Source organism: Rhinolophus sinicus, linkage group LG02 (assembly GCF_036562045.2).
Source record: "Rhinolophus sinicus isolate RSC01 linkage group LG02, ASM3656204v1, whole genome shotgun sequence".
NCBI classification, from domain to species: Eukaryota; Metazoa; Chordata; class Mammalia; order Chiroptera; family Rhinolophidae; genus Rhinolophus; species Rhinolophus sinicus.
Genome location: NC_133752.1, coordinates 9,873,370 through 10,161,727, shown reverse-complemented (window position 1 = coordinate 10,161,727; position 288,358 = coordinate 9,873,370). Strand labels below are relative to the sequence as shown.

At 41.5% G+C, this 288,358-nt stretch overlaps 1 protein-coding gene across 1 annotated transcript; it reads left to right on the top strand.

The window, feature by feature from the left end:
* The first annotated feature begins 55,448 nt into the window (after positions 1-55,448).
* On the top strand, positions 55,449-283,771 carry LDB2 (LIM domain binding 2). Its single transcript, XM_074319775.1, has 8 exons — positions 55,449-55,454; positions 55,945-56,047; positions 202,817-202,989; positions 210,154-210,276; positions 213,174-213,257; positions 274,299-274,422; positions 276,655-276,806; positions 282,424-283,771. Exons 1-8 carry the CDS (start codon positions 55,449-55,451, stop codon positions 282,652-282,654), a joined length of 996 nt encoding a protein of 331 aa, XP_074175876.1. The 3' UTR covers positions 282,655-283,771.
* Positions 283,772-288,358: the final 4,587 nt, after the last annotated feature.

Sequence of the window (288,358 nt, the reverse complement as noted above, 5' to 3'; positions counted from 1 at the left end):
AGGTTTGGATAAAAGAACAGTGGTCTCCCCAATGTCCAGCTGTAGCAGGATCTTACAAAACAGACTTGGGGAAAAAGAGACCATTTGCTGGAAGGGGTACTAGATTTCAATAAATACCATATAATCTTAGATAGAAATGCTTTGGGTGTATTTTATTTAACCTAAATAAAAATTCAAGGGTACTTCAGCCCCCAGTGGAATATTTTGGCTAGTGTAAACCCTTTGAATGTAGGAAAACCAACTAAGGAGACTCTTCTGTGCTTCCCCCCCCCCCCCCAGTGATGTCACTGGGTCAGGGATAGTTTACGGTGACTTTGGAATCTGAAGTCTTTTGTCCAGTTAAGAGTACTGAGCAAGAGCATCATCACAGCTTTCAGTCGGGAAACCTGGTCCTAAACCTAGCAGGATTTTACACTGTCATCCCAGTGATAAACCTGATGAATGCAATGGAAAACTCAATACTTTGCTCTGGACTTGCAATTAAAAATGTTTATTAAAGTTCATGTTCTCTTACCGTGTGGTAATTTTCAGGCTCGATGTGAACAACGCTAAATAGTACATTTGAATGATCTGCAGATATAGAACTATTTCCCCCAATGCTTCTCTTCTTCATACATCAGTCACTACTGCTTAGAAGAAAAATAAATCTGCTTCTGAAGGGAGCGCCAAAGTGTTTTTCTTCCCAGTATTAGACTCTGCATGTTTGACTGGGTTGCAAATCCTGCTTGTTTTTTCAAGACCCAGATGAAGTCCCGCCTCCTGGAGGAAGCTTGCGTTCTCTCTCTGGTTAGCTCTGACCTGCCCCTTTTCTGATGCCCACCCCTGGATACTGCTGATTGTGGTATATGTGTATATATATATACATACAGAGGGGGCCAAAAACACGTATACACATGACTTGTATTCAGCTTGTGTTATCGGTATACGTATATTATTACAATTTTAATACAGTTTTTCCTTTCTTAAAATATGTACACATGTTTTTGGCACCCTCTGTGTGTGTGTGTGTGTGTGTGTGTGTGTGTGTGTGTGTGTGTGTGTTTATAGTGGCATAAATATATATAAATTTTTTTTTTTTTAACTCTCTTAAGTGCTGACAATTTTTTTTATCCTGATTACATTTTGAACCATAATTCCTAACATGGCAGCTGGCACTTGATAACTTCTCAATGTGCTATTGATGGAATGAATGAGAAACACAGGGACAGTAGTGTTACATCAGCTTGGGCTCTTAAGTGTCAGGAAATAGAATGTGACTCTTGTGAACTTAGGAAGATCGTTTATTTGAGGATTGCAAGGCTTGCTCAGAGGATGGACAGGGAGAGTGAGAAATCAGGCTTGGGAGAGAGAGCTGGGGACCAGTGGACACCCTAGGGTATTAGTAGCACCATTGTTCAGTAGGAGCTTGCTGGATACAGTTGAGAGATTTAGTCTTCTCTTGGGTTGAGTTGCAGAGGAAATGAGAAGGGGACTCTCTTACTGCACCTTGCATTCTAGTGGTAATAATAATATCCTCTCACATTTCCTGTGTTCATTATATGTTGGGATCTCCTTGAAGCCTCTCTCTGCATCCTGGCTCATTTAATCCTCACAATAACCCAACACATTAAATGCTACAAATATTCTTAGCAAATGGGTAAACTGAGGCACCGTGAAGAATCAGAGGTATCTGTCAACATCTCACGCTATATTCTATATCCCATTCGCAAAGTTTGAATGTTAATTTTGTTTCTTAACCATCTTGCAAGAGTATGAAGAAGATTAATGAGGAAATGTTGGCATAATATTTAGTGTTCCTTAGAAGAAAGCGTCTGGTGAATGCAATTATTGTGCATTTTCATAATAATTAAATATGAAATATTGTATTTTTATGCTCGTCTTCTCTTTAATTAATCTTTCCAATCCTGCCTCACAATCAACTTATTTTCAGAGCTGAAGACTTCAGAATAGTTAGTCTTTCTTAAGGTTTTTCCTCCTAATTTTATACATACATATATTTATTGATTCCAGTCTTAAGTATTTATCATTTTTACTGGTTTTTCCCTTGAGGGTCTGAGCTGTAGGGCTGCAAGAGATCAAACCCTGGGACAAAGAACAGTTGTAGTTCCCCTGGTGGACAGGTGATCAAATTTGGATTTTGGGGAACAAAACAAGCCATCCTATGTTAAAACTTAACTTGCAACCACAGAGTTAATGTTCGTGTTTCTTAGATCATAATAAGGAGCATGTCCTGTGATAAGAGAAAAAAGAAAGGAGAGACGAGAGAAAGTGACCTGGAAAGAATTTCCCCTTGATATCTTGTCACTCACCCAAATGGCTGGTGATAATTGGACATTGGAGACATTTGTAAGATCAGACAGGATATCACTTCCTTAAGAATCTACATCTCCGACAATGAACTGTCAGTCATTATCTGCAGACACAGGGGCTCTGTGCCTTGCTAATGTCAATGTGCTAAACCTCAATTATCAGAAAATAGGGTGAGAACTTATGAAAGATGGGACAGAAGACTTTGTCCAGGTGAGAGAGTTTGAGATTACTTGTGATAGTCCCATGTTTCCCCATTAGCAAAATAAAGATGAAAGCACGATGGGGCAGGATTAGGAGCCTAGAGAAAAATAATCGATAAAATTAATTGGAAAGATTTCCATAAGCCTATGAATGAGCTTTGATAATTTTGTTGACTACAATGATATAATGTTCTTGGTGTCTGTGGAGGCAATCTTCAAGTTTAAAAAAGCACCTTCAAAGATCAAGTATACCTGTGCATATACTGGTTTTCCCTCTTTTTACCTGCGCATGCTAATTGCATTTTTACAGTACTCTTCCCCAATGGAGAACAAAATGTTTTACAGCAGAACCAAGGTATAAGTTGATCCGTCTGTAGTGTAATATAAATGAAGTGGTTATTCTGTTAAATTAAATTTATGTTTCAAGGGGAGCAAGTATACATTTTGGGATGGATAAATTATATTTAAAATATACAATTCCACAGAAGTAATAGATTAGATTATTGTTACAGACAATATCGTATGATAAGTGCCCTTTTTCTAAAAGAATTATTTCAATTTAATGTATGTACAATGGAGGCTTATAATTTAGTGTTCAAAAGTTTGGTCAGTAGCAATACAATAGAATGCGTGATTTAAATAATATAGTAGGATGATGTAAAGGCTGTTCTATTCAGTGATAAGGACCCTAATAAAGCTATTAAAATGCATTAATTGAGCAGCTATGGGAAGCAAGGGGCTCTGCTTGATTTGGATGCATCAACTTTGGGACATAGCAGTGGGTCCACACCTGACTCCCAATGAGTGCTCAACAAATGTGTGCAACGTGAAAGAAGAAGTGAACTTAGAAATCTTGAATGATACCGATGACTTTTTGGGAATAGATACTGTGTGCAAAGCACATCCATAGATCAGTCCAATTAATCGTTAGAACGTATCAGTTACAATCCTGTAACTGTTCTTGTATTAAGGACAGGGAGGCTGACAGATTAAGACACTTATTCGATGTCAGCTCTCTGGGGGGTAATGCACTGGAATTTGAACCTGGGTTTGATTGCATTCATTCTGGGGGTTCATGGATTCCCTAGAGCTTCTATGACCACATCTCCCCTGAAAACTTGTTCAAATTTGACCATAAATCTTTCTAGGGAGACCATTAATAGCTTTATTATCTTCTCAGTGAGGTCCATAGTGAGATCCTGTATCTTCCTCCTCAATTTAAAAAGCTCAGATACAATTAAACAACTAAGATTTTGTCAGACCTCATTAGGTAAATTCAGCATACAAAGATAATTAAATAAAGTTCAGCATAGATATTGTGTGATTAATTGCCTGGGAACGGTATAGAGTTTGAAGTGGTAGAAACTCGGTGCATAGTGTGATTTTGGGAGGTTTATCCTGGGAAGAGGCATTTGAGATGTGCCTTAAAGGATATGCCTGCACTTGGGTCTCGGCACTGGGTTCCAGCTTTGTGCACTGCGACCAGATTCTTCCTCCTTCCCTGTCCCTTCTTACAGCGACATTGGACAGCGGGCAAGAATTAATTACCGCACGTCTCCCTCTACCTGGAGCCGCTACCTGCAAGGCTGCTCTGTGAACATTCGGCTGAGAACAGCCAGGAAAATGCCATTTGGAAATGTTCCACTCACAGCGAATGTCCAGCTGCTCATTTAGATCATGAACTGTTTGTCAATACTGACAATTAGTGGGCTAAGGATTGCATTGACCACATGACAGGAATCAATATGCGCAGTACTTGTTAGTTATTTACCGCCGAGTGTATTAAAGCCTGTAGATGTCTTATAAATCCTTCAAAGCCATCCTGCTACGATCCTCTCGACAACATGCATTGACACATCAATAAATCCTTTTGACAAGGGTGATCTGTGAAAATCAATACCAGTTTATCAGTGATTCCCATTTAGTCTTTTTTTTCTTTTTTTTTTATGGGCCTCCAGAGGTTTAAGATCATTTCCCAAAGCAGGAGAACCAACATGGTTTTAGGTGCAAGGCTTGTAATCACTGTGCCTGGAGGCACTGCCCTTGATTAAAGAAAGCCCTTTGCTCAAAGAATCTTTGTAAATCCTTTCTGAGGGAGAGAGACCCTCTCACAGAGAGTCCTGATGTGAGCAGCCACCTTCACACTTGAAGTGGAGGGTTAAAGGTCTCAGTGGCGTAGTAATGTCTGCCGGTGCCTGACCCATCTTCAACTCTTCTCTGTCTCAAAGAAAGATTGAGACCTCCCCAGCAGTTGTTTTTAGAAAGCTTTTAACAATGACACACAATATCTGTTTATTGAACAGATAATTTGCTTTACATTTTTTTTATTATATTGGCTGAATTAACCCGAAAGAAAGAAAGAAAGAAAGAAAGAAAGAAAGAAAGAAAGAAAGAAAGAAAGAAAGAAAGAAAGAAAGAGAAAGAAAAAATAGGGAAAGAGAAACAGACCCACTTTAAAAACTCTGATCTGGAAATACCACTAATTTCTTTCTTAGGCTTATAGTCCAAGAACTTAAAACAGGGCCTTAAGAAGCAAAAAGGGATTTGTCAATATAGTTTTAGATAGGCAGCCACCTCCCAGTGACAGTCCCACTCTATACAAGAGGAACAAAAATGTTTGGTGGAGAACTAGCCATAAGTGTGTACGACAACCTGCCACGTGTTGTGGTGACAAGTGTATGGGATACAGATGTGGAAAATACAAAGTTTGCTAGCAAATGGGTGAGACAGTCCGTCTGCCCTAAGCTAGCAGAATTGATGTAGGTTTTTGTTTCATTGCTAATCTCACTGGGAAGACCCCCTAAATAATGATAACTTTTATTTCTATGGGCTTCCATGGACTTCTGCTTTTGGCATAAAAGTTGCAACATCAAAACTGTCTGTTAAGTCTCTCCTTCGAAAATTCAGTTAAGTATTTTTTAGGGGTACAGAAAAGTAAAGAGTTCATAATCATCTTACGTTTTTTCTCTCTCTTTTTTAAAAAATATATAACATCAAAAGAGGTGACTGCACTGAACTTTCAGGCTTCCAGGTTCCGCTGGTCATTAATAAAATCTGCCTGCAGTTCTGTTTGTCTCAGAGCTTTCTTGCTAGCTGCCTTCTCTCTGCCTCTTATAAATATCTTTGCTGAACAGCCATGTCTGTGTCTTGCTGAAACTAATAAAATTATATCTGTTGTTACTCTCTGGCGGAGTTCTATCTAGAGTTACATTTGAGATCCAGCGACAAAGAGAAGTTTCTGCTGGCATTTTTGATGTAATTAAAGATCCCAGAGTTTTCCAGAGGGGCATATCTAAAGAAAGAGATATCCATGACTTTTGGATTGTTGAGTTTTTGTTCCTCCCTCCCTCTCTCTTTCTTCTCTCTCCTTCTCCTCCTTAATTTATCGTTTCTAAATGATTACACAAACCACATTGAATGTTTATAGGTATCTGTGTTTCTGTTCGCTAATACTTTTTTTTTTTTTTTTTAAGCATAGAAACTCCTCTGCCAAGTGGAATTGGGAGAAGGTAGAAGGCTTTGGAGAAATCCTACCTTCACCTTTTGTAGGTGAACCTCAATATATTTAAATTCAGGAGGAAAGTTCCCCATTGGCAAGAGATATTCTTCCTAAGCAGTCTTGAGTTTTTTGCCATGTTTTAAAGTCTGGCAATTTCTCATGTGCTGGGGCTGACAGGTAAATTAATATTAATACTTGGAAGAATATAAAACCCAGACTGGATGGGGGGAAAGAGGAAACTCATCTTTGTCTTGGTTTTGAGCCAATGTAGTTTCTCCAAATACAATAATATTTAAAGAGTACATCAATGGCGGGGAGGGTTTGTGTTTCTCTACAGCTCACTTAGCCATGAGAAAGAGAATGAAAAATCTGGTGGGTTTTCTGCAGTGTAGTAAATGAAATAGCTCATTAGCTATAAGTAGCCAATAATCTTTTGTGATTCACCAATAGCTACTCTTCCTTGGGGGAAATTTCTTCTAGGCAAGGCCAGAATAGCAAGAAGAAAGGGGAAGTGTGAACCAAGGAAAGGATGAATGGAAGCATGCCTCATATCCTTACAGAAGACCCCGTTCTGTTTCTTACACATTGATTTTTCGTTGTAGTTCATCTTTGTATATAGGTTATTTTCTTGCATCCAGTATTATTCCTGTCTAGAAGGATGACTTTGGTCATTATCCATGATTAATTAAGGCCATATAGCTCCTGAAATAGTCTACTTGTAAATATACTATTACTAACAAGACCATAACTGTTTACATTTTTAAAGGCATGACCACATTTTGTTTTAACCTCATGAAGTACACAAGGCACGATGTACAACCCATTCTGCAGATGGGATGATGGAATGAAACACATGTTAGGCTTATATTTTAGGAGTGATAACTGAAAACAGGGCCACAGTCACATGTAAGACAGACTTGTCAGTGGAGTCCCAGGATGGGACTGATCCAGGCCCCAAAACAGTTTTCTTAAGTCCCAATCCATGGCTGTTTCTACCAGGGAGATTTGAAACAGAAAAATACTAGCATCAGTTAGCACGTGAACAGCATTCTGCTAAGTACTGTTCCTATATCAACTCATTTAATCTTCAAAGCAATGCTGTGGGATAGGTCCTGTTATTAGCACTATTACACAGATGAGAAAGTGGGGACAAGAAGAAGTTAAAGAGCTTACCCTTAGTGACAGAACTGGTAAGGGGAGGAGTTGGGAATACAATCCGCAGAACCCATGTCTTTAACCTCCATGCAATGTTTCCTCTCGTCACCACACAGCTGTAAGTTCTGAAATTTGTGCAAGATTCTTGAAGGTGTCCCATGGCCTCGAGGATCCAGAGTTCAGATTCAAGACTTACCAGTCTTCTCTCCCACGTCCTAATGAACTCCTGCAGAAAGAGTTTTCAGATACGTGGAAACAGAATTCCCATAAAGTGGCCCCTCAGCAATCATCCCTTTCTTCAAAGCAGGGAGTTTCCCAGAGGGCTGATGTCCAGTTGCCCCTCTTGGTGTACTGAGCTTACTCAGAAGGGCATTCATTCATGCATCCATCTGCCATGTTTGTGTGCCCGCTCTGGGCCAGGCGCTGAGCTATGGAAGACACAGAGATGAAGGAGCCCTGGTCTTTGTCCTCAAGGATGTCACTGCCTCAAAGGGACAGCAAGCTGTGGAGTCACAGAGGTGGGAGCAGCAGTTTTCTTGAGCCAGAGATGAGAAGCACTCACTCGGGCTAGAGGAATAGGAATCAAGTCAGTAGGATATTATTAACTGGCTGCTCAGGAACTGAAATCAGACAGATTCGGGTGCAAATCATGGCTAGGTCACTGTGTACCTGGGAGATGTTAGGAAAACTACTTTTGTTCCCTAAGACTCAGTTTCTTATCCTGGCAAATGTGAATGATAACCCCCACCCCCACCCCCGCCCCATTTCCTCCTAGGGTTAGAATGAGGATTACGAGAGAGATCGCTATATAAAACCGATCACATAGTTAGTGTTTGGCGAGTGTAATGATATCAATAATAACCATCTTGAACACTTCACGGAGGTTGTAACACTTCCTAATGGCACCGCGGTTGATGCAGGTTGTCAGGCAGAGAAGAAAGAGTGGGTGAGCAGAAGGAGGACAGTTCCCACGCCAGAAATCAGCATAAGCAGAATAACTTCTCCCCATGGCACAGTCCTAAGAATACTGTGTGGCACTAGGCCCCACCTGCCTTTTCTCTGCAGGCTTTTCCTATTCTAGGGGGTTCTATGCACAGTCAGAGGAATCATCGTTTGTTGCCGTAATTGCTATGGTAGCATCTTCCCTCCTGAGAACTAGGCAGTGGTCCCCAGTCACCTCGTGAATCAGCTTGAATCACATTGATCACAGACTTCAACCCTCCCTTGTACCCAACAGCCTCGTCTCATCCCGCCCTATAGCCTGGATTTTCTGTCCATTCCAATCAGGCAAGCTGCTCATGACTCTGTTTATTATTTCCCATCCCTCCCTCCCCAGGAGAGGATGGACCCCCTCTGTAAGCATTTGACAGAATTTCTAAAGTGAGAGTCAGTGTGTGTGTGTGTGTGTGTGTGTGTGTGTGTGTATTTTAAAGTCATAAAACGTGGTGAAACTTGGTGAGTAGAATTTATCTGGTCACAAACTGATGACTTTGAGCCAGATAAGCACTTGCTGACACAGAGTGTGTTTTGTTCGTCTACCCAGCATTTAAGATATTTGAACACAGTGGTATGAACAAAGTGTTTGTACACCCCCTCCCCCCATTTATATGTTGAAGCCTTAACTCCCACTGTGATAGTATTTAGAGATGGGGCCTCTGGGAGGTAATTAGGATTAGATGAGGTCATGAGGGTGGGGCTGTCAGGATAGGATTAGTGTTTTTAGAAGGGACACAGAGAGCTCCCCTCCACACGCTCCACCCTGCGAGGCAGCCATCTGCAAGCCAGGAAGAGGGCTCTCACCAGAACCGGACCATGCTGGCACCCTGATCTCAGCTTCCAGCTTTCAGAACTAGGAGAAAATTAATTTATATCAAGCCATCCAGTCTATGGTATTTAGTTATGGTAGCCCGAGCTGCCTAATACATCCAATATTACAGCTTCTAAACAAAGAGAAAAAAGGGTAAAGAAAACCAAGTAAACAAACAAACCAAACCAAATAAAACAAAGAGAAAACTCACCAATACCTGGCTGTCCTTTACCTGGCTGAGCAGAGGCTGCCCTTCGTCTACAGGGACCTCTCCTTAGCCAGCAGTACTAATCCCATTCCGTCCCTCTGCTAGACTTGGCAGGTCCCTCTGCTAGATTTGGCAGGCTGTGTAGACAAGAGTAGTCATTTGAGCTTTAGTTCCTGCTTTAGAATCACCATTTTTTTTTTTTTTTTAAGATTTTATTGGGGAGGGGGAACAGGACTTTATTGGGGAACAGTGTGCACTTCCAGGACTTTTTTCCAAGTCAAGTTGTCCCTTCAGTCTTAGTTGCGAAGGGTGCCATTCAGCTTCAAGTTGTTGTCCTTTTAGTCTTAGTTGTGGAGGGTGCAGCTCAGCTCCGGGTCCAGTTGCCATTGCTAGTTGCAGGGGGCACAGCCCACCATCCCTTTCAGGAGTCCAACTGGCAACCTTGTGGTTGAGAGCCATGCTCCAACCAACTGAGTCATCTGGGAGCTCAGCGGCAGCTCAGCTCAAGGTGCCGTGTTCAATCTTAGTTGCAGGAGGCGGAGCCCACCATCCCTTGCGGGACTCAAAGAGTTGAACCGGCAACCTTGTGGTTGAGAGCCCACTGGCCCATGTGGGAATCGAACTGGCAGCCTTCGGAGTTAGACGCACAGAGCTGCAACCGCCTGAGCCACAGGGCCGACCCAAGAATCATCATTTTTTTTTGTTGGGAGCACACCTCATTGAAGACCAACCACTGCTTGCATTGCGTAAATGAGACACAATAAAGTGGCATGTGTGTATTTATAATCAACCTCAACAAATCTACGTTAACAGTGTGTTAAGCACTGTGCCAAATTATTTCCTCTCCTTATTTCATTTAGGACATGAACAAACCTAAAATGGTAATGATTATTTCCATATTACAGATGAGGAAATCAAAATGCAGGAGGTTGGGCAACAATAAGAAATAAGCAGAGTCGTAACCCAGATTTTCTTACTCTAGCCCAATTTTTCTTTTGTTGCATTTCTCATGATTATGTGGTTGAAAAATTGTTGGTTATATGTGAAGCTGAGATAGATGCACTTTCTTTCTCATCAATTGTTAACAATTTGGTGGGTTCATATGCTTAATGAAGTGTGTTCTACTTTGATTTAATTTAAAAATAAGAACAAACCTTGCCCCGAGGTCAAACCCTCCTTTATAAATTGAACCATTGTTCTTAAATTTACACTTGTTCTCGTCTCTCAAACAAACAACTCTTTACAAAGTGTTTCTAATGTTGCAGCTTTAATGGGAAATCAGCATTCCCGTTTTTAAGAACAGTGGTATTTTCCTATCTGATTCCCAAGAAATTAATAAATTCGGTCATATGAATCAGCGACTTGGTGTAAGCTTAGGGACTTTTACACTGAAAGGAGACAGGAGATGAGTAAACAATGGAAGGGACCAACAACAAACTGGGGTCAGTGATTTCAAATCAAAACTAAGTGACGTTTGCCCAGTGCACAAATAACCTGCACTACCCCTGATGCAGGCCTGCAGGGAGGGTCCTGAGAGTGACACATACCTGCTTCAAACAGTCTCTCAGCAGCCATAGTGAGTCTAAGCAATGAGATGCAGAATGTGTTTGTTCTCAGAGCCAGTGCTGAGGGTACCTCTGGGCCAGATGACTGTCCTAAGACTCAGCTTAAATCTCAGGGAAGCATAGAGTGATGGGTCCTACTTCATGGCCTTCGAGCCTTGAGGATTTTTCTCTTGTAACCATGGCCTTAGGTCAGTGCCACTGGTGGTGAGGAGACCTTAATGCTAGCCTTTTGCATAAACTCTGGAGCTGGTATCCCACCCTCCCCACCAGGCCCACTTCCGCTCCATTGGCTGCTGGACACAGCAGACCCCTCATCAAAGCGGCTCCGTCATTCCCCAGCTGTGTGGCCTGGGACAAGTTCCTTCCACCTTATTCCTTGTGAGGGAATCAAATACATCAGAGTATTGTCAAGAGATAAATGAGATGGCAGAAATAAAAGCCCTAGCACCTAATTTCCAAACGGATACATCCTAATTGTTATGAGTTTGGGTCCTGACGGTTTGATTTGTTTGAATTCTGTTGCTGCCACGATTTTGTTATGAAACCTTGGGGAGGTTTCACAACATCTTCAAGAGTCATTTTCTTCGTTTAACAAATGAGAATGGAAATAGTTACTGCCACATAAGCCTGGTGAGGAGCAGATAAGAGAATCATATAAAGCGTTTAACAGTGCCTGGCACGTGGTAAGCCATCTATGTATTTTCACCCCTGTTTTCTAGAATTCTGTTTATACCTGAGTGTGTCTCCTCAGACAGATCTAAGTTGTTTACAGAAAGGTGGGCATCGGAGCCCCAGTGGATGCAGCTCTCGGAAAGGTGGTGCGTGTGTTGTGGGCATGCATCCAGCTCTGTCCGAGGCCCACCCACCAGCCTCGGGCCACGGGCACAGATACACCATCCCCATCTGTCCTTCCCGGAGGGTCACTCCCCATTCTGACTCCAGCCTGGCCTTTACCTCTTTTTCTGGAATTTCTCCTGCCGGAAGGTTTTATACATTATATTTGGGACAAGAAATAATAGCTGCTGAAAACAAAGGAACAGTAGGCTTTCAGTAGTTGCTGCTGCCCCTGGGCTAGGCCTTGTCAGAAGTATAGATGGGACGAGCCTGCAGCTCTTGGTCTCAGCTCACTTTCTCTGCAAGGTTGGAGGTGGGGCGAGTGGGTGGGAGGTAAGCACCCCCCTAATGCTTGCTGAGACTGAGCTCTGCAGTAAACACCATCTAGCTAATTCACCTGTGTGTGGCCATAAAGGGACCGGCTTCAACAAATGGAAACCACAGCCTCAGAGTGAGCGCACTTTAGAGAGAGGGCTAGAAAGCAGGTTGCCTTGGGGGAATGGTGAGTTACAGGAGCCTAGAATTCTGGCAGCCCTTAATTGGTAATTGAAGGTAGAGATGGGGTAACACATTAGAAAGGATTTGGGAGCCTGCCTTGTTCCCGGAAGCACCTTTTCTAAATGGATTGACTTTTTTCCGGATTGTGGGTAGGTGGGGTTCAAAATTATGTATTTTTTATTCTTTATTTTAAATAGGGAACTTCTGGTTTGTTTGTTCATTTGTTTGTTTGTTTGTTTGTTTGTTTTAGAAAGAAGATAAAACATTGTGAGATTTTAGGAGGACCTGTCCAATTTTATAATTCAATTTCATAGGAAGAGTGATGACAATTGCTATGCCATGCTCTTGAATAATATAATTAGTTCTGTGCAGTTAGATGGAAGGGAGTCATTGGGTGAGAGTGAATTAATACCTGGGGAAGGCAGGTGGCTTAGTGACTCATCCCCTAAAGTGGTTTTCTAAGAAAACATAGCTAGTATGAGTCTGCTTGCCTTCCTTCCTGGATTTCTTATTCCCTTACCTTCCCTTTCCCGTTATTTGCTCCTGTTATCTTTATAGTTCTATGTATTCATTGTCTGTACTGTTTTGGGGGGCCTCACTGTGAGCCCACACCTTCTGCTTGGAGTTGGGAATGCACACGTAAACAAACCAAAGCAAGTTTTAGTCCCTGCCCTCACAAAGTGCAGTCTAATACTGGCTACAGACAATTAAACAATAATTGCAACACGATGAGAAAAGTGCTATGGTTCGTGAAGCCCAAGGGGCTCGCGGGAGCCCACAGGATGGGCATCCATCTAAACCAGACTCTGAGAGCAGAAGGAGGAGCTGAGGAGAGCCCCACGAAGGGGGCATGGGAGAGGGTTCCTGGAAGGTGCCAAGGCCAGTGGGCAAGGAGCAGTGTCCCCAAGATGGGGAGTTTTGATTTGTCCTCAGTGTCGTGCATTCGAAGTCTGGGGAGGGTTTTCCACAGGGCATGTGCCATGATCAGATTTATGTTTTGGAAATGTGTTCTCTTCCATTCTTCTTCATCCAGTCCACTTTATTTCATAACTGTATAGCACCCCCTACACCCACTTAGATACAACCTCCGTTTAGATTTTCTTTGGTGCTCACTGTTGAGGGAAGGACAGATTGCCAAGGGATAATATTTTATAAAAGGTAAAATAGTGACCCTTATTAATATAAAATAAATACATGTCAAAGATTAATTTAACTCATTAATTAATGTGGGAACTTGTGAACTGGTGATACAACTAGTTCAAGGGTGAGTTCAAAGGATCACATGCTTATTGGCACTAAAGGAATGCTGAAATACGTTTATAAACAGAGGCAGAAACAGGTCTGTCCATAACACAATAAACAGCCTATCACAACTACCATGTTTCCCTGAAAATAAGACCTAACTGGAAAATAAGCCCTATCATGGTTTTTCAGGAGGACATCCCCTGAGCACAAGCCCTAATGCGTCTTTTGGAGCAAAACTTAATATAAGACCCGGTCTTATTTTCGGGGAAACACGGTAATACACACATACTGCATGGACAAAAGTCACTTACATTATTATCATTTCCATAATTCACAGAGCTGTAGAATAGTTCAAAAACAATATACAGTGAGATCACATAAATGGATAGGAAATTCCTAAATCCTTTTGGCCCATTTCAAATATTTTTACAATTTTTCATGACAGAAGAGAAACGTGTATCTTGGGTTCTGGAAATCTGCATTCATTTCTTAGCTCTGCCCCTCTAATTTGAACGCAGAAAAGTCTAGTCACTCGCTCCTTCTGGACTTCAGTCTTTCCTTTTAATTTGTTTATATACTGGACATCTGTGTGTCATGAGCAGTATATAACATTTGAAAAAAGTATATCACTGCATTTGAACAAAGCAGTCTACTTTGAAAAAAATAATTTATACTACATAAAGCGTTGCCAGTTTTCACGAATAAAATCACAGGATGCCCAGTTAAATTTGAATTTCAGATCAACACAGATACATTTATTAATATATCTCAAATATTGCCTGGGTCATACTTATACTAAAAGAATATTCTTAGCTTGCTTGATATTCAAATTTAACTGAACAACCTGTGTTTTATCTGAAAACCCTTCCTATATACCAAGTATTAAGCATATAGGTGTAGACTGTAGTATTCAGAATCTGGAAGGTCAGTTTTAGGAGACTCAAAAAGCCAGGAATGCCATTTCCTAAGATCTTCTTTTGGTTTTATTGGTGTTTTGTTTTGTTTAATCATAAATCCTCAGTAGATGTAAGGGGAGAGATCAAGTCCCTTACAAAACTGGGGTATAGGTTATAAGTTGTCAGGAAACTAAGTTTCAGAAAGAAGGGAAAGAGAGGGAGGAAAGGGAGTGGAAACAACCAGTGGAGAGAATTTTCCATTCTCTTCCACTCAGCGTTTATAGGTGATGGTCTCTGACAAGTATTTCCTTGTCATGGGAGAGAAAACCGGGCATGTAGGTGTCACAGGGGTGGCTCTTCACTGACCTGAGAGAAGAGGTCCACCCCTAATTAGCACTAGCACACCATAGGACCTTAGGTGCTCTGGGTTCTGTGTGAAGTGTTTGGGGATTCTCAGACACTGAACTGTGGGGACTCATTTCTGGTCCTTCCAAACTCCTACAGGATTTAATCATTCATAGTGGATAGTTCTGCATTGAATTTCTGTTTTTCCTAATTGTGTACGAGGCATGATAAAAAAAAAATATGCTGAATGTTTAAGTGAAAAAACAATTATTGCAGTAGAAGACACATTGCCATTAATCCCCCACAAAATACTCCCCCTCACTTTGAACACACATGTCCCATCATTCTTTCCACTTTCTAAAGCAGTTCTGGAAGTCTTTTTTAGTGTCTTTAGTTGCGCTGTTGTGGCTGCCTCAGTGTCCTGAATTGATTCCAAATGTTTACCTTTCATGGTCATTTTGACTTTGGGGGAGAGCCAAAAGTCGCACGGTGCCAGATCCGGTGAATAAGGTGGATGAGGACACACTGTGATGTTTTTATTTGACAGAAATTGCTGTACCAGACGTGATGTGTGACATGGAGCCTTTCTGTTGTGATTACAAAATATGGTGAATGTTGCTGCTGAGTGTAATCCAACAGAAAAGCAGGGATTTTCAATACAGGTAGTGGCACATAGAACCTTAATAACAGCGTGTGACAAGTTTCAACTTGTTTGATGCAGTCATTGGATGCGAGCTATAGTTGAGAGAAGGTGTGTTTTAAAGTGGGTCGTAAATCTTCCTCCATCATGACAACACTCCGTGTCACACATCACTTCCGGTATATGGCAATTTCTGTCAAATGAAAACATCACTGTGTATACTCATCCACCGTATTCACTGGATCTGGCACCCTGCAACTTCTGGCTCTTCTCCAAAGTCAAAATGATTCAGGACATCGAGGAAGCCATGACAGCGCAATTAAAGACATTCACAAAAGAGGACTTCCAGAACTGCTTCATAAAGTGGCAAGAATGATGGGATAAGTGTGTTTGAAGTGAGGGGGAGTATTTTGAGGGGGATTAATAGCAATGTGTCTCTTACTGTAATAATTGTTTTTTATTTAAACATTCACCGTATTGTTTGATCACACCTCACAGTTGGCTGACAAATGAAAACTGCAGTCTTATGATGAGTAAACATAGCAGCATCTCTGTCACTTGATTTGAATGGACTGCAAATGAAGCTTCCCAGGCCAGAGGCAGAGGAAGAAAAGTGTACAGGAAGCTTTCATATTTTAGGGGGAACTTGACATTCAGGGCCAGTGTGTCCTTACAGAATAGGCTAGGCAGAGAAAGGTCCATTAGACACTGGCCCTTTGGAGATGTGGGGAGAGGGAGATCAGGGTATTTATGGCTTTAGCAGAGGTGGTCTGTCTACTAAGGCTTTCTAGGAGATGGTAGTTAATGACGAGGAAAGTGTAAAATTGCAGAGTGGACCAAGATTAGTTTTGATGCTGTGTCCTTATGTTTTCAGTTTTTCTCTATTATATCTTGGAACTTCCTCCCTCTCCCAGAATCTCAGTACTCAGGGTCCTATTGCTTCTTTCAAGATCCTAAGTCTTATCTTTTGGCCTTGAACTTTGTCCTGGATGGGCCTCACTCTGTAGTTCTCTTCCTGTGAGACCTGGGGCAAGTTACTTAAAGTCTTTTATTTCTCTCCATAAAATGATAGCTGGCTACTACCTCATATGATAAGAGGGGAATAACATATGGGAAGCCCTCAAGAAGTCACAGTGAGGGTATTATCTTGAGCAATTTACTTTGTAATGACCACACAACCATCTTTATAAACACACTGAATTCTCACAATAACGCTGTGAGAGAGGTAGCAGTATGAATCCCATTTTACAGCTAAAGAAACCAAAGCACAATTCAACTAAATTGCTTTAGATTGTATGGCTTTTAAGTGTTGATACTATTTTATGAGCAGGCAGTCTGGCTCATGGGACTACCTTATTAACCACAGTGCTCAGAGCCTTTCTAAAAATGTTAGTTATTATTATTAATATTACTATTATTTCTAGCCATTCTAAAGAACACTAGTGTCCAAGAGAATGTAATAGCTATTCAGTTCCTTAGTCATATTAATTTAGGACGATTCATAATATATCTCAGCATATTAAAGTACCTGAGAAGTCACAGAGTAAAGACACCACTTAATTTTTTTTAAACAGTCTTAAAAATTTTTTAGAATACTTTCAGGTATATATAAAAGTTGCAAAGATAGTTCAGAAAATTCTCATGGACCATGTTGTTAATGTTTTACATTAAGTGTGATACGTTTGTCACAACTAATGATTCAATATTAATGAATTATAATTAGCCTGAAGTCCATACTTTGTTCAGATTTCTTCAGTTTTTATGTAATGTTCCCAGGCTTCCATCCAAGATTCCACATTAAGTTGAGTCATCATGTCTCCTTAGGCTTCTTGTGGCTGGAATCGTTTCTCAGACTTTTTCTTGTTTTTAACGACCTTGACAGTTTTGAGGAGTACTGGTCAGGTATTTGGCAGAATGCCCCTCAATTTGGGTACATCTGTTGTTTTTCTCATAGTTGGACAGGACTATCGGTTTTGGGGAGAAAGACCACAGATGTAACGTGCCATTCTCATCATATTGTATCAGCGATACCTATTATCAAAATGGTTTATTAGTGATGATATTAAGCTTGATCACCTGGCTGAAGTAGTATTTGTCAGATTTCTGCACCATAAAATTAGTCTTTTTTCCTCTTTTTGTACCATGTTCTTTGGAAAGAAGTCACTAGGCACAGCCTATGCTTAAGGGGTGGGGAGTTATATTCCCCCTTTTGCAAGAGGAGTATCTACATAAATTATTTGTAATTCTTCTGCATGAGAGATTTTCTCTTCTCCTCAATTTATTTATTCAACCATTTATTTATATTAGTATGAATTCATGGATATTTGTTTTTATACTTTGGGTTATAATCCAATACCACGTTATTTATCTCTTTATTCAAATTGTTTCACCATTGGCCATTGGACACTCTTTCAGTTTGCTCCTGGGACCCATATACCCTCAGTGTGTGTGTGTGTGTGTGTGTGTGTGTGTGTGTGTGTGTGTGTGTTTGAGCACTTTGTTACTTTCTGACACTACAAGGTACTCCAGGCTCATCTTATATATTCGCTGCTGCAGCTTTAGAATTACCCATGTTTTCAAGGAGCCCTGGTCCCTTTTATTGGAGAATCTGGATGGTAGGTTTGCTCATTGCCACTGGAGTGTTACCGCTTCTAGATCCTCTCAGCATAGAGTTTGGAAATATGTATATGTATGGATAGTAACCCCAATGTTTTTCATCAAATACTTCCTAAACTTCTTTGAATATAGGCCTAAAATATTGCTTAAAATATTGTTCAACATTTCTCAGAACATTAGTATTCCATGGAATCAAGTTACCACGTGGTATTACAGCAATAGTATTCATGTATCTGGATTTCAACAAATATTACCGACAATAGTCATAATAATAAGTTACACTTATCAACTAGGTGCAGTGCTGGTCTGGAGGGTAGGGTGGTAGGATAGACTCCTCAGTTCCTATTCTCAAAGTATTCAGAGTCCAGGGGAAAATAAGCAAATAAAGGAGCAATTAGTCATTGGTATCATAAGTGTTGTGCTAGAGAGAAAGCCACCCTGTTCTGGGGACCCATGTGAGGGGCCTCTATGGCCTGAATGACTGCCCCAGTTTTCTGCCCTCCCCTTGCTACCTTCCAATCCATCAACCAAGCTGAGTCAAAGTGAGCCATATAAAATGCTCCTAGGAAGTTATCTCTTTCTGACATCCCTTCAAGGGCTTTCTGTTGGCTCAGGATAAAGGGATAGGACTGAGTGAGATGAGCAAGGTGCCTAGGGGGGCAGATATTAAGGGGGCATTTGCTCCCAGGGATAAACTTGTGCTTGTAAGATTGTGAGAGTGAGTGCCTCCTTAAATTTTGCCCAAACTTCTCAAGCTGACTTACAAGGCCTTTTATGATTGCGTCTCTGCTACTTCTGTTCTCTTTTAACTGCCCTCTCACTATAGGCTCTCTTTCTCTCTCTCTCTCTGTAGCCACACCCAACAGCCTTCTCTTCCCCAGGCTCTCTGTCACTTGTGGGCCTTCGCAGAAACATCCAGATGTTTCTGGAGCAAACTTCTCTTCATCTGTCCCAACCCTACTCACCCTGCAGGTTTTGAGTAAATGTTTCTTGTTCCAAGATACTCCTGCCATCAACGTTTGCTTGCCATCAAGATCCTGACACATCCCCTTCTACTAACAAGCAGAGCAGGTGGTTGACCTAGTATTCTCACAGCACCTACTATGGGAGTATTTCTTTTTCTTACGGGCAGGGATGGAGCGGGTGGAGAGGGCTTTAAAATGTCACATGGTGACTGACTGACAGCTGAAGCCAGGTACATTGAGGAAACCAGGACTGCTTTCACAACCTCACTGGGTGGTGACCTGTATTTCATCAAAGATTTATCTCCTGCTTTCAAGTATGTTTTTCCGTGGCGCCCTCTACTGGCTGAGAGTGGTACTCATTACAGTCATTGTCTCCTTGGTTGCCTGTCTTCCCTGTGTGGATTTAATCTCTTTGCGGGAAGAACCATGCCAGCCTTGCTCACTGTTAATTCTCAGTGCCTGACACTGGGTCGTGGTGCTCAACACTGCTGTTGAGTAAATGATTGTGTGAATGTACGAAGACATGAGCTCAGACTGGGCATCGCAGAAGGCTTCCAGAGCAAGTGATGTTTGAGTTAAATCAAGAGACGAAAAGGCGAGGCTTCAGTAAGGCTGTAAACATAACAAGTGGAACCATTTGAAATTGTCATCTCTTCAGTCAAAAGTGGCTGAATATTCAATCTGATAATAAATAGCTAACATTATTGAACACTTAGTATGTGTTTTAAGCTCTTTATATGTATTCACTCATTATTGATGTTAGCAACCCAGTTAGGAAGCTACTCCAGTTGCTTACGTTTGACCAATGAAGCAGTTGAGGCATGGAGAAGTACTAAGTAACAGACCCGCTATCACACCCCCCAATAACAAAGCCAGGAATCCAGCCCAGGATGCCTGCTTAAGAACCCTGAACCTTAGCCAGTGTCTTGAAAGCAAGGAGGGTGGCGTCCATGGAGGGGCCTTAAGGAGGTTGTAAGAAGATAAGATGTGCATTTTTCAGAGAGATCTGTTGGGCAAACTGAAGGTAAGTGACGGCTTAGGAGGAGCTGCAGGCACATTGCGACGGCCATCTTGACATCATCACACCTCTTCCCTTGGACATGGCACCTCCTGGCCTCTGCCTTCTGCCAACCAAGGTGCCTTCAGGATGTACAGACATCAGCCTGGCATTTCAAAGGCTTTAAAGCCACAGCATCCCAGCTCTGCCCCAGGGTGTCCACATGATACTGCCTAACCCACTGGAGGCCACACATTTGTACTGTTTGCTATGGGCTTTAAGGTCTTAAGTGGGTTCCAAAAGGGCCCTTTTCTGGCAAGAGAGAGGACTACTTTGCCTTTGGCCAAGGCTCTTCTCCTGGAAGTATGCAAATAGACTTTCTAGTAAATATGGTAATATTTACTGAAAGAGGCCATGTGGCTTCATGGCCTTTAGCTGTTAAATCTAATGTTTTACCGAGCAAGCTGGGAAAGGAGACTCAGGGCCCAGACAGGGGCTTTAATGGCTTCAGTGAAGACCTCAGTTCGCTTTGACTTCTGTAAAATGTGTATATGACTTGCCTGCTTCATGTTGCTCTGGCCCCCAAATCTCCAGTCCACCTGGGGACTCTCACCACATGTGGTCTGATCGGTGCGCCGCCCAGCCTTGCTCCAAAAACATGTTGTACATTGTGCCCAGCAGAGTGACTTCTGCTGCAAAGAGAGGTTACACATAAGAATCAATAGAAACCCCTTTGTAATAATTTGTGAATTATTTACCCGAAGGATTTAGATCTATTCAGGTGTTTTTATTTCCGTGAACAAAACACTGCCTTTTGTGTGTATAAATGACCGCTTATAAGACAAAAATCCCTGTAACTTGAGGAAAAACACATCTTGGGTAAAAACCCAAGTAATTAGAAATAAGAAGCTTGAAATGACAACCCCAGGAGCTGATGGCTTGGACTTCAAATGGAATTCCACCTACTAAGTATAATTAAGCGCAAAACCCCACCTGAAGGTACACTGAGGATTTGATGCAAACCCACAGAAGCCAGAAAATTTGGAACTGAGGCTGTACAGTCACCAAGCTCGTCCTTCCCTGGTTAGAGGATGCTTTGATACAGTTCTCACCTCTGGGACTAGAAGCTGTGTGCAATCTCCTAAACCAGAAGGTCCAGGAAAAGGGGCACAGAAGCAACATTTCAGCTGCTTTCCTTTTGTCATCTGAAGGAAAGCTATAGATTCTACTGAGCACATTTAGAAATGAAGTTTCCTTATTTGGAAAATAAATGCTTGAGCTGTACAAATAGAATCACTATCTTCGCTTCTGTCATAGAGGGCTGTGAGAAAGGAAGTCTGGTCATCCGGAGTGGGAAAATCAGGACCTTCCAGACAGACTAGAACTTTCCTTTCTGCACTGAGGGAACTATTTTTTTCCCTTGCAAATATATGAGGAAATAAACAGTAGCTTCCTTCAGAGGTAGCAAAATGGAACAGAATAGGCGTCAGAGGTGGGAATCAACCCATCTGACAACTCTGTAAAATAGGAAAAATATATTCCTCCCAGGGTTTCAGGGTGAGGAGGGTCTTTTTTCTTTTTAAACGTTTACTTGTCATTTACTATGTGGTACTTACAGTAGCAGGTTGCCCTGGGAAGACAAAGTAGGTTAATACACATGGAAGGAGGCGGAAGTGAGAAGGGACCCAACATTTATGAAGTGACCATGATGGGCCATTATATTTATATTGTATTACATAATTTGACTGTTATCTAATTTCATAAAAATGTATGAAGTAGGCTTTCTATAGACAAGGCAACAGCTCAGAGAAGTTAAGTAACTTGCTCAAAGTCACACAGCAAGTATGGGGCAGAGATGAGATTTGAACCCCCAAACCCATGCTTATTTCTACCACAGTAAGTGAAACACACGTTCAAAGTGCATCGATAGAATGTATCGTGATGTTCTTTCTTTCTTTTCCCTTGTTAGGGCTTCTTGCAAGAGTTTTCATAATTTTTCCCTGCAAGTCACTGAACAAGGAGAGTTGTTTTAATTTCAGAGATGGCCAGAGTAAAGGGAAGGGGACAGGGACATGGATTCCTGGGAGGAATGCCAGGTTTTCACATTTATCTGCCCAGGTTGGCAAGGCAGTATCTCTAGGCTTAGTACTTTCCAATAATCATGATGCAGCTTGAAATGAAATGAGAAAGTTGCTTAGAAAAGTAATTAGATAATTGGTTCTGATGAAGGGACTTACTAGACCAGGAGCAGTTTTCAACTCCATGACACTTTTCATCTGCTTTAGAACGTGAACCAGGTCTTAAAGAATGTTCTTGGGTGATGCGATGAATATTCTTTCCTACACAGTAGAGAAAAATAGAATCTCATGGCTAGGACTCAAGTCAGATCTCATTTAAAGAATAAAAGTGGGAAGGGGGCAAATTGGTACCTGCCTCATAGAGTTGTTACGAGGATTAAATATTCATGAAGCCCTCAGGACAGGGCCTGGCACATAGTAGGGATATAAGGATTTGCTAAACACAAGACAGTGAATTGTCCTGTTGTCCTTACTGGAACATGAATTCCAAGGGTAGCGCATATTTCTGTCATGTAGTAATTACTCAGTAAATGTTTAGTGGATAAAAAACTCAAGGTAACTAAAACGATCTCAAAATATGTGAAATTCTCAGATCCACGCCTATTTTGTTTCTCAGTAAGTAGGCATGTGTTAGGATGTTGGAAACATAGAACATTGCAGAATCAAGATTGGGCTTGTTCAACTCCTCTTCTCCAAAGTTGAGAATTCATCTATACAAGTCTCTTTAAAAATTAATAATTTTAAGGGAGAATTCTTGCATGCAACAATGTTTGGAGATTCACGTTTCAACTATGTAAGTGTATACCATTTCACGTGACTCGCTGAAATGCTCAAGTTGGTTGGTGAAATGAGTGTATGGAAGTTATTGTGTTTCTGGAGATTATAGGTAAGCACTTCCTGATACCTGAAGGGTCCATTTGTAATCTTCAATAAAGTGTCGGTTTATCCCTGTGCAGCTCCCAACCCCCTTTACAACAGCAAGAATGAGAGAGGTGCTACAACAAATTACTTGATTAGCTATCTTTCAAAATTAAATTGGTTTTGATCTGGATGTTGTAAAAAAAAAAATATCTGAGGCCTGGGGAAGATTACAGTGTTTATAAATCAAAAGCAGCTGCTTCTATTTGTAATGACACTTTTTTTTAAATTCTGATTTGACAAGCCTCCTCTCAGATTTGAATTCACTATCAATGTGAAAACCAGGCAAGACATTAAAGCGCAAAGAACAGGTTTTATCATGGAAATTCTAAAATGCCCTGACTGTGGGCAGTGTGAGACGTTGGCTTGGCTAGCCACCGAGAAAGCTAACCCAGCAGATGATAATAACAGGTAGTTATGTAAATAGATTTCTGGAGCCAGACAGGTGGGCTTCCATAGAAAATAGTCCGCTGAGCAGAAACGATGCTAGGAACAGGCGGGTGCAAAGGTATCCACAGCTCTGATCCACACGCAGCACGAAATTCTGTGTCGCCTGTTTATATCCCTGCTGATGGGTCCCACGGTTCAATCAGAGGCCCTTTTGTAGTTACCACATTGCTTTGGGTTCTAGGCAGTTTTCTGTTTCTGGTTCACTCTCCACCGTCACTTTCTGAGAGTGTTCAGCTTAGCTCTGAGTTACCTGGAATGACTAGACTACGAGACAGCTCGGAGGACCAACATTTCCTGTGTTACCATCCTATGAGCCCATGGGCTGCAACTTCAGGGCATTCGAACATCTGAAACTTTGTACCTGGTTCTCAAGGAAAAGTTAGTTCCTTGAGACTGTTTTGTCTTATGTCCCGAGGAGGCAACGTGCCTGAGGAGTCACACAGATCTCAGTGGGAATCCTGCCTGCACCCTTTAATAGTTTTATCCTGCTGGTTAAAGGAGTCAGGCTCTCCTAGTCTCAGTCTGTAAATGCGACTACAAGAGCTAACACAGGATGTGGTACAGGGGCTCCGTGTCTGTATTTAGTGGGTGTGTCACTCACTGGTTACTCTTACTGACTTACAAATGCAGGGGCAACACTGCATTTGAGGTCACCCGCTGGGTGTCCTCGAGCGGATCATTGAAACTCTGAGTCCCGGTTCCTCATCTGTGAAGCAGGGAAAACGACCCATCTCCTAGGGTTTTGGGGATGATTGAATATTGAGGTATTACTACTACACATAAAAAAAAAAAACACACACCACGAAATAATAAACTTCCCCTTGGTTATCTCGATCACTTTGCTGTGTCACATGCATTTCATAGCACCTGAAAGTTTTGCTTATGTCTTTGCTTGTTTCTTGTCTCACTCCCCTTGTAGAATGTAAGTTCATGAGGTCAGGAATTATTTACTTGTCTAGTTCGCTGCAGTTTCCTCCAGCTTCTCGTTCGTACCTGACTGATCGTGGGCGCTCCATAAGTATTTGTGGCATGAATGAATGAATGAATGAATGAATGAATGAATGAATGAATGGAGGTTTTAGGCAAAACACCACTTTCTCCATCTCTGGGATCCCTGGACCACTGTGCAGTAGTTCTGTCTGCCTGATGCCTGATGGATTGTTCTGCTGTGCACGTCATCCTCTGAGAAGATTCTCTCCACATCTTCTCAGGCCACTTCCTTCCCTGCCTGATCCTCCTCCCCCAACCAGTGTGTGTACAGGGAATGCAAACTCATTTAACCAAAGCCAAACATAATTAGGAGAGTAAATCTGCTGCTGCTGCTGCTGCTGCTGCTGCTGCTGCTGCTGCTGCTGCTGCTGGGGCAGCAGAAAAAAAAAAACACAACAACTCATATAGTGCATTCCAAAATAAAATCCGGGCTGGTGGCTTTTTGGACCCCCTAGTGTTAGTGTAATGGCTGTGCTGCCCTGGGCTGCTCCCTTCCCCACTGGCTTGGCCAGGAAAGGGTTAACTGCACAGTGGTGCCCCTTTGCTGCCAGTAATGTCAAAGTAACATCTACCCTAAAAATTGGCCAGTTCTTAAGGATTCACTGTTAGTATCATTTGACCCAAGGCAGTTCCAAATCTCAAGCTGTTTCTTTCTTTGGTTTATCATCCTTTAGTTCATTCCTTCACTTGTTCGTTCGTTCGTTCATTCATCCATTCTCTTTTTCATCTCTCAATGCCATGTCAGGCACTGTGCTTCGTGTTAGAATTATAGCAGATAACAGAAGCTGCTCCATTGGGCGTGGAGTGGCTTGGGGGCCTACTGTTTTGGGGAAGACTAATTTGGTGTCTAAGGTGCCCCAGGTTTCTCCTGGTTTCTGACTAAACACACGGACAGACCCGCCCCATAGATTGCCCAGGGACAGGAAGGTGCATCATTTGAAGAATTAACATAGCAAGCATTTTCTTTTGACTTTGTGTTTATGTTTATTTAAGTTGTTTAAGGTGGACAAAGCTGAAGTAGATTACACAGTGCACCCCCTTTCCTCTTCCCTTCACCACTCCTGAAGCCCCCCTTCAGCCATCCATAGGCATCCCGCCCTGGCGGGCAGAGATTATAGTCATTTGTTAATTGAATAGTAGCAGCTCCTTGGCCACTCTTGCCATCGGGGAAGGGCGATTGAGGAAGCTCTTGGAGCTTACATGATGCCATATTATCACACATGCTGCCCATCTCACACCCCAGTACCCGCACTTCAGCACGGTCCAGGGAACAGACTGAGACACAGAGGAGGGCAGCACGTCTGCAGCCAGGAAGAGGCGGAAGGATGAGATACTCACACCCCGAGCCTAGTGTCCTGCAGACCTCAAAACTGGGAACAGACATGAGTTTGGGTTCTGACATCACCCTTTCTAACAGCGATATTTACAGTGTAGTGAGTGCCCACAGTGAGCTGTGCGTTTTGTTAAGCCCCGTTACACGGAAGGGTGTCGAGTCTTTACAGCAATCCTGCAACGCAGTAAAAATGTTCCTACTTTTGGGTAACAAATCAAAGCTCGTCAATGGAAGTGACTTGCCAGTGCCATCTGCCTTCTAAGTGGCAGAACCGGGGGTGACCAAAGACTTGCTTTTATTTTGCTACTATAGCGCCCTATGCCTCGCTTATAATAAATCTTGCCGCACCCTATTTTTATTACCTACTTATTATTGTCTATTCCTCTGTCGGGTGTATATTTTTTTGAGGCAGGGTTGTGTCTTTGTAGTTTCCTGTATGCCCCCTTAGCACCATCCCTGATATAGCGTAGCTGTTCATTATACATTTATGGAATAAAAGACGAAATAAGCACCTAGCACCTCCTCCCTTCTCTAGAGCAGCCTTAAAAAAGAAAGATTTTAACGTTTTTCACAGGAAAGATTTTTATTTCCATTTTGTGACTTACTTTATTTAAATATCAACGGTGGGTCCCTTCTCTCCCAGGGCCCCTAAGACAACTCCACTCTGAGGCAACACAACAGAGAGAAGAGAGGTGTGCTGGGCTCTCATTCTGCCAGGGGCAGGGATCCATTCACAACCGATTCGGGAGTAGAGTCCCAGGACGTGGGGTCCAATTTGGTGTGTGTGGGGAAGGCACCTGGTGGCTGGTGAGACCCATGTATTTCCCGGGAACAGGAGGGCTCAGCCATTTGAGGAGTTCTCCGTGGTTCTAAGTCTTACATTGACACAGAGTGAGCAGAGCGTACAATAAGAGGACTTCCTGGGTCCTGCTAGCAAGGTTCCTCCCTGTCTCTTAGCCCTTAATGTCTGTTCCAACCACTTGGCGCTTAGCATATGCTGCCATGATTTCTCTGTTTGAATGTGTGTTTGTGTGTTCATGTCACCGCCCAGCTAAGGAGACTAAACATTCATGTAGAGCAGGACCTGACTGCATCCCCAGGCTCCAGTTTCTCAGTACATGAGAGATTCATAGTGTGAAGGAGGAAACAAATCTTTTTCCTCTACCCATCTTAGGTTTTCTGGCTGGGGCCCACAAATTAGACTGACAAAAGACAGATTTACATGAGAGAAACAAAGAGAAGTTTATTAACATGTGCCTCACGCATACATACATGAGGATTTAGTAATGAGTAACTCCAAGAGATGGTTAGAACTTGGTTAGGACTATATTTTAACAAAAGAACAATAAATTTGTAGAGAGGTGATAAGACAAAGGAAAATGACTTGGAATTTCTAGGAGTGGCAAATTGTAGGAAGGTAAATATATGGGGAAAGTAATGAAAGATAAGCTCTAGTTAGCCAAGTTGTTCTGTAGGTTCCTCTGGTGCCCTCTCTGGGATAATAAAGGCCTAGAGTTGTCTCTGGTGATTAACTTCTCCCCTTCCTGATAGAGAGGGAGGGGAGAAAACCTTTACAAAATTACATCCTGCTTTTAGGCAAATAGGGAGCAGAGAGCTTTCTTATACCTACTTCTTCTCAGTTGTCTTCAGCTCAAAATAATCCTCATGCGACAGTGACATATTTTGGGTGGCATATCCTGGTCCCCATCAATAATCAGCAAATATGTGTTGGGGACCCATAAGTGCCAGGCAGTGCAAGGTTGTGACAATGAGCGCAACAGAGGAAATCGTGTGCCTCGTTTTGCTCACATTCTAGTTGGGGTAAGACAGACAATAAACAAACAAACAGAGGAGCAGGTGCTCAAAACTTTTGTGGTTGATAATGACAATGACAACAGCATTTGCCAGCTCTGCTAATGAGTCTCCCTGGAAACTCGAGTGGGGGCGGTAAGAAGATTAAGAACCTAGGTAAGTCTTACTAGTAGATTGGCTGATTTAGGAGTGACAGAAGCCTGTGGGTCACGATGAATGCAAGATTCTGTCAGTCACACTCGAGCTGGGAAGAAATTCAATTAAAATGTATATGTTCAAGCTTTCTTTTTAAGGTATTTGTTCCAGAAATCAGAGCTCCCTTTTAGTGGTTGTTAATATCAGGAAATGAATATCTGATTACATTTTTCTAAGGCGAGTCCCTTAGCAGCAGGTGGAATCTCATCTTATCACATCTTCTGCATAATTCATTTTGGGGAAAGTCCCTTGAGTTTTGCTTTCAAAACTTGAGAAGAAAAACGAAGCTGGTTTAGGGTCGTAAGAGTTTTTAACCTTTCTGGGTGAGCCAAAGTACCTAATGAGATTCCAGGAAAAGATCCTGAAACGTGGATTTCTTGAGAAATGGCAGAGAACCTGGGTCATTCTCTCCTGTGCTGTGGGTGTGTGGGGGGAGAGGAGGAAGCAATCTGTAAGCGAGTGTGAGTCTGCAAAGCAGCCAGCCAGTGTGTTTCCCATGCTGCCCAGTTCATCCATCATGCATTCCTCAGGAACTTCTTCCCATGCTTGGCTAGAGCTTATTATCACAGGAACATTATAGAACACTTTTTTCTCTGCTTTCGCCCGATGCGGCAGCTGCCCAGCCATTGAAGCCACAATAGGCGATGTCTGCACATTACATTTTGGCCTGTTTGTGAGGCCAGAAATGGGCACGTGCATCTTCGCTTTTCGGTGATGGCGTCTGGCCTCACTACAAAGCCCTGTGTGTCTCAGCCGAGCCTGGGCAGGGGGTGGGTAGGAGGGATTGTCCCTGGAGCTGATCCTGTTCTGGCCCAGATGGTGGTGCAACTGGGACCCAAGAAGTGGTTGGGAAAAAGAGGGAATTGCTATGTGTTTTCTTAGGTCCTCGCTGTTTCAGAGAACTGGGGTGTCTTTAGGACTCGATGGAACCATGTGTATCAAGCCAGCAGACATTGTCTTTGTGTCATCTTTAATTTAACCACCCAGAGAATTTTTTCCAGGCTTTTCAAAAACAGAACTGGATCATTAAATACATACATCTGGATGTATAACTTTATACTGTATGTCTTTCATTCACGATTATAAGGATCTTCTCATGCCATCAATAACAATTGAAAAATAATTCTTTTTCTCAATTATAAAGCAATCCCTGTTGTCTTAGTCCATTTGGCTACTATAACAAAATACCGTAAACTGGGTGGCTTACAAATAACAGACATTTATTTCTCATAGTTCTGGAGGCTGGAAGTCCAAGAACAAGTCCAAGTGCAGTCAGGATCTGGTGAGGCCCTGCTCCCAAGTTGCAGAATATTGGGCTATCTTCTCGCTATAGCCCCACATGGTAGAAGGAAGAAGGGGGCTAGGGAGCTCTCTGGGTTTTGTTTTTTTAATAAGGGCACCAATCCCTTTCTCGAGGGCTCCTCTCCAAGGCCCCACCTCCTAATGCCATCCCATGGGGCATTAGGTTTCAACATAACAAATTTTGGGGGCACACACACACAGCAAAATCTGCAACTTTAACTACGTTAGTGCTACTAAATGGATGTTTTCTGTCACTACTTTAGGGAGAATAAAAACAGGTGCAAGAGCATATGGGGTGTATAATAAACCGAGGATAGTGTTGTTGGGAGAAATCGGAAGGAAAGAGATTGATGGGCTGTCATGGCAGGTTGAGATTAGACCCCACAGAGTCTTGAATGGAGTAGTGAGGAATCTGAACTTTGTTTTCTGAGTAGGAGATTCTGTTCAAGACTTATTGGTTCCCACAGCCTTGGGCCACCTGTGCCTCTGAAGTGACTGCCGGGCCCTGAAACATTCCTCAGGTTGGAAGGGAAGAAGGAAACAATCTGAGAACATAGACCCTCAGGCATGGGACCAGCCTCTGAGCCCCCGGAAAGAGATGGTGCTTCCTAGCTTCCTCTAAAGACTGGGGCATGGCTGGAAATCTAGAAGCTAGCATCCCGTGCTCCTTTAGAAAAATCACTCCATCTGGTGCTTAGCCACTTCATTTTGCAGGTCCAAAAACACGTCGAGGGAGTGGAACAACTTAGCGAAACAGCGACAGTTGTAAGAGCATGTCTTTGTGGGTGAGTTGCTGGTCTCTCCAAGCCTCAGTGTCTTCATCTATAAAATGGGGCAACAGAGTACTTCCCTCACAATATCATTGACAATGGGTTTCAATGGCACAAAGCATGTAAGGTATTTCTCATTGGTGCTTGGCACATGTAGAAAATGTTCAGGTAACAGTAACTATTATCACTTTTTCATCAACATCACCATCATTCTCATTGTTATCGTTCTTGTAGGGGAGACAATGTAACATTATCAATGGTATTGATAAAATCTGATGTCAAGTGACCGGTGAAAGGCAGATCTGAAATCATCACCACCATGAGCGTTGGCCTGGGAGCAAGGCCTTTAGAACATCTCTCTGCCTGCTAGTAAGCCTACTAATTTGACGCTTTCCATCACAAGACCCAGAAGACTGGGATTTAAAAAGAAGTAATTTGGTTTCACACCCGTCGTAGTGAGGACCATGGGCGCTTCGTGATTGGGTTATGATGAAGACGTGTTTGTTCCTGCTTTGGCCTCTGATACTGTAGTGGATTTAGATTATTGATCTCTTTCCTCCCCGGTAGAGAAATAGAACTCTTCTTCGTATGTGGCCATGTTTCAAGTAGAACTAGACATGGGTTTGTGTAGAGGTGGCACGTCCAGCTCTGCGTCTGAGCATCTCTGTACCTTCTCCTACTCTGCCACCTGGTCACCAGAATGGGTAATAAAACACTTGTCCCCCAGAGAGTACCTGTAAGCCCAGGCCCAGTGCCCTGTGTTCCCAGCAGCCTTGCCTTCCCAGATGAGTGCTCTGTGTGTCTGATTTACATGCACCTGCACATGTGCGTGGCTCTCCTGCATATTCTGCCTAGAGCAGATGGGAGGGAGGTGATGGACACTTGGCCAGCGGAGGAAAGAAAAGTAATATCTAACATTGTCAGAGACGTGCCGCACTCCTTATAGATATTCGCTCACTCATTGTGAGGGTGGGTGCTCACTCAAGTTTCTGGGATTTAAGTCCCCGAAGAAGTTTTTCAGGTCGCCCCTCACTTGTTTATGAGATAGCAGCAAGGCAATGCAGGTCCCTGAGGGGTGGAACTCCCTTCCGGTTTTCAGGGGGTGGGTTGTCTGCCCCCTTGGCCTTTACAGTGCAGGGTTGGAGGGGGTATTCTAGCTCCCACGTGCCTCCTGGTTAAAGAAGAAGATGTAGGACCCGTTTATGAAACTCAGGCTCAGAGGGACAATACTCAGACGTGTGTCCCTGGAGTCATATTTTAGTGACTTTCATATCTGAAGCTGCACTGAGAGAGTGTGAACAGATGTGCGGGTTACATGGAGATGCGAAAGTCTCTAGAGCCAGCCAGGCCTGGATCTAAGTCCTGGGTGTGTTTTAATTGTGCTTGGCCTCAGTTACCTTATCTCTGAAATGGAACAAGTGATGCTTTATCTCAGAATTGTTGTGGGAATTACATGCGAGGGGTGCCCAGTGCTGAGACTGTGTATCAGCTAAACATTCGTGCAGCTGGTAACTACTCGATAAATTGCATTTGTTCTTATTTCTTTTTTTGCCTACATGTAGAGCTTATGTTCTATGCCATAGGTAGTCTTGTTACTTTCATTTTACAAACGAGAAAATTAAAACACAGAGGTTAAGTAACTTCCCCAAATCATATACTAAGTGAGTAGCTGGGATTCAAACCAGGAGTCTGACCCTTGAGCTCCAGCTCTTATTCATTATGCTACCTGCCTTTCACAGGAGGGCTGGCAAGTTCAAGAGCACAGAGGTGGCCTGTGGTTGGTGTGTTCAAGGCACAGTGAGGAATGGCTGGAGAAGAATGAGTGAGGGAGGGGGTGGAAGGAGGTGAGGACAGACATGTGATGGCTACCATCTGGATTGCTGAGGGCATGGTGGGCTATTCTAAAGTCTGCCTTTGCCTCTACATTAGTTGGGAAGCTATTGGGGGGATTTGAGCAGAGAAGGGATATGATCTGTGTTTTGAACCCCTGTATTTTAACTCTCCTCTCTTTCCCCAAGTAGCAGCTGACATTTATTGAATTTGTGCTGGCTGTATTATTATGCTACGTGCTTTATGCACACTTACTTATTTAATTCTTAAGCCAAATTTGTGAGGTAGGAATTACCAGCCCCAATCTACAGATGACAAAACTGAGCTTTAGTAATTGGTCAAAGATCCGTCACTTCTAACAGTATAATCAAGTTTGGGTGAAAACAAGGTCTGTTTGGTTCTGAAACCCATGCTCTTTTCCTCTCCCATTTCCAAACAGTTCCTTATCTACTATTGCTTTTCTTTCCTGGTCCACAGACTTAGTTCCAAATGGTCCACATCTCCTTTGAAGGCAGGGCTCCCAAAACTGAGTTAGTGCTCCATACATAGCAGGTTCATCAACCCTGAGGAGAGGGGACTTCTCTTCATGACACCTGCCATTGTATTTCTCCGAGCTCCCTCATGGTGCAGGTGAGGAAGGCAAGATGGATGACAACGGCACTCATAAAAATTAAAAATCTCTAAGCTAGTTGACCTGAATTCTAGTTCCAGGTCTCCCAGCGAGTAGTATGTCATCTTAAGCATCAGCAGTTACCTAACTGTAATCAAGAGTGTTTGTGAACTTGTGTTTTAATGTCTGTCTTCCCAGAAGCCTTCAGGAGGATAAGGTCAATTTTTACCTCATTTCTTGCTGTGTCCTCATTACTTGCAGCAGTGTTTGACATCTGCAGAAGCCTAATTGCTGTTTGTTGAATGAAAAATATTAATAGCCAGTCATTATGGAGTGTTTTCTGCGTCAGGCACATTACATGAATTAGCCCACTTAATTTAATCATCACAACTATTTAAGGGTGGATAATAGTATCATCATCTCCATCTTACAGATTAGGAAATCGAGGCCAGGAAGTCTTAGCAACTTGCACAAGATCACACAGAAAAATATGTAATGAAGGTGGCCTGAGTTTCAATGTCCTTGAATATAAAATTGGGAACTTGAATTAGCTCATGTCTAAGTGTCCTTCCCAGTTCTAAAATTAGACCTAAAGGACCTGACTCCCAGGCCAATGCTTTTTCATCTCCATCTCATCGTCTCCCTGTAACTCAGAGGAGGGAAATTTTAGGACAAATGCGTGGTTTTCACAAAGGTTACTTTATTTCTTTCCGTGTTCCCTTTTTCAGGGAAATGGGACGGAATGAATGAGCTAGCCTGGCCTTCCAGCTGTGGGGGATGCTGAGCTGGAGGGAGAGTCCCTTTGCAGAACTTGGCTTAGGTGATCTAGGGATTTGAACTTGTGCCTCTGCTGGCGGGAAGTCTCACTGCTGCTCAGATGAGCAATGGTTACGCAATTTGCTTTCCCTCCCTAAGTGCACCCCAGTATGTCTGATCTTCTTGAAATCACTCTCATTTAAGGATCTGTCTTTTTGGAAGCACATGTATCATCTGAAACTTTTTATGGCTTTATGGAAATCTAAATGCACTTTCTAAGCCCAGATGGCCTGGGTTTATCTACCTGTGCACTTTTCACTCGCACTGTTACCCACATAGAAAGGAATCTGTATGGCAAGTTTAAATGTCTGACTTTAGCACCACCATCTTGGATGATGAGAGGACATGAAACCCTGTCCTTTGATAAAGAGTTGAAAGACACAGGGGTGACCAGCTGGGAGAGCAGGAAGGGGCCTGGGGACCACGGCTATGCCCTCAAATATCTGAAGGCCATTTTTCTTTTTAAAGAGGGAGTCTAATATTTAGGACACTCAGGTGGTGAACCAGCCCTAATGCTGAGCTGTCAAGAAAAAGGGGTAAATAGCACAAGCTAATTTACCCCTTACCCCCTTTTTGTCCTCCTTTCAGTTCAGTTGATTGAACACAATGGCCAGGAATGTCCAAGCATTTCAGGCATCAGGTCTCTGCTTACTCTAGATTATATACAAGGTTCCTGCCATTCTTAACTTGCTGTGATAATCCCACTAGTAGAAATGAAATTTGACTTTGTTTTGACTTCTTTCATTTTCTTCTCCCAAATGCACAATCCTCTACCATTTTTTTTTTTTACTTTTACTTTTTTTTTTTTAATTAAATTTATTGGGGTGACAATTGTTAGTAAAATTACATAGATTTCAGGTGTACAATTCTGTATTACATCATCTATAAATCCCATTGTGTGTTCATCACCCAGAGTCAGTTCTTCCATCACCATATATTTGATCCCCCTTACCTTCTGAAAACATTTAGAGATAAAGACACATGTGCTCCAATGTTCATTGCAGCTTTGTTTACGGTGGCCAAGACATGGAAACAACCAAAATGTCCTTCGATAGATGAATGGATAAAGAAGTTGTGGTATATATACAAAATGGAATACTATTCGGCGGTAAGAAAAGATGATATAGGAACATTTGTGACAACATGGATGGATCTTGAGAGTGTAATGCTGAGCGAAATAAGTCAGACAGAAAAAGCAGAGAACCATCTGATTTCACTGATATGTGGTATATAAACCAAAAACAACAAAAGAACAAGACAAATGAGAAACAGAAACTCATAGACACAGACAATAGTTTAATGGTTACCAGAGGGAGATGAATCTACCTTTTTTTTTTTTTAACAGTTCAAATAATGAAAATATGGTGGCATCTTCATTTGCTGTAACAGGATTTCATTTATATTTTTACTTGTTTATCTTTTTGAGAAATTTCATGGCATGTATTGCCCTGTGCCAGGCATTGGGATTAGAGCAAGATGAATTTAGTCAGTACCCTCATGCAGCAAAAAAGTCTAGAATAGAGCAGGAGACAGGCAATAAGCACATGAGCAAATGGCGCCCCCCTCCCATAGTTACTTGTGAGAAGTGGCATGAGGAAAATGGGCTGAGACTAAATAGAGGAGAGATGTCCTCTTTTATATAAAGCTGGCTCGACAAGGACTCCCTAAGGAGGTGATGTTTAAGTTACCTGAAGAATGAGAAGCCGTGGAGGAAAATCTATATTTGTGTATCATTGAAAATATATGTATTTATTGCCACAATTCAATCCAGTATGTTATCTCTCCCTCTTGCAACTTTATTAGTGCTACATTGGGAATTTCAATTTTCTTAGTGCAATTCAAAAAACATTTCTTGAGCACATTTCATGTGTCTCGAACTGTGTTAAATGTATTACTACTACTTTTCAAAAATATAATCTATATTCTAATCCTCTGTGTAGGGATTGACATCAGTGAGGCAACAGCCACCAAGAAGGTTAGGGGATTGATCTACAGTGAGATGTCTAATAACGATTAGAGCTCAGGTTTGGACTCGGGACTGATTCCTATGTCTGTCATCTCTCCACTGCACCCAACCTTGTGGAACCATCTCTGGGGTTCAGGGTTGCCTGCAGGTGGCTGAGATCCTCTCCATTGAGGGATCCAGTTAGCTGTTTCTATGACCTCTGTTTGGGCTTTGGGAACCTTGGTTCTCATCACTGAGAGGAGCTAAGACTGGGACTTGGAAGGAAGCCCGGGAAGAATGGAACAGGAACAGGAAGCAGTAGATCGGGTCCCAGGCGAATGAGCGAGAAGCAGAAGGCAAGGCCAGGATGTCTCGGGTCCTATAGAGGGAGCTGGCATGAGTCGCTGTTTCCTTAGCTTCCCTGAGTGCTTCAGAGCGAGTCTTCCTACAGCATCTTTCAGAGGGAGCACTTTGCTGGGCTTGTGCTGCTGCTGGGGCTCCACACACCAGACTGTGCTTAGAGAACAAAGCGAAAGTGGATGAGACGGAGCCCTCAGTGTGGGGAGGCTGACGGAGAGAAGGCATGGGCAGTGAGTCTAGTGGGCAGCCAGCCACTGACCTACTTTGCCCTCTTCCCTCTGGTACATTGCATAGATCAGGGGGAGAAGAAGTATGTGGGTCACTCCTCACACTTTGGCATAGCCACGTATTCAGTGGAGAGTAAAATCCTGCCACACTAAATCCATCACACAACCGGTGCTCGTGTGAGTGAATGTGTTTTCCAGAATCAATGACTAACATACTGTACTGTCTTGAACAGTATGTCCCTCACTCCCCCCCGCAACCCCCTCCTGGAATCTCAATGTGACATTATTTGGAAATAGGGTCTTTGCAGGTGTAATTCATTAAGGTCGTCGTGGGTTGAGCACATTAGGGTGGGCTCAAATCCATTGTCTGGTGTTCATATGAAAAGAAAATGGAGACAGACAGGCACAGATAGGGAGAATGCCATGTGAAGATGGAGGCGGCGATTGGAGGATGCAGCCAGGAGATGCCAAGAATTGTCAGCGACCACCGGAAGCTAGGAGAGCACCATGGAAGAGTTCTTCCTCACAGCTCCCAGGAGAAACCAACTCTGCTGACACCTTGACATCTCAGACTCCAGAACTATGAGAGAATAAGTGTCCGTTGTTTTAAGGCACCAGTGTGTGGCAATTTGTGTCAGGAAACTAGTACACTCACCTCCTCTGATGACGGCCTCTTCAACCCATACCTCAGGCCAGGTAGCATCTGTCCACCGCCAGCCACTCCTTTTACCCTGAAGTATTCTTCGCCTCACATCCCACTGCAGTGGGCTGCTTCCTTCTCTTTCTTTCCATCTCCATCACCATTCTAAATTTTGTGGGCAAGGACGCAGATTTAATTCATCACTGTATCCCCAGCTCCTGGAACATACTATCCATGTTCAAAGTATGAACGAATAAAATAGATACTTCTTGGCTAAAGCAGTCTTTCCAAAGACCTCAGCAATCTCAAGCCACCCACCATTTTATGTTTTCATTCTACGTATTGATGTTATTAAGTGCCTATTCTATGCCAGGAACTATGCGAAGAATTGGGAACACAGTGGTAAACAAATAAAAGGTCAACATTTCTGTTTTCTCCGGGCTTATTATCTAGAGGAGAGGTTGGCGAAGGGGACAGGTTAAACCAGAAAACAAACACACGCGTGCCTTAATCACGTAGGTGGTTTTGGATGGTAGTAAGTGCTCTGAAGAAAATCAGAGTAATGGGTGGAAAAACTGGAGTTTTCTCACTGAGAGGATGCTAGGAAAGGCCACTCTCCAGGTGGTGCCATTTGAGCTGAGGCTTAAATAATAAGGAGGATTCAAGTCTTCAAAGATCTGGAGGAGAAGCCTCACAGGAAGAGGAAATGGCAAGTGCCAAGACCTGGAAGCGGAAGTTTACACGGGGTATTTGGAGAACAGAGAAAGCTGGTGAGCCAGGCGCAGGGGCCGAGAGGTAGGGGATGACATTGGGAGACAAATTTGTCCCCTTCTTCATGGTCTGAAGGCAGAAGAGTTCCAGTTCATAGGCGAGTGACTGACATGTTTCTGGGGTGAGGGATGTTGCTTAAAATCAAAATTATATTTGCTGTTTATAGCTGGCAAGGGGAGCCCCAAGGATGAGCAAATCCTGCATAAGGAACGGGGCTAGGTTTTCACCAAGGCCAAAGAGAGGAGAAGAAACCAGATCTCACATTTTCTCCTCATGAGATCACAGGTCTGAATGGCCACCCGTGGAGGCTGCCCTCCCTTGTGCAGTGCGGTTCAAGCCTGGCCTTTGTTTTGTTTAAAGCTTTGTTTCCTTTGTGTTCTAGCAAAAGACAAAGCGGACCTAACTTTTGGGGATCCTGTTATGGCTGATTTCAGCCGTGTGTCACCGTATAAGCTTTTCAGCCACTCTGTGTCCTGTGGTTTGGTGGCAGAGATTTGAGAAGTGACCTCTTGTTGCACAGTTGTTTTGTTTGTCGTTGGTTTTTGCATTTTCATTAAATCATAGATGTCTCTAATTGCTTCCATGTGGCCAAAATGCTCCTTGATTGGAATTCTACGGAAAATAGAGTTTGCTTTATTAAATAGTGTTTCTTGAGGGATTTGAGTGGTCTTTGGTTTCCTTCCCCCGCCTCCTTTTTTTTTTTTTTTTTTTTTGAGTTTTTAATTTGTTGCAATGTATAATCACTTGCTTCTGTGCTGGAATTGCTCTCCAGGCTTCTACAATCATGTAGTATAATTCCCTTTATTACTGCAGAATCATTTTTAGCCTTCAGTTAAGATGACTGGACAAGAATCAGATGAAATGGAATTCGTATTTATTTTGCATGGTGCGTTGCTCCCGAAGCCAGAGTTTCCCTTTGCTTGCTAACTTTTTATGTGGTTTGGGAAAGAATGAAATTAGGACTAGTCGACACCTGATCTTGTTTAAGTTTCACGGCACCGTGAGGCACATAAGTGTAAGTAAAGCCCATTTTGAGTCCTCAGAGGGGTACAATGACCTATCCAAGACTATCCGTGCAGAGTGTGTCAGAGCTGCAATGCCAACCAAGCTCCTGGAAATCTAAAGCCACCTCTCTGACCCCTTCTGTAGTAAGATTTTCTAAACTATACGCGAGCAGGAAAAAAAGCTGCTTCTGAGACGTTAGAACAAAATACATTACATCTAGTGAAATGTGTTAGTGAGTCCCTTGCTGCATATTATTGATAATTAATGCTTCTTCTCTACCTGGAGTAAAAGGAATTCTATTTTACTTAATACAGAGAATGGTAACATCCTAGGGCTTAGGTGTATTAGTCAGGGTTCTCCAGAGAAACAGAACCAATAGCCTAGATGTATACATATAAAAAGATTTATTATAAGGAATTGGCTCGCACAGGTATGGAGGCTGACAAGTCCCAGGATCTATGCAGGGTGAGTTTAGCAAACTAGAGACCTAAGAGAGCCAGTTATGTAGCTCTAGTCGAAGTCCAAAGGCCTGAGAGCCAGTGTATAAGTTCTAGTCCGAGGGCAGAAGACTGAGGGCCCAGCTCAGGTCAGTGGAGTTCCCTCTCACTCAGTCTCATTTATTCAGATATTCAATTGATTGGCTGGGGCCCACCCACCTTCGGGAGGGCAATCTGCTTTACTCAGTCTATCAATTTAAATGTTAAACCCATCCCAAATCATCCTCACAGAAACACTCAGAGTAATGTTTAACCAAATATCTGGGTACCCAGTGGCCCAGCCAAGTTGACACATAAAATTATTAACCATCACAACTGCCTTTATCTGAATTGTGCCATTATCATTTACGAGTGAAGTGGCCTTGGTCAAATTACTTAACCTCTCTGAGTCTTACTTTCTTCATCTATAAATTGGAAGCAGTACTCTCTATCTCACAGGAATGTTGCAAGAATTAAATGTGACAGTTTTGTAAAGTACTTAGTACCCTGCCTGGCCCAGAGGAAATGTTCAATAATTGCTAGTTATTTGCTACAATTACTTTATTATTGTAATGATGACAATAAGCCTAGGAACATATAGGCAGTGTTTGTGTTATAGATTTACGTTGTATAATTTGAGTATAAACTTTCAAAAAATGTTTTGGAAAATGGCTCTTTTGTTCAAAATTGAAGTCCAGCCCCTGGCAGGTAGAAAATCATATGTAATTTACGATTTTGATGTTTGTTTCCTGGGTAACTTCGAGGAAATGACTGTTGATCTCACTACCTTGATCACCTCTGCCTCTGGAGCCTGCTCAGGAGCCTTCTAGATCTCTGTGTGGCTCCCCCTCTTGTTCTTCAGATTTTTTACTGTAAACCAGTGGTGCTCAACCTGGACGACATCTGTCACTGTCTGGAGACATTTGTGGTTGTCACAACTGAGCGAGGTGCTATGGACCTTTTGGGGTAGAGGCCAGGGATGAGGCCAAACATGCTTCAGGACACAGGCCTGTACAACAAACAGCCATGCGGCCCAGGTGTCTGTAACGCTGAGGCGGCGGTGCCCTGCTCTAAAGAGACATTCTTAGCAAGGTATTCCTGTGACCCTATCTAACGTCACTGCCCCTCCCCAGCCCCGTTTCCTGCTGTATTGTGTTTCTCCTGTGCACCTGTCTCTCTCTAATGAGTGACATATTTCACTCACAGTGTTTATTGTTTGTCTTCCCCTAGTATATATGCCCTATGAAGACAGGGATTTACGGCCTTTTTGTTCACTACGTTGTCATTGGTGCCTGGAACAGTTCTAGCACGTAACAGGTGCTCAGTAAATATAGTTGCCGGTGTGAATGAGTACAGAGTCCTAGGCCACCACCAATCCGTGAGAGAGGTCACTTGACTTAAAATCCATTTGCCACGCCTATGGAAACTATTCGTGGATCCTGGAAGGTGATGGCGTGACAGATCTTCCCTTTTACATACTTTGGTGGTGATGTTGCCTTCACATGCGCCCTAACCAAAATTCCCCCTGGCTCTTCCGTCCAAAATGTTTTCCCCGAAGTCAAGAGGTGGGCAGGCGGGCAGGTTCTTTCGGTGAACAACAAATTCCTGAGAAAGCAAGTGTTCCGGCAGGATACCATTGGAAGAACCGTTGTAATCACCCTTATATTTGACAGATGGAGAAACTGAGGCCCAAATACATCCTCTGGGGACATTTTGAGCACTTAAGTTTCTTTGATTTGTACTTGCCTAAGTTCACCCAGCAAAGAAGTACCAGGATCAGAATTACAGCCCCGTTTCTTGACTCCTATGGAGAGGGAAAAGGGAAAGTGAAAAATCCTGCAGGACCAAATCTGGGAGCTGGCAGGCAAGCCACAATTTCCTAAAGCTCTCTTTTGCTTTGCAAGTTGTGATTTCTAGCAGACAGGGAAGAAAATTGAATAGCTAAATGCAGAGCTTTCCGAGATGCTGAGATGCAAATTAGCCTGAACCACGTGCAACTGTGGATTTGAGGTTGGCGTGCAAAATAGAGGCTTTGCTTCCATCATTGAAAACTCACTTTGATAGATGGTGTACTCTTGTTCTTTCCCAGGCAGGCCCTGTGCAGGTCACACTGATCCCAACCTTGAGGAGTTCGCAGTCTCCTGAGAGACAGATAGTGGAGGGCCCCTTGTTTGTAACCCAAAGTCGGTGGCAGTGCTGGGACAACCGGTTAATTGGATTATACGTTTTTTGAGAAGAGGGAACTCTATCCTGTGTGCCTTATATGCCGTCTAACACCGAAGGCCAGAACAATAATGATGGATAAAAATTAACCGGCGCTTACCATGTGCCAGGCACAGTGCTAAGTACCTAAGCACTTCATTTACTCCTCACAACAGCACTGTGAGGTAGCTGCTATTATTATTCCTGTTTCACAGGGAGGGCAACTGAGATCAAGCAGTTACTCGATCTTGCCCAGAGTTACAGAGCACAGAAGTGCTTGCTGTGGCCTCTAGGCCCAGGCCTTCCCGTTATAACGTGTCCAGGCTGTACAGTAAGATGCATTACTGATAGATGTTACTAATATCCACACAAAGCTGACGTCGGGACTTTCTACCATGTATTAATAGTGCCCGGTACTCTGTTCCGGTCACTGGTTCATGTATTATCTACTTTAATCCTCGCAATGAAAAATGAGGTATTATTATTTTACGTGCAGTGATACAGGCACAGAGAGCTTAAGTAATTTATCTGAGATCACACAGCTAGTAAGTGGTAGAGCCAGGATTTTGGATAATTCATATATTGTATGGAATGATACACGATATGGCATTTTGTGTCTGGCTTCTTTCTAGCATAAAGTTATGAGGTGCATGTTACAGCATTTATCAGTATCTTGTTCCTTTCATTACCAACGGTGTTCCATTATATGGAGACACATTTTGTTTACCCATTCATCAGTTGAGGACACTTGGATCGTTTCCATTTCTTGCCTGTTGTGAATAATGAAGCTATGAACATTCATGCACAAGTCTTATATATGACCTTTTATTACTAGTATTTCCCCACAATCCTTTCTGTCTCTCTCTCATATCAGTTAATAGGGATAAGTTCTGGAGTCAGATAACATGTGTTTAAACACTCACTCCAACACATACCAGCTGTGTGCCTGGGAAAATTAAGTAACCTTTCTGAGTTTTTTTTTTTTTTTTTTACTTTTAAAATGAGGATAATAATAGTAGCTGCATGGTAATAGTCAAAAGCTTGAAATAGATAATGCACAGTGTTCAGTTCGCAAAGAACACACAATAAATGTGTTCCAGGTAAACAATAGGGATGCAAAAAAAAAAAAAATCTAAGGAATAGACTGTCTACACCATGGAGTTTAATCTAGTGTCTGAGACATGAAAATGTAACAACTAGACATAATTTATATAAAATGAAACAAAATGACTACAGAAGTAGTCAGGATGACGTTCATGGTAGTTGAAAAATTAAAACAATAATGTATCTCAGCCTAGAAAATAGAGCCTTTTTTAAAGGTTAGAGGCCTGGGAAGCTTCAGGATGGAGGCAAGACTTGGGTGGCGGTCTTAAAGAACCAGGAAACGATGGTCGGGAAAGAATGGAAGGCTGTGGGGTGAGAAGCATATTGGAAGTGAAGGGATGAGGGACTAAAGGGGAAAGTTTGTAGGGTTACAGTGAAGTCCAGGAGAAAGGTAGGCGATAAATGGACAAGTGTTCTGGAACCTCCACTGTGCCCTGGGGCTTTCCCACCGCGATGGGAGGTGACCACAGTGTATGAGGGTTCCTGTTCCCCCAGCTCTCCAGCAACACATGTGGGATTGTTACATTTGTTTGAATGTTTGATAATCACTTGGGTGTGCAACAACTTAGTTTTAATTTACTTGTTCTTGATTATAAGTGAAATAGAACATCTTTTCATTACTTTGTTGACCATTTTCTGAGAATTGAGAATAATCCTGTCGTATCCTTTGCTCTTTTATATAATAATGATTTTTGATTTGTAAAAGTTTGTGATGTATTCATTTATTAATCTTCTCCTAGCTTTTCACTTATGTTGTATCATTGTTTATAACATCCTTTGTCATGTAAAATGTTTATATTTTGATGTACTCCAATGGATACCTTGTTCCTCATATGATTTCTCCTTTTAATGTGTCGTTTGCAAAATTGTACCCAGTTCTGAGGTCATACAAAATATTTTCCTATCTTTGTTTCTAATAGTTTGAAAGTTTTGTTTTTCTTTTTTTTATACAGAGGGTGCCAAAAAAATGTACATACATTTTTTTTTTAATTAGAGTTTATTGGGGTGACGATTGTTAGTAAAGTTACATAGATTTCAGGTGTACAATTCTGTATTACATCACATTGTTTGTTCACCACCCAGAGTCAGTTCTCCTTCCATCAGCATATATTAGAACCTGTTTACCCTATTCTAGAGCCCCCTCACCCCTCACTCTCTGGTAACCACTAAACTGTTGTCTGAGTCTATGAGATTTTTTTTTTTTATAGGACTTTATCGGGGAACAGTGTGTACTTCCAGGACTTTTTTCCAAGTCAAGTTGTTGTCCTTTCAGTCTTAGTTGTGGAGGGCATAGCTCAGCTCCAGGTCCAGTTGCCGTTGCTAGTTGCAGGGGGCACAGCCCACCATCCCTTGCGGGAGTCGAACCAGCAACCTTATGGTTGAGAGGACGTGCTCCAAACAACTGAGCCATCCAGGAGCTCAGTGGCAGCTCAGCTCAAGGTGCCGTGTTCAATCTTAGTTGCAGGGGGTGGAGCCCACCATCCCTTGCGGGACTCGAGGAATTGAACTGGCAACCTTGTGGGTGAGAGCCCACTGGCCCATGTGGGAATGGAACAGGCAGCCTTCGGCGTGAGAAGTACAGAGCTCCAACACCTGAGCCACCGGGCCGGCCCGAGTCTATGAGTTTTTGTTTCTTCATTTGTTTGTCTTGTTCTTTTGTTGTTTTCAGTTTTATATACCACATATCAGTGAAAGGATACACATTTGAAGAAAGGAAAAAACTATTAAAATTATGCTGATGGTAACCACTTTGAGCACCTCTTATAATTGCAGTAGTCTAACGTGACTTGTATTCATGTTTTATTATCGGTATATATTGAATATTACAATTTTAATACAGTTTTTTTCCTTTCTTAAAATGTATATACATTTTTTGGCACCCTCTGTGTATTTAATCCATCTGGAATTTATGCTTGGTTACATGGGGTAGAATCAAATTTATTTTTCCATCAAATAGTCCATGTTGCCCCACTCCCTGGCAAGGCCACATCGGTCATACTCAGCCCCCATCACGCTTCTGTGGGTTGCTTAGTCCTCCATTCCATCCTTCTACTCTGTTTCCCCATCTTGCTTTCTTCATTTTGCATTATAACATAAGAATGCCTTCGTGTTATTAGAAACCATGGCTACACATTATTTTTAAATACTCCCATTTTCTTTCTAGTGGACATATCAGGGTTTCAGGAGTCATTCCTCTCCTGTAGGGCAGCACATTGTTTCTTGGTTTTTTTGTCCTTTTTTTTTTCTCTATTATGAATGCTCCTATGGTGAATATTTTTGCGTATAAAGCATTTACATATTTTTGGATTATGTCCTTTGGATGGATTCCCAGAAATAGAATTACTGAGTCAAAGAGCATAAATATTTTTAATGTTTTTAACTCATGGCATGTATTTATTTTAAAAAATTAAAGTGAATAAAGATTCTGGTAAGTTCCTTGTACACGACTGTGTAGTTGCAGTCTATTGGGCTGTGACAAGTCTGGGTCTGGGACTGGCCGCCCTATGGCAGTTCAAGAGAGAGATGAAGGTGGTTCCTTGATGGATTTATCTTTTCTTTTTCCTTGTTTGCTTAATACATTTCTTGTGTATTCGTGTAAGCAGGCAGTCATTTATTAAGCCCCTGTTGGGTGCCGGGCTGCGCAGTAAAGCAGGAGGTAGGATCCTCCGTTCCCAGTGAACTTACCTTTTTAGTAGGTAGGATGACAATAAACAAATAAACAAAATCGAGTGACAAGTGCTTCCTGGAGGAACACACACAGACTGACGTGATAGCAAGTTTGCGTGATAGCAAGTTCGAGCCTGTAGATTGTCTGGTCAGAAGTGACACAGAAGCTGCGATTTGCATGATAAGGAAGAGAAAGCCTCGCCAATTAGAGGAAAGGCTAGTGAGGTGAGCCGAGGCCAAAGAGGAAGGCAAGTCACGACCTCCTAGGGCCGTGTGCTCCATGGAGATAAGTAGTGATGGGGAGCCTGGGGTGGGGTTTGGGGCCAACGGGGCAATGCAGTCCAGTGGGCTTTGTGAAAAGATCATGTAGGCTTCTCTGTAGAGCACAGGTTCTAGTGCTGACAGAGACAAGGGTTAGGGAGCAGTCACAGTTGTCCAGCACAAAAGGTGGTGGTGCGTGAGAAACGTGGGTGGGTTCCGTTATGTATTGGAAATCGAATCATGAGAATGGCTGATGGATTGGAGGTGTGGGGTTAGAAAAGGAGAGGAATCAAGAGTATGTCCTAAAAGGTTGGCCTAAACAGCTGGGATAATGAAATTACTTTGCATAGATGAAAAAGAGTAGCGAGAAACCAGCATATTCCTGGGGTGGGGTGCAGATGGGGGTGGGTCTGGCTTTGACCGTGTTCAACCTTCAGCGCCTCTTTTGTCCACAAGCAAGGAAGTCGGTGAGGCTGCTGGAGTCACAGTCCTGGTGTCCCAAGGGGAAACGCGAAGCCATGATACAGGCTTGGGTAGGTTTTCCAGGCGGGAATTCCGCCCATTCTCAGGAATTTTTTTCACTTTCCCATTCCTGAATCCCGGGATATAAACTGTTTTCTGTTCTCCATGATGAATCGTTTCCACAAAGTGACGACTGATATTACCAACCACCTGGATTCAAGGAGCCGATTTTCCCAGTTTACTGACCAACTTTTCTCGGGATTCGGGAATTGAAAAGTGAAAAAAATTCCCATGAACAGGCGGGAACTCCTGCCTGGAAACCCTAGGCTTACGTGTCATTGGCAAATTAGCAAGAATTGAAGTCCCCTGGTTTATAAACGGGTGTATAAACAGAAAAGAGACCTGTTATTTTCTTTCTGAGTTTTGAGAACATGCTAGGTTTCTTATATTTATCTTTGTGAACAAAAATCTTTTTTTCCTTTTTCCCATGTAGAAAGAGGGAAAAACTTGACTTCTTTTCTAGTGGCGCCCTAATGCTTCACTTTGCCTGGGCACAGTCTCCCAATTTTTGATAGAGTCTCTAAGAGTTATTCCTGTCATTTGATTCAGATGTACCATATTTTGCCATGTATAATGTGCTCCCACGTATAATGCACACCCATGTTTTTGGCCCAAAGTTTCAGGGTAAAAAATCTTTTGTTTTAATTTTTTATTTCAAATTTCTATTTGTTTACATTTAGGTACTTACTTTTTGTATTATAAAGAAGTTGGACATTTATTTTTTAACATGTTATGGTAGAATAAATTTTATGTAACAAATACTTACAAACACAAGAACAGATACAAAGTATAAGAAATTTATGTACCGGTAAAAAATTTACGATATTTACGCATCATAGAAGGCCAAGAGCTCTTCGTTGTTGAAAGTTTGTCGTAAGTTCAACAAAACCGGTGATCGGATTCCAGGGTATTATTTTGCATATTGGTATCTAGAGTTACACTTTTAATTCATAAGCATAAACAAAATAATTAAAAACATTTATATAGATACCGGATTAGTACTACCCGTGTATAATGCACATTCTTATTTTTCCCTCACAAATTTGGGCAAAGAAGTGCTCATTATACATGCCAAAATACGGTAATTGGGCAGATCACCAAAACAAGCTTTTGCATCTTGCAAGCTTTTCTGGAAACATTCCCTCATCTGCTGTGTTTATGTTGGAACAGAAAATTTGTGCCTGAGTTTATGGTGAGTTTGTATCTGAGTTTATCTTTTCTCAAGATATATGAGTTGCTGCCTCATCATATTATCCTGCATCTCAGGGCCTGTCACACCTGGATGGTGTGATGTAATATGAGGTATGGTGCTCACCGCCATGGAACTGTCACCAGTGAGACCTGTGCTTCTGGAGACCTGTGCCTTGCTACATCATTTTCAAAGTGGGTTTGCATGGAGTCCCCAGAATATTATTTTTAATATGTGAGAATACATGTCTCCATGTTGCAGTATAAAACATCAAATTTAATTATGAAAAAAACACTGTTTCTCATTTATACCAGAATAATATAGATTAAAATACGCAGTGAAGCTTTGGGATAAAACAAATGTCCAGCAATCAAAATATTCAGAAACCAAACCCCACCATTGCCTCTTACTCAGTCTGTGACCTTGGGTACATTTCTTGACCTCCTGGGGCCTCAGTTCCCCCCATTTAAATTAGAATAATAAAAGTACTTACCTGATAGGAATACTTTGAGAACTCGGAAATCATTCATTGCAAAACCTTTAGCACTGTCATTGATTTACTCACTAAATATTTACCACTCCTGGTTAACAGATATGTGAACAGAGAAGAGAGGGGAGATGTTCAACTACCATGAAAACAAAACAATTGTTTTTCTTCTGACTTTTGAGAATATGCTCGTGTTTTTTATTAATTTTTTAAAATATTTATTTGTTAAATTATTTAAGGAAACAGATAATTGAGTCCTTTTTGCACGCCAGCCAGGTGTTAGGTCCTGTGTATGCAAAATGTACAAGACATGGGTGTAGATCCTGCCCTCAGAAAGCTTAGAGGAATCCAAACTAAAAAAAAACAAATAAATAAATAAACCATTATTTCATTATAGTTGTGATAATTCCAGTGGCAAAAAGCTCAGATTTTGGCATATAAACGTGTACATTTGAGTCCCTGTTTTTAGATTACTGTCAATAACATTTCTCTTTGGAATACTCAGTTAATGAATGATTTGGTAGCTCAAGGCTGGGGATTGAAATACATGAATTTCCCCGGGATTTTGGGGAAAAGACACCTCTTTTGCTGAACAGCCAGATCTGCAGATGACAAGTCTTGTCTTTCTTCCTGTTTTAATGCACTTCTTTCTCAAGGCAGCATCCACTTGTTCCAGGGAGTGAAAAAAAGTAAGCCCTTTCTAAAAGGGAAGCCTTGAATTGTGAGTGAAACCCTGAGATGTTTTACTAAGACACATAATTTGCTATCTCGGTAACATGCCGTTTTAGAATTTCTCTGTTAAAATGATAACTAACGTTTACTGTTAAATAAGTGCAATTTATCCAAGAATAAACAAAATCATAGTTGAGAATGAGAGAGGAAAAATACAATCCCTAGAACATGAGATTTTAAACTAGTCCCATAACAATAAATAAAAGGTGGGATTTAAAATTCTCTTGCTGTGTCCATTACATGCTCGTGCAATTACCAGCTGGTAAGACCAAATGATCCTACCTTATTATTTTTATTTCTGAGTCTGGATATAGAATTCCATAGATGTGGTAGAAAGCCTTGCTTTGGGCTGTCTGTTAAGGAGGGTGTACCCCAAACATTCAGTATGCTTAGCATTAATTGAATGTTAAATAAAACTAAGAAGGCAGTAGGTATTTGGAGAACATTGTTCTGGATAAAGGAACATCATTTTAGAATGGTTATAAGAGCCCAAATTCAAGAGACAGTGTTCCCATGTTTGAGTTCTCTGAAACTTGATAGCTATGTAATCTTAAGCAAATACTTCTTTCTCTGTGCCTCAGTTTTCTCACCTATAAAATGAGGTTCATAATAGGATTTATCCCATAGGTTCTTTGTGAGGTATCCAGGGGTTTATATTATTCAGTGAGTTCAGAATGGTAGCTGGCACATAGTAAGTGCTATGTAACTATTGACTATTACTGTTAAATGTGGCTAACTTGGAATAAACATGGTTTGATACAAGACTCCCATGTTTGGAGAAGGCATGGCTAGAGATTAAGGAAGCAAAAAGACCTTTGTAGTTAGGGAAAATAAATGACCTGTACTTCCTTCGTTGTGAGGGGACCTCTGTGAAAAGGAAAGGCATGGATGGGATTTGGTTTTCTCATTGTGTCCTGTCTCAGTATATGGGTGTGACAGGCAGAGAAATTTGGGGCTAGCAGACATGACCAAGTGGGCTTCTAACTTAGTCGTTGAGGAACATTCATTCTTTCTTCGGTGTCTTCTGAGAGAGGTTAGCGATGACAAGTATAAAATGGGAGTGACTAAAAGAATACAAATTAATAGTGCTGTGTGTGTGTGTGTGTGTGTGTGTGTGTGTGTGTGTGTAAGAATGTAGCATTATACAATGAGATACCATTATTTTCTAGAACCACAAGATATTAAAGAAAGTCAATGTCCTTCTCATCTTCCTGTGTTCAGACCCCTTCATACATTCTCTCCACTTTGACCTGTTTAAGTTTATTTTCATTAAAAAAAAAAACCAAAAAAAAAAACCACAACACACACATATTTTTCAAGGGATAGATGCTTTATGTATGGTTCATTCTTTGGAGGGGGTGTAAGTGTGCCATGTGACAAGTGGTTGCCATGGAAATTTCTCATTATTGTTGAATTGAAAAATAATTACTCTGGCAGAAATCCCATATAACCTGTCAGTGCTTAAGCTTAAGATGCCGGGGGCAGCCTTGGCACCTTAAAAAAGATCCTTTTTTTTTTTTTTTTTTGTGGTGGAGAGAGACAGAGGTGGGGACAGGAGAGAATCCGGGGCAGACGCAAAATGCTTTTGTGGATTTTTAAATATAATTAAGACTCTCTTCTACTATTCGACCTGAGTGCACCTCTTATCCTGATCTATGATTCGGCTGCCCGTGGTACGGGGGCTCACCTGTGAGGTGGGACAAAAGGACCAGGGATTTCAATCGCAGAAATGCATAGAAGGGATTATTTAGAGTGGATAAACTTCAATGGTGTTTTTACCTAATTAAAATATATGAGAATTGTTGGCGTCACGCCCCCTACCTTGTGTTTAGGCTGAGTTTATTTCATCTTTATTTACCTGGAGGCTGCTCTGTGCTATGGTTACTTCTTTGGGGAAAGAATCTACTTTTCACTTATTAAGATTCACCGAACACTAATCATGCACTGTTCGGATAATAAACAACAGCAAGGATTGGAAGGAAAAGGCAGGACCTTGATCTGAAGCCTCATGGCAGGGTGTACAGAGCAAGGTTCCTCCACCTCCCACCTCCTCTTCCAATTTGGGACGTTTGGTACTCAGTCCTTCTGTCCCTTACGTCCTTTTGGAGGACCATGAAGACCCTAGGCTTTCTTTCTTATGTTAGTGTCAAGAAATAATCCTTTTGTAATGAAGCCTCCGAAATACATGCTGTCTTGAAGAGAATGACAGACAAACGTTTACTTTTGTTACTATTATTTCATTATTGCATCTTCTTTGGACTTGCAGATGGTCATCCTTCTCCGGGCAGAGCTGGCCTCTGTTTTGTGATTATGTTGGTCCTGCTATTAGATCCCACTTGGAAATACACTGCTTAGAAATAGTCTTTGTTTCTTCTTGATCCATGCATCCATCAGATCAGGAGTCTTCAATCTGGAAGCACAGGGACCTCCTCATGGAAGAGCCAAAATATACACAAGTACAGACCTGATGGCTAGGCACTGCCACGGGTGGTTTATGCCCAGGAGAAATTCTTACACATATGCATGAGGGACCTTAGGAAGGTACTTATCTCAGCATTCTTGTAACGGCAAATAATTTGAAACTGTCTAGAGATCATTAGTAGCAAAATGCTGAAATAAACTATATTATATTCATTTAGTGCACTGCCATGCAGCTTACATAAAAAACACAATGTCGGATGAAAATAAAAGCAAGTTTAAAGAAGGGAACACACTGTATGATACCATTTAAATAAAATATTAAAGACATAAAGTAAGACTGTGTATGAATGGAGAGTCATACTCATATATGTATGTAAATATAAAAGACAGGTTAGGAAAGGCTGTATGATTCACGAGACCGTTGTTTATTGGGTCCTGGGGGAGGGGAAAGAAAAATAGAGCAGGATATGGGGACCCAAGATATTTATTTCTATTTATAATTTTTAATTCCTTTTAAAAAGGAAAATAAGTTACCCTTTTAATAATTGTTAATTCTGGATAATGGGACTATGGGTCTTCATCATACTATCCCCTGTTCTCGATTTTTAAAAATTAATAAGTAAAACCGTTTTTTTTTCAAGGTACCATCAGTAAAGTGTATTCAGTTAATGTTTCACTGAAAATAATAAGAACAATGCCCAACAGGTGGCTCAGTAGGATGGCAGGGTAGGTAAAAGGTCATTTTTAAAATTTCTACCTCAATGTGAACTTGTCACATGTGTGGCCTGTGCATCCTATGGTGGCCAATGAGGCATCAGTGCTGTGACGGGGGGAAGGCTTAGCTGCACACTGTCCTGATCCCCAGCCGCTGAGTTTAGACTCTTCATACACTGTGAAGGAAGAGTCTTACTGCCTGTGTTTGCATTGCCGCTCCATCTGTTCATTCCATTTCTCTACTCCTTTATTGGATGATCCATCGGTGGGAGCTCTGTCGAGGTTGGAGAGATACCTAGTGCCCATTCCCTATCCTTAAGTATTTCACCGTCTACTCCAGCAGTCGGATGTTTAGATAAATGAATATTCCAAGGTAGTGATTCCATTATAATTGGCTCCACACTCTAACGGGGATATAGTTGTCAAGCTTTCTTAGTAGAGGAGGCAGTAGAAAAGGAGTCCAGGGACTGCGACGTGGCATTTGCTGGACAACTTATGCGAAAGACAGGGAAGCAGGAGAGGGTTAACCATCCCTTGGTTCTGAAAGATACGGTGCCAGAGGTCCACTGGCTGCACACAGGCGAGCCCCTTAGTGCGCTGGCCACTCGTGTGCTAAGGATGACTTTTCCCTGGATAGAATGTCTTTTATGTTATATCCACCGAAGAGTGTGTCTGTTGTATCTACCAGTCAGTGTCTGATGTGCACGCCCACTGCACCCACCTGGGAATAAGACCTCAGGCTCTTGGTTTGCTGTTAAGGGCTTTTACCATAACCTTCCCTTGGGAGTCCCAAAAGGTTGGTCTCAACCTGCTGGTCAGTCTTAAGGCACTTTCTGGTTAATCTCCAAGGTAGTTCGCCTTGAGGTGATTGCCTGCATGGGGTGAGAGTGGTCACGTGCCCCTCACTTCCGTTTCCAACTTTAGAGGAAACCAGACTTGGAGATTTTCATTTTGGAATCCTTGCTTCAAACCAGCCTTGGAAACTTCACTCACGCAGCCTCCTACTGGTCAACTTACTGCACTTGGCCACGTTTGCTCAAGAATTTCCTGGGCCTTCTGTTTCTCCAATGATGGAAGTGCTGTTTACACTCAAGAGGTGGAACTGCTAGCCTGAAGGTAGCACTACAGACTCTTAGCCTGTTTTCTTTTATATTTCCATGGCCCCTTTCTCTTCCTTGCATGTGGTCAAACACAGCGTTTACAGCCTTTGTCTGCAAAGCCCAGACAATTCTAGACTACGGACAACTAGAAGTTGAATAACGGAAGGACTGATTTTTTATTTTATTGTTGTCCATAACTCATGAGGTAGCTGTCTAGCTAAGAACTGAACTTCTGCCAGTTAGGGTTGTTAGATCTTCTGCCAAAGATTTCTTATTTGGTTCAGCAGAAGTCTTTGTAGCTGCATTGCAGCCACTGCCTGGACCTGAGTCTTGTCATTACGCAAATTTCTTTCACAAAATTGCCTAACTGATCCCAGGAACTATGTTGGGCAGCAACATGAAAACAAGAGGTGTTCAAAGAGGAGGCTTATTATCATGAAAACTACATGAAGGTGGGGGGAAGGATGCAAAATCTGAAAGAGCTGGAGAAAGAAGTCTTTTTCAGGCAGTTTCCTCTAGCCAATGCCTGCCCCTTCTACTCATGTGAATCACTTTTGTCTTCAAGCTAAGGTGGAAAATCACATTTTAAGCATTATTTGGAAAAAACAAACAAACATGGGCTGGTAGGTTATCAGTTGTAACAAATGTCCCACTCTGATAGGGGATATTGATAATGGGGGGCTATGCATCTGTGGGTGCAGAGTGTATATGGGAAATCGCTGTACCTTTCTCTCAGTTTGGCTGTGAACCTAGAAGTGCTCTAAAGAAAATACAATTGATTTTTAATAAACGGACTGGAGTTAGGCAGACTTGAACGTGAACTTTAGCTTTACCACTTTCTAACTAGCTGTCTGGTCTTTATGGAGTAGTTTAACATCTTTGAAATTCAGATTCTCTGTTTATAAATATCTTACGGATCAAATGAGACCATAACGAATAATAGCTGCCATTTATTGAACAGCTGCTATGTGCTGGGCAGTCACTCCTTAGTCCTCACAGTCTACTAAATTATTATTCCCATTATACAGATGAGAAAATAGATGAAAGAAATTAGGGGACTTGACTAAGGTCATCCAGCTATTAAGAGGCAGAATTCATATGTTGAAGTCAGTGTAACATACAGGTTAAGGATGTAAATTTTCTTCCCTGTGGTAATAGTCAGGGTAGTTGTGAGTATAAGAAGGTTCAATTCATGGGAAGCACTTAGAATATATCGGGTGAGGGGTATGACTCTGAACCCCGTGGCCCCAAACGTGTGTTCTTTCCATACTGTGCGTCCTTCACATGCAGCCAGTACAAGACCGTCCTACGCTTGACATTCAGGGATTTTTTTCTTAAAGCACTACTCCTTCTATTCCTTTGCAGTGTCCTTTCTTTTCTCCCAGCAACTGCAGGTCAGCCTGGTTTCTCCCTGGGCTCTTACCTTTCACTGCCCCATTGTCTAGCAGAAGTGCTAGAAACAGGAGTTCGATTACAGGCAAATGGAGGTAGAGTAGCTGATCTAGTCACCGGGCCTTTGCACAATCAATCAGCTGTGCAAAAGAGAGCAGATAAAGTCCTATTCAGAGCTTTAGCTGTGCTGTAGATGGGTATTGTTGCCAGGTACATGGGTTACAAACTGTTGACGTGATAGGAAAACGTGCTTGGTTTATGAACAGGCTATTTCTAAAGTCCATTTGTGTTGCAGTTCTTTAGAACGTAGACTGGCTCATCCCTCAGAAATGGTATTGAAGACGGTAGACAGAGGCAGGAAAAGGGCCTTGTATTGATTTTCAGTATGTTCTGGGCCCTCTGCTGGGCACTTTATACCCACTGACTTACTTAATTCTCACGTTCACCCTGCAAGATGTTATTCTTATTGTTATTATTATTCTCAACTTCCCACTAAGGAATCAGGCTCAGGGTGGTCAAACAAGTTGTCCAAGGTCACGTGGCTGGGAAGACATAGTGTTGGGATGAAGCTGAGGTCTGAGGACTTCCCACAGGAGCAAATTTCACCCACGACGTGGGACCACCTGCTTGTCCACACAGTGGCAAGTGTCCTCCTGGGCGTGAGTCCTGGCATCGGGGTAGGACAGTAAAGCAAGGAGCTGGAAGGGAAAAGCAACCTGGGACAGAATGTTCCATCCCTTCCAGCTGAATCCTAAGCCCTGCCTTCCCAAAGATCGCCAGAGAAATGAGTCAGGCAGAAGCTGGGGCAGGTCCCGGATGTCTAAGTGTCAGAGTTCACATCCCAGCTCCACCATTTATCGGCCGAGTGTACTTGGGCAACTTACCTGTACCACCTAAGCTTCGGCTTCTGCAGTTGTAAAGTAGTAAGATGAGCAGCTTTATTCATACACTAAACAACTTTTATTGAGTAATACTATGGGCTCAATACCATTCAAGGGCCTGGGAGGTAGAGCAGTGAGCAAAACAGAACCCCTGCTCCCAAGAAAATTACACTGGAGAGAGAAAAGGCAAAAAAAACACACACCAAAACAAATATCAAGGGAGATAGTGGAGAGTAAGTGGGAAAATACACATAAAATACTTAGACTAGTGCTTGGCATGTGGTAAGCACTCAGTAAATGTTAACTATTATTCTTTAGCCATCTGTGTAGCAATTTGAAGTAAGATAAGCCAGTGCATCTAGGTTCCCAAATAAGGTTTGTTTCCCCAACTGCTCCATCTCCTTCCAAAGCCACTGATTTTTCTAGAAGATCCGACAGCTTCCATGGCCCCCAGGCCTCATGCTGTGGTCTCAGGTATGAGCTAGAATGCCCGTCAGGCGCTTACTTGGTGTCTCCTGCTGGTGAGCTTCCAGCCCTTAGAGGGTAGGGCCCACTCTCTCATCCAGCTGTGTATTCTGAGGGCCTACATATGACAACTGCTCAATTAGTATCTCTTTTCCAAAGGAGAAAAATGGGCAGTTTGTATGTGGAGCCATGAATTGTCTGAGTGGTTGTATATTTACTGTGTTTTCACTAAGAAAAGTGTTGGCTTTTGGTGTGGTGACTGGGAGGAGGTCAGAGAAAAAGAGACCAAAAAAATTCATTTGTCTGACTTTCTTCTTTTCTGGAAAGAGGACGGCATCAATCTCTAGGGGCCCCTTAATTATTCTTGCCAGGACTGAAGGCTTGTTCCTAAGTCCTGCCAGTGACAATAACTTAATGTTGTCATAAGCAAAACATCTTAATGGGAAGAAGAGAGGTTTGTAATATGTCCACCAGGGCCACCGCGGTGGGGCCACTGAGTGGGGAGCAGCAGGGCCCCTTGTGTTCCTACCTCCCCAGTCAGACAGGCAGCTGTGAAACATCTCGGCCTGAAGTTTGGCACCAACCAACAATTCTCTGGAAAAAGAGCACGCTTAAGAATTTTGGGATAAATCAGGCACTAAACAGAGTATGAGGCCCGGGTACGATTCCTCTTTTTAAATATGACACTCTGCGTCACCTGCCTAATTCCTGTTACAGGAGGCCCCCCTCTGCCCTCGGAGATTAGCAATGATTTTTCACTACGTTGAACTGGGCCAATTTCTAAGTATTTTCTGGATGAGGAAGGGAAACAGGCAAACCCAAGACGAACAAACAGAATTCATGTGCATGGTTTGCATTCTGCTGAATTGCTCTATTTTTAATAATTGTTTTAATAACAAACTAGCAATTGCCTATAATCTTAAAACAATCCCGAAAAACAATCCATATGCGTGTGATGGTTGCTTGTGCATAAATACATCTATCGGTATATATCCATTTAGCAATGCCTGTAATCTCTTACAGGAATATTTGCATAAATAAGGCTATTCGCCACACACACCCCTTTTTGAATAAATTATGTTTTAGAAATTTAGTCTCCTAACCTAGTTGTAATATTGTGGTCTGTTGTAAAATTGGACCCTTGGAAGAGCAAAGAGGGAGAGTAAAAAGTTGAATGTATTTTACATTAAATACAAACCCTTTTGTTAAAAAATGTCATTGTACTTCATAGTAAATTTATTAAATCTCCCCACATATGTCCTCCAAAATTAATTTTCATTCGGTTTGCATGAACTCATTTATTGAATGGGAATTCGGTCCCCATTTGAGGCAATTAATTTGAAGAGTGACCACACACCCACCCACTCCGTTCTAGAACACCCACACGCATATGCTAAGTGACAAGTAAGCAGTGGCTGGGTTTTCTTTTTCCTTTTCCTCTTTGAGATATTTCCTCTTTCCACTCTTGCCTGTTAAATAAATGATCTGTCTCTTTGCAGGATAGCGACAACCTCTGGTGGGATGCGTTTGCCACTGAGTTTTTTGAAGATGACGCCACATTAACCCTTTCATTTTGTTTGGAAGATGGACCAAAGCGATACAGTAAGAAAGAAGTTTATTTTTCAAATATCCCCTCCTTTTGCGCCTCTCAGACAACCACAGGGGTCTTCAGAGAATGGCACTGTGCTGACAGCCTGATAATGGTACCTCATCTTCTGATGAGTCTCTAGCTTCCCATCAGGGCATTGTCACCAGGTGGCAGCCCGGGGAGGCTATGAGAGATTTCCTTGGAGGCTTTCTGGTGTTTGGGCACTTGGCTGTTTAGTGAGCAAGGCAAATATGAGCCAAGTCACTCAATGATAAGTGGGAGCGGACTTATGGAGACTTTCCATCGTCTCTTCCCTGCGACCCTCCCCCCCACCTTTATCCTTGACAGCTCACACTTCACACCCAGTATTTTGCTTCTGCAGTTTCCTTAAAAAGAAAAAAAAAAAATCCTCACAGTCACTGTATCAGCCACATCCCTGTAATGCCCTCTTATCAATTATTTCAGGTATTTGACAAGTGCTGTCTTTTCAAACGGGAGGGGGATGCCACAGATGCTTTGAACACACAGTTTTGGATTGGTGTTGACAGAATTATAGTTCCTTGTCTTTCCGGCGAATGATAACTCTGTAAGGATCCTCAAATTACAGCCTGTGGCACCTTGGGTAACAGCTGATCTGTCCTGATTAGGTTCAGCCAACTTGTCAGAGATCAGATTTACTAGTTCTACTATAAGACCGAGAGGCACAGATACATCAGCACGAAAGCAATTAATGTCTGGTTAGATCAGAGGGAGATGTGTTTTCAGAAATCAGGGCTGCTCATATGAAAGGATCTGTCAGAGGGTAAAACATCCCAAATGTCACAAACATGGAGATGATGATGGAACCAGCCACAGTATGTTTGAACGAATCAATCCAGAGCGCGGGGCAATTGATAAGACAATGCATGTGGGGTTCTTGATAAACACAACCAGAAGATCTGACTTTTGCTAAATGTATTTCAGAGCCACAGGGTACAACAACTGTTTGTTTGTTTTCATTTTAGGGCACTTTAGACAGCTTCGTAGTATTTGGATTTATTGCATGATGAGGTGATTAATTATGCTAATTATATGCGTGGTGATTTGCAATAGTGGCAAACTGGGGGGCGCAGGACAACTTGGCCTTGCTGCCCTGTTGGAACTCATTGCCAGGAGCATCTCTAGGATTGTGTGCTTCGGGCTTTTAAAGGCGTGGGACCGTTCTGATACTTATTTTGGGTGAGAGGGGCAGACAGTGGGTTGCTTTAGTGTCTCAAGTACTGGCAAGCCCACCTCATGGGGGTCCTGAGGTGTTAAGTTGCTATGGGGGCCCCAAGCAGCCTCATGCCCCAGAGAGGAGGAGAGTCGGGCTGAGAAGCTGCTGTTGCCAAAGTCCCTGGGAGATAAATGAACTCGGCAAGCCAACAATTACTCTCTCCGCAAAAGCCGGCCTGATCAATGGTGAATAATTTCAAATCAAGCACTCATCCATCCTCGGAGCCTTCTAATTTTTTTTTTTCCTGAGACCTAAGCTCAGATAACTTTAGGCTATCGTTGTTTTATGTTTCTTGTTCCTACGCTTTTATTTTTATTTACTTAGTTTTGGTTTGGGAATCCATCAGGGTCCGCTCGAGGAACTAAGAAGTACAGTTTTAAAGCCTGTGCTCGTAAAACCGAGTCTCCATCTTGTCTCTGTCCACTCCCACCCCATCATTTTGGGGGTGCGGCATGATCCATGCCTCTTTCTTGTACGGGAGGAATGCCTGACTCTGAGCCATTGTTGCCCAGGTTTCTTTGTTTCTCTGAGCCAAAATATTTCCCGAGCGGAGAAGAGAAACAAAGATGATTGACAGCTTGGAGCCGAGTCTCATCAGCTGCTTTGCTGACAGGCTGCTGATGTGCGCAGGCTGCTGACGTGCGGGCGAGTGACAGCTGATTGACAGCCCGGGACCGCGAGGCAGGGAAGACGAAGCCTGCTTAGAAGCTCGGGTGCTGCCATCTTAACCCATTCGCGGTCCAGGCACACGGTGCCAGGCTGGCAAACCAGTGTGCTGGCCCTGGGCTGCAGGCTGCCGCGCTTACTTGAGACTCTCCAGGGAGCTGAGAGCTTTGCATTTCTGAGGACGAAAATAAGACTTGGCTATTACCTTTGTCTATGTAAAACATTTCCCCAAATTACTTTCACTCTAGGTACCAAGACATGTTCCAGATGAGGTTTCTTTAGCCCTTACTAGAAAAAAACTGTTTCTTCGTCCCTCTCACCTCTATGTTTTTAGAGGGTCCCTCTGGCTCTAAGATCTTCTCTCTGAGCTACGTGAATCCTGTAAGATGTGTTTGCTTATATATTTGTTGTCCGTCACCCTCTGTTAGAACGTTATCTCCATATGGACTGGGACTTTATTGCTGAATTCTCACATGAGTCCAGGGACCTGCACATCAGGTGTTCTCAATAAATATTTGCTGAATGAATAATTGAATGAATGAATTGACATTTGCAGAAAAGTTTACATCACCAAACAGAACGTTGGGTGGCAAAACAATCTTGTTACCAAGATCTCTGGATGTTGGAGGAATTTAATCCACAATGCTCCGCTGGCATTTTCCAATAAGCTCTAGGATATGGTCTGTTCTACTTTAAGGAGGGGCAGGGGGCAGGGCTGTGTAATTCAGGGAATAGTTATGCTTTGGGAGATACATGGCTCCTCCTTTTAGGAAGTGCCTCTGTATGGATTGTGTTGTGCTACCCACCCCTGTCCTCACTCTCCTGATTGGATGGGAACCCCTCCTCCGTGGGACCTGATTGGGTGAGATGGCGACTGCTGATGTCTTCCTAGAAGACTGGGGGTATGGCTGGTGTGGAGAGGAGCTGGATGGGCAGTGTGAGTGGACCATGTTAGAAACGGGGCTGTGCGTCCCTAAAGCCACTTGCCTTGTGGAGTGACCTTGTGGAGCATCAGGAAGGTGTTCCTCCAGCAGCTGGAGGCTTTGGCAGTTCCAGGGAGGTAATTTTCCCCTTGGGTTAGGTGGACTGTCAAAGGGGGAGGACGAGCAGGAGGAGGCGACTCCCTCTTTAAAGATCATTAGAGCTGAAAAGCCTCTTTTCTGAAAATGGAAACTTGGTCCATAGAGTCCTAGCTGGTGAGTCACTGGACTTTAAGGTGACTGACTTCAAAGTCAAAATCAGGGCACCCTCCCACCCCGGACCCCATCTGATCCCTACATCCTCCCATAGATAAGGGGAAAGAAATGGATTCGTCACTTCGCACATTTCCAGGAATATAAGTCACAAATAATCACTGTGTCTTATTTGACACAGAAGGCAAGGCGAACAGAGGAATGGGGTCCTGAAAACACTCTGCATGTGTACTTTGCACGCATACTTTGCTCACTTACTTCCCAGGGTCTGTGTGACTTTCCTGTCCTGTACGGAAATGACCATTCTTAGGTTGATCACTTGCTCTTAGCTTCAAGCAAGTGTTGACTTTGCTTTACTCCTTTTTGGGGCGTATAGAAGTGTGCCCCACACTCTTCTCTGTCCTCGTAAGGGTGCTGATAACCCCCTCAGGAGACCTAGGCCACATCCAAGCCTGTGTTGGCCGTGTTCTTCATCTACAGGAAGTGTGTGGTTCCCAGTTCATTCAGGAAATAGTTCTTTGCTGGGAGAGATGCATGGAGAAGCTTCACCTGAGAAAGGGCACGAGCGTTCCATGAGAACATTCTTTGGTTTTAATCTGTGCTTGGATTGGTAAACAGAGCCTCCATTTTCTCATCTGTAAAACTGGCATAATATCCCCACCACTGGCTTGGGGTGGAATTAAATGCCATAATACAATAGAAGAACCTTGGACTATTTGAAGCGTATAGTAGTCAGTATGGACTATTATTATTGCAAACAGTACACAATCTCGCTGTCACTTGTAGCTTTTGTGCATCACTGGAGGACTTGCCACATGCAGGTGCTTTGCAAGTGTGCTCAGTGTGTGGAGCTCCTGCAGAGCCTCGCTGGTCAGCTGGGAGCCCATCGGACGTCTCTGATGGGCAGTTCCTGCTGAAATGCAGCACTGGAGAGACGACCTCCTCCCAGGGCTTCCCCCGCAGAAACACGCTCTAGCTCTGGTCATTAAGTGGGGTGCAGGAAGAGAGAAACAGAGGAGACAGGCGGTTGAGTATGTGCGGGGCTCTGTACTTTGGCAAGCTGAGAACTCCAACACTTGGTCAGACATAGCTAGGTTGGCATTGCTTTGGAAATTAGGGTTAAAAAGTGATATAATGACTAAAATGCCATCTTGTTTTGGGATACTTCCTATTGATCTGTTTTTTTAGGGAAAGGTGGGTAGTTCAGGCAGGGGCTCTGGGTCTGATACCTGGGTTCAAATCCAGCTTTATTTTTTACTACCAATATCATTTGACATGAGTCACTTTCTAAGCATCAATGGTCTCAACTGAAAAGTGAGGGTTTGATGAGATGATCCATATAAAGTTCTTAGCAGAGTTTGTGGCACCATGAAAATGCTCCATAAATAGTTGTTATTTGATTGAATTCCAGTGAGCATGTGGCTGCCTCCAGACTGAGACCCAGGGCAATTCACATACGATCGTCATTAATCCTTTAACTGTTGCTTGGAATTTGGAGGTTGATGGATCCCAGTCATTTTCTATCGTACACTTGTTATTTCACCTTGACTTCTATATTCTGTCTGGGGTAAGGATTGCTGGCACGACCAGACACCTTCAGAGTCACACTAGCCCAAGACTACTTATTCTTTTTCCCTCTGTGGCTGTGGGGAGGATATTGTACGCCCCAAAAGCCGAAGGTTGTTTGTGGACATGTCGTCACTTTTCATATCATTATTTCCCTCTGTGTGCCCCAGTCGTCAAGTCCCATTAGATATTTTGAAGAACTGCCAATCGGTCCCTCTGTGGAATCATTTCTACATTTGCTCTTTCTCTTTTACATTTTTTTTCCACCTCCTTTTATTTATTTATTTTTTTGAAAACTCTGATAGCTTTGCAATATTGACTAAGTTCTTCTAGTTTTGTCTTGTAATATGTGCTTTTATGTGTTGTGTATTTGGATGTGTCCCCCAAAGGTAGGGAAATTCTATGAGGGCCACATGGCTTCCCCATCTCTGCTTACCATTTTTCTCCTGCTTTTTATTGGTTTACCTCATCCAGCTGTGTTTTTATTGTGCTGGCTATGTAGGGATTCTAAAGCATCCCTTTCTCTCTTGCTAATGTATTACATGATTAAAAATATATTTCTGGGAAAATAATTCTTTTAATATATGCCTCGGTGCTTTTGACATCACACTTGCTAACTACTGTGGCATGAACGTGGCCATTTGTAAAAGTTACGTGTGTAGAGCATGCAGTCAGCTCATGGGAGAAGGGGCTTACAAGGCCAAAGTCTGTGCATGTATCCTTTGTGTGAGTGGTACCTACAGAGCGTCCATCTGAGGTCTGGGCAGTCACAGCTGCCTGTGGCCGATGCTTTAAGACCCTGATCTTCCCCAACAGATACCTGCCAGCTGGTCCTGGGGAGTTTTACTCCGTAAAGTAACTTTGTTCCTCTGGAAATTCCTCAGTCATTTTTGAAAATTTTTTTATTTATGGAGGCAGAGATCAAAATCGTAAACTTTGGGTCCACACAGATTTATTTGGAGTCTGTGCTCTACCATCGATGGCTGTGCAACGTTAGGCACGTGACCTGATGCTGGGCATGTTGCTTTAACCATCTTTACCTCAGTTTTTTTCATCTGTAATTTCGAGGTAGTGATAAAACCAACATCGCAGGGGACATGTGAAGATTCAATAAGATCGAATAACCTGTAATTTTCGCTTAGTGATGCCCATGGAAAGGACACAATAAATATTTACTGCATGAATGAATGAATGGATGGATGGATGGATGACTAAGAGAATGAGTTACATGCCTGATATGCTGCCAGTCACTTGGAATTAAAATAGAGGCTAGTTCTATTCATTCAGTCATTTGGCACATAGCAGGAAAAACTCTGGCTCTGGGCTAAGCCGGATCAGACCCCTCTTCTTTCTGTATGGACACCTTAAGAATTTAATTCTTAACCAATTGGGAGAAAAACTGATATTAAGGGGAAGATGGTGAGTTAAACAAATAAGCCTCAAGCTATTACAGTGACGACACCCGTCCATCAGAGTTTGAGTTTTGCTCTGAAAGCAAGGAGATATTGAATACATATCCAGCGCCAGCCAGTGTGCTGGGCACCTTGGAGTTCCATATCTTATTTGCTGAGGACCAGCTAAAAGGACGTGAACTTCGACTGCATTCAAAATGTATCTCAGAGGAAAGAATGCACTGCCTCCGAGTAGTCCTTGATGGTTAGTGACTGGATGAGTGAGGCATTGAACTGTTGCATAATAACATAGATGGCTTTGGCTCAGATGACTCCAGAAAATGATTTTCTTTCCATGGATCTGCACTAAGTGGCTTCTTGATGGCTGTAGCCTCTGAACTTGTGGTTTAGGGAGTGATCATTTTCAAGAGCAGTCTTCATTAGTCTGGCAAGATTTGGAGTAAATTAAATTGGGACTACAGCAGACTATCATTTGAAGTTCATTTGTTCCTGTACTCATTGATTGATTGATTGATTCATTCATTCATTCAGAATTCACTGAATTCTTGCTATTTGCCTGAAATTATCATAGTGGGGCAGACGGTTCCCGAGAGGAAGGAAGGCAGTTCCTCACAAATGTTTTCATTTCCATTTGACTTCATTTTTTCTAAAACCCTTACCTTAAATTAACACAATCAGCTAAGTATGTCAAAAAGAAAATATTTTGGGGACACTAATGCAAAATCTGGAACTAGTTATAGAAAAGACTTGAGAGAAAACCTACAACTGATCTGTTAACTGACAGACTTCTGAAGGGGAAAAAAAGAGACTGAATCTCTTCCCATTTGTGGTTTCAAATTGATGATATCAAGAGTTGCAAATTGGCCATAACAATAGATTGAGCAGACATTCCATTCCCTCATTGCTAATAAATACCATAGTAATATTACACAAGATAATGGACATAAATGTGCTTTGAACAAATATAAAGTGCTATACAAGTTGAAGGTACAATTATCACCATATTTGTAATTGATCTTTAGGATTTGATGACTTTTTGTTTTTCCTTTATAAATCAAGCTGTTAAGAAATCTGGGAGGACTGTTGAATTTCTCGTGGGGATAAAATTCAGTGTCAAATACAGAGGCTTGAACAAGTCAGGCCTATAACTGCCCTTAAGAGCTTACTTGAGGTTTGAATGAGGTACTGCGAGTAATCAGGAAATGGATATTATGCGTTGTTTTTGAGACTTTGTGACTGTGATGTCTGTGGGTCCCGACACATGCATTTCCTGATTCTTGATGTTATGGAGTATATTCTTACTCCTGTATCTTCTCGATGGTTCTCAAAGTAAGATGGTATGACCCCATAGTGGCCAGCAAAATAACTGCGGCAAACATTTTTATTATCAAAATGACAGGTGGTCCTACTGACATTTATTATCTGGGGGCTGGAAAAGATAAATGTTCTGTACGAAAAAAATTAGAGATACATCTCGTTTGATCCCATTTGCTTATCATTTTGAAGATAGGGTTGCTAGACAAAATAAAATAAAAAATAAAATGCAGTACTCACTACAAAATTTTCTGTTGTTTATCTGAAATTCAAAGGTAACTGGGTGGGCATCCTGTGTTTTTCTGTTTTAAATCTGGCAGCCCTACGTGAAGGACCCCAGTTCATGCTCAAAAATGAAACCTTGGTAATTCCAGAGTAGCTACAATGGGGTGTGAGCATGGCACATTACATGAGAAAACCTCTAAGAGATTTACCCTGGTCCTCTATTCACCTAAGTCTTGCCTCTGTTTATGTCTAGCAACTGTACTCATGGGCCCCACCTACAGAATGAAACACCTCAGTAGAGGGTGGCAGTTGAAACCTGCCTGAATTTAAATCCAAAGTCCATATGGCAAGCCTTCCACAGCTGACTACTTCAGCATTTGGGCAGATGATGAGCGCACACGTGAGTGTGACACATTGCCTGCCGTAAAGGAGCTCACAGTTTCACAAGAGAGACAGACACAAACAGTTAGCTCTAATGCAGTAGCAGCGACACTGGAAGAGGAGGGCAAGCAAAGGACTGTGGGACGTGGGGCATTGAGAAGGGAGTGAGCAAATCTGCTTCCACTGGAAAAAGACTCAGGCTGGCAAAGACTTCCTTCTTACCTTCTACAATCCTTAATTTCCTAAAGCCATGACAGAAATCACCCTACCACAACACCTTGCAAATATAAGGCTTTCAGTAAATATTTATGGACTTATGCATGGTGTAATGCCTGTAAGTAGTACAAATATGACCCACGGTGTCTGAATATTTAGCCCACAGGCACCTTATTGCATGTATGATATTTCCATGTTTTAGTAAGTTTCTACCATCACAATCTCAAATTGTAGCAACTGCTTTGTATTATAAACTAACAGAAATGTAACAGCAATTTGGAAATTTGTCCACAAACAGGACTGGAGACAGAGACCTTTTATTTATTTATTTATTTACTTACTTATTTCATGTGTACAAAACATTGTAATAGTTAAACACCAATCTAAAATCACATTTATCCAACCTATAAGACTGTTGTTTTTTTTTCTTTAATGCTTCGAGGTCACTGCATAGTTACTCTGCCAATCTCCTGGTAAGTCCAATTGTGTCATAAAATTTCATAGAATATGTAATCCTTAGCGTTGGTTAACTAGGTCCATGAATCTTCTTATCGAATGGCTCTTAATGGACTTCATTTCAATGGAAACACCTGTTTATTTATTGAACCTTTCTTAAGAACTTCCCACGTGTCATCTTTCTGTGCCCTGGTGACAAGAAGCTGAATGAAGAAAATCTCTTGCCTTGGTGGCGCTAGAGGTCTAGTGAGCTATTGTTTCTAGAACTTAATCTTAGCCAGATCTTTTCATATAGATGTCCTCTACCTCTGTCTGTGAGCCTGTTCTTAATAATGCTCACCACCATATATTTAGACTCTGTATTCAAATATAACATTGGTATCTTTTTCTAACATAAAGCTTTTTGAAAAGTCAGTGTTAAGCTGAGATGTATGCAGTATTTCCTTTGTGTAGTATTGGTTTGTGATGTTCTTAATTAATGGGGTGAGCTGATTTATGGTATCCTCCCCACAAGCCAATGTGTAGCTTAATCTTCACTTCTGTGTCTTGTTTTCAGATCGTGAAGTTACCTTATTTGTGAAAGTGGGGTGAAATAAAGCATTTGTTGAAGTCAGTTTAAATGAGCAATCTTGTACCACGATCTTAAGCAGTGTGCAGGTGCATTTCATTAAGAATATAGAAGCTTCATGGCAAAATCACCCATCAGGATGTGTTTCCTTATTTATTGTTTAATCAAGGTAGTCATATTGAAGTATTCTAATTCAAGAGCTTACAGAACTTGGTGCCTTCATGTATTTTGCTTTTATTATTCATTCCAAGAGAATCAGCCTCACACAATTACAGTGTGCTTGTTTATTTTTATGAAGTCGGTCCTTTCCCAATTGATGCTATCTTTAATATACTCTTTGATGGGAACTTTTCTGATGCAACGTGTATGTTGGCTTTTTAACAAGTCAGGAGGACTTGAAATTGACAATTGACACTAATAATCATTTTGAAGACCTGTAGAAGGAAGTAAGGTCACATGCGAGCCTGATAATAAAGCCACTCCCTTTTTATGAGACAAGCTTGCCATACTATCTGGAACAAAAAAGAGTATTACATTATTTTTACAGACTTTTCTAAAAATACGTATGTCTTCTGTAGTCCTGCCTTTGAATAATCTTATTTGCAATTTGATTGTTTGTCTTTGCTTTACTTTGAAAAATACATCGTTTGTTATGCCAAGATGGGTAAGTTACACTGAGAACAATGAAGAAAAACAAGAGTTCTTCCAGAATCTAATTATGGGGCAAGCCTAGTCAGTAATGCTCAGGAGGGTATTTCCTCACTGACACACATGGTATCTCCATGTCACTCTTGCATTCCCGGTAAAAACCAACCACTTGAGATGGTCCTCAGTGAAAGGATGTCCCTTTGTGTGCTGCAGAATTAAGGCAAGCTTTGAAAATATTCCAATACGTGAAGTTAGTTACCTGAGAGATATATTTGTCCACGTAAAATTTCCTCTGGATATGTTTGTCATGTAGCATTTGATAAAGTCAACTTACACTCATTCAGTTTTCAATCGAGGCATTTAGGAAAGTTCAGCTTTCAAGCTTTAAAAAAAGTCAATAATAATCAACTTTTTCAAGGTAGCCTGCATAAAATAACATTCCCATTCTTATTGGTTCTCTTCAATAGAGTCGTAAGAGAAATGATAAATGGTCTCCGGCAGATTATGTAAATATACTGCTAATTATATCATTAATAGTTCTTCATACTACTAGATACTGTACTCAAATATATTTCCTATAAAATGCTTTAGTGCTTAGAAACCTATTATTTCTTTTTAAAAAGATGAGCCCAAAATCAGTAATTATGGGAGTTATTATTCAGGTTCACAGTCGTGCCACAGCTATTTTTCACTTGATAATTACCTTGTTAAATTAATGTCAGACCAGCACCATGCCTTATTTAAGAAAATGGTCCACCAGTCCTGTGCACGTAGGCCCAGCTGTGGAAATAGTAAAGATTTATTGAATTCAGGCTCATCTTCTGCGTTGCCTCCGTGACGTGACTTACAGAAGTTCTAAGAAGTTATATGTGTCTTATGAGAAGTTTGTAGTATCCTTCCTGAGGTCCCATTGTATCTCTTGACAGTTGGTGTGACACCTGTGTTCTTCCTAGTTTTAGCCTTGGGCTTTGTTGCCAAGAGGGCACGCTGTTTAATGGGTGTGATGCCCATTCAGAGCCTTCAGGAGGAAAAGGGAAGATGACCCTCCCCAGGGAAACAAGGAATGCATATGGTACGCTTTCTCTTTCTAGCTCCCTGGTTTTGAATTGCAATTTTATTTGTTACTCCTTTTTTTTTTCCCCCAAGACCCTGCAATAGTAGCTTTTTAGACAAAACCACAGTTACAGATTCCAATTTTTAGTCCAAAATAAGTAATCCTTGCTATATTATAAATTTTAAAAAATGAGTCAGATACTGAGTGGATCCTTGTCTTGGTGGTTTTTCAAACGTATCCAACAATAACCTCCTGGGTTGGTTAACGAGTTAAAATGACAAGTATTCTGATAGTGCTTTGCAGTTTATAAAATTCTTTCATAAATCAGGACCATCTGTAAGCTGATGGAGTGGGAGGACTGTCTTACTTTTCTCTGTAGCCACTGTGCCTCCCGTGATAAGGGTTAGAGAGGAGACCCGAGGTTCCTATTTGCTGAGCGCGCCTGGGTGGCAGTGTCTCATTCCACCCTTGCTATGTGCCCAGAAGCAGGTGTTACCCTGACCATCTGTACTGTAGAGAAAAAGAAAATCAGGTACCCAGAGACTCAGAACTCGGCTCTTCTGCAATAGACACACATATTGCGGCCCCTTTACTATCCTGCTTTCAGTAGCAGTTTTAAACAGTAGAGACTCTTTAAATGTTACATGTTTGGATGAAAAACAAATCTATCTCTTGCTCTGGATTCTGGAGCCTTCTCTCCTCAGCCGCTACTCCTGGAAACAGCACAGGTTAAGAATAATTAGTTCTTAATGGCAAATGTGTACTCACAGCATATTTTTTTCATCATAGTTAAGTGTGGATTGCTTCAATCCCTCCAACATTGCTGCTGCAGAGCTGACATTTATAAATTTTCTTTTTCGACGCAGTATGGGATCCTCCATATGTCTTCCATAATAACTACCTATGTTTTCAGGGAATCTAAAGATTTATTTCCTTCCAAGTCCTTGTTGCTGGCATTTTCTCCAAGCCTCCACAACTGCCAAGAGATGAACTTCAATTTAGATGAACTGTTACATTTGTCATTGTGAATTTGCTAAACTTTGGATAAATTTGAAGATTTATGCTTATTCCCCAGCGGGCCTTGAGACTATCTTTGAGGCTCAGAAAGTTCACGCCTGACTTTCTTCCCGCTGTTCTAAGTAAACGAGCTCTTAGATCCGTGCAGCCTGCCTGCCTGGGCTCTGGGTCTGTCATTGTCTCAGCCTGGACACATCTGCACTGCCAGGAACCCCATGTGTCTCACTTCCCAGGTGTGTGCGAGGGAGGAGGGGTCTCTCCTCTCCTTGCCCCGTGCTGTGGAAATCTCACGCTCCGTCTGTATTTCCAGGATGATGCGATTAGAGAGGGCCTTACAGTAACACCTCACTTTAGAGAAATAGCCCAGACCTGAGAGACAGACAAGCTTCAGATCATGGGCTTGAACCTGCAGTGACTGCATGACCTTGGTTTTTATACCTAATCTCGCTGAGCCTCACTCTTTCATCAGCAAAGTGAATGTAATGTCTATTTGGCGTGGTATAATGGTATTTGTAAATAATACACCTATGGTCCCTGATACATGGGAGTTTATCAACAAGTAGTTGCTATTCTAGTGATTATTTGTAGATAATATACCACGAAGTTGACTTGGCTTTGACTTGTGCAAGGCAATCCAGCTAATGAGTGATAGAGCTAGGATTCAAATTCATATGTCTCAATTCTTTAGAAAACACAAGACTTTATTTGGTAACTGGCTAAAAGCTCTATACTCCTTTTTTATTGACTGTAGTCTGGAGGTAACATAGTTTCTGGGGAACATATATTGTTTAATTTTGTTCTTTGAATCATCTCCACAATCTCTCAGAGGCAAGTGCAGTATGAATTGTCACTAAATTCATTGAATTCACTTGATGTGTGAAAAATTGGAGACAACCTACTTGATGGATGTTTTAGTTTTCTATTCCAACATATCAAATTACCACAAATTTAGCGCTGCAAACCTCACACATTTATTATTTCGCGTTTTCTGTGGGTCAGGATACAGGCGCTGGTTAACTAGATGATCCTCTGCCCAGTCTCACAGGGCAGAAATCAAGGTGTCAGTTGGGACCTCCATTCCATCTGAGACTCATTGTTGTTGGCAGAATTCAGTTTCTTGTAGTTGTAGGACGGATATGCCCACTTTCTTGCTTGCTGTGAGCTAGAGACTGTTTTCAGCAACTAGGGGCCTCCCTCTTTTCCCTGGCTTATGGTCCCCTGCACAACATGGCAGCTTGTTCTTTCAAAGGCCACGGGAGAATCTCTCGCCCCTCAAATCTCTCTAACATTTTGGGATCACCTGATGAGGCCAGGCCCACCCAGGATCATCTCCCTTTTGATGAATTCAAAGTCATCTGCTTAAGGACTTGAATTACATCTGCACAATCCCTCTGTCATCTAATGTAATGGAACCATCGAGTGATATCTCACCAGAGTCCCAAGTTCTCCTTGTTCACATGCGAGAGGAGGGGATTGGGCAGGGTATGTACCCCAGGGGGTGGGCCATCTTAGAATTCTGCCTACCAGGGACATGGGACAATTAAATCGTTATGATGCAAGACTTCCTGACAAGTATCATCAAACTAGTATCAAGCACCCTGTGAGCTTGAAAAGATAGGTTATTTCCTGCTGGGGGGTATGGAGACATGGTAGAGACTATGGGTAGAATTCGGGCCAGAGGTAGAGATGAGTGGGGGCAGTGCAGAAGGAATAGAATGGAAGAATCCCACCCCAAGGAGGCAAAGAAGGTATTTGGAAAAATGGTTAGTGGTCTGGTTTGGCTGGCACTTGCCTTTAAGGAGCTGCTCTATAGATTTTAAGAGACTGTTGGGTTTCGAGGACATGGAACTGATAGAAAATATGATAAGGACTGTCTGATTCCATGAGTGTCCTTTGGTTTTTAATATACTGAAAAGAAGGGAAGAGTGTGGCCTGGCTACCAGTTCTTTGTTTATGGGGCTCCGAAGCCTCTCTCTGGGATCACCCTCCAAAGCCTTAGAAAAGTTTTCTCTACCCTTTCTGACAGAGAATTCCAAATCCTGAGGCTTCTGTGGTTTATCAAATGTTGTTCTCTGGAGGCCTCTCCCCTGTATCTAGAAGTAGGATGAACAAGTCTGGAAACATGGGATCAATTCTTTAAGCTCCACATTAGACTAGCTGGGGGTTGTTGTCGGAAAAAGAATTCAAACTCACGTTGTGTAGGAAATGGGGCATTTGTCCATTCGTGTGTCCACTCAGCAGTGTGTACTGTGTTCCGCTGTGTCCTCCAATCTGCTTCTGCTCTGGAGACAGTGAATGAGACAGCCATGGCCTCTGCCCTCACGAAGTTTAGATGCTTCATTCTAGAGTCTAGATAATTCTGTATAGTTTAGACTTTAGATTCTCAAGGGGTAGAGGCCAATAAAGTAAAGGTACACTCATTATTAATTAATTTGAGTTGTGATAAGTATGATGAGTAAAATATATGGGGTGCCAAGAGAGCAAATCCAGGGGCTTAAACCAGTCTCTACTGGGGTGGCAGTGGAAGGGGGGATCAAGCTAAACCTGTCTGAGGAATGTATAAAGGGTGCAAAAATCTAGGAAAATAAATATACCTGGGAGAAGAGAGAAGAGACAAAGTGAGTATAGGATTCTCACATGTCTATCGGCAGACAGGGTGAAGAAGTTTCAGATTTGGATACAAAATCAACATGGATTCTTTCCTACTTGATTTTCATGTTTCGCAGCTCACCTCTCTCCCTGGGTGTCTTTGGGGAATTAATTGATCCTGCCTTTCTGTGCTGTGACATGTGGCACACCGTCTATTATGGCATAGCTCTCCTAGTTCATGGTTATCTGTTTACAGGATGCTAGCTGGGACCTCACTGGAGATGTCCTCAGACAGTGATTATAACTTTTCCATCTTTTCATCTCCAATACCTAATACTTTACCTGACACCACAGTTGGCACTAAATAATATTTGTCCAATGAATAAACTAGAACTCATTGGAAATGATGAAAGTAACATGTTGGTAGACTGTCATGCTTTAAAAGGAAGATCTTTCAAAACGTCAGTGTTCCAAACTGAAATGGTCCTGCCTTGGAGTGAGAGGCAGAGCTCAGCCTCCCTGGAGGTGACAAAAGTCCCATAATTCTGTATATCTGAATGAAAACTAAAGTAGAATTCAAAAAAACTTGATTACAACTACTACCAATTATCAAATTATGTTTTTGATCCTGATTACTTGAGAAAGTTAATGCATTTTTTAAAAGGGCTTGATTTGGGTTCACGAGTAGCATTTCTGATTGGGAGAGTCTTTCCTGGTCATATATTTCTGAGATGTGCGATGCATTTTGGTCTCATTACTGAATGTTACACTTATGGTGTAGAGGGTAAGATTTTTTTTAAACTATAAATAGGATACAGAGATTATAATACATTAAGGAGATAATTCCAAGTAATCATTAAGATGGAAAATCCTGTCAAACTATGAATGAAATATACCTGTAGGACAAAGTAAGTCATCAAGACAGACAGAATCATTGTGTCACTTAGTATAGAAGAAAAACGCTTACTCGTGTATATCAATAAGAAGTCATCCAGAACACAGTTCTCCGATGGCAGAGAGAAGCCCAACAATCCCTGAGTTATACTACACAATTATCATATTAACATCATACAAAAACCAAACGATGCAGAAAGTTCATGAGTTAGGACCTGGTTTTAGCAGCAGTAAGGACGAAGGATATGGAGGAACAATCAAAAGACCAGCTCACACTGTTTCAGGCCTAGTGAAATTGATCCATGGGCAAACAACAAAAGGTGGAAAAAGAACAAAAGATTAGCCATGTAGCTAAGAAACTGTTACCAGAAAATGCATCATGATAGACACCTACAAACCTCCAAGGCTCACAAGTGGTCTGTTTAAGGCAGTGTAAGACGGGAATATCACCAACTGTGACAAGATTGAAGAAGAGTTTAAATAGTTGGGCATCTGCCGGGAGAAGAAATGAGGAAAACTGTTTGTTAGAGAATCAAAACCAAAGCTGATTTCTTTCAAATGGAAGATGTCATAGTTTAGTGCTAATAAAACAAAACAAAACCAAGAAATATTTATTGAAGTCTTGTAATAAAATCTGTGGTATCTCCTGCCCATCTCCAATTCCAAGTTTTAAATTTTAAATTTCTTATTTCCATTAATCATATTAATTGAACAATGTTATCACATGATTCCTTTATTTCATGTATAAGGAACCTCTTTTATATAATCCAACAAATGAACACATGCTTTTATAGTGCATTTTAATTATAATTTTTAAAAGTATGATCATTTGAATTCAGATACAAAGTGCAATTTACTTCATTAAAAAATAAGTCGCTTTAGTGTATTTTAAAGTCATAACTTACCCTTTTTTTCTTTTCTGCTTTGTACTTGCTGTCTACTCCTTCTCCAAAAAATTGTCTGCAAAAGAAAATAATTTATATCATCAAAAAGAGTTTCAGAAATTGATAAAGTGGTCAAAATTCGAGATTCTGCATTCTGAGTGTGCCCTAGATTGGTTTAATTAAATAGAAGCCCAGTTGAAAATTCCATTTGGAAGAATTGTAATGCAGTCTCTTCCTTTCAAGTGTTCAAGCTCTCTCTCTCTCTCTCTCTCTCTCTTTCTTTCTCTCTCTCTCTCTCTCGTAATTAACTTTTAATTTCTTCTGCTGTCACAGTGATTTGGGGACAGATATTCCAAAATGATAGGGATTTTCCAATTTAGAAGAATTGGGTCTAGAATTTTTAGCTGTCCCCTCTATCAAAGGACCCCAAATTACTAGAAATATCAACCAGCCTGAATTGAGATTTGCATAAACTATGGGTAAAGAATCCATGGTAAGAATTTATTCAGTACGGGGCTGCAAATGTTATTTCATCTATTTGCATATTCATTCATTCTGCACTTAACACTCCTAACATTTGTTCATTAATTTGCCAAATGTTCTCTGTCTCCTTATACTTAATACAGATGAACCAGATTTTCACTTGCCTCTGAGGACACCTCTGGTAGTCTTAAAAATGTTCATAGGTAGTGCAAAAGCAAAAGTGTGTCTTTCCATTTGATAAAAGTAAATATGGATTTTGTATAGCAGAATACAAATTAATTTTATGTACTGTAGACTGTAGGAATAAAAACCAAAAATCGTCAAGACTGTGTAGCTTTTAGTTTTGGGCAATGCATCATATGAAGGTTGCAGAAAAATAATTTCCAGTGTTCCAGGCTCTTCGTATGTTTCATCATCACGTGCTCTTCTTCCTCCTCTTCCTCCTCCTTCTTCCTCTTCTTCATGTAAAAACATACAGCCATTTTGTCATTATTTTGGTCTTACCATGGTGAAAGTTGTACCATCCCTTTGGGAATGGGGAGATGGTGTGTCCAGAGACAGAGCTGGTGAGATTCCTGATATTCTACCTGAATGACATGTCCCATTTATAGGTCCCTCCCAAATCACTGATTGCATCAGATTTTGATACCACTCGTTGGGTCTTCTAGATGGAACCCCTCAATCATGTGCTTTTGACTCTATGTCTGTCACCTTCACTGCTAAACTTAACAAACTAAATTGAATGTGAGGTGGAGTCTGTGCAATGTGTGTGCCCGAGAGCCAGAGGGAGCAGGTAGGTAGAGGGGACCATTCTTGCCCAGAGCCGAGGTTTAGGGGCACAGAGACTGGGAGGAGAGAAGGGGCTGTGGACAGGAAGCAGGAGGTTGGGCGTGGTCTCCATATGCCATGGATGGTGTTGCTGGACACACACAGGCTGCCTCCCAGGGGCTGTGGCGCCGTGCCTGTACCTGCCTACAAGTCCAGCTCCTCTCTTACAAGGACTGAAGAGAGATGCAGAGAGGGGAGTGGAGGGGAACTCGCCCACTTCACCTGCAGAGTCAGTTTGGGATTATCTTCTCACAGGTCCTCCAGGCCCCTTCAGATCCCCCTTCCCCATCTCCCCCCATGTCAGCGGACCGTGGGCGGAGCAGTGTGGGAGAGGCGGGTTACCTGGAGGCCTCCATGTGAACAAGCACTCACAGTTTGAGGTCCCACCTAGATACATCATCAGTCTCCCAATTTGAGGAATGACTTTTCTCATTCTTTTGTGTCCAAGTTACAGCATTTCCCAACCTGAGTCCTGAGAAGACAAGAACCAGTTCTTCCTCATCTTGGGTGAGAAACATGAGGCATCTCAGATGTAGGCAACAGCCAGAGGGAAGGCAGGGAGAGGAGGGGGAAACTGAGGGGGCAGAGGGAGACGGAAGGGGTTGGTCTGGAGAGGGCTATGTACAGATGGACATTTCCGTGTGGGCTGCGGTTAAGGTCAAAGACCAGTGCAACAATGCTTATTTGAAAATTTTTAAAAATAAAGTTTCATTTTATTCACTACAACACATTTTGAACACTTGGCACTGTTCTAGGGATCAGAGATTCAATTGCTGAAAATTTTACAGATTAGTAGTGTTGGCATGTTCCTTCAATTTTCATTCATTCATTCACTTTCTCATTCACTTATTTACTTACTAACCAATAGGATTAAACATATAGCGGTTGCGTGAATTACCTCAGTGTCTGGGTTTTCAAACATCTTGCTCCAAAGATCTGACACAGCTAGCCATTTTTGTCAGCCATCATCATTACCATTACAGCCATTTAAAGAGAACCTACTATGAGCCACAGAGTAGGGTAGAAATAACCCGTAAAGCATCTCATCTATCTAATCTGCCAAACAACTCTAAAAAGGTAATTACTATTCTCATTTCTCAGAGGAGAGAACTAAGGCCAAGTCAAAATTTGAACTCAGATTGTTTATTTTGTTCCCCCAGAATCCAAACCCTGTTCTCTTTTCACGGTGGCAGGCTGCCTCCCGAAAGATAGAGAGGGTCTTCTGCAGCTTCGTCCCTGACAAGTACTGGGATTTTTATTTATTTTATCTGTTACCACTAATAACAATATTTTTAAAAATAAGCCAATATGTGATGATAGTGTGAAAAGTAAACATGGTAATTAGGCAACATCAAAATGAAGTTAATTATTGCCTTGATGACTAGGGTGGTTTGTGTACAATAGTTAACACAGCGTAAAGCATCAGATCGGAAGGCAGAACTTCTACAGGCTTGCCTTCCCACAAGGCAATGCTCATCCCGTTAGTAGATGTCTGGAAAAGACTGGATTCACTGGTGCCACACAAGGAATTTTCAGCCAGTGTTGCTGTTTCCACAGGGCTTTCTGTTTCATTATTTCATTATATCTCAAAGCTTCCCTTTGGGACAGGGAACTAAACCCAAGTTGTAGATGCTTGGTTTTATAATCCAGTCATTCGCCATCTCTGTCAGCAGCCAGATTCCTGATTCCAGGACTGACTCCTAGACTGCGTTTGTGCACCGTGTATTTGTCAGGAACTTCCGGGACTGCCCAAGAGTGGGATGCCAAGTATTCCTGTACAATAATTGGATATTTGTTAATATTCATCTGAATTGTGCTGCCCACGGCATCTTCCCCAAGTTTCAATTTTATGCCACTCCAGTTCACCCTGTGAGTGACTAGATTAGATCCCTTTTTATTCCTACCTTGCATTATTATTAAAGGTAGGGAAATACGCTGCATCAAGGTAACAAACAGCCTTATTTGGTTTTGGACCGCCTCTTTGTTGTGCTGTTCCATTTCACCTGAATGCTCCATCTAAGAAGGGGCCTGCGTCTGATGCTTGGCCTGCTTCATGGTTTCATTTTTATTTGTTCTGGTGGTTTTTAAAAATGTGTGTCCGGTTCCAGTCAAGGCTAGTTTCCCCAGCTTTGATTGTGTAACATCAGCAGCTAACCCAGCAGATTACAATCACCCCCTGTGCCTTTCTCCCCAACCTTAAAAAGTCAGCCAATGCAGAGAAGCAGTAGCTAGTAGAAAGTGGATGGATTTGCATAATTTGGTTTTCTGAGTGCAGAGTGTTCATTTTTAACTTACATTGGTTGCGCTTTGTTGCCAAACTCCTTTTCAGGGAAGACTGCATCTCCCCTCTGTCTCCCCCTCCCCCACATACACACATATCCTGGTTCCTAACAGCTGATGCTTCAGATGTGTGTATTTGTCCAAACAGATGAGAAACCCTCTCAAAATACAACTTCCTGTATTAAGCAGTTTCTCACATTTCCCAGTTTGACTTCTGTAGAGAACTGTAGTGGAGATGGTAATGAGTTTGCCATGGTGATTTCAGGTTTCTGTACTACATAAATCCTATTCTATCCATGCATAATAATTAAGGTTATTAATGAAGGACTGAATTAGTGGGAAAACAGTATACTGAGCCACTGTGATTTGCTTGACGCAGGTTAATAATCATACATTAGGTAGCATTTGCAGCTTCCTTGGGCTCTGGAAGAGAACCTATGGTGGCAAAAAGCATTGTGATCAAATCCACGCTAATGAAGTAACATTTGGAGCTCGGCAGGGGATGAAAAGGAAGGTATTGTTATTGTGAGTGCCACAGTATTGTCCTTTACCATTTTAGGGTGTGCTGAAATGCATACGCAATAATTGTATTTGCATTTATAAAAGAAAGCTCCAACCATGTCCGCTTTGAAAAGGCAAGGCTGGGAGGTGAAAATCATACAGCTGGGTGTCTTGAAACAACAGTTCTTTAGGGAGGGAGACTTTTTTCTCTGTGCTGTAGGTTTGCATCCATAATAAGACAGATTGGAATCTGAGCAACTCGAGATTGATAGAATAAATTGTTTACGCAAAATTGCTTTAGAGGGACGGATCTACTTTTCAAGGCACGGCCTCTGAATTCCTGCTGGGACATTCTCAGAATCTCACCCACAGCTTGAAAGGCCAACTGGGTGGGTTTTGGAAAGGGGGTTTGATTTGCCTCAGATATCTTTGGATTTGTATTAGTTTGCTTTCCTGAAGTGAGTCCTTTGGAAGCTAGCTGACCCAGATGGGGGGAGGGGTGAACCCTCAAAGAATGTTACCAATTGAAGACAGTCTAGTCCGGACCAAAGATTTGGAAGTTGAAGCAGGCTGAGGAGGCTCCTGGGGACCTTTTAGGAAAGTATGAGTATATTGATCAGTGCAGGCTGCTGTAACAAAATGCTATAGGCCGAGTGCCTTGAACAACAGGAGTTTATTTTCTCGCAGTTCTGGAGGCTGGAAAGTCCAAGATCAAAGTGCTGGCCATTTTGGTTCCTGGTGAGAACTCTCTTCCCAGCTTGTGGGTGGCTGGCATCTTGCTGTGTATGTGCACACTTTGTCTTTGTGTGCACACAGTAGGAGAGGAGAGGGACAGGTATGCTGGCTGGTGCCTCTTCTTATAAGGGCACTAATGCCATGATGAGGAAGGACCCCCTCCTTCTGACCTCTTCTAATCCTAATTACCTCCCGAAGGCCCCATCTCGAATATCATCACATTGAGACTGATGAAGCTCTGGTTAGGGCTTCAGCACATGATTTTTAGGGCACACAATTCAGTCCATAAGTAAATCTGTAAGCCACAAATTGGAACAGGCATGTGGGAGGTGTCAAGTTGGCCATATTGTTTTAATTCCATTCCAATCTATTGCATTTCATTCTATTTGAACCCATTCTATTCCGTTCCATTCCACCCCACCCTACTTCACTCCACTCTAGTGCAATAAATGTGTCTTTGAGTCCCACCCATGAGCCTTCTTCTTCTATGCTTACCCTTTTCCTGTTCCTATGTAATTCCTTTTGGTGGCCAAGAGCAATTCCCTTGTTTTCTTTCCCTCCCTCTCTCCAATTCCAGCTCCATGTGGAAGCACTTGGAAGTCAACTCTGTGTCTTACCTTCCATTAGACCTCAGAGACATCACTTGAACTGGAAGTCACAGTGTGCTTGACAGTCAATGGGGATAATTAAAAAATGATCATAATTAACAGAACAGGGCTTTGCATGTATTAGGAATGTCTCAGAACCAGGAATTTCGTACCTGGGAGCAGGCATTACCATCACGAATGAGACACGACCGTCTTATCCTGTTGACTCCTTGGCCCAGGGTAGGAAGCAGCTCTGACAGAAGATGAGTCTATTGGATCAGGCTTTGGGCTCTGAAGTCAGTCTATGTGAAATTAAACCCTGGTTCTATCCTATGCTTTAACATCTGGGCAAATGACTTAACCTCTCTAAGCCTCTATTTTTCATGTAGAAAATAAGATGATACCAATAGCCACCACCTTAGAGAGTTTGGGGGAGGAATAAAGGAGATAGTGTACCTGAAGTGCTTGGTTTGTAGTACATACTCTGTAAATATTCGCTATTATTATAAAAAACCTACAGTGTGGTAAGTGGTACAGTTATTGAGTATCATGCTTGGCTCACTGGCCTGGCCATGGAGGATTCAACGATGAAGAACAGTCCTTTTCCTCGGGAAGTCACAGTGTCACAGATGAGAGAGGCATCGACCCGAGATTAAGCAATAGATACTTGTAATTGTGATGGGGACTATGAAGCAGAGATTTCAGGTGCTATGAGGCCGTGTAAAAGGGACCCTGAGACTGGGGCCTGGGGCCCTGTGAAGCAGAGACACGAAAGAGAAAGACTCTGGGCATCTCAGGAACTACCTCTGATGCCAGAAATCAGGAGAACAGGCGGGACAAAAGAGCCAAGAAGAATATAGGTAGTTCTTCCTGACATTGTTGGTCAGAATCTAGAATTCATCATACACAACACAAATGAAAACAGAACCACACAGAATGGACCGGGGGTTCCTGGATGCTGCAGAGCTCGTGCTGTTTTCGGCAAGAGATGAATGTGTTTCTCCAGGAAAAACCGGGTCCTGAGAAAAATTGAGGAGGTGGTCTTGGTTATGCCGTGATAGTAAACAGTGACACTGCCACTGTTTACTTCCCTCTCGAGGTGTTAAAAATCGGTGCTAATGATGAAACGTTTTGTGTAGTGGTGATGTCTAGAAAATTCCTTTCCAAAACAAAGGGGCGAAGTGTGCTCAGTGCCAGAGTTTTGTGTGCTCCTAACGATGATCTATGCCCTGGAGAGAAAGGGAAGAATTTGAAATGATAACCGCTTTTAAACTATATCAGCTTGCTCATGTGTCGGGCAGTCGTGTAGTTTTTCTTTTCTTTTCTTTTCTTTTGTTTATCAGCTTTTCAACCCAAACTTCATTTGATTTGTGCAGGGAGGTGTATAATAGGGGAGGCCAGTGAGCTGATTTTTATAGTCTGTCCGTAGCTTAAACAAAGATGGGGGATTTGGAGAATAAAGGCATCCTGAAATACAGCAGATTATGCAGCTTTATTTTTCAGAGATTTGCTAATTCCCCTCCTCCCCCTCCTGCGTGTCGGCTGAGCTGGTGTGTTTTGTATGTTTCCTTTCTCCTGCCATTCCAAGAGAAAAATGGTAAGTTTTAAACTTGAATTTTGGACTGAATTTCGTGTAATCCGTGAGCTGATGGGGTTACCTGGGCCGATCCTCTGTAAGCAAATACGTGTTCCCCTTAAACAGCGGAGCCTTGTGATAAATAATAGGATAAATGAAGGCTGAACTTATAAAGCCTCTTTTAATATGAGAAGCATAATTCACAGCATGAGCAGAAAGGGCTAGAGGGTTTGTGTTTGTAATTCTAACATGAAAGATGAAGTTTGCTTTGAAATGTGAAATAATCTGAAATACAGCAAGAAAAGGGAAGTGCTGGAATTTTCTGTGAAGCAATGACTTTTTGCCTTTTCTGTGTAATTCAGGGCCTTGTCATCCATATTTTCAGGATCAGCTGATAATAACACGGACCATCTTTCATGCATTAGCAGACCATGGGTCCATACGCAAGTCCTCCCAGTAGAAAAGGGATCTCATTTGATTTTTAAATGTGGCTTTAATTTCTTGACAGGGTTTTTAGCACTTTATTTACATGCCAAGCCGCTGGGGCCAAAAGAGCTACAGGGCTGCCTCGTTTTAGAACTCTCTCTTCTCCTTGATTTGTTCATGAGAGCATTACTTTCTCTCAGTTTGCCATTTAACAAATATTTATTGTGCTCACATCTTGCACAAAGCCGTAGCTGTTGAGGGATACAGAGATGCACATGATAGGGCCTCCTGCCCTCAAAAGGAGGCCGGCCGTTCAAGGGGTAATCCATGCAGACTGATGTACCAGGGTGTTTTTATGTGGTGGCAGCTAGCAATTACATCAATATGAAGCCTAACTGCATTACATTAGTTATTGTGCTCTTTGATAATGATGCTTCCATCACAAACATGTCATTGACTATTAATGGTATAGTCAGTGTACATATAGTCTCTACATAGACTACTATATATATGTATGTGTATATCATTGGCTGTCATTAAGCTGTTCATATAAGCAAAACAAAATTATAGTTTTTCCTTCTTGCCTTGCTAGTTTTTGAGTATTTGGACATATTTCAAGTCAGTAGTAATTCTTCGCCTGATACTTGATACTGTACTGTTTAATTCTCTCTCTCTCTCTCTCTCTCTCTCTCTCTCTCTCTCTCTCTCTCTCTCTCCCTCCCCCTTACTCCCTCTCTGCCTCTCTCCCTCTTTTTCTCTCTCCTCTTATATACTAAAATGCAAAGTTTTGGGGTAAGCTTACTTCTTTAAGCCTCTTGTAGAAGGCTACACTTCTGACAGGTCTTCTTGCTTAAAGGATTTGCCCTGTTTCAGCCCACAAGTTTTCCCCTGCTTTTCTATTTAAACAAGTTTTATTGTTTATTCCTCTTACCCCATATTATGCCATGTTTCTTTTCCTTCTCCCCTACAGCCATCTCCTTTTGTTATATATATCTATTTATTATAGTTTGAGGACTATTGTTTTAAGCTCACCTGCTACATAGCTCAGTTTAGATGGGCTGTACCAATTTGGATGTTGGATTATAAGACTGAACTTGATAACTGTTGTACACCATGAGAGTAGGATACTTCACCTGAGTGAATGGGCACATGATATTAATAAAACAATCTATTTAATTCAATCCAGAATCACTTTTTCACATTTATATTTGTTCATTAGTGAGGATATCTCTATTATACTTAGACATAGAGTTCTGTTATACTTAAGACATTTTGTTTCATTGTTTTAAAATTCTATTATTATGTAAAAGTATGGGAATGTGAAACAAGTTAGAGAAATGTTATAATGAAACTGGTCTTGAGTACATTGCGATATAAACCACAGTAATGGTTTATAATACCCTCTCTACATTTTTGTATGTTGGAAATGTCCTTCATAAAGGTTTTTTTAATTATTATTATTATTAGTTTCAGGTGTACAAAACAATGTAATGGGTAGACATTTATGCCCTTCACAAAGTGATAACCCCCCTCCCCTAATCTACTATCTGTCTGTCATCGTATATCGCTGTTACAGTTCCACTGACTCTATTCCTTATGTTGTACTCCACATCCTGTGACTATCTATCTATATCGATCTATCTATCTATATTAAATTATAGTTGACATTCATTATTATTCAGCTTCAGCTTCAGGTACATAGTGCAGTGATCAGGCATCTACACCATCCCTGAAATTGTCTCCCTAATAAGACAAGTACCCATCAAATACCCTACAAAATCTTTACAACATTATTGATTATGTTCCCCAGACTATCTTTCGTATCCCTGTGGCCATCTTGTGGTTACCGATTGTGCTTTCTAATCCCTTCACCTTCTCCCTCATCCCCATCCTGCTCCCATCTAGTGACCCTCAGTTTTTTCTCAATATCTCTGAGACTATTTTGATTAGTTTGTTCGTTTATTCTATTCTTTATATTCCACATATACTTGAGATCATATGGTATTTGTCTTTCTCCGTCTGACTTATTTCACTTAGCTTAATATTCTCTGGGTCCATCCATATCGTTGCAAATGGTAAGATTTCATTCTTCTTTATGGCCGAGTAATACTCCACTGTATAAATGTACCGCAGTTTCTCAATCTAGTCACCTACCGATAGGCATTTCAGTTGTTTCCATGTCTTGGCTATTGTGTATAGTACAGTAAACATAGGGGTGCATAAATTTTTTCGAATTAATGTTTTGGATTTCTCTGGATAGATACCTAGGAGTGGAATTGCTGGGTCATCAGGTAGTTCCACTTCCAGGTTTTTGAGATACCTCCATACTGATTTCCATCCATCTCCTTATTCTTTTAATTAAGCCCCCTCATTCTTAAGTATAAAATTAAGCAGCAAACACAACTTTCAGAAATCCATAGATTCCCCCAGAGGAAATCTTCGCTCGGCTCTGCGGGATGTGGTGAAATGAGTCCATTCTGGCCATGGCTGGTCCTAAGGCCTTGAGAATGCTTAGAAAGTAAGCCTTTCTGAGCTTCTGTTTGTTTATCTGTAAAACGTGGGCTAGGTAACAATCAGGGCTTCTTCCCACATTTGCATTCTACTATTATATGTCTATCCATTTAACTAAACAGGATCTGCCTCCACTTTAGCAAGCAAACAAAGAAATGCAAAGTGAAGACTTAACCAAACTTTGGAAGTTAGAGTGTCTAATGTTAGGACAGGAAGAGTGCACAGCTGGGTAAAATTAGCTTGAGGGAGATATGAGGAAATCAATAGTGGGTATTGATAGGGCGAAACGCATATTCCATACATGGCTGGAAGGTATCCCCCTTTAAAAGGAAAATGTTATCTCCTGTGTTTGAAAACTAATTCAGGATGTGGAAGGGGACAAGTCAGGTGAGGTGTTCCTTGAACGAAGAGGTTCTGAGATAAATCTGAAGGGGTCTTCCCTCCAATGGGTCTTCCCAGTTCACAGAGAGGAGTGTGGAGAGCGCCTTAGCACGAACACAAACACCGTCAGCCTCTGCTTGCTTTGTACTATCGACCCTGGTATACCAGCCTGTTAGTTTGGAAATTGACAGCATGTTTCTTCTTTTCTAGAACTTTCCTGGCTCCTCCCCTGGGGGAACCACCGGGTAACACTGCCTTTTTGCTTCTGTCTTCTGGTGAGCTGGCACTTGGCATTCTCTTTGGGTCAATGAATCAGAAAACTGCCACTGGGAGTGTCTGCCTTACTTACTGGTTCTGCTTCTAAGCTCCCCCAAGAGGCAACTGAGCCCCCATGCCCATCGTTTAAATACATTTCAGTTGATTTATTAATCTGTGCAGTTACTTATAAAATAACTTGCCATCAAGCCACCTTAATTATGCCATTTTTATAAAGCAGCCTGACCCACATTATGTAAACATTGTTAAAAAATAATTATACACACACACACCTGTAATGTACATAGGTAATTTCCATGTTCCAGATTTCTTAGTGTTACAGTCTGTTTAAAGCTTTTGAAAGAAACCCAGTCTTTTGTGGAAAATGTGCAAAGATGGATTCCGGACTGTTTTGTCATCTGCTGAATCGTTTTTTCTCTTTCTTTGCTTCAATTCTGACCAACATTCAAAGACACCCTGAACAGCCATTAAACACAGATTATAGGTAAGGACTGACTGGTTGTGAACGGCCACAGGCTGAGGTCCCTCCCCTTAAAGCCTTCCTCGCTAATAATATCTGGTGATTCCACTAAGGTGGTTTAAATAGTAGCTTCTCATTGTCAGCACTTTGTGTAATGTGGGTGAACGTTTCCTGGCTGTTGTGCAGCTCGCTGATGGTGGGCTCCCAATACTCATTTGGATTTGAACAAGCTCAAGGAACTTCCTCCTGCTGCTGCAGTTTTTTTTTTTTTTTCCCCATCCTTTTTACCTTCTGTTATTTTCCATCTGTTAAAATAGAACTGTCTTTACTAAGTACCTGCCTATACCTGGTTCATTCACAAGTACCGTTGAATTTCACCTTTACCACCACCCTAGTGGCCTGGAATTACCAGCGGCCTTTGTTAGGGGAGCATCTAACTCAGAGAGGTCAGATCACTTGTCCCAGGCCACGCACACAGCAGGTGAGTGGTGGAGCTGAGTTCAAACACAAGGCTTTATACTCCTAAATATAGTGTATTTTTTATCTAATGGAGACGTCTGAAAATTAATTTTTAAATAAAATTTAAAAGTTTTTATAAAGAGTATATTTAAAGAAAAATGTTAAACAACAGTTTACTGATGATGTATGATGAGCTATAAATACACACACACACAATTATATATATACATGTATGTATACAGAAAGACATTTCATATATTAGTTACACACCCCAGCACCAACCAAATGAGAAAAGCAGCAAAGGCTATTTATTCAGAGCCTGCTCTAGCAAGGGAGTCAGCTAGTCAGCTCCCATCACTTGGATTTGGCCAAGATTCCAAGGCAGGTGGAGGAGTGGGAAAGCTTTCTAGTGGAGATGGGGAGGTTTCAGAGGTGCCCTGCTAGGGACTCTGGAGGTAGGAGAACTAGACGTGAGGCATTCGATGTGCTTAGTTACAGACACATCATCTGGCTTTCTCTAATTGGACCTAAGTTGGAAGTAAGAACAAAACTTGGTCGAGTAATCAATTATTAGTCAAGTCCAGGCCAATTTAGACCAATTGTTACAGAAGTTACTGTTCAGCTTTCTGGATTGTCACTAGAGATAGCAGTCTGACTTCCTGCAGGTCTGACTTAGGGCTGGCTAGCTTCCTGGGTTTATTGTAGATAAGGGATTGGGTTCTAGAGCAGATTGCTGCGGGAAATTTGTGGGTTAAATTCAGTTTTTATGTATGGTCTGACCATTGTCCATTTGTGTATTCAGTTTCTCTCTCTCTCTCTCTCTCTCTCTCTCTCTCAACACACTCACTCACACACACACACACACATACACACACACACACACAATCTGTCTTCCATCCACACAGGTAGACATTTCGATATTTTATGTACTAATTAATGGCTTCCCATTACTGAAGTGGATGCCAGTGACCAGGTAGCAGTGACCTTGAATTCCCCAAGAGGCTGTTCTGTTTCTTCTATATGAGGACGAGCACTTGCAAAAGAGAGAACAGGACAACTGCTGATGACGATTGGAGTTTCTGATTTCTCAGGCAGAGCAAGCAGACCTCAGACGTCTCCTCCTTCCTCCCATGACATATATCCATTATCATTTTATACCTCTGAACTTCTCCTGCCTCGAAAACGAAAACCCTAATAGCTATCAGTTAACTAGTGACGAGAACAAGGCGTCCGTGCACTGGGCAGTAGCAGCTAAGTGCTCACCCACCTCCTGGGAAAGCTTCTCTCTGGAGTCATTACTGTATGTAATGTTGAACGCCAGATTTGACAGAGGGCGTGGCCTCAGACTTGGACACGGTCCGTCCACATCATAATTTGGGTTTGCTGAGTAATGGGACCGGGGATAGCTAAGCAGTATTGGCATGGCTCAGAAGGTACAGAGGCATCTCCCAGGGGCGCTGACTGGGCATGGCAGCCTTGGCACAGCCCAGCTAAGGGTGCACCCCAGGTGTGGGAAACTTGACACGGGGTCTCTGAGTTTAGTGCTGACTTTATTCACTCAGCGAGCACGTAAAGCACTTCTTCTACTTGCCAGGCCCTGTCCCTGAGGGCTCAGGTGAACTAGACAGGATTCATGAACTTGGGGAGTGCACAGAAGACAGATCTTCAAAATACAACAACCCTGCTGCCTGCGCTAAGGTGATTTCCCTCCACCCATGTGCCCCCCAACTCCCTTGTGGCCAGTGCACCCATTTTACTCATGCAGCCTCTTAGTGTTTGAACATAAATACCCAAATGTCACAGCAAAGAAATGAGCTCTACAGCCTAGTGGCAGTTTTCCTAACATTTGTTAGGAACATTTATACTTATAAAAAGAGAGGCCAGAAAACTGACCAGAGATGGATGTTAGGTTGTTAGCCCAGTGTGTTGCAGTTACATTTATTGCTATCATAGTAAATCCCTTAGAGAGCACTTTTAATATTTGTGTGATAGCAAGTATTTTATTCATTCCTTTTCATTCATCGACGGTCTTTGATTGGCTGCGTTGTGCTAGGCACCACTGGAGGCGTTGAGGATAGAGCAGCAGATGAAAGAGTCTGACTTTACGGTGTATTCATTTGAATGAAGTAGAAACAGGTTGTATTGAAATTCCTTTGTCCTGTCTCAGCCACGAACAAGCATCGGTGGCCCGTGGGGAGGGGGCTGGGTATTGGGGTGCTGCCTTACTACAGATGGGCAGTGAAGGGTTCTCTGACTCACTGGCATTTTAGCAGAGATCTGAAATGAGTCCTGAGGACCTGAGTGCAGGGCCATTCCGGAACAGGAAAGTTCAAGGTCTTGAACATAGGGCCAGAAGAATACAGTTTGAGAGCATAGGATGAGGTGACTACATGGGCAGCAGGAGAAGGGGGGGCAGGGCATTGTAATACCTTATCATTAAATATTCTTTCCCCCTCAAATTGTGTCACAATTGGGAAGTGTCTTAATACCTATGCAGCTTATATGCTATGAAATAAGCCTTATCAATAATTATCATATCTGTTGAACACCTATCATGTTCCGGCTTCTGGGGTCACACAAGGGTGGACAAGTCATGGTCTTGAACTAGAAGACTTAGCAGCCAAGGAGGTTAGAAAGGCAAGCTCATGGTAGCATCACGATGTGGTGAGTGCCAAAGGCAGGACTTAAAACACTGCTCGTCTCACTTAGGACATACTAAGTGACATATATGCCTAGGGCACAGCAGAGATGACATTTAACCTGGGTCTTGAAGGAGGAATATTTCTTCAAATGGACATTCCTTCCGAAGCTAGGTTAGCCCTTTAAAATTTTCTGTTTAATATCTATTTTTGCTATATTGTAGAATCATTGAATACAAAGAGCTGAAATATCCTGGGGGAACATCTCAGCTAGAACACATTTTGCAGCGGAGAGTTTGTCGCTTGATGGTGAAGAGTGTCGGTTGGAATCTTAGTTGACCCCACATGTGACCCTGCCTTGGTCAGGTTACTTTCTATGCCTTATTTTTGTCACCTACAAAATGAAGTTACTGTTGGTAGTTGGGAGGATTAATGAGTTACAATGCAGAAGTGCTTTTAGAAAAGTAACCAAGACGTAGTGTAAAACAGCTTTCAACAAGTAGTAGCTGTTGCTGTGAAAAGGCAACTGAAGCCCAGAGAAGTTAAGCTGTTTGCCTGCTGTCTCATAGGTGATTACTGACAGCCTTGAATTAGAACCCAAATCTACTCTGTAGTCCAGGCGTCTCTTCTGAACACAGCATTTCATTCTGCCTTGAACTAGTTTATGGTGTTTTATTTTTTATTTCAACAAAACAGAAATGAAGTCGACACTTTTTCTCATTTTGTTGAGCCATGATTCATGGCTTAAGTAATGAACGCAGTTGATTCATATTTTATCTCTAGTTCCCTAAAATTCTAAGGTCACCGTCCTTTCACTCTCTAGCCTCATGGCTTAGACCATCTAGAAACGAATGGGCCTAAGTCCAACCCTATGAAGAGAGCAAATGCAGAATTTCAGGTTCAAGACAAGACAAGGAGCCTTGCCCTGTGGGTACAGTTGGCGTGAGTTGCCTTTATGATGCAATGTGCTTTTCATCTATGACAAGGCCATTAACTTCACAAGTTAGATTTGCTAATCCATGTACGGGGGAAACATTTGTGTGCAAGAATTTTGCCCTTTTCCGCCTCAGGTAGCCTGAACTTTAGAGCGTTCAGGGGAAATTTAAAAAATATATATTGATACTAATCCTTATTTAAGAATTAAGAATTCTTCATTAAGGATTCTAATAAATTTAATCTAGAGATTTAAAAACAGCGAGAACAGAATTCTATCAAGTAAGTAAGTACTTTTTTAAGTCACAAGTCACCTTTTGATCATGGAGCAAGTGGGGCCAAATTAAACAAATGGTTTAGCCCTAATCTGGTGTTTTAGGTTTACTCCAACCATCAGTGTGGATAATTAAGAATTGACTCTGATTTAACTTGTATTTTTTGAGTGTCTATTTATAGATCTTTGTGGTCAGCCTGTGGGAGGCCACAGAAGAAAAGATAAGGGTCATTGATTTATTTACAGTTTTGCAGAAAAGTACACACATGCATATACTCAGTCATTTGAGGACACTTTTATCAGCGGTTTAAAAGTGACATGATGCAGACTAAGTCTAAACTGCCAGAAGACAGTTTTGGAATAAAGGAGTATAGCGTTTGTCATCTTCAGCTGCCATCCAATGCTGAATTCCCTCCCTAACTTTCCTGTCAAGTGATCGTGATCTGAACTTGGGCTTGCAAACCTTGACAGATGGAGAGCTTTCCATCTTTTGGATCCACTGAGGTGATCTATAAGTTGCTCTCATGCTCAGGAAATTCTTCCTTATATTGAGAAGAACCGTGCCTTTTTACAAGTTATACCCATTAAATAAGATAATGAATTCAAAGATCTTGGTCCTTTGATGATCGGTGGTAATTTCTTAGTAAATGTTAATTATTAGCAGAATTACTGTTATTGTCTTACAACTAGTAGACGAAAGGCTGTGTTCCATTGTTTATTGATGGTGTGTATGCTTAAAGCTGCTTAATGAAGGTAATGGGGATCTGACAAAGCCAAGAGCCATTTGACTTAGAGTTTTGATGGTTACCATGATGCTAGTATTAATAGTTCGGAGCTGAACTCTGTCTCTGGATACAGAGATTTGGGTTTGAATCCAGGTGTATCTGCCAGTGTTCACCCAAAGAAACAGAACCAGTAGAAGATATAGATTGAGAAAATTATTGCAAGGAATTGTCTTACATGATTGTAGGGGCTGGGTCGGCAAATCCAAAAATTGCAGACACGTCCACTGGGAGGGCAGACTGGCACTTTCAGGCATGAGCCGGTGCTGCCATTCACCGGGGGAATTTCTTCTTCCTCGGGACTGTCAGCTTTTCTCTTCAGGCCTTGCAACTCATAGAATCAGACCTGCCCAGACTATCTAAGATATTCACCCCTGCTTAAGTGATTATGGACTTTACTGACATCTGTACCTTCTTAGGGCCACCTACGTTAGTGTTTGGCTGAATTACTGGGGGTAGAGCTGAGACAAATTAACACAGAAAACTGCCGTCTCCCCAGGCTTTACCATTGACTCTAAAGGACCTTGAGTGAGCTGTTGAACCCCTCTGTGCTTAATTGTTCTCACTGTGAAAGAAGGATTATAATAGCTGGAGTCTAACGAATGACAGGAAGCTAGGTATTTAAATTGGCTTTCTTTCTTTTTTTTTTTTTTTTTTGCATAATTCAGTGGTTTTTAGTATATTCACAGATAATGTGCAAACATCACCACAGCCAATTTTGGAACATATTTATCACCCCCAAAAGGAACCCCAGATCCATTAGCAGTCACCCCCAGTCTACTTTCAGTCTCCATAGAGCTGCCTATTTTGAGCATTTCACATAAATGGCTGAACCTTGAAAACAGTATGCTAAGTGATAGAAGCCAGTCACAAAGACCTCGTATTGTTTGATTCCATTTGTGTAAATTGGCTTCCTATTTTGCTTAGAATAATCCCCAGCATCTGCATCTGGTTGGTTTGTGCTTCAAGTTATTTGGTATCACTGAACTTCAGTTTTCTCATCTGTAAAATGGGGAGAACAAGAATATCTACTTGGTAGTACTGTGAAGAGTGAGGGAGAGGTTAAATTTCAAATCACTGGACAATTATTATAACACTCAACTCTTAGGGAACATTTACTCTGAGCAGATGCTGTTCTAAATGCATTACCTGCATCACCTCACTTAAGAGCAACAGTAAACATTACTCTTAGTAACATTAGTAACTATAAATGTAAATATGATCATTTTAATGGACAAAATTTAGCTCTAACCTCCACAGGCCAGGCGCAGGAAGGATGGCATTCTAGGACACTTTAGCATCCTTAGAGAAATCAATGGGATAGATGAAGGAGGATGGGGTATTTATTACATTTTATTTTTTTGTCATCAATCTCTTTTTTAAACCACTTTATTGAGGCATGATTGACATGCAAAAAGCTGTGCATAATTAACATATAAACTCGATGAGTTTGGACATAAGTATGTACCCATGAAGTCATCACCACCGGCTGTGCCATAAACATGTCCATCACCTCCAGATGTTTTCTCCTGCCCTCTTTAATTTTAATTTTTTTAAGAACACAAGATCTGCCCTCTTAGCAAGCTTTTCAGTATACAATAGAGCACTGTTAACTCCAAGGTCTACACTGTGCAGGCGATCTCAGGGACTTACTCATCTTGTATGACTGAAACCTAGTACCTTGGACAATTGAGGTCAATATCGGAGTGATTTTGATGCTGCAGAGGCCGTACCCAAGACTCGGGGCTAAAGGCGTACTCGTCCTCTATGGAACCAACACAATGGAAATGAAATTATTTTGACTGACTTTATCGATCTTAAAAATATATATTCTCTCAAAGCTAATGAACCCACCATAGTTCTCTGTAGGCACTTTCTTTATAACCAAAGAGCATGGCTCCCCGTGGCTGACCCTGTCTCCTGCTGAATTAGTCCTCCCTTCTATGAAGGGTGATCCACAACTTGAAGTAACAGGGTGATAGTGTGAGAATCGATGCGAACAGCTGACTCATATGTACGTCAAGAAGAAAGAAAGAAGGAAAACTAAGCAGTTCATAAAGGTCGTTTAACAACAGATTGGCTGCTCTGTGTTAAAACCTTTATTTTTCTTTTGCATTTGGTCATAAACTTTCATATTATAGGTTATTCTTTCTTATATACCTAGTTATTTTGAGTTTCAACTGGCACAGTTTGCTTCAATATAAACAGTAGGTTCTGGAAGTGTGCCCAGCAGTGTTTGGCAGTTTAATCACCGTAAAGTGTCAGTAGGGTCACGAGTGAAAGTGGTCTACAAATATTCTTTTAAGAGCAATAGATACATGTTTGTTGTCTCTCACTCTGACATTTCCGAGAGAATGTTCTGGGGAGCACTGATTCCATGGGGTATGAAGAGCTGCTGCATAAAAAATTCCAATATGATCAAGTACGTTTGGGAAGGACTGGTTTTCATCCATTAAACTAGGTTCTTGGATGCAATACCTCATGTAGCTTTTAATATGTGAAGATCTGTCGTGAATCTCTAAGATGGAAAGAAGGTATTCGGTGATCTCCTAATAATAGAGTTGATGATCCCCTTCTTCCCCCACCCTCTGGTGTTTGCCTCAAGGCAGGAGAATCTGCAGAGGATACTTTGATTGATGATAGAGTGGCCACTAGGTCAGTGACTACACATATACCAACTGGCTGCCTTGAATATGCAGATCTCGTTTTTTACCCATGTGTCTTCTGTCTAAAGATTATCAGAATAGCATTTGGTTTAAAGCCATTTAAAACTTTTAGACTCAACCTTATCTTGAAAATTCTTTTAAACTATTTTCATTTCCCCATTTCATTACACTAGACTTAGCTTATTAAGTGGATTAAATAATACATAAATAAATATATGTTACATGTACATAATTACATATTATATTTTTTTCGCTTCTAGAATGACAATTCCTTGAGGACGGGACCCATGTCCTATTTTCCTTCATTTCCTCTATTTCTCTGGTAGCTGGTACAATGCCCAGCACCCAGAAGAAGCTGAATAAATAATTCTCTGGTGGATAAATGAATATTCACCACTACCTACTCCTTCCCCCACAAATTCACCTTTATCAGTTTTTTCCCCCAAGGGCGACATGTTTCTTATTTATTTGCATTTTTTAATTTACATGAGTATCTTTTATTAATCCCCCCAATTTCCACATTTTGAAAGATTTTTGTCTACCAAACTGAATGTATTACATAACAATAAACTTGTTTTTCCTTTGTTTGCTATTGAAAGATAGAGCTTCTGATTGCAGGTGATAAGCGTTGCTATTACCACCGAGCTTCTAAGATTCCCGCCTAAAGCAAAGAAACTTGATATTTTAGTTAACGTTGGCAGCCATATTTTGAGGAAAATCTGTTGTGTTCTAGATGCTCTGGGCCTCAGAGGCCCCCATTACGGTAACCTTTAAGAATACTTACAGGGACAAATGCACAGGAGGAATCATGCATGTGATCATTTGGGCAGAACACCAAGAAACACAATCCATGCTTTCAAGGGGAGGGGTGTTTATCCAATAAGAGTTTTGCATATAATAGAAACATCCTAGTAACTGAACGTAAAATGATCACATGGATTCATTGCTCATTTGCAGGGCTGTAGGGTAGCTAAATGCCTATGCATCGAAAACTACAGAAGGAGTTTTGATAGGATTATTAAGATTCTTAAAGTATGCATTTTAATCATAGTTTGGGATCATTTTTCTTCCTTTGGGAAAACTTCCCTGCCAGTGTAAGCAAGTCAATGAATAATGACTCAATAGGCAGCTATTTGCATTACCTAGGACTTCTCTAGGATGCAGCTAGTGTGCACAGGGCTGGGGCAGGATATGTTTTGTATTCAAGATAACAATCCAGTTTTCTCCAGCTAACACCCAATTAACCAGGCCTGCTTTTTCTGGCTTTCGGAATTACCAGAGCTATTGTTCCTTCTGCTGAGTCATCTCCTGTGGACCTATTTCCAGTCCTAGTAGAAAGGGAACTGGGAAAAAGAGCAAAATGGATCTAGTCATCATCCTCTTCTTTATTATCACTGTTAGTTGCCACCAGCTTTGGCAAAAGTGAAGAAAGTAGAAATTTCAACTATGGTTTGGTTCTTATCTTAGGCTTCCTTTTCTCCACAGGAATTGTAATCATCTATTACTTTGAATAATTTGAATATCAAGAAATATCTAATATATACTTTTAGGCAAATGGGGAGCAGAGAGCTTTTCTATATTGGTTTTTTCTCAGTTACCTTTAGCTCAAAATAATCCTTCTGTGTAAGTGGCAAATTTTAGGGTGGCATATTCTACTACCCTTCAAGTATTACTACCCAGGAAGAACAGGGACCCAGCCATTAACTCTGTCTTCAGTGAACTAAGAGTTGTGATTGGATGTCATACCTGCCACTCAGTCTTCCCAGAAGAGGTTATAAAAAGGTCTAAAACAGCTGCTCATTTCCATGCACCCATGTTCCTTGCAGCAGACTCCTGCTTATGGGTTGAAACTTAGTGATTGCCCCCATGCCCTCTCAAAAAAAAAAAAATAATAATAAAGTTGAGGAAGTCTTCCTAATAAGAGAGAGGAAGAGGGTGAGAAAATTTCAGAAAGGACTGAAACTCGTGTGGTAATATGTGAAAGTTACATTATGTTTTTGTTTTGGATGTTGTTTTATTAATAGAGGAAACATGGGTAAGAGAATTACCTTCTGTCTGGTCTCACATCTTTGTTGCAGTCTTGATTTTTTGCTTTATTGCTAGTTGTAATCTAATCCCAAATTAGGCCTAGTTTAGAGACGAGCTATTTCTGATTTTGGCCAGGGCCTAATAAAATCTTGTTGGCATCTGTTCCTTGGTGTCCAACATAGAGTCTGTGACATTGCAGGCATTTATTCATTTAATAAATATGTATTGAGTGCCTACTGTGTTGTTTGTGAATGAATGAATGAATGAATGAATGAAATTTAATAGAACCTATCACCTACTTGAAGTTGGAACTTCTGTGATTATGCCTAGATGGTAGGCAGCAGGTAATCCTTGTTTGAGTGATTCTCTAGAGCTATTCTGTATGCCTGGCTTAATAGCTGAGTAACTAGGGTCAGTTAGTCAACTTCTGGTTTCCTCCTTTATAAAGTGCATACAATACAAGCTTTTACCACATAGGGTTTTTGTGTGGATTCAATATAATAATACACCTGAAGCACTTAGAAACACATTGGATGCTTAGTAAATCTCACTAAATATTAACAATTTGTTAAAAGATTGATTCCCCAGAAAAATATGCCCAAGCCTTAACCCCCGTGCCTGTGTATGTGACCTTATTTGGAGACAGGGTCTTTGCAGAGGTAACTAAATTAAAGATCTCTAGATGCGATCCTCCTGGATTTAGATGGAGCCTTAAATCCAATGACTGGTGCCCCTATTAAGAAAGGAGAGGGATATTTGAGACACAGAGTGGAATACCATGGGAAAACCATGTGAAAACAGAGGCAGAAAGTGGAGTGCTGCATCTCTAAGCCAAGAAAAACCAAGGATTGACAGCGCCTCCAGAATTCAGCAGAGGGGATGAAGCAGATTCTCCCTCAGAGTATCCAGAAGGAACCAATCCTGCCAAAATAGTGATTTTGGACTTCTGGCTTCCACAACTGTGAGTGAATGAATTCCTTTTGCTTTAAGCCACCCAGTTTGTGGTAATATGTTACAGCAACTAGAGGAAACCACTACACCGTTCCGACTGTAAGGAGAGGAATCAGGCTTTGTATTATTATTATTCTTGGCCTTCCCCACAGTACCTAATAGGCTTCCCAATTAATAGGCTGGGCTATTTCGCAGACTAAAATGGACGAAAACTTTTAAGCTAGAAGAGACTTTGGAAGCCACCTATTCTAATCTTCTCATTTTCTGCCGAGAGAGGAGATGGAGCTCACCCAAAGCCACACAGACAAGTGGTTCGGCAATAAAAGGGTCCAAAGTGCAAAGAAGGCCTCTGGGGAGTCAGCTGGTCTCTGCTGGACGCTGCCCACACCATACTGCTCTCCCAGGACAGCGGGGCCTGGTCAGGGTAGCAGAGTCTGGTTGTCTGGGCTTTCTCCCAAGTACCTGAGGGGAACAGGGATGTCATACTCACCTGTTCATTTCTTGCACAAGTAGAATTCCCGCTGAAGAAATACAGCAAGCCTGTGCTGATTATTTCCAATGTCACCTTCCAAACAAAATAGTACGCAGGTTTGAGTAGTGATCAAAGAAAAACCAGCTTCTCAAGACTCGCTTCTTGGCCTGAAACAGATATAAGATGGCTTTTTGGTTCCTGCCCAGAGGAAGCGGGTTTCCACCTGGTGACTTTCCCGTGGCTATTTCTGGCTGCTTGTCAGAAGGAAGCTGTTAATTGCCTTTCAAATATCTTCTCACTGGTAAGAAATATCTTCTCACTCCTAACTGCTCTTAATTGCTCTTGGGCTACTGTCCTTAACCTACCATTTGGCTATGTGATGGTCTCTGGAAGAAAATCTCAATCTACCAATCAGTGGACATCCCCACAGAAGGTGATGGCAAAGCTGGGATCCACTTGCTCTGGCCAGAATCTATGGCTAGAAAAGAAGAGACGTGAGTGTCCTTCCCTGGGTGGGTTAAGATGGGCTGGGTAGATGTCAGGAGGCAGACGAATGCCAAGCAGTAGCATAATTCCCAGGGCAGCCTGTGAAACTGACCCCTCTTTCTGTCCTAGGAGCTCCACAAATGGCTTCGCCCAGTTACCACTTACTAACTGTGTGACCTTCAGAAAATGTCTTAACCTCTCTGTGCCTCAGCAGAGTTTTCTCGTATGTAAAACATGGATGACAGTCTCAACCTAATAATGTTTCTGTGTAATCCTTACAGTGACTCACATCAGACATGTAACAGCATCTGGCATAGTTGTGCAGTTAAGGTTAGGCGTCCGTATTGTCCTTGCTTTTTTTTTTTTTTATATTAAATTTATTGAGGTGACAATTGTTAGTAAAATTACATAGATTTCAGGTGTACAATTCTGTATTACATCATCTATAAATCCCATTGTGTGTTCATCACCCAGAGTCAGTTCTCCTTCCATCACCATATATTCGATCCCCCTTACCCTCATCTCCCACCCCCCACCCCCCGTCCTTGCTTTTAATCTTACAATTCTTTTTGCCACCAACTCATCTCCTTTAGGTCTCTAAGTTCTGCTGATGCTGTTTCCTTATTGGTGGTCTACATCATGTCCTTTTATTTCTTTTTTTTTTAATGGTTTGATTGTCTATTTTATGCATATCATAAAATTTACCCATCTTAAATGTACAATTCAATCATTTTAAGTCACCTTTACAGAGTTGTCCAACCGGCACCATGATCCCATTTCAGAACATTTCGGGGGGACATTTTCTATAAATGGAATCATCCAATAGATTGTCTTTTGTGTCTGTCTTCTTTCACCTAGTATAATATTGTTGAGGTTTGTCCATGTTGTAGCACGTGTTAATACTTTATTCCTTTTGTTGCCATATAGGACTCCGTTTGTTTATTCGTTCACCAGTTATGGACATTTGGGTTTTTTTCACTTTTTGGCTGTTATAAGTAATGCTTCTCTGAAAATATGTGTATAATCCTTGTGTAGAAATATGTTTTTATTTTTTCTTGAGTAGATACCCAGGAGCAGAATAGCTGTGTCCTAGGAATCTTATGCTTCACATTTTGAGAAACTGTCAAGTGGTTTTCCAAAGTATTTGTACCATTTTACATTTCTACCAGCAAGGTAGGAGGGTTCCAGTTTCTCCACATCCTCCCAGCACTTGTGATTTTCTTTCTGATTATCATCATCCTATTGGGTACGAAGTGATAACTCATTGTGGTTTTGACTTGTGTTTCCCTAGTGACTAATGTTGAACAACCTTCTTTGGAGAAATGTGTATTCAACCTTTCGGCCATTTTCTAATTGTGTTATTTGTCTTTTTATTGTTGAGTTTTGAGTTATTTATATATTCTGGATACAGGTCCTTTGTTGGGCATATGATTTTAAAATATTTTCTCCATGTCTGTGGGTTTTCTTTTTCACTTTCTTAATAATGTCTTTTGATGCACAAGAAATTTTAATTTTGACCAGGTGCATATTTGAATTTTGACGATATTTTTCTTTTCTTTTCTTTGATATTTGTTGGTGTCATATCTAAGAAATCTTTGCTTAACCCAAAGCCTGTGTTATCTTCTAAAGTATTTTAGCTTTTACATTTAGGTCTGTGATTCATTTTGAGTTCATTATTATGTTTGGTATGATAGAGGGGTTCCAATTCATTCTTTTGTGTATGGATATCCACTTACCTCAGCACCATTTGTTGAAAAGACTTTCTTTTCCTATTGAATTGTCCTGATATCTTCATTTCAAGTCTGTTGACAGTAAATGTAAAGCTTCATTTCTGTCCTTCTATTCTATTCCATTGATCTATAAGTCTATCCTTGTATCAGAGCCATGCTGTCTGTGTTACTGTAGCTTTGTAATAACTCCTGGAGTCAGGTCTTTATCTGTTCTTACCTGGATTACTAGAACATCCTCCTGACTGGTCCCCTGCCTCCACTCTTGCCGTTTGCAGTACATTCTCTATACAACATCCAGAGAGATCCTTCTAAAACCCAGATCTGGCTTGTCATCTCGGTGTGTAACCTTTCATTTGCCCCAACCTCCTTAATAAAAAGTCTAAAGTTTACCTTGGTCATGTTGTTCCTTCCTGTCCCTCCATCCTCATCCCCTCTCCCCCCACTCACACTTCTTCTTTCCAGCATGAGCTATTCAAATTAACCAGTGGTGCCATATGCCTTAACACCTTCCAGCACCACAGCCCAGCACACTGGCCTGCAGCCACGCACAAAGCCTGGCACAGAGTAGATATCCATTATATTAGGTGCCAAACTATGAATACCATCACTGCCTGGACACCATTTTGCCTTTCATTTTTAACCGTTCAACTGCTACCAGGAGTTTTTCCCTGACTAAATCCTCCCTTGTTGCCAGATACTTTGGTGCCCTAGAAATACTTTCATCATATCCTTTACCATATTATAATTATGAGTTTACATGTTTATCCTCCCCGTAGATTGTAAGAGCTGCAGCATTGAACCTTACAATGCCTGATACTCAATAACATTGTTGAGTGAGTGTGTGGATAAGTGAAATTTATTTTTTGGAGCTTTTCAGAAAGAGACTACTTAGCCAAGAATACCTCAGGTTTCTGGAGTCTGGACTCATTGCTGATAGCAATAAAATGGTTTCCCAGCCTTCAGCAATAAGGGCAGAGGCATTTGGGCTATTTCTTGAGCCCCTCACTCCCCACCCTCAGCTCTGCATCTTTCCCAGTTGATTCAAATTATTATTGTGAGATAGTTCTGGGACAATAAACGGTGGCCTAGAAACAGGAGAGTGAAAAAATTAAACAAGAACAACTCTTGGCATAAGGATAAACCTCAGTTTGAATATTGCTTAAGAATAAATTGCTGAGTATTGTGTCCCAATGCAAATCAAATGAATATCCTTGAAGATGCTTCCCCACGTCCCCCCTCCCCAGCCCTTACCCCCTCCCTCCTTAAGTAAGGCAGTCCGGAAAACCTTCCTGTCAACTATAGGGGATGGCTTTCGAAGGTTGTTTTCTACTTTTGGAATCTATTTTATCCCATCGCAATAGCTATTATTTGTCTTCCATGTCACCTTCTAGGGTTTACCCACACATAAATAACTCCAGATTTCTCAGGAAGCCTGGATTCTCCACAGACTCTCAGTAATTTTCACTTCATTATGTTACTGACGAGGCTAACCCAAGGAAGAATGATTTGACTGTCAGATGCCAGACTCTGGATGAAACCACTCCACTTTTTAAAGGTGCCAGTTGATCTTACTGTCAAACAAGGCATTCTTCTAGCATTTTCTAGGCTGTGTGTAATCATGGTCATCCCTTCTCTTCTTCACAGACCAGCAGAGAATATGCGGAGAACAAGTGAACTCACCCTACCCTGTTGTTTTTAGCCTGCGTGGCTGGTGTGGGAGTGTTTTTAGTTTTATTTATAAAGGCAGACATATTTTTTTAAAGTTGTGTTTCTTCCCATCCTATCATTCTAGATTCTAAATTCTCAATTAAAAAATAAGCAAAGGATTTAAACTATAGATTATTAAGAATTTGAGAAAGCTTAGAGTTCCTAATCTCAATGATCTCTGTTGCTTCTTCCTTACATGCTTTTTTAGGTCAGGGTGACAAAGTCAAGTATCTACAGGGGAGTGTGGATGCATGAAACTAACCAGGAAGGGCCTGTGGTGATGTGGAGTGTTCATGTCCCATCCAAACAAGACAGCCCTGCAAAGCTCCAGATCAATTCCCACTGACACTATTTCTAGATCCTGTAATATTTTAAGGAACTGCAAAAGTCAAAAATTTTAAATGTCAGGTGTTTTATATTCAAATTCTTTATATTGGTAAAAAAATTCAAAATTTTTAAAGACAATGTGCCGTTCAAACCAAACACTTCTGCAGGCCACTAGTGGATGAATTTGTCTACAGAAATCCTTAACATACAAATGTCTTATGAGTCAAAGGTTTAGTTTAGCTCAGTCATTGAATATACGTAACAAATATTAATTGAGCACCTTTTTGTGCTGAGCTGGGTGCTAAGTATAATAAAAAGAACTCAATGCAGAATTAAGATAGACCCTGTGTGGGAGGATCTGGGGACTTGGGGCACCTTGTGATAGTCAGTTGCTTCACGATGAGAAGTTGAGTTTCCCATTGGGCCTTGTAGCAGACTCATGACAACTTTGAACTTCTTTGTGGTTTCATGCACTGCAGAATAATTTTGTGTGGTCACACCTTTTTATGCAAACATCATCCACCATATTTGCATATCATGATTCTTAAAGCAATCTATTTAACACATATTTATTCATTTAACTTATTCACAAAATTTTTACTGGGCATATATTACGAAGTAGACACTGGGCAAATAAATGAGAATTTGGTGATAGGCAGAATAGACAGCTTACAAGTCATGGAGAGCCTTCCACATGGGCCTGAACACTAAGCCTATGGATCAAGGTCGAGCTACCATTGAGTCTAAAGCCCTAGCTTGGCAGTAAAGCAGAACTGGTCATCTTTTGCCTCCAAAGTGTTAGCGACACCAGGTGCCAGGGCAAAAGGAGGTGGCTTGCAGAGTGGTGATCCGTATTGTGAGGAGCACATTGTTACCGTAACTTTCTCCCTCCCAATGAAAGCCACGTGCTGCTCATCCCACCCTCCCATCTGGAGAAAGAAGAGCACGTGTGGCGGGGAGCTAGAGCTTCCAGAGAGAACACAGGAGACTTGCGAAAACAGACATGCCCCCCTATTCATATAGGTGCCTGTACTATCCCGAGGGTAGCGTGTCTCTGACTCGATTATAATTGCTGTTGTTCCCAGTGACTAACCTTTGTGAAGCAGTGACCATTTCCATCTTGCCTAAGGATGTCTCCCCAGCACCAGTGCCAGAGTCTGGTGCAGAGTAGGTGCTCAGTTAATGTCTTTGAATGAGGTAGAAGAATTTCTCCAGGGCTCCATTTAAAACAGAGGAGAAAAGTGGTAGGTAGTAACTGATGGGTGGATTCCCACGGGAGTGAGAGAGTGAGGAGGAGGCAGGAAGAGGCCATGTCTGGGGGGCAGTCTGGGTGGGGAGGAGATGGAGGTGTCCCATCGGAGTGTAGTCCTGGGTGGTGATGAGGTGGCTGGAAAGCAGCTCATGGAGTGAACGGACCATTCTGTAAGAGACTTTCTTTCTAAAGTTGGATGTAAGGCAAGGGGTCCTGTGGTGACTTTCTCAGTGAAAGATGAGTTACCACCAATAAGGCAAGGTTAAAGGAGCAAAGTTTCTAAATTAGATAAAACTCACTTTGTTAAACACAGATGTTACCAGAGCCATCCAAGGTCACCATGTGTCAATTTGAACATTGGAAATCACTCATTTGAGGCTCACACTTGAATGTCTCTCATTCTGCATTAGCTAAGTTTGCATGTCAAGTTCCTTGCTTTCCAGCCGTGAGTCATGTGGGCCTCTGTAAAAGGTCAGTGTATAATGACACAACATCTTGTGTGATGACATTTTTCATGATGTATTTTTCCATCCTAGATTTCTGAAAATCAATCACTGAGTTTCTGAGCATTTCTTTTTGAGCTGAGGCTGAGCAGCTGGAAGTTAGAATTTTCCATCAAACCATTCACCCTTCCCTAACCTGTAAATGTTTGAAGAGGGGGGGAAAAAAGGTATAAAATAATTTAGTAACCCACAGAATTCATTTAGTTTAATTTATGCTAATCATGGTGTATTGGTGTACTGGCAGATAAAAATAAAGCTGGTGGAGAAGATCGCAGTGAATAAACTACAACAATTAACCCTGGACATTATCACGTGGAAAGATTTTAGCTTGCTACTGAAAATAACAGGCCCAACCAATCGTCTTAACTAGTGATGATTAAAAAGTTCATTAAATTCTGGGATTTATTTTACATTATCCCCTCATTCATTTGGTCATTTTATATAATATTTTAATTATAGGGGTTCTTCCTTCTTCTAAAAGTTGGAACACAAAATTAGAATTGTATTATTAAACTCAGTTATTTGCCAAATGTTTATAATAGAAAGATAGCAAGTATGTTATATGTCACAGGTGTTAAGGTGAACTTCTCAGTGACATAAAATGACCCAATATGTTGTCTTTTGTGAGATAATTCATGAATTATCAGATTTTATCACGTTGATAAATTTATCACTAGACTTCCATATGCAGTATCTGTCTTCCATATTAAGTACAATAGGATTATTAATAATTTTATCATGGAGGTCAAATTAATTGAAATTATGAATGTTTTGTTCAAAAGTATTGCAGACTTTGTATCATCCTGCATTACTTGTCAAAATGGAAAATAATCATTTTCCTAGAGGATCAGGGATATGGGAGGAACAGAATTTTGGTCAGTAAAGGTAAACACTACAAACACTGCTCAAATACCAAACTTTGCAATAATAAGCTACTTCCTCATAGAGACACCCCTGTTGTCCTATCTGCCATGATGTCTCTGAGGAGAATTGCTGTAGATGTTATTTGTATCAATTTTATTATTCTCTCAATTATTCTCATTTAAAATAAGGCTAGCTATCACCTGCTCCAATGAGTCTCTCCTGATTTCTCCCAGATCTGAGTTAGATACTTCTTCTTTGATGGACCCATAGGAAGAACACTCTTTTTATCTATCCCAACACTTAATACACTAAACTTCGATGGCTGTGACATCGTGTCTCCCACAAAAGCATACATGTCTTAGGCCAAGAACCATGAGCTTGCTCTCCATAGCTCAAGACCTAATATGGGGCTTAGCCAAACGTAGGCTGTCTATCAAGGCTTGTTGGGTGAATAAAAGAATACACAAATTTAGGATTACTGGTACCGATATTATTGGACCCTTGACCATTCAGAGAAACAGTTAATATTTTCTCTAACAATTTTTTAAAGTGACATCTGAGCTATTGTGCACAAGATTTGTCTCTCTCTGTTGTTCACTTATAAAAATAATTATATAGTTACTGAGAAAAGTAAAAGAGAATCTCATGTGTATTTTGCAGGTATCATTCTTAAAATTTCTCTTAAATTCACATCTGATTAGTGAGAGGGGACTAGACTAATATCAGAAATGCATGGAATAGACTTGTAGAATTTTAAATATTATGCACTATACATTGTCTTAAAGAGAGGGAGAAACAACCACCAGAGAGACCCGGACCCTGACTTTGTGGCATGTAAAATCGTTCAAAGGATGATATAATGTGTGATAAGGGCTGGTGTATTGCTCAGATATTGTTGCAACATTGCTGCATACCACCAAAACTGAGTGACAAAACAACAAGCATTTATTTTTTGCTTCATGGGTCTGTGGTAGGCAAGGGCCGCTCTGTGAGACTGCAGGTCAGCTGGGCTTGGCTCCAGGCCACCAGTAGGGTTTAGTGGGCCTCCACCTTTTTGCAAGGCAACTTTGGGTCATGTTGTTCTCATAGCAAGATGCCAGACGGGAAAGAGAAAGTGGAATTCATTCTGCCTCCTGAGACTTTGGCTCAGAACAGGCGCATCCTCACGTGAGCCCACTTTGCATTGGCCAAAGGAAGTCACATGGTCATGCCCCACCTCAGTGGGAGGTAGAATATACCCTGTTCACTCTTAACAGGACATAGAGCAACAGCATGGATTTGTGATTCTACCACGGGGAGGGCATGAAGAAGTGTGGACACTGATTCCGTGTACTGTGGTGAGGCAGGAAAGGCACAGGACTGTGTTTAATCTTGACAACAACTTGGTAAGTTTTACATGATGGTATTTATGTGAATCATGAAAAGAGCATGCACCGTCATTTCATAATTAATAACAGAAGTCATTTTAATTCTACCATAGAGTTAGGGAGCTTTAGTAAGTTCAAGGTTATAGTGTAGGTAGGTAAAATTTCCTGTTAAACCAGTGATCTTAATACACTAAAAACAAACAAAAATCAGTAAAATCATAGACAGAATCACTGACCTAAAGGAAACTCACATGCCCTTTCTAGGGTCTCTGGAATGTTACCTGTTCATTTTTACTTTCTACCTGCCTCCTTTAGTGTTTCATTGGAGTCCTTTGTGAGAGCACTGTCTGTGGCTTCCACATGGGGTGGGGGGGATTTGAATCTATGTTCTTGTTCTCCCTACGGAGAGCCTAGCCTAGCAAGCATCGTTTTCTACCAATATTTGGTCAGACGTTTTCTTCATGTGATTATATCATTGACCTTGAAAATAGACATTAAACCAGCCGCCCAGTCTATCGTTTGTAAATTTTTTCTTGCCTTGAACTTTAACCAGTCTTTAGTCTTTAACTACAAATCACACAAGCTGTATGAATAGATATGTATAAAGAGCAGGTGTGGGTATAAATGTGAAAGTGAGTAGAGATTTATGTGGCTTGCTTTTGATTTTATTATCGACTCCCAATTTAGGCAGAAAATTTGTGGGCAGATTATACCCCAGTACATTAAAATATAATACTCAATAATAACATTCGTTAAACCCTCTTTTCTAATAATCCTAACAACAAGGATAATAATAATAATATACCTATCTGGATAGATTACAGTTTGGGATTGCAAACAAAAGAAAATAACCCTGGTTAATTTAAGCAAAAGGGAATGGACTGGAAGGCTATCAGAAACTTCTAGGGTTGATAGGAAAAGGAGAACAGACCTTAAAGGAGACTAGAGGAAACAAATCATAGTAACGGGTCATACAGGAAGAGGCTTGCTCAGGGGCCATTGCTAGAATCAATGAGTCCCATCTTTTTTCAGTCTTGTTGATTCTGCTCAAGATTCAGACACCGGAGAAGAAGCACCTACTTAGCTTAGTGTGGGTCACTTGTGATCTGAGGGACACCCACTTCACGGTCCCACCGAGTACATCTAAATGGAAGAAGGTCCTTTCCTTAAGGAAGCCAGGATGCTGGTAGATGGGGAACGGGCAAATGCAAAACAAGAAACATTCATTATTCTCACGTGGTACATCCTTACTAATTTGGGGCACTGTGCATAATTTATATTTAATTTTCAAAAGGTCTGCCAGTTGATGGTATTATTCCCTCCACACAAATGAGTAACAACAACAGTAGGAATGGGCACGATGAATTGACCATCTCCTAAATGGCAGGCTTCTATATGTGACACACTCTGCATATAAGTAAAAGGAGCTTCAGAAAATGAAATGTGTTGCCACCCAACTATCAAAATAGTAATTGTCTGACTAACTCGAAGTTCTGCTTTTCAGCACAATCTTGTGCTGATGTAGCTAATGATCAGAGTACTTAACTTTCCCAAGGCCAACTGGCCAATACATGGTAGAGGTGACTGTTGCATTCTAAAGCTTTTCTCGTATGTCCAGCTGCTCTCTGCCCCTCAGATGACCAGTGAATGTAAATTGTCATGTCAGTGATACTACCGGCACTAACAAAGCACTAGTATTCTTCCCCAGGAAGCTCTCTACCCGTCTCCCACACCAAACCATTCCCGCCTCAACATGTTCCTATAGCTCCTTCCCCCTGGAACATTCTATGCTAGATCCTTCTGTGACTCGCTGTTTCTCAGCCTTCAAGCCTCTCTTAAATATTAGTTTCTCCTTTAGAAGATCCATATCCCCATTTCATGGAACTGCCTCCACCTCCTCTTTACCACATCATCCTGTTATAACTCTTCTTCCTTCCAAAATTGCCTTGCTTATGTTGCCATTTCTCTCCCCACATTGCCTTGTTTAACAGTATTTTCTCCATTGCTTGGAGCAGGGCTTAGCACATAGAAGATGCTGGATAAACGTGGGTTGACTGACACTCGGGGTTTAGAAATACACAGCAGGACAACTCCTCCAGAGTTGGTCATCAGGACTGGTTTTCCCAGAGGATGCCATGTTTAAACTTAGCCATTCAAAATGAGTAGTGGTGAGCAGGGCAGGGAAGGGAGTTTTCCATACAGAAGAATTGTTTGCATGGGACACGGATAAAGGAAGGGGGAGCACACTGAGCACTCAAGGGCAGGAGGAATTCAGTATGGGGGAGTGGGAGGCATAGGGCATGAGAAGTCATCAGGGGCCGTCATTAGCGCTCCTGTAAGTCATGATGGGGAATGAAGCTCAGCACCAGCCATGTTGCCAGTGTTGCTTCATGGGCATGTGCTGTGCAAACCCTGCTGGTACTGGGCCTCACTCACTGATCCCCATGAAGACCAAGAAGGCACCTGGACCTCAGCAGCCATCATTTCTACCCCCCCTGAATTAAGTGGTAAGTGGACGCTGACCCACATCACAGGGTGTGCAGGGGAGAGGCACTTGGGCAAAGAATAAAGTCCAACAGAGCCTAAAACGCAATAGCAGTTTCCTCCACCATTAATCCCTTTAGTCCTTGTTTACCTGTTGAAACTACCCCAGGAGAGAGAAGATGTGAGTGGGAGGGACAGGTGGAGCCTTCAGTGCTGACTTAAAACAATGCATATTCAGGTGATTCAGGGGGAGGGGGCGGGACATGGCAGGCATGAAGTTTGGAGTTTTCATTTTGTGGATCTTTCTTAAGAAATATGTCGATAACCAAGGAGAGAACTTTCCAAGTTCATGAAAAGCGTTGGCACTTGAATATCACAAACCAAATGGGAATAAAATACTTGAAACTCAAAGGATGGGTTATTTTAGATCTTTTCTCTTTTTTATTTTTCCCAGCAACCCTTCACATACGGACTTCTTTTCTAATGAGGGCACTTTCCTCTTTGTTTTATTTTCTTTTTTCCCCCTTTTACTTCCAGATTTCTAGAATTTTGGGAATATGAACCTTTTGAACTACAAATCCTTTCTTTTATGAGATAGAGACAATGTGCTGAAATAGGAAGGGCTTAAATAATAACAGCAATAGTAATAATAATTGCCAGGAACTATTTATTTTCTCCAACTTGCAGATGAAGTAAAGAAGGCACAGGAAGGTTAAACAATGTGCATAATATCACTCGCAAAAAATAAGTGTCAGAAGAGGACTGGGTCCCAGGGAGCATGAACACCCGAATGGTGCACTAGCCTGCAGATCGCTCCCAGGAAGGGAAGCAGACCTGATGCAACTCCTGCCTTTGCTTCTCATGAGCTGTGTGACTTCTCAAGGGTGAAGTTTTATTCCTCTGTGTCTTAGTCTCATTGACAAAGCAAGGACAGCAGTGGGGGTTATGATCGCAGCATTCTTGGCACACTGCATGCTAAGTGACCAGCTTTGTTCTCAAAATGTAGTGGGAACTCACTTAGCCTGGCTACCATTTATCGTTGTATCATTTTCTCTTCTGATGAGGAAACCACTACAATGGTGTGGCTGGTGACCTATTCAAAGTCACATGGCTGCCAGGCATGTCTCAGACACTCGATCCTTTCTACCCTTTTTCCATCCACTTTGCTTCACTTCTGGGATCATAATGGGTGGTGAGGCTGGTCCGACTAACACTCCGCTGCTCATCAGCTGAAAGGGTATCTCCTGGGCGCTTAGGTCTTTGTTGTGAGGCTGAGGCTGCTCAGTGAAGATTCTCGTAAAATCAGAATTCTACTAGAGCCCTCTGGAGAGCCCACTAGATTTGCTCCACATGACTATTGACAGATTTTTATTTTGCCTATTACTTATCAGATAATCTGAGGAGCAAGTGGCATCAGAGAAAGGAAACATCATATCCCCTCCCATGCTTTGAATTCATCTTGGCTACGTCTTAGTAATGTAACCTTGGGTCATTGTTTAACACTTCTGTGATTTAGGCTCCTCAGCAGTAACAGAGAGATAATAAGAGCCTCTCTCTCACAGGACTGTTCTGAGTAACAAATGAGTTAATATATATAAAACACACTTAGCGCAAAATGGGGCCTGTTTATATTGGTATTGTTCAATATAAGCTGTGGTTTGCTCACTCATTTGTCCCTTTACTTGTGTTAGCTGATGAGGACATTTATTCTTATCTATTCAGTAGGGGGCTTTAACTTCCTTTATGAAGTCATTACCTAAAGTTGTTTTGTATTCAAACTGGTCCAGGAGATGTCAGAAGTGATCTCTTTTACTTCCAACCCAGTGAGATTTGTTCTCACATCAAGTCCGCCCACGTTGTGTATTTACAAGGAGATACTGGTAAGAGGATTCCATGGGCTTCTCACTAGACAGTCTGGCTTCTGCCCAGCCTAACTTGTCTCACTCCAAATCAAGATCATTTTCAAAGATGTGGTTGAATATGAAACACCACTCAAAATAGAACAAACACAGTGATTTTTTTTTTTTTTTTAACCCACTGGTAGTTTACAGTAGGAAAGCAAGTGGTAACTGTTCCTCAGGGCCGAACATGTTTATGTATAAGAGAATATGTGGTTAGGTTTTTTTTCTAAGATGTTTGGAACTTCTCAGGACAAGGATATTTTCTTACATGGCAACCAAGTATATTTAACACTGAATACAAAGAGCTTGTATGTTTTGAGTTACCTCAAGGGTCATCTTTATGGAGTTTGGAATTTCCAAAGGGAAAAGAAGTTGACCATCCATTAAGATTGCCATATAGAATACAGGGCACCTATGCAATATTTGAGACCTGTTCACACTAAAATGTATTCATTCTTTAATTTGAAATTCAAATTGAACTGGGTGTTTTGTATTTTTATTTGGTAAGTCTGGCAACCCTACCACTCATGTTCTAAGTAGATGCGGCATCAGCCATCTTGGGAACAGAGTGCATCGTGGGATGTCTAGCCTCTTAGCCATTTCTCTCTGTGCCCGCCCAGAGAGGAGGGAAATGAGCAATAAAGGGCTAAAGTTTTTCTTTGGAGTAATGATTATTTTAAAACTATAAATCTATCTTTGACCTTTTCTTCTTCTTTTCTATAGTTTTTATTTTTGGAGGTTGGAGTTATTGCCTTATTTTTCTCACAATTCTTAGAGTAGTTGCTTTATATTTCTAGGTATTCTATATACTTCTCCATCTCCAATGTTCTCCATGGGAACATATCTCTATTTGCATAATGGATGTTGATACAGGGCCATCATATACCTAATTATATAATAAAAGTCAGTGGAAAATGGTATTGATATACAGAACTTAGTTTACAGGCAAACTCACAGAAGTACATCTTATTCTCATGCACTGAAAAAAAAACACACACACACGTTTTACTTGGTAATATCACCAGACAATGAAATCTGTGCCAGGATTTATTACGTAATTAGTTAGTGATGATCCTTATCGGATAGTGTTGGTTTGATTTTTGCAGCATGGATCAAAAAGATTGGTGGAATCTTTTATTTCAAATGTGTTCATTTTATTACAAAGTCATGAGAAAACACTAGGAGATAGTCTTTGGTTCTGTATTAGGAAGAACTAGCTCACATTAAGGTGAAGCATGTGCAGTGCCTAAAGATGCTGTCATCTGCTGCCCTTGACCTCTGGGTGTGCTGCTCCTCTGCCCAGACTACAGTTTCTCTACCTCTTATTTGAACAAATAAATAAAAAGTCGTTTAACAATATAAAGGGCTGCCTCTTAAAATAGGAAACTCAATTCCTGTGGAGGCTGAAGGAGAAGCTGGTTGATCTTACATCAGATATATCAGGGAAGGGATTCTGTCATTGATTGTACCTTTTCCTTGGTTTTCTTTAAGAGCCCTTTTATTGCCAAGACTCTAGGAATTCTGTCTGCTATCTGACTACTGTTGACCGAATGTTTGTATTACCCCTGAATTCATATGTTGAAAACTAATCCCCAATGTGCTGGTGTTTGGAGGTGGAGCCTATGGGAGGTGATTAGGTCATGAGGGGTGGAGACTTAGGAACGGGATTAGTGCCCTTATAAAAAAGATGGAAGAGAGCTCCCTTGTCCCTTCCACCATGTAAGGACACAGTGAGAAGACAGCTGTCTATGAACCAGGAAGGGGCTCTCACCAGACACCGAATCTGCCAGTGCCTTGACCTTGGACTTCCTGGGCTCCAGAACTTAAGAAATAAGCTCTCCAGTCTATATCGTGTTTTGTTACAGCAGCCTAAATGGACTAAGACAACTTTGTTCATGATGAGATCACCAAGATGCTTATTACATAAAAAATAAATCATCGTCTGGGAACCATAAAACAATAAGTCTGCATTTATACAAATTAAAAACTTCTCTGTATGGCAAATAAAAATACACTAATAAATAAATAAGTGAAAAGAAAAATGGCAAACCAGGAAGAAACATTTGCAATATGAATCATAAAGCAAATTTCTTTGATTTACAAAGAATTCACAGAAAAGAATAAGAAAAAAATGAATAACCCAATAGAATAAAGGGCAAATGATATGAAAAGACAGTTCAGAAAGGAATGCAAATAACCAATAAACATATGAAAAGATGCTCTCCCTCATTCATAATTAAAGAAATGGAAATCAAATACAACAGGAGAAATTTATCAGATTGCCAAACTACCAAAAAGTTTGATAATAACGGGGACGTGTGAGGTGTTTGGAAAGCATTATCTGCATTAGAAGTATTTGGGAGTTCTAAAGGGGATATCAGTTTTGAGGATAATTTGGCAATTCCTATCAAAATTATATTGCTCATATTCTTTTGACCCAGTAATTCTACCCCCAGGAATTTTCTTTACTAAAGTTGTGCCCAGTGTATCAAGACATAGATTCTGGAATGTTCAGTGAAGTATTGTTTGTAATTACCAAGAAATAAAGAAAAACAAAGCTGGAAATGATCAGGCATCAGAAAACAGGGTAAATAAAAATAAACTACTGGTGCAAGTCAACTGGATGAAAACAGTACATTTAGGGTAGGTCTGCATGTGATGTGCTTATGTGGAAAACTTTCCAAGATATAGTATTAACAGAAAAAGGTACAACATAGAGCAGTGCCTAAATTATAGTCCATTTTGTTTCAATGTAAAGAAGGAATACACACACACAAAGGGGAATTTATTTTTCAACTAATACTTACTCAATGCCTCCAGTATTCCAAGTACTTGTGTAGGTGCTGACACTGCGATGGTGAACAAATGTCTGACACAGCATCTTGTTTTCAATTTTCTTTACCTTTCTTATCACTGCCTAAGCCATTCTTACCTACACATTTCTTGTTTTCTCTCTGTCTTCTCCTACTAGAGTGTCAACTTGATAAGAGCAAGAACTTGGTCTGTCTTGCCCACCTAACACTGGGTTGGCGGATGGAGAAAGCCCCCTGTGGATCAGAGATGGGAATGAACAGAGCCAACTCCTATCCCATCAGGATCAGGGAGTAGAGGATTCAGGCAGAAGGAAGGCAAGTGCTAAGTCCCTGAGAAAGGAACACAGTAGATATGAGAGGAGCAAGGATGCCTGTAAGAGTGGAGGAGGGAAAGCAGAGGAGACCGCAGGTAGGAGGCAGACGGAGGCAGAAGCCAGGTCCCACGGGGCCTCAGATGCCATAATGAGGAGCTGACGTCATCCTTTACATTTAGTAGAGAGTCATAGAGGGTTTTAAGCAGGGGAGTGACTTGGTCTGATTTATATCTTTCTAAAGTCCTTTCAGATGCTGTGTGAAGAATGCATTGAAGGAGATGGGAGGGGCAGCAGAAAGTGCAGTCAGAGGCTATTGCTGTGGTCCAGGAAGGATGCTGGAGGGCCTGGGAGAGTATCCCAGAGGATCCAATTGTTTAGCTGGCGTAGAAGGATAGATAGTGGTTAGTTACTTGCAACTGGAGGAGGAGATAATCAATCCTGGCAGAGAGAGCTGCATATCTCCAGCCTTGAGGTGCAGAGCATCTCCATGATGCAATTAGGAATCTCCTGGTAGCCTAGATTACGGATATGAAGGATAGGTTACCTGAGGTCACAGGTGAAGGCCACAGGTAGCTGTCAGTAGTGTATACAGTTTATGCTCAATAGATGCTTTTGGGTATTTGAATTGAAAGTTATATATTGGGATAATTTGTGAATAAATGAATATATTTTGGGAGGGTATAGTTCTATTGGGGAGACCCATGGTGCAGTGGATTTAGTAAAAACACAGTTTTTGAAGAACTTGTAATTCTGTGTAACCAAAGACAGAAAGATAGCATTTGACGGCCCTTGAAGCTCATTCTGGTCTTGGTCATTGTGACATCCATGGAGACTCAAAGCCACCATTTCCATACTCCTCCCCCTCCCCAAGTAGCTTACCTGGTCTGTTCACTAAAGAAGTGAGCTCCAAACGTGATTGATATTAGAATGACCTAGATGATTTTTCTTTTTAAAATACATATCCCCTGGCACCACCCTAGTCCTATGGAATCAGAACCAGTATGGATGGGCCCTAGGAAATCTATTTTTTAAAACTCTGCAGAATCTAATACAAGTACCTGGGACTGTGGAAACCACCCGTTGGCAGCATGGGGACGGCTGTCATTCAGACCCATCCTGGAATAGGCTTAATAGCTTCTCTAAAAAACCCTTTTTCACAATCACAGATAGTACAAAATGACACCTTGATGTACAGAAACAGGTAATATACCTTCTTCCACATCCAATTCACAAGAGAGAGAAAGGAGGGTCTATTGTCATTCTGCTGGGTTCAAATGTCTTTGGCCTGCTTTGACTTTCCCAGCTCTTCCTGGAATTGCAGCCTGGGTTTCTAAGGGGCCAAAACCAGGCGGCAGAGAGACCACCTATTCTGATTCTTGGGGCTGACTTATTCTTTTCTTTTTCTTTTATATATTAATTCCTTCCAAAAAATAAGTTTCTTGATTGTAGTGGCAACTTCAGTTATTTTTCTTTGATTTTGTCCAACAGAGTAATCGTTAGTTTAGTGCTGAAACACTGGCGAGGTGCTGCATTTGAGCTGCCCTGGATGAAAAGAGCACTCACTTCCAGGCTCTGTAGCCGCCCACCATGGACAGGACCAGTTCTTCATCAGAGACACTCGCAGCCCCGCTAGGAGCTGGATGATGGTGCCAAAAATTTGTACTTTCCCTCTCGGGGCTGAACAGGTTCAGAGGAGCTCTTCTAAGGAGCAGGCCACAGAGCCCCCCTCAGCCATTCAGAAGGGTCGAGAAGTCCCTGTGCCCAAAGGCTAGTCCCTCTTCCTTCCCCTCTCTATCTGAGGCCTGTGATGCCCCACAGTCACTCTACAACTGCCTGAGAGTCAAGTTCAGGATCCCCTTGCTCTGATACTACCAATCAGTGATTCAGCCCAGGGGTCCGCAAACTACAGCCCCCGGGGCCAAACCAGGCCCACCTCTCTTTGTATGTGGCTTGCCAGCTAAGAAGGGTTTTTATGTTTTAGATCAGGGGTGTCCAAGCTGCGGCCTGCGGGCCAACTGCAGCCCGTGATCCATTTTTTATTGGCCCGCAGCAAATTCCAAAAATACATTTAGTTTACTTAAATAAACCAGGTGAAGCAATGCGTACTTCACCTCGAGTGAGTGGCCCGGCTGTTTGTGTATTTTACCGCATATGGCCTTTGGTGAAAAACGTTGAAAAAAGTTTGGACACCCCTGTTTTAGATGCTTGGGGGGGAAAAATCAAAAGAAGAAGAGTATGTTATGAAACGTGAAAGTTACACGAAATTCAAATTTCAGTGCCCATAAATAAAGTTTTGTTAGCACACAGCCATGTCTAGTCATTATGTATTATCTGTGGCTGCTTTCCCCTCTGTAAGGGCAGATGGGAGTGGTCCTCACGGAGACCATATGGCCCACACAGCCTAAAATATCTCCTATTAGGCCGTTTATAGAAAAGCTTGCCCGTCCCTGGTTCCGTCCATTCTGGCGAGATGGCGCTCATGCTAAAAACTATTCAGATATACTTTAAAGCACTGAGATTTTTTTGGTATATCTGTCGCAATGTTTTGTTTATAGGGCTTGTTATTTGTTTACAGACTTTGCTAGCTTTTCTTGCTGAATCTGATCACCTTTCTCTGTGTGTCTCTAGTTCTATGACAAATCCTGACCACAGAGGGACAGTGGTAATGCTGAGGCTGAGAACTGCTCTGCTCTGGTGCATTCATGCCCCCGTGGAAAGTGAATGCAGCAATTCCCATTGATACATTTGTTTTTCCTTTCTGCCGAGGCACATGGGCTCATGCTGGTACTAACCAGGGCAAGATATAATTGCATCAGGTGACCTGACACACCAGCCTTTTCTCTCCCTCTCAAGGAAGCAAACTGGGATGCTAATTTATGGGGATAACCTTAAGCGCACTTCAATATTTCCACAAAATGAACCACTCCAACTTTCAACGGCGTCAGTTGCCTGCTGTTGCCCCTTTGCCTGGTCATATCATGCCGCTGAGTCTGAGCAACAGCTGGACAGCACAGCGCCAATGGACCACTTCTCGGGGCTGCCGGTGCAGTCTGGCTGGTTTTATTTTATTCTGCCTCAGAGCTGCAGAGCTTAGCTGAATGCCCACACTGTGAGGAAGGAGCTTTAGCTGGGCTTTTGTCCTCACGTGTGGGATAACTTACTGGGAGGATTTTAATGGATTCCTGACCCCGATAGTTGCTTGTGAAAATAGCATTTTACAAACACATTGCTGTATTTACTTGCACATTCACACTTTCCTCTGATTTCAAGAAGGAACCCAGAAGAGGCTTTCACTGTATCTTCCACCCCCTTCTCTCCACACTTGTTTTTCCTTGTGTGGTAAGAATATTGACTGATCACAGCTGGTAGTAGAACATATGACTGAAAGAATACTTACTGCATAAAAGAAAAGTATCATTGTAGCTCATGTTTATTTTAATGAAGGGTGTTTCTCTGAAAAAAGCAAAATACTAAAGTAGGCATCTGAGTTACCCACATCTGGGGAAGATCTACCGAGTTAGCTCTTGTGGCACTTCCCACAGGGCATTCTCCCCTCCGAGCCTTCCCAAGCCTTGTCAGGGCACACCCGGATTGAAACTTGCAATGGGGTGTGTGCTGCAAGCTCTTGCAGGAAGACAAACCTCTGCATGAACACCGGTTGCATCTTTATTTATCATGGAGGTTCTGGCACCATATGGCTTAGATTTATAGCTTTATTCTCTCTGTGCCAGTTTGTACATATCTGCTGCATCTGTACAAAGTACTTACCTTCCAGAGTTGCTGTGTGGATTTTAAGCACTGATACAGCTCATAGGACAGTGCCTGGTATGTAATCAGCATTTAACGAACACTAGATGAGAACTCTTATTTTTATCAGTGCTGGACATTCATGGGTTTTTTTTGGCACCAGTTTGGATGGAGAAAGAAAAACTCTTTGTGCAGGAATCACTGTAGTTTCCTTTTTAACTACCTTCCCCTTCCCAACTCCCCATTGCGATCACTATTGTTATTATTATTTTGCAAGTTGTGGTTAGCCATGAACTTTGATTATGTCCTAGATTCCTCTAGCAGGGATTTGTACCTTGCGGTTTGAAGAACCCCAAGAGGGGGCTTTCGAGGCCTGTCAGTGCCCTGAAAACATATAAAACAAATTTTTGAATATGTTTGTGTGCTTGTGCATTTTCTATAGATTTTTGTGTGTCCACAGGGCTGCAGGCCACCAAAAAGTGTAAGAACGATTGCTCTATGGAGCAGGTACCCTGTAGCACAAGGGTACAACCCAACTGGAAGATGCTAGGGCTACAACAGTTGGCGTTCTTCTTGCTAATGATTCTTAGGTACCCAAATTCATGAGGCTCAAATAAAATTATGATTCATCAATATACAGGTTTTTGATTCACATTTTATTCTCTTTCTCTGGGACCCCCTCATGTCTCATGCCATGGTACTCTTGTAGCCAATATCTTCCTCCGAATCTCGTTTTATTTGCTTGCTTTTTATGAGAATAACAGGGGGCCTGGTCCAGATAATTACCTAATTCTCACTCTAAAAATAAATGGGACTTGGAGGGGGGAGAGAGGAAATTTTGGGAGTAAATACTTTTATACTGTTTTCTACCCCAAGGAAGACAAGCGTTAATGCAAATGCTCACAGCAAGGAACAAATTGCCTTGGGTTTCTGCAGCAGATATCAGCTCCCACACTTTGCATGTCTACATATGGTCACTACACATCCACACAGAATGCAAAAGTGAATCAGGCATTATCACCAACTTAGCGCAGGGGTTAAAATAAATCAGCCTCGTGGACCGTGAAGCATTGCTGAAACTCACCAAGACAAATCATTGTCCCTACACTTCTTCCTGGCTCTCTGTCCCCACTATGCTTGCCTAACTAAACTGATGGGGACGGATGGTGGAAAATTCCAAACTGAAGTTCTTTAGTTTTTGTTCTCTCTGCAGGGCTGAGCTTTACAAAAAAAAAAAGAGAAGAAGCATTCTTTCTTTCCACAGCAAAGAAGAAAAAATTAAAGTTGTATGACTGACTGTTATAAATATTACATGCTCAGGGCATTGGTACCTGTATATCTCCACTTTCTAAGTCTAGGGTTGGCAGTAACCCTTTTCCTGCTGCTCCTGGATTTTAGACTTGATATATCCCTAAGGACAAGCTTACACATAACTTTTGGTTTGTGTATTTTAACAAGAGACTTGATAAGAAGACATCAACTATGCTTATTTTGAAGGTCTCAGCAATTAATTGAGGATTGTTTTCTGCTTTATATCCTCCAGTCATGTGTCAGTGTATTTACATTTAAATTTTACTTCATCAAATTGTGGTGTATAACTTATATACACCTATATACAGAGGGTGACCCAAAAATGTATACACATTTTAAGAAAGGAAAAAACTATATTAAAATTACACTGATGGTAACCACTTTGAGTACTTCTTGTAATGGCAGAAGTCAAACGTGACTTGTATTCATCTTTTGTTATCAGTATATATTATTACAATTTTAATACAGTTTTTTCCTTTTTTAAAATGTGTGTATGTTTTTTGGGCACCTTCTGTATTTTGATGTTTTGATACACGTATGATGCTTCTTTTCGTATAGGATTACTTCCCCTGAGTACATGTTCTTGCCTCTCATGATGAAGCCACTGGTGACACTTCCATATCGCATTTATGATTTTTCAGGGCTGTGATTCTCAGGTTATCACCAATGCCACAAGAAAGTCACTGGAATCTCAAAGAGGAAAAATCAGGAACCAACTTTATGTAACCACAAACAGCATTGGTACTTAAAGCAGCAGAGAAAGGAGGTAAATACACTTCAGGACAGGACGCAGCATCTGGAAAGATCATTAATTTAAGCAGAGGGGGACCTGACAGAAGGAGTGGCAACCTGTACGTGTCAGACACCGAAATTCCCTGTGATGCTCATCATCACAAGAATTTCATTTTAGGATGAAAAACTGATAGAATCAGAGTGTAGCACACGTTGAACTGCCTCTGTTCCCCAAAGAAAAGGTCTGAAACAAAACCTGCCAAAGCCGATTGGCCAAGTTGAGATTGATCTCAGACATGTAAGGCCGAGTTCTTATTCTTGAAATGAGGTAGTGCGGTGTTCCTACATGCAAGAAACAATGGTGTTTGTTCTTACAGTCCCGATTTCATCTCCTTCTTTCTGTCCTGTGGTTAACAAGTCTCTGCCTGATGGATAGGACCCTATAAATGCTTGTAATAGCACACACAGTCCTTATTTACAGAATAGCCTGTTTTCCTTCAGGGCAGAGAACTTTACAATTACTGTGAAAATTAGCATTTGCAAAGCTGCTCTGTGTCATGTTTATTCTTGTAGTTTCAGAATCTAGTACAATTCCATTCACATGGTAAGACTTCATGAGCTATTTGTTGAATGAATGAATGAATGAATGAATGAATGAATGAATGAACGAACAGTACTTTCTCACATAAGACATGTAGCATGGTCCAGCTGAAAGGAAAGCCCTCAGAACCTTAAAGGTAAGCTGACCTGGGTTGGAATCACAGTCCTGCTACCTGGAAGCTGTTTGACCTTGGGTGATCCACCTGACTTCTCTCATCTTGGGGCCCTCTTCTCTCATATTTGGGTAATGATGCATTTCTTGCAGTTATGCCACAAGACTTAGAAATCATTAATGAAAATAATTTACCTGGTATATAATACATGATTAATAAGTGGTGGCGGAGAGTGCTTCTTTTTAAGAGGTATGAGAGAGAATCTGAGATGGTTTTTTTTGCAGCCTAGGGAAAACTGTCCATCTGAATCAAACTTAATTTCTTTCAAGTCAATTATGGAGTGATTTTAAACTATATTTAAAACATTTCCAGCATCCCATTATTTTAAACTTTGGGAAGTTTACCCCAGTATGACTTAAGTTACTAAAGCATGACTTTATCTCTATCCCCATAAGTTTCTCATGTTTCAACCCTCAAGTTGAAGGTTCTAATCGAACTTGGTTGATAGGATTTACATTTCCGTTTGTCCTCATTCCCCTGAGCCTGAAGGCTGTCCCTTGGTTAAGGAGAACCAATCCCAGCTTCTAAGATGATCATAGCAGGTGTAAAAGAATCATAGACTTTCCAAGTATCTGTTAGTACTTCATTGGGAAATCCTGGCAGTAGCTGGTATGGTATTGTTTATCCCACACATCTGTGGGATAAGCATCCCTGAGAGTTAGAGAGTAAAGACTGTGTTGTCTTTTTTAAGATCATCATGGCAAATGGAGATTAGCTCAGCCATCTTCGTTGCTTGATTGGCTAGCTGAAGTTGATTAAGTACACAGATGGTTTTCACCCCATTTGGATTGACCCTTTCTGCAGCCTCCTTCTGAAGCTGCTTTCTGCTGGGATTTTCACATTAGACATGGCGTTAAGGAAAGTAGAGCTCTGCAAATAGATTTTCACATTTACAGCTTCGAGGCCTAACTGTTCATAGAACTTTCTAACCAGACACAGTCAACTTCATTAGGTTGTATAATATATAGTGAATAATTTAGGGAGAGAACAAATAGGAGCCATTAGCTCTCCAAATGCATCATAATTCATTTGCAATCCAGGCAAGACTGTATCATAATAAGAAGCTACTCATTTCCTGAGCTCAGAGGACCTAAATGCTATTTTCTTTAATCACCACACTGGCTCTAACTGAATGAGTTTATTCCCCCCATATTACAGATGAGGAAACTGTGGCAGATTTAGTAATTTAACAGGAATCAGAAATCTTGTAAGTGGGAGAGTCAGGATTTGAACCCCGGCCTGTCAGACTTACCTCTATTATGAGTAAGACTTGGGGTTACCATGGAGACTCCTCTCTGGTGCTGTCTTCAGGGAGCTCACAGGCTATTGTACGTGTAATACATAGTCAACGTGGCACTGTGAGAAAGTTTATGTCAAGGGGTGAGGACTGGGGAATCCAAAGAGAAGGATTCATGGAAGAAGTAATGTGTGAGCTAGACATTAAGGAATCAGTAGGAATTTCCCAGCTTTGTTTGCTCTGTGGGTACTATGTACGTCCAGGTATGGGCAGGCACCGACAGAAAATTGGATATGACAATGATGCCAAGAATATACAATAGGGAAATAACAGTTTCTTCAGTAAATGATGTTGGAAAAGCTGCACAGCCACATGCAAAAGAATGAAACTGAAGCACTATTCAAAAAAATTTAACTTAGAATATATTAAAGACTTGAATGTGAGACGTAAAACCATAAAACAATTAGAAAACAGACAGTAAGTTCCTTGACATCGGTCTTGGTGATGATTTTTTGGATTTAATACCCAAAGCAAAAATAAACAAATGGGGCTACATCAAAATAAAAAGCTTCTGGATAGCAAAGGAAGCTATCGACACAACAAAAAGATAATCTACCAAATGGGAGAAGATATTTACAAATCATATATCAGATGAGGGGTTAATATCCAAATTATATAAAGAACTCAACAACTCAATAGCAAAGAAAAACAATGATTCAATTAAAAAATGGATCTGAAAAGACATTTTTTTCCAAAGACATACAGGTGGCCAACAAGTACATGAAAAGGTGCTCAACTTCACTAATCAGGGCAATGCAAATAGAAACCACAATGAGATATGACATCACACCTGTTAGAATGGCTATTATCAAAAAGATAAATAACAAGTGTTGGCAAGGATGTGGAGAAAAGGGAACCCTTGTGTACTCTTGGTGGGAATGTAAGTTAGTACAGCCACTATGGAAAACAGTATGGAGGTTCCTTAAAAACTTAAAAATACCATATTATCCAGCTTAGCAATTCCATTTTAGCTATTTATCTGAAGAAAATAAAAACACTAACTCAAAAAGATATCTGTACCCCCATGTTCACTGCAGCATTATTTATAATATCCAAGATATGAAAGCAACAAGTTTCCATTAATGGGTGAGTGGATAAAGAAGATTGTGTGTGTGTGTGTGTGTGTGTGTGTGTGTGTGTGTGTGTGTATACGTACACATACACATAGAAGTGTGTAGAGTATATATACTGGGGGTGCCAAAACAAGAGGACACTGGTCAGTGTTGCTCAAGCAATAGTTTGCCATAATCAGAAGTGTGTGGACGCTAATGGTAACCACTTTGAGCACCTCTTGTAATTGCAGAAGTCAAACGTGACTTATATTCATCCTTTGTTATTGGTATATATTAGATATTGAGTATTACAATTTTAATACAGATTTTCCTTTCTTAAAATGTGTATGCATTTTTTGGCACCGTGTGTGTGTGTGTGTGTGTGTGTGTGTGTGTGTGTGTGTGTGATGGAATACTACTCAACTATGAAAAAGGAAATGTGGCCATTTGCAACAAAATAAAAGGACCTTGAGGGAATTATTCTAAGTGAAATAAGTCAGAGAAAGACAAATACCATATCATCTCACTTATATGTGGAATCTAAAATCAAACAAGCAACAACCCTGCTCTCACACACAGACAGATTGGTGGTTGCTAGAGGTGAGGGGTGGGTGTGGGTGAAATGAGTAAAGGGGGTCAAAAAGAACAAACTTCCAGTTATAAAATAAATAAGTCATGGGGATGTAAGGTAGAACATGGTGACTATAGTTAATACTACCATATTCTATATTTGAAAGTTGCCAAGACAGTAGTAAATGTTTTTTATCACAAGAAAAAAAAATTAACTATGTATGGTGACAGATGTTAACCAGACTTATTGTGGTGATCATTTTGCAATCTATGCAAATATCATATCACTACACCTGAAACTAATGTAATGTTAGATGTCAATTATACCTCAATAAGAAAATTACAAAAAGACTTTTTAAAGATAATTGGAGAGAGAGGAGGGCAGAAGCTACAGTATCCTCTGCCCTTGGTTTTGGGTATTGTCTCCAGTAGAGGCTGCCCCTCTTCCATGTTCCAGCTCTTGTGGGATGGCCTTTCCCTCTACAACCCAGCTCATGATGGGCCCAGCTCCCTGCAGATGAAGACCCGGGGTGCCAGGTTCCTGCTGTGGCTCATTTCTAGATTGCTTAGTATCCCCAATTTGTGGTCTCGGCTCCTCACACCATCTGTGAAAATAATTCCCTGTATTATATTTCCTTCCCTTGAAATAGCTAAAGTGCTTTTTGTTTATTTGACTGGACGCTGCCTGATGCAGAATCCAAAACTATAAAACTGATGTATTGTTTCATATGAAAAAGAAACCCATCGGCAAGAACATATCAAGACCTGAACATTTGCATTAGGAGAGAAGAAGGCTGCTAGGGGCAAGAATAGGAGGCAGAGATTCTGAGTTTAGGCTAGAAGATCCTGTTCGTTCTTGTCGTGCCTGCAGATTTGGTTTGGAGAACCTTACATAGTGTGACCTCATTGAAATTCAGCCCATTGTCTGTTTTGAACCCAGCTGAATTGAAAAAGCCCCAAACTAGGTCTCCTGACAAGTCATTCAAGATGCTGAGAGAAGCAAAGCTACACTATAATGTTTATTTTTTTTTAAATTATCAGATCCCATATTATAATCTAACGCCATAATAGTTGTTATAGCAATAGAGCAAAATGCCATTCTATGGTTTTTTAAGAAAACAATAAAATGGAAAGCAAGAACCTATAATGTCATATCTGCTGGGTGCGTGGGCAGTGGTGGCAGCTCCTGTGGCCTCTGTCACTCTCTGCCATCAAAGCAGCCTTAAACACTTACGTGTCCCTTAAGTAGAAGTGGGATCTCCTCTGCTGCCTCAGTGTTATGGCACATTCTCACCCTCCTTGCAGATGATGGAGAAGCATCTCCTCACACCTGCTCACAAAAGACTCGAATTTGCTTGATTTCCTCATTTGGACCTAAACAGAGGGTTTCTTCTTTCTTCCTAATTTCCTCAGGAGGTCCTAAGATTCTTAGGCTGCTTTCCTCCTCTTGTCTGCCTCTCCTCCCCAAAGAAATGTCCACACACCAGATTAATTCAGATCCCACTCCACGGGGTCAACAGTGAGTGGCTTGTGCAGTTTGAAACAGGCCCCGTACGGACCCTGCAACATACCCCACCAAACAAGCTAGCGTGGTGGTCATGCTTGCTTTTCCTTACCAGGGTAAATGTGTCTGCACTTGTCAGCTGATCTGTCCCCGCCCATGCACGTCTCTTTACCAATATGTGAACAGGATTTTTTAACTTAAAACTTTATAGACACAAACAAGGTTAGTACAGAAAGACTGTATCTATGCTTCAATGCAGTGTGTGTGTGTGTGTGTGTGTGTGTGTGTGTGTGTGTATACGCACGCACTTGCACACACACAAATAGAGAAAGCCACAATCATAATCCACAAAAGTGGTGTGTGTATTAACTAGTAATCCTTTCTTACAAATTGCTCTGGTATCTCTTCTGGTCCCGTCTGGACCCTTTGGCAGCTGGTTCATCCGTCCTCTGTGGGTTCCATTCAGCATCCCATCCCAGCTCACATCCCACAGCAAATCCTGCTCACTAACGCCACACGTATCATCTGTGAGCATCTGGGCTGATGTATGGGTTGTATATCATTGTCAAATTTGAGCACTTATTTTATGAGTGGACAGCTTAAAGATGAAGAGCACGGATTTTAGTTATGAGGCAAAGTGAGACTTGAATCCCAGCTCTGCTACCAGCCAAATTGTGGACCTTGAAAAACAAACTTTTAAGCAACTATTTCCTTATTTAATGACAATAAATTAAAAACAAGAATAATAGTTTCTCCTCCAAGGGTTATGCAGGTGACGTGAATCATATATGCAAGGTGCTGAGCAGAGCTCACCATGCCTGGCCCATGGTGAGTGCTTTGCTAAGGGGAGCTGCTGCTACAATTCTCAGTAACATCAAGGTGTGTGCTAGTCCTTTGGGCAGCCGGGCGAGGCCTCGCTGCTGCATGACCCTGCAAATGCTGCAGTGCCGTGAGACTGCTCAGCGCTGCAGGAAGACTCAGCCAGCTGCCTTCAGTGCCCAGGACCTGCCTTCTGCCCTGCAGGCTCCATAAGCACCTGCCTGAACTGGGTGGGATGAGGCGTCTCTGAAACAGTACCCACTTTATTCAAAAGATGTTTGATTCATGGGTCTTTCCTTTGTCTTATCAAGTCCCCACAGCCAACTACTGTCGAACTGCTTGCTCTTTTCCTGCCGGGTGGAGGCCACTCCTGTGTGCAGAGTGGTTGCAAAAGCAATAAGGGCTTCAGAGTCCAACAGCCTTGAGTTCGAATCCTCATTCATACACTTCCACATCTTGTAACTCGGAAGGTTTCACTTGAGTGTTTATGTCTCATTTTGAAAAAACTAAACAAAACAAAAACTGGCTCTTAAAGTGGTTCTGAAGCTAAAATTTAATATAAAAAAGATCTAGCCTAGCCCCTGACACTTATTAGGTGTCGAATAAGCGTGAGACTACTATTTCCCACTACATCTATCTCTGATGTGTGTTAGCCTGGATGAGGAGGGCTTACTCTCAGTTACTCCCCACAAGTTTGTTAACTCCAGTTCCAAAGCATGCTAATGTCTCTGTCCTGAAAACTCCTGAGATAGTTACTAGAATCACATATTGTCACATTCTCACTGTTTCCCTGGACGAGGGAACATCTGATCCAGGCCGAGCACAGTTCCTTGCACACAGGAGATACTGGGGGAGAGGAGACGTTCCCTGAGGGAACGTGTATGTGTCAGTTGGTCATGGGTAGATACATCTCCCAATAGAGCAGCTGTTGTTTGGTTTCTAAAGAAATCCAGACTTAGTTATGTATTCCTTAAATCACCCTCTTCCTTCTTTTTATCATTCTCATGATTAAAAAGAGGATTCTTGATAAGAAGTACATGACATTACCTTAATGAACTCAAATAAATACTTCTGTTTTCAAGTTTATAGAGGAAAGTCATATGATCTAACTGGACATAGAACCCAGAAATCCTCCCCTCTCACCCCCACATTCCACTGTTGAAAGACAAAGGAAAAAGTCATTTATTCTCCAGCTGGTTTCCTGAAAACATTTGGAATGAAGATGAAGGAGGGTGGGAGGCAGGAGCAAGGGAAGAAGAATATGAGGCCTCAGAAAACAGGAGGTCATACTTCGAAAGGATGAAAGCTGAATGAATAGGGACAAAAATGTCATTTTTAGCAAGAGCAAGGACATGCATTAAAGACCAAAAAAAATCAAAATCAAAACAATAGTCATGTTTATCAATGGACCAGTAAGTTACTGGCAACTTGAATATAAGCCAATCCCTCATTGATTAACTGATTGATTGATTGATTGATTGATTGAGTCATTCATTCATTCATTCATTCATTCATTCAAAAACACATGGTGTTCGCCTGTCGTGTGCAAGGCTCTGTTCCACTATCAAGAACAATCGGGTACCCTGATTTGGATTCTGATCGTTTCCGGGCTTTATCCATCTCCTGAAAGTCCAGTGTTTGGGAAGAGCAGATTCCCTGCCTCTGTGTGTTATCATTTCTGCCCAAAGATTCTTCTCTTCTCTTGAGATTCATGCCTAAGAACAAGAGCATAATATGTGGCTCCCCGTGAGGTCCGCCTTTGGTTAAGTGATTTCAGCCTGTGGACCCTCAGCCTCCACTTCAGTGAGAATGAGAATCGAAAGGCGGTGACAACCTTTCATCCTCATTGTGCATTCTGCAGCCCTCTCTTAGGATGTGGTTCTATGGCTTAGTCTGTGACAAAAGAGCAGCCACAAGGAAAGGGGAAGTGGGGCGACAGTTCTGTGAGCGTCTGGTCAAGGGCTATAGGTGAATCCCCATTCACGGCCACTCCCCGCTTCGAGCTCTCGGTCCTGTGGGGACTGAATTCTTGAGGCCTTATGATTAGCCTTGATCTGCCACATTTGTAGTTTTTGATGTATACTTGGTTTTTATTGATCACTTGCTAAAGAATGCTTCTAGATTCTAAAGGGGTAGGGACAGCTTCGATTATTATATTAGGGTGATAAGAGCAAAGAAATTATCTTTAAACTAGTCATGGAATTCACATTTGTATTCAGCTCACATTGGGACATTAAATCTACTTCTGGCCCCCTGCTACTTACTTTCACATACATCTTTTTCCCTTTATTCCTGTCAGGTAGGGAGTATTAGATCCATTGAACAGTTGAGGAAATTAAGGCTTAGAGAGTTTAAGTAACTCATCCAAGGTGACACAGTTAATAAACTGTGGTGCTGTGCTCTCTGAGTCCAAGTCTGAGCTTATTTTCCCAGTGCAGTTATTGAGAGATCCAAAGGATATCTGAGATAATCTCACCTAACTCCCCAATTTTAGTAAAGTAGAAATAAAGGCCTATTGAAGTTAAATGAAGCAAGTAAGAATTAAAATTTGGTCTCCTGGGTCTCAAACTGTTCATTAGCAGCTGGTAAGTATCCCTTCTCTTCATCGCCTGTTTATAATGGAAACATTATTTATTTGATACAAGAAGTTCCAAATAAACCTGGCAGATCCAGCTCCAAAATGGAAGAGGAAAGCTGAGGTTCTCTCCCAGCCATGGGCGAGAAAGTTTTCCATTTTGTGTTGTCTTCTGCTATCTTGGCTCTAGTTTAGGGATCTATAAACTATAGCCTGTGGGTCAGATCCAGTTCATCACCTGTTTTTATAAATAAAGTTTTATTGGAGCATAGCCATGACCATTTGTTCACATGTCATCTAGTTTTTTCTGCTTTCCTGGTACAAAGGCAAAGTTGAGTAGTGGGGACAGAGACTCATAAAACTTAAAATATTTACTGTTTGGCCCAACCCTTGCTGTAATTGATACTTCTTGCTGGCCTAGAGGTTTTAATTTATATTTTTAATAAGTTTTTCACTCATAGATAATAATGTATGGTGGAGATGCTGTTCTCAAACACAAAATTAAAGGTCCAAATGTTTTTACTGAGCACAACTGCATTTACTAAACCTAGACTTTTCTTTGCCTTGAAAAACAAATTTAACAAGGTTCAGCTATCTAGATAATAACATGACACTTTTTCTAAGTGTTTTCTTTCCCCTACAAAACAAGAAATATAACTCTGTCAACAGCTCCATAAGCCAAAATATGATGAATGAGCAATCAAGGAATATATACATATTTTGTAGAATATTCTTGATGAGTTGAATTCTACCTGAATCCAGCCAGTCTTCATATGTTTGTTCTTATTACAGTTGGACAGAAATAAATGTAGTCACGTTTTCTCTTGCAGTCATCTGGCATGTGTTTCTGCTTACACACATTGCAAACAAAAAGTTCACAGAACAAACACACACTAGGTTTCAGCTGAGTTTAGCTTGATTTTGGTCATGAATGGTGCTGTTTTGTTTGGCACACTTGTGCCCCATAATTAAAACCAGATAAAGTAGAAATTAGTTGTTAATGTGAAAGTTTCCATAGAAAATAGAAAGTTGGTATCTGTGAGGAGCAGCTCATTGCGTTAACTGTGAAAGATGGGGCTATTGTTCTCCAAAGATTGATTTCCAGTTTTCATAGAGGAAATCAATGCTGCTAAGTGGATGCCCAGCCAGGAACTATAATCCCATACCCTCTTTCTTGCCCTTTTATATAGAGGCAAGGTCATATGACCCATGACTGCCAATAGAATGTGAGAGAAGTGATGCGTGTTGCTTTCAAGTTGAATGGTTAAAAAGCAGATACGCCTTCTTCACTCTGTATTTCTGCACTGGATGGATTTGAAGCATTAGAGGCCCTGAGGTGATGGGGCCACCAGACAGAAGGGACTGGGTCCTCAAGTCGCTGGTGAACCTCCCCACCAGGGAGTCCATGAGCAAAAAGAAAAGGTCTCTTGTGCTGAACTGCTGAGATTTCCAGTAGCTAACCTTACTCTCATTCATACTCTAATCCACAATTCCACTTTTCTCCATCATGGCACTGCCCTAATGCCAACAGTTTGCAATGTCGGCCCCTTCCCCACCTCTCTGATTAATTCTACTCCCGTGTTCTTGCTTAACTGGCCTCTAGAAGGGCATGGCTTTAGGGCTGAAAGGAACTTTGTAGATTCCAGTCTAAACAACTTCTTCTACAGATTAGTTAACCAACGTTTATAAATGACATCAAGTGAGTTGATCAAGGTCCCAATGCTCATCAGTGGCAGCACTAGCTGTGGATCTCAGGTGTCCTCATTTCCAATATATTCGGTTTCGTTGGTTTTTGAACATCATATACATTTTCAGTCTACATTAGTTTATACTTGAAATTATGTTAGCTCTTAGGGGTGGGGAAAACATAATGTTAGTTAGGCAGGAAGTAGAACTGTATGAAATTTTCCAGCTGTATCGTTATCTCCAAGTGGAAGTTTCCAAAACAAAATATATTTGGAGATAAATACACTTGTTGGTTTTGTAATTAAATTATTTAAAGTGACATATTATTACCTCTGGACCCCATAAAAATTTCTTTAAAAACTTGTCTTTTATCTCTGGATAGAGAGCTCCCAGGTTGGGTGAGTTTGTCAAGGGTGGATAACTGCTTAATGTAATTTATCAGAGAGATTTGTGAATAAGAAGGGAAGTCTACTAGGGTATATATCCTAGAATTGATGGGTCCACTCTTGGTAGCTCAATCATGTACCTCAAAAAAAATGGAGATAAGTTGTAGTTTCTTGGGAGCTCAGAGGAGAAATTCTAATAACGAGCACCCCATTTCCTCTCTTGGTCCTGAACAGGTAGAAAAATAAAATAGATCTTTAAAGATTAGGCTGAAATGTCACCTCCACCATTGAAAGGCCAGATTGGAAGGCTTGGCATGAGGTCTGTTGGCCAAGTGGGCTTTTCATTCTGAAACCCAGGCTGGGTGTAGGCAAAGCTGGACTTTGGTAAGCCCCCTTCTAAAAGAGCTGGTCCCTGGAAATACAGCTGACTTCTTGAAGGAGGAAGACAGGAGCTGAGCTGAGCATACCAAGGGTCTTAAGTTAGTTGTGCTGCTGTCACTGGAAAGAAACGTCAGGAGTGGGGAAACAGCATTCCCAACTAACTGGTGGGCAGTCCAGAGGGGCAAGGATAAGGATTTATTTGGTATCTACCAACAGTTGTCATTATTTTAAGTGCTTTATGAAAAATAATAACATTGGTTGTCCTCATAGCCATCTTGTGATGAGGCTCAGTGGCCAGCGAGGAGGCAGAGCTTTGAGGTGGTAAATGAGGGAGGAGCCAGCGGGCAGAGCTCGGTCTACCTCTTCCACATTCTGTAGCATTATTGTACTTTCTTCTCCATCTGTTATTCTCATCCTCAGAGAGATGAAAGAGCTTGCTTTTCAGGGCTGGCAGAACGTAAACTAGGCTCTTTTTCCTTTGTCAAGTTACTTTTTGACTTGTTTCTAAAGCTTCGCTTTTTTTCTTGACAGATTAAACACATTATAATGTGGCAACATACACTTTTTATCTATTTACAACTCAAGGCCAATCTACTGTCTTACAAAATTGTCTTCTCTTTGTCTATATAAAATAAACATGCTGATGAGTAATGTTGAAAATGACATTAAAACTTTTTTTAAAAGGTACATAATCACCTGGAAAATCAGTCATTTCTGCATAGTGCTGTAGATCTTCATTTATAAATAGGCACCCTTCTCCTATGTCTCTGGGTGGTTAAACTCAATGCCACTGAAAGTAGAAAAGATTTGCCCAGCTCTCAAGTTTGCAGAACTGGGATGCATACATTTTATTAAAATGAGGACTAGAGTTGTATTGCAATAATTCATGTTATCACAATGAAATTTTCATATTCCTTTTTATTGCTGTGTAACACATTACAATAAACTTAATGGTTTACTTTAACATGCATTCTCTCTCAGTTTTGTAAGTCAGACATGCAGATGGGTTCAACTTAGGATCTCACAAGACCTATGTCAAGGGGTCAGCTGGGTTGGGCTCCAAGTTCATTCAGGTTTTGGGAGAATTCAATTTCTTGTGGTTGTAGGACTCAGGTCCTCATTGTGTTGTATGCTGTTGGCCAGGGACAGGTCTCAGCTTCCGGAGGCCACTTGCATCCCCTCCCTCACCTCAAATCCTTCCTACACTTTGAATCTCTCTAACTTCCTCTTCTCTGGCTAGCCAGAGGAAAATTCTCTGCTTTTAAATGGCTGTGTGATTGGGTCAAGCCCACTTGGACAACCTTCCTATTTTAGGAATATTGATCCGGGACTTCAGTTACATCTGCCAAGTCCCTATGCAGCAGCATCTAGGTTATTATTATGTTGAATAACCAGGAGCCAGAGTCTTGTTCTGCCATCTTAGAATTCTACCCACCACAATTCTATTTTCATTTTAGTGGTAAATTCCCAAATTTACTATTTAATTGAACTGTGTGTGGATATTTCTGCCATTTTTTGGTTGTATAAGAATCAGGTACCATTGATTCTAAATAGTATGACAGGAGAATACAAATATATTGGATTGTATAAGGGTTCTTTGTTTTTGTTTTCATTTGCATTTGTCCTTCTCTGAATTCTGTATCCTCTGCCACTTATTGAAAAGGTGGAGAAAGGAAAAGATTACAACAATGGGTAAGAGCGTGAACTTGGAATAGGATAGACCAGGATTCAGATGCATGCTTCTGAACTCACTTGCTATGTGGCGCTGGACCTTTCTGAGCACCTGTTTCCTTTCTCAAAACTAGAGACAGTGACTGCCTAGGTGATCTTTGCTGGCTGTAAATGAGAGAAGTCCTCAGTGTGGTTCTCTGCAATTGTATGGATCCTGTCAATGATGATCATTTTAATTGCTCGCATAGTAAGTACAAATACTGGTACCCATTGCCAGAGGTGGTCTTTCCATGCAGTTGCTCAAAGGAAGATAAGACAGGAGCAGACTGAGTTTCCATGCTTTCATTTCATCGAGTCTAGAGGAAAATGAAAGTTTAGATTAGCTTTGATTGAGGGAAGGGAACAAGTAGGAGGAAGATGTTCTAAATAGAAAAAGGATAATCTGTGTCCTCCCTGCACAGATACTCCACTCTGGTCAGGCTGGCTGGCAGGTGTCCTGGGGAAGGTCCTTTGGCTGCTCCCTCCGCCTCTGGCCCTTTATTCACATCAGCTCCTCCATCTGGAACGTTCTCCTGACCCTCGTCTGCCCATCTTCTTCCTACTTCCTCCCTTGGCCACCGATTCTCAGTGACCCCTTATTATTGGATGTGAAGTACAAAGGTTCAGGGCAAAGAGGCTGAAGGCAGCCCAGGGGCATACACATCCTGCCCCTGCCCTGACTGGTCATGTGACTGCAAACAGGTCACTGAAGTTCTGTTTGTCTCATTTTCCTACCTTTGAAAAGGACATGGAAAACAGTAGTGTTCACCTTATAGAGCTGTTGTGAGCATTAAATGAGTCACTGACTCCTCCAGAATTTACCAAATAGCTCATTCCACGTTTCCTGAGATAGACTGAGGCAGGGACCCAAGAGAGGCCTAGCGTGCTATTCCAGTGAAGCTCATTCCACCTGGAAACCAGAATCCCAGGGTGAGGTGCCCCCCGGGCCCCAAAAACCTCACCAGGGCTCAGCATTATGCTGTGCACATCATATGTTTGTGGCACACATCGACTAGACACTTGATGACAAAATAGGAGTGAGAATGCCTCCAAATTAATAATATGTTCAATTTGTTGTATTCAATTATGCATCAGCTCAGCTGTCAAAAAAGAATTTACTAGCAGGCTTGGCACAAAATAATTGTTCAACAAATGTTAAGTCTTTGTTTTAAAATTTAATTTCGGTCGCAATGCGGCCTCTTCTTTATACCTATCCTTTGTTATAGGAGCTCCTTTCAGCTCGTCTTCGGTGGTTCTCCAGGTAGATTCTTTTATAATTTAGCTGTAATTTTGATGTGGTCACGGGAGGAAGCGAGCCCAGCGCTTACCTACTCCGCCATCTTGCCCGGAAGTTCTGTTAACTCTCATATGACCTTTACTGTGCTCCTTTGGAGAAGACGAGTGCCACAACGCGTCATCCTTAACTGTGTCCCATAGTGTTACAGAACCAAGTGACTCACTGGGCCCAGCGTTATACTGTGCACCCCATATGGTTAACAATATGGGTCATCTTCCCTGGGTACTTTGGTCTGGGCCTATGCTCTGAAATCACTGTTTTCTGTCTGTGTCCACTGCTGGTCCTAATACAATGGCCTCTCTCCCGCATGGACATTCCCAGGACCTTTCATAATCAGTGTCAGATGCTGGGGGGGAATGGCTGACTACACCTCTGGGGTGTTTCCCAGACCCCTCAATGTAAATTTTAGAGAGATCCATATTCTAATTCAGACAGCCCCAAATATACCCACCAAACATGGGAAAATATGTCTAGTCATTTCCCAATGTTTATGTAATAGACTAGCAAGCAGAAATGTAGTATTATTTATGCAGGTTGTATGAGATGTGAGCACAGGTTCTGGTTTGGCTGGATAGTTCCAGTTTACCTCCATTTTCTTGGCATTCCATCTGGTTTAGCATTTGTCAGAGCAAAAGTCTCTCAGTTTCGATTAATAAACTACGTGAACACTCTAATTATACGGAACAAGGTATTTAACGTAGATACAAAACATGTTGTGGAGCTATATGGTATCGACTAGAACCTAAACTTGGTAAAATATCAGATCCTTTCCCAAGGAGGGGTCTTGTCTCAGGGACCAGTATATTCGCGCTGCTAAATAGAAGCTCTGAATTCGGGAGATGTGGATGATAATCCATCCTCTCCACACTGAGTATCCCTCAGCTCCGGTCAGCTTTCTCGCCCAGTCCTGTCGTCCATCCCTCCCTCTGCTTCTCCTTTGCAATTCTTGCCTACATACTTCAGTGCTTTCCTTCATTCCGGTTTGTTGATTGTGAATCATTTTTCATTTGTTAACATTTTATGCTCGTGGGCTTATTTGTTTTGATTTCGTTAGATTAGCTCAGAAGATACTTTGCAACCCGGGAAATAATCTCAGTTTCTCTGCCTGGCCTCAGGTCACCCCTGAACTCTGTTCATCCTTCTGTGATGCATTCACCCTGTTGCTTTCCTCTCCCCCCTTACTTCTTCACCCCTGTACCCCAGTGGCATCTTCCTCCAGTACTTACTGAATATGTTAAGTGCTTCACACATATTGATACACACAGTCCTCGCCACAAGTCTGTCACGTAGGTGCTATTCAATCCCCACTAACGGATGAAACTGTCTCAGAGCTTAAGGAACTTTCTCAAACTCACTGCTAGTAAGTGAAGGGCCAAGGATCAAATCTCAGCTTGTCTGACTCAAACACCAAAAGTCTCTGTTTTGGCCTCTCCGTCTGGTACTTGGCTCCTCCCCCAGGCCCCATCCCCCGCCGTGTCCAAGAATCGTCTCCTGAGTTGGGTCTTCTATCCTCCCTTTCCTTTTGATATTCTTACAGTGTTTGTAGCTTCCTTTCTTTTTGGTCTTCTTACAGTATATGCTTTTTAAAAATCAAGTATTATGTTATTCTTGTATCACCCTTGAAATGCTGCTAATTTCTGGCTTCTTATCTAGACTGTGCACTTCTCCGAGCAGAGATGATTGATTTCTTATTGCTGATTGTGTCCCTGGCTCTTAGCACTGTGCTGTGTATGTAGTAGGTGGTAAATAATGCTTACCGCTTGATAGATTGTACTCTCTATGATGTCCTCCCAGCCCGTGTCTCTGTGCCTTGCACAAATCAGGAATGAAAGGATGCACGTGCTGATCCAGGCTGGGTCACCAGCGTGCTCTGCCATCCTGGCCTAGAGGCTTTGCCCATGTCAGACCCTTCCCAGTTAGAACACAATTGCATTAGCTCTCCACTTGGTAGCAATAATGGGGATGGAGTAGAGAAAGAGACAAAATCCTCTGCAGTCTTGTCTTATTCTCCTACATCAACAGCTTCCAGAACTGTCACATGGCTCTTGAACACTGAGTTGGGGGCAGGCTCCAGGAGAGAGGGCTAGATTTAGCAGCAAAGAAAAAAAATGCATTTGGATTCAATTGTAGGTGAGGTGATTTCACACACAAACACACACCCCGTTAAACACACATACCACCACCCCACGCCTGTGGGAAATCGACTGTGTCAGGTCTATGGACGTGATGTTACTTAGTTATAAAACACTTTTCCTCTGGCTTCTCCCATAGAGGCTTTCATGCGGGTATGAAATACTGTTCTTCTTATTTATAAAAGCTTAAAGAGCACCTGTCAATATGCCAGATATTCCCTTCTCATCTGACAAGCATCTTTGTTTAATCAAGCACAGACAGATATATGTATTTTATGGAATTCTAAATAATCTTATAATGAAGAAATGGGGGAAATCTATGCATGAATAACTCAAATCTGGAGTTGATTTATTTTTATGTTGCAACATATTGAATCGAATTGTTGCAATGGGAAAGGATACACACACACCATATAGATAGATCATTAGAGCTAATATTTTAAAACGTTAACCAAATATTGGGCGAGTGCTATTAATATAATAATACATATATAGTGTTAAGGGTTTAAGTGACTTTGGGATCAAAGTCAATGTAATAATCACCAAAATATATAATTTTATTCATCTTGATTATTTTTGCAATTAATTGAAAGGCCTCCTTCATTTTGCACTCACTCACTGGGTCTTGTAATTATCTGCATTCCTGCTTTTCCCGTGAGACCCTAAGTTCCATGACAGCAGAGGCCAGATTTTTTTTCTCTTCGTGTCTAGTATTTTTTTGTCTAATAAAAGTGCTGGCACAGGGCATATCTTCAGTAAATCAACTGAATTACTCTATTGACATCAGAAATGTGTCTCCTTATTATTTTGTACTGTTTGATTTATATTGAAGTTACAAAGAGTACTTATTATGCCATAAAATAAAATAAGTGCGTATGTGATAAAATTGCATAACACTAGACACTGACACATACGTATGCGTGCGTGTAAAAATGTTGAGGTCTGAATAAGGTGGGGCTACTGCATCGATGCCAGTGACAGCTCCCTGGTTGTCGTGTGCTGCTAGAGTTATACCAGATGATGCCATTGGGGGAAACCAAGTAAAGAATGTTTGGGATCGCTCTGTATTGTTTCTTACAGCAGCATGTGAACCTACCATTATTCCACAATAAAAAGGTTTTTCAAAATGAGTCCATCCAAGGTACAGAGAAAGGGCAGTGACAATATTTAGAATTACAGACACAAGTTAGTAATTTGAACATCGCATTGTTTGCTGAGTTCCCACATATATAGACATGAGAGCAAACGAGGAACTCATTTTCAGGTTCCTAGTTAATATATCAGATATTTTGGTATCGTAGTGCTGAATAACAGCAGAAGCCATGTGCTACTCCTTTACCATTGGCCAGGTCACCAAAGACAGGAGAAGGGTGTGTGTGTGTGTGTGTGTGTGTGAATAGATGAAATTTTTATTTCTTCTCTAATTTTCTCCAGGAAAATGGCAATAATAACAAGGCTTGTGTACCAGGTACGAAGCCTTAGCAGATCCCAGCTGATGTCATAGAGGATACCTGCACTGAGGGGAGCACAGAGCAGGGTTCAAATCCTGGCTCACCAGTTCTTCCTGTGTGCTCTGAGCCAATTGAATATACCTTTTCAGTTTCCTTATCCATCACATGTGAGTGAGTGACAGTCCTTACCTTACAAATGTATGGCCCTCAGAAATGAAATTCTAGTGTTAAGCGTATACCCACCCAAGGCCCAGTCTAGCCCAGTATGTGGGTACTCAAGAAATGATAGTTGCCTCTAAATTACCACTGGGAAAACTTGGGTCCCCTCTCTGTCACCTCCTCCATGACCACTGCTCTTACCTTGGAATCAAACACAAGGACAATCTCTCCCTCTCTTTGCGTGTTCTCGTGCTGACAGAAACTGCAGCCAGCCCTGGGATTCGCAAGCAGAGCCTGTGATGGATTATTACAATTTCCTATCATGTAATTGCTTTTCTGTTTGACCAAAGGTACTTCGTTTAATCTATTTCTAATTTGTTTTAAACCGTTAATTCTGGAAACGCATAAAATGGAAATATTCTTAGGGAAATCTTTCCAACTTCCTTCCCCAGCGAAGCTCCAGTTAATGTAGAAGAGAGCTCTCAGTAAACAGCAAAGCGATATACAAATGTGAGTCGTTACTGCTATTATTGTTATTGATCTTTGCTCTGATTTCCCTATGGGTTCTCTCTGTGCTCTGGGCACAGATAACCCAAGGCATGTAATGGGTCTTGGGAAAGTGGGGAAGAAATGCAAAAGAGGGGAAAATGTTCTCACTGTGATATTTGTGGTTTCCTCTCCTTTACAACAAGAACATCTCATCAGGGTAACCCAGTTTTTCAACCTTGGCACTATGGAAATTCTGGGGTGGATAACTTTATGTTGCAGGATGGGGGTAGAGGATTACCTGTGCATTTTAGGATGTTGAGCAGCATTGCTGGCCTCTACCCACTAGATGCCAATGACACCCTACCACTGTGGCAACCAAAACGTCTCCAGACATTGACAGATGTTCCTGTATAATGAGTGACCCACTCCAGGAGTTACTTATTATAATAACAGCAAAGAGAAATAGCACAGTCAGCATAAGGAACCCCAGCCCCTCTGCAAACATCTGACAGTTCCAAAAAGCTAATGGAACAATTTTCAGAGCTAGCTGAAATTTATTCTGAAACAGAGAACATATGTGAGAAGACCCAAGCCTTCTCCCATCGCTGCCTATTTTAAGTGACGCCCAATTCCAGCTGCAAGGTCAAACACTGGGGCCACAGGAATACTCTTGACTTTGGAGTTCCCCTACTTCTCGTGTTCATTTATTCACTCAACAATTATTTAATGTGTGTTTTCAATATGGTCTCTTAGTGGGATGTGTGTGCGCTGATGCCCTGGGGCTATAAAACCCCCAAAGGTAAGAAGCTACACTGGGGTTACAGGCAGACAACAGCAAGTGAAAACTGTGTGTTTATAGATTTTAAGCAAAGGATCTCTTGTGAAGTGTATTCATGCCTTTTCCCCTGAAAAAGAAGAGTGGTAATTATCACCTTCTTTCAGAATCACAGTCCCTTTGGTCACAAACCAGATCTTCAATGATGAGTTGGAAAAGGAAGAAAGTATAGGGAGAGGGAAAGAGGGAAGGAAGGAAGGAAGGAAGGAAGGAAGGAAGGAAGGAAGGAAGGAAGGAAGGAAGGAAGGAAGGAAGGAAGGAAGGAAATAGAGGGAAGAGAGAAGGGAGGGAAGGACAGCAACAGTGTTTTCCTTCCCTTGCAGGACACATTCTCTCCTTGTTACTGTAAGGAATGAGAAGCACTATTGTTTCTTATTTTCCGGACCCTGAGAGAGGCAGGATGTTGAATTAGAGATCCTCAGGCCTGGAGACAGGCAGACACCAAACCCTGCCTCCCTTGGTGTTGGCCTGCCTGCAGCCTGGCTCCCCTTTGCCCATAATAAATGTATGTATCTGCCTTTGTGCTGTAGCTGCTGCCTAAACAGATTTTCTGGTTTTAATAAGGAGCGGGAGAGTCTTGTAGTTCTTCCCAAAAGTATAGTTGAAAAAAGAAACTAGAGCACAAATAAACAAAGGCACAGTTCCCATTCTGTTAACTCCTGCCTGTCCAGCAGTGAACCGAGGGCTGTGTCTTGACCTTGTCAGTCGCTCAGACAACAGCACTGAACTTTCCGCAGCACCCCCAGGCTCCCTTCCCTCTGATCTCCTCCCACTCTGGCGGGCCCCATGAGTGTGTTGGACACAGTGGAGACCCCTGCATCCTGGGAATGCTCTAGAGTTAGAGGTTAGGTTTGCAGGCTCTGAGTCCAAACTGAATTGGCTTCTTTCTGTTCAGGTTCTGCCACTCACAAGCTGTGTGACCTCAGGCATACGGTAGTTGGTTAACATCGCTGAGCCTTGGTTTTCTCCACTATGAAAAATGAGGATGATAGTGGTACCTTCCTCATAGGAGGTTGCTCTGAGTAATGAATGAGGAAACATCTTTAAGGCACCTAGTAAGTGCTCAGTAAATGGTCATGGCTGCTGCTGTTATTACCAGGTGAACTCTGTCAGTGGAATCCTGGTCTTCTCCACACACCTGGCCAGGGACCCAGGAGGTGGCTCTGGAAATCGCATCCCAGGGCACTCCATGCAGCATTTTTCTGCTAAGACTAAGAAAATAGTGTATTATTAAAATGAAGGCAAGCTAGCTGTGGCCCACTTCCATTGTATTATTTCTTAAACCTGGCCTGTGTAATTTAATTATAGTCCCAATCACCCAACTGCTTGTGGAGAAGCCTCTACAGATGGTTTATGGGAGGTGGTAGCACCTTTGTGCTTTGCCACATCCTGAGCTCATGTGCGGTTCTCAGTGGCATGAATCCAGCCTACAGTGGAGAAGGGGTTAGACTCCATGATTCACCCATCAGGCCCTTCTGGCTCTTGAGAGTTTGAGATTGTGACCCTCCGAGTCCCCAGACAACATTGGTGTGGGGTGCTCATCCATTTGCACGCCTTAAGCCCAAGGTTCAAACCTGATTGTAGGTGTTTTTCCTTTTCTGGGGGACTGGCTATGCCCCCGGACTGGATTGTGCTTGGGCTCTGGCTGCTGAGGAAGCCCAGACCTGATGGGACAATGGCAGGTGAGCTGAGGTTTCTGGTATTGACAGTAGCCCATGTATCAGTCGCCGTGGGGTGCGTGAAGCAGGTTTTACGTGGAGTCTCTCATTTCTCCCAACAAACCTGGAAGCCTGGCTCTTTACAGATAAAGACACGCACGATGCACTGAAAGGGAAATGGGGTTCTGAGTACACCAGAAGAGAGATTTGCAAGATGTTTTCTTCCAGGATACACTTGACAGATGATATTCACGTGGTTGATGTACTCTCAAGGGTATGTCTACGATTTGAATAAGCCCTCCTCCAAAATTGTAAGAGGAAGTTAAGACGATTGGGGTTAAGCTCTAAGCTCTTGTTTCTGTGTATGTGCTATTTTAAAAATAATTTTTCCAAGAATTTGAGTAATGATATCATCCAGTGGAAGCTCTATTTCTGAATATGGCACAAATAACACAGGGTGTGGGTTCTGCGCGGTCCCCCACACACCAGCTGTAACTAATTCCTTCTGTCTCCTATGCAAGCGTATCATAAATCAGGTGACAGTGGCAGGGTTCCAGGTTCAAGGTAATCCGTGTAAAGCTCTTAGCACACAACTGCATATTATAAACACTCAACAAATTATAGCAGCCAGTCCTTACTTCATGCCAGGTAGTCTCTTATGGAAGGACATATCTCCACAGAAGCCTTTTTCAGATAAGTAGTCACTACTCCCATTTTACGGATGAGCATATTGTGGCATGCAGTCGTTAAGTAATTTGCTCAAGACCATGAAGGTAGAACGCAGTGGGGCTGGGATTAAAACTAAGGCAGTCTTGATTTAATCCAGAGTCTGTGGGCTTTAAGTGTTTCTGTGTATTTTGTCATGCGTTACTGTGAATTTGAATTGGCTCTGGATTTTTTATTTAATAGTCAGTTAGTCCTAAACTTCAGGACTTGAACTATCGTTATTAGTCAGTTAGTTGTGGATGCTTCGCAGGTCGCTGTGAGGCCACTGTGCTGTGACTTCACCCTTGAGAACCGCTCTGCATCGTGTCCAGCAAAGTGCACAGTCTGGGTACTTCATATTTGTTGTGTGAATAAGCATGGCGGACATAGGAGAGTCACAGAAATGAGGAAAGAAACGTCCACTGAAGCAAAAGAAGGTGGTAGATGTTTGGAAATGCTATTCAGCTTATGTTAGTGGAGACACACTACTGAATGGGCGAACAGGGTTGCTTCAATTGGGGTTGCCATTTTGCTTATGTCACTAAATTGTCCTTGTCCAGGCTCTGGACAAGCACTGACGATAAGGGGTGCTGATCACTGACCACCTGGGAGAGGTTCCCTGTAGTGGGCAGCAGAGCAGACCTTTGGCGAGGTCCAGTTCAGCTTCATCAGTGACTTAGATCAGGGGTCAGAAAAACTTTTCTGTAAAGGGTCGGATAGTAAATACTACTCAATAATAGCATTGGAGCATGAAAGCAGCCATAGAAGATACTTAAATGAATATGCACAACTGTTCCAGTAAAACTTTATTTATAAGAACAGGAGATGGGCCAGTCAAGTGAGATGGATCTCAGGCCATAGTTGGCTGACCTCTGATCTAGATCAAGACACAGAAGGCAGAGTTATTACATTAGTCATGACAAAAATCTGGGAAAGAGGGCTAGCTGAAATGTGAGTGAGGAAAATGAGGATTCATAAAGTTCTCAATGGTCCAGGACAATGGCAGCTATTCACTATTAGAAATTACCTGAATAGCTGGATTGGAATTCTGGCTCTGCTGGTAATTAGTTCTATCATTAAACATGTCTGTCTACTTTTGACAAATCACTCAAGCCATTTAACTTTTCTGAATCTCACATATGTTTTCTGTAAAATAGAGAATATTAACCTTCTTCTGTGGATCCATGTAAAGATTAAATATGTCACTATATTTATCAATATATGTAAAATGCATTTCTAATTACAAAAAATGAATATAGACTCTGCCAGTTATCTTTTAGAAGATAATTAACAGGAGTATAGGCTGAAAAAACTTGATTAATAATCAGGGTCCAGATTTTCATTGACTGAAAGCACAGGATGAACTAACCACATGGTCTGACTCCTCCAAACGCAGCTACAATTGTCTTCGTATTTGGGAATGGGAGTGGAGATGAAAGGAACTGGTAGTCCATAGGCTAGACCATCCTAGAACTGGAAGATCAGTGTAGACAGAGAAGCATGGTAGAGGGCAAAGGACAAGAACTGGGCATTCTGGGCTAGACTCCCAGTTCTGTCACCTCTTGGTCATGAGATCTTAGTTAAATTTCATAAGCATCCTGACCTTCAGTTCCACATCCAAGAATAGCATCTTGCTTACAGAATTGTGAGGACCCTGTTGATGGCTCTTGTTTTAGTTTGCTCTACTAAATTGTTCCCCCCTTTGCCACCTCTTAGTTTTCCTCTGAGCACCAACCAAGCCAAGATCAGCCTATGAAGTTCTGTGGTATTTCCTGGTGTAGGGATGAGCATGTGACCCAAGCAAGGCCAATGAGAGCCCTATGCAGGACTGCAGCGGGAGCTCTCGGGAAAGCGCGGCCCTTTTCCTGCTCCAGGTGGGGAGCTAGGATGTAGGTGCTCCAGCTGCTGGGGGCACCATATGGAAAGTGAGGGAGGTCAACAGAAAGCAAAGCAGAAGTGACATGGAACAAAGGAAATGGTTATGATGACTTTATATGGATTGAACTGTACCTGAATCCCTTGAGTTTTCAGTCACGTGAGCAAATATTTTCTTTGCTTAAGTCATTTTGATTTCTCTTTCTGTCACTTGCACTAAAGGATACAGACTAACAGGACACATAAAGCAATTAGTACAGTGTCTGGCATGTCATAAGGGCTTAGAAATAAGACAGTACTTCTGCTTCTCATTTATGAAAGTACTTTGTAAAAAGATGCTGGGGCCAGCCTGGTGGCTCAGGTGGTTGGAGCACCATGCTCCTAACGCCGAGGTTGCTGGTTCGATTCCCACATGGGCTAGTGAGCTGCGCCCTCTACAACTAAGATTGTGAACAACAGCCCGCGTGAGCAGCTGTGAGCTGACGACTGATGACTGGCGACCGACTGCCTCAGCCAGGGGGAGTGCAAGGCTCATAATACCATCATGGGTCAGGGAGCTGTGTCCTACACAACTAGATTGAGAAACGACGGCTTTGGGGTGGGGGGAACAGAAGAAGGGGATAAAAAAAAAAGTTTGTCCCTAAAGACATGGAGAAAGTTCAGAAAAAAAAGAGAGAGAGAGAAAGCAGTGCTGGCCCAGGTGGCACACGAACAGGGAAGTGGTGGCCTAGAAATTCCAGGAGAGGAAGGGGATGTGAAAGAGGGAAAGGTGCTTAGCTTGGCAGAGGACGACTTGAACGGCCTGGATGCTGAAGCCACATTTTCGTATCCTGTAATCATAGGTCACCCAGATGACCCAGAAAATGTTCACATTATTTTAGATGATCCTAAGTACAACTAGAAAACATGTAAAGTTTCTTGAAGAAAATTCAGAAATCCCAAGAACACCTCCACAAACACCAGCATAAGAAACAGCTGACAGACCAGTGGAATAGAATTGAGAACCCAGAAATAAAGCCACATAAATATGGGCAGATAATTTTTGACAAAGGAGTCAAAAACATACAATAGAGAAAACACAGTCTCTTCAATAAATGGTGCTGGGAGAATTGGAAAGCCATGTACAAAAGAATGAAACTAGACTGCTATCTATCACCGTGTACCAAAATTAACTCAAAATGGATCAAAGACCTAAACATAAAACCTGAAACAATAAATTGCATAGAAGAAAGCATAGGTACTAAACTTATGGACCTTGGTCTTAGAGAGGATTTTATGAATTTGACCTCAAAGGCAAGGAAAGTAAAAGCAAAAATAAATGAATGGGACTATATCAAACTAAAAAGCTTCTGCACAGCAAAAGAAACCATCAGCAAAACAAAGAGGCAGCCAACCAAATGGGAGAAGATATTTGTAAACAACACCTCTGATAAAGGGCTAATATCCAAAATATATAAACAACTCATACAACTAAACAACAACAAACGAACAAACCAACAATCCAATTAAAAAATGGGCAGAGGACCTGAACTGACACTTCTCTGAAGAAGACATGCAGACAGCCAACAGATATATGAAAAGATGCTCAATTTCATTAGCTATTAAGGAAATGCAAATCAAAACCACAATGAGATACCACCTCATACCTGTTAGAATGGCTACCATCAATAAGACAAATAACAACAAGTGTTGACGAGGTTGTGGAGAAAAATGAACCCTCATACACCACGGGTGGGACTGTAAATTGGGACAGCCACTATGGAAAGCAGTATAGAGGTTCCTCAAAAAATTAAGAATAGAATTATCATATAACCCAGCAATCCCTCTTCTGGGTATCTACCCCCAAAATTTGAAAATATTTATCTGTAAATATATATGTAAAGATGTTCACTGCAACACTATATATGGTGGCCAAGACATGGAAACAACCGAAGTGTCCTTTGATAGATGATTGGATAAAGATGTGGTACGTATATGCAATGAAATACTACTCAGCCATAAGAAAAGATAAAATACTGCCATTTGCGACAACATGTGTGGATCTTGAGATTATCATGCTAAGCAAAATAAGTCAGACAGAAGAAGTTGAGAACCATATAATTTCACTCATGTGGGATATAAAACTGAAAGCAACAAATGAATAAGACAAACAAACAAATAAAAACTCATAGACACAGACAACAGTATAGTGGTTACCAGAGGGAAAGGGAAGGAGGGAGGTAGAAAAGGATAAAAGGGGTCAAATATGTGGTGATGGAAGGAGATTTGACTCTGGGTGGTGAACACACAATGCAATATATAGATGATGCATTATAGAATTGTGCACTTGAAACCTATATGATTTTGTTAACCAACATCACTCTGATAAAAATAGACAGATAGATAGATAGATAGATAGATAGATAGATAGATAGATAGATAGATAGATAGATAGACAGATAGATAGAAAACAACTGGTAGAGTTAAGGGCATTAGCTCTGGGGTCAGACAGATGCTGGTTTCAGTCCCTCCTATTTGAAGATCTTACAAGCTGGCTCAGGTCAGACAGTTATGATCTTGCCCTTCATCATCTCAGTTTTCTCATCTGTGAAATGCTAAGGGGAGAAACACAGATTCTCAAGAAAGTGGGCCCTTCCATTGGGGTTCAATACAGAGATTCAACAAGGGAGCCACCAGGCCGGGATTGAGTCGCAGCTCTGACGCTGACGTGGAAATGCCATGTAACCTCTTTGGACCTTCTTTCCTCTTTGCTTTAAAAAAATCATTCATAATGAGACAATCTCTAATGTCCCTTCCAGCTGCAACAGTTCTCACATGCTGTCCTTTTTTGTGGCATCTGGTTCTACTTCCTGTCCATGTCACCCGGCCTGGAGTGTACTTAACCCTGAGAAGCTCAACGGACGTCCGACATTTTTGAGAAACAGGAAGCCACACCTTTGTGTGCTGGAGAACCTGGTGAGAGGTGGGGTGGGGCCCTCCCAGTGAGGCAGCCACCATTCCTGCTGGCCATACAGTGCTCCTCTCCTCCTGAGGGACATTTGTCAGCTCCCCCTGGTTTTGAGGCCACCGCCTGTCCATGTCCTCATCTGTCAAGTCACGTGGGGTGGGTTTCAGTGAGGAGTCAGCCCTGCCTGATCTGAGCAGAAACTGCTGTGGCCTGGGAACCCTCTCCTCCTACTGGGAAGTACATCCCGGAAGAGCTTGGGGCCAGTGCAGTGGCACGGTGGCCAGCTACTGCTTCTCAGTCACACCCACATCTGCGTACAGAGTTCCTTCTGCTATAGGATGTCCAGGAACCCATCTGGAAGAAGCCTGAGATAACCACAAACAGGAGGCCTATCATATGTTAGTACAGGATGGGTTGTCAGGTGCAAGAAATAGGGCAGGACTTTCAGAGGCAAGGGATGTTATGATGGCCTAGAAAGGTTTCACAAAGCGAAGAAAGAAGCCTTTAAGGATAGGTAAAAAGGAGGGACTCACAGAGGTAAAGAAAGGCAAGACGTTACGGAAGGGTGGATTGGGATGTCCTGGAGACTCGGGGACTTTTGCAAGAGCCAAAAGAGAAAAGACGTCCTGTCCTGGGCACTGCCTCCCACTGCATTTGTCATCTGAATGTTTGAACAGGTGAGCCTCAGTGACACACTGAATTACTCTTTTCCTCTACTTGTTTTCTGGGCCATCATCCTGCACAAGGCCACATGGTACATAAGGCCAGCAGAGGCCTGCAGGGAGAGGGATGGTGATTGGCCTCGAAAGTCATGCCGTGCCCTGCAGTGTGTTCGTGGGAAGGCCAGCCTGAGGCCCGTCCAGGTAGAGCTATACGAGGGACAAGCACCTATGCTACGCCCACCCCAGCCGGGCAGTCACTAATTGATCCCACCCTGTGTTTTCTCCAGGCCTGAACGTGGCCTCTGAATCCTTCTCAAACCCTCTCTTTAGACAGTGGTGCCCCGAAAAGAAACCTACATATTTGCCATCCATAAGTCAGCCTTACAGATGAGGAAAAGCCAGGCTCTGTGAGTTACCTGAGGTCAGAGTCTGGCCTGAAGCCCAGCTCTGCCTGATTCCAAAGCCCTCGTTTGTTCTTTAACTCCTAACTCCTGGGTAGGGGAAGAAGGGGCAGGTGTCCCAGAAAGAGTCACCAAATGAGAATCAGGAGATCCCAGGTCTGCAGGAACCTAGCCAAAGCTTTCCTCCCCTTGGACTTCAGTGTCAGCCCTACAATGGGAGTGATAACTGGGCATCTGAGAGGGACAGCATGGAACATCCAGGTAAAGCATGTGGCCAGGGCCAGCACACTGCAAGCAAGGGCTCCAGAAATGCCCATGTCCACCCCACCCGACCCGACAGCTGATCAGCAACAGTCCTCGGAGACCCCCTTAGCTCTGTAAGATATTACTAGTTCAAGGTCACCCTGAGAACACTCAGCAGGGCGAGGCCTAGAGGTGGAAGAGTTCTGGGCTCTGACACAGGTCCTCACCCTCTCTCTGCTTCACTTTACTCCTCTACAAAGACAATTAAAACGGGGCTGTGTGGTCTGCGGCGTTCCCAGATGCGCTGGAGCGATGATCTTAGTCTAGCAGGTAGGCATTGTGTTCAGGGGCTCACTGAGCACCATCTGCATGGGCCCGTCCCGCTGTCCTCCACCCCCAAGACACCAGGGTGGATGGAATGAGGTCCTTTTCTTTGCCCTTTACTCCCATTTTTAAAAACACAATAAGGCTCTGTCAGAAAACAACCACTGCCTGTTCTGTCAAGACTGAGTCAAGAGGGAGAAATGGCAGCTCTTCTTCTGTTCGAAAACCCCCGGGTCTTTCCATTTCTTAGGTTTTGCAAAATATTGTGGATTGGCTCCCAAAGGGCCTGTCTCCATAAAACTTTCGCCTAACAGTAGGTAAGGGGGTAATCCACAGATAGCGTGAAACCCAAGCTTCAGCAGGCAGACTTCTGTGCCTTAGAAACCTGGTGGAAACTGGAGTTTCTTCCCCATGAGCAAGACCCAGAGAACCAGCAGCAAAGTGATTCCCTCCGATGGCAGGAAGCTGCCTTGTTTGTGTGTATTTGACATGGAGCGGTTTCTGTCAGAGGCAGAAAAGGAGCTTCAGGGAGGAGTCAGCCCTGGTGTGGGATTAGGAATTGGAGGACAGCTCCAGGCCCACAAGGCTTCCTTTCCTTTCCTTCTGATTCTGCCTGGGGCAGCATTCCACAGCCACAGTGGGCTTGGTGAGGCTTCATCTCTTAATGCCTGCCCCCCGAACCAGAGCAGGGGAAGTAAAAACACCTGTCATTTGTGTATGGCTCACGCTTGTCCTGTGGGTTATAACACCCGACCCTATTTTGTTTTTGCATTCTCTCTTGAAATTTATGTCTGGTTGTATTGGTTTCCTGTGGCTGCTCTACCAAAGTATCATATACCTCGCAGCTTCAACAACAGAAATGGGCTTGCACAATTCTGGAGGCCAGACGTCTGAAATCAAGGTGTCTGCAGGGCTGGCGAGACTCAGAGTGTCTGTGCCATGCCTCTTCCTAGTTTTTGCTGGCTGCCAGCCAGCCTTGGCATTCCTTGGCTTGTAGATGCTTCACTCGAATGCTGCCTCTCTCTTCACGTCGCCTTCTTCCCCATGTCTCTGTATCTCTTTTCCCTTCTTATTAATACTTCTTCTTTCCCTTCTTACTTCTCACTGGATTTAGAGCCCACCATAATCCAAGATGATCTCACGTCAAGATCCTTAACTTGATTACATCTGCAAACACCCCGTTTTTCCCCATGTAATTTCACATTTCCAGGTTTCAAATGAATGTATCTTTCAGAAGCTACCATTCGACCCACTGCAGAGGGGTTTCTTCCTTGTCCCTGGAGAATGCGAGCCCTGTCTTTTCTGCTCATTCGAGGGTAGAATTCAGCTACTTTAAGTTTCAAATGTGGTCTCAGTTTAGTAACTAGACTATCTAAGCTGAGTAACAGCCAAAGCTTGAGCTCGACTTAGATCTCTCCTCGGCAGCTCAGAGCTCGTTCACCCCGGAGGACTGTAGTGGGAAGGAAAGCAGTGTTCTTTCTACTCTTTTCCACTCACCTCCTGCCTTCCCCACCCCACACACAACTGCTGCTTTTCTCTTTTTCCGGGTCTGAGGTGGGTGAGGTGGGAGTGCAAAGATAGTTCACACTTGGCTGAGTGGCTTCATGTTATCTGGACCTGGCAAGTATTTAAAGGGGAGAGCCTGGGTAGGCCTAGTCAATGAGGAAAGGACATTTGTTCTCTCACAGGGGCTTTGGAGGTCCCTGTGTGTTCCCCGTCGGTCCCCTCTCTTGCAATTCCCTTCACCCAAGTTAATGCATCTGGTCCTCAGTCCTAGCATTGAGCCAGTGCCTCAGAGTGGCTTTATTGGACCTGCCCTCACTCTCTTTGCACATCTGGCTCACAGGAAGCAGGCAGATGGCACTTGCCCCCACAGCCTCCAGAATTCAGGCTCAGCCCAACCGAGCTTCCTGTCCTGGCTGACGCCATGTGGGTGTTCAGCCTCCTCTGCGCCTTCTCAGGGCGCACAGCCCAATCCCTGATCCTCTCTAACGTTCTCAGGTGTGGGTCAGCCTCCACTCCTCTGCGTTTTCCAACTGCCAGAGATATACCTCAGAAATCTCCATATTCCTGAAGCTTCCCACTGGAGGCTCGGCTTGCATGGTGGCAAAACCCATGCCCTGGGATAAGAGTGAGGACTCCTATGAAGACAGCAGTCCTCAAAACAATCTCTTCACCACTTCCCTGTGTTCACACTCATGGTCCCTCGCCCCTTTTTTATCCTCTTGGTTCTGGTAGCTCCGTCATCTGCACACAGTGGCATGCTGTCATCTCCCACCCACATTGTTCTGTAGTTTTTGCATTAGCCCCTTAGTTGCAATGGAAAAAAGAAGAGCCTATTCCAGTTCCATGGATTATCTTAGGGCATTCTTTTAATGACGTCCTTCCCACTATTTTCACTTTCACTACCTAAAAAAAGAAGGGTGTAGCACAGCAGATTGGGAGTCTCTGCAAAGCAGCCAGTCTGAAGTTTCTGGAATCATGCAGAAAGTGCAAGTTTGTGTCTATTCTGTCACCATTATCACATAGGCCCTTGAAGGTTGGTGGAAAGGAGAAGAGAATTAAATGCGGGCTATTGTTTTATGCATTGTAGGACTGTCACCACAGGAATGCAAACTTGAATGGTAGGAGTTTTTAAAAAACACATCAATGAAAGTGATTCGGTACTGGGTGTTCTTTCTTGATTAAAAAAACAAAACAAACTTCTTGGTAACAGATGAAATGGGAGCTTAAGAACTGTTTTCTAGTTCAGATCAACAATGAGGGTCTTGGTTCCCACCCAGCTCTTTATTTTCCTTCTTCTTTCCCTTTGAAATGTCTCACCAACCCTGCAGTCCCACCCCTGTCCCAATTTAATGTTCTACATCTTTTCCAATTCTTACTTTCTTTTCTCCCCTTTCATCGAAATGTACTGTCATTTTGCCCTTGGAACCCCTCCCTGCCTGCCAGGAGTGCTGGGAGGAAATTGTTAACAACTCGTATCTATCTGTGCTAATTTGGTGGTCATTGCTTGGACTGTCTTTCCCAGGGTGATAGCTGTGACTCGGGGAAATTGTGTGGTCCTTAATGAAGGACTTTATTCCTTGGAACTGCCTGAGAATTGTCTCATATCAACCTGAGAGGTTTAGATCATATTTCAAGACAAAATAGGGTCATTAGTATTTCAGGACAAAATGGGGTCAATTTGAACACATCTAAGAGGACGTGATAATAAGAGCTTTTTTCTGGCATGACTAGTTTCATTCTAAAATATCTTAAATTACAAATACATATATCTCTTAGAAGCAGCTGTTTACTGACCAGCTACCTCGTGGTAAATACCAGGGATACAAAGGGCTGCCATCTTACCTTCAAGGGTCTTCAAGGGAACATATACTGTGCTTCGAGATATAACAACTTCAAAAACTATATTCGGACATGTCATGAAGATGGTGCAGAGGAGTGGGAATCAGCACCATCTGACACCTAGGAGAGTGGTGAGGTGCTAGGCTGGGAAGTCAGACAGTGCTGTGCTGGGGACAGCTGTCAGCAGTTCGTGACAGCTGATTGTGATCCTCTCGTCCCAGCTCTGTCCTCAGTTTTGTCCAGTCATAGCTTGAAATCAGCCATTGTGGGAGTATTGACACCACAGACATTGGTGAGTGCTACAAATCAGGGCTCTTTTGTTTCCAGTACTCTAGCTGTTACACATTTACCAGCCTACCTCCAAGGTCAGGATAGTGCGTCCTTCTCTCATTTTGTCTTGTAATTAGAGCAAACCATTTAGCATCTCTGTGCCTCAGGAGAAGAAGCACATGCTTTTAAGGGAAACTGTGAGAACCCAAGAAAGCATACAAAAGGAAACTATTTGAGCTCCCTAGAAGAAACAATTATTTTCTTTATTCTTTGACTCCAGGAAACAAATGCTTAGAGCAGCTCAATTTGTTTTCCCAGGGCCCCTTAAGTTGGTAGCAGAACTTGGGTGGAGAGGGTCCTCTTGTCTGTTGTGATAATGTTCTAAATCATCCTCTTATCCAAAGGAAATTATACAGTAGCATAAAGTATAATTTTAAAATGTTTGTCACTGTTGGTTATTGAATGATATAATTTTTTAAGCACATATTAATGCAATGCACTGTGTAGAAGATGGTGGACTTTACACAAAGCAGGAATGGGAAGACAGGGAGTTTGGAAGTTTATGTCCTTATGCTTATTTTTGAGCTGCTATCTGCTCTTAGCTTTGCTTGGGTTATTTTCATCTTTCATCAAATGATTACTGAGCATCTTTTGTACTGGGTGTGGTTGGGGCAAAGATCGATAAGATACCAGTTTCCAGCCTGAAGTGTAATGTGTGCAGGGCCAAAGACCGATGTGTGCTTACGGAATGAATGGGCACTGGTGAGGAATGGCCTGAGATTGGTGGCAACCAAGTTATTCCAGGTTGATTGTAAACAGGAATCTATTTATAAAGGGAATTTGTGTCGAGTTAATCTAGAGTTTTCTAGCAGCCATTACCTTCTCACCTTCTACCTGTGTCTTATAGAAAGGAGAAATAGGGTGGCTGGATGGCTCAGTTGGTTAGAGCATGAGCTCTTAACAACAAGGTTGCCGGTTCGATACTCACGTGGGCCAGTGAAATGCGACCTCCACAACGAGATTGAAAACAATGGCTTGAGCTTAGGGCTGAGCTGCTGGTGGGTGACCGGTTTGCTTAGTGGTTAGAGTGCAGTGCTCATACCACCCAAGTCACCAGTTCAGTTCCCACATGGGCCAGTGAGAAACAATGGCTTGAGATTGGAGCTAAGCCGCCGGTGGGCAGCCAGTTGGCTCAGTGGTTGGAGCGTGGTGCTTATAACACCAAGGTCGCTGGTTCAATTCCCACATGGTCCAGTGAGATGTGCCGTTCACAACTAGATTGAAGACAACAACTTGACTTGGAGCTGAGCTGCGCCCCCCCCACAACTAGATTGAAAATAACAACAACTTGACATCCCGGACAAACACACTGTTCCCCAGTATTCCCCAGTCATAATAATAATAATTTTAAAAAAGGAGAAATAAGTAAATGAAAGGCTGGGAGGCGACCAACAAGGTTTTACTTGGCTCAAGAGTAGAATCTGTGGGAAAATCTTCCAAGAATGTATGTTACCTGCCCCACTAATTAAAGTTCACAGAGAAGAAGATTCTATGAGCTCTTCTATCAATGTCCTACTGACTTCTTACTAGCAAGAAACCCCTTTGGCTCTTTTTTTTTTCCTTTTAACAGGACTTTATTGGGGAACAGTGTGTACTTCCAGGGCTTTTGTTGTTTTCCTTTCAATCTTAGTTGTGGAGGGCACAGCTCAGCTCCAGGTCCAGCTGCCATTGTTAGTTGTAGGGGGCACAGCCCACCATCCCTTGCGGGAGTCAAACCAGTAACCTTGTGGTTGAGAGCCTGTGCTCCAACCAACTGAGCCATCTGGCACTGGCCCATGTGGGAATCGAACTGGCAGCCTTCGGCGTTAGGAGCATGGAGCTCCAACTGCCTGAGCCACCGGACCGGCCCTCATTCTTTCTTGACTCACATTCTGCTCTGGATCTGTGCTGTGGCGTGTGGTCTTCATTTCATTCAATCATTTGTTCTTCAATCACTATGGAGTGCCTACTGCATGCTAAGTCAGTGGTTCTCAACCTTAAGGAGCATTTTTTAAAATACTAATGCCTGGGCCCTAGTCCTTGAAACTGGTGGAACGCATTTGGGCTGGGGCCAAGCCTCTTTAATGATAGTGATGATGACGACAATGATAAAAGTTATAGCAGCAATACTGAGAGCAGTTACAGCAGACACTTATTAGGTGTCGCGTACTGTTCTGTTTTGCATAAATTACTTTATTTAATTCTCACAACAACCTTGAGGTAGGTAATGTTATCGTCCCCATCAAAGATGAAGAAACTACAACATGGACAGGTTAAGTGACTTGCCTAAGGTCCATATCTAGTAAGTGAAAGCGACATTTACCCTATTCAATCTATTGCTTAACCACGGTGCAATGCAGCCTCCTCTATAAAGCTTCCCAGAGGTTCTGATGTATTTCTGAAGTTGAAAACTATTGGCATGGTGATAGTAACTGGCCTATGGCAGGCTGTTTGTCCAAAACTGTTTACTTCTTTCGTTCCTTGATTTCACTGTCTAGCAGTGAGGACAGATATGTTAAATATGCAAATGAGGGTACGTACACACACACACACACACACACACACACACACCATGTACTATGTGATGTGTAATGTTCAGAGCACTGCGATGGCACTGTGTGTGTTGGGACGTGGGGCAGAATAATTCTTCCTGGGTGTTGGAAGGAATTTTGGAAACATTTGGCTTTAAAATCAGAAGTTTATTAACAAATCCTTAAGGGAATTAAGTTAGAATCTCTGTGCACCTTTCTCTCATGTGCAAGTATTCTCCCTAATACTGTGTAAGACAATGGCTGTCTTCCGGGTGCTTCTGGAAAGGAGTGAGCCTTTGACTGGATCCAGTTGGACCAAACTCCAACTGATTTATGCAGTCTGTTTCTTAACCCCACCCGATACATGTCTCCAGCCATTCCTAATCGCATTTGTGTCCTGCTCTGAGGATCCCTGGTTATGACGGGATTCTGAAGTAAGGCATTGAGGGCTTGTCTGTGCTATCTATCCTGAAATCTGTTTCTCTTGTTCTATCCAGTGATTTTAGGAAGGCAATGAAAAGTAGAAATTGATGCAGTAAGGGCATAGGTGTTGACGTCCTGCTCATATTTATAACCCCAGAACCTAGCAGTATGCTTAGCATCAGCGTACCCAGTAAATGTTTGCTGAATAAATGAAAGATATATATAAATGAATGAAAAAAGGAAACTATGTTACTTCCACATGGATACTTTTAATTCTCCTGGGTGGTGGTGGTGGTGGTGTGGTGACAGTGGTGACACCCGTGGACACACTGATAAGCATTATCTCCTTTAATTTTCTCAGTATCCTGTGAGATCAGATGAGCAGTTTTCTTTATCATCTTCAGCCCCATTTAGAAGGCAGGAATTTGTGCTCCGATGCACTTAAAGCCCTCACCCAACATCGCTTAGTGGTCTGTGGGATCGCGGGCTCAGCCTTTCCAAAGCGTGTGCTTTCTCTACAACTTTGGGAGGCATTGCCAATATCCAACTGCAAAATAAGGTTCTGCATCGGGGAAATGGAAAAAATATGCACTTTTTTTCTCTCAGCATGAAAGATGTCTACATAATCGTATTATCTTTAGGGCGTCTTTTATCTCACACCCTGTGTATTGTATTTCTCTGTGTACACATATTGTGGTATGCATCTACCCACTAGATGCCAGTATCAACCCCTGCCCCTCCCCTCCCCCTCCCACCCCAGGTCATGACAACCAAAAATGTCACCAGACGTTGCTAATTGTACCCTGGAAAGCAAAATCGTCTCTTGTTGAGATCCACTGGTCTAACAATTTTGTCCAAACAGTAAATTTTCAATTAATTTAGTCCTGGTGGTATTATTTACTTTTTTTTTTTTTAATGAGAACACTGAGCTACATGTCACTAAAAGTCCAGTAAGGATTACAAAACAAGAGGTTAGGAGTCAGAAAACAAAACTAGTTAAATATAATCACCAGAGTCACATGACTCGTAATCACAGTAAAATGATTCCATTTTGTTTTTTGCATTGAACTTTGAACTTCGGTCCACTACTTTTCTCAGAAGGCTGATTACACTGGAGTTATATGTTTTTTTTCCCTTCAGAAGGGTTCATAACTCCCTCCCTCCTGCTTCCATGAAATTAAAATTAGCCAAATAAAGTAATTAAAAACAAATTAAAGTTAGAAAACTTTGGTCTTTGCATCATGAGTAGCATTTATTTTCTACCCGACAGATGAACATAGAAATTCAGGGAAAGTATGGAATTAAAGCCTAATAAAATGTTATATAAACTCTTAAGTCATGTTGGCTTAAGTGGTGAGATCATGCCAAGAAAGTTAATGGAGCTGGCTCCGAGGACGCCAAGCCAGTGATTTATCCACCTCTGTGCATTTCTAAGCAAAAACACATGTCTGCAGAATGAGCCTTTGCAAACCAAAGGCAGAAAGATCAAACTGCCAAGTTTATCTCAGACAGTTTCTATGCACACAACATTCATATTTAAAGGCAGTCTTGGTCTTTACACGCTTGAAGAAAGTACAGCAGAATCTAGAAATATGTAAGAATGTGTCTTTCTTGGGAGCTCATTTCCCAGGTGGTGCTTGTGTCCGTGGTTCATAGATGACCCCATCTTAAAATTCAGGACCATTTTGTGGGTGTGTTACTAAAATTACTGGTTTTATTCTCTCTCTCTCTCCCTCTCCCTGTCTTTGTCTCTTAGAATTAGGCTGGTATCTGTAATTAGGAGGCCATCCAATATATTAGATAGATCAGCGGCTTTGACTTTCAGTTCCTACCACACCAACTTACTGGTTTTGTGACCTGGGGCGAACTACCTAACCCTCTGAGCCCCGTTAGTCTTATCTATAAATGGAACTAACCCATTATTCAGGGAAGTTGGGAGATTTAAGGAGACAGAGAATGGATTGCTCCTAGTGCAATGCTCGCTACATGGATAAATGCTTAAAAGGTGTTTATTCCTCTTTTCTTAATACCAGGGTCACAATCTGACCACCCAGTGAGCCAGGTGTGGCCTCAAAGTGCTTTCAGACATTCCGAATTAATTGCCAATATTTGAGAATTAGAGATTTCGAGTAAAAATCTAAATTGTAGGCTTTTAGGAAAAAATGTAAGATCTGGCAGCACTGGGTCCCTGTCCATGGCACACCTTCTCTTCGTGTCCTAGTCACCATCGCTCTCTGATGTCTCGCACCTGGCCTGCTTTACACATTTGCGTCACATGCCTGATATGTTTAGCACTTTAGGTTTGAGCCACAGTGCACATAAACAATTATGGAAACTCGGGTACATGAGGGGACTCAAGGATGCAGAGACCCACCGTCATAGACCCTGCCTCCAAGGCGTTCACAGTCTTATTAAGGGTTTATTGTAAGTGATGATTTCAATTTAGCGGGAATTTATTGAATTCCTAGTGAGGACCTGGCACTGAGGACACAAAACTTAATAAGCTACGGCCCTTGCCCAAGAGGAACTTGCGTTACCGACCTCTTCCATCCTGTCAATTGGATTGGAGTTTCTGATTTCCGGTTCCAACCTGGTTGAAACTCCTAACCTCATTAACTTTTTATATTCTGCTTATGACATCAGGTTGAGCCCCAATGTTTGTCTTGTTTTTTGTTTTTCAATATGTTGATAACATGAAGCCATTGGAGTGACCGACTTATTTTGTAGATAAATTGAGTCTTCCTATAATTTGGGAGAACAGAAAACACCAACGGAAATCATTTTTCCTTTTTCTTTCCTATAGAGACAAGGTTTTTTTTTAAAGCATCTGGCTTTTCAACTCCTAGTTTAGTGCCTGGCAAATAGTGGGAACGAAGTAATGTTTGTTCTCTGAAATAAATGGATGAATGGATGAAACATTGAACGGATGGATGAAATGTCAACATCAATTCACCCCTCCCTGCACATCCATTTATTTATTTAATCAGCAGATATATACAGAGCTGGGAAAGAGCATTCCAGTCAAAGGGGACAGTGAGTCCAAAGGCCCTGAGATGGGCATAGCTGGATAAGTTCCAAGACACAGAAGAAAGGCCAGGGTGGTTGGGGAAGAAGGGGAGAAAAGTGGTCAGAAATGACAACAGTGGCTTATGCAGCGCCTATAAGCCTTGTGGCAGACTGTGTATTTTCGAAGTGTGGTGGAAACGAGAGCCTTGACATACGTAAGAATGTGTCAACCCATTGGTCACTATGTAGAGAATTGGTTACAAGAAGGCAAGGGTGAAGCCAGAAGACCAATTAGGTGGTGACCTACTTAGAGCAAGTGAGAGGTGATGGGTGACAGTACGTAGGGTGACAGTGGCAGTGGTGGGAGCAGATTCGGAACCGATTTAAAAGACTGACCGTCTATTGGCACCATGACTGACACTATCTAACTAGTATATATTGCCAACTACCTGTCTAATTTTAAATGTCTTAGTAACCACATTCCAGGAACCACATTTTCTAGTAGTAACATTTTGGGTTTAAGTATTGGGGGAAAAGTTCTTCTCAAATTCATTGATATTTGCTGATAATATTTCTTTATATTGTCCTCTTTGTTACCTGTATTTTTTTTATACAACACCTTTGTTTTGTTCTGCTATATAACTTGCAATCTACATTCCTCCTGAAAGTTGTGATACTCCTTCTTTTAATCTCTTTTTTCTTAAGTTTTCCAGTTGTAGAACTGGCTTGTGGTTCGTTCTTCGATTTTGCATCAGTACCATTCTTTTACATTTTAAAATCTGCCTACCCTCACTTGTTTTAACTAGAAACTAATCTAATCATTCATAATTAGAGCAATTGTTTTCATTCAGCTTCCAATTATGATTTATGTAGCTATCCCTATAACTTGTGCTGCCTGCATAAAATATTTAAATAAACACATGGTTATATGGTGCAAAGCAAAAATTATTCATGCCGAACCAATGTGTTGATAGGGACTAACACACACTGCCCGATATATTTATGTGTAATAGTAGAAATGATGCATATACCCAACACTCTTCACTGCAAAACGACAATATTATCTTTTGTGGTGCAATAGTTAATGGAAATCCTACCAACATCATAAATGTGATTGACAGAAAAGTACTTTGCATGGCTTCATTTGCACTGCTTCCATTTTTAAATTTAACTTCACATAAGTTAAAATTAAATGAAATTAAGAATTCAGTTCCTTAGCCTCACTAGTCACATGTCAAGGGCTCAGTAGCCACTTGTGGCTGGTGGTTGCCATATTGGACAGTGCGGCTCCATTGAAAGTCTAAGCTGAGGCCCCCTAGCCTTACCCTTCCTGGCCTGTTTCTCACTGAGCAGAGGAGGGTTTAGCTCTAAAGGCCATGCTCTCCTGCTTACTCCCTGTGCTCCCATCTTGTGGTACAAAAAAACTGACGTATCAGGACATGCTACGGCATTTAGTTAACAAACAACGCAACATGAAACCAAACCCTTAGGAGCCAGATTACTTTTTTAAAAGACATTTTCTCACAGAACAATGAGCATTTTCTTTAAAAGAAGGAAATGATCCATGTGACATAGAAAAATTGACTCATGCACACAAACATGATTTTTTTTTTAACCTGTTACATTTTAAATATACATGGCCATAAACCCAGCAGCAAAGAGTATGCCAGGACTGGCTACCGGCCACTGTGGCTGGTGTCCACGTGACGGCATTAAGGACGTGCTGCCGCAAGCTGGCTGAATATGTGGATTTTTGTAAGTGCCAAATTTGGGGCTGTTCGACAGCTGTCGTATTCCATCAAACAAATAATGCCAATAAATGCCATCGGTAGTCAGGAGACTGTAACAGCTATGAAGTCTGTTGAGCAAATTATGCTCATTTTCAAATTTGTGTGACTGTGGATTGATACTTATTCATGTGTTTCAGTGTGGACTCATTGCGGATTGCCCCCCCCCCCCAGCTACACACACACACACACACACAGACACACACACAGAGTCTTGCATTCGTCTACATCCATGAACATTTTTGTTCTCCACAAGCACAATCCTGCTTAAACTTTGATCCCACCATAGCCCCCTCCTCCCCCAACGGGTCTCTGGAGCTGCCATCTATGTGCCATGTGTTTGGGTAGGTGCTTTGAAGCCAAAACAGACCCCTTAATGTCTGTGAGAATCGGGATTTCAAGAAGGATCAACTTTGACTTCCCGCTGCTGATGCAAGACCCTGTTTGCCCCCCTGTCCCCCATGGCTGGTGTCGCAAATATTAATGCCACGCTTCCACATGCTGGGCTCAGAATGGCCTCTTTTAATTAAAATATGGACCTATTTTTTCAAATGCATTTTCAGATTTCTGCATGGGGAGAAGTGCTTCTCCTGCTGAGTGCAATTTCAGATTGGGCAAAATAGGTGCAGATTTCATGCGAATCTCTTTGAAGTTTCCGAACGTCCTTAAACCCTAGGATGATTTTTTGCTGCTTTTATATTCTCAATGGTTTCCTGGACATTAGGAAAGAGCTTTCATGTATTCACATCTTTGGGATTCTGAAACATTATTGGATAAATATTAAAGAGAACCAAATTGAATCAGAGTTAAAGTGAATCAAATAGGCCCTAAATAAAATTTAAAAAGCAACACTTAAAATATATTGTTATTAGTCAAGACGTTGGGGGAAGTTATAGACTGAATGTGAGTCTCATACCAATGAATAAAGGGTTTCTTATGGGGAAAAGAAATACCCTCTACTTGTACATATTAATGTGTCCACAGGGAAATAAAGCTCAGACTTTATATCTTTAGATGGCTAGAAGCAGATACCAGGAAAGGAACTTTCTCTGGACTAAATTTCCTTAAGTTTCTGGGTAGATCATGGCTTCCTTTGGGTTGCATAATACACTTTTGGGCCTCATTTTTGCATTTATGTCATACTTTATTGGCATTTGTGTCATATTTTATATTGCTTTTCATGCACACACCTGTCTCTCCCACTAGATTATTAAACTTCATGAGGATGGGGTGATATGGGGTGTTAATATCTCCCAGGGACTTTCCATCCATGTCCCTCTAGAGTCTTAATTGTTTTGTCCCTTGACTTACAGTAAATTTCTTGGGATTTGGATGGGGTAGGTCAGCTTACGATAAATGACCTATTCTGCAAGGAAATGCACAAAACGGGGGTTTGGAGAGAAGAAATCATGTTGATAACCAACTCTTATCTTCTTTTTTTCACTAATGTAAGAGTCTCAAGGGAGATTCCTGGGTTCGTGTTCCATCTGTTGTCCACAGTTCCCTTATATTGGTCCATGTTCTCACACTCAAATGCTTGTCTGCATTAAATTTTCATGCAAGTTCTTTGTACTCGTATTTGACCTTGGGAGTATAACTTGATTATAGACTTGTAGTCTTGCTCTCTGTGATTAATTTAGAAGCATCAATCCATTTGGAATACCATCACTCCAAACAGAGTTGTGAAGGGCTTGCTTGGCTTTTCAGAATTTATGCTGTGAAGTTCAGAAAAGGGCTCTGAATTTCTTCTCATCAACTTGTTACCCCAATAAAATAAACCTTAGGTATGAGGTGTGATCAAACAATATGGTGAATGTTTAAATAAAAAAATATATATTACAGTAAAAGACACATTGCCATGAATCCCCCTCATAATACTTCCCCTCACTTTGAACACTCTTATCTCATCGTTCTTGCCACTTTCTGAAGCAGTTCTGGAAGTCCTCTTTCATGAGTATCTTTAGTTGTGCTGTCCTGACTTCCCAATGTCCTGAATTGATTCAAAACGTTTACCTTTCATGGTCATTTTGATTTTGGGGAAGAGCCAGAAGTTGCACAGTGCCAGATCTGGTGAATAAGGTGGGTGAGGACACACTGCAATGTTTTTATTTGACAGAAATTGCTGTACCAAAAGTGATGTGTGACACGGAGTCGTTCTTTTGTGGTCATAAAATACGGTGAATGCTGCGGCCGAGTGCCATCGAATGGAAAGGCAGGGATCTTCAATATGGGAAGTGGCACATCGATCCTTAGTAACAGTGTGTGACAAGTTTCAACCTGTTCAGTGCAGTCAGTCAGGTGTGAGCTACGGTTGAGAGAAGGTGTGTTTTAAAGTGTGCTGTAAATCATCCTCCATCATGGCAATGCTCCACATCACATATCGCTTCTGGTACAGCAATTTCTGTCAAATAAAAACATTACGTGTGTCTTCACCCACCTTATTCACTGAATCTGGCACCGTGAAACTTCTGGCTCTTCCCCAAAGTCAAAATGACTCAGGACATCAAAGTAGCCACGATAGCGCAACTTAAGACACTCACGAAAGAGGACTTCCAGAACTGCCTCAGAAAGGGGCAAGAATGATGGGATAAGTGTGTTTGAAGCGAGAGGAGTATTTTGAGGGGGATTAATGGCAATGTGTCTTTTACTGTAATAATTCTTTTCTTATTGGAACATTCACTGTGTTGTTTGATTGCACCTCATGCAATCACCTCTAGGCTCATTGACAACAGTGGCCAGATGTGAGAAGGAGCAGTCATGGCATGTTTCACAGACTTCTCAGTTGTGGCCGACCAGATGTGTTATGAAGTTGTCTTGCTCCTCCCATGACTTAGCCATTGAAATGGGCCCAAGTCCCCTGATGTCCATTAATAATCGTTACCTTGACTTAATTTAGTTGTTTGTTTTCCCTAAGAAGTTTGCACTCGGTTTGCAAAATCTAGAGTCTGTTTTCTCTGAATAGCTTTTTTTCTTATCCTCAGCTGCTCAGCTAGGTTTAGGCGTCCTGTTCTCCTGGTTTTAAGCACTTTGAGAAGAATGGGGTTAGATCTTTGCAAGGATGCCAAGGTTTCAAAGACAGATGAAGTCTTTTTGTGGATCCTCCTCTGTTTGGAACATTAATACTTTACTTTTGCTGTTTTATAGTCTCAGAACTTTGTTTACGGGAAATAATTCCCAGTTTTTGTTTTGTTTTGTTTTTTAACCACCAAACACCAGTTGTCAACACATGATCACTGCACATTTCAGTCTCATCACAGTTTGCCTTCTGTACCCCACCTGTGTATACCTGCTGGCGGATGTTTGGTGGTGGGGGTAGCGGGCACTCAGGAACTTCCAGCAGAAACCTAAAATGAAAAAGCCAGTGGGAGTCAGGAACGGTGACGCGGCCCCTGGTATGACTGAGTTTTCACGAGGCAGGGCAGCTGGAAGACACGGAGCTTTCCAGTCCGCTGCAGGGCCCCGGTGACAACTTGCTTAAGCTGTGTTTCACAGCCACTCACAACAGTTAACTCCAAGCACATTTTCACACCGCTTGGCTCAAGCTCCTGGCAGCATTCCTAAACACTCGGAGGAAATAATTCCACAAAGTGGCATAAATTAATGTGACTAATTAACATGATGTTAATTATTTGTAAATTGTATGTTTGGATACACATTACTTGAGAGGCATATGTTACATTCAATGTTTACTGAAACAAGTGACTGCTAATAGCTCCTCCTGAGTGTTCCCCTCACAACAGGCAGCAAATGGAGGCTTGTCTAAAAATAAAAATTGTGTCCTCGGGGAGCTGTGTGAATGACTGAATATAATCCAGTGCCACCGGAGTAGCCCCATTCCCTTGAAAAGTGGGAGTTCCTGAGACTTCCTGCTTCACACCTGCTCTATTTTGAATGTGGCTTTATTAAAGCTGTTTCTCCTTTTCTGAAGCCCACAGACAGAGGTTTGGGGACACTCTGGAAGTGGTACCCGAGGTCTGGCTGGGATGACACAGCATCATGATGTCTCCTTCCTGGTCTGTGTCTGTGCAGGCCGGCCCCACCCTCAGCCACCCAGGATGGGTGGAGGCTCCTTGAGGACCAGGGTGGGGTAAAAGTCTATCAGCCTGACCATCATGTGTTCAGAATTATTCAGGGTTTCTCACTCAGCGACATGGCATTGTGTCTGGGCTCAAACTTGACATTCTAGTTCTTGGTCCTAGAATCAATCAATCAATTTGTTTGAATAGCTTTTAAGTTCTGAAGAGGGTATTTTGTTTCTTCAAGGTTCATTAGTTTCAGAAGCTTTGGGTGTGTATGGCTAACATGCAAAATAAATCACTCCTTTTACTTGAGAAAAACGAACTACAGGCTTGGTAGCATTCTTTGGATCCAGTGTCTAATGGGAGGTTTCTAGAGACACAAGTGCCCTAATGGCACCTTTTTGACTATGGCTGCCATCTCCTAGCAAAGTAAAACCATATATTTTGCTGGTACTCTTTGCTCAGAATTGAGTGTCCATGTCCATTTGGGGGGGCGGGGGGGGGAATGTGAATCCCTTGGCCAAGAGAAAGAGAACACAAGGCCATGGTTAAATCCAGTCTTGGCAAAGCCAAGGGAAGACTGAGTCCTTGTTCTAAATCCCACTACTTGGGGAAAATATCTCCAGCTTTCGTATTTTATAATAGGTCTTTAGTGTGTGTGTGTGTGTGTGTGTGTGTGTGTGTGTGTGTACGTGTGTACATATATATGAAAACAACTCCATGCTCCAAGTGGATCTACTGAGGGCGTGAGGCAGCTCCATCTGGGAGTTTCTGTATTCACCCTGGAAATAGATGAGGCTCTTCTCCACACCATTGTTCAGAGAGGTAATACTAACTGAAAAATTTGTTTCCAGGAGAGGCATGTAAAAATAGTTATGGAATGTCTAAAGCATTTTAATTTATTCATGGGCACTTAATGACTTAAATAAGAATTGTGCTTAAAATACACACCTGATTGGTCCCAACATTGGTGCTGCCACAAAGTCCCAATGAAGTTGACAACTGCCTTAGGTGCTTTTACACCTAGCACTAACCTTACCTGACCCATTACGACCAACATGAGACAAGTACATGGCACTTAGTGGATGCTAAGATTTGCATGAACGAATGACTGATTCCTGGGGAATTAAAAAGAAAGTGTGTCTTCCTCAAACCTAGATAACAGTCATTCTCAAAAGTATGTAGCAATGCAGATATAAAAATCCTACCGAAGTCTTCAGACACAATTTGATTTTATTTCAATTGCATTGACAAAATGAATATATGACACTTTATGGGATATAGAAACACAGGAAGAAAGAGGGAGGGAAGTTGGCAAAACTGAATTGCCATGAATTTGTTAACCCATAAATATTAGGAATGAAGGAACTAAGATTCTAGATGCGTTTTTAGATTTGGGTTTGGGAAGTAGAACCTTGCTTGACTTGAGAGGGAAGTATTGTCTTTTCTAGGAGAAAGGAGAGTGAACATTTATATGGCAATATTGTAAGAGCATATGAATGAAAACATCAGGAAGGGCCATATTCGAGATTGTTCTGGTAATCTTGAGGGTGTCCTCACTTGCAGAGAGATGTCATAATCCAGTGCTCCAAGGAAGATTTCCAGAGTTGCTATACATTGCAGGTTTGGTATTTTAAAACATAAACATGAATCTGTTTACAGTTTTTAAATGTAAAGTTCCAGAACATACTGTTTTTAAAGTGTATAAATGACTACAGGAAAATAATGGGGAAAAAATTCTTCTTCTGAACATATATCTATCTTAAAGAAATTGTCCCGAATTTAGATTCTTTGTAACCCCAACACACAGCATGAACCCCAATATATAGTTTACCCTCAATGAGTATGTACTGTGTGGATGAAAGGATTACACCACACAAACCACAAGACATGAAGAAGGTGTATAATAGTGACAGCCACTGTGCTGTTTAGAATGTACTGTGTTGTAGGCCCAGTTCTAAGCACTTTGCTTGTAGTAACTCATCGAGCCCTCACACAGCTCCCTCAGTAGGTTCTATCATTCATTATCTCCATTCTAGAGATGGGAAACCCAGCACAGAGGAGTCAAGAAACTTGCTCAGGGTCACACAGCTTGTCAGTGGGGGTTCCGAGCTTGGAAATTAGTTCCAGAGAGTGTGCTTCTAACTACTCCTTAGCTTGATTAAACAGCAGAAAGGAAAAAAAAAAAAAAAAAAAGAAGAAGAAAAAGAAAAATTATCTCAATGGAATAGTGCTTTCTCTTCTGTTAAAGAACATTTTCAGAAAGATCTAAGGGTCAGAATTGGGACTAAAGTGAGACACCGACCCTCACTACCAGGTATTACAGGGTAAAGAAAAGATAAATATTCTTTAAAACAGATTTTTTTTTTTCTGTGACAGCCACCAGCTTTATAAATTCATTAAAATAGGGCTCCAAATCGCCCTCACCTCTCAGCTACTTTGAAAGTATGGCATTCATTCATTATTTGTTTCATTTTCAGTATTTTATGCTAGCCTCTAAGTTTTGGTGGTAATAATAATAATAATAATAGTTAATATTGATTCCATGTTTTCGATATGCTAAGCAATGTCCTAAGTCCGTTACATAGACTTAGGCAGTCACCACAATTATTTGCATCCCTGTCTTACAGATGAAAAAACTGAGGCATAGAGGTTAAAAGCTAGTGAGTGGTAGAGCTGGAACCCAGGCAATCTGGGTCTACCGTGGCTCCCATGATTCCATTAGACACAGGTGATGAAAAAAGAGTAAAAGAAAGCACCTGTTAGACTAACTTACTCTATCACATAGACAAGGTATATTATGGTTTTGCTGCTCTTTGTGTAAGAGAAATCTGTTAAAACACTTTTTTTTAATCGATGCCAACCTGACTATGGGTTCAAAAACCTAAGGAAAGTGAAAAGTTTATAACACATTAGAGCAATTAGACTTTGGTCATATATTTTACAGGGAACATTTTAGGCAAACTTATACTTTATCATGAGAAATGGAAGCATTTCATTCCCAGTATTAACCTAGCCAGACCTGTAATTCTCACGTCAGCTAATCCTGAAGGCCAAATATTATAGTCACCTCTTGACAGTAGAGGTTTCTGGTTACATTCCTACTAGGGTTATGCCAAGAGAAGATAAATAGAAATAACGTTTGAAGCTGAGATTTGGCTTCTTGCCACCGTTTAGTTAACATAGGATTAATATTTTCCTTTTCTACATTAAAAAAAAAGTAGTTTTCTAAGGGATCATAAATTTTTAAACCAGAGACTATCTGTGATTTCTGAATTTTTTTTAATAAATTCAAATTATTGGCTTCAGCTACCATTTTTAAACTCTGCCCAGCTTTGTACTTACTCAGACATTCAAACTTCAGAGCCCTTCATCTGTGAATTAATCATGTGCATAGTATATGCAGTTGGAATTTAGCTATAAATGTAAATGAAATTGCTCCAGCCATGGCTGGGTTCAAAAAAAAAAAAAAAAAAAACCCCAGAAAGATTTGGACTTTTCAGTTAAAAAAGCTTGAGAAATTTTAAGGGAGAAAAAAAGACATTGAGAGAAGCAATTAAATATAATATCGTCTTTTTGCATTAAAATGTTGGGCTTGTGTGTACATATACTGTATTCCCAAGATTGTGCAAATCAGTTTAGAAACTCTCATTGTCAAGGTGAAAAGAATCGAACAGTGTGTACCAGACTCCGAGTGTCTTTCTCACTTGACCTGCAGACACGTGAAAGGAAACTGCAGACATTAATCACTGTGAAGGATGGGCACATGACGGGTTATGTCATTTTTCCCTGGTATCAGTTGGCAAGAGGGTTCACTAAGCTGGGGAGCTGAGAAAGATGAGACAGGGAGGGACGAAGATGAATGAACTGTGCCTACTGGCCTGAGGGAACTGTACCTGCTGGCCTGAGGGAACTGTGCCTGCTGGCCTGAGGGAACTATGTTTTCCTCCCAGAAAAGTCTGTGGCATGAATAACTGGAAAGCACTTTCATCTCCTATGAAGACCAAGTTGAAATGTCTTCCTTTCTGATGAGGGAGCAGAAAGGAGCTGGAATTTGAGGTTGGAGCTCTGAGCTTCAGTGGGGCTCTAGCAACTTACTAGCCTTCTCAGAGACTCTCCCTCTTCACGTATAAATCAAGAACATCCACCTTGTAAAGTTGCTGTGGAGATTCACTGAGATCAGCTGCTTTAAATACAGATATATACTCAATGTGTGGTATGTGCTGTGACACGGAGTGAAGGGCTAAGGACACAAGGAAGAGTTGCTTCAAGGAATTTATCTTTGACTAAGGAAGACAGGCAAGTGAGCAATATTAGAATACGCCGTGAGAAATGAAACAACGGAAATATGCTTGGAGAGTAGGGTTAGTGTAGAGAAAGCTAAGCCTGTAAGGTGCACTAACTCTGGCTGCAAATGCACTGAAAATGCATTCCGCCTCTCAGGGCGGGTCGTAGAGTCAGGGAAGGACTCAACAGAGGGGATCTGACCACAGTATTGGTATTTGAGTAGGAAGTCACTCAGATAGGTATCGGAAAGGAGTGGTACCAGCACAGACTTGGGGACAGTCAATCCTGCTGTTGCTGGGCTTGAAGCACCGAGTCCACCCAGGGGAAACTTGCCTTTCTGGGAAAATGGACTCCATCCTGGGGACCCTGAGCAGGGGAGATGTAGGATCAGATCTGGTGCAGGCACCGGGCCCATCACAGCATGGTACCTAGGACCCATCTCTCCACAAAGGTGGTCATTTGCAGGCTGTGCATCTCCTATTGTGTACACTATTCATTCATGACTTTTTCTGTTTTAGTTGAGCTATAATTCACGTATCGTACAATTCAGCTATTTAAAATACACAATTCAATGGGTTTGCTGTATTCATTGAGCTGTGCAACCATCAGCACAATCAAGTTTAGAATATTTTCTTCACCCCTCCCCAAAAGAAACCCCGTACTCTTTAGCAGTTACTCTCCTTATTCCTTGGTTCCCTGGCAACCACTAATCTAGTTTCTGTCTCTGCCTATTCTGTACATTTCATAAATGGAATCGTACTGTGGTCTTTGGTGTCTGACTTCTTTCACTCAGCATAATGTCTTCAAGGTTCATCCACATCATAGTATGTATCGGTAGTACTTGATTCCATTTTATGACCGAATATTATTCCACTGTATGTATATGCTGCATTTTATGTATCCACCCCACAACTGATGGATATTTGGGTTGTTCCACTTTTTTGCTATTATGAATAATGGCGGTAAGAATATTCATGTACAAGTTTGTATGTGGATATGTGTTTCATTTCTCTGGTGTAGATACCTAGTAGTGGTATTGCTGAATCACATGGCGAGTCTGTGATTAACCTTTAGGGAGCTATCAGACTCTTCCAAAGTAGCTGCGCCATGTCCCCCTTGTTTCTTAATGCCTGATGTATTGTCTATTGTTTGTCTACTGTTTGAACCAGAGGAAGGAGATACAGCTTAATTCCATCTTTTTTTGCTTGATAGTCCAGGGAATGGGTTAGCTATGATTGTGATAATGTCGCATAAGAAACTCAAAATCTCAGTCGCTTACAATAACAAATATTTATTCCTTGCTCTTGGGTCTACAAGTCAGCTGTAACTTTTCTAGGGTTTGACTGCAGTGTGCAGGTTAGATTCATTTAGGGGCCAGTGGCCACCCAAGCCATATTCTTAACAATGGCAAATGACAAATGTACAATAGGCCATGTCAAACCACTAACATTTCTCTGGCCAAAGCAAGTCACAGCTAAGTCCAAAAATCAATGGTGTGGGGAAGTTTGCTCTATTTATCTGGGAGGTTCTGCAGTGTTCCATTGGTAAGGTGTGTGTTTATATAAGTCTAGTGTAAGAATGAAGTGGCGTTGGAAAGAATGAGCTAATATGCCACAGTCAATATGGAATGTACAATACTCAAAATTGAGTTTTTCTAAATCAAGATGGTAAAGCAGGGAAATCAACAAAAAGAGACATGGAAGAGAGGTTTCCAAATCATAGCATATGTTAACAAATTAAAATGTGTGAAGGTCATAGTAACTCAGAAGACACTTTTTGGAGATGTGTTTTAATAAAAAAGTGAAAGTATTTGTAATTAGCCTATTGATTTTACATATTCCATTTCTGTGCTCAAGGAATCCTCAAATACTTGATTACTTCATAGCAAAACAAAATTGGGGGATGGAAAGAACCTTGAGGGACATTTCATTCTATCTGTACAATCACTAAAGGACTAAAAGGAGCCCAGGCTTCAGACTGGATATTATCTACTTTCTGAGACAGTTTGGTCCTCTGCAAGCCACCTGGGGTAGTTTTTATAATAATTAACTTACGTTCTACTTATTTTCAAGACAGCCCTTTAAGTATCATCCCATTGCATAAACAAGGAAACTGAGACTTAGGAAGATTGAGTTATAGCTGCCAAGTGACAGGTCTGAGATTTCAACTTGGAGCGCTGAGTCCAAAGCCCACGTGATCAGTTGCAACCCTGCATGCTCCCCGACAGAAACATTCCTGCTTGCTTTGATTCTGAATCTGCCTCTCGTAACCAGAATCTACCTCCTTTTATTCATTCTTCCTAGTTTTTCTTTGTTTTTAAGTAGGTAAAACGTTCCTCTTAAAGTCTTGCTTATGCTTGGAAATTACCTAAGGATGCTTTTCTTTTTTGTCACAGCTTTTATAAAAGGAAACCTTGATAACTGTGTGACTAAGATTAGGTTCTGAATTGGTGGAGTCTAAATCACTGAGATTTAATCTGTCGCCTAAAAGATTTTGTACTTTATAAGTGGGCTTCAGTTGTTCATCCTTTTCCGTCTTGCCACAGCCTAAATTGAAAACAGGTGGTATAAAGAATAGGACATTGTTTTGTTTTATTTCAACATTACTAGGATTTTTTTTTTCTTTTCCCAAATTACATGTTTGTACGTAGGTCTTTATATCAGTGGTTTACTGGGAGCAAATGAGATTATCAGAAGGCAGCTAGAATGGTAGCAGAGTGATGGTGAGGATGGAAGAAGACAGAAACAATGGAATGGAAGGTTAATTGACCTGAATGTCTGATATGGAAGGTGAACAACACAGATACCATTTAACAAGAGAGGACTATTGGAATCTAAAAGGTGAAATTATAAGAGAGAAAAGCCTTATCAGAAAGTATAAGACAAAAACAGGTTCGTGTGAAATCGCCTAATGATGAGATTGGTAGTGAAAAATGAGTATCTTGCTAGAGATAGGAGCTAATGGCATTAGATCAGCCCTTCCTTAAGGAAACACCTGGAGCTGGGAATGAAATATTGAACCACAAGCAGCATTCATTTGTGTCTCTATATACTGGTCGGCATTCTGTATTCAAAGAAATTCTATCAAAATCAGAATTTGCCAAAGTGGTGGTAATAAATCTCCCTTGAGCGCGCGCTCTCTCTCTCTCTCTCTCTCTCTCTCTCTCTCTCTCTCTCTCTCTCTCCTTAGGCATAAACTGAGCTTACTCAAATGGGGCTGCCATATTCAATGGCATTCCAAAGGGATGGGTTTCTCCGTCAGACCATACATAGACAGCTGTGCTCCGAGAATGTTCATAAACTGTGTATGAACAATTGACAAGTTGACAAAACATTGACAAAAACGTTACTCAAGAAGCAGCACTTGGAAAGATTGTTTGTTGTTTATGACATACCAAAGAAACAGAGATAGAACAAGTTAAGATGCGATTTTTTGCCATTTCTCTAAAGTATTATTTCTCAGAATACATCTCAAGACTATCGGTAAGAAAAAAGTCAGTAAATAATATAATACAATAAATGTGTTTCTTACATTTTATTTGTGAGATGCAGCTAATCAGTGGACAGCTAATTACTCTTCAACTAAGACTTTATTTTTAGATGTCTATATGCAAATACTTAAAATAAGCAAAACGCTTTGAAGTGCTTAAACTGTAAAATGATCTTATTAGTCTGAAAAAATTACCGTATTTTCAGGCATGATCTACACACTACTCATTTTGAGAATAATTTGCCTTCTTGGTTTGGAAAATGCAAAGAAATCTGTGTTTAGCACCATTTAACAATAGTAATGATAATGATAATAATAAAGATATCAAAAATTTAGGTTTTATTTTGTCCCAATTAGCCATGCTGAGTGTTTTACTTGTATTGTCTTAATGACTTCTTGACACTTCCCTATGAGAAAGGAATTTTATCACACTTTTTTGTAGGTAAGGAATCTGATCTTGAAGCAGTTCTAATATTTTTTCCAGGAACATAGAGCTAGTAACCAGTGGGATTAGAATTTGAACGTAGGTATGTCTGAATCCGTGCCCTGGGCACTGCGGTTAGCACATATGCAGTCTCCATGGGAATTAGAAAAAAAGTGCCTCTCCCTCAAGATACTTTTATCTCCATCTGTTCAAAAATTGTTAGAATAAACTGATTGTGTAGACCAAGACGGCTTACTGCCATCTACCGGAAAATGGTTGGAATAAATAGCTTGGATGTCCATGATATGAGTGAAAGGTGTCCCCTTAGAGGTGCTCTGCCAGGCTGCTTACCAATTCCCCAATTCAGGGAGGGAACATTCTCACTTCCTGGGACAAATAAAGAAGAGAAAGTTCTCCTGCTCACCTCTCTCCAATTTTTCCCTTTTCTTCAACATTAAACCTGAGTGAAACACTGCATTCATTGGTTTTAATACCAATTACCTGGCTGTTTATTCAACATTTATTCACTGACCAACTATTCAGTGTTTGCACTCAGCCATGGGGGTGTAATGAGTAGAGGAACGTCTGCTGTCCTGGAGCTCACAGCCTAGGTGGGGCAATAATGAAACACGTACTTACAATATGGAAGAAAGATCCATGGGTTTCCTTGCAGGACTCGAAGATGTTCGTCACAGATCCTCTGAAGGAGAGCCATAGTGAGGAGAAACAGACACTGAATCTGGGTTCATGGAAAGGAAGTCTTAATGGATTATTATTAGTTCAGCAATAATCTTATTCCTTAATGTGTTTTGTTAGATTTCCTTTTTTGGGGGAAATTTTTGTCTTCTAGAATTTTCTCATATTATTTCTGAGCTTTTAGTTTACTTTAATTCATGTTCTTACCAAGTTGTTCTATATCATGAAGCTTTTAAGGGACATTTCCTGTTTTGTTTTTTGGTTGTTGCTTTTTCATTTATGTTTTTCTTAGAACTGGGCTTTTTTGCTATCGTTTATGCTCTTCCTTTTTTAATATTCTTTTCCTGTAGTATATTCCCATAGTTACTACTACGTAATTCATTGTCATATTAATCATGCTAGGAGTTTCAGACTTTCTAGTTGGCCTGATATAGTAGACATGACCCCTTTGTTCTCTCCTATATAGTATCTGAAACTATGATTTCCCTCTAAGCAGTTCTCTTGTCTGAGGCAGTTTGAGCTCTGGGAGATGAGACCGATTTGGAAGTCACACTGTGTTGAACTCAGAATTGTCCATTTTTTTCTGTTGGCCACCAGTTCTTAAATTTCATTACACTAAGGCACACCCCTTCATTTCTTTGGTTACTCGGAATAATTGCTTTTGCTGCTATTTACTTTTCTTTGTTAATGTAATTTCATACTAAGACAGGCTCCTGTTCCCTGGCCCCACCTCTCTGCCTTCTTTCCTCTGTAACTGTGTGTTCTTTTTGCTCCTAAACTACGTGCTTTCCCAATGCAGTTACTCCTTCACCTTGACTTCCTTTCTCATTGAACATGTTTTTTGTGTTTTTTTTCCCCTGCATAGGCTCATTTCCTGCTCCTTTCGTTGATATTGAAGGATAAGCCCCTTTATTTGAAAGCTACTAGCTATTCTAGATGTTCCTCAGATACCAACTTTTCCACTTGCCATCGCCTGAAATGAAGTTTGCTTCTCTTACAATGCCCTTTGTGTTTCTTTCTTTTAACACTGTCTACTCATCAGAGAAATACCATCTCCCTCTTCTCTCCTTCCAACCCCCTGAGTCAAATCCAAATTCAAAATGTTCCCATCTCCTCAGCTTTTCTCTTTCTTACAGTTTTCCGCTTCCTGCTATCATTTGGAACTGGTATTCTGTCTGTCCTAAATGGGTAATCCTGGGGTAGGAAGTAACCTCAGGCTATGTGCATGTGTGCACACACACGCACATACACACATCTTAAAGCAATATGTAGGCTGTACTCCGTGTTGAATGCCTGAATTGAGAACTAACGCAGGGTTAGGTCTCTTGGCCAGGAGAATGGTGAGGTGTTAGTTTGCTTCATTGTATCATGGAGATAAGGGCTCTGAGCTTAAAATGAAAATGGACCCAACTTAAATGAAAACAAAATTTCATTTTGAAATCATAGTTGAATTGAAACTAAAAATGGCAATATTTCCTAATAAAAACCATTTCCAAATATGAATCTTATATTAGATAGAAGACGTTAAATAAACAGTTCATCAGGAGCTCTTTAGAAAATATTCTGCCCTTTCCAGAGAAAAATTTGAAGCAATTTTATCTGGGTTTGAATTCTGTCTGTGTCAGTTACCAGCTGTAAGATCTGGGCCAAGTGACTTCACCTCTCTGTTGGTCAGTTCCCTTATATGGAAATTGGGAATAATAGTAATACCCACTTCATAGACTCTATTATGGGGATTAAATTAGTTAACAAATAACAAGTGGCTTCAAAAGTACATGGCTGGTAGTAAACGGTCAATAGGTGTTAGCTATTGTTATTATTTTCCTATATCTCATAGATCTGGGAAACAATACGGACGAAGTAGGGATGAATATATATTCCTAATATTTCCTCATGGCTTATTCTTTCTACTTAGAGAGTCAGGTCCTAATCTCTAATAGCCCAGTACATTTAGGAGGTCCTTTATATTTCATTTAATCACTTACAATCCATTAACCATTTAAACATTTAAAGAGTTTCAGTTATTGCACTTACTAGGCTGTATTACTGTTCTCTATTTACCCATCACTTCTTCACTAGTCTGTTAGTTTATCTATTTGTTCATGCTGCAGTTTATTGTTTTTACAGACCCATAAGGTAGAATACTTGCCCTCATATTCTTTACAGAAATAAGGGGTAATAAGAAAGTAAACAGGTGATTACACTAGTAAGTAATATATTCCCATTGAGATAAGTGCCATAAAGGCTAACAAAAATATACAAAATAGGGTGGCACATGGTAGGTGTTTAGCAGATAGATAGATAGATAGATAGATAGATAGATAGATAGATAGATAGATAGATAGATAGATAAAAAATTGGAGATTCACCACCTCCAACAAAGTGAGGCTATTATAAAGTTGTTTGGAAATAGATGGATAATGAATGCTGGCTGTCATCTTTGTCTTCTACAGGTGTTTTACATGATGGCCAGTGCCTGGAAGGCAGAGGTATATCTGCTCCACCCACTCCGGGTGGGTTTCTTGCTCAGAGTACAGCTAGATCTCTGGTTACATATTTGTAGAAGGAATTAATTTAATGTGAAATGGGAGCTACATTTAACATTTGAAAAAAATACTTTGATTTCAACTTCCTCTACATTTATTTTCTTTCATTATAATTGCTATCCTTTTCTCATTAAAAGGTTTGTTTTTGCCAGGTTTTTAGAATATTACCCCTGTCTGGGTTTTGCTTCATAGCTCTGAAGCCAAGTCATGCCCATGCCAAATTTCTAGAAGCCCAATTTAGCACAATTAGCTTTTCGACCTGTAAATGATTTCACATGGCAACAAAAATTTGGGAGTTGTTTTTGTGTTTGTTTGTTTGTTTGTTTGTTTGTTTTTTCAGACAATGTTAGAAACACTTTGCTTAGAATTAATTCTACATGTAATTATTCAGAGGGAAAAATCTGAGACCAAGTAAGGATTATACTTCTCATTTAGTTTACTTTCCTCCTTCTGTAATCTTTATCAGGTTCTTTCAAAGCTCGGAAACTCTTCTCTGAAACTTGATTCCAAAGTTGACGAATCCAAGCCTGAGTTTACTATGTGTTTGCTTTTGCATCACAAGAAAATGAGACATTTACACTGTGACAAATTCTAACCCATTACAAATCAGAGATTGTCGCTGTGCTCCCACAAAATCCTGTGCTGGCTTCTGTCACAGAGCGCGTGCTCCTATCTTATTGTAGCAATCCTCCCTGGCTGCGTGGAGCACTAGATGATGACCACGCATGCAGGAAATGTAAGGTGCCTTGCCTCGATGCCCTATGACCCAGTGCAGCGCTCGGTGGGTAGAAGTAATTCACTAGACAAATGCTTGCTGAATGAATGAATAAATGAAAGGAGATGCCGACTTTGAAAGTGCAGTGTGGAGAGGGTCGGCCAAACACAGAAGGAATAAGAGATAATCTGAAAATAAAGGGACAAGTTGGCACATTGGATATCATAAAAGTCGAGCCCATCTCCTCATTCAGGAAGTTCTTTAAGTTTTGTTTAAAATCCGAATCCCTCCTTTCTCAAGGTTTCCTTATTTCTGAGCAAGCCTGAGTTGGATTTGGCTGAGTTGGACAAGGTGGATTTCCTGAGCTCTCCTCAGATGTTCGTTCAACAACTACTTAAGGAGTGTTTCCTGTAGGCCACCTTGTGCTACTGCCCAGGCAACTCTCACTGGGTAGCGTGCTGCAGCTACCACCACTGAGAAGGTTGTCGTACCCATTACACAGATGAAGAAAATGAAGTCCAGAGATGTTGAATCAACACGCACATATAACGTATTTTTTCTGCAAAGCTGAGCCTTTCATTGGTAGATTTTCTAGCAAAATCCACTGCGTTCTCATCTTTGCACTCCTATGATGCTTCAGTTATGTGGCCCTTTCCCTCAGGGGTTTATGTAACTGTACCTCCCCGCAGGTTGCAAAATCCATATTTTTGCAAACACAGAGCCCTTCTCATGTGCCAGGAATTGTTGTAAGCACATTGCATATATTAATTCATTTAATCCTTATTACCCTATAGTCCCCTGAGGTGGGAACTATTAACATTCCTTTTTAAAAAGACGAAATGAAATAGATTTGTGAACTCACTTGTGCAAGCTGTCCAGCTGGTAAGTTAGCAGACCCTGGATTTGAATTCTGGCACCAGAGTTCAGTATGCTCTGCTCCCTCGCCTTTGACAGAGGGTGTACCTTGTTCAACTTTTATCTCAAGCATTTGCCATGGTGACTGCCTCTCGGCTGACTTTCAGTAAAAAAACGGAAGATTTTATATCCCACATATCAGTGAAATCATATGGTTCTCAACTTTTTCTGTCTGACTTATTTCGCTTAGCATAATAATCTCAAGATCTATCCATGTTGTCGCAAATGGCATTATTTCATCTTTTCTTACGGAAGAATAGTATTCCATTGTATATATATACCACATCTTTATCCAACCATCCTTCTGTATTGAAGGATGCTTTGGTTGTTTCCATGTCTTGGCCACCATAAATAAAGCTGCAATGAACTTCAGAGTGAGATATAAAACTGAAAGCAACAAAGGAATAAGACAAAGAAAAAAGAAACAAAAACTCATAGACATGGACAATAGTTTAGTGGTTACCAGAAGATAACAGAGGAGTGGGGTGGTAGATGAGGGTCAACAGGTTCCTATATATATATGGTGATGGACGGAGAACTGGCTCTGGGTGGTGAACACACAATGGGATTTATAGATGAGGTATTACAGAATTATGCACTTGAAACCTATGTAACTTTACTAACCATTGTCACCCCCAATAAACTAATTTTTAAAAAAAAGAATGGAAAACAAAAGCTGCATAATTAGGATGTTAAAGAATAATTTCTTTTTACGCTGACATATCTCCACGACCTTCTTCCCAGACTTCTTCCCTTGGCTTCTCCTGACACCTGCATGTTCATTAAGTCTCCCCATTATGCTCTCACAGAGCATCCGGGGCTTTCCTTGATAGCGTTTATTACAATGTATTACTATACATTCATTGGCGCAATCATCCACTTATTGTGAAGTAGATTTTTAACTCTACAAGGACAGATGGGGAACATTGGTTGATCATGTAGCCAGTGCCACAGCTCGCTCAGAGTAGGCACTGCATCAATATTTGTGGAATTAATGAATAAGGCATCCTTTACTTAATAAAGCGGTCCCATTTTATCATTTAAACACCCACGTAATTGTTTGCATGAGTAGCAGCTCTCTTTCAATCGAAAGTTACCCTCTCTATAAAGGAAGGGGGTACTGAAAAAAATAATCAGCTCAGAAAAGCACTTCCCAGAGTTTTCAAACTTTTCTCAGGGAGAACTGGGGTTCCTTCTGTGAGCTTGAGAAAACAACCCAGGTTTTGTGACTAAGCCTCCTGGGCTCCTCCAAATGTAGGATTCGTGAATCCTTTACCTGGGCCGGACTGGGCTGAAGAAAGTGTTCTCAAAGCCAGTGGTTTAACATAACAAGACAGTAGGAGTTTTCATTCTTCCTAGAGCAAATGTTTTTGAGGAATCTCAGCGCCTAAACTGTTGTGATCAGATGGGGGTTTCCACTTTCAATTAGAGCAGAGCCAACCTGACTGCTATCTGGAAATTCTTTGTTATCAGCAAGTGCCAAGTGCAGTGTAAACTTGAACGCAACACAGATAGTGCTTCCTAAAGTCTTAGGGCAATTATATTGCTTTTCCTTCTAAATGGCTTCTCAGCTCTCCTTTTGCAAATCCTATTTGAACCTTTTTGACGTATATGAGCTTTAATACTCCAAGCTGCTAAGGAGTTTCTTGCTCTTGTTGTTTTAGCTGGCAGATAAACTATAAATCTTAAAAGCATGATACGGTTTCCGTCCCTCATCAATTCAAACGGCCCTCTTGTCCCCATCTCCCTGCATTTCCCTTTTCCAAATGTAAGAGGATTTACTGTAATTCTGTTATTAACCTCAAAGAATAAAGATGCATAGTTGAAAGCAAAATATATAAATAGAAGTTGTCATGTGGCTGGAAGGATCTCCAGTAAATTATGGTATTTTATTGTCTGGGGATTACCTTATCTCCTAAGTAATCAGAACCATGCCAGAAACATAGCACCCCCACTGGCTACCACACCTACTCCTGTAGACTGGCATCAGGTATGACACCTTGGGCCCGTCGCCTGTGCCTCTGTGACTCCCCAGTTTCTTCAGTCTAATGACTCGGAGAAGACGACTGAATACAGGCTGGCTGGGGCAGCAGAGAATGCTAATAGTTTTGTATGTCGGTGTGGCATTCCCCATGGATCGAGGCTGACTAGAATCTCAGTTCTGCCTCTAATAGAGCTCCCTGAGCCTTGGTGTTCTCATCTGTGTAATGGGGATAACATAATCATGATCTTTAGGATTTGACCCTTAATGTAACTCAATTGGGGCTTCAGTAATTTGTGATGGGATTGTATGCTGTATATGCCCTTATATAAAATAATCCTGCACCCTACAAAAATTCTAGATGGCTAACTACCGTATGACCATGCTTCTTCCAGTCCATAGGGGCCACTTCTTGGTGAGCACCTCCTTCTGTCTGGAACATACCTGAGAAACTAAGACATGAGATGTGAAGACCAGAGCCTCCAAAATAAGAATGATAAATCCCATGTAGCAAAAGTCTTGTATTTGACACATACCAGAGCCCAGGAGCCTGGATGTGGAGCCATAGTTACTTTGTTTATACATTTTCAAAAGTCTTGGTTACTTGGTTTTCTAATTGATGAGAGATTAGAAAGAGCAAAGAAAAGAGAGTGGGTTGCTACCAATGGCAAACCAACTAAAAGAGTCAGGTGATGCTATAACAATGGAGGAGACACGGCATCTGTTTCTTTCCCTTTCTTCTCCCAACTCAAGAATTCTGTGATGGTGGAAACATCCCCACAACCTTTCAGTAGCCCTTAAGGGTGTGACTGCTTTATAGCACAAACTAGCGACAGCAAGTGCATGGCAGGTATCCCCGCACTCCCTACCCCCATGTCCAAAGCAGACATCAAAAGTCTATCTTGATACTCTCGATTGATCCTGATACAAGACATCTTGTATTGGCTCTAGAATCTTTCTCAAGTACTCAGGCATGATCTACCTTTCTTTTTAAACCGAATCTATAAACTGAAGTCCATTTTACTATCTCTGTGTAAGTGATGAATGCTTAGAGGGACAAGGACATGAGTTACTGCATTAAGAGAGGTTTTCTCTAACAGAGGAGATGGTAAAAAATAAAAAAAAATTTGACTCACTGAAAGATGAGTAGGATTTTGTCAAGCAAGAAAGTTGTGAAGGGCTTTCCCCTAAGTTATTTTTTTCATCCTAAAATCATTAGGAAGATGGAGCATAGCAAATCGATATGAGGCAAACTCACTGACTATCAATTTGGGGTGGAATCAATTACTTCAAGCCAGGGCTTCCCTAGGAGCCAAAGCAGGGTGAACCGACCCTGGAGAGGCTGTAAGTCAGACGACACCCTCCCATGTTGTAATGATCCTATTTGGAGCCTTTGGGGCATGAGATAAAGGAATGCTATTTTTCAAGCCTTCCCTGGAATCCACATAATTCTTACAAAACAATATTTTGATGAATTAAGTCAGAGGAATGCAACCTGTATGTTTTTGATTCGCATAGAATTTATGAGGGTTTAGGAGTTAGTTGAAGAGGTGCTATGCAAGATGTATTGTCCAATTTCACTAAACCGAAAACATTTGAAACAGAGTCTGCTTTTCCTTTCCTCGGGTTTAACCCAAAGCTCAGGGACTTTCTGGCCATTCATGAGCCTTTCTAATCTTCTCGGGGTTTTTATTACCCACACAGGAATCAACATATGTTTCTTTTGTGGTGTATGTACAGTGAAAAGGGGCAGAATCCAGCTCCTAAATTGCTGCTGCATGTTCATCTCACTCCAGCTGCGTGGTCCTCTGTTTCTGCAGTGGGTGGGTTTTCAGGTCCATTCTCAGAGTCAGTTCCCCCACTCTCCATGGAATGTGTAGTAATTCACTCAGAGGGCCACAGCATCGTGCCTCCTGGTGGAGCCACATCCCAGGGGCAAAGCATTCTGTCTTCCTATGGGGCTGCTTTGCCTCCCATGCTGTCCACTCACATTTATTTATTCATTTCAAAAATAGTTTTGAGCCCCAACAGTATGCATTTCAGATATAGAAATGCATGCTATAGGCCCTGCCCTTCAAGCGCCCTCAGTTAATAGAGAAAAACAACCAAACAGACATAGACACAGATAATTATAATGCAGTGTGATGCATGTTATGTGAGAGGAAAGACTTGGTGTTATGGGAATACACAGGCGGCTCCTCTCAACAGCCTGAGATGCGAGGATGGAGGCAGGTCACCAGATCTCAGCAAAGACTTCCCGAGTGGTCTATGTGAACTGGATTTTGGAATATGTGTAGGAGTTCATCAAAAAGATAATACTTGTGGGAAGGAAGTAGGGGAGGTGGAAAGAGAGCACGGTCCTGGGGGAAGGTGAAGCATAGGTAAAGCACGGAAGCCTAAGGAAGCACGTCATGCTCAGCCATATTGTTTGGCCAGATCATGCAGTGCCTCCCATGTGCCACTGTGAGGCACTGAAATGGAGACTTCACGCTTCCAAGTAGCTGGTGGAACTGTTATGTGAAAGCGCTTCAAGTGTCAGAGTTGCAGTGGGACTTGAATGTGGCTCTGGGATGTAGGGTGAGGGACTTGGGCGGAGGATATAGGGGTGCCCGGACAGCCAACACTTCTCAGGCCTGCCTATCGCCAGCCTCTGCCCCTGTTTATTCCTCAGGCCCTGGAATTAGCCTGCCTACTTCCCTTCCCAGTTCCCAAACGTACAACCCAACCAGACGTGCACTGCACCCCAAGCCAGCGTACCACAGAACCAGCTCTCATGCTTCCTTGCACCCAGGATCCTCTCCTGAAGGAAATTGGGTACAACCCCCTTTTTAGAAGAACACTGAGTTGCCATAACTCTGTCACTGGAGGGGAAGCGTCCAGGTAGCGAGAAGGAGTTGTGTAGGTAACCGTCCCTTTCTGACTGTCATGCCCTCCTTTGGATCTCTTCCATTGACCCACGACCACAGCTACTGCCAGGCTACCCCAGAGGAACACCACCTGGTCCGCCTTTCATTGCTCTGGACCAATGAATGATTTAGAAACACACTTTTGAACAAATCACCTCTATCTTGATTCTGGTTAGCATTATTAGCACCTTTGAGATTGCCTGGGATTGTCACAAAAAACTTTACCAATCAACAAGGAAGTATAAATGGAAAATAAACTGAGAAACTCAATTGAGCGATATGGTGCAGCTTCGTGGTGCTTCTATAATTGGGGCTATTCCTAGGCCTGACAAGGCCTGGCTTAGTCTACCTGTTATTAGTAAGACATACCGTAGCAACCACAGCTACTGCAAGCCCACTATGAGTTAGAAGGTGTCCCCTGACAGTGGATATAACCAATTTCAGCTCATTCTTATCCATTGGAGCCTGGTACCTTTGTGCAGTGCCCACACTGTACAACTGTATGTGATGGCCTGGCTAGAATCTAGCCTGACGAGTTGCTACAGTACTTAATAGACTCATCACTTCTCAGTCCTTGACCTATGTGCACCTGAGACCCTCCTCTCAGAGCCCAGCAGTGGTGCAGAGTGGAAGACTCAATCCTTGGAATTTCCAAACCAACTTCCTTCCACTCTTTCTTCCCTCCCTCTCCGCTCCCAGTCCTGTTGCATCATGTCCCATTGTGGACCGTCTTTGGGAGGTTAGAGGGGCAAACTTAGGTTGCGTCCCCAGAACATTGACATGTAGCTTCATGATTAAAGATGGAGTATCCCAAGGTCAATGTAGCATGGCTACGGAGTCAATCAAACTAAGTTGTTGTATTAGTTAAATATTGCTATGTAACAAATTACCCCAAAATGTAGTAGTTTAAAGAGCAGACCTTTGTTATCTCATGGTTTCTGTGGTTGGGAATTCAGGCATGTATTTGCTGGGTGCCTCTGGGCCAGTGTCTCTCACAAAGCTGTAATCAAGATGTCAGCTGAGGCTGCATTCATCTCATGTCTTGCCTCAGGGGAGGTGCTACCAAGCTCATTGCCATGACTGTTAGCAGAGTTAGGTTCTTGGTGTCTGCAGACTGGAAATAGCTGTTCTATCCTGCAGCTCACAACATGGCAACTGGCTTTCCACAGGCCGAGCAAGTGGCACAGGGCAGCCGTGATGGAAGCCACAGTCGTTTTGTAACCTAATTTTGAAAGTGATATCCTATCACCTCTGCTGCTTTCTATTTTATTGCTAGAAGTAAGTCACTAAATCCAGCCCACACTCAAGGGGAGAAAATTACACAAAGACATGAATACCAGGAGGCAAGGATATTTGGGGCCGTTTTGGAGGCTGCCTGCTACACTAGGAATCCCAATTCTCTGTCATTTAATATCTGTGTGAGTTTGGGGGAATAATCTAATAGTTTTGAACCTTGATTTCTCCATCCATAAAATGGAGATAATATAAAGGACCTGATACATAGTAAATAGTGGCCAAAAATAATGATGATGATGATAATGATGATGAATGTTAATTTCTTCTTTCTAGAAGGTAAAGGAAGGTCCCTGTGAGCACCTAGCAAAGTAGTTGTTTGTATGGAAGGGTGTACTGGGTGAGTGAGTTTAATATTTTTAACAACTTAGTACCCATTTTCTATCAAGCTAAAGGAAACAGATGCACACTACCCCATAGTATGGACCACACCAAAATCTATCGCATATATTTCTAGTACCCTCCATAATTATTTACTTTTAGAAGCTTTACGCACATAAAATAGTGAGTGGAAGATGGAATCATGGTGGGGTAGGCATGACACTGAAGGGAATAATTCTTTCATCACTGGCCTCCCAACGTGACTTGTGGAGTGTGTCTTGCTGCCGAGAAGCCCTGACTATGAACATACTGCCAGTGGGGAAGGAGATGGTGAAGAGAGTGGGTACTTTTTCATACAGCCTCCCCAGGAGAATTTCCTTAAATAGCAGCAGCAGCCTTTAATACAGCTGCGATGTTGCTCTCTGTGCCAAGTCTCCTCGCAGTTCTTGGAGAATCCTGTCCATCGTCCAGGTCTCCGTTTCGGGCCATCCAAATGGATCTGTTTTCTGCAGCATTTTCATCCAGGTGTTGGCAGCCCTTCTGAGTAGAGAGCAGGAAAGGTTTTCTACTGTGGGTCATGTCTGTTAAATAAAGGTTAGCTGGCCTGCATTCCGAGTCACTCTTATGACGACGTTCTATAAGCTAGCTCATCTGAAACTCACAGCAGCCACTGAGCTAGACACCATTATCATTCCATTTTATGGAAGGAAACTGAAGCACAGTGAGGGGAAGCAACTCACTGGAGGTCACACAGATAGCCAGTGAATAGAGGTTTGTGCTGATTCGCAAGAAAATGTAGCTTTGCTCTGAGAGCTGAGCACTGGAAAAGAGTAGAAGTTGTCCTTGCCCAGTTTTTCCCTGAGAACCTGGCTGGGTTTCAAGTGCATGGGATTACAGTGTAGAGCTAGTGAGATGTAGGGCGAAGGTCTTTTCAAAGTTGTTGTCGACAAATGCTAGTCACTCACGACCAATTTCATACTTTAGGTTTTATGATGACATGTCTCCCAGGGCAGTGCATTGAGAGTGAGTACAATGACATCTGTCATTGGGCTCCTGCAGAACAGTGAGAGAAAGAGCAAGGTGTGAGCAAATGAAAAGCCAAGGGCTCCGACTGGTAACGCAGGGCCCATCTCACATTCTCGATGTCGTCCACTAACTGATGTGTATTCTGATTGGAATGCGGTAGTTTGGGGAGCGATGGTTCTCGTAGAACACTAGATGTCCTTGTCAGTGTGTGACTTTAGACAGGCCACTTAATCATCTTTAAGCCTCACCTCCCTCATTTGTGCATATGAGTTAATAGCAGCTCCTACCTCAGAGGGATGCGCTGTGAGTCAATTCAGGTATGCACAAAACCTTGGTTCAGATATTCCGTGCGCTGTCCATTACCTGGGTGACCTTTCGAGATTTCAGGATCAACCAGTGTCACAATAACATAGTTGCCTGCTCTGTTGGACAACATGGTCCCCACAGTTCCTTCCTGTGGAGGGATAGCCATTCTGTCATCCCAGGACAGAGCAGAGGAGAATATGGGTTCCCTGTAGATGTGGGGAGCAGGAGTGGCTTGCCTTCCTAGAAACTTTGAGACGTTCTTTACCATGAAGGGCTCTGTCCCGAGACAAACAGCATGCCTGCACCCAAAAGTGCTTCCCGTTGTCAAAAGAGGCCACAGAGCCAGCAGGCTTTGGGACTGTGGTTAATCTTCTGTGAGTTTTCAGGACAGCTCAGACTGCTTCCATGTGAAACTGTTCCCAGCACTCAGAAGATGGGACTGCACAAACATTGATTGCTCTTGTGTTTTCCCTGGTTGATAAGCTGACAGTCATGGAAGACCATGACTGGGCATCGGAGATCCTGGCTTCTGTGTCTAATGCATTCATTCACCAAATACATACCCAGCCACTCTGTCCCTGTCCCTGGCACTGCGAGGACACACGATGAGACAGGTGCAGTGCCTACCTTCAAAGAGCTAACGATCTCGCAGGGAGTCAAGTAAACGCTCCTCCAGTAAGCGATGCACCCCATTACAGAGAGCACAAGGAATGGCAGAATCACTGCTAAGAGACGCTTCCTCCAAATATCCTGGAGGTGGTTTTTCAAGGATAAATGAACCAGAGGAGGATAATGACAGTCCAAGCAGATGGAACCTCATGAACTAAAATGCAGAAGCCAGGGAGAGCTGTCAGGTTCAGGGGAGCTGTAAAAAGTTCTGTGCTATTAGAGCCAAGGGCGTGTGTCCGTCTGTGACATGAGATGGGCGGTAGGGACCCAGAGGAAGGCAGGAGAGGAAGAGGAGAAACAGAGAGGCAGGGAAGTAGCTAACAGTGAGATCAAAGAGCTAAGCAGGGACTAGATCATGGAAGATCCTTGCAGGTCATATTACAGAGTCTGGACTTTATCTTGAAGGTAGCCATTGAAAGATTGCAAAGGCTACTGAACTTGGCCAGGCACTTTTGGCAGATGGTTAGACTAGGTGATCTTTAAGATCCCTCCCTGTATATCGAAATTATCCAAAACAGATACTATGTATTCTCTTTGAAATGCTATCCACAAAATTAAATTCTTTCATATTTTGTGCATAAGCATTTGTACTTTTGTAGCCTCTATTTGTACAATGGCATTCATCTAGCAAAACTGTTATTTATCTATTATTGTCATGGTGTGGGATTCAATTGTGCATAAAGTTAAATAAAAATACAATGGACTTATTATTGATCAATTGAGTTTAGAGTGTGATGTTCTAGATGTGTGACCTTTGTCTGAGCCTCAGTCCCTTTGTCTGTAAAATTAGTAGTATCTATTGTGTAAAGTTGCTGAGAGTATTGGAGCAAATAGTGGGAGTAAAAAAACTTAAGCCAGTGACTGGCACATGATGAAAACTTAAATTGGGTTAGCTATTAACACCATTCTTAGTAGTAGTAGAAGCCGTTAGCTGGCGGAAAGGGTTTGGATAACAGCAATGAGAGGCTGTTACTATTATCACATTACCAGTTGCAATAAAACTTTTTATATTTAGATACCTCAAATTTAGAATCATGGTAATTTGATTTAGTATGAAATTCTTTGCAAACAATTTGCTTCACTAATGGTGAAGGTCTGGTGAGGGTCGAGAATATGGGGCATGTTAAACTCTTTTATATATATATATATATATATATATATATATATATATATATATATACACACACACACACACACACACACACATACATATATACATACATACATACATACATACATACATACATACATACATATATACATACCTGCAGAGGGTGCCCAAAAAGTGTATACACATTTTAAGAAAAGAAAACTGTATTAAAATTGTAATACTCAATATATACCAATAACAAAATATGAGTACAAGTCATGTTGACGTCTGCAATTATAAGAGGTGCTCCAAGTGGTTCCCATCCGCTTCCAGACACTTCTGATTATGGTGAAGTTCTGCTTGAGCAACATTGACCAAAGTGTCTACTTGTATACATTTTTTGGCTCACCTTGGTATATGTACGTGTGTGTGTGTATTTCAAGTATGTTAAGCTGTTTTCTAGACACATGAGCCATGTGATAATATTAAATGTGGCCATGTTGATTGATTCAAGTATCTCCATGTATCACTTAAACTGTTAGCACTTGATAGTCATTGATTTTAAGAGCATGTTTAAAAGCAATCAAATGGCACTTCTTTGCAGAACATTTTGTTCTTTGTATTTATTTTGCGTGTCCTTTTCCCCCTCGCTTTTCTCCAGTTACTCTCAATGAGTGTTATTTTGCTAGACTTGTACCAGTCATCGTTTGTTTATTTATTCAACAAATATTTATTGAGTGCCTGCTCTGTGTCAGGGAGTAGGCTGGAGGCTGGAGATACAGAAATGAACAAAAAGACAAGGGCCCTCCCTCTTGGAACTTACATCCTATTCGTAGGTTTGGCTTTGGAATGGAACAGTGATGATCTTTGGGAGTTGGTTAAAACTGTCTAGAAGTAGGTGTAAACATGGTAAAAAATAAACATGGTAAAACTGAACATTGATAGAATGTTAAATTATTCAGAATGTAGACTATTATACAACATTGCAGACCTTGGGACAGTGGCCTTTTTATGACAATGCTTTTGTAGAGGTTTTGGTTGAGGCTCAAAATTATTTGAATGACTCTTCTTGCATGTAGAGATTTGAAGGAAGTTTTCCCTTTTAGTACATGCATTAACTTCATACCAGATCTATAAAATTCCTTTTTAGTTTCTCAGTGATTTGATATGAATATTTTAAGACAGAAAACTAAACACTACTGGGCTGTTAGCAAAGAATAGAATAGAACAGAATAGAACAGAATAGAATAGACTAGAATAGAATGGAATAGAATAATAAAATAAAATATTAAATAAAATAAAATAATCATGGAAATATAAAGCTGGGAAATACTGAAATCCAGATCTGTTCCTGCTTTGCTCAAACCCTTTAGCTTGTGTCTGCAGAGTAAAAACTGAATTCTACAGCTTTTCATTTAAAACTGCCTTATGAAGTTAGCCAATAGTTATCTATTGTTCTTGATACCTTGTCTTTAATCCCTAAGGCTAAAGATTCAAGGGACTCTGGGTACGGAGGGACTGTTATATTAAAACTATCACCCATAACGTGAGTCACTGTCTCATCCCAGTGATTTTTGACTTGTACCCACTCTGGGTTTTTTTTAAAACATGTATCTCATTCATTTATTCCATTCAACCAATAGTTATTGAATGCCTCCTATGCACCAGACATCATAGTTTTTGTTTTGCTCCTTATTTGTTCCCCTCTGACTATATAACCCAATCTCTGTTTTCTCTAAGTCTAAATAAGCATTCACCATTGGTTCTCCAACTGGTATCTGGCCTACTTATCTAGAAAACCAAAGTAGCCTTCCCTATCAAAAAGCAAGTTCCGCTGATTATTTCTTGGCTGTGTGAGAAAAAGAAAAGACTGATGCAAGATGAGGCAGGAGGCTGTTTGTGTAGATTTGTTACCCACCTCCCTAGCAGCCATCATCTGTCTTTATTTCAAAGCACCTTCACTTCTACTGTTGAAATATGGTTCTTAATCTAGGAAAAATTCCCACTATAGTAGTTTTGAAAACATCTTTCTAAACTTGCACAATTTATCTAGAAGTATAATTGCTAGGAGAGCTCAAACCCTCTCTAACTTTGCCACTTGGATCACTTGAAGTGGAGGTGATTTTTACCTTCTTATTAACACACATCTTCTGATATCCAGCAGGGCTCATCCATCCATCCATCCATCCATCCATCCATCCATCCATCCATCCATCCATCCCAGTATGATGCTCTCTGCTAAGTTTTGTTCTAGATCCCAGGACCAAGACTAAGACTAAGACTAAGGCAGAGTTCTTGCCTTCAAGGAGCTCATTTTACAAGATGCACTTGGGGCTACAAAAGTCCCAGGTTGACTAAACAGTGTGGATATCTAAACCTGGACACTGGGCAGTTGGCTTTTGTCATTGAATCAGTTGTTGTGACGTCAGAGACATGCTCCTCTGTCTTAAGTCTAGAACGTCATCTAAGTACCCTGGCCTGAGATCTTGTCTCGGTTACTGCTGTAACCACTCGGAAATGCAGGATGCTGCTGTCCACGTGGTAGGTATGTGAAAAGCATTTGTGAGATTGAATTGGGTTGAAATGTGTTTATTACCTGCCAACTATTTGTCAGTGGATTGAGATTTCAATAAGTGACACATTTTTTACCCTGAATTTCTGAACCAGTGGCAAAATAAGACAAAGAAGGTGGCAAATGTAAAAGACACCATCTATAATTGTGGTATAGACAGTTACTGGAGCACGTGGCTTATATCCATAGGCAAATGACTTTCCTAGTATTAAGTCCAAGAGCAAGTAGACTTACCCACCCTGTCTCTAGTGTTCCTGGCTCACCCTTAAGGCAGGATCTGCCCTTGGAATCGCTGAGCAGAATGTTTATTCTCAGCAGAGCTTGTATCCCAGTAAAGGAAGAGGACAGGCCTGGACTACACATGCCTGATTTCTCCTTCTAAACTTTCAACTCTCTGGTAAGATTTCATCTCTTCTCACCTCCTCGCTTTCTGCCATTGCAGTGAATGAAGAGGCAGAGAGAGGTGAGAAGAATCACATCAATGGGGTTTCCTATACAAGGAAGAATCCTCAAGAGTCTGAAAAAATCTTCTTTGGCAACACCAGTTCTCTGCTGATTTGGAGCTCGCTCCTTACCCATTTCCTGCCTGCAGTCTTCATGTTTGTCTCAAACTGCTGCTGGCGTCCACTTCTGATTCACCTGAGTCTTTTAATTCTAACCACTCAGAACTTCCTTCTTGCCTGATTTCTCTTGCTTTTACCTTCCTCATAGGGTCACCCCCTTTCCTGGATCTTATCTGCCAGGTTTGTTTCTTAATCCCAGCCAACCCGATCAACCCTGTCTTCCACCTATTAGAAACCCAATGTGATGAAAAAGCACAGTAATTATTTGGCAATTGTGCCAGGCACTGTTTTGAGCATTCAAGATATAGAGATGATCTAGATAGATGGGATCCCTTTTCTTAGGGCACTTTTGGACAACCAGGGGCTAGAGAGATGTAGCAGACGATTACATCCCAAGCCTGATAATTCTTTAGTCAGAGAAAGCAATGCATCTGACATTTGCAAGACCCTCCTTCCGTTGGCTACATATATTAACATATGTATCTAGAATCCTTTCGGTGGTGTTTAAAGTGCTGATGAAATTGCTATTCACAATGTTTTTATCTGCTATCTTGATTTTTTGTTTTTAAATTTTCTCTACTATTAACTTGTATGGTAAAAGAATGGGGGGAAAAATAACAATAAGGCCTTTCCAAAGTTCTGTTCAGCCAGGAAAAAAAACAACACACATACACACACAAAAAAAAAACAAAACAAAACAAAGATATCCACCAGCATCTTGCAAAAACAAGAGGAATTTCTGTGGGTTATAAAACATAGACTTGACAACTGATATTATCCACTAGCGAGATATTGTTCCCATCTCCACAGCCTGAAATGTAGGAATGATCACCCTGGTTATCAATTTACACATGCTCACCATGGCCTGGTGGCCCTGGGAATTTCCTTCTTGGAGTGCTGCAAAGCCCTCATCTCCAGCAAATTCATCACGCCACATCCCCACTGTAACGAACCTTAGGGAAAGCTCGGCACTCAATTGTATTTTAACATGTTAAGTGGAGTGTCGGTAGTCTAGAAATATAAGTTAGGGAACGTTTGAAAAGAGATTTCACCTTTCAAATCTGTTTCCCCAATTATCTCACCACGTGGCCCCACTGGAGCCTGGGTTTTTTGAAATTGTAGTGTCTGTCTTCTCAGCAGAAAGGCCACTAGGGCTGGTTCCTGCTTGGTGGTACTGGGTTCCTTTAATGGGAGTCTGCGCCCTGGAGTAACCAGCAGAGTAAGCCTTGGGGCATTTCTGGCAGGGTAAAGGTGGCCAGCATATTACCTGGTTGTTGCTAACAGTAAGCGGAAGTTTTTACTTTTGTTTTTGTTTTCTGAGCATCTCATCCATTCTCTAGGTAACTCATCATAGAGGAAATCTGTAATAACATCTGGAGGCTTTGAGAGAGACTGTACACCGATACTCCATGCCATGGTCATTCTTATCTCTGTTGAACAGAGCAAACTCTGTAACATACCAAACACACTCCATGTCACATTCACTCAGTAACTATATGTGTGCACATACGAGTATACCAGAGATGTGTAAGCTGTCAGTAGAATTTGCAGGAGATACACCTAACCACCTTGTCTTGTGGAAATCAGAGAACCCTGAGAAAGTAGTTCCCAAGTTGGGAGCTAAAGAAGAGAAGGAGTTATCCAGAAAAATATAATGAAAGGAGAAAGGGTCAGAAAGAATGTCCAGAAGAAGGAAGCCAGAGAGTCAGGGGAGGTTTTTCACACCGTACCACACTCAGCAACTAAGGGACTCCAGCAAACGGAGACCAGTGTGGTGCTTCCTCCATTTGTAATGCTGCCAATTTCATAGAAGAGAGGTTTTTCTCTGGCATCCTGATAAGCTTGCACACATTAGTTTCACTTCCTCTTCCTGTGCTTACTTCTTTCCAATAATGGCAACACCAAGAAACCCGAATTTGTGTTTGGACATATTGCAGAATCCAGACCTTAGATCTGGAATCTTCCATGTGATACAACTTGGAGACACGGAATCCCTGACCTCATGCCAGATGCCACCAGTGGAGTGGATGATTTCACGTTTCCTATGTAGAATCAAAAATGTCCCGAGACAGTGAAACTTCAAACACCTACACACTGATGGTCCATTTCTCCACTGGATGTATCCACTTCTTAATTTTATGTTTGTTCAGGATCCAGCTTACTGAGGTCAGTTAAAGTCAGGAGATGTCGGCTTGATTTAGTAAAATTGGATTCTTTGTCTGCCTTGGGTTTATCTCCTTGGGCTGGGCTGTCATTTGAATTTTATGTTTTTGTCCTTATTTCTTCTGACAATTTTTTTTTTAACCCCAGGAAGGGTTTTTCAGTGTTTTTCTCTCTCTATCTGTTTGCAAGGAAGGTGTTTGTTTCTATAAAGTGCCTGTCCCGTCTGATCTCCATCATCTTTATGGGCTTGCATTCTGTCACTGCAGCTCATGTCTGGCTGTGGTTTGTTATGTTTTGACAGGAGTTTGTTATAAAGCTGGAGATCACGTCTCTGGCTTTGCCTTTCAAACTTTTCTTCTTTACGGTAGCCATAAACCCATACTGCCAAAGTGTTCACGCTGAGGAGGGGCTGAAATTCTAGAAACAAAAGCCTTGGGAGAAAGGGGGAAAAAAGAGAGAGGGAGGGAGGAGAGGAGAGAGAGAAGGAGGAAGAGAGAATTTTGAAGACATGTCATTAATGTAACAAGTTACAAATTAGCAGTCACTCAACTGCAAACTACAAAAAGAATATTACATAGACTTTTCAAAGATTGGAGAAAGTAATAACGGAGAGGCAGGAGAAATGTACCTAGATTACCCTGCCCTGCTGTTTTTAATCCTTGGAATCTTGGACAGGTTGGGAACTGCAGACTGGTCGATGAAGTGAGTCCCGGGTCTGCTAGAAAGGGAGAAAGCGTGGTGTGAGGACATGCAGTGCTTTCTCTGAATGCTCTAAGGCAGCCATCTTGCAAGTTCCTTTATGAAAGTGCTTCGAATTACCTTGTTTTTCTGTGTAGATGGTAGGATATAGACAAGGTTTGTATGCTCCTTGATGTGGTGTCTACATTTCTGCCTTTGTTCTCACCTTCAGCAAGCAGTTATTGAGTACCTGCTGTATGCAAAGCCCCAGCTCTGCATCCCTAGCTGGTCGAGTCGATGGAGCACTGTTGTTGTGTCCTGAAAGCCTGGCTAGACACTCAGTGTACTTTTTCTATTTCAGTTAATCTTCCAGGTCATCTGGAAAGAAAGTAACATCATCCCCATGTAGCTAGCACATGACCAGCCACCTAGGTATATAGTAACGTGTATTGAATGGAGGCGGGGTGGTTGCAGATGAAAAGAACAAGTGGATCTGTTCTTGTGCACTATCGTAAACCCTGGCAGAGTGGGATTGGGCCCTGTTACCTGATTCCACAGCCTGTGTTTCTTATACTACCCCAGACCGAGTCTTTTCTAACCACCTGGCGAGTAAGAGGAAGAACAGCAGCACCAGCTCACCTTAGAGGAAAGACTGGGGACCTTTTACCTGAGCAGGCAGCCGAGGTCTGCCATCTCTGATTCTGTAGTCCTGGGAAATAGCAAAAGGCGCCATCTCTGGAGCAGAAGATGCAGCAGATCCCCAATGCAGCAGTCCCACAGCTCCAGTGCGGCAGTCCCACAGCTGCAGTGCGACAGTCCCACAGCTCCAGTGCGGCAGTCACACAGCTGCAGTCACACAGCTCCAGTGAGACAGTCACACAGCAGCAGTCCCACAGCTCCAGTGAGACAGTCACACAGTTGCAGTGCGGCACCGAATCATTCCCACCAAACAAGATTTCCCCTGGTGGCCTTGTCTCGCTGACCTACAAGCTTCATTCACTGAGAAGTGTTTGGCCAAGGATTTATGGTGTCCTGGCCCATCTTCTTACTCTCCTAACACTGACCACCCTTTCCCCTCACTGCCTCCCCAAACATTAAGTTGATTCTCCTCCCAGCACCTCTGTTTGGGAATATGCCTATCCTTCTTTCCTTCCTTCCATTTGTCCTCCATCTTCCTTCCTTCCTTCCTTCCTCCCTCTGCCCCTCCCTCCTTCCTCCCTCCCTTTTTTCTTTCCTTCCTTCCTTCCTTCCTTCTTCTCTCCCTCCTTCCCTCCTTCTCTCCCTTTCTTCTTTTTTTGTTTTCCTTCTTTCCTTCCTTCCTTCCTTGCTTTATTCACTATGTATTGAACACATGCTCAATACCCAGGTATTTTCTATACTATTTACTCATTATGTCATGCTAATAATAATAATGATAAAATAATAAAATAACAATTATCAGTGTATTAATATGCACCAATGCAAACCAGCCCTTCTGCAAACATTTATTAAGTACCTACTGCATGCTCTACGTTGCCCTTGGTTCTGAGAATATAACCGGGAATAGTTCCTCCATTCTCGGAGCTTGTATTCTTGTGGGAGAGCAGATAAAATATATAAATATTATATAATATGAGTAGTGATGAATTTTGTGAAGAGAACTGAATTAGGGTGCAAGGATAAAGTTTACCCGGAGCTTAGAGCATTTCATGGATGATTTTAGGCACCCTGTACAACCTCCCTATGAGGCTAGCATTGTTCTCATCCTCATTTGACAGATGGAAAACCTGAGGCCAGAATGATTAAGTAACTTGCCCAAGGTCACACAGCTGCTATGGGACAGAGCTAGGATTCAAGCCCAGGCAGGGTGGCTCCCAGGTCCATGCTCTTGAACACACGGCCCCGTCCTGGGAAGAGGTGAAGCCTGCTGGGGCCTGGGAGGAGCCAGGACAGGAGGATCCCTGGACCTTCTTATCAGTTCTTCATAGTGACAGAGGAGAAAGAAGGGAGCCAGAGGGAGGCCACAGCCATGTCCATACAGATGCAGTGAACTTGCTCCCAGTTCATATGGTCCAGTAGATGTCTGTTGCTCCTCGTCTCCCAATAAGAGCATCACCTCTCCTCCTGGTGGCAGTCAAGTGCAGACAGAGGCCGGAAATGTCATTTCATCTTGGGGAATGGAGTCACAGTCCCCTCACTGAAAAGAGATGGGGCAGCTCCGGAGAAGGGGCTATCAGGTAGTGGTGAAAAGTGAGGGAGTGTTTATGCTGTTCAACCCATGAGGGATGTTAAAAAGTGTGTGCAAGCACTGGTCCAGCTATCAAGGCTCACGCAAGTCAGACTCTTTCCAGAAGCCACAGAATACCCAGAGGCTGCCTCCCCTTGCCTAAACTCTTGGGATTTTCTAAAAATCTGCACATAAAATGTCACAGACCAACAACTAGTGCCCACACATTTGTATCAAACTCGTGTGGGTGCAGTTGGTTGATTAAGTCCTGCTGTGAGAAAGCCTATGCACCATTTAATTCACTGTCAGAACCCTTGCTCCTTTTCTTGTAGACAGTCTCAGGGTCAGAAGCACAACCCCCAGGGGACTACTGTGGAATGTGAAGCTGACCCTCTTTTACTAGTTCTCATTTCCAAGGATTTCTACTTCCTTGTAAAGTGCCTCTGGAATGCTGACTTGGCATGCAAATGGAATCTTTCTTTCTTAAGAAGCATGCTTTTGTTTATGGAGTTTGGATGTTTATGAATTGTGCACACAGATACAATAAGGGAGAAGCCCCTTCAAATTAAGTACTTTCAGATGAGATGTTTCTTTTATTTGGAAAACTCAAAATGAACTTTAATCCCAGGACAAAACTTTCAAAATGGTCAGTCTGTAATCCTAAATTATCTGAACTAGAGCATTCAGATAGGAAAATTCCAGGTATGGGGCCCCTAAAACCGTGTTTTCTTCTTCTTGTGGTTTTGGTTCCCCAGCCCTGAACTGTAAAAGTGTCTTTACCTCTGCGTCTCTCCATTAGAAACCCACATGCATGCATAACCAGTTTGAGGTTGGCAGGCTGTCTAAATAGACATGCCAAGTCCACGTTCATCCATTTGCCAAACATCTCTTAAGTAGCTATTTACATCACGAATGCGCTGTGATACTGAAATCATCGAGAAATGTTCTCTGCCTTCAGGGAACTACAGTCACTGAAGGGAAGACAATAAAATTGGCGATTACAGTACAGTGGGGTATGCGGCGTAGTTGGTGCATATGCAGAGTGTTATGGGAGTAATGACACGAATTAAGTCTTAGCAGCATCAAGCTCTGTGTACGTACTTTGCCTGCGTGATTTTATTAATACGCATAACTGCCCATTAAATGAGTGACTATTCCATGCCCGTTCGACAGATGAAGAAACTGGGGTTGAAAGAGCATTAATCCAGGTCACAAAGCGAGTCAGTGGCACAACCAGTACACGGATCTGGAACTTGCAGTGCAGCACCCAAGTTTATAATCACTTTGAGTGCAGAGGAGAGAAGTGGAGAACTCAAAGACAAAGCATGCTGCTCAGCTATTGGGGACGATGCTGCAGCTGAGATCTGAGGATGCGTGAGACTTGGGATGAAACAAAAGAGGTGGGACTAGGACACCCCAGGCAAAGGTTGCTGTGTGAGCAAAGGTTTTGAAGGTCGCAGTGCAGGGAATACTGAGAAAGTGGGGGAGGTTGAGATGGAATTGACAGAGAGTTGTGGGGACAGCCAGTTTATTATTTTAATTCTGCAAACCTTTCCTTTGACTTCAAAGTCCTATCTGAAGGGTCATGTTTTATTAGCTTCTATTTTAGTGACCACTTAACACCTGAGAGGGGAGTTGTTGTATAATGCCCAGCCCTGGGGGCAGGCCCATTTCCCCAAGTCTGCCTCTCTCTACAAAGAGCAAACCATCTCTACACCACTGTTGGCAATGCTATGGTGCTGAGTCCTGGTTTCCATTAAGTTTGAAATCACACACGTATTTCTGTTTCTCTGGCAACGTTTCTCTAACCCAGTTGAATTGTGCTCATATTAAAACACACAATTGAATGGCTTGTGGTGTTCCCCTGGCTTTGAGTTTAAGAAGGCCCAATAAATCATATTGAAATAATTTCATCAGAGTTCTTGAAGTTTGGCACCATTAACAAATCAAGGAATAGAATTTTCTCACTTTTCTAGTGTGGAACAGTTTCTTTTTTTTCTTTAGTCAAGTGAATGGGTTTTGGGTAAAAAATTTCAGAAAACTTTAAACCATCTGAAAATGTCAAATGTAGATGATTCATTTGGAGTAATAATCACATGAGCAGGGTGTCTGTGATTAATTACTTCACTTTATTATCTCCATGTAGGTAAAGCTCTGAATACCTGAGGGCTACACTTTCGGAGGGACCAACTATATGATCTAAATGATAGAAAATGTAGGACTTGACAGTATTCAGTGCTGGTGAAGTTGTAGGTAAAATATACCGTGTTTCCCCAAAAATAAGACTTAACTGGAAAATAAGCCCTAGCATGGTTTTTCAGGATGACATCCCCTGAACATAAGTCCTAATGAGTCTTTTGGAGCAAAAATTAATATAAGACCCTGTCTTATTTTGGGGGAAACACGGTGCTATCGGGGCTGATGAGAGAGTAAATTGGTCACACACTTTAAAGGGCGATTACTGGTACCTAGTTAAATAAAACACATTTTTTTTCCTTTTTCAGTGACTATCCTGTTGGAAAATATTGAAAACAATCTATACGTCCCTCAACATGGGAATGTCTAAATAATGAGTGAAACAGCCATATTCTGGAATATGGTGCAGCAATTCAAAGAAGTGAATTAGCCTTAGAGCTCAAAAATATATTCCTGAATGAAAAAAGACAAGTTCCATATAGATACAGTTCATACGATAATTTTTATGTAAAACGAAACAAAAGGCACTCACAGAAAATAATAAGTATTTTCTATGGAGATATATATATGGAGATAAATGTTTAATTTAAAAATCTAAAAGTCTACATAGCATACTGATAACAAAGGTGTCCTAAAGAAGAGTGAAGGCTCTGCCATTGGTGGGTACGGAGTGGTCAGGGGAACATTAGACTTCTTAGTAATTAATTGTATTAGTTAACCCTCGCTGCTTAAATAAATAAACCTCAATGTTTAAGTGGCTTAACACAATAGAAAGGTGTATTTTGCTCCAAAGTCCAAAGGGGTTTCCCAATATGTGGCACCTATCTTCCCGGTGATAATTCAGGAACCCAGGCTCCTCCCATTTCTTCGTCTTCCTTTCATTGGAGGAGGAGACGCCTATGGAGTCCCCTGCTGGGTCTTCAGTATCTGGCTGTCAGAGGTCAGAAAAAACATGCCAGATACACATAGAATGATTTTACTCATCATTCTATGTCTGAAAGTTGGATTTTTCGTCTTGGTGTCTACTTGGTTGAACAAGTAAAAACCAAAGAAATGTCCATTCAGCAGTGATTACAACTCCATTACATGGTAGCACCCAAATGAAAGGAGTTTAGGAGATGAAATCCAGTTCCATGAGTAGAAAAAGAAATCAGATCTAGTGAACAATTAGTGAGTCTCTGTGACAGTAATGCATTAATTTTTTGCACACGTATTGCTTATGTAATTTAAAAACTAATAAAAATTAAATTTGAGCATAGAAATCAACCAATATTGGTTGATTTAAAACAAAAAGTGGTCTACTTTATTCCGCTATGGCTCCAGGTAGCTATGCAGTTTTATTTCTCTGGCCATCAGATTCTTCTATAAAATGAGAGTGTGGCATATAATCATGGATTACTTAATTACATTTATTAAATAATTATTAGTATTTTGTGTTATGTTTTTTCCACCTATGTTAAGTGCTATTCATAATCACTAATCAAAGAGCTAATCAGTATTACCATGAGTTGAGATCATTCCTACTCAAATCTTGCTAGAAATGTGTTGTTTTTTTAACAAAATTTTTTTAAATGCAGAGCTAGCTAGGGGTGCATCTTGGGATCTTCAGAAACCCATTGGGATTAGAAACCACTATAGGTATCACTGGACTCAACTTGGGTCTTCTCTGGCTCTGTCATTCTAATTTACTACTTAAGATAGAGCCTCATATAGAGCGCTGGTTTCACGATGTTGTTAAAGGAATTAATGAATTCATAAGTTGAATTTATGAAAAATTTTATACAAAAATGCGTGTGTATGTGTGCACAAAAGAAAGTAATGTTCATACCGAATACAAAAATTGTTCGGTAATTGAAAATATGTTAAGAGATAGCTTTCTAAAGAAAATTGGACAATTAATAGTTATTGAAAAGGCATTTGATCAAATTAAACATCCATCAGGATAAAAAAGAAAAAATCATAAAAAAACAGATTAAAAATTATTTGCTTTTCATTCCATCCATGATAAGTTATATGATGTCAAATCAACATGTAGTACTTCCTTAATCTTGGAGGCATTTTCTAAAATAATATCAGGAAAAGAAAGTCTATAACTTCCCACATCATTTAATCTTTTTTCTCCCCTGGAAGTTCTAGTCTAAACATTGCAAAAAGGTGAGAAATTAATGCTATAAATATATTGGAAAGAAGTAAAAAAAAAAAAATCAGTATTTGGGAGTGATAGATTTCTTCATCTAGAAAACTTTTCTATATTTTCTAAAAAACTATTAAAATTTATAAAACATTAATTAAGTGGGTTCCAAATAGAAATATAATTTTAAAACATATTAAGCATAACTGAAATATTCAAGAATTGTCTTCACCAGAAATGTTAGGTATCTATATAAAAAATCTGCAGAATCCTTTTGAGGTAGAAGTAAAGACTTAAATAAATGGACAGACGTTTCATGTTTTTGAACGGGAAGATTGAGCATCTTAAAAATATCAACTCTTTCTTAGTAAATTAAATTTAATTTAAATCAACCTCTTACCAATTTTTTTCTTTTTTTTGGAATTTGAAAATATTATCTTAAGGTTCATCTTGAAAAATAAGTATAGTAGTAGAAATAAAGATAATACAGAAGGCAGAGATAAATCTACCAGATGTGAACTACATTATAAGGTTTGGATAACTAAAAAATATTGCACTGTCATAAAGACAGCGAGAGAGCTCTACGTAATACGGTAGTTCATCCAGACAAGACCCTCTAAGGTACAAATATATAAGATCTGGTCAAGATAGCAGCCCATGTCATGAGAAATGCACCATACTCCCTAACACATGCTGTTTGTTCCCTCAGCCTGGACCACTCTTTTCCCCCTGGTCCTCTGTGCCTGATTGATGTCTATTCATCCTTTCACTTAGATCTTTCTCTAACTCCTTACTCTTTCCCATTGACCCTGTGCCATGTTGATGAGGCATCAGTAACTAGAGCATGGACTTATGCTAGAAGTCCGTAAAGGATTTCAGTTTCATACCCAAGGGTGTTGATTCAGAGTAAGAGTCCAGCCATGATTGTGGACCTCCCCTGCATAATATTATTGTCAGTATCTTGGAAAAGGGGAAAAGAAATTTTGCCCATCATGAAAATAGCCTGTGGTAGGACTGACAGAATCGAGATCCAAAATTATCTAAATATGCCAAAGCACTGGTTGAATGAGATGAAATGAGCCAGGCTTACATGTAAGTTCCTACAACTTGGAACTAGAAATCCATTCATAGATTGCATGGACTCATTTATCCAATATGTATTGGGTCCTTATTGTGTCAAGCAGTGGAGAAACAGATGGAGCGATGGCACACATCTCTCTTGTCCTTAATTAATGAATTAATAGCTCTAAGAATAGCTTGATCAGAAGCTCCCTAAAAGCAGGATGGGGTCTACCTTGGTCATAGTTGTTTCTCCAGCACCTCATGCAAGGTGATGTGGCTGAAGTCTAGTCAAGTTACTAAAATTTTGGTGGGTAGAAAATGAAAGAAAAAAATATCTAATAGATTTCTGGGAGGATCAGACAATTTTGTGGAGTTTTGGGACCCTGTTCACAGATGCATAATATACTATTAAAGAAGGCTAGACTAGGTTCATCAGAACATACGATTGGCTCAAACCTTCCGATGCCATCTCATTGCACTAAATCAAATGTAGGCCCTTTGTCATGGCCTAGAAAGTGCACATACTCTGGCTCCGCCTCTTTTCCTGAGCTCATCTATCATCTCGCTCTGTAACTCTGCTCTTGCCACATTGCTGTCTTTCTCATACTGGGACACACCAAACTCGTTCAATTCAAAGTCGTTCCTGTCTTAGAGCCTTTGCCGTTGGTGGTTTCTGGGCCTGGACCTCTCCACTCCCAGATCTTCACAGGGCCCCGTTCAGTCAGAAATCAGCTCCATCATCACTGCCTCACTCCAGTCTCCAGCCTGGGGAGTCTGAACTAGCCTGCCTTCTCTTGCCACCAAGTTGATTTTCAGTCTCCCCACTTGTCTGTTCTTTATCTCCAGCACCTGGAACAGTGCCAATAGTAGGTACTTAGTAGGCATATAGCAATGAATGAATCTTTGAAATAGCAAAAGAGGTCATCCGAGAGGATATTTCAGTCCAATGTTTTGGTTGAGAAAAGAAGAAATGGTAGGTTAGAATAAAAATGAGGTGAATTTATGAAAGTAAAGTTGGTTTGACTTGCTTTCCCTTCAACAAGACAAATCTGCCTTGAGCTATATCACCCCCATCAAAGTTCGAGTATGTTTTATTTCCATTGTTTTGGCTAATTATGATAATTATTTACCATAAATGAAATCATCAGTAGTGTTTATTTCACTGCAAAGAGCATGTCCATTTACATATTAGCATAATACATTCATTGATTTCTGAATACAGATAAGTCTAAAATTTAATGAATCTTTATGAATCTTTGTGTTTATTAAGTTCCTCAGTGGCAAAATTTCCTTTTGGATTTCTGAGGTCCTATAGCTTGAGAACAACTACATAAAATGACTTAGATTCAGACAACCAATTTATCTATTATCGTGTTTTACAAAGTGTTTGTTTTTGTCATAGTAATCAATTTTATTATAATTACCTTCACCAAATTAAAAACAGAAGTGTGTTTCAGTGAGGAGGAAAATCATCAGTTAAATAATTGTCAAGTAATAAGAGATACTAATAAACTTAGTTAGAAACCTTCCTGTTATTCCACATTTTAATCAGGGTTCTCAACCTCTTTTGTATTTTTGAAGTGAACTGTCTCTGAAAGATAGAAAGTACAGCAGTTTAGAATAGTGTATCACGATCCCAAGTCAAAGGTCTTAGCATTAGACAATGTTTTTTAAAGGACTTGAAGAACTTTAAAATCTGCACATTAGAATTACAGTTCAGCAAGAGTATTTACAAAGAGATTAGAGTCACACCTAATAAACTATCAGATTTGCAGATTCTCAAGATAAGGAGTAATTGCTACATTGATTTCCGTGGAAGGATTTGAGTATGCCTGTTTCACCACAACTTCACCAAGTTTATGTTTTAATCTTTTTTTGATTATTTTAATTTATGCTTTGATTACTAGTTTGAACATTTCCCCATATGATTATTTTCTACTTGAAATTTCTTTCATGTGAATTACCTATAAACACTCTTAAGCATTTAAGAAAAGCATTTCATAATGATGTAGAGATGCATAGAAGTGAAATGAAATGAAGTGCTCTAAAAAGCAGATGCATAATATTTATATCTTCTCAGTGACTAAGAGTTCCCAATGTATACCATTTGTTTTCTAAATGTGGAAAATAATCGGCTAATACCTGTAAGGATCCTGTACATATCCTAACATTACAAGTAACACCTATAAGAAAAGATGGAAGCTAGATACTGCCCCCACAGTACCGTCAGTTTACCTACTCCAAAAGTAAGAACTTCTGGGGGGTGGGGGTCAGTGGTTGGGAACAAAACAGAGCAATGAAAAACTTCCCAAGGAACCAGAATTCAGAGCTCAACATCCAAATTAGCTATGAATAAAATTTTAGCTACTTCTGGACTAATGTTTACCTACAAGGTAGACTATCACTTACACATTCTTTATATACATTTCAGGCTCCTGAATAATTTAATCTGCGATTTTCTTTTCTCTTTCAGAAATACATAGATAAATAATAGATACCATATTCCACTCACCGAGCATCACAGAAAACCTTCCTGGGCTCTCTTGCTTGCCATACTTCCCCTTCCCAGCTTTTGGAACTTTGACCTAAATGAGTTAGAACAATGGAATCTCTTTTATAATCTACTATAGTCTTACTCTCTCTTCAAAAATATTTGAAAGATGTAATTCTTTTCATGGAAGCACAATGTAGATTTATGTATAGCGATATTTAAATTACTTTTAATTCCAAGAATTAAAGTCTAAATGCAAAGTGTAAGTCTAACATATGAATGTGACAGTATCAAATGTAAATGAATTCAGATTTTGTGTAGCGGATGAGTTAGGAGATCACTGAAGCTAAATCTGAAATGTTCACTGATTTAAAGTCATTTATATTAGGCTGTGCAGGGTGGTTGCACGATTTACTGAATTAAAAGGACAGTTTAATCTTCTCAGTGCTTCAAAAATAATACAATTGTACATTGAACTCGGGATTTAGAAGAAGCGGGCAAAGAGTTCAAAATCCCAAGTTCATTTTTTTTAACTTTATTATCACATTGTGTTATAGATACTTAGATACTTGTTAACTCTCATGTTAGAAATGTGTTTAAAAGGCAGGGGCAAAAATCTATCTCTGTGTTTCTAGCACCTACCAAGGAGCTTTGCACCTACTCTGGGTTCAGTGAATGTTTACAGAAAAAATCAATGAGCTGTAGGATGATTTCCTCAAGCACATGTGTTTTTTTTCCAGTTATCTGTCCGACTACATTCACTGTACATTATGTGTATAGTGTGTGTGTGTGTGTGTGTGTGTGTGTGTGTGTGTGTGTGTTATATTTTTAACTATTCTCCCTTGAAGCTCTTTGGCAAAGATATTCTATGTGGACGGCAAAAGAGTGGCCCCCCAGAGATGTCCAGTCCTAATTGCTGATACCTGTGGATATGTTACTTTACAAATCCACAAAGAAACTTTGCAGATCTGATTAAGTTAAGGATCTTGAGATAGGTGATTATACTGGATTATTTGGGTGGGTCCAGTGCAGTCACAAGGGGTCTTAAAAATGGAAGAGAAGGCAGAAGAAGTGCGAGTGGTACCCAATGAGGATTCCATCACCACTGCTGATTTTGAAAATGGACGAAGGGGCCACAGGTGAAGAACGACGGCAGCCTCTAGATGCTAGAAAAAGCAAGAAAACGGATTCTCCTCTAGAGCCTCTAGAAAGGAATGTAGCCCTACTGACAGCTTGATTTTAGCCCAGCAAGATCCGTGTCAGGTTGTCAGAACTATGGATAATAAGATAAATAGAGTTTAAGCCACTAAGTTTGTGATAGTTTGTTACAGTGACAGTAGAAAACGAATACAGTCTCTGACACACCTTTTTATCCCTTTCAGCGTCTGGTGCAGTATGTTGCACAAAGAGAAGCTCAGATATCTTTGGCAGATTCTCATTCTCATCACTTCCTCCTTATTTTATATCTGTGTTTGCTACTCCATTCCACACTGGAACAGGACCGCATTAATCAGGATCCCTCTGTTTGCAAATAACAGAAAGCTAATACCAATTCACTCAAACAAAAATTTTAAAAAATTAAAAATTTATAAAAAGAGGTGGGATAGACACCTCTCATATGTGGGACCTCTGAGGGCTGGAGATGAAGGCTCTAATCAGTCTGCAAAGACTCTCTGTCTCTCTGATCTGCTTTCCTCTGTATGCAAGCTTCTGTATTTCTACGATTCACATGTTTTTAGTGACAAAGTGCCCTCTTTCTTTCAGGAAAGAATACTAATTTGCCCATGTTTGTAGCCTAGGGGTTTGAAATGGTGCTATGATTATTCATTGCTACATTAAAAATGCTCCAAAATGTGTTGGCTTAAAATACAAACATTTATTTACTCATAGTTCTGGAATTTGAGCAAAGCATATGGGAGAGAACTCATTTCTGCTCCATGTGACATCAGCTTGAGGCAGTGCAGTTGGAGCTCAAGGATTCACTTCCAAGATGGCCTCACTCACATACGTTGGTGCTGGCTGTTGGTTGGAAGCTTAGCTGGAGTTGTTGGCTAGAAGATGCAGTTCTTCTTCACGGGACTGCTTCCCATGGCTAGGTTGGCTTCTCGCGCTATGGCCTTCTTAGAATAGTTGGACTTTGTATTTAGCAAATGACTCCCCCACAAGCACAAAGTAGAAACTTCTAGTCCTTCTTAAGGTTTAGCCCAAAACTGACACAGGCTCACTTGTGCCACATTCTAGTGATTCAGAAAGATCACTGGGCCTAGCCCCTGTTTGAGGAGAGGACACTACATATACTGGGACATGACGACCATCATCGTGCTTCGCTGAGGCCAGCAGAATAGCGGTGTCCTACAGCCGATAGTGGAGCTTTGTGGGTGATGGTCCAAGACAGGACCATGGGGAAGGTTAGGGGCAGTCCCACCAAGGAAAAGGGTTGAAAGCAAACCTCAGGTATCATAACATCCATATCCTAGCATGCTAGAAAGTACTCAACGAAGCAAAGTTGCATTTCCCTCAGAGTACATTTACCATATAGTTTGTACACTTTCTGTAGTTGCAGAGGTAATTAAAAATTTAGGTTTAAAGATAAGGAATCGCAAACTTTTTTCCCCATTCAATTTTTCTTATACTATGAATGAAAATGATGATAATATATAGCAAACACTACTACAAAGGAATTAGATTACAGGGTTCATGAGGAATAGAGTGTAATGTGGCTAATCCAGTGGTGTTTATTTGCAGTGACCTTTTTCATATGACAGTTCCTTGGATATCGTGGTGAAATATTTGCACCCTACATCCACATTTTTATGGTTTGTATTTACTCTCCACAGTTCTGATCCCCAAATGTCATATTATTAGAGCTGTTTTATGGTTGGTAGTTTCAAGTTTGAATATTTGAAATGCATTAAATTAATTTTATCTGTTTAGCAAAGTACAGTAAGGTTTTTCGCATTAACAAAGTTTTCTTTATGACATCAACCATGCATACATTTAAGGATATGGTGGACTCAATTTACTCTTATTTGAATTTTTTATTTAGTGACTGAGTATGCACTATAAGAGATTAGGCAGGATTTAGGAAATGTGTGTATAAGGATAATTTAAGATGGAATTGCCAGAGATCTTGGAATATTTATAACACACTTGTTGATTGATTTTTACTACAGTAAATATAAAGCAATAACAACTATATAAATTATTCAAAGACCAATCATTCACATTGGGATTCTTTGGAGATTGTTTCAGAAAACAGTTTGGCAGTGTATTCTTTTTATAGTTAATTTATTTTCCCAAATCCATGTACAAAAAAGATATAGGTCTATTCGAAATAAATTAACATGGATTCTTTTAAAATGAAATTAAATGTTTTAAGACATTCAAATGAAGACTGCATGATCTTTCCTACTAAAGTTCTCTTTGCTAATGTATTTGTTTTAAATATCATTTTTGTCTTTCAGGAGGTATTATATAGTGACTGTAAGAGATTTATTAAAAAACCTCAGATCTCTTGATAGTGCTTTAGTACTTTGCCTCAAAATCTGCACACAGGCAAAATTCCTAATATTATGAGTTGGGATTTTCAGTGTAAGAGGATTTAAAATCTCTGCTAAAGCAAGGGCTTGTTAGCTGTTTCTAAGCGTCATATATCAGAAAGACCCAGCTACTTACCAATCACTCAAACTAAAATGGGGCAGGCCAGAACACACGGAATGAAGGAGACCAATTTAGACTAAGTGGGAGGTATGAAGTTCTCTTAAAATGGACCTTTTATTCTGCAAAGATATCCAATCCAAGTCCAGAAGCAGACAGAATCATCAGTATTTACATTTACATAGGCATGGATCTCTTTTTATACGCAGATAAGGTTCATTTTTCAAAGGTTTTCATTCATTGAAGCAGTTTGAGACATAGTGTTGGAAAGAGTTAGTGTTTGGGTGTTTGCAGATTTGGAGTTAGAGACCCCAGTTATCTACTCACAATTTATGTGACTTTGAAACATTCCCAATAACCTTCCTCTTTTTTCCCCCATAATAATCTTTATGGATCTCAGTTCCCTACCCTCTTACAGTTGTTCTGAAGATTCAATGAAAGAATACCAAAATACTTCACACACTACAGAGCATTATATTATCGAAATTTGTATTATTATGACTACCACAGCTAGTAAAACATGATTAGATAACTGACCTGTAAACAATCCATTGAAAAATCCAACCAAGTAGGTTGGATGTGTTTTATTTTTTGAAAATATGTTCACTTAGAGAACGTACATGAGGTCCAAAGTAGGCAATGTGTTTGTCTCCATTCTTTTGAAAATACTAGATCTTTCATTATTGACTTTCAATGGACACAAAATCGGGAGAGATGACTGTACAAACTTTTTCTGAATAGTTGGGTATTTTATTTTATTAACTATAATCCAGAAGGGTCATGGCTGTTTGTAAAGAGAAATTTGCCTCCTGGTCTCGTTTCTTGAGATGATTTGTATCTGGTTGAGTGTCCGGCAATGGTGTGGGGTGTGTTGGACCAGCTGGGTATTGTTATTAATTTTTGTTTCTCTGTGTTTCTCTCCCAGCTATCGGCAGGACCCTCATCCCCCGTTACTTTAGCACTGTATTTGAAGGAGGGGTGACTGACCTGTATTACATTCTCAAACACTCGAAAGAGTCGTACCACAACTCATCCATAACGGTGGACTGTGACCAGTGTGCAATGGTCACCCAACACGGGAAGCCCATGTTTACCAAGGTATGGGGTGATGTGTAACGTGGCTTGTTCTTCTCTGTGTATGGAAGGATAATCATTAAGAACTTTCTTCTCGAACTTGGAGCTGATTTCTCACATCTTAAACATTTTCAGGGTTGTGAGATAATCTTTTTTGCTCGTGACACGGCTAGACTCTTGGTGAACGCTGTTCTAAGTTATGTGCATGTTATATGGAGTACAGTCAAGCATGAGAGAGCCTCAAAACTAAGAGGAAGAGAGGTTTGGCTGCCTGTTAAACTCAGGTTGCTACATGAGAACTTTGGTTTTTGTACAAAAAGTCTTTTACAGCTAAAAATATTCTCCCATCGTTAATCGTCAGATTGAGACATACACTCTGGTTTATCCAAGGACCATCTTGAATCTCAATCATCATCATAATACCATTCGATACTAAAGAAATTATATATGTTACTACAATTAAATACTTTTTAAAGCTAAATTCAATGTGAACAAACAGGGCAGAGGTAAAATCCAACCAACCAAAAGTCAGCTCACCGTAAGCTTTAAGGAACATACAAAATGTAAATGAAATTAGGGAATTTGGAGTTTAAAGGTCATTTCCCCCAAATTCTAAGAAGTTCTGTGATTAGTCACTCAGCAAGTAAGCCAGAATTTGGTTGTGAAAGAGAGAATAAGAAACACAGGGGAGGGGAGAATAAGGATCAGATTAATCTTTCAGGCAGAATTCAAGGCACTGTGAAGGATTTGAAATGAAAAAAGGGAAGAGATAGAGAATCAACTCCCTTCCACCCATTCTGCACCCATGTCCTTCCCATGCATGGATAATTGACATGGAGGACTCCCTTTAGGCAAAGACCTTTCTGGAACACTACAGAAAATCCCTTATATCTTCTCCCAAGTAGAAAAGCTAATAACACCAAATATTTAGTCATAGAATCTGGCAAACGGAAGCTTATTTTAATGAACACTAGTTCAATGAATTTTGACTAAGACTCAATGTGAAGTTAATTTGTAATATTAATGATAGCAGCTATCTCTTTTAGTTGGAAACACAAATGACAACCCTCTCTTTATAGTTAAGACAAGTTGAATTATCAGGGTGAAGTACAAAAACCCAATTTATAAAACTGAAAATGTGCACAATATTTCTCAAAGAACAAGTAGAAAATGTTTATTATTTAAAGTATTCTTTGATCTTGTTGGTACAGATTAATCTCTCCGGTGCCCACAATGATACATAAAACCAAAGGCAAAGGAAATGGTTATATAATGCAAAAACGAATCATCAAATGCCACTGCTTTTATGGTATCTTGACTTTGTCAGTAGACATTTTAAATGTGGGGTAGGAGTTGGACTTTCTCTTTGTTGCTTTTTAACAGTTGAGAGGAAGGTTGTCATTCAGAGGCAAAGAGCATCCCCACTGTATGCAGAAGTCTGTGCTGGGAAGAGAGTTTTGCTGTGTGGAAAGGAACGGTCACTTGCATGACAGTTTAATCTGTCCATGTCACACTTCATTTGGAGATGCAAAACATTTACATAATCTTGTATATCAGATGGATACACAATCCATTTCTAGAGATACAAATCTGAGCACTGCAGAGAAAGTCTTTTCTCTGCTGCTTCATTTTGTTGTTGTTGGTGGTGGTGGTAGTAGCGGTTTGTTTGTGTGTCAAGGCTTAGTGTTACTTTTAGGTAATTCATTACCACACAAATTCCTATGCTTTAAGGGAAAAGAAATCCATGGTAATTAAATAATACTTTGCCATAATGAAGTAGCTACTTCCAAAGCCTGTGGCCATTGAAAATAAAAACGCATCTTACAGCCATCCTTTTATGTATTTCCTCATTATCTTCTCAGGCCAAAACTTTTCCATAAACGACACTGGTCAGTTGCTCTGAGGATATAGTGCTGTCTCTTCAGGACTGGTTGTGTAAATCAAAAAGAATCCCACTCTTCCGATGAACTGATAAATTGGGTTTTTTTATTCACATGAAAAAACTAGGGTTTTCTCTATTGCATTCTTCCTCATTGGGAATGCTCCCCTTCCAGATGGCTGAGTGGTTTGTTCGGGCGTCCCAGGCACTCTCCAGGAGACCTGCATATTCTCTTGAACTCAGCTCTCTCATCCTGAAGCTTCAGTTATTTAGATCACCCATCTGACTGTCCTCCATGGCAATACAATTTGCCAGCTCTTCTAATGAATATTCCCATACTGTGATGAAAAATATTACTTTCTGGGAAGTGTAGCTTGGCTGTGTGGACTTAGTCCAGATGCTAATTATGCACATTTATTTTTAGAAAATTTGAAAGGATTTTTTTTTTTTTTTTGCTCCTTAGTGATTATTATACAACCCAAAGAATCTTTCCAATTTTTCTTTTGTACTTATATTAATTAAAAATTACTCATCTTCGTGTAAGAAAATAATGTGGCTATTTAGTATAAAACAGTGGACTGATGATTTTCTGTATCACAAAGAAAAATAGTCTGGAAGCCGATGTTTTCTTTTTAAAGGGGAGCCTGCTATTAGTACATGGCATTACTTAGCACATTATGTGGAAACAGTATCGCATTGTTCTAATTTAGACTATCAATAAACTCTAATTCCCCAAATAACGTTTGACCCAGTGCTTCTGAGTTGCTTTTATGAAAATTTGGTCAACTGGTGAATCAAAAATCAGCTGCAGTCCTAATCAACAGTAATATTTAATATTCCTCAGAGTATAGTGCACATTTTGCAATTTCCTGATCCTAGGAACATTATAGATTATGGATAAATATGTAATTAGAGTTTTAAAACACACATTATGAAGCCTTTCTTTTCTGTATTCAATTTCAAATCAAATCGAAAACTAGGGCTTAATAATCAGAGAAGCAATCACCAAGGTTTTCAGAATCAAAGACCCTTGAGTTGTATTTGAGGGTGCAAATACTGGCCGATGCTGAGAGGAGCCCTCTCTGGGGTACGTGTCGGGTTACTCTTAGGTTTGACAAACTAGAACAATAATTATAGCCATTAATGGACACCTTTATCAGTTCTATAAATGTAGGCTTATTTTTTTTCTGGTCTCCATTATTTATTATGAAATGACTTACCACCATAGAAAAGTGCCATAGAAGTGCACCCGTGAGCTTCCGATATGAATACTCATTCATGTCTTTGACAGTTTTGTCATTCTACCTTAGCCTATATGCCACGTTATACTCCGGGATTTCAACATTTAAATTCTTACCTTGACTGTAACCAAATCATTATAATATCAATGATCATATTACATATGTATATACATATATATGTATATATACACACACACACATATATATACATATATTTACACATACAGTATCTGTAAGTAAAATACAATGAGTCTCATGCAACCGTTAATCTAAAAGCACAATTCCATGCTTTCTGGTTGGTGAACCCGTAAAGATTTGGGGAGAGTGATGTGCTCAGAGAGGGCATGGAAGCTTCTTACTTCTCCCCACATAGTTTGCTCTATGCATCCCTTCCATCTGGCTGTTGCTGAATTGTATCCTTTTATAATAAGCTAGTAGTATAGTAACTAAAATAAATATAATAATATAATAATAATAATAATAGCATTATTCTGTGCATACTGTTCCAGGTATAAAGACGAAGACAATTAAATGAACACTCTCACCTAAAAAGCAGATTTTATTTCATAAAAGCTATATGAGAACCGTATTAGCCATGTAACTACATGGTCAATATTTCTTCACAATTAGTCAAAGAAAGAAAAGGGTTAAAAAGCTACCGGTTAGTTTGAGAAATGTCTTTTTGAGTTCTCTTGTCCCTGGCCTAGTCTCAAGCTAGCACGTGATCTGCTGAATGCCTGCCAGCCTCTTTCTTGTTGATCCTCCGGAGACCATCTGTGCTGGGGGCATTGATTAGAGTGTGTCTGCTGGGATTACATCTTTTCTGTTGCCATGCCAACTAATCAGCTGATTTTGGTTACCACAGAAACAAAATGTCAGAGCTCACAGTACGGTAACATGAATTCAGCACAACAGAAAATGTTTTCTTAATTGGAGACCCTTTTGATTTTGGATTCCAAGTGAAAAGCAGCTTTAAAAAAGGGGGGGGGGCAACTTTATAGATAAAAGCTACGTTAATTGTATCGAAGAAGAGGAATGTGCAGAATTTTTCTGAAAAGAAAAAAAATTAATTCCTCTTTATAAGCTATGCCCACATTTTACCATTTCCAAACCAAGTAAATATATATATATATATATATATATATATATATATATATATATATATATACATTTCTTAAGTGCCTCTATTCTATCTGCTGATAGTTACATATAAAATAAATCACAAAGCTTCAATTTCCTTTAACTTCCAAGATGGGGGCGGGGGCGGAGAGGCTTCATGGGGCTTCGGAGGAGGCTGTGGGTCTAATTACTTGAGGAAAACCAACAGTGACCAAATTCTCTTCTATCCTTTCATTTGAGGAGTCATTTAATTTTTTTTTTTTTTTTTTAAAGAGAACACCCAACACAGTCAACTCAGATTTAATGCTAAGGATTGTGCTCTTGCATATGACATGCCCTGGATAAAGCTGATTCCTTGGTTTGGGCTGAGAAAGGAAGACCCCAAGGCTTGTTGCAGTTTTCCCTTTCGTCACCCTGTGACAGTTTGACTGCAAGAAGGGTCCTCACAGTAAACAAAGGGACACAATTTGACTTGACCTTACAGATGCTCCAATTGAGTAATTCATCAGAAGGACCTCCTCCATGATGAAATTCTTTGCCAGTAAAAGTACACCAGAACCTCCATCTGCCCTGGGTTTGTGGTTCATAAAACACAAAACAAATAGATTAGATAATAAAAAAAATAAAAGCATGACGTTTAACTGGGCTAATATTTGTTTAAACATCCAATAATCCTTTCTGTTTAAAAAAAAAAAAAAAAAAAAGGATTATAGCATCCAAATATCCCTGTCCTGTATTGTCAAGACATGTCACTGTCACTGGCTGGCTGTAGTTACCTCCCTTTTGTGAAAGGCTTCACTACGTGTGGCTTCTATCATGCTAGCACCCCAGGGGGAATTGTGTGGCCTAATCTCCACGCAACTCTTTTGAAAACCTTGGTAAATTAATTCCAATTCTGAGATGCTCTCGAGGAGTGTATTGGAGACACTAAAGTCTTCCCCCATTTCAGTGTGCTCAACTTCATGGCTAAGTTCATAAATGAGTCTCTGAAGGCCACTCAGCTGAGGAGTTTGGGGAGCCAGGTGCCCAAATGCCCGAAATTACCCACAGATTCTGCTAATTGGATTTGAGTTAGAGGGGTTCATCCAGATTATCAATAATGATTTTACAGTGCTTTGGAGACCTTTGATAAAATGAAAATGGCAGACATCAATAGCATCTTTCTTAAGTAACACCCTATCACAACATGTTACTAGTTCTTCTGTACTGGTATTTGTGGCTTCCTTAAGGAAAATACTATCTTAAATTAGAGTGACTAGAAAGCACCTAACCCAGTGCCTAGGACATAGTTGGAACTCAGTAAATGGTAGCCTTTGCTATTAAATTTCCAAAGAGGGAAATGAGTATTAATATTTCTTAAAAGGTTAATATGAATTGCTCATTATCTCCATAGATTGTAGTTTTAGAAATGACCATATCCTCTGTTGAGTTCATCGTCAATTAAATATTGTGTAGTGCAGTGATTTCCAAAGTTTCGTGTGTTTGTTTTTAGCATAAGAAACCTTTCTCCAAAAAAGCTTGGTCAGAAGCCCAATATGTTAAAACAGATAAAACTGAAGCTGTTCTGGTTGAATCTAGAAAATGAGAGGGGATCTCAGAGTCCAGATGGAGGCCAAGCTCTTCCCAGCAAAGCCCCAAGATACCTCCCCTGAACCCCAGGGTCTCAGCACCAGTGGTCTAGGGTTCTGTGTTGTACAGATGCATTTTTTTTATCTTTAGAGCTATCATTTACTATCAACCTACTGCGTGCCAGGTGCAGTACTAGGCAATCTACATAAACCATTTCCTGTAATGTATTTTCCCAACAGCCCTACCTAAGGGTATTATTAGCCTCATTTTACAGATGAGGCAACTGGAACTTAGGGAATTTATTTCATTTTCCACACAGTTCCAAAATGAGTAAAAAGTTGACTGAGGATTCGAATCTAGTACTTTCTGATGCCGAAACCTCTGTCCACTATTTTGTGCTGCTTCTCCAAGGCCGGCATGGACTGAATCACGAGTTATAATGATTGAAACTGGACTAAGGTGCTACCACCTCAACCTGTCTTATAGTTGAAATAGGCTCACTGGTGTGCGATTGCCTAGTACTTTCCTCCATTTCAAAGTCATTAACAGTGAAAAGGAAGGTAAATAAAATAGGAACTACATGCTACAAATGATCTGAATATCAAAAGAAGGTAATAAGCTACCCTATCATGGATCATTCTATCAAGGAAGAGAGCCTCCGAAATTTCTTTTTTTAAGTTAATAATATATGATATGTTTTTCTTACAAAGATAAAATTGCCCTCTCCCCAAAAGCTGGCCCTTCAAGCAAGCAGAATTTCATTGCTGATATGATATGATTCAAGGCATATACTCCAAACATGCCTGTGCTTTCCACATGTCAGTAACTGACACTCACTGCCTTGGGTTAAGCATTGCCCCCTGGAATTTCTCTTTGGAAATGAGAACCTCTGGTGGGATAACTATAGTATCTCACACTTCAGCATGAATAATTGTGTTAGGTACTTTATTCCAGAGTAGGATTAACCAAAATTTAAATAAGAGCTCAAGCTCCTATGGTAGAAAGATGATGAAAGTGGGGGGGAAAAAGTTGGTGAGAGGATACCATTTTGTAAGGTACATAGTGTGTGCCAGGTGTATTTAGCATAATATCACTGTAAGATGGGCTTTGTGTCCATATTTACAAGTGAAGAAATGGCGGCTCACAGAGTTTCACTCATAACTAGTAGCTCGTGGCTAGTAAGCAGCTGGCTGTCTTTTGAACCCACTCAGTCTAGAGCTTGTACTTGTCTCAGTATGCCATGGATGAGCCACTTGTGTCCCATTTTGTCAAGATGCACAGCCATCCAAGCCTAGTGGGGGAGTAGCTGACGTGTGAATTACAAAACATGCTGTGTTCACCAAGCGCATAACAAATGAGTGTGTTCTTTGTTGCTTCTAGGTGTGTACAGAAGGCAGACTGATCTTGGAGTTCACCTTTGATGATCTTATGAGAATAAAAACATGGCACTTTACCATTAGACAATACAGAGAATTAGTCCCAAGAAGCATTCTAGCCATGCATGTAAGTAATTCCTTTTCTATCTCACTTTCTTTCCTATTATCCCGTCATTTCATTCCAGGAGGAAAAGTACAGTTTCTCTCTGAAAGAACTCCAGTAGTCTCCACACTTTACATAATTAACTCTAAATTTTGCCTTTTTCCCTCAATCATTTTAATCCAGGCCCTTTTCCCCCTTCTTTGTTTCTGAGTGTGGTGAATTGTGAGAATTTTTTTTTCCCCTTTGGATACTTTATTATTTTAAACTCTAAATTGAGGTTATCTCAATAAACAGTTTGTACTTTTCTTAAATTCCATTCAGTCATTATCCAGTACTGCTCTGCCTGGGCTAATAAACCTGTTATTTATAACGGGAAAGAAATAAAACAAGAAGTAAGAAAAACAGTTTCCAGTTTTGATTAGAACCATCTGAAGAGACTTGGGGCACACGGACCTCAGATCTGTGTCAGGAGTTGGCCTTTCTAGCCAGTGTTGGAATGAATTGGAGTATTTGGGGTTCGCTTGGTTTCCACTGGACATAAATCACATCAGATTTGTTGAACACCATCTAGGTGCAAGGGTGGATTCGATGCCAATCTAGAGATTTGATAGGAACTAGTCAAGTGCATTCCCTTAAGAAGGAGTCAAAAGGCATTGACTGAAATAAGTCCCTCCCCCTTCACGCATGATATGGCAGTTCCCATGGAAAAGCTTTGGAGCAAAATCAGACTTAATGACCCTGATTTTTAAGACCCAATATAATCAAAAGGGAATAAAATAACAGTAGCTGGCATTTATTGGGTGTTTGCTGCATGGGCCCTCGTGCTAAACGTTTCATACACGTTATAATTAATCCCCATAGAAACGCAGAAAGGTGAGTTATCATCATTCCTATTTTAGAAGTGAGAAAACTGAGGCTCAGAGGAGTTCAATAAGTTGCTCAATGTTTTCAGCCTAAAAGTGGCAAAATCAAGGTTTCAGCTCAGCTGGTTCTGACTCTAAAACCCAGAGTGATAAGCCAGCTATCTCCCAACTGTCCGACTGTGGCTGTCACCCCAGGCATTTGTCCTCACCCCTCTCCTGCCCGCTGGTTAACCCAATCCCTGCCCTTGTGCTTTCTTCTCTGGCACCCCCATCTGCTGTTCCATCTTTCTGCCTCTCCTTGCCCGAAGTCCCTCTCAATTTTCAAAGCCAAGTTCACATCCTGCACGCTCCTTGAAACAGTTTGAAGTAGCCACTCTTATTATTCTCCAAATAGACTGAGAGGCAGCAGATAGTGGGCAGGAGTCTGGGACCTGGAGTGAGACCACAGGGGTTTGTGTCCCTGCTCCTGTGTGACCTTGGGCACGTGACATAAGATCTCTGGGCTTCCAGGCCCTCATCTATAAAATCGGTCCAGTAATAGAGCCTGCCTCGGAGGATTGGTTTGAGGATTAAGACTTATGCATCTAAAGAACATAGACTAGGACCTGGTCCATAGGAGGTCCTCAGCAAGTATTGGCCATTGTCTTAAAGCAACACCAGCAACAAGATCTTTCCATTCATCTAATATTATCCTGTCATCTGACTATGATGTAAGCACCTTGACACCATGTACGACTATTTGATGCATCTCCATAGAACCAGCTCTTCCTGGCACAGGGGAGGCTCAATAAATCCTGACTGCATGTCCAGAGAGACCCCCTTTCAAGAAACTGACATGCAAAGTGACATGCTCTGACTATTTTCTCCTACATTTTGTTTTTTATTTTATGCACAGAGCCAATTGGTTGTTTCACTGTGAAGAAATTCTTCAGAAAAGAATAAATTAAAGTGCTAGTATAACCTAGATAGTCTCATGAATGCAGACATGGAGATAAAGGAATATTTACTTAAGTCTCCCCCTGGTTAGCACCAATTTGCTCATACCGATTGAGAAAGAAGATATCCTAAAATAGAATCCGGATAAAATTTTCATTTTTCTTTCTGGCCAAACAGAATATTTGAGGTGAACCATGGAACTTTCCATCTCTCTTTTAAATGTGGCTGATATTTTGGAAAATGTAGTGCATATCCTTATAGTCTTTCAGGATGAAAATTGTTGAGGATATCGATTTGTAGCCTCAACTTAATGGGGAGGAAAGTTAGAATTCTTAAATATAAATATAGATTTTTATACATATATATTATATATATGTATATAAAATACACACACACACACACACACACACACACGGTGCCAAAAAAAATGTATACACATTTTAAGCAACGAAAAAACTATTAAAATTGTAATACTCAATATCTACCGATAACAAAAGATGAATACAAGTCACTTTTGACTTTTGCAATTACAAGAGGTGCTCAAAGTGGTTACAATTAGCATCCAGACACTTCCAATTATGACGAACTACTGCTTGAGCAACAGTGACCAAAGTGTCCACTTGTATACATCTTACTGGCACCCCCAGTAGGTATTATATTTTATGGCAGTTGCAATGTTTTCATATATAATCCTAGACTCTGCGCTGTTAAAACAACACTATCACAACAGGAAGCGAAGGCCCATCCTAAAGCGTGTCTTCTCAAATGCAGAGGCTATGACCTCTGATGAGTGCCAGAGACCTAGGGGTGTCCTGACTTGACGACCGGCCTCTTGAAGACACAGCCTCTCACGGAGCAAGTCCAGCCGTTTCTCCCAAGACCTGAAAGCGCATCTGACTTGCTGGGTTCTCTCTAGCCACGGGCCTGGCACCACGGATCTCAAGTGTCCTTGAGTGCTCTATGCAAGTGTCTTCAAATGTAAATTAACTTATCCCCAGCAACCTGCCCTCAGAGAAAAAGCAACACTGAGGAGATTGCATTTCTTGGCAGCTGTAGCACAGCCTGAGACTCTCAAGATCGTCCTGCAAGGATCACATATGTGATTCTTTTTTTCCTGTTTAGGCACAAGATCCTCAGGTGCTGGATCAGCTGTCGAAAAACATCACCAGGATGGGGCTGACAAATTTCACCCTCAACTACCTCAGGGTAAGAGCAATGCGACGGTTGTATTTCCTGGTGAGCTTGAAAAGTACGTTAGAGGTTTATATGTATCGTGAACCAAGGAGTTAAAATGAGGTGACATAGCACAATATGTATGTCTTGTACATGGTGTGTGTGCGTGTGTGTGTGTGTGTGTGTGTGTGTGTGTGTGTGTGGTGTCAGCAGAGGAAGGGATTTAGCTCACAAGCATCAAACTTAGATTTTGTCGGGATTGAGCTTCCTCTCTATATTTGTATCTCTCTTGGAAGTAATTCTTCAAAGGCTAGCAATGTCTGTCTCATAAAATGCTTTGGTACTGTGTCTGTCTGCTTGTCTCAAGTTTCTAATGTGCTGTTGTCCAGTTCATGGCCTCTGCGTCTCCACCCAGCGACCGGTCACCCTGAGGAGACTCAGCCATGCCCTCCAGAGAGAGTCCCTGAAGAAATCCAAACCAGTGTGATAACACAGACATGTATTTCTAAGGCTTCTTAGGGATTCTCTGTGTAACATGTAACAGATTTCTTGGTTGGGATATAAAGTCAGTTTTTATTTTAAAAAATTAAGTGTTAGGCAGAATTTTCTGCCTCTGTATTTGGTGTAATCGGGTTGCATACATCGTACCGGTTAGTGTGGAATTGCGGTCATCATGGTGCTGGTAGAAGATATAGTTTCCCACATATAAAGCAAGCATTGTCCTCCAGGATCAACCAGAAGGCAATCGTCACAGCCCACATTTCTTTGCCTCTGATTTGCTGAGTTCCCGTCTTGTCACTGTGTACAGTTCACTTCTCCAGGACCCCCACTTCATCCTAAAGTTGATGCTATCTTTTCTTTATCCTGAAGGGCTGGGCAGGTTAGTGAGTTTTGTTTTGTGTTCACATTCCTCTGTGTACAGTCATTTTTGTGTATATTGAAATGCTAAAGTCTTTGGCCGGCTTTCTCTTCCATGAATTAGGAATGATTTGGAGAAAGGCTTCTCAGTCATGTACTCATTGCAAAGTGCCAGTCACTAGGCTACGTGCTGAAGATTCAAAAGTCATAGTACCTGCCATCAAGAAACTCGCTCCCATGAGAGTCAGACCTATAAAGAGAGAATATTACATACAAAATGATAAATACTGTGATAGAAGTTTCCAGAGGGAATTATAGAGACATCGCAGAAGAAACAGTCACAGAAGCCTTCATGGAGCAGATGATGCCTGAATTCAGTGTGAAAGAATGAATAAAGGAAAACCAGAGGAAGGGGACAGGAAGGCCATTTCTATGAGAGGAAAAAGAAGGAGCATGGATTGGGGGTGGAATTCCAAGCAGTTTGAGTCTGCTGGGGCATGAAATAAGGAGCCAGAACAGGCGGGAGAAAGAGTTAGCTGGGATCCAGGTTTTGGAGCAACTGGCTGGCTGGGCCGCTGGGCTAGGAGCCTCTGAAAAGGTGAACATGAGGGTGGCAGGGCCCCCCTCCTGGCTAGACGGAGAAGAGACCTTTTCTATCCAGCCCCGAGGCTCCAGAGCCAAATCCAAGCATGACAAAAGTCAGAGTCACCTTCGCACGCACCACCTTACCCCAACACCCCACCATTTTGACAGACCCAAACCAGGTTGTTTTCCACTCAACAGCCCCCTGGTCCCTGCTCAGAGGGGAACAAGAGTCTGCCCAGGAGGGTGGGTCGACAGGCACATGCTCCAAGCTAGGGTAGCTGGGGCTGTGTTCCTCCAAAACTCTGGGCTCTGCATTCACACCTGGCCCGCTTGGGGCCACTGGCACAGTGGAGGTGGGTAGCAAGGCCTGGAAAGTGAGGGTCTGTGGTGTTCTGTCCGCAGGAATTCAGAAGGCTGCTCAACACTGTTGGGCATTTCATCTTGTCAGGGACCCTGAGAGGTTTACTTTAAACCATCTGAAGATGCCTCTCAGGCAGATAAAGAAGTTCTATACTGTGTGTCCTTAGCTGACCCCATGGAGCGAGCTGGGACTTTGGAGTCTTGCCCTAGACTTAGCTGCTAGCTTTCTAATGAGATCTTGGACAGGATCTGTATTATGTATTTGTTTAGCTACATTTAACACAGATTATTAAATGCCAAATTTCCTCTTATTGTCATCCGTAAAATGGTGACCTTCACCTTGCGGTCACAAGGCCCACCTGCCGAGGCCCTGCAGTACTCTGACTCTAGCCCGTGAAGACTGAGGCGCCCATACCTGCAAGGGCTGACAGTAGCACCACCACCTCTCCTGAGGATGAAAGAATCCATGCATGGGTTTCAAAGACCACCACTTAATGTAGCACTCGCTGCACGCTGTGCCACGCTAGATGTCCTGACTTCACCAGTCTTGACAATGGCCCAGGTGCCCTAGCATCATCCCCGTAAGAGAGCCAGGACCAGAGCAGGTGCGTAATTGAACTCATTCTCCCAGCTTCCCACCACCAAGTGGCAGGACTGAGACTTGAACTCAGGCATCTGGCTCTAGAATCCAGGTGCTTCATGGCAAAAGGCTGTTGTCTTTCTAGTAAGAGTGTAGAATTGTGATACTAAGAGGAATTGGATCACATCTTTCTTGCCTCGATGGGGGAGTCAGCATCTATCAGAGGTCCTTAATCCTGTTGCCAAAACCAGCTCCTTGTAGAGTTTAGCATGACGATTAAGTGTGACAATTCATGAAAAGGGTTTAGCACAGGGCCTGGGGACAGGAAATGCCCAGTTAGTAGTCACTGTCTTATTTTATTGAGCACCTATTATGTGCCTGTCATTGTTCTTTGTACTGGAACCACTTAGAGCACCACAGCATCTGGCTCTCTGCTCTCACTTTGGGTCCACCTGATACTACTTTATTTCCCCAGTTCATGCATCCTGGATGAGCAGCTGTGTGCCTTTCCTGCCTCCATTCCTTCCTTTGTTCACTCACTCAATCAGTAATTCGTCTATTGATTGCTTCCTGGTATAGTCTCCTTCCTAAGGTGGCACTCATGGGCTGGTGGGTGAGGCCAGTGGGGTGCAGTCAGTTCCAGGATGGTGTGCTGCCTCGGGGGATATGCAATGGAAGGCTCCTGGGTCTCAGGACAGAAGCCTCCCAACAGCTCCTCAGAGCAGCTGTGGGCCACTTGGCAGGTCATAGCTGAGCAGAACCTCAAACTCAGCGCTCAAAACCAGTGCACACAGGCTTCCATAATAAGACCTGGCCTGGTTAGAAGTTGCTAAGAATGACAAACAAAGGTTATTTCTTCAAGGTAGACCCAGGATGTAAGCTTTCCCTGGTCTTCATATCATCTAATATTTGTAAGACAGCTGGGCCATCACAAAATGCATTTATTTATAAAATAGCTTTAAAAGCTGGGGCTCCCCCAGCCTGCTGTGGAACTGGCATTTGCTGGAAGCCGTAGAAAGTCATCTGAAGTAGTGTTTAAATAGAATTAATAAGGAACTTCGATAACCTCGTCCGTATCAGAAAAAGAGGTCAGGCAGGTATGTAGGCAAATACTTTCCCAAGAACTTCTAAATCAGTAACAGAATTTTAAAAATCGATAGCCCTGCTTTGGAAAGGAGGGATGGAAAGTTTAAATACTCTAGACTCCTGAAGTTTCAACATGCTTGTGTCTTTCATGCAGCAAAATTAAGTAGCCCCAAAAGTAAGCGATTAGAGTCATCTCGCTTCTCCCAAGAAGTTCATTTATTCTCATGATTCCAAGTCATTGTCACAGAGGCCTGCAGTCAGGGAATATGCAGAGCTGACATCAGTGGCTCTTGTCCCTGAAGGAAGGAGCGGGTGAAGCACAGTGGCTCAGCTTGGCCCTTGTGAATGTGGATGGTGGCACTGCACCCAGATACTGGCCTGGCAGCACTCTGCAGGAGACTGGTGACCTGATGCTTTTGAAGTGACAACAGAATAGCTGTTGTCACTTGATTTGAGTTGTCACGTTGCCTGCTGACACTTCCCATGGCCTCCCAGCATAACCAGGCTGGAGGTGTGCTGTGCTGAGAGGTGTGACAGTGGCTGACTGGCTGGTCCCAGTGGAGCGGCAGCTGGAGGTAGCTGAGTGGGGATGGTGCTCTAACGAGGGGCAGTCACACTTCCTCTGGGGACCGCCTCCTTGATCTCTGGGAGGCTGGAGTGTCTTTGGGGTAGTTACCTGACTGGGGCAGGGAACAAACTTGCAGAATGAGGAAATCACTGCCTCGTGGCTGCTAGGCCTTTCCAGAAACTGGGTGCTACATTTCACAAACTGTGTCCACCATCTCCTGGGGAGGGAAGCTGTGGGGGGATGGCACCCCTCACTCAACGCATTCCGGTGAGGGAACTAGAGACCTAGAACGGGGAGAAGGAGCCAAGCTAGGAATATAGGAATTGTTCTTTGCCACGTTTTTTTGGAAAACAACAAGTCCTGCTGTCCCTGCAGCATTGTATAAAAAGATCCAGTGCGGCATCCACAGTAAGCGGGTGCAGTGTGATCGGCACTGAGACATCTAGTCAGTGAGACCTGCCTCTGGAGCCTTGTCAGTTCCCATCACGCCCGCTTTGCCCATTTACTCATCGATCATTCCACAAGCATGTGCCAGTCACCTTCTCTGCCTCTCCCCACATCTCTATCTCACATGTCATCCTGCCACCCCATAAACCCCCTGCCGTTCGTGGAATCTGTCGCTGCCTGAAACACTGTTTCTACCCTTCTCTCCCATCCAGTTTTCCCAGGCTACTTCCTTTCCATCCTTCAGGACTCATTCATCCATCACTTCCTCCGAGACTCTCTCTCTGATTCTCAGCTGGGGCAGCTCCCCTGCCAGCACTCCTGGTTTCATGCTTAGCTCTTGGTGGGTCCTGTGTAAGAATTCTCACTCTGCTCATGTGTATCCTTCACTAGACTCAGAGCAACCTAAAGACAGATCGATTATCTTGTATTTCTAGAGCCACACGAGGTCTAGATCACAATAAGCACTGGGAATGTCTCTTGAATGGATGGTTGGTGGATGGAAGTTTGGTAAATGAAGACTGTATTTTGCATGACACCAAAAAACAAAACAACAAAACGCAGTAGAAGTACAAATTTCTTCATCGGTGATTATATTTGTCTGTTTTCTTTGGCCAGATTTTCTTGATGCTGGGGTACATAAACATTTTTTAAGCATTGTGTTTAATGTGACTTTAAAACATCTTGTCCTGCGTCCAAGCCACAAGACATTCTCTTTGTCATGTTTCCTCTTACTCTTTATCCATGTATATGCATATTATCTGCATAAATGTAATCAGTATACATATGAGTTCTGAATGCTATTTGGTACACAGTTTTGCATGTTTCTACACAGTCATCCTATTAATCACTTATAATAGCTGCAGATATTCCAGTGTGGTGCTATGACAGTGTTTATTTAATCATTTCTCTAAATGTCGAGCACTGAAGTCAAGTTCAAATTGCTGCTGTCGTTACACAATACCATTCTTCTAAACACCTTTGCCATGTCCTGCTCCCAGCGGTGTTCTCTGCAAGCAGAAGGCTGAGCTACGGAGGTCATGTGGTAAGAAAAATAAGTGTGGTATGGATTCAAAGAAATGTGGGTTCAAATCCTAACCTCCTTACTACCTATAACGGCCTTGAGTAAGTTGTTTACTTTCTCTGAACCTCACTTTCCTTATCTGAAAATGGGAACGAATAATGTTCCACAGGTTGGCGTGATTTACAGGAATAGAGGAGTGAGAATTTATAAGACTCTGGCACACAGAAGGAGCATACTAAGTACCAGTCCTCTCCTGTGCTGTCTGAGAGCAGATCAGGGCTCAACGTTCACTTTTGCTACTTACTTCTTATATGAGATTGATCAACTGCCTCCATTTCTTGCAGCCCCAGGTTTCTCATGTGTGAATGATTATGTACGTTGTGAGTCATATATAGTAAGTGCATCACAGGTGAAGGTTAAAATGATAATGCATGTGAAGAGCACATTTAACTCTAAATTACAACACCAGGAAGCCAGTAAGTCTCATCTCATTTATCATCTCCTATACATTCGTTGGTCATGGCCTTGAATCCGTTGCTGAGTTGCTAAAGCCATATGATAGATCAGGGAAAAAAGAGAGAAGTCAATGATTAATGACATCTGCCAAGGAGGGTAACAAGACGGAGTCTGGGACACGTGCATATATTTGGCAACCCATTCCCAATACAAATCTTATTACAAATGTTGAATTAGTATCACTGGGTGTTTCAATGTTATCTATAAGCTTTTTGTTGTTGTTGTTTGTTAAATAAGTCTAACTTTTTAAATAAGCAGTATCATCTTCTGGGCCTGAAAGCATTTAGGTCTCACAGTAATGTTTTTTGAGTCTGTACCTTTAATTTCCCAAGTGAATGAAGATTTTTGTTGTTGCGATTGTTACACTTTAAAGAACATTGGTCTCTGTATGTGGCTTCCTCTGATAGCAGAGTATAGTCCAGTGCCTCCAAGCATTGGGCAATTAGCTTTGGACAATGACTCCCAACAGAATGACATAACGTGGCCTCTAGGAGAATGAATGTGGCTGGAGTCAATGTTTGGAATCCTGCTGAGGTGTTTTTGTTTCTTTATTTTTATAAGACTTTGGCTGCCAGTCAGGATATTTTCCTTGGTCTTATGCATGAGAAGGGATTACAGTGCAACCCCTTTTCCCACCTAAATGCGAAGCCTGAGAATGAAACAGAAATCCCTGCTCAGAGATTGAGACGACCTGTAGTGATTGGCGGTCAGAATGGGCTGGGATCTGGGCAGACCATTCACCGTTCACTCATTCAGACAGATCAGCAACAAATACTTATTAAGTGCTGTGGTTGGGGGAGCAGGAACCATACCAGGAAATCTCCTGTGTACTTTATAGACCTTCAAAAGGCTCACAGCCCAATGTGTGCTATTCAAGGTACCATCTGTGGGTCACTGCAGGTTTGCAAAGTGTTTGTTGCTAGTTTATGATGAGATAAGTCCAGAAAATGGGAGTAAGAACTTTAAAACTTTGATAGCAATGTGACATTGCCAGGGCATTCAACTTCATCCAAGTTCATCCTGTGGACTCATCCCACTGGTCAGGATGCAGAGAAGTTCATGTGTTATCAAACCCTCATGATGAGTGGTCACTAGTCAAAGGCTGGAGCGGCACATGTCACAGAGTTTGATGAGCACTGCATAGAGCACTGTGACACAAATCTGGTTCAGAGATAAGCTCCAATGTATCTAAGCACCACAGGGAATCATACTTATCATCGTAATACCATTAGGTATTGAAGACATTCTATATGATCTCAATAAAAGGATGAGTTAGGTATTATTCTCATTTGACAGATAAAAATTTGTCAATGCCTACGGTCACAAACCTAGTCCAGAAAGCAGTGCTTTCCTTGGCTTATTTCTCAAGCCTGCTACATACTCCACTGGTGGTAAGACTGGTTGCTTGGTGTGTGCCCACAGAGGAGAGATGGTGATTTAAAAGTGAGGGATTTCTGTTTCTCATTTGTTTGTCTTGTTCTTTTGTTGTTTTTGGTTTATATACCACATATCAGTGAAATCACATGGTTCTCTGCTTTTTCTGTCTGACTTGTTTCGCTCAGCATTACTCTCTCAAGATCCATCCATGTTGTCACAAATGTTCCTATATCTTTTCTTACTGCCGAATAGTATTCCATTGTGTATATATACCACAACTTCTTTATCCATTCGTCTATCGAAGGACATTTTGGTTGTTTCCATGTCTTGGCCACAGTAAACAAAGCTGCAGAAACTCATAGACACAGACAATAGTTTAGTGGTTGCCAGAGGGTAAGGGGGGCAGGGGTGGGGGGTGGGAGATGAGGGTAAGGGGGATCACATATATGGTGATGGAAGGAGAACTGACTCTGGGTGCTGAACACACAATGGGATTTATAGATGATGTAATACAGAATTGTACACCTGAAATCTATGTAATTTTACTAACAAATGTCACCCCAATAAATTTAATTAAAAAAAAAAGAGGGATTTGGCCTCTGAAACAAAGCTGTCACACCTCATTCTGACTTTTCCTCTCTTTCCCCGCCTCTTCAAAATAAGGCTCCATCTGCGAGGAGGCAGGGAAAGGCCTTCCGAACCATGGGAACACTCCACGCACAGAATGATTAAGACTTGGAACACCCAAAGGGCACTTTTAATTGCATTTGGAGATAGAAAAGTAGTACATATGACTACACGGTAAGGGAATTAAAGCAGTGAACTCTTAAAGAAGTGAAATAACCATAACATACAGACATCGCAATGTCTAGAAAACTTATTTCTAACCTCAAGCCAAGAGGGAATGGCTAGCCGAATATTTAAAGAATGTGTGTGTGTGTGTGTGTGTGTGTGTGTGTGTGTGTGTGGTGCAAAAGTAATTGCAGTTTTTGCAATCATTTTTAACCTTTTAAATCACAATTACTTTTGCACCAACCTAATACGCACACACACACACACACACAGTATTTTAAATTTTAACAGAGCTGTCCTAACTGAAAACAATTTCACAGCCACAGATGCTTCTAACATTCTTGGCCTTAAAACTACAAATACGGCTTGGATTAAAGAAAGTAATTTCTCAGTCTCAGATACTAGCAAAAGAGAAAGAAATTGTTGTTTAACAAGACACTGAAAATCAGGGGAGACAGTAAAGTGGGAAATTGGCAGTCTGGAAGGAAAAAGAGCTGAGGGATTGCAAAGTTAAGTACAAGGTGGAGCCCAGAGTTCATCCTCCTGAGAAATAGCCTTCCTAATTATCTAGAATGGGGGGTGGGGGTAGGAGGGCATCTATCAGGAAAATGCAGAGAAGGGGGCAAGGGGAGAGCTGTTTGAATTGAAGTGAATTGAATTTTAGATCGTAGGCAGGGAAGTATCCTGAAATATGAAGAGGAGCTAATAGGTTTCACTGCTTAGTTATGAGGTTCTAGATCTTTCTCTGTGTCTGGTCTCTGACTGTGCTCTAACTTTGCACCATTTTATTGCCCATAGAGCACTCAAATTCTTTAAAGAGAGTGACTATTAATTAGGTTGTGTGGTCTCACAATCTGTTCTTAGAAGAGTCCAAGGAATATAGTTAAGTAAATAATAAACAATTATGTGAAGGCAGATGAGGTTAAAGTCTTGATCTATATAATGAGCTTGAAAATGGCTATAAATGTGTACTAAAATTAAGATGAAAAACAAATAAAATTAAAAATGTTCTCCATATACCACCCAAAGGAGAAGGAAGGACAGTGAACTGGTGTCATTCAGTGCCTATTATGGGCAAAACACAAATGTGGTTTTATTTAATTCTCAGAACAAGTTTGGGAGCTAGGTGTTAATGACCTCATTTTATAGAAGAGGTAGAAACTGAGGTTCATAAAGTTTCTGGGACTCATTTGATGTTATTCAGTGGGCAAACTGCCAGGCTGGGACTTGATCCCATGTTGGCCTGATGCCCTCACTACTCTGTCACGCTGCAGAATGTCACCTCCTCACAAGAGCTGGGTGCAAGACCTGAGTTAGGTCAGTCATTTCCACTGAGATGACCAGGTTGTTTTGCTAAATTGTCAATAGGCAGTTGCCAACCAATGCAATGGATGGAGAGCACTGAACATTAAGTATAATGGGCTCAAATCCCTGACTGGAATCATCCCACAGTGGGCTACATCCCTGTTTATCTCAGACTTTTCCAAAATCCCAGGCCTCAAGGCCATCACTCATCTTCCAGATTTTTAATTCTACTATTACACCCAGATTACTATTTCTACTGCCTGACCTATATTTTGAAGACATAGATTATGTCATGTCATTCCTATGAAGTGGACTTTAAAACCACCTGTTTAAAACCACCCGGTGAAAATCCGGCAAGGCCTTATGGGATCTGACTTCCCCAACTTCATCTCAGAGCACTCTCCACTCCCCTGGTCTGATTTTTGCATTTTCAACACACCAAGTTCTTCCCTATGGCAGGGTCTCTGTACTTGCTGTATCAGATCATTTATCTAGCTATAGAACCTGAGAATTGTCGACTCTTCCAATGCCTCAATTTTCTCATCAATAAAATGGGGATAATAATAGTCCCTTACGTCAAGGAATTGTTGAGAGGGTTAAATGCATTAACACTGGTAGAGTTCTTAGAATAAAGCCTGGCATGTGGTAAATGCTCAATACATATTTGCTATTTTGTCATCATCATTATCATCATTATCTCCTCCATTGCCTGGAATATTCTGGCCACAATTTTGCATGGCTGGCTCACTGTCATTCAGGTCTCAGGACACACACAAAACCTCCTCCAAGATATCTTTCCTGGTCTGCCTATCTAAAGGGAGCTTGCCACCCCAGCCATTTCTATCGTAACTCATTCCCTGTCTTCTTTTCCTCGTAGCGTTTTCATCAGTTGAATTGCCTTGCATAATATAGTTTAGCCCTCTATTGTTTCCCTACTTCCCATGCCCGTGACTGGAGTGTAAGTATTTTGAAAGCAGGAATATTGTCTTTTCTTCCCTACATGCAGTGTATAGAGAGTTAATGATTTTAAGTCTACTCAACTTGACATCTGCTCCTTGAAAAGTTGGAAGTTTTAAAGGGCAAACCACTGATAAAGCCAAAATTCAGAGACATCATCAAAATGGTGGCGTGAAGTGAGCCTCTGTAAAGCTCCCCTGGAATTTACAACTAATCGAACAACAATAACTCCACAAAGGACTCCCTGCACAGCAGACAGGCAAGACGAAGAGGCCCACTACTGAATTCACCTAAAGGTGGGCGAATCGCGCGAGTGGGGGAGGAAGGAAGGGAGAAGTACGGAGACAGAGCCGCGCCGGTGCAGGACGCAGACCTAGCTCAGTGTTCCGAGCTCGCAGCATCCCGGAACTACCATAGCTGCGGGAGAGGGAAAAACTCGGACTGCTAGGGCACTGTTTATGGCCCACAGGGCTGAGGGGGCAGCATAAAACACAGCTGAACCCAACGCTCATGGCAGAGACCTCGGAGAAAAGACTGAGGAAAGAAGGCTGAAAACAGTGGTTTAAGCCCTCACTGCTGAGCAGAGAACGGAAGCCTTAGGCACAGAGACTAGCTGCCCCCTCCCTACCTTCCCAGAGCTCGCCCCGCCCCCACCTGCCCGGTGCTAGAAGTGGAACAGTAGCAGTGTCAGATCAAAAGAACAGAATATTTGCTGTTCTGAGAACTGTGGACTGCAGACACAGATTCGCAGCCTGACTAGTTCCGGCAAAGAGGAGAGAGCTGTGGAAACAGAACCGGCTGTGGTGGTGGTCGCTGCCATTGCTCTGGGCTACCTCTCACAACTCACCCCGCCCCTGGCCCCACCTATCTGGGCAGATCCATGCAAGAGTAAACAGAACTGCTGAAACATACAGGCTCTGAATCTGGTGCAGGAAGAGCTTTGGAACTTCAAAAGCTCTCCACATGCCCACATGGAAACTGCGCCCTGTCACCCAGGCAAACTATTAACAGAGGAGAAGCCTGTCTCCCAGGGAATCCCCTCATTGTGTGAGAAGCTGGAATAGTGTAGACAAAACATAGCACTACCTTGTGAGAGAGAAAAAAAAAAGGCTGCAGTTGGAGAGAAAATAAAACATTCTACCAACAAGTACTGGCAAACAAAATCAAGACCTCTTCCTATCTACCTGTTGCAGAAGCCACCCCTGTAGATGTCTAGGAAGAGAAATAATAAATCAGTAATTGCCATGAATAACCAAAGCAACAAGACAGCTCAGAAAGAAAGTGAAAAGTCTCCAGAAAAAGATTTTAAAGATATGGAAATATGTGACTTAAATGACAGAGAATTCAAGATTGCAGTTCTGAAAAAACTCAACGAGATGCAAGAAAACACAGAAAGGCAGTTTAATGAACTCAGAAACAAAATCAAAGAACAACATGAGAATTTTACGGAAGAGATTGAAATTTTAAAAAAGAACCAAATAGAATTTCTGGAGATTAAGAACTCAATAGAAGAAATTAAGAATGAAATAACTAGCTTAGGTAGTAGAGTTGACCAGATGGAGGAAAGAATCAGTGACATCAAAGATAGAAACCTGGAAATTACACAGATGGAAGAAGAAAGAGACTTGAGACTTAAAAGAAATGAAAGAACTCTACAAGAACTTTCTGACTCCATCAGAAAGAGCAATATAAGAATAATGGGCATACCAGAAGGAGAAGAAAGAGAGAAGGGAACAGAGAATATATTCAAACAAATTGTTGATGAGAACTTCCCAAACTTGTGGACAGAACTGGATCCTCGAATCCAAGAAGCAAATAGAACACCTAATTACCTCAATCCCAACAGGCCTTCTCCAAGGCACATTGTATTGAAGCTGTCTAAAATCAACGACAAAGAAAGAATCCTCAAGGCAGCCAGGGAAAAGAAGATGGTAACCTACAAAGGAAAGCCCATTAGATTATCATCAGATTTTTCAGCAGAAACTCTACAAGCCAGGAGGGAGTGGAACCAAATATTCAAACTATTGAAAGAGAGAAATTATGAGCCAAGAATAATATATCCAGCAAAGATATCCTTTAGATATGAAGGAAGAATAAAGACCTTTCCAGACATACAGAAGCTGAGGGAATTTTCTAATACATGACCTGCACTATAAGAAATACTAAAGGAGGCTATTCGACCACCATCAACAGGGACAATTGTGGCAAGCAAAACATAAAAAGGGGGAGAGTAAAGGCCTGAACCGGAACATGGGAATGGAGAAAGTAAGCGTGCTGAAGAAAATGGAATACTCTAAATATCAAACTTTCTTTTACATACACTTAAGGGTAACCACTCAAAAAAAATCCAGAACTGAAATATATACTGTAATAAAAGAAGAAACAGAGGGAAACATCATAGAATACCACCACACAGAAATAATAGACAACAACAAAAAGGCAAAGAAACAATGGAGACACCGCCTTACCAGAAAACTAAAGATAGAATGACAGGAAATCCTCACATATCAATAATCACCCTAAATGTAAAGGGACTGAACTCACCAATAAAAAGGCACAGAGTAGCAGATTGGATCAAAAAACTAAACCCAACCATATGCTGTCTCCAAGAGACACATCTCAGCTACAAGGACAAGCATAGACTCAAAGTGAAAGGGTGGAAATTGACACTCCAAGCAAATGGTACCCAGCGAAAATCAGGTGTAGCCATAAGGATATCAGATGAAACAGACTTCAGGGTGAAAAAGATTACAAGAGACAAAGATGGACATTTCATAATGGTAAAGGGGACTATACAACAAGAAGACATAACAGCCATCAATATTTATGCCCCAAATAAGGGAGCACCGAAATATACCAAGCAACTACTAACAGAACTAAAGGGAGAAATTGACCAAAACACAATTATACTAGGGGACTTAAATACATCATTGACAGCTATGGATAGATCATCCAAACAGAAAATAAATAACAAAATAGCAGCCCTAAATGACACATTAGATGAAATGGACATAATTGACATATATAGAGCACTTCATCCTAAAACATCAGACTATACATTCTTTTTTTTTTTTTTAATTTATTGGGGTGACAATTATTAGTAAAATTACATAGATTTCAGGTGTACAATTCTGTATTACATCATCTATAAATCCCATTGTGTGTTCACCACCCAGAGTCAGTTCTCCTTCCATCACCATATGTTTGATCCCCCTTACTTTCATCTCCCACCCCCACCCCCCTTACCCTCTGGTAACCACTAAACTATTGTTGTGTCTATGAGTTTCTGTTTCTCATTTGTTTGTCTTGTTCTTTTGTTGTTTTTGGTTTATATACCACATATCAGTGAAATCACATGGTTTCTGCTTTTTCTGACTTATTTCGCTCAGCATTACACTCTCAAGATCCATCCATGAAGACTATACATTCTTTTCTAGTGTACATGGAACATTTTCAAGGATAAACCATATATTGGGACATAAAATCAGTCTCAGCAAATTTAAGAGGATTGAAATCATACCAAGCATATTCTCTGATCACAAGGCTTTGAAATTGGATATCACCTTCAAAAAGAAAGCAGGAAAAAACACAAATACATGGCGATTAAACAACATCCTTTTAAAGAATGACAGGGTCAAAGAAGAAATTAGAGGAGAGATCAAAAGATACATAGAAACAAATGACAATGAAAATACATCCTACCAAAATTTTGGGGATGCAATGAAAGCAGTTTTAAGAGGGAAATTTATATCATTACAGGCCTATCTCAAGAAACAAGAAAACTCCCAAATAAATAACCTGATGTTACACCTTAAAGAACTAGAAAAAGAAGAACAAGAGAAACCCAAGGTCAGCAGAAGAAAGGAAATAACAAAAATCAGAGCAGAACTAAATGAAATAGAGAACAAAAAGACAATAGAAAAAATTAATGTGACAAAGAGCTAGTTCTTTGAAAAGTTTAACAAAATTGACAAACCCTTGGCTAGACTCACTAAGATAAAGAGAGAAGACACTAATTAACAAAATCAGAAATGAAAAAGGGGAAGTTATCACGGACACCACAGAAATACAAAGGATCATCCAAGAATACTATGAAGGACTATATGCCACCAAATTCAATAACCTAGAAGAAATGGATAAGTTCTTAGAAACATACAGCCTTCCAAGGCTGAACCATGAAGAACTGGAAAATCTAAACAGACCGATCACCAGTAACGAAATTGAATCAGTCATCCAAAACCTTCCCAAAAGCAAAAGTCCGGGACCAGATGGCTTCACTAGTGAATTCTACCAAACCTTCAAAGAGGATCTAATACCAATCCTGCTCAAACTCTTCCAAAAAATTGAAGAAGAGACAGTACTCCCTAACTCATTTTATGAGGCCAACATTACCCTGATACCAAAACCTGGTAAGGACAACACACACAAAAAGAAAACTACAGACCAATATCTCTGATGAATACAGATGCAAAAATCCTAAACAAAATTCTAGCAAATCGAATACAACAATGCATTGAAAAGATTATTCATCACGACCAAGTGGGGTTCATCCCCGGGGCACAAGGATGGTTCAACATCCGCAAATCCATCAATGTGATACATCACATAAACAAAATAAAGGACAAAAATCATATGATTATATCAATTGATGCAGAAAAAGCATTTGACAAGATACAACATCCATTTATGCTTAAAACACTTAATAAAATGGGTATAGAAGGAAAATACCTTAACATAATAAAGGCCATATATGACAAGCCCTCAGCTAATCTCATAATTAATGGTGGAAAACTGAAGCCCTTTGCTCTATTTTCAGGAACAAGACAGGGCTGTCCCCTATCACCTCTGCTTTTCAACATAGTGTTGGAAGTCCTTGCCAGAGCAATCAGGCAAGAGAAAGAAATACAAGGCATCCAAATTGGGAATGAAGAAGTTAAATTATCACTCTTTGCAGATGACATGATGCTATATATAGAAAACCCTAAAGACTCCACCAAAAAGCTATGAGAAACAATCAACGAATACTGTAAAGTTGCTGGCTACAAAATCAACGTACAAAGTCCATTGCATTCCTATACACTAACAATGAAATCTCAGAAAAAGAAATACAAAAAACAATTCCTTTTTCAATTGCAGCAAAAAGAATAAAATACCTAGGAATAAACTTAACCAAGGACAATTAAGGACCTATATGCTGAAAACTATAAGACATTTTTTTAAAGAAATCATGGATTGGAAGAATCAACATAGTTAAAATGGCCATATTACCCACAGCAATATACAGATTTAATGCAATCCCCATCAAAACCCCAACGGCATTTTTTAAAGAAATAGAACAAAAAATCATCAGATTTGTTTGGAACAACAAAAGACCCCGAATAGCCAAAGCAATCAAGAAAAAAGAACAATACTAGAGTTATCACACTCCCTGACTTTAGCTTGTACTACAGGGCTACAATAATCAAAACAGCATGGTATTGGCAGAAAAACAGACACATAGACCAATGGAATAGAATTGAGAGCCCAGAAATAAAACCACATAATATGGACAGATAATTTTTGACAAAGAAACTAAAAACATACAATGGAGGAAAGACAGCCTCTTTAATAAATGGTGCTGGGAGAATTGGATAGCCACGTGCAAAAGAATGAAACTGGACTGCTATTTGTCACCATGTACCAAAATTAATTCAAAATGGATCAAAGACTTAAGCATAAGACCTGACACAATAAACTGCATAGAAGAAAACATAGGTACTAAACTTATGGACCTTGGGTTCAAAGAGCATTTTATGAATTTGACTCCAAAGGCAATGGAAGTAAAAGCTAAAATAAACGAATGGGACTATATGAAACTTAAAAGCTTCTGCACAGCAAAAGAAACCATCGACAAAATAAAGAGGCAACCAACTGAATGGGAGAAGATTTTTGCAAACAGTGCCTCCGATAAGGGGCTAATATCCAAAATATACAAGGAACTCATGAAACTCAACAACAAAAAAACAAACAACCCAATTGAAAAATGGGCAGAGGACCTGAAGAGACATTTCTCCAAAGAGGACATACAAATGGCAAATAGACATATGAAAAAATGCTCAATATCACTAATCATCAGAGAAATGCAAATCAAAACCGCAGCGAGAAGTCACCTCACCCCAGTTAGAATGACTATCATCAACAAGACAAATAGTAACAAGTGTTGGAGAGGCTGTGGAGCAAAAGGAACCTTCATACACTGTTGGTGGGAATGCAGATTGGTGCAGCCGCTATGGAAGGCAGTGTGGAGGTTCCTCAAAAAATTACGAATAGAATTACCATATGACCCAGCAATCCCTCTCCTGGGTATCTACCCAAAAAATCTGAAAACATTTATACATAAAGACACGTGTGCTCCAATGTTCATCGCAGCTTTGTTTACAGTGGCCAAGACATGGAAACAACCAAAATGTCCTTCGAAACATGAATGGATAAAGCAGTTGTGGTATATACACACAATGGAATACTATTCGGCGGTAAGAAAAGATGATATAGGAACATTTGTGACAACATGGATGGATCTTGAGAGTATAATGCTAAGCGAAATAAGTCAGACAGAAAAAGCAGAGAACCATATGATTTCACTGATATGTGGTATATAAACCAAAAACAACAAGAGAACAAAAATGAGAAACAAAAACTCATAGACGCAGACAATAGTTTAGTGGTTACCAGAGGGTAAGGGGGGTGAGGGGTGGGAGATGAAGGTAAGGGGGATCAAATATATGGTGATGGAAGGAGAACTGACTCTGGGTGGTGAACACACAGTGGGATTTATAGATGATGTGGTACAGAATTGTGCACCTGAAATCTATGTAATTTTGCTAATAATTTTCACCCCAACAAATTAAAAAAAAAAAAGCCCAAAATTCAAGTGTTGCCTTGGAATACCTGAGTCCAGTTATGTGAGGCTCATAAAGGTTCTGGGACTCACCTGGGACTGAATGCATGTGGCACGTTCCTCTAAGGATCTGATATTCTTTGCAATCCATAAACAACCTTGTCTGTGAGGGGAGGGGAGGGATGTCATTTACCTTATTTGACAAATATCCCTCATCTGTAAAACAAGGGAAATTAAGGATGACTTCTTAGGTCTTCTAGTTAAGCATTCTAGAAAGAAGAACTACAGAATAGACATAATAACAAATACCATGAGTAAAATGTTAATACCTCCCATGCTAGAAATGAGAAAACTGAAACCAAGAGGTTCTACTGCTGGATGGAGGCTGGATGGAGGCTGACCCAAGGCCTCTTCGCATAGGATGGGCTCTGGTTTTCTTTTTCTCTTCGTACTTCATTCACACCCATTCAGTCCACAAACGATTACGGAACACCTGACTGCAAGACTCCCCCAGAAGCAGCTAATTTCTCCAACTTCTTACCTATTTCCCAAGTTTGTGAAATAAGGTAGGGATGGAGTGACCCCTTTCCGATTCATTATGCCACAGATCACCCTGACAGTTTTGGCGTAAGAGCGGAACACTGGAAATCTCATGAGAGTTTATAGAAAAGGTATCTAGCCTTAGGAATTAAACAAAGTTCTTTTTGTTTCATTTTCCCAATCCTCCCTCCCCCCTGCTTGGACTCTGCCCGTGTTTGACCTGCAGAAGAAATTGGTGGCCATCTGTCATATTCTTGAACAGTTTTATCATGCGTAGGAGGTGGAAAAATGAAAGCCTTCATGATGTTAACAGAATTTACAAACGTACACAAAAATGGTAGCAACCCTACAGTTTTACACGTAACTTCTGACTTCGGGACTTTTGTTATGTCTCTACTAGATGGGAAACAGGAAGGACACGAGCTTGTCTTGGAGAAAATGTGAAATGTAGTCTTACTATTGTACAGGGGCCATGACCTGGCAATGTGTCTTGTCCTCTATCAATTCCCTCATCACCAATTGATGATGGCTCTGGTTGGCTCTGGTTTGCAATTAAAAGCAAAAAACAGTTTCTCTTCTATAAAATGAGGTTTGAGGATGGGATAAAACTTACTTCCAAAGATTAAAGGATACATGAGATCACTTACACTAAAATGCTTTGTAAGCTGTAAGGTTCTCTTGCAAAAACAGGTACCCCTCACATTATCCAAACCCTCAATGTCTAAACTTTTGCTAGCCTAACTCAGGAATCAGTGAGTTTTGAATAAAGTATTAAATAAATCCTTTGTTATCTAAATCGAGCTACCTAATGTCCAAAACTCAGGAACCAAATTGATGCATTTAGCTCAGTATCCCCATTGGTCCAACTCACTCTCCAAATTCTTACTCTTCCAATCCGGAAAACACATAGTTTTGGATGGCAAGGAATAATTGAACTGACAACCAGCATTATTGTCATTATCACAAAATTGCTATTTTTGCACGGCAAACACAGTTCAGTATTGGCTATTTCATATGGCTTATCCTAATATTCCAGGGACAGAGACCTTAGATCCAATGTAAACAACATTTGGCTCTATGATTTTTCTATGTCCCGCCATCATCTTCCCATTCCTCTTCGGCATTATAATAGTAACTATAATAGCCATTTAATGCTGGTGATTCTGTACCAGGCACTGCAAGTTGCTTAGTTAAACCTTAAAATCTTATTTAAAAACTTATTTATATTTAGAGTTGATAATTTATTCATATAGTGCCAAATTTAAAAAGTGTAAAAACCTTTAAAATGTGTGCCTTTCACACCAAGCCCCCAACCGCCTAGTTTCTCTCCCTAGAGTCAAGCCAACATTTTTAGTTTCTTGCATTTTCTTCCTGGAATATCCTATGCAGGTACAAGCATATATTGCTGCACACACACACACACACACACACACACACACACACACAGACCACACACGTGCACACAAGTGGTAATATACTATGCATACAGTTCCAAGGATTGAGCAGTAGCATTCTTTACAAAAGCAGCAGAGATCCATCCTAAGCATGCATTTACTCTGGAGATATTCCATAACTTTACCAGTGTACATGTAAAACGGTAGGTTTGCTGGTACCATTTTTGTGTAAGTTTGTAAATTCTGTTAATCAGTGATAGACATTTAGGTTGTTTCTAATCTTTTTCTGCTATTAACAATCCTTTTCTGCTTTTTTATACTTGATTTTGCCCAGGAGCAATTAAAAAACTAAATTTGTAGGAGAAATTCCTCTAAGTAAAATTGTCAGGTCAAAAGACATGCACATTGCAATTTTGGTAGATATTCTCAAGCTGTTCAACACAGAGGTTGTGCAAGTTTCAGTTTCCCCAACAAAATACAAAAGGACTGTTTTCCACACTTCTCAACAACTAGAGGTTATCAAATTTTTCTCCTATTTTCTAACATTGTAGGTGAAAAATGATACCTCATTTTCATTGTAATATGCATTTTTCTTATTATATGACAGATTTATTATCTTCTCATATACTTAAGAGCCATTTGTATTTCTTGCAAATTATTTGTTCATATAATTTATCCATTTTTCTACTGGGTTGCTGTTCTTTTCTTATAGATATATAGGGCTTTATATTTTAAAGAATCACACACTCTGTTGTGATACAATTGAAATGACGAATTTGTGGTTTAATATTTTTTTAATTTTGTATAAGGTTGCTTTATCCACTGAATATATTATGTGTGTGCCTGTATGTGTGTGTGAGTGTGTGTGTGTGTTAAATGAAGCATTATTTCCCTTATATTTTCTATTTTATGTTTCATATTTTGTATTAGCCTTTTTTGAGCTAATAATAACAGAAAAGGATATTATTCTATGTTTTCTAATGACACTTTATAATTTGGGGGGAGTTTTAAATGTTTAAATAATTGATCCAGTGGAATTTGGGGGTACAAAGTGTAAAGAACCTGTTTAATGACCCAGTTGTTCAAACACCATTTAGTAATTATTACATACGCTTCTCACTGACTTGAAACACCACTTTAGCATATTCTAAATTATCTTAAGTGTTTGAGTCCATCTCTGGACTCCAATCCCTGTTCTGTTCATTTGTCCTCACAGTCTTTATCCAAAACCACACTTTAAAAATTACTGTTGCTTTATAATATACTTTAGTATCTAGTAGAATTGGCAGCATATCATTATTCTTCTTTTTAGGATTCTAAAACCCTTGTTTATTTTTTTATCTAAACTTTAGAATTAGAATATCTAATTTTAAAAAAATTATTGGAATTCTGTTAAATTTACAAATTTGCACTTGGAGGATTGCTGTTACTATGATGTTTGGTCTTTCTGTCCAAAATCTTGGGTAGCCTCTCCAATGCTGAGATCCATTTTGTGTCTCTTGGTAATATTTTGAGGGTTTTTTAATGCATGTATGTATTGTTTTAATGTATGTATGTATGTTTTTTATTAATGTATGTAATGTATATATGTATGTATGTATTGTATGTATATATGTGTGTGGTTTCTATATAAATATAGATACATATAAATTTTCCATTTCTTGATCACTTTATAACTAGATAAACTATTTTTGTTTATAATCATAAATATGGTCTTTTCTTCCATTTGTACTTTAATTGGTTTTGTTTGTATTTCTGAAAGTTAATTATTTATATTAATTTTACTCCCAGGCATCTTACAAAAACTTTTTTTTAATTAAAGTTTATTGGGGTGACATTTGTTAGTAAAGTTACATAGATTTCAGGTGTGCAATTCTGTATTCCATCATCTATATATTGCATTGTGTGTTCACCACACAGTCAGTTCCCTTTCCATTGCTATATATTGGATCCCCTTTGCCTTCATCTACAAAATCGTCTTAATAGTAATAGTAGCTTTTTTTCTTTTTTTCTTTTTTTTTAGTTTATCCTCTTGAGCGTTCCAGCTAAGGTTATATCATTTGCAAATAATGACAATTCAACCAAGTCTTTTCCAATTTCTACATTTTCTTTCTCTCTTTTTTTTTTTTTTTTTTGGTCTAATTATATTGGCTAATACCATCAGAAAAGTGTTAAATAATAGTGAGGATAATTAATATCCTTATCTTGTGTCTGACTTTAATGGGAATGCTTCTAGATTTTTCATTAAGCAGGATGATGGCTTATGATTATTCTCATGTTAAGGTAAAATCAATCTATCCTTACTTTATTAAGAGCTATTTAAAGTTAAAAAAATGGATATTGAATTTTATCCAATGTATTTCTGGTGTCCAGGAAGATGGTATTAGTTTTCTTTTTTATTATTATGATTAAGAGTATTAATAAGAATAATTGATGCTTATTTGGTGCAATTGATATTTAAGGTAGTATTCCAAGTTCTTGTCATGTATCAACTCATTTAATCCTTGCCCAATCTAGAATTCAGTAGTATTAGTATTTTCACTCCAAACTTAAGAAAACTCACATTTACAGAGGTTAAGTAACTTGAACAAGATTAGACAACCAGTAAGTGGCAGGGCTGAGATTGGACCCAGGCCGATTCTTTAAATATAAATAGTAGGCCAAGCTTCGTCTTGATAGATTTCTTCCTAACCAGTCATCACTTCACTTCTGGACAAATCCCACTTGTTCAGTAAGTACCCTCCTTTTACTGGGTCACAGATTCCATTTGCTCATACTTATTTACAATTTTTGCATCAGTATTCAAAGGAAAAATTTAGTTAAAATTCCCTTTTTCATGATGTTTTTGTCAGTGTTGAGTCTTATTGGTATCTTGGCCGCATGAACATTTTCAAAATATTTGTTTTTGATTTGTTCAGAATAATTTGAATGGCACTGAAGTTATTTGCCTTTTAAATGTTTTTTTTTAGAATTCCCCTATGAAACTACCTTTGCCTAATTCCCCTTGAAACCCTCTGTGTGTGTGTGTGTGTGTGTGTGTGTGTGTATAGAGGGGCTTCCTGATAAATTTTCTTTATTCATTCTAGGTAATTCGTATATTTGGATGGCACTACCTTCAAAAAGTTTTTCCCAGTTTTATTGAACTATAACTGACATATAGCACTATAGAAATTTAAGATGTATAGCATAATGATTTGATTTACATATATCATGAAATGATGACGTCAATAAGTTTGGTTAACATCTATCATCTCATAGAGATGCTTCTGTGGATTCTAAGAGGAACAAAACAAATGAAAAAATATAAAAATACATTTTCTTTTTCCTTGTGATGAGAACTCTTAGAATTTACTTTCTTAACCACTTTCATATATATCATACAACAGTGTTAACTATAGTCATCATATTGTACCTTATACTTATAGTACTTATTTATCTTATAACTGGAAGTTTGTACCTTTTGACCACCTTCATTTAATTCTCCCTCCTCACTTCCCCTACCTCTGGTAACCATAAATCTGATCTCCTTTTTCTACAAGCTTGGTGGTAATGTTTTCTTCTTAGATTCCATAGATAAGTGAGATCACACAGTATTTGTCTTTCTCTGTCTGACTTATATCACTTAGCATAATGCCCTAAAAGTCCATCCATTTTGTTGCAAATGGCAGGATTTCCTCTTTTTTGTGGCTGATAATATTCCATTTTGTATATACATAATATTTACATATTTTATATATATGTAGCACAATGTCTTCATCTATTCATCTATCAGTGGACACTTAAGTGTTGTTTCCATGTCTTGACTATTGAAAAATACTGTTGGAAAAATACATGGGGGTACAGATATCTCTTACACACAGCGTTTTCATTTCCTTTGGATATATTCCCCAAAGTAGGATTTCTGGATCATATGATAGTTCTATTTTTAATTGTTTTGAGGAATCTCCATACTGTTTTCTGTAGGGACAGCACCAATTTACATTCCCACCAACAGTGCACAAGGATTCCCTTTTCTGAATATCAAGTAATTAAAACCTCAAGGATCATTATTAAGGATGAAGCTCAGGAAGAAAGGAGAAAGAAAGAGAAGCAGAGAGCCTAGGGCCCAGCCATAGCATTGCAGGAATATTAATTCTTGGACAGTCCCATCAGTTGAGCGTTGGGTCTGTTTTTCTACCCACTGGGATTCTTTGTCAGGGCTTCTGCGGATTCCAAGAGGAATGATCTGGAGACATTCCAAAAGCACAGCTCTGACTTGGGGACTTCAGGGCCTCTGTGGCTGTTTCTCCTTAAGGAGATATTTGGTGTCCAGGGTCAGGGCTAAAGGGATGTGACTGCCTTCTGAGTCTTTCTGTTATGCTGTTTTAGAATCTCTGAGTGGCTGTTTTTATACATTTTTAATAACACTGTGCTTTGTAATTTGGTGCATGTACCCAAAGAGCCTCTTGAAACATGACATAGAGATTTTTAATACAAAAATGTTCTAATGTTCAGAGGCACATGTAGAAAACAGTTCCTGGAATCCTAAAGGAGATTTTTGTGTTTATGAAATTTCTGCAAATCCTTTATGGAAGAAGTATTTCCACAGTTTTAATGTGACTCTGGAATAATTTCTCTAAATATGATAATACTTTTAACTATACAGGTTCACTTAGGTTTTCTTTTATTAGATGTCTTTCACCCCTCTGAAAACCACTGTTTCCTTATTAATTTCCCAGAGGCTTTAGGAGCTATTGGGTGCTAATATTAACACATAGAGTTACTTTTTAAAAATCTATTTAATATATAAAGGTCAATTTAGGTTTTCCAGACATAGAGTTTTCTAGAAAACTCTAGAATCTTCCTAGCCCCAAATTTGAATCTCAGTAATGTTCTTATGTTATTTCTTCCCTCTTAAAAATGTTTGGTAGGCCGACTCTATTAAGTTTAACTCTAAATTGGTAAGGAGACTGCCTCATTTAAATAAAAGTAGTTATAACCATGCTTTCCATAGCTATATTTACATGTAGTTTGATTCAACTTTTAACTACATCTGTTCACTTAGGTTTTCTCTTATTAGAGTCTTTCACCCCTCTGAAAACCATTATTTCCTTATTAATTTCCCTGAGGCTTTAGGCAGTTTCTAACTGTGGCAATGACTTTGAATACACAGTCTTTATTGTCTATGGTTTTATGCTGGAGAAAAATACTTTTGATATACTTAAAGTGCTGATTATTAAATGAAGTCAAAGGGATAGTCATTAGCTTTGACAATACACAAAACAATCTCTTACAGAATGCCCACTGTATTCCAAAGCCTGGGGATTATAAAAATGAAGATGCGTTGCTTGCTCTCACCAAGCTTAGGAGTACATAATAACCAAGGTATGCTGAGCACTTGCTGTGTGCCAGGCATCCATTCATTCTGGTAACACATGTTTATAGGAGGCCTACTAGGTGCCAGGCACGGTGCTAGGCCCTGAAATGTAAGGATGAGCAGGAATACTTACATTCCAACAGGCTCAGATGACGGTTGCACTTTTTAGCAATAAACTTTTTTAATTAAAGTTTGTGCATTGATTTTTAAGGCTTAAAACTATTGCATGCTTAATAGACTATAGTGTAGTATAAACATAACCTTTGTGTGCACTGGGAAACCAAAAAATTCCCTTTATGTGACTCCCTTTATTGTGGTACCTGCTTTATTGCAGTGGTCTGGAACCGAACCCGCAGTGTCTCCGAGGTGTGCCTGTAGCGGTACCTAGCTCATCGTGAAAATTAAATGAGCTAATTCACGCGAAGGGTTTAGAACAGAACCTGACGCACGCTCTTTATAAATGTCAGTTCTTTGCTGTTAAGACCAGAGGACGCAGGGACAAGGCAGGGCTTTTTTTAAGAAATAACTTAAACCTACAGCAACTGTTAAGAAAAGAAGCTCTCCTATACACTCAGGTTCAGGAGCATCAGCCTCACCTGTACATCTACTGGCTCTACAGTCTTGGTCAGGTTCAAAAATAAAAACACCTGTCTGTGCCTCAGTTTCCTCACCTATAAAATGGAGATCATCAAAATACCCTGTGTCCAGGTTACTGGGAACAGTACATCTGTCAAAGAAAAGTCCCCTGGTGCCTGAGAATGGCTCTTTGCTGCTTGGGCGTGGTTCTCCAGAATGCGTGGAGATTTGGAGTGATGTTTGTCTATATGATTGCGTGAGAGTGGTTGATATTCTGGGGGTGGAGCCCGCTTCAGGCCAATGCAGGAGACGGCCCTGGGTGGAGTCAGTGCCCTCCACCTCCCGCGTCCTCCCTGGCTCAGTTTGTCCGGTGTCTCAGGCTGTTAAGTGGACATGTGCCTTCTCGCCCAGATGAGCATCACCTGCCTGTGGAGACCCTGTCCTTGTAACTGTTCATGTTTTGTACTTCAGCATGTTTGTTCTCAGCCACCCAAAGCAGAGAGTGTCAACAAGAGACGTCTGAAGAAGTGTTTATTGAGCTGTGGTACAGAGATTGTTGAGAGTGGTCTGGGGCTTTGCTTGGCTTGGGTATTAAAGCACTTAGATGCTGGGAACATTGTGTTTGAGAAGCTGCCATCTCTGGACTAGGAGACATTGGGATATTGGGGTGAGTGGGGCAAAGAGGGGAGATGATCAGAAAACATCGTTTTAGAACCATCTCTGAAGCAGACTGTTTTCAGTCCGATGGATATTGATATACGAGGTACCAAACGATCTCTTACAGAATGCCCACTGTATTCCTGAACAGCTGGAGCTGTTGGATGCTAAGAAAGAGAAAGGTTTGGATATTTTCAGTTTGTTTGTTTTAAAGAAAAGAATAAGTTTTAATAAAATTATAATTGAGTACATTAGTTAAGAGTTGGGAAAATTCTCAATAAGATAAAATTCAAAGGAATTTGAATAATAAAGACTGGGATTTTTTAATGCTTTACACCACCTAAAACACATTGATTAATTCATTGATATATTCAACTAATATTCATGCTTACTGAGTATCTACTGTGTCTTGCGCACAACAGTGATTTGAGACAATGTGGCTGGACCTACAGTGTATTATGCTAAGTGAAATAACTCAGACAGAGAAAGACAAATACCATATGGTTTCATTTATATTTGGAATATTAGAAAAAGAAAACAAAAACAGATTCATAGGAACAGACACTAAAGGAATGGCTACCAGAGAGGAGGGGATTGGAGGGATGGGTGGAAAATGTGAAGGGAATGAATATAGTCAATAATGTTGTGATAAGTTTACATGGTAACAGATGATGACTAGAATTAGTGGGGTGATCACATTATAAGGTATAAAAATGTTGACTCACTATATTGTACACCTAAAACTAATATAATATTGTATACCAACGATACTTAAATTAAAACAAAGAAAGAAAAATTTTTCATCGCTGCCTTCAAGGAACTGAAACAGATACAAAAACTGTAATACAAGCTCTAAGGACAAAGACCAAATCAAATGGAAGTTCTCTTTTTCAGCAATCTGCCCCCAGGACCTGTAAGAGGGCTATAAAGAGTCCAGGCTCAGAAAATATTTGAGTGAATGAATGAATGAATGAAATAGCTATAACGTAAGACTTACAAAGCATAGGGGGATAGAAAATGATTCTGTAAAGAATAAAGTGGATATTTGCCATGTATTTTGTAATATCTTCAAGAAACTCAAGTGCATTATGCCCTCCAATATATTTCCATTACAAAAATATGAGGAAAAAATAAATAGTGGAAGTGAAAGAACATATATATATACAGAGGATTTTTTCCAGATAGCTGGTCCATTTCGAGACTTGTCCAATGGTGTTTTTATGATAAATAAACTTATGGAGGCTGTCTCACACAGGTGCCTGGAAAATAGTTAGCTGACATGCAATTTTCATAGTGAAGATTACATTTTTTTTCTCAGCTCTTTTAAACAATGTTGTGAAATGTGTTAAGATGAATTGAACAAACAGTTGTGTATATCTACCACACAACTTTTTAAAATCTTAGAGTCCTGGCATATTTTCTCTGAAGCTTTTTATCTGTGAAATAACCACATTACAGTTGCATTAGAAAACCCCTCCTCAACTCCATTTTACTCTTCCCATCTCCCATCATCCAAAATTTGATGGCTACCAATTCGATACTTTACTACATATGTTTGTACCCAGAAATAATATGTGACTTTATTTTCTGTTTTTAAACTTAATATAAATGGTGTACAGTACACATCCTTTTGCAACTTGTTTTTTTCTCAGCAATATGACTTTGATATTTATTTATATAAATACATGTCGTTCTCATTGATTTATTTTAACTGCTGTAAGGAGTTGCATTGTAAGATTATGCCACAATTTATATATCTGTTTTGCTATTGATGAACATTTGAGATAGTTTCCAGTTTCACTGCTATTACTAACTGTGCTACTATGAATATTCTTGCATAAGTTCCTTGTTTATGTATGCACAGCTCCTCAAGGGCATATGCCCAGGTGTAGAATTGTTGGTAAAACACCATGTGCGTCTGAAGCTTTGTGTACCAGTTCACTCTCCCACCAAGTGCATGGAAGCTCCCATCACTCCCATCCTGTCAACAGTTGGTATTGGGATTTTCACCAGTCTTATTAATATGAAAAGGTTTCTCATTGTTCTTTTCCTTCTCTCTTTATACTACAGTGGTTCCTTTTCTTCCAGTACACTGATATCATTTACCAATGTAACAAAGGAAAATCTCTTAGAAATGCAAAAATCATGCCTAACTTTCATACAGGAAATGTACCCTCCATTTGCTCCTGAGAGCTCATTTAGTCATTCATTCAACAAACATTATTAATTTGACTAAGAATACAGAGAGGAATAAGACACACTCCTTGCTATCCAGGAACTCGTGGTCTTGAGAAGACAGACATGCAAAACCAAGAAGGGATGATAAACACATTAATAATTTATTATGAGGAGAAAAGGAAATTGCAGAAGAGAAAGAGATTGATTCTATCAGAGGCCTAAGCAGGCTTCCTGCAGAAAGTGATATTCCAGCAGAATTCAAGGTAGATAGGGTTGAATGAATATGATCCTCTGAATTAAGTATTGTTATCGCATCTGACACATGAGAAGAGTGAGGCCTAGAGAGTTTATTGTAAACTTGGGTGAACCATTGGTGAAGGAAGGGATTGAACCTAGACCTTTGGCTCTAAAACCAGTACACATCCAAGGACACCACATTGTTTAAGAAATTTGGAAGTCTCAACCGGTACCAGAGTCCTGTGGATACATATTGGGTTAGCTCAGAAAAGGGCAGAAGGCCTGCCTCACACAAGGTGACTCACCCAGATATCTGGTTTGACTTATGCATCCTTTTGAATTTTCAGTTGGCCTCAGCCCTTCTGCCATTAATTTTTTGCTGCCTGGCAGCACGGTATTTTGTGATTGTTACAGAGAGGGATGGCTGTGTCAGTAAGCTTGTGCCATATTCCTACTTCTGATCTGAGCTGAATGGCACTGAGGCCATGGGGACAGAGCCAGGAGTGCAGTTTCCAGACTCTCAGCCTCACGTAGAAAGGTGCTTGCTCAGGTAGTAAATGGCCGTCACCTGTGATTGGATGGCCATTAGCTGTGGCTAGTTGGCCGTCAGCCATAACCAGTGAGCCATTGGCCACTAATATAACTGCCGTGGTTACGCTAGCAGCAAATAGGGCTAGCAAGAAGATGGTGGCTGAGCTGGCAAGCGTGAATTGCAGTTAGTACAGTGGAGTGCAGCTAGCAACCTTGTCAGAGAGAAGAGGACAGCAGGTTGTGGATAGTGTGGCTCCTGCTTCCTGTGTCTCCAACCCAGCTGCCAGCGAGAATGTAGTGCTATGACTCCCCCATCTATGGCTCCGTGGGTGTTCCTTTTTGCCCTCACCATAGCCTGCATTCTTATGTGGGGAGTGGGAGCTGAGACCCCGCATGATACCCTGCATGACAGAGTCGCTTCTAACGCTTTCCAGGGGCAGGTTGTTTAGGGTACTGCAGACCACTCAGGGGACTTGGGTTTTCTCTGGGTAACGTCACAGGACTTCAACAGATGTGTTCCACGGTCTGCCTTAGTTTGAGCAGAAAGACTGGCTGCTGGGTTGAGACTAAATGAAGGTGGACCAGGGTGAAAATAGGGCGCTGTTGGAAAACTCCAGAAAAAAGATGATGGGGCTTGACCAGGGTGATAGCCATGGAGGTGATGCTCGGGTTGTGTTTGAAAGGATAATTCCCCAGTATTTCCTGATACACGGCATGTGAGCGTTAAGAGAAAGAGGGAGCCCCTCACCCTGTTCCTACTCATTCCTCAGAAAGTTGCCCAAAGGCCAGGGGAGGTGGTCCTCTCAAGAGCAGACACCTGACACAGTTACAGATCGTCTCCTGTGGGAGACACTTGCTTTGCCAACACTATCGATTTGTTGTTAGCACTACAGCACTGAGCTCCCTGAAAGCTGTGGACTGGGCCTTTAGAGAAAACTAGAAAAAACTTTGAAGACATTGAGGTAGCAAGATGCTCTTAGAAATTGTTTTCTCGTTGGCTTTTTCATGGTATCTAGAAAAAGCGCTGAATAGGAGAAGGGCGTATGTCAAATTCCTGCATGAGTTCTAGATCACAGCTGAATGAAGTTGGTTCCAGGGCCCATTAAGGCCAGGAGACTCCCATACCTCCTAATTGCATAGGATGCCGTGCTTCTGTGTTCTTCATGGGCTTCCAGGCACAGGTGTTTAGGTCTTGCTCTCTCCTCTTAATCTTCTGGAAATCCTAATCCTTGCTCTTAACCTCCCTAGCATCACATCACTGCCGCAGGCTTTGCTGCGTTCCTTGTGAAGTGCACTCTGCATGTAATCAGTCAGTTGACTATAGAATGTTGTGCCTTGGTAGGAATCTAAATGGTGATTGACTGTTACATTTCCCCAAAGGCTTTTAGCTAATTGCTAAAAGAGAGGACTTCAAGGCTATAATTTGGTAGCCAAGATCCTCTTTCAGGCCTACCCTGACATCCACTACCTGGAGGAATGCAGATGCTGCTAAACAAATGATTATCCATTTCACAGAAAGTCCCCGTGTCTCCACTACATGCAGGCAGCGTTCCAAGGGTTCGAGGTGCAGATAGGAATCAAACGCAGTCCCTGCTTTCGAAGAGCTGGCGGTGGAATAGAAGAGACAGGCTAATAAACATATCATTACACCTCAGCCTGGGATCAGTGGAGAGGCTGCATGTAAGCAGAGTCCAACTTGGGAAGAAAGGCGGGAGGATGGAAAAGAATAGAGGGGAAAAGCAAGAGCATTTCAGGTGAGGGAAATGGCTTTGGGGTTAGAAGCCTGGACAATGGAGGTTGGGAGACTGTCGTGCAGGGAGTCATGCGGGGTCTCTGTTCCCGCTCCCTACATAAGAACACAGGGCACGGTGAAGCCAAAAAGGAACACCCACGGAGCCATAGATGGGGGAGTCATACTACTATATTCTCACTGGCGGCATCTGCCTCTCTGCAATCCGCTCTTCTTAGCCCAGCCGCCATCTTCTTGATAGCCCCCATTTTTTTTTCTGCTAGCGTAGCCACAGCAGTTATATTAGTGGCCAATGGCCACTGGTTACAGCTGACGGCCAACTAGCCACAGCTGATGGCCATCCAATCACAGTTGATGGCCATTTACTACCTGAGCCAGCACCTTTCTATGTGAGGCCGAGAGCCTGGAAACTGCTTTCTGGGGCTCTGTCCTCACAGAGACTAAATTCGAATCAAACTGTGGAAAGTGGGCTTCTGGCACATTAAACAGATGGATGCTGAGAGACTCTTCAGAGCCATCTGATCGATGCCTGAGTGTTCTTCCCTCGACGAGCATGAGACTTTGCGGACCCTGAGTTTCGGTCAAGAACCAGGAAGGTTCCAGATGTTTGTAAAATTTGTGTTTATTTAAAAACAAACACCTAGCACTTTCTGTGTGCTGGGTGGTGTTCCAAGCACTTTACAAATTACGATTAAATTCTCAGAATGCCCATTGGGGTAAGTACTATTATTATCCAGGTGAGAAACTGAAGCAACAAGATAGAAAACTTGCCCAAGTTGAAACAATTAGTAAGTGCCTGAACACGGATTCAAACATGACCATTCAGGTTCCAGAGTCTGTGATCTCAGCTCCTGCATTTTGCAGCTGCCTCTATAATTAGGGTGTAGTTTCTTTGTGCAGGTAGTTCTTAAAGGATGAGGTAGGTCCCGAGTCTCTACCTTAAGCAGCAGATTGAACAAGGAGCAGGCAGGAGCCCTACGATGGATCTGCATCTGGAGAGGGACAGGTGCAGAAGTTTCAGAGTGCCTGGAACTCAGGAGAGAGGTCTGCACTGGATCTGAGAGGCAGTAGGTCAAAGGTGGCCATTAAGGTCGCATTATGGGTTGAATGTATTCGTTTCCTAAAGCTGCTGTAACAAATAACCACAAACTTGGAAGGTTTAAATCGACAGACATTTATTCTCTCAAAGTTCTGGAGGCCCAAAGTCTAATCAAAGAGTCAGCAAGGCCATACTCCCTTGGAAGTTACTAGGGAATAATCCTTCCTTGTCTCTTCCAGCTTCCAGTGGTCCCAGGTATTCCTTTGCTTGTGGTAGCATCACTCCCACGTCTGCCCCCATCTTTATATGGCTACCTTCCACTCATGTGTCTCCATGTCCTCTCCTTTTTTTTATGAGAACGTTTGCCATGGGATGTAAGAGCCACCTAAATCCAGTGTGTTGTCGTCTTCAAATCCTTAATTGCATCTGCAAAGACCCTATTTTCAAATAGTTCACTTACACACGTTGTGGGGGTTAGAACTTCGATATATCTCTTTGGGGGATGTTATTTATCCCACTGCAGTGGAGGAAATTGTCCTTGGAAGGACTTGAGCAAGGAGGGAAGATGACCTAGAGCAGAATGGTGGGAGAGGACCAGCATTCATGGAGACAAAATAAGACCCCTCAGAGGAGACCAAAGAGAAGCCATGGGTGACAGAAAGAGGAATCAGGAGAGAAACCCAAGGAGGGTGTATAATATATAAAAAGGAGGCATAGCCACAATGTCAAATATTCCTGAGACATGTGTAACATATAAAGTGGGTTAGAGAGGAGATTTTAGATGACCTTGGCAAGCACAGTTTTTTTGGGTTTTTTTGTTTTGTTTTGTTTTGTTTGTTTGTTTGGCAGTGCTGTTAGGAAAAGGGAAAAAGGACCTGAAATTCCTGGGAGCCAGTGCTGTCACATCATTTTCAAGCTGGTAAATGGCATTACATACGTTAGCAGCCTAGAAAAGCCCAAATGAGGACGCTGTCCTACTCTTACGGTCCCACGTCCTCTCATGCATACATAAGAGTATGTTTTATATTAGTACTCTCTCACACCATATATTGAAGTGCCGATAAGTGAATGATTTTGTCTATATAAGGTAATTATTTTAGATGACAATATTTTGACTTTCCATTTCCTTTAAATTAGTTTTACGTGGTAGGGGGCCGATTCACATTTTCAAGTTTGTTCAGAAGCTGTTTTAATTGTGCCTTCAAACATAGCTACCCATGCTCCTGAAATGTCAAAACGCAGCTGTTTTTGATGACATTAAAGGACGTTTCTAGTATTTTGAATTTCACTGGTATGTTTGCACAAGTGACGATTGTGAAATAGCAGTGCTGGGAGCTGATCCCAAGTAGAGTTTGGATGCTTAAAAAAATTACCTTCTTTTATCTGCTAGTCTAAAATAAGAATGTAACTTTTCTTACAGTTACCAGAGTTCATTTCAATTAAATCTTAATGAGGAAAAATGAGACAAATGGGTCCATGAGCATTACCTCTCAGACCTTTTAATTTTTATAAATTCACTTGCAGAGTTAGACTTACCCTGTTGCAATTATTTCATTTGGCTCTTGAAAATTTCACCCGAATTGCATACGGCGGGTGCCAGAGGCAATCATCGGCTCCGGGGCCTAACTCTTGTAGTCATGTTATCCATCTAAATCTATAATCGGAGAAGGGGCATGTTAGAGAAGTGAAAAGTATCATTTGTCACAGCATTCTTGCGTAAAGATGGCTGGCGCTTTGGGAATAAGGCGGTAGGGGCAGTTTTTCTTCTCATTAGCTGCCTTATTTGTAACTGCAGGGGCTGTCAGAAGCATGGACTTAATAACCTTCAAGTTTTTTCTGCATTAATATATATATAAAAAAAGGTTGCATGAAGTATTGGAAAATCATTGTCCCCATGAGAGTATCAGAAATACTTTTGCTGGTGACTACAGAATAACCCTTCTTTGGGGAGCTCTCAACTGAATTAAATATATAATTGAAGTGGATTCATCCAGAATGAGACATTTATGCTGATCGTGTACGCAGTTTGACAATTCTGAACCTTCACTTGGAGTGCCTTTTCAATTCTCCATGGGTAAAAGTTGGGAGGAAAGTACCAGCAGTGCTATTAATATAATAACAGAGTGTGAAGGATGCTTTTTGTACTCAGATGTAATTATCTCTTTATCTGCTATGTCTTTGCATGCATTGGGGGGTATCAGGAGGAAACCCAGAGTCCTCTATTCTATGAAGGGGACCGGAAAATATCTAGCCTGCAGGATCTCAGACTCACAGGGCCAGGAGGGAAAGGGTTGGAGGGAAGAACAAAAAAAATCAGTAATTCTTTCCTTTGATAAAGACTGTGTTCCTTCTTGAGATCTTTTTTCTCTTGACTTATGTCTCTTGCTTTTTCTTTTCCCTCACCGGCTGCCCTTTCTTCACCTCTTGCCCCAAGACTCATGTATAGATTTCTTCTTGTCCCTTTTTATTTCTATTTCCGAGGAGGTCTCATCTAGTCCCATGCCTTTCAATACAATCGTAAGCTGACAGCCCCTTAATGTATATTTCCTGCCCTCTCCTCTCCTGTAAACTCCAACCCCATATATCCACCTGCCTCCTCAACACTTTCACATGGAGGTCTAACTGCCGCATCAAATCCCCTTGTTCATAATTGATGCCCTCTCCCAAATTTACCTTTCCTCCACACCCTCGGACCAATATCCTGGGTGTTTTCTCTACTCCCTTCTTTACCTCACAGCCCTCATCTGTCCTATGGGAAAATCTTGATGGTTCATCTTCAAACTGTTTTGAGTGTGAGGACTCTCCACCTCTCCCCCGGCCAAACCAATCCAACTCCTCTCCCTGTTTCCACTCAGGCTATTCTCTACCAGTGCCCAGATGTATCATTTTAAGCTTAAAGTGAATAATGTTGCAGCACCTCCTCCCCTTAACACTCTCCCATGTTTCCTCATCTCAAGACAGAATCCTGAGTCTTGCTTGGCCCGTGAGGGCCTCCACGGTTAGGACTCCAGCTACCCTGGAGTTCTTCTGCTCCACTCTCCTCCTCCGTGCATTCAGTGGCCTGCTGTCTCTCGGATGTACCAGGCATGCTCCCTGCCACAGGCCTTTGCGCTTTCTTGACTGCTTTCCCCTGGGTGTTCATAGGGTTCTCCCTATTCCAGTCTTTCCTCCATGTACCCCGTCGAAGAAGTCCTCTTGGATCCTCTCTCAAAAACAGCCAGCACGCACCTACACACTGTCACGGCACTCCCTTTCCTTAGGGTCTCCTTTTTCCCCCTCATAAAGCTTAATGTTTCCTAACCCATTGTATATGTTCGTTTGTTTATTGTTCACCTCTCTCTACTAGATTATAAGATCCATGAGAGCGGGGATTTAATTTTTATATACTGCTGTGTCTCCAAAGTCTAGAACAATATCTGGGTTAGACTGGGGCTGAATCTTTATTAGGAGAGGAAAAGGGAAAGAATGAGAGAGAAGGAGGGGAAAAAAAAGCTTTTTGGAAAATTGCCTAAGCTTCAGTAACAAGGGTAAGCCAATGAAAAGGATGCTGTTTTACACTTCAACCCTCCAGTGGCTTTCCTTTGCATTTTGAGTAAGATCCAATCACCTTTGTATGGATTATAAGGATTTCCATCATCTGGCCCCTTCTTCTCTCCCACTTTCTCACTTTACTGCAGTCACTCCAGCCTGCTTCAAATAAACCAAAACCTTTTGTCCTCCAGCCAACTTGGAATGCTCTTCTCCCACATCGTGGCATGGTTGGGCCCGTCTCACCAATCCTGCTATCTCCGTCTCTAACCATTTTCTGTTATATCACTGTTTTATTATCTGCACGGCATTGGTTCATATCCAAAATGTCTTGATCATTTGTTTACTTTCGTCTCTTCCCCCTTTAGGTTATGAGCTTTATTTCTGCCTGCCTTTCTTACTTAACTACATGCCAAGTACCTCCATCTCTTCCTGGCACATAGTAGGTATTCTGTCATTATTCTGTTAGTGAATGGGCCAGTAAGGCCGCCTTCTAGGTCCCTGGTCTTCCTGGTGTTCTCTTGTCCTCCCATGGCAGCATCACTGACGATGGACATTTACAGATTTGCTGCTGTGTGCATTGCAGTGAGCTGGGCACCTGGGAAACAGATACAGTTGCCTTATCTGCCTTACCTGAAACTACTCCCAGAAGTACAAAAGACCAAGGCGTAAAATAGTTTGAAAAGGGAACGCCCTGACCCAGTCTGATGAGTTGAATGTTCATTCCTTTGAACAAAACCTTTCAAATAGAGGCCCCTCTTTCGTGGAGCAGCAGTTCTCAACTCCTATGCACAATTGTCAGTTGAGAGTGTTACCGAATGTGGTAGCCAAATTACCAAACTCTGGGTTTGGTTCACCTTTTACGTTACAGATCCAGTGAGATGGGTGGTCATCCTGATGGCATGCTTCTCTTCCATTGCATTCTGATACGCTTTCGTGTGAAGCTGTGGGGTGAAGTGATAACTGGTGTGCTAGCAGTTGTAAATAATCACCCAGACTTTCTTGCCTGCTGTCCAGCCCTTACCTGGGATGCTCTAGGAAGGGGGCCACATACCTGACTGCCATCCACCATTTCTGTCACAGATCAAGAAAAGATTCAGGGACCTTGACCATGGTGATCACCTGGATTTCACCAGCTCCTTGCCCACACGTAGCTATGCAAATATTTGGGTTCTACTGTGCAATAAGCACAAGTTTAATGTTTAACAGATCATCATTATTTTAGTTAATCCTCATGTTACCGTTGATGGACATCACCCAGCCTCTCAGGTGAAGCATGGAACTCTTGTTGAACAAATATAAGGCACTTCTTTGTAAACTTTTATATTTTCTTAATTTGGGGTAAACATATAAAGGTTGTCTAAGGCTGAAAAACTTAGGCAGAGAATCAGCTGACATCAAATGGTATCATTACTAAAATCGGCTGAACTGCCTTGGGAGTCTAAAAGTGTCCCAACCAAAATGATTCTTTCTCATAGATCTTTATTCCATGAAATTCAGTCCAATGCACATTTCTGTGCATTTCCTTTGTGCCAGGCTCTTCCTGTGAATAATTTATTTTTCCAAACGATTGCCACAGCTCTGCTCTCAAGGAACTTACGATCAAGTAGGAAAGGAGGAAACTAAATAATTCTTAAAGGATATACCCAGGGAACCTAAGTGGTCCAATGAGGCTGAGAAGTAAGTTGGAGAGGGAGAGCTAGTGGAAAATGAAATACAAAGACAGGGAGATTACTTAATGTCTTACATGCTGGGCTCAGTGATGCAGATATTGTCTGCTGAAGCAATGGTATCTTCAGACTTTTGAGCAAGAAAGAGAAGTGATATCAGGTGGTCTTCAGGAAGATGAGATTAGCAGTGATATGTTTTCTGCTTCTCTAAATTCTCCGCGAGGCATGTGTCATTTTCAGATAAAGACTGAGAGAAGAAGGTAAAGAAGAGATGCCAATGTATTAAAAGCGATAGTCATTCAGGATAGGATAGACTATGCTGGAGTAGATCTAAGATCCAAAATTGTAATTCATTTAACCCAATATGGACTTGTTTCTTGCTTTGAAAGTTCAGCTTGGGTTGGCCACCCTACTCCATCTTGAATCTATACCTTCTGGAAAACTCAATGTCCAAGGTTGCTGTGTCAAGGGAAAAGCTGTTAGGAGAAAGCAATTAACTACTTTAATCTGAATGACACCTCATTTCCACTCCCAACCCATTGGCCAGAGCTAGTCATGTGACTTCAACTTAACTGCAAGGGAGGCCGGGCAATGCTTGGGGACACGTGGATGTTTGGTGAACACTAACTCTGCCAGAGTAATGTTGAGCTTTTAGTGAATCTGATTAATTTTTTTTCTTACTGGATAAGAGAAATAGCAATGGACTCCTAGCCTCCAAATGAAAAGATATCATTGTTCCACCACGCCTTTTGGGGGTGTGGCTGAGTAAATTTAGCACAAATTCATGTATGCAGTTGGAAGTGTGTAACATGGGGCTAAAAATACTCCCTGCCTTGCCGTCTTCACCGGGTCAAATGATACACTGTTATGTGTGTGATTGTGTCTCATAAACTTCTAGGTGTTGTGCAAAGCTAATCTGTTATTATCGTCACCACTACCATCACCATGGTTACCAAAGTGGAGGAAAGCAGAGACTGCCCTGGTCTGTGGATGTGACCAGAGAGAAGGAAAGCTCCTGCTTATTCTTCTAGCTTTGTTTCTCTCCTCTTTCTTCTAAGTATCTTGTAGAACCGACCACTTCCCAGAATGCTTGGTCTTCCCTGTGCCGTGTACACCCTTCTCCCTCTGGAATACCTTCCCGCTCTTCCCCTTCTCCCTTCACACAGGCTTCCCTCAGAATCCCCCAATCTATACAGGTGTCCTTGCCCCCCAACTCTGTGACAGCTTGGGGTTCCTCTCTGTCATACGTCTGCTGTGAAACGTTGCCTCCATGTCACCTAATCATTGGCAGGTCTGTCTCCCCTACTACGCTGTCAGCATCTTCAGCTCAGGGACTGGGTCTTATGCTTTATTCACCAGACAGGCTCAGGACTTGAGATGATGAATTCCAACTCCAGTTTTACCACTTACTGGCTGTGTGACCCCAGACGAGTCATTTTACCTGTCTTGGCTTCAGTGTCCTTACCTGTAACAGGAGGATAACAAAATGATCTACCTCAGGGCTGTCGTGATGATTAAATATAAAATACACACGGCGTGCTTCATAATAATGTCTGGCACATAGTATGTGCTCCATAAATGTTTGGTGAATGAATGAATAAATGAGAGAATGATTAACTGATTTAGTCTCATGAGGTGCTATTTCACTGACGAGGAAACTAAGGCTTCGGGAGGTATTTTGCTCAAGGGCACACAGCTAGTTTGAGCTGGCTGACTCTAGAAACTCCTCTTTCAATGCTCTCTGTGTGTGGCACGTAGCAAATGCTCAGCAAACATGTGAAATACACATGAGAACCCATGAACCCGATCAGAATGGTGGGAGGGGAAAGGGCGTGTTGCATGAAGCCTCAGGAGGGCACTCCTTGTCTCCTGCTGAATCTTCACTATTGTGGTTTGGTTTTGTTTTGTTTTTACTTGTTGGACATTTCTGGTTCCTTCCAGTGGATAGAAAAGGAAAACAGCCCGTGCAGCAGGATTGGAAGCCTCAGAGCGCAGGGCATGGATTTTTCATTTTGCAGGTTCTTCGCATCGCTCTGCAGCCCAGCTCACAGAGTCAATCTTTCTTCTTAACACCTCCTGACACTGGGAAAAAGTAGAACAGGGTTTGTGCTTTAGAAAGCCAGTGCAGGCCCATCAGAGAGGGATGACACTTTCCTCTTTTGCTGCATTGAGAGGGCAGATGAGGAGTCCCAGGACACAAGCCAAACACGTGTGCGATTTGGGTGTGACTCACAAAGATGGCCGAGGCCCTGAGCGCCACCTCCGTGAGTCAGCACTCTCAGAGCCACTTTCACAATCTCTCTCCTCCGGCTCCAAAATGCTGGTCACCCAGCCCAAGTCCCTCGTCCCAAGCCCTGATGTCTAAAGAGACAAAGTGACATAACACAAATTAAAGGGAGCTTCCACCCTGTACAGTTTGGCTCACTGTCCTACCCTTGGTTGCGACTCCTGTTAGGTAGTAAATGACTGCTTTGTCCTACACCACAGGCAACTAAGTGGCACGGGGGCTTCAGAAACCAGCAGCAGCCAGGGACACAACAGAAGACCCAGGTTCTGGTCCCACTCCAGCACTGCCCATCTAGGGGGCCAGGGTCACTTTGTTTGAGTGTCTGTAAAAGGAGAAAGGGGTTCCTCACTTACCCTCCTGGTAGGATTGTTAGAAGGGCATTGGGAACAAGAAACCGTCCTCCAGTAGAGCTCTTTTTAAACTTATTATTCGTACCCATAAAAACAGTACGGGAGAGGCAAGTGTGGACCTCAGACACCGTGCTATGCCAAGTTCCCAGCACCTTACTGGGCTCTCTTAGAAACTAAGGTCTTCTCAGTAAAGAAGGGAAGAATGGAAGACTTACCAGGCTGTTGTGGATTTAAAACAGGTTTGTGCATGGAATATGTTTCACACACACATTGCTTTTTCCTGAATTATCCCTTCCCAGGAAGCAGTGTATCTGTACCTAGGTCTTGATGCAGAAAGAAGAAACTAAGGAAATCTACACATTGTCTTCTAAAAGAAAAGAGATTGAGGAGATCTAATTGTTACTTAGTAAAAATTAGTTGTATTTTTCCCTTTCCCAGTCAAACTCTCCCATAGTTTTCTTGCTTTGTTGCTCACAAAAAAGGAAAGCAGGGAGGGAGGGAGGAAGGAAAGAGCTGACCTTTCTGAGACTGAGTTCTTGACGGTCTTTCCACATGAGTAAGGAAAAACCTAAAGAGAAAGCAAGCCCCTCTCTCCAGAATCAAAACATAGCCACACATACATGCATATGACAGTCAAAACATGCATAAACTTTTTAAAAATCTCTAAAAAGGCAACATATAAATAGGATTTCAGAAAATAAAAACTACTGAAGTGAGTAATTCACTTTTATTGTGACTGATGACAGAGCACTTGCTATGTGCCAGCACAGAGGAGGCGTGGTGGTTTACATACATCATCTTGTTTAAATTTTCAGAGAAGCCCTGAGAAGGATGCTTTATCTTGAGCACAGAGAGACTGAATAACTGCCTAAGGCCACACAGTCCACAAATGGAGGTTGGGGGGAGGATTAACAGCCAGGCCTCTGTGACTTCTAACCTGTCGTCCCTCAAGGCCTTTATCCCCATTCCCTCAAACCCTCAGGAAGGCTTCCAGCAGCCTTGCCACCTCCTTCTCTATCCATTATCCATCACCTGAGCCAGCTGAGTCACATGATTCCTGAGGATGGCATGAGTAGGATTCCCTCTACCCTAGGATAGCTGCCTCTTAAGAAAACAAATGTCCTCGTTACATACAAGCCAATTCGAATTAACACAAATAGCCTGCTGGTCACTGGCTCTTTCTCATCCAACTGTCAGGGTTTTCTGAGTCACCTGAAGCAGAGGCATTCTGAAGAGGCACCAACTGCTCCGAGCAGTGGCGAAGGCCACCTGGACAGTTGACCAGCTGCCCAGCACGCCTGAGCACACAGTCCATGGAGGCATAGGAAGGCAGCCTGGCTGGGTGGGGTGGACCACCCGCAGTTAGGGAAGCCTCAGCCATCAGACACCCACCCTGAAGCGTACATCTCCCCAGAACAGTTGTATCACTGTGATTACATCCAATGAGGAGAACGGGTTCATACTTGTTGTTTCTGCAGCCTCCGTATTTGCTGAACTTCTCCTGCTGTCCAGGATAGGAAACAAAAGTAGTGGCTGGGGACACAGCCAGCCATCTTCTAGTGGCTAGTATGTCACCCTTTGTGGCCTGGTGCTTCTTCCAGCTTCCTTTTTACCCTTAAATTCTTGGGATTGCGTTTTCATGCTCTTCTGCTTCATGTGTTATTGATCTACAAAAATTTTGATTTGGGTTTACAAAACAAAAAGGTCCGACCTAGTAATATGTTTGGGAAATCCTGTGTCTTCACTTGGGAGTTTAGCTGAAGGCTCTGAGAAATCCCACAGAAAAAAAATTTGCTTCATTTTAATTCATTCCATTTATTATCTCAAACTTCTTCAACCTGGGATATTTTTAAATTCTTTTGCCTAACACATACTAATATCTGCAAAATGCATCATAGGAAATATTGCTAATATACATTGTATGGGCCCCTCCTGATCCTCCATCCAGTAACATTGGACGCTCTCCAGATACACCATACCACCTGTGCTTCCGTACATCTGCACGTGATTTCCCCTCCTTTCCGCCCGGCAAATACCGTTTCACATTCAAAACCTCGTTCAGGGGACCTCACTCTCCAGGAACTCCTGTCTGACCCTCAAAGAGAAAAATTCCCCTCTCTGAGCCAAGCCAGTCGTCAGCGTTAGGAGAGGCCAGAGCAGTGTACCACGGCTGTCACGGTGTTGCACCCAGTTAGTACGACCCCCACCGAGAGGTCCCTCTTTATACTGGCTCAGATCAAAGAGCTAGAGTGAGGGCCACTGTCATTTCCTTAGCATGCCCATGCATTGTAAGGCAGGGCTGGGTGGGCTAGAATAGCACTTGGTCACTTAGACGTAGATCTTATTTATGCTTTTGTTTTTCACCCTGAATTGTAATTGTTTTTACTTGTCCATCTTTCTCCCTAGGCTTTGTGCTCCTCAGGGTGAGAGAACAGTGCTTATTTATTTTGGCATCTCCAGAAGCTAGTCTAATGTCCAGTAGAGCCTTGATAAACACTCTTTTTCTTTGATTGTTTGTTTGATTTAATGTAAAGAATAAGAAAACAAGAAAGTGCTAGATTCTGGTGGAGTAACTACTATTAGGGGTGCTCTGAGCCGAGTGATCTCAAGGTAAATGGGATCATGACGGAGGCAGCGTAACGTGGGGGTAGCTGGGTAGCAAGGGTGAATCCAGAAGCTTCACCTGAATGTGTCCCAATCCATTCTGGGTCTGACATCCTCCTTGGTGGGATCTCAGCTGAGATGTGCTCTTCAGAATTCATGTTGGAAATAAAAATAATTCCAAATGATATCATTTTTCATCTATCAAATTAGTAGACCAGTTTTTAAAATGATAATTCATAAAGGTTGTGAAGATACGCAACCATGGCTGCCCTTTTGAGCTGCTTGAAGAATATAATTGGCACAACTAGATGTTTCAATATTTTTGTTTCCTGACTCAGGACTAGTGTAGGCCTTTGGCAGAACCATTGATGATAAAGTGTGCACTTCCCTTATCTCAGTGTTTCCCAGTCCCAGCAGCGAAAATTCCTACAAAGCCAGCCAGGAATGTTCAAAGAGGGGGCATAGAAATTGTGGGGCTAAACTTCTGAGACCCTGACTAAGGCACTTGTCTCTTCCATATACAAGTATCACGATGTCCCGTAGGTTTTAAGATAGAGTCTGAGGTAGAATAAGAACTGCTACGACATTAATCATATGTTGCCATATACGAAATTTGGGAGTGTAGCCAAATTCACTTGGATTTTAAAACATGTGTCATCCACGAAGCACCATGGACAGAACATTCATTGTTATTTAGTGATCGCCAGAGAGCCGTGAACTGTGCAGGGGCATCACTCTCAGAGGGACGCCCCCACCCCCCAAGTTTAGGTTCACTTCCCTTGGAAGCTAAAATTAGAACATGGCGCTTGACACAAAAGCTCTGTTGGCGTAATTAACAACACAGAGTCCTCGCGTGCTGTATGATATGAATTGTGTTGCTAATTATATTGTTATGAATGTGGTTTAAAGTATTATTAATGCAGGAAATATCAATACTTAAAAGCTTCGCTAGCAGTGAGATTTTGCTTCAGCAGGCATGAGCTGGCCTATGAGTTTTAAACACTTTCTTGCCTAGAGGCACTAATCTGTACTCCCTTTGAATACATTTAATTAAAAATTCTGACTTCCCAGCAATTGTTGTTTTTACGTAACCCCCAAATGGAGTTTGATTGGAGGGCAAGGTCTTTTATATAAGTACCCATCTGTCCAGCCAGGGTAACATCCCTCAGACAGGTATCTGGTGACAACAGGAAGATGGTGAAGGAGGCCATCTTCTCTGTTACAGTCTTGCTCTCCCAGGAAAAGTTTCAGTGCTGTGGTCAAAAATAAAACCCTGTTCAGAGTCAGAAGGAAGGGAATGCCACCGAGGATATGATTTGACTGTGGCATTTGCTGTCGCTTTTTTAGAACCCACTCCTGAGAGCCCATCACACACCACTTTGGGCCCACTAAGCTGGGCACTGAGTTGACTGTTTCTTGTATGTGCAGACTCTTCCTCACAAGTGAGTTTGCCTTGTCTCCTCCGATTTCTGAGGCAGCTGTTGTTATTTCCATCTTTTGCAGAAGTGAATGGTTTTACACCTTCAAAAATGATGTTTTGGTGGGGGTGGGGGAGGGCACTGCATTCTACAGCGTAAATGCCTTATCTTCTTTAAACTTCCTAACAACCTGAGGCCAGGGTTTACTAACCCACTCGGATAACACTGACGGTTAAGGCACTTCAAGCCTTGCCAGGGTCGCATAGCTCATGCAGCCCAACTGGGATTAGAACCTGGGCTGACTGCAAAGCCCAAGCCTCTTTCTTGCTTCCTTCAGGGTTAGGTTGGTGATTCCTCTACCTAGGATAGTCCGCTGTCAGTTAAATGAGACTGAGAAGTTTCCTGATATGGGACTTCTGGTTTTAAAGTCTGGGACAGTCCTGGGCAGACCAGAGGAAGTTGGTCACCCTAATTCTATTCTATAATTCCTTATGTTACTTCATCTTCCTAAATGACTAACATCACAAGTTTATCCAAGAAAGGGAGTTGAAATCTATTGACTGGCTCCCTCCCTAGGAAGTGACATCCACGTAATGTCAACCTGGCACATAGAGGGAGCAGTTTGCCACAATGAGGAACAAACCTTCCTGAAACAAACATGACCAGCAAGTCACATTAAGTGGCCCGTGGATCAGTTATCACCAAATGGCGATACTTCTGTCAGAGATTTCTTCCAGCAGTGGGTTTGGGGAGATGTAATATTTACTGTTCAGTACAAGGTGTCATGGAGACACATGAAGATTTGGTCCATTAGGATGAGAGACAGAAAAGCCATGTTTATCAGATGTTCACCTCTGCAAATAATGTGCAGCTGATTTAAGAAGCCCTCATGAGCACACCAAAGGGTACCAGGCTACAAGGCTTTACTAATAAAGTTGAAAATATGCTAGTATTAATACAGCTGGCACTAAAGAATAAGGAAAAAATGCCTGGAAGTTTCTCAGCTTATTAATCACATCTTTGTAAGCAGTGTGTTTACTTTCTTTGCGACAACATCTAACCACAGTTCATGGGCTAAAGACCAAGCCAGCTTTTGCATTGGCATATTACCATGTACTGTGATTCTGTGCTTCTTGTCCATTTATTAATGCTGCAGACTTCCTACAATTTAGTCTAAAAATAGCATCATTTCTGTGAAAAACACTGCGTTCGTGCTTTAGCCATGGTATAGAAACATGGAAGAAGTGTGTGTGTGTGTGTGTGTGTGTGTGTATGTGTGTGCGTGTGTGTGTGTGTACCTGAAGAAAATATTATAATGAGTGCCTGAAATCCATAATCTGATGCTCTTGAAAATCTTACTTTTTGGCCTACTGAAAATTAAAATAAAAAAATTAGAAGGAAAAGTGGAGAGAGAAAGATAAAGACAGGGACAGATTTTTTCCCCAGGACCTCAGCTCTGCATAATATGTTTATTTCTAGTGCACAAAATGCTCATGTTAAGCTAGAAAGAAACCTCAAAGACAGCCTTTTATTAGAGTCCTTTATTCATAAGTGAAACAGTGTTGAACTCATCTTAGGTCCTATTCTGCTTTCCCTCATCAGCTTGAACTACAAAGCATCCATGGAAAACCTACTGATTGGCATTTTCCCTTATATGATGTCTTGTAAAGTAATATCCCTTTTCGGTGCTTTCGGACAGAACATTCCTTGATAAGAAATTTTCCAATAGTAAGGTTTTCCGAAACCACATCCCTGATTTGAATATGGCTGCCTGTCTACTTAGCCATGCCCCCACTCAAGTATGGATGACACAGCGATGATTTCTCTAAATCTATGATTATTTTGGACCCAGAAGAACTTAAGCAAGACAAATAGCATTTGAGAGGCCACGTGAGCCTGAGTGAGCTGCCAAGGACACAGGTGGAGAGTGATAGGGGATGCATTTCATAATCGAAATAAGAGCAGCCAGAGCGATAACGTCTCATTGCTGCACAATAGAAAAAGTGAACAGTTTGCATATCAGACATATCAGGTGTTAGGATTTGACGCAGAACTCCTGAGTAATGCATTGTTTGCCTTTTGGAGAAATTAAGAGGAAGGAAATGTCATTCTGCAACTTCACATAAGATAGCGAAGAGAGATGGTAGACAGGGAAATTGTCATTTCCTAGGCTGCTTCCAAAAGATACCGTTGGGAGCAAAGGGTGACAGGGACTGAATGGAGGAAGCAGGCAGCCCAGAGCTGGCCTGAAAAAAGAGGACTTCGCAGAATACATTTTAATCAGCCTTGATTTCAAAACCACATACCCAAGGAAGAGATAACAACTTTGTGATAGTGGAGGATTGTGGAAAGAATGTGGGCTTTGCAATAATCCATTTCTTCGATAGATGTTTCTGGAGCACCTGCTTTTGCTGAGCACCTTTCTGGATATAGAATTCATAGGAATTATGTATTCACAATCCTCCATGCACCTCCCCACACCTTTCCGGGTCTGCTGGCAAATGGCCCAGGATGGAGTTCTACCACTTAGAACTGCCGCCCTCCCAGCTTGAACCTCTGAGCTTGAAAACCTACTTCTGTGCTAGATCCAGAGCAATGCGATAGACTCAACCCTGCCCTCCAGTCACTTACAGTCAGCCCCTCTCCATTCTGAGGAGACCCCAGACGTCAGCATGTTTGTGTCCAAAACCATCTAATGACTTCCCATCCTGCTCAGACCAGAGGCCACCATCCTCTTTATGACCTTCATGGTCTGATTCCTCTCCACCTCTCAGAATCCTCTTCTCCTACTCTGCTCATTCCCTCCACTCCAACCATCCTCTCCTACTACATGTATCTCAAAGCCTGAGCCTTTGCCCTTGTTGTTCCTCTGCTCAGAATGCTTTGCCTTCTGCCTAGGACATTTTCCCCTCAAGGAGCTCACTTCCTAACTTCCTCTGAGATTAGGATTGCCAGATTATATTTACTAATTACTTTAATAAATTACTATTTATTATATGAAATTCAAATGTCATTGGGCATTCTGTATTATTATGTGCTAAATAGGGTGACCCCACCCAAGAGCTTTACTCAGATGTCACCTTCTGGGTGGTGCTGCCGAGACACATTACACAATCATTGTGACCTACAGCAATGCAAATTTATGATTTTACAGTCGATCAAAAGTCTAACGTAAATCTCCCTATGTTAAAATCAAGGTTGTCAGCAGGGCTGTGTTCCTTTCTGGAGGCTATAGTGCAGAGAGTGTTCCTGGCCTTTTCCATCCTCCAGAGGCCGCCCACATTCCTTGGCTCATGGCCCCCTTCCATCTTCCAAACCAGCAATGTCAGGCCATTCCTTCTCATGCTGCCATCTTTCTGACTCTCCTTTCTGATTCCCTTTCCACTTTTAAAGACTCTTTCGATGATACTGGATCTACCTGGATAATCCAGACTAATCTCTCCATCTCCAAGTCAGCTCACTAGCTACTTTAACTCCCTTTGCCATGTAACCTGGCGTAGTCACAAAATCAAGGGATTGGAACATGGACATCTGCAGAGCCATTAGTCATCTTAGCACAGTGACTTTAGCAAAAGTATCTGAATTTTTAACCCTCCCAACTCCAACACTTCACATCTCCTTCCTCTGCTTTCTTTTTTTGTCTTCAGTACTTGTGACTAACATATGTCTTATGCTTATTTAATTTATCTGTCTCCTTCACTAGGATACAGCTCCATAAGAGCAGTGAGCCTAGAACAAACACAGGACGTGTAGCATGTATTCAGTAAATACGTTGGGTGAGTGAGTGAATGAATGAATGGATCCCAATCTCTGCCAACTCCATTTGCATAAAGTGTTGCCATTGTCAACATGAATCCTGCTTTTCTCCAATCTCACTTCCATCCCTGGGAAGGGAAACGACTGCTGATACAGGGCTCCGCAGGCGCACAATGCCTGAGGCCCCCGGGAGCACTGGAGCAGCTGAGGGCTCCATTACTGAGAAATTGCTCCTTTCTTTGTGTCACAGTGGAGCTGGAGGGCCATTGCCTGGCAGCAGCTCCCCAGAAGGCAGGAAGGCAGGCATTCCAAACAGAACCCTGCCCTGGATGCCCAAGGCCAAGCAGGAGAAGTCCATATCCCCGGGTTGACCATAGCCTAGAAACCCTCCCAGACAGGAGCCTTGGGGATGCTGGTCCAAAGCCCAGAACACGCAGCTGTCTTTAATAGTCTTGTGGGTATTTACACCAGGGCAGGAGGCAGGCATAACCACACAGTTAATGTTCAGGAGGGATTATAACTGCATGAGCAAGATAGCTATGTTCCTTGGAAACTGTCACTGACAGCTCCCAAGGACCATATCCAAACTCCCTGACTCGCAGTAGTAAGATTATAAGGCCCATTTATAAACGCTGGTGTTTAAATGTTACCTCATTGCAAGTACACAGTCTCTTAGCTCCCTAGGAAAAATAACGAACATACTACAAAAGCTACCTGTCTCAGGTGCGGATCAGCGTGGATGAGTGCTCGCATTCAGCGCTGTGAGCAACACAACCCTCGTTGGGGGTGGGTGGGGGCAGTCTGCATCGCTTGGAGACTGAGCAGCCAGTGTTTGCCTTTGGGGAACTTGGTGCTTTTGTCTAGCCAAACATGTCAAAATGCCAATGATGCTTTTCTCATGCTCCAGAAACATGGACAAAAGAAAAACAGTATGATATTTACCATATCATTGTTTATCCCTGTGCCATTTGCAGAGGGCTCATCCCACGCAGACCTCCTCCACCTATATCAGTTGCACCTCTCAGCTCTTCTGTGGGGAGGAAACTGAGGCCTTGACAAATCTGAGCCCTGCTTGCCTCTCCACTGTAGCTTGCCCTCTGATCCCATTCCGTGGAAGTTTCCGATGCTACGTTCTCTCTTGCGTTCACACGTGTATTCCCTCTGCCCGAGATGTGCATTCCAACCATTGTCTCAGACGGCTTCTCTTTCACCCGGCTGACTTCTAAGTCATCTTTGGAGGTCTCAACTTCAATATCAATTCCTCCTGGCCACCTTTCCTGACCCCCCTGCCCTTCTCCTTTATAATACACAGCCCACCTGGAATGCCTGTGTATCACCTGTCTCCGATCTAGACAGTCAGCTTCAAGGGAGGGAGGCTGTGTCTCCGTGTTCACCGCTGCATCCCTGGTATCCAGCTTACCACAATTACGAAGGGGATGAAGCCAGAGCTGACCCATTTCCTGATGTCTAATCACCTATTTGGTTTTCTTTCCATTCTACCATATTCATGTATTTACACATTCATTTATTCCCAAACATTAGACCCATCGCTTGGTGCTGAGTAATATCAAAAATAAAATAAAATAATAGGACACACCTTAACTCACCTTAACTTCAGTTCTTTAGAGTCTAGTGGGGAGAGTATGATAGTTCTACATGTTAGTTTCCCTAGGCTATTGACTTAGGCAGCTCAGGCTGCCTTAACAAAACAGCATAGACTGGGTGGCTTAAACAACAGAGGTTTAGTTCTCATAGAAGGCTGGGAGGTCTGGAGTTAAGGTCCTGGCTGAGTGGGTTCCTGGGGAGAGCTCTCTTCCTGGCCTGCAGCTGGCTGCCTTCTAGCTATGTCCTCACGTGGCCTTTCCTCCGTGTGATCACATGGGGAGAGAGAGATAGAGCTCTGAGGGCTCTTCTTCCACTTACAAGGCCACCAATCATTCAGATTAGGACCCTGCCCTGATGACCTAATTTAATCGTATTTATCTCCTACCCCGTTTCCCTGAAAATAAGACCTAGCCGGACAATCAGCTCTAATGCATCTTTTGGAGCAAAAATTAATATAAGACCCAGTCTTATTTTACTATAAGACTGGGTCTTATATAATATAATATAATATAATATAATATAATATAATATAATATAATATAATATAATATAATAATATCGGGTCTTATATTAATTTTTGCTCCAAAAGACGCATTAGAGCTGATTGTCCGGCTAGGTCTTATTTTCGGAGAAACACAGTAAATGCCCTGTCTCCAATACAGTCACACTGGGCATTAGGGCTTCAACATAGGAATCTGAGGGGGCCACAATTCAGTTCATAGCAGCTGTAGTGACAGTTATTTAATCAAATGCTAACCTAGGTTTTGCAATGGAGGTATTTTGTAGATGTGGTTATCATCTATAATCAGTGGACTTTAAGTAAAACAGGTTAGTGTCCAGTGAGCGTCATCCAATCAAAGACCTTAATAGCAACACTGAGGTTTTCTGGAGAGTAGGAGATTCTGCCTCAAGACTGGAGCATTGCCTCCTGCCTAAGTTTCCAGCCTGTGGAAGCTCTGGGCTTCAGACTTGCTAGCCCCCACAATCACCAGAGCCAGTTCCTGAAAATTCATATGTGCGAGAAACTGACAGACACAGTGACAGACAATAAAGAGGCAGGGTCTTGCCTGAGGCTGCTTAGAACGGTTTTGAGCCACTCACCTTCATTTCTAGTACCTGATTCGTCTGAAGGCACAACAATCAGCGAAGAAGAATTTTAAAAATTTACCTAAAATGTGTTCATAGCCTTCTAGGTGACAGATAGCACTCCTTAGGTGTTTATTAATGATTGTGGGGTATTTCCAGGCAGATGTTTTCTCCTTCCTTTGGAAACATTTCAGCTACTGTACGCTAGAACTTAGCAATTCTGGTAGAACACATGGCTAGGGTATTTGAGGCAATGTCACAGTGGTCAGATGGTGAAAACAAGTTATTTGTAGGAAAGACACATTGATTAAACATTTTAGATGTCCATTGGATCACCAAAATCTAATTTTTAGGATACACACACACACACACACACACACACACACACACACACACGTTGGGCAGGGACCATCCATAAGATTTTAACAGGTATATCCTGATGAGTTTCAAAATGTCTTTCATGAAGCCCCTTCCCCCAGACTTGGTTACACCCCCATCATAATAAACACATAGGGAGCACTTTCCATATGTTAAAACCTAGGTACCTACTTTAAGTGGATTTTCTTGTTTCTCCTAACAACCCAATTAATTAGGTACTGTTGTTACCTCAACTTTGCTGATGGAGAAACTGAAACACCCGGAGATTACTAAATCTGACCACTGTGACTTGCCCAAGGTCCCCAGGTATCAAGTAGTTGAAATTCGAACCCAAGCCAAATGTGTATGCTGAACCACTGCATACGATGCCTCTATGCACGCAAAGTCCTTCATTTTTCAGATGTTGCCTAATGTCTCACAAATCATGGATGTCAATCAGAGTCTATCCAGGAAAACAAAACCTACACTAGCTAATTTAATGAAGGAAATTTAATATGGCAAATTACTTATAAAAGTGGAGCTGGAAAAGCAAGTAGGAGATGAGGCTACCCTACGATTAGCCACTGCCACTCCTGGGGAAAAGGGTGCTACTGTCAGGCCACCTGGTAGAATCTGGGACCATGTGCATCTGTAGTGACAGCTATTGGAGAGGTCATCTGAACCTCAAAGAGGACAAGAAATACCCTTCCTTATTTCTGTACCCATGTTATAGGTTGAATAGTCCCTCAAAAATTCATGTTCACCCAGAACCTCAGGATGTGACCTTATTTGGAAATTCAATGACTTATGTCCATATGAACAGGAGAGGACAGAGAGACAGACATAGGGGAAAAGGCCATGTGAAGACGGAGGCAGGAATTGGAGTGTTGCAGCTACAAGCCAAGGAACACCAGAGACAGTTGGAGCCACCAGAAGCTGGAAGAGGCAAGGAAGGACACTTCCTTAGAGGAAACATGGCCCAGGCAACACCTCAGACTTCTAGCATCCAGCACTGAGAGAAAATACATTTCTGTTGTTTCGGGGCCACCCAGTTTGTGGCATTCTGTTTTGGCGGCCCTAGGAAACTAACTCAACCCACTTCCCTCCAGTCTCCCCTGGTGCCTCCAACTGGCCAAACCTCACCCAAAGCCAATTGCAAAAGCAGCTGGGAAATGGTGGCGGGAGTAAGGGGGGGGGGGGGGGGCCTGTCTCCTGCAGTACAGAGTTGGGAGGAGGGGGTGGGTCTGAGAGCAAGTAGGAAAATAACTGGAGCACTGTGGAGGGAGTGCCCATACCAAATGACATGGCAGAGAAATGAGTCCGTGGGGTCAGAAGGAAAGAGAAAGAACATCAGAGGCCTTGAAATGACTGTTCCAGCAGAAACCCTGAACTTGGCTCTCTGATGGGGTCTCCGTAGGTCAGCAAGGCAGCCGGTCCCTCACTGGTCTTGTAGGCGTCCTTCCTGGCAGCCTCAAAATTGAGATCAAGACATAGATATTGAAATGTGCCCGCATGGCCTGTTTGCTCTAGGAGGATGTTCCCTCCAACACCTGAGTGGCAGCTGCGGCGCCCTCCTCTCCCTGGGCTGAGTGTGATCACTTTCCAGAGTAATCAGTTTGTAAAACAACTGAGAAAAGGCAAAGGCTCCCTGGTTGGATCTTCATATAAAAAGGAGGATGTTTTTGAATTTGACAACCAATCTGCCTTTAAGCCTGTCAGGAAATAAACCCAAATCATAATCTGATGTTTTGGAATTGCATCCCTTTTGTGGAAAAGCATTTCCTCTCTCTCCCTTGTTTTTCATCCTCTAAGGCAGAGTGGGTTTTATTCATGTGGGTGCCTGTCATTCGTTGTTATCTGTTTCTAGGTGGGATTATCTGCTTATTTTGTTTTGTTTTTTTCCTTTTGTGTTCCATATGTTAGGTTGTTTTGTTATTTTACTATGGGATCCCTTTTGGTGATGTGTTTCCTAATTAGGAGAGATTCCTTCACCCTTAGATAAGCATTTGTTTCTTAATCACGCCTCACCTTCTGATTTCTCTCTAATTCAGATTTAGCCAGAGGAGTAAATTACTGGTCGGGGGATTAGGGTACTCTGGTTTGTGGGTTTGAACATCTGATATTTATCATTGAATTCTAAAAATGGATTATTATCGGAGACATTATCTATTAGGTTGGTGCAAAAGTAATTGCGGTTTAAAAGGTTAAAAATAATTGCAGAAACCGCAATGTACTTTTGCACCAACCTAATACGAAAATGCCTTGTACCGTTAGCCTGATTATCATCCCTTGGAACATTATGTCTCGTGACCCCGAAATCTCAAGGAGACCAAGTGATTTACTTCCCAGAGTCGCTAACCAATCACATCACACATTGATCTCCTGGCTCAGTGGGGCCTGGCCATTCATGTAACCATTATTTATCATAATACCAAATTCTATCTTGCGATCACTGGCTTTGTTCCAGGCATTGCATTAAGGATTTACATATGTTGTGTCAAACCATCATAGATAGTATCATTATCCCCATTTTACAGGTGAGGAAACTGAGGTTCACAGAGGCTGAAAATCTTGGCCAAGAGCACACAGCTAGTAAATAGCAGATTTGGGGGTTCGAAGCCAGATGAATCTGGTTCCTAAACCTGCACCCCTCATGTATCGCCTACCTCTCTGTACAGATCAATACCATGTGCAAAGAGCAATACAAAGCCAGTGAGAACGTTTGAACTTGGCATCTCAGCAGCAATTATCCACTCATATTCAGAGAGGTAGACAACAGAGTGGTTAGGACTTGAGAGCACAGTGTTGGCGTCAGGCAAACTTGACTGCAAACCTCTTCTCTGTCCTTCAAATGGCTGTGTAACCGGGAAACATGACATGAATCAGAGTCTTTAATATCAGCTCTAGATAACTTAATATCAGCTTAGAGTCTGAGTGTCCTCACCTGTAAAAGTGGGCCAGAAGGTGCTGAGGATTAATGATACGATGTATGTCAGGTACATACTCCAGGGACAGGCATAGTTTCGATATTCCAAGTGATGATTAAGCTATGACTCACCAAATATTTGAGTATGCCTAATACTATGTTAAATAAAAGGGAGAGAAAAGTAAATATGGCTTGCTATAGCTAAGGAGATGAAACAAGTGCACAAGAAAGTAAATTCCCAATGCAAATAAAAACATGGGGACGTATGTAGATTAGTGATAAGTGTTATAGAAGCAAGAGCACCTGTTGGGCGGGGATGGTCAGCGACAGACTGAGATTCTGCACTGGACCTCCGAGGGCCTTAATGGTCACCTGGGTGGTAACGAAACGTGGTTTGCAGACCAATGCCGGACAGCGGATTCTTAGTGATCCACAAGATAGGAAGGAGCTGGCTCTGGAATGGAAATCAACTGCTTTGTGGAACATATTGTTCAGTTCATCTGACATTTTTTTGATGCAAGCCTTTCTCAATGAAGGAAGCAGTGAACTGAATTACATTCTGCCTTAAGCTCATTATCCTGCCATGGAAACAACAGAGGGTTTGCAGAACACCTCCTTTGCATAGCACTGGTTTGGAACAGAGGTCAACAACCTTTCTGTGAATGGCCAGGTAGTAAATATGCTTGGGTTCATAGGCCGTATGGCCGCTAGAGCAACTGTTTCACTCTAGCACTGTACCATAAAAGCAGCTACCGTGTTTCCCCAAAAATAAGACCTAACCGGACAATCAGCTTTAATGCATCTTTTAGAGCAAAAATTAATATAAGACCCAGTCTTATTTTACTATAATACAAGACCAGGTATAATATAATATAATATAATATAATATAATATAATATAATATAATATAATATAATATAATATAATATAATATCGAGTCTTGTGTTAATTTTTGCTCCAAAAGATGCATTAGAGCTGATGGTCTGGCTACATCTTATTTTTGGGGAAACACGGTCTATACAAAGAGTAGGTAGTTCAAGCTCAGAAAATGTCATCCATCAGCTGGAAAAGATTGAATTAAAGGGCTGGTGGTGGACTAGACCAGAATTAGCCACATGCCAAGCCCAGAGCATCACTTCTTCAGCCAGAGCCAATTCTGACAGTCACCACCTATTCCTGGGTTTAGGCGAGGAGATGAGCAAGATGAATGACTGTGCGAGTGTAGCTAAGGAGAATCAAATTTCTCCAGGAGAACTGTCAGATAAAAACAAAGCAAAACTGTTCATCTACATTTGTTAGGCTCTTGTTACTATGAAAAGACAGGAGTCCTGGGACTGAGCTAAAATCTTACTACCCAGCCAGGACTTGTAGTAATTGGGTATATATGTGTGTCTTTGTGCAAAGCATTCTGCACAGAGGAGGCGATCAATTATTTATCAAATGGACAAATTCATCACCTCTAAGTCCTCAGGACAATGCCTCATTTGTCTGCCATGAGCAAATGACTCCTTGCTATAAATCTAGCCAAGATATCTGTTATCCATCCATCCATCCATCCATCCATCCATTCATCCATCCATCCATCCATCCACTCAGCAAGTCACTGTTATGGATACGGGTTTTGGTTCCATACCCAAAAGGTCAATGCTGAGGCCAGAATTCCAGAAAATGAAGTCAGAAGCATAGAGGGGAGCAAACCCAGTCAAAAACTCACTAAGTCTACCAAAGGGCACTGTTGAGGCTTTGCTCGATGGGCATTGTCTGTCTTTGGGGATCCTAACTGGTTCTGGCAGGGACTACACATCTGGGGGCTTCAGATTCCGAGAGCTGTCAGGCCTTGCTGCGTCCCAGTGCCCTGGGATTCTATCCTCCATCTGTCCACCACAGGAGGAAACCAAACCAAACTCCCGCCCTAAGTGGAGGCAGCCGTAGATGCTGCAGAAACTGCGGATATGCCATCTGTGGCCTCCTTCTCAGGTAAAGGGACTGGTCCCCTGGCAACTTTGTAACAGGCCCAACTTTGCAGCTAAAATTATTCTTCAACATCAAAGAACCCTGTGTTTTGTGTTCAGTTTTATTAATATGTGTTTGAGTGGGGTGTGTGTGTGTATGTGTGTGTGTGTGTGTGTGTGTGTGTGTGTGTTAGGGGAAAAGGCATATTGTAGCCTGGTTCCTACTTATTACAAATAGGACTCTTTACCTAGAGTCAATGGATGAAGGGATAGAGGGTTCATAAACCTCCAGATAATCTATACAAAATTGGAAAGACAGGCTGCAGAGCGTTCTTCAGATTCTCAAGGGGGTCTGAGACCTCAGGGAGAGCAGGAATCCTGGCTCCAGAAGGACTTGGCGGTGACTGTGGGAATCCACTCCCCCACAGTCTTCCTCAACTCATTTCATAACGCCCCAGGCCTCGGCTATTTATTGCCCATGCCCTGGCTTGCTGCTGGAGAAGGCAGGCTCTTGTCTGAGCGAGTTCTGCCACCTACAGCACGCAGCCCAGCAAAACCACTGCAGCTCCACAGCAGAAAGCGGAAGGCTCCTTCGCTTACGTGAGTAAGGGAAAGACTGCCTCCAGCCTGGAAGCCTCCACTGGAAGAAAAATGCCTTTGGGGATTCCTGATTAGTATTCAGAGACATAAATTCCTTTGGGCTGGGTTATAGAGATGGGAAGATATTTTTACATTAAAGGGGAAAGGATAAATCCTGAGGATTAGCATCTGAAAAAAAAACCCACAAAGGAAGGTACTGGGGAAAAGAAAGATAATGAGCTCCTGGGTTCTCACAATAAATGCAACTCTCCCATTTCCTAGCAGGTTCAGTACTCATAGCCCTTTCTAGGTCCAAAGGGGTCATCTTTACCATCTAACTTGTTACATAATGAGAGTAAATATTTGCTTCAGAAAGGTGTGATTTCCTGAGACGCTGAAGTATAAAACACAGAGTAGTTTTCTTCATATGCTTACGTCATTTGTAAGGGGGCTGAACATTCTTTGAGGGCATAGATTGTGTCAGTGTCACCATTATGTCCCCAGCACCTGAGCAGAGTGCATTGACACTTATGAGGGAGCTCAATAAATGCCTTTGATTGAAAATAATAGAAAGGTGGTTTGTTTGGCAACCAGCGCTGTGCTTGCTAATGTATAAGCATAACTTCTACTGTTTGTTGAACTCCTGTGTTGGACATAATATCTCAAATTCTCACAGCAGTATACAAAACGGGCATTGTTTTACCGGTGAAACTGAGACCCAACATTATTAAGAGGCTTACCCAGCGACACATACCGAATGACACAGTCAAAATCCACATGTGGATCCCCTGGCTTCTGAGTCCATGCTTGTCCCATTCCACCCATGCATTTTACATCCGTTGTGAGCTCATATCTCAAAAATGGGAAATAGACCAAAAGTAAATGGTTTGAAAACCTTTTTAACTTTTGTTTAATAAAAAAAAAAATATGTTTTCGCAGACCTTAGAATTCCTCTGAATGTGTGTCTTACTGTCCTAGCTTAATCATAGATGCAAATGTTGTCCGACCCTGTCTGAATCTAGCAGTGGTTCTTCTTTGATGGATAATCCATTCTAAGCTCCATCTGTAGAGATGATTGTGGAGTCCTCCACTGTTTGGTCTGGTGAGCATCAGTGACCAAGGAAGACTGGTGCTTGTGTGTAGCTTGTGCACACTTGGATTTCCAGCAAGGGGTTCTTCCAGAGGAATACACTCACAGAGTTTTCACAGTGTTGGAGTGTGGCGTTAATCACACGGTAATCCACTTTCTCTCACAGTTTCTCCCTTACTAACAATTTAGATTTCAAAAAGGAGTCCAAGGTGAGCGGCAAGATAGGCAAGATTGAAGGTACATCCTAACTAACCCAGAGCTCAGGACTTCACAGCCTCATTCACCAGGGTTGTAGGGTGGCTTTGTCTGTTTAGCTCCAGTTGTACTTGTGTTGTTCAGTCTTGAAAATCTTTCTCTCTTCTTCCAGAGAATCTGCAAATGGAAGAAGATTGCAGCTGGCCCTTAAATGGGGTTGTGGGTTTTGAGCAAAGTTTAGATCATTGGTAGGTAAAAGGAACTGAGGGATTTTTCTGTGTCAATGTAATCTTGATTACCGAAGGTAGACTTGAGAGGCAAGAAAGGCATGGGCGGGAGCGGAATAAGAAGGTGAAAAACATGGGATTTGTACATGTCTTGCTGTTTATATTTATCTACCCTAAAGCCCAGCCTCTGTAGGACAGTGGACCTCAAACTTGATTAGTATTTATCAGAATTAGCTAGGAGTATGTTTTTTCAAAATGGGAGTCAGGGCCCCACCTCCAGACCCAGTGAAACAGAAAGGGCAGAACCTGGAAGTCTGTGCTTTTAATAACCAGTTCATTTGGTTCTGAGACCTCAGGGAGAGCAGGAATCCTGGCTCCAGAAGGACTTGGCGGTGACTGTGGGAATCCACTCCCCCACAGTCTTCCTCAACTCATTTCATAACGCCCCAGGCCTCGGCTATTTATTGCCCATGCCCTGGCTTGCTGCTGGAGAAGGCAGGCTCTTGTCTGAGCGAGTTCTGCCACCTACAGCACGCAGCCCAGCAAAACCACTGCAGCTCCACAGCAGAAAGCGGAAGGCTCCTTCGCTTACGTGAGTAAGGGAAAGACTGCCTCCAGCCTGGAAGCCTCCACTGGAAGAAAAATGCCTTTGGGGATTCCTGATTAGTATTCAGAGACATAAATTCCTTTGGGCTGGGTTATAGAGATGGGAAGATATTTTTACATTAAAGGGGAAAGGATAAATCCTGAGGATTAGCATCTGAAAAAAAAACCCACAAAGGAAGGTACTGGGGGAAAGAAAGATAATGAGCTCCTGGGTTCTCACAATAAATGCAACTCTCCCATTTCCTAGCAGGTTCCGTACTCATAGCCCTTTCTAGGTCCAAAGGGGTCATCTTTACCATCTAACTTGTTACATAATGAGAGTAAATATTTGCTTCAGAAACGTGTGATTTCCTGAGATGCTGAAGTATAAAACACAGGGTAGTTTTCTTCATATGCTTACATCATTTGTAAGGGGCTGAACATTCTTTGAGGGCATAGATTGTGTCAGTGTCACCATTATGCCCCCAGCACCTGAGCAGAGTGCATTGACACTTATGAGGGAGCTCAATAAATGCCTTTGATTGAAAATAATAGAAAGGTGGTTTGTTTGGCAACCAGCGCTGTGCTTGCTAATGTATAAGCATAACTTCTACTGTTTGTTGAACTCCTGTGTTGGACATAATATCTCAAATTCTCACAGCAGTATACAAAACGGGCATTGTTTTACCGGTGAAACTGAGACCCAACATTATTAAGAGGCTTACCCAGAGACACATACCGAATGACACAGTCAAAATCCACATGTGGATCCCCTGGCTTCTGAGTCCATGCTTGTCCCATTCCACCCATGCATTTTACATCCGTTGTGAGCTCATATTTCAAAAATGGGAAATAGACCAAAAGTAAATGGTTTGAAAACCTTTTTAACTTTTGTTTAATAAAAAAAAAAAATATGTTTTCGCAGACCTTAGAATTCCTCTGAATGTGTGTCTTACTGTCCTAGCTTAATCATAGATGCAAATGTTGTCCGACCCTGTCTGAATCTAGCAGTGGTTCTTCTTTGATGGATAATCCATTCTAAGCTCCATCTGTAGAGATGATTGTGGAGTCCTCCACTGTTTGGTCTGGTGAGCATCAGTGACCAAGGAAGACTGGTGCTTGTGTGTAGCTTGTGCACACTTGGATTTCCAGCAAGGGGTTCTTCCAGAGGAATACACTCACAGAGTTTTCACAGTGTTGGAGTGTGGCGTTAATCACACGGTAATCCACTTTCTCTCACAGTTTCTCCCTTACTAACAATTTAGATTTCAAAAAGGAGTCCAAGGTGAGCGGCAAGATAGGCAAGATTGAAGGTACATCCTAACTAACCCAGAGCTCAGGACTTCACAGCCTCATTCACCAGGGTTGTAGGGTGGCTTTGTCTGTTTAGCTCCAGTTGTACTTGTGTTGTTCAGTCTTGAAAATCTTTCTCTCTTCTTCCAGAGAATCTGCAAATGGAAGAAGATTGCAGCTGGCCCTTAAATGGGGTTGTGGGTTTTGAGCAAAGTTTAGATCATTGGTAGGTAAAAGGAACTGAGGGATTTTTCTGTGTCAATGTAATCTTGATTACCGAAGGTAGACTTGAGAGGCAAGAAAGGCATGGGCGGGAGCGGAATAAGAAGGTGAAAAACATGGGATTTGTACATGTCTTGCTGTTTATATTTATCTACCCTAAAGCCCAGCCTCTGTAGGACAGTGGACCTCAAACTTGATTAGTATTTATCAGAATTAGCTAGGAGTATGTTTTTTCAAAATGGGAGTCAGGGCCCCACCTCCAGACCCAGTGAAACAGAAAGGGCAGAACCTGGAAGTCTGTGCTTTTAATAACCAGTTCATTTGGTTCTGATGGAAGTGTTTCTTAGAGAATAATTTGAGGAACATTGGCATAGAAAGATCCTCCAGTCTTTCTAAGCATCACTCCTTAAATGTATCCATTCATTTGAGCCAAGCCTAGGAACACAGAGATAAAAGACACATTCTCAGCATTCACAGAGTTCAAGGTCAAGTGGAAAAGACAGATTTGGAAGCAGATGGTTACAAAGCATGGATGAGTAAGTTCATAGAGTAGAAAAGGGCTGGGTGCTGTGGGAGAACTGTAGAGAGGAACGTAACTCATCCTGCACGGGAGAGGTGCACAGCCCAGGGAGGTAGACGTAACAGAAGAAATAACTTTGTCTTCAAGGATAAGTGGGTCTTAGCCAGAAAGGGGGGAGGGAAGAATCTCAGGTAGAGAGGACCCAGTGGACAAAAAGCATGTGATCTCGAGGGAAATACTCAAGGTGAAGAATGGAAAAAAAGTGAACAGGGTAGACATGGGCCGATGAAGGTGAAGATTGCACATCTGCCTTTTATAATAAAATGATGTTTTTCCACGTGAGAAGGTGCATTGCCAATATTTATATCAGTGTAATTACAGCAGAGATGGATGCCTCATTCCAAGCTGTGGTCTTTGTCCCCTTAGATATTCTTCATGCAGCAGTATTCTGATAAGATTCCAACTGAAAAGGAATTCCGAAAAGTCCAAGACAATCCTAAATGAATTTACCTTCTTGTTGCATTCATTAATCTTTGTCATCAGATGTCTTGAACCAAAGTAAAGCTGAAAAATCTAACCAAAGGAAGGAAGAAGGTGGCCATGTGCAGAATCACAGAAAAAGCTCACACACTGAATGGAGGTCGGCATATGTTATTGACGTTATCATCGTGTGTAAAATACAAATGAGCACACGGATAAAAATAAAAGTGTTCATCATGGGCCTTTGTAAGAAGTAGGATCAAAAAGTACCTGCAGTTGCCACTTTGCTCTCCCAAATGTGAACAATGCCTTTCACTGCCCTGTAGTCTACATAAATAGCATTATAACTCACAACGTGTGGTGGCACAAACTGGAACAACAGCAGAAACCAGAATAGACATCAGAGCGTGCTGTGCCACATGTCAGAGAGCTTTGTTCTTTAACCAGAGAGAATCGTTTGATTTCAGAATAGAGCTACATGTATCCACCCAGCCATTGTACAGTGTGTGTGTGTGTGTGTACGTGTGCACACGTGTGTGTAAATCATATAATATGATATTATAAATGAGAGTAAGTTAAGTAGGCCTTATCAAATGCTGGTAATTTTTATTTTCCTCCAAACTTGTATAGAGAAAATGAAAACCAGGGGTAAAAAGGAAAGTACCCTGAAGCTTGCTAATTGATTTCAGCTGTTAACATTATTTATTGCAAATAATACTATCAAGTAGTGAAACAGCCGTGTCTTTGAACTCTGCAGTTGTGTGTAATACTGGAGCCAATGCAGGAACTGATGTCGAGACATAAAACTTACAACCTCAGTCCACGAGACTGCCTGAAGACCTGCTTGTTTCAGAAGTGGCAGCGGATGGTGGCGCCGCCAGGTACGACCTTGTTCTTCACTCTTGCTCTAAATGCATTTTCTGAGGCTTCTTCTGGGGATGAGGTGATGTGAAAAGGAAGAAAGTGATCTTAACTTTGTCAGAGAAAGTTGTTTATTAGGCATACTCTGACCAGGATTTTGGGCTTAGAGGCGCTGAACTTGGAAAGGGCAGACATGCTTAGGAGTCACTGACTACAGTCTCCTCACTTGCCAGATTACAACCTGCAATGCACAGACGTAAATTGATTGATTTATGTTACTAAGAAGATCATTGGCAAAGCTGCAATCAGAACCAAGGTTTCCTATCTCAGTTCAGTGGTTGTTCCACTAGACAAGACTGTTGTCTTCTCATGGCTTCCTGTTATTTTGTTTGTTTCCTTTTTTATGAAATGAATGAAATTATGAAAAGGATGGGGAAAAAGAGGGAGGGAGTGAGGGAGAAGAGAAGGAAGGAAGGAAAGAAGGAAATTTTTTTTTTCTGTTTTTTAAGATATATAACATCAAAGGATCCTCTGATCATGAAGAGAAAGTATAGTAGGTCCCAGCCCCTTACTTCCCCAGAATGCAGTGTAGACACTGTAGTCTCCTGCTGGGGTTCTGAAATTACTGCTTTAGCCATCATTAATTGTCTTTCTATCTGATACATTTTTACTCCCAGGCATGTGTAGAGCCTCATTGATCATAAAAGCAAACTGTATCCATTCGCTAAAAAAATATTTTTATAAAGAGTAATTATTAACACGAGGCACATAGCTTTCTGAATCACAAAATATAATGGTCACCTTTTGCTGGAAATCAGCCAAAGGTTTTACATAAAATGTATATAACAGATGTCACAAAATACATATTTAGAAACCTGCGAAAATGAGCATGATTTGACGTAGAATAGTTGTGTCCCCATCTTAGGGTAATTTTAGACGTTTAGAACATTATTTTTCAAATATATTGCATGTGCTTAAATGAGGCTTAAGTTGGCCTCATTTTCTCTTTCAATAGCAGTAAGACTTTATGGAAAAAATATATTCCACTCACTTAATGCTTTGAGCACCCAGACTTTCCAACATATGCATCTATAATTCATATATTATTCATTAATTCAGTCATTCATTCAACAGTTATTTATTGAGCCCCTACTAGGTGCCAGGCACTGCTCTACCCACTGAGGGTACAACACTGAATGAAAGGCACAGTTGCAGCCCTCACAGAACTTCCATTCTCTGATTGAATCCTCACAATAACTTTATGAGGCATTTATTGTTATTCCCATTGTATACAATGGGGCCCGACATTTAAGTTTGCCAAAGTCAGTCTCATAACTAATCAGTGAAGGGGGCCTGTGTCACAATAGGTTTTTATATCTCCAAAATTCATGACTCTATTACCATAGCTACCTACTATCAATGGAAGTAATCCAGAGCATTTAATTTAAATACGTTTCCCCCACATTTCATGAAGAAAATACAGCTATCAAAAAAAGTATCAGATTTCAGTTCTGGAGGTCGAAGGAAGAAGTGTTTGTCAAGGGAAACCTGGCTCTTGTCTTGACTTTAGAATGTGGTTCTCCGCTCTTCTTGAACCTCATGAGCTGAAACAATTCTATTCCCTTGTTTCTACAACTTTCAGAATAAGCACCCATAATTCTCTATGATAGAGATGTTGGGCCCTTTGATGAAAATCTTTGAACATACTAGACAAAATATTTATGAAAGAAAAATAAATGATATGAAATGGGAACATAATCCTCCTCTTTTCCATCAAAAGTCAGGGATACCTTGGTGGAATAAGTGCTCTTTGAAATGAGCCTTAAAGGAGATACCCCCACCCCACCCCACCCCCACATTTTCCCTCAGAAGCAGCAGACATATTTAAAGAAAATGCTACAAGACCCTCTCACTTCATTCCAGTATGGTCCTGGCTTACCTTCTCTCCATCACAGTTGCATCTAGAATAGGGTTAAGATAAAAGATGCTCTTACCTGCCATTTCCAACTTACTATATATGAAATTAAAAAGAACAATTAAATACATATCATTTTACCTAGACACAAAAGAAAAGATTTGCACACATTTTGTGCCAAATAGAAGCCAACGACTTTCTCTCTTCATTTTTTGCAAAGCCAAAAAAAGGAAAAATGTAGAGTCTCCTGTTTTTCATGTACGAAAACAGCTTCATCAGAGGGACGGTATCTGAAGGTTGCCCTATAACTGATCTCCTTCCATTTTCAATATTGCAGCAGAACCCACAAGGCAACCGACAACTAAACGGAGAAAAAGGAAAAACTCCACCAGCAGCACTTCCAACAGCAGTGCTGGGACCAATGCAAACAGTACTGGCAGCAAGAAGAAAACACCGGCCGCAAACCTGAGTCTGTCCAGTCAGGTACCTGTAAGTCTCACTTTCCTTTTAGGAAATCCTGCCTTTGCCCGTCTGCCAATTCCAGGGGCCCATGTTAAAGTCTCTTGTAGCTGCAAATACATTCTGGGTGGGGTGGGATGGCGGAGGGTAAGGCAGGGACCAGGGTTGGGATGGGAGGGAGGAACTGCCATGGAAACCTTCTCCTGCCAACTGGGAATTAGAAAGGAATATTAAGAGTCTGTGCTGCAATGGGACCTGAATTAAAAAGCTGTCAGAGTCACAGACAGGAGATATGTCACTTAGGGTTTAATTAAAATATCACTTAGCAGTGTGCCTGGTGGCATGTAAGGGGCTCCCGGCACCATCACCGGGGACCCCGTGCTGCACTGGAAACTAGCTCCTGGCACTGAGGCTCCTCATTGTTATCTGACTGGGCCGTCCCGACATGGGCACCCCTCTTATTTCAAGACTCTGGTGATTAACTCGCAGCCATTAAAAGTGCAGCTTAGTGGGTTTCACTTTACCCTTTTCATTAGCTTGAGGGGGGGTCAGCCTCTGGTTTGGTCTCTACTTTCTTGACCTCTGGACCCCTTTCTTTCATTTCTGAGTCTTGACAAAGGAAATGGGGCCACTTGGTAGGGGATTTGCAAAGCTGACAGCTGAGGGGTGTCCCCAAATAGTGTGAAGTGTGCAGGAACTTTCCTCATCCCTATTATTTCTTCCCCAGTCTGTCTCTTCTGCCTAATTTAGACCATTTATCGCTTTTAAATTTTCATGTTCCTTTAAGCATTGTTGTTTGTTCTCGCCCCCCTCCCCACAATTACGTGTGGGTTGTCCTTCTCTGCTGCCTTTGTCACATCACCCTTCAGCAGGCATTTGACTGTTTCAATCCTGACACTTTCATGGTGCTTCATGGATATCCTCCAGATACCATGTCTTCGGAAATGTGCCCTATTTCCTGTTACTTCCCACAATCAATATAAGTTCATCTTTTTCCTCTTTCTCCCTTTTTTTTCCTCTTGGTCTGTTGCCCTCACTCTTCGTGTTCTGATTCTGCTCCAGCTCTCTCCATGTGAGAGTGGGCCTTTCTTTCATGGGGATTCTTCTCTTCTAAATGTGTCTTTCAAATTTGTCCCCCACCCATTCTTACTCACTTTCCATTGGTCAGTTTTCTTTGGCTAAAACCAACCCCATCAGTACCTGAGAATTACCTCAGCCACTGGGATTCTCCTGTCCTCCATAGAACCGAGGGTGAGGTTTTCATCCCTTAGAAAGAGTCATGGAGAGAGTGGCCAGCCTGGGGGCGAGGTACTATTTTATTTTAAGACCACTAGGAATTATAGTCCTTAAGTAATGCCAGAGTCACCTCTGGTTTTTGAACTGGGCTATCACCCCTAAAGAGTCAGGAAAAATATATATATCAAAGGAGAAAAACAGAACATTTTTATTAAGGTACCAATAAATTTTGCCCACTCCTAGTTAAATTGGAAAATGCATAGAGAAAATGGCCTGGTATAAATAAATCAACCCCCAAAGTGCACACAAGTAGCCCATTTATTCATCTAATCCTGGAGTTTCAGCAACTAACATTTGTTAGTCCCCTCTAACAAATGAGGAAAGTGCATTCCAGAGAATTCTGTTCAAAGACACAGTGGCTGCAATAATTCAGATCAGTTCAACAAACGTTTTCTGAGCGCCTACTATGTGCCCCACACTATACCAGGTTGGGTGATACCAAGATTTAAAAAAAAAAAAAAAGAAGACCCAGGCCTGTTAAAAGCTCAATATATAATTGAGGGACAGCAAAGAGATTTCCTCTCTCCTGGCAGCTCAGTCTCCTGGTGTCAGCTCAGGGTACAGAGTTGAGAAGTTATTCTGAAACCTAGACTGGGTTTGGTAGGCCATCCATTAGTGATGCCTGCCACAGGTGTAGAATAGCATCATACATGTCGTGTATTTGGCATATGTGGCTTAGTCAGTCATTTCAGTTTTATTTTAAAGAGCACATAGTTCGTTCTCCTCCATTATGCTCCTGTCCTCCAGCCCAACAACGGAATCTTAGTGGAAGATTCCTGTGTCGAGAGGTTCTTTAATGAGTTGAGACCCTTTGGACTTTGTGAGAACAAGGCACCACTTGAAAGTGAGAGTAGAATTTCAGCACTGTCCCCACACCATGCAATTAAACATGTTTTAATTAAGTGAAACTTACAGAGGGTCCAGAGAGGCAGGGAAGACAACCAGGATAGAAGAACGTGCCAACTTCTGTGTGTACTCCAGTTGAGCGGACGTTAAATGATAAGCGTCAGCTTGTAGTGACCACATCTTTTAACCCTGTTTCCTGAATTACCAGCACGATTTGACTGTTTAAATAGAAATGCGATCTGCAGGCATGGCTGCCTCATCCAATGGCATGTTGAACAGGTTTGGCGTGCCACCATGACCACAGCTGTGGTACGCGTGGCTGCCGTGGCAGCAGTGGGTGTGTCTGGCGAGGACTAGGGTTTAATTCTTGGATTCTGCTTCTCACTCCATGAGCAGGGGCTAGGAGCCATCCCGCACTGCAGCCTCAACCCTGGGAGGGATGGAGACCTGTGTCATTCAACAGCAGTGACCCCTTCTGGCCAATTTAAGGAGAAGCATTGAGGGGCCCTGAAAGGAGTCACTTCCAGTCCTCCTCAGAGGTTGGTGGTCCTTGCACGGGGGATTGATTAGTGAGCAGAGGTGACATGGGCAGAGCTGGTGGCACCTGAAGGCCTCCAGTGAGGAGCAGAGGTCTGCCTCGTGGGGAGCCGAGGGCATATGGGTTACTCTGAGATGGACCAGTATCGCCTCCTGTGGGACACACAGATAGCAGAGATGGGAAGGAAATGCACTCTCGCTACCACTTTGAATGTCGGGGGGTGGGGTTTATAAAGATGTGGGGGGTGGGGGAAATGACACCAACACCCTCTAGTTAGAGGCAGCCCAGAATGTGCGTTGTCTCCATTCACTTTGTGTGAGGATAACCCATCTCACTGCCTGAGCAGGGCTCCACTATCCTAGGCCAGAGGTTTGGAAGAACCAGGGTGAGACCTGTGAATAATAGTATAAGTGGCCTTAAGTATTTATGTGCAGATGAAGTCCTTAGCACACCTCTCTCTTATAGCTTGCCATCTATTAATTACTCCCACACACACACGTACACACATGATTACATGTCTGGCTAAGGATATTTTTTATAATAAGTAAGGCAAATGTGTCATCTCTTTGAAATTTAGGATGCTTAAAACTATCTATGCCTGGGCATCTTTTCCAGCTGCTTCTAGAACAAAGATCCACCACACATATTCCAAGTTTATATCAGCCCCATTTGATGTGATTCAAATCACTGTTTTCATAGCACTTTTCTTGAATGACTGTTATTTTCTGATACAATGAAGGCATCTGGAAGTGTTGGGAACTTTTTTCTAATATCACGCTTAGTTGGCTTCTTATTTTTCTCCTCTTTTTCCAAATTATGCTTGCCTCCTCACGCTCTGTCAACCTCTCTGGGTGACCTTAGACTCACAATACTAATGCACACCCACGTGGGTGGCTCTAACATCCTTCTGCTCGGTGACATCTTGCGCATGAGTTTTCCAAGCCCTTCAAAGTGTGCTGCACACAAGTCGTGAAATCGGATTAACCCTCATGTCATCCTCTGCTTAATCTCCCCCTATTCTTTCCACCGACCTTTGGTCCTGATCACAAGCACAGCCTCCTAATTGCCTGTAACTAAGTGACACTTTTTTATCCTGAACACCCCCAGGAGTCAGGTGGCAGCTGTCCTGGCTAACCAATAATGTTCGCATCTCTGTGGAGGACACTTTCCATCAAAAATCCTGTTGGCCTTCTTGCCAGTCACAGCCTGTGTCTTTTGCATCTCACCTCACGAGTCCTCATGAGTCTCCTTTATATGTCAGTGTTATGTCTGGCTCTTCGTTGCATAATAAACACATTCTTGGAAACACACAGCTGAGTATCCTGCCTGTACCTACATTGCTGAGTGTCCCCAGTTCATATTTTAGGTATTTACTTCATCTGGGACATTGCTCTTTAAAATCACTTTTATTAAATCCCAAGAGTGGTTAGCCAGAAAACACAGTTTGGAAATCTATTGATTATCTCCCCATAATTCTAGAGGCATCAGTCAAACAAGGTTTTCCATACCCAAATAAACCAGCTGGTAATTAAGGGATTTGTTCAATTGGCACCTTCAAAATTCTCAAAGGGCCCTACAGCGTCCACTGGACCTTCTCCTGACCATAGCCAGTACTCTGCTGCCTGCCCCAGGAAAGCTTCCCCTTGCTCCAGTGAAGTGCATTTTTGACCAGTTGTCAAAGTGTTTCATCGAATTAGCCCCCATATCAGGGAACGCACCCTTACATCTCCCAAAGCGTCTGGCCCGGTCCTGCTTCTCCTGGCCTCACGGAGGCTGAGACCAGTTGGGCACTTTCCTGCAGAGTCACTGCAATTTTAAGTAGACTCTTACTCAGAGCCTGCCCAGCAGTATCCAGCTGACAGGTGTCCTGTCCCTGTCCCGTGCCCAGCTCACCTACCAACCCCATTGACTCCCCTTTGAACAAAGAGGCTGGAGCTGTGGCCTGTGTATACGCCCTTCTCCCCCATCCCCGTGTCGCTCCAGCAGTGGCCCCCACAACGCTCCAGCTACAGTAGGTGGCTTCCTTGTCTGCGTGGAAGGACAACTTGTACTTAAAGGAGTGATTAGATGGATTCTTCTTGCACGCTTCCATTTCTGATGACTACCAGCTTCATCAGTGTAATTATAATTAGCGCTCTTCATCTTCCTTTTATGGCACCAGCTGGACAGACTGGTTCTCTTTGCTGCCCAGATTGGTGGCTGGGTTGCCTGTGTGGGGCTAGGTGACAAGCACCATGAAATAACAGATGGTAAATTCAGGGCTTGTTGGCAATCAGCAGGTTTTTGCTAATGACTTAATTAGCTATGCAAATTGTCAAATCAGTGTGAACATTGTTTTTATCGAAAACTTTACCTAAATTAATTACCATAATTAAGTAGCAGAATGTCAAGGATATTGGCTGCATAAAAGGGCCTGGCTCAGTAGAGAAAAGAGAGATTCTGTCTTCAATTAAAATGTACAGCATCCTTGGGACAGAGAAAATGCCACTTGGAACGGGTTGTGTGAATACTGCAGAATTGCATCTTACCCATGTTTGCTGCTAGTTTCCAAAGCCATTCAGAGGCCTTAACTAAAAGTAGCAGATTTTCGGAGGTATTGAAAAGCACCCAGCAGAAGGTTCCACAGCCCTCTCAAAAGTCCCCAATGTCGGCAAGTTAAAAGCGTGGATTTTTTTAATTTTGAAAAATCCATTTTTTTATTTCTGCAGATTGCTAGCATTGCTCGTTCTCCGGTGTCAGGCTGCGCACTAAGGACATAAACTCGCGTGGTTGTTACACATCAGGAGGCGATGTTTATTTCCTGTAGAAATCAAATATGCATCTCGGCCCCCCAACATTGAGACTTGACCCCGGTGTACAGTACACGAGCGTGTCTGTCCTAGATCCCCCAGCTCCTCCCACTAGTGTTTTAAGCTGAGCTTCTCTCTCCCAAGGTTTCCCTGTAATAATGTCAGCTGCTGTTCACAGGATGTGATGGTGGTAGGAGAGCCAACTCTGATGGGAGGTGAGTTTGGGGACGAGGACGAAAGACTAATCACTAGATTAGAAAACACGCAATATGATGCGGCCAACGGCATGGACGACGAGGAAGACTTCAACAATTCACCCGCCCTGGGGAACAGCAGCCCGTGGAACAGTAAACCTCCCGCCACCCAAGAGGCCAAATCAGAAAACCCCCCGCCCCAGGCTTCCCAGTAAGATTGATGGGTGCCACAATTCACTGTCCAGAGGCCCGTGGGTTACACACTCCCTCTTTCAGATCCTTACTTACAGGAGAGCAAGGAAGAGGCATTGTACTTTCCCACGCAAATACCTGTTTCTAAACCACAGTGATCTGAGTTTCTTTGTTTTGCTTTGTTTCATTTTATTTTATTTTTTTTCTAATTGAGAGGATCATTCTAAATAAATTCCCATGACCCTTCCCGGGAGGCCTTCGCAGGTAACACACATACTGGCACTGATCGTAATTAAAACAAGAGTGAACGCTCGCGCTTCTCCTGGCATGGTGTTAACCACAGGTTTGTTCATTTCCTTTCCCTGCATCAAATGAAGGCCATATTGTCCATAAGCCCTCAGTGCTCAGGATCTCATTATATGCCGAACCTAACTACAGATGACTTTTTAATATTGTAAAATATTTTCTGCTTTTCAACTTGCATCTGAGAGTTTCTTGTTTCAGTAAAAAAAGAAAAGAAAAAAAATCAGCTTTTGGAAAGTAATTTAAATGTACCTCTTTTTTGTTTCCTTCACTTCTTCTTTCGTTGGGTAACAGCTAAGAGGGACCAGCAAGGTAATTTATGGGCGAGCTAATGTCAATTGGTTCTCCAGCCCCAGTTGGTTCAATTGAGCCTGAGTGCTGAAACAAGAAATGTCTTTTTGTTATCAAAGACGCCGAGGCAGATTTTTGTGTAAAGAAATGCGCTTGGCCCCTTGAGGATTTATGCATTTATAAAATTGCTGTTGATCCAAATATTTTCAAGCCATGTAATCCATTATTTTTGTGGGCAGTTTAATAAATCTGAAACTCTTTGTGTTTTTTATTGTATCTGAGTTGACTGTTGTTTCTTTTCATCGTATATTTCTTGTATGATATTTTGTAAAGCCCTCATCTGGTTCTTTTATGGGGATTTTTCTTTGGGGGCAATACCAGTGTATTTATGTGAAACTTTATAAGAGAACTAATTTTTCCATTTGCATATTAATATGTTCCTCTACACATGTAAAGACACAGTGGCTCCGTGTGTTATAAAACAGCTGTATTTTATGTATGCTTTACTGATAAGTGTGCCAATAATAAACTGTGTTAACGACCAAAGCAGTGAGTCTGGCTGTTTGTGAGCATCGGCAGCGAAATCTGCCCACAATTAAGCAAAGTATTAAACTTGGATTTATCGCCCAGACTCCAAATGGAGTGGAATTGTACAACCTGTGCCATCTTTTATGAAGTAAGGTTTCTTTATCCGCTCACTACAATTTTCTTGGGCAGACACAGGAGTGCTTTCTCTGCGTGGGGCACAGTGCTGGCCGAGGATACAACGAGTAAGCAGGGTCTGGCCTGTACTCCTGGAGCTGGCCAGAGAGAAGAGCAGTGGCTTCCACTCGCTGGATGCTTCCTAAGCAACTCTGTTTCAGCTAATCCTCACAACTCCACAGAGGAGGCATGAAGATCCCCATTTTTAAAAATCAATGCCTCACTTGCTTTTTTTATTATTATTATTATTTATTTATTTATTTATTTATTTATTTATTTATTTATTTGCTAAAGGCTTTGCTATACGGAGGATATGGAACATTCACTTGAGTACTTTTTTGTCTATTTCCCTCCTATTTTTCCACTTTGTACCAACGAGGAGGATGCTAGAGGAAATCTGCTCTCACTTATTGAGTGTGTATTAAGCACCAGGCAATTTTAATTTATCAGCAAATTCTGGACAGAGGGGTTTGAAAAGGAGAAGTGAAAGGAGGACACGTGTCTTAGGTTGGGATTCCCAGAAACAGAACCTGAGACCAGGATTAAGGGGCATGAGATTTATAGAGAGCATGTTCTTCAGGGAAAAAAACAACAATAAAACTTTAAGGGAGTGGAGGGAGCAGGATAGGAAAAGGGGGAAAGCCTAGAAAAGCTGTGCACTCAAGTAGTCTATTTCCTGGGCCTGGTCCATAGGGAGAGGCTCGGAGCCCAGATGTTGCTGCAGAGTCATCCTCTCCCCTGAGCTACGCCACCAGAGTCTTGTGCACCTGTACCAATCAATCGTTGGCTGGGGCCATCGCCACCGTACGCAGGGGATTGTAACCTTCACAGCAGCACGGCTTCCATCAGCCGAGGGCATTTCTGCAGAGAGGAGGCAACTGGAAGGCAACAGTCATAGCATCTTGATATGGGTGTGCTGATCTCAGCAAGGGCATTGGGGCTGGTGTACCCCATTCAGTGACTCTCCCCATCTCATAGCTCATGGGTGACACAGTTGAGATCTTAATTTGAATCTGTGTTGACTACAAAGCCTGGATCTTTGATCTTTATAGAACTTCACCTGCTTCCCTAAATTATTAGCATTTTAAGGAAAATGTGCAGTACAATAGTAACAGTCAAAGGAATTATAGGGAAACAGCTACTTACTGCTTCCCGGGGACTGCTAAGAGAACTTCGTTATGCCCAACCCCACCTCACTGACTTTGGTTTTCTTTTATCAGTTCTTTAAAGTCATCAAAGCTCAGTCATTACAGAAGATGCCCAGGACAATTTGTTTGACACCTGATCCAGTTATCTACTGCTGTGTAGCAAATCAACCCCAAACTTAGAGACTCAAGGGGACAATTTATTATTGTTAGTTACCATTCTAAGAACCCGCTGGTCTCTGACAGATGGTCAGCTCTGAGGGGCTCATATTCTACTGGCTGAGTCATCAGAGGCTCGACAGGGCTGGACATCCAAGATGGTGCACTGACATTGCTGGCTATTGGGTAGGTGTGTAGCCAGGGTTGTTGACTGGAGCAGCTTCTCCATGGGGTTCTTACATAATGATAGTTGGGTTCTGAGAAGGAGTGTTCCAAGAGCCAGCATCCCAGGGGAGGAGAAATGCAACTCACCAGTGCCTAGAACAGAAGAAGCGTCACTTCTCATCTATGCTATCCATCCACGCAGCCCACATTCAAGGCCTAGAAGCATAGATACCTCTCCTTGATGAACAAATAGCAAGTGCCTATAGAGAGGGGAGGAATTGATGGCGGCCATCTTTGGAAACAAACATCTTCAATAGCCAGCACAGTTCACGGCCTGGTCCTCACTTACCTTACAGTTGTATCTTTAGCCCCTTCCCACTCGTACCTGATTTACCATCTCCCTAGACTCTCCCCAATTTCCTAAATACACCAAGTGCTGTATACATACATGTGTCTTTGTATATGTTTTTCCCTCATAATGCCGTCCCCCACCTTCTTACATAACCAAAACTATTCATCTTTAAAAGCCCAGCCTGATTCTCACATCCACTGAGATGCCTCCCCAGCTCTGATCAGTCTATTGGTCCCCCTGGGGCCCTTGCTTCTACCTTAGTACTTCCCTTACAAGTTTTTTTTTTTTAATATTTTATTTAAAATATAGCTAGCATACAATATTTGTTTCAAGGGTACACCACAGTTATTCAACATTTACATACCTAAAGAAGTGAGCAACCATCTGACACCATACCATGCTAGCACAATATTATTGACAATGTTTCCTATGCTGTACATTATATCCCCATGACTTATTTGTTTTATATCTAGAAATTTGGACCTCTTATTCTCCTTCACCTCCCCACTTCTTAATTTTTAATTACACTTGACATTCAATATCATTTTATATTAATTTCATGTGTACAGCATAGTGGTTAGATATTTATATAATTAAAGAAGTGATCCCCTGACTAGTCTAGTACATACCTGGCACTATACATAGTTATTACCGTGTCAGTGACTATATTCCCTGTGCTTTATTTATAACCATGATTATATTATAACTATCAATTTATACTTCTTAATCCCTTCACTTTTTTCACCCTGTCCCCAACCCTCCCCCATTTATTACCCCAACAAATATAGTACCAACCTGACACTGTACATAGTTATTACAATATTATTGACTATATTCCTTACGCTATACCCTACATCCCCATAACGACTTTGTAACAACCAATTTGTACTTCTTAATCTATTCCACTTTTTTCACCCACACCCTCAACCCCCTCCCATCTAGCAACCATTAAAATGTTTTCTGTATCTGAGTTTTTTTCTGTTTTGTTTGTTTATTTGTTCTTTAGATTCCACATATAAATGAAATCACATTGCATTTGTCTTTCTCTGTCTGACACTCCACTCAGCATAGTACCCTCCAGATCTATCCATGCCACCACAGATGGCAAGAACCCCTTCCCTTCCATGGTCGAGCAATATTCCAGTGTATATATGTGCCACCTCCTTTTTATCCATTCGTCCATCAATGGACACCTAGGCTGCCTCCACATCGTGGCCATTGTAAATGATGCCACAATGAACATATACACACAATGCACACATCTCCTCAAAGTAGAATTTTGGGCTTCTTCAGATAAATACCCTGAAGTGGGATTACTGAATCCTTCATTGTCTCTTTCTATAGCCTTTGTTTTGAAGTCTGTTTTGTGTGGTATAAGTATCGCTATTGCAGCTTTTGTGTGTGTGTGTTTTCATTTTCATGAAATATCTTTTTCTATTCCTTTCTTTCTGTCTGTGTCTTTCAATCTGAAATGAATTGCTTGTAGATAACAGATGTAAGGGTTTTGCTTTCTCATCCATTCAGCCCTCCTATGTCTTTTGATTGGAGTATTTAATCCATTTACATTGAAAGTAATTGATAGATACATAGCTATTGCCATTTTATTATTTATAATTTTGATGCCCCCCACACACACACATACCCGTTTTAAAGAAGTCCCTCTAACTTTCCTTGTAATACTAGTTTGGTGATGATGAACTCCTTTAGCTTCTTCTTGTCTGGGAAACTCTATCCGTCCTTTGATTTTAAATGATAGCCTTGCTGGGTAGAGTACTCTTGCTTGTAGATCCTTGCTTTTCATCATGTTGAATATTTTCTGCCAATCCCTTTGGCCTGCAAATTTTCTGTTGAGAAATCAGTTGACAGTTTTATGGGAGCTCCCTTAGAAGTAACTACTTGCCTTTCTCTTGCTGTTTTTAGGATTCTCTGTTTGTCTTTAACCATTGCCATTTTAATTATAACGTGTCTACGTGTGGGCCCTTTTGGGTTCACCCTGTTTGGGACTCTCTGTGCTTCCTGGACTTGTACATCTATTTCCTTAGTCAGGTTAGGAAAGCTTTCAGTCATTATTTCTTCAAACACGTTCTCAATCCCTTGCTCTCTCTCTTCTCCTTCTGGAACCCCTATGATGTAAATGTTGTTACACTTGATGTTGTCCCAGAGGTCCCATTCACTATCCTCATTTTTTAAATTATTTTTTTCCTTTTGCTGTTCCAATTAGGTGTTTTCTGCTACCTTGTCTTCCAAATTGCTTATTCGATGCTCTGCTTTATCTAATCTGCTGGTGATTCCTTCTAGTGCATTCTTCATTTCAGTTATTGTGTTCTTCACTTCTGACTGGTTCTTTTTTGGTTTCTATGCTTGCTTTTCTTAAAAAAAATTTTTAATTTATTTTTTATTGTTTGTTTCATGTGTATAAAACAATGTAATAGTTAGACATGTATACCCCTCATAAAGTGATAACCCTCTCCCTTTGCTTGCTTTTATATGCTTGCTATCTCCTTGTTGAAGTTCTCACTTAAGTTCCTTGAGCATCCTTATAACCAGTGTTTTGAACTCTGTATCTCGTAGGTTGCTTGTCTCCATTTTGTTTAGTTCTTTTTCTAAAGT

What these genes read in the sequence shown, in the direction of transcription:
- LDB2 (XM_074319775.1), top strand. An exon ending in AGATGGACCAAAGCGATACA is followed by an intron (nt 56,048 to 202,816) that starts GTAAGAAAGAAG and finishes TTTCTCTCCCAG; the next exon opens with CTATCGGCAGGACCCTCATC. An exon ending in GCGGATGGTGGCGCCGCCAG is followed by an intron (nt 274,423 to 276,654) that starts GTACGACCTTGT and finishes TCAATATTGCAG; the next exon opens with CAGAACCCACAAGGCAACCG.